Source organism: Crotalus tigris, unplaced genomic scaffold (genome assembly GCF_016545835.1).
Source record: "Crotalus tigris isolate CLP2741 ecotype Arizona unplaced genomic scaffold, ASM1654583v1 scf7180000017550.10884619, whole genome shotgun sequence".
Taxonomy (NCBI): Eukaryota; Metazoa; Chordata; class Lepidosauria; order Squamata; family Viperidae; genus Crotalus; species Crotalus tigris.
In genome coordinates, this window is record NW_024096468.1 from 1,608,553 (window position 1) to 1,896,910 (window position 288,358).

The 288,358-nt window shown below is 38.3% G+C and overlaps 7 protein-coding genes and 2 long non-coding RNA genes across 34 annotated transcripts; 5 read left to right on the forward strand and 4 right to left on the reverse strand.

The window, feature by feature from the left end:
- Positions 1–5,471: 5,471 nt before the first annotated feature.
- Positions 5,472–12,337, reverse strand: LOC120306371. Its single transcript, XR_005556258.1, has 3 exons — positions 11,421–12,337; positions 5,966–6,179; positions 5,472–5,605 (listed from the first exon to the last, which is right to left on the reverse strand). It is a non-coding gene; the product is annotated as an uncharacterized LOC120306371 (long non-coding RNA).
- On the forward strand, positions 5,985–23,466 carry ZNF76 (zinc finger protein 76). 4 transcript variants are annotated; one of them, XM_039339521.1, is made up of 11 exons: positions 5,985–6,120; positions 7,717–7,797; positions 8,625–8,702; positions 9,836–10,035; positions 12,344–12,463; positions 13,637–13,712; positions 14,324–14,449; positions 15,929–16,108; positions 17,192–17,422; positions 17,672–17,802; positions 21,872–23,466. In XM_039339521.1, exons 1-11 carry the CDS (start codon positions 6,048–6,050, stop codon positions 21,881–21,883), a joined length of 1,308 nt encoding a protein of 435 aa, XP_039195455.1. In that variant the 5' UTR covers positions 5,985–6,047; the 3' UTR covers positions 21,884–23,466. The 4 variants fall into 4 exon arrangements, with proteins under 4 accessions (XP_039195455.1, XP_039195427.1, XP_039195436.1 ...); XM_039339493.1 differs by lacking the exon at positions 21,872–23,466 and adding an exon at positions 18,229–21,863; XM_039339502.1 differs by lacking the exon at positions 21,872–23,466 and adding an exon at positions 18,229–21,863 and having other exon boundaries at positions 12,347–12,463.
- Positions 23,467–26,404: 2,938 nt separating this feature from the next.
- On the forward strand, positions 26,405–76,132 carry DEF6 (DEF6 guanine nucleotide exchange factor). Its single transcript, XM_039339541.1, has 11 exons — positions 26,405–26,579; positions 48,760–48,900; positions 50,870–51,055; positions 62,294–62,521; positions 64,566–64,712; positions 65,887–65,995; positions 66,696–66,994; positions 68,984–69,150; positions 69,892–70,090; positions 74,399–74,489; positions 74,942–76,132. The coding sequence occupies exons 1-11, from the start codon at positions 26,484–26,486 to the stop codon at positions 75,166–75,168; spliced, it is 1,890 nt and encodes a 629-aa protein (XP_039195475.1). The 5' UTR covers positions 26,405–26,483; the 3' UTR covers positions 75,169–76,132.
- Positions 76,133–79,710: 3,578 nt separating this feature from the next.
- Positions 79,711–132,885, forward strand: PPARD (peroxisome proliferator activated receptor delta). Of its 12 annotated transcripts, XM_039339619.1 has the most exons (11): positions 79,720–79,865; positions 99,212–99,285; positions 100,167–100,239; positions 114,477–114,604; positions 117,640–117,879; positions 120,199–120,350; positions 123,452–123,590; positions 124,538–124,666; positions 125,115–125,317; positions 126,092–126,542; positions 128,059–132,885. In XM_039339619.1, exons 5-11 carry the CDS (start codon positions 117,744–117,746, stop codon positions 128,304–128,306), a joined length of 1,458 nt encoding a protein of 485 aa, XP_039195553.1. In that variant the 5' UTR covers positions 79,720–79,865; positions 99,212–99,285; positions 100,167–100,239; positions 114,477–114,604; positions 117,640–117,743; the 3' UTR covers positions 128,307–132,885. The 12 variants fall into 12 exon arrangements, with proteins under 12 accessions (XP_039195540.1, XP_039195524.1, XP_039195516.1 ...); XM_039339646.1 differs by lacking the exon at positions 114,477–114,604 and having other exon boundaries at positions 79,719–79,865; positions 126,092–126,404; XM_039339612.1 differs by lacking the exon at positions 114,477–114,604.
- On the reverse strand, positions 80,251–120,306 carry LOC120306430. Its single transcript, XR_005556282.1, has 3 exons — positions 120,175–120,306; positions 118,781–118,838; positions 80,251–82,984 (listed from the first exon to the last, which is right to left on the reverse strand). It is a non-coding gene; the product is annotated as an uncharacterized LOC120306430 (long non-coding RNA).
- A 7,013-nt stretch (positions 132,886–139,898) lies between the features above and the next one.
- On the forward strand, positions 139,899–155,364 carry LOC120306433 (E3 ubiquitin-protein ligase makorin-1-like). The gene is made up of 8 exons (XM_039339668.1): positions 139,899–140,050; positions 143,786–143,905; positions 146,356–146,678; positions 147,425–147,528; positions 148,578–148,783; positions 149,596–149,706; positions 153,853–153,997; positions 154,429–155,364. Exons 1-8 carry the CDS (start codon positions 139,974–139,976, stop codon positions 154,582–154,584), a joined length of 1,242 nt encoding a protein of 413 aa, XP_039195602.1. The 5' UTR covers positions 139,899–139,973; the 3' UTR covers positions 154,585–155,364.
- Positions 155,365–158,499: 3,135 nt separating this feature from the next.
- On the forward strand, positions 158,500–175,797 carry FANCE (FA complementation group E). 3 transcript variants are annotated; one of them, XM_039339679.1, is made up of 12 exons: positions 158,500–158,581; positions 159,195–159,428; positions 160,548–161,208; positions 161,605–161,649; positions 161,727–161,786; positions 161,975–162,118; positions 163,963–164,086; positions 165,765–165,840; positions 167,280–167,346; positions 168,115–168,240; positions 168,598–168,707; positions 175,563–175,797. In XM_039339679.1, the coding sequence occupies exons 2-11, from the start codon at positions 159,205–159,207 to the stop codon at positions 168,700–168,702; spliced, it is 1,632 nt and encodes a 543-aa protein (XP_039195613.1). In that variant the 5' UTR covers positions 158,500–158,581; positions 159,195–159,204; the 3' UTR covers positions 168,703–168,707; positions 175,563–175,797. The 3 variants fall into 3 exon arrangements, with proteins under 3 accessions (XP_039195613.1, XP_039195624.1, XP_039195635.1); XM_039339690.1 differs by lacking the exon at positions 175,563–175,797 and adding an exon at positions 173,527–173,662; XM_039339701.1 differs by lacking the exons at positions 158,500–158,581; positions 175,563–175,797 and having other exon boundaries at positions 159,326–159,457; positions 168,598–169,284.
- Positions 172,834–180,676, reverse strand: LOC120306448. Of its 8 annotated transcripts, none has more exons than XM_039339740.1 (8): positions 180,615–180,676; positions 178,937–179,338; positions 177,589–177,993; positions 177,255–177,303; positions 176,729–176,832; positions 175,406–175,451; positions 175,071–175,126; positions 173,660–173,740 (listed from the first exon to the last, which is right to left on the reverse strand). In XM_039339740.1, exons 1-7 carry the CDS (start codon positions 180,655–180,657, stop codon positions 175,117–175,119), a joined length of 1,059 nt encoding a protein of 352 aa, XP_039195674.1. In that variant the 5' UTR covers positions 180,658–180,676; the 3' UTR covers positions 173,660–173,740; positions 175,071–175,116. The 8 variants fall into 8 exon arrangements, 7 of the variants coding, with proteins under 7 accessions (XP_039195657.1, XP_039195647.1, XP_039195703.1 ...); XR_005556299.1 differs by lacking the exon at positions 175,406–175,451 and adding an exon at positions 176,083–176,132 and having other exon boundaries at positions 173,670–173,740; XM_039339723.1 differs by lacking the exon at positions 175,406–175,451 and having other exon boundaries at positions 172,834–173,740; positions 178,985–179,338.
- A 5,652-nt stretch (positions 180,677–186,328) lies between these two features.
- LOC120306111 (triggering receptor expressed on myeloid cells 2-like) lies at positions 186,329–191,969 on the reverse strand. 3 transcript variants are annotated; one of them, XM_039338801.1, is made up of 5 exons: positions 191,569–191,969; positions 190,604–190,948; positions 190,088–190,133; positions 187,970–188,136; positions 186,329–186,617 (listed from the first exon to the last, which is right to left on the reverse strand). In XM_039338801.1, the coding sequence occupies exons 1-5, from the start codon at positions 191,609–191,611 to the stop codon at positions 186,598–186,600; spliced, it is 621 nt and encodes a 206-aa protein (XP_039194735.1). In that variant the 5' UTR covers positions 191,612–191,969; the 3' UTR covers positions 186,329–186,597. The 3 variants fall into 3 exon arrangements, with proteins under 3 accessions (XP_039194735.1, XP_039194726.1, XP_039194718.1); XM_039338792.1 differs by having other exon boundaries at positions 186,329–187,074; positions 190,604–190,945; positions 191,569–191,967; XM_039338784.1 differs by having other exon boundaries at positions 186,329–187,074; positions 191,569–191,963.
- Between the last annotated feature and the right edge of the window lie 96,389 nt (positions 191,970–288,358).

The window sequence follows — 288,358 nt, forward strand, 5'->3', positions numbered from 1 at the left end:
AAATTTGCAGACTATTAGAATCGTGTGGCAAAAGTACAGCAAAACCTGCTCTTGTTTACTAAGAAATAAAGTTTATCTAAAATGAACTGTTTGATTTCTGAAATCTTGGCTTTTGGATATGGTTTGGAAGAGAGAAATTTCCTCCCATATTGTTATTTTTCAGATATTTGTGATTACTGATAAGTAGGGGTGCTTCTAATGTGGATAGCTTCTAATAAAAAATGGCATGAGTGTTTCCCATTTCTTTCTGCTGGGGTTGTTGTTAGGGTTACGTATTTTGGTTAAAATTTGGATGAACACTAAATAGAATAAATACTGTATGGTACAGAAAGAATCAACTCTACTGCCCCTCTTATTTGCATAGATTTTTGCTGCCAAGTTTTGGTTGACACCTAATTGTGATAACAAGTTGGCAGAAGCAGGGGGTTAAAACTTAAGGAGTTTAATAAGCTGAAAATCTCTTAACAAGTTTTGCATTAAGCCACAATAAATGGCTTAAAAGTTGAAAAAGGATAATAGCTTTGATGTCACTACCTCCACTAAATACACAATGATTTAAAAATAAAATAATCCCATAGTTCATTTGAAGCACTTATATGAATAACAATTAGTATAGCAGGTTGCAAACTTGTTTGTATGGGAGGGGGCTGATCGTAGAACAGATGTTACAGCTTTAGCTCCTTTCTTCAAATATTCAAATCTTTCATCACAACATCCCTCCTTCCTCTTTTAGAATCAAGCTTTTAAAAAGTTTTTCATTGATAAATGTCTATGGAGATTGTCATTCATCCAGGTCATCGTTGTCCCAAAGATGCTTTTTCACGAGGCAATTGGACTATTTTCTTTGAAGACATTTCACTTCTCATCCAAGAAGCTTCTGGATGGTAGGGAATGAAAGGATTTATACTCCTTCCAGATAGCTAGTCGTTGAGGCTACCTGGAGGTTTATCTGTGTCATCAGGGTCACCTCAGTAGTGCAAATGGGTGTGAAGCCTTAGAACTGTTAAAAGGACTGTGTTGTAGACTGGACATAGATGATGTTGTATACCTCTCTTGAGAGAGGGCTGTTCAGTTTTGACATAGATGGGCTCTTTGACCCCTCTTTCAAACCAGTGGCCCTGTCCAAAATGTGGACTTTGTTGCCTTCAAAAGAGTGCCCTTTGTCATTTAAATGCAGATGGCCTGCTGAATCTTGTCCGGATGGGTTTGCTCTATGTTATGCCATGCGTTTATGAATTGGTTGTTTTGTTTCCCCAATGTACAGATCTGTGCATGGCTCACTGCATTGTATGGCATATTTTCTGCGTCGCATGAGAAAAGCACATCTTCCTTCTCCTGTCCTTATCATTATCTGGGACACTACACATCCTCTTCACGACCTGTTTTCCTTGTTACCTTCTGGGAGGAGGCTTCGTGGTATCCTAAGCAGAACATCCAGATTCAGCCATAGTTTCATTCCATACAGCATTAAACTTGTGAATTCTCAAGCTTCCTCCTTCTGTTATATATTCAAGATGGACAGTGTTTAATATTTATTTGTTATGTATATGTAGGGGTGTGAGTCCACACGTTGTATATAGTATGTTTAGGTGTGTGTCATGTACGTGTTCACTTTGAGAGCGAGCAACTAAATTTCATTTTTGATGTGTGCTGCCCATAGTAAAAAGTGACAATAAAGGTTATCTTATCTTATATATACCACGTGTTTGATAAGACCCAGCAGATGGCAGCACGTAGCTGTCTGAGAGCGATGGGCGGTTCAAAAATGTGAAAAATAATACTTGAATGAGGTTGAGTTCAAAGTTTAGAGTTGTAGGTGAGACTAGAATTCCAAAAACTTCTGAGGAAGTTCCTGGAAAATCACTTCCATATGTTGCTAAGAAAATTGCACACAGACCATGCAGTCTATGTCAGTAAATCAGCAGGCGTTAGGCTCCAGTCGAAGACTTTATTGGTATTCTTAATGGGCATGTAGTTACTTCAAGGAGGCAACACAGTCGCTGGCAAGGAGAAAACCTCTTTTAACCCCCGAAGCTTTCATAAAAATTAGCCTGGTTCTGAATGAAAACTATTTTCATTTTGTTTGAAAAGCATGACTCAATTTCAAACCGTGTGCAAGGAGATAAATTGCCACATCTCCCAACCTTCTATTTTTCCACTACGGTTGTGTACCCCACTCATCTCAACATAAAGTTTCTGAAACTCGGGAGGAATAGCGAGAAGCCAATTAACAAATAAGCAGGCAGAACTTTTAATTGCAAAGGAAACAAGCTGATCCGGATTGCCCACGCCTGCGAGTTGAGCTGCTGCATTGCTTTCCACCCGAGAATACTCAGGTTTTTAGGCATTCGAGTCCCATGCAGGAATTACACCAATGACAGCAAATTATCCGTTTTTACTACAATACTCAAAAGAAAAAAAAAATACCAGCAAGTCAACGATTAAAAATTGCAACACAGTAAATCTCTCTGTATTTAAACTGATTAAAGTAAAGGCGCCCAAGAAAACCATGCGGTTTACGAATTTTAGCGATGTGATAAAGAGGTGGAAATCAAGAAGTGGAAGCCAGATCTAATCTGACTTGCATTTGGTTGGAAGGCAGGCTATAGTTCCGCCAAAAGCCGAAGGTGCAAATGAAAGGGCAGACGCTTCACCGCGGTTTGTGCGCATAACAGGAAATGTTCCTGCCAAGAACAGCGGATTCTGCTTTCCTTTTCCGGAAACTTTCCGAAACCCCGGAACCTGGTTAGAAGGCAGTGAAAAGTAGAAGAAGCCGGGCTTAGACGGTTGCATACAGGCTGCGGGGCTAACAGCTGTAGTGAGGGCCGGTGCATGGCGGTCAGGCGGAGGACTCGGCCCTCCACAGGTCGGTGCCGATAGGGAGGCGGGGATGAGGAAAGATGCTCAGCCCTAGCCGTTAGGGGGGTGGATTCTTTTCCCCTTCTCCCTCGCCGATGCCTTTTGAATTTGTTCTTTTTGAATTTTGGAAGAGAAAGAGGAGAGACCCTCCAGGTCCCTCTTTAGGAGCGGGTGCTTTCCGCTGCGCGACCCGTCACTTTGCGATCCTATCTTGGGTTCCCCCCCCACCCTTGCATTTCAGAGCCCTGCCGAGTCCAGCTTCCATAGCTTACAATCGGCGTGCACAAATCAGAGTGGAATTCTCTTGAGAGGGAGGGGAAGCTGCGTCGTTTGTGTTTTTTTGGATGTGGGAATAGTGCCTGAGGTTGCCAGAATTGCCAGCTTTTGTCTGTTCGGTCAATACCTCCTTAACCCATCACCTCGAGCAGAAATGCAGTGGCCTAATCCTTCGACATCAGTGGCCGGTTCTCTTGAGAAAAGATTTTGCTGGTTGTATCCGTTCAGTCAGTCAGAAGAAAAAAGTTTTTCATGGAATCTTCTTAAAACTTGTTCAAGACAGGAAGGAAACTTTTGGTAGAAACTGTCCGGTCTGATAGCATCACTTAAAGAAAGCACCTTATATGTATGCGTCTCTGTTCAAATATTAAATCTGTGTTCAGAGAACATGCAAGAGAAAATTTGGCTGACTTGTTCATTGTGTGAACAAGATGTTGCTAATAGTGTAGTGTGATTTGCAATTTAATGTGTGAATTCAATCAGTCGTGGTTAAGTAATTTCCTCCCTTACTCAAAATCACTTATCAGAAAGCTAATGTTGATAAAATAAGTCAGTTTAAATGTTTCTGTTGTACTTGGGTAGCGATAGATGAACTTATTGACCAAAGAAAAAACACTTTTACTCAATTTCAGATAACTTACACAGATTTGGGAAGCACTGGTTTAGATTGTGTGAACATCACCAAACTCTTCAACCTTAGTTCAGGTTTTTTGGACTATTTTTGGCACAGGTTATTGTACCCTATTGGCCACAGGATGGGTAGCTATCACCTCACAGGGTGCTAGTTGGGAAAATAAGAGGAAGTAGTATTAGGTATGTTCATCATCTTGAGTCATTAATAAAGTAATAAAAATGGAATAAGAATCTAATAAACTTCTGTTTCAGAAGTTGAAATAGAAAAGTTGGGTCCAAATTTTCTGACTTCTAAAACTTCCCATCTCCACCTCATCCCATTCTAGAATCTTTTACATAAAAGATGCATTTATATGTTTGAAGAAGATAATACCATGCCATTTCTATTTTGGAATCCTGGAGCTGGCAATAATTCTCTACCATTTTTGTTACTATGTATACCTGCCATTGTGTAATTAAATGTAATGAAAAGCAGCCAGAAACTTGATTTTAAAACTTGAGTTTATTAATATAGTTCCTGTTGGTGTCTCAAATAACAAATGATTTGGTACCAGATAAAAGCTTATTTGTAGTCTTTGTTGTATTCTCTGCAAAAAAAAATCCTATATATTTCTGTTAAGATAGTTTCTGTCTTATTGGGCTTCAAATCAATCACCATTGCATCTCATGGATTGCACAAGGATGTGCTTCATTTTAACAAAAGTAAATGAATAATATTTAGCCAGTTCTCATAACAAGTTATATTGCTGTAGAGTAAATAGATTTCTAAAATCTATTTTATCTTTATTAGAATTTGAGATCTACCAACACTCACCAGCAGCAAAAGCTTACATTTAGAATTAAGTAAATAGGGAAAGAGTTTATTTTATTATGATTTATTAATCAATTTTCTAGAGTAAATTCTACCGTAGTATCAATCTGTTTTCATAGTGACACAAATGAAATATATGTTTTGTTTTAGATAATTTTTTCATTCATCTATGTTATTTCTAAAAACAAACAGGCAATAAAAATATAAGTTATGCCATCTTTTCCATTAATTTTAAATAGCGAAGATTGGGTTTGCAATATAGTAAAAATAAAGATGCCCCAGCTTCTTTAGCACCCATATACCAATCTATTTCAGCTGGAGCCAATTATGGTTGGCTAATCTACAGCTCTGAACATGTGAATTTCTAACTAAATTTTGGACCTCTGCCTAGCTTATATTGCAGAAAAAAATCTCTGTTTACATCACCGGAATAGATTGTGAAGAGGGATGTCTGAAGAACTTGATATATCATTTAGGTTGGAGAAAACAAGGGAAATAAATATGAAATAAAGTGAAATAAATATGAAACCACTTCACATCACACATACCAAAAAGGCCTGTCTATCCCAGAAAACAAAGTAGAAGTATTAAGTCACAGGAAAAATGTTTCCAGATAAATTCTCAGTGTAGTTTGACAGTAGAACCAACTATCAATGGAAATTGTAAAATTTTTTGCTAGATGTGTTTAATAGAGGCCAGATAGCCATTACTTAAGGATGTTTCGATTTAGATATGTTGGTCTAATTGGCTTTTTCCAATTTTACTTTTCCATGCCAAAGACACTTTCTATAAAAAACCATTCATACCATGAATTTTTTTCTCTGCAGGTGTAAAAAGAAATAAAGGATAGGCTTAGGACAAGCTACCTTTATGCTTGGGTTGCTTAATATTCAGCTTGTTGATCTGTGAAAATTCTTCACTTGGTATAAAGCATGAAACCACTGATTAGCCATGTGAGGTAAGGTATCTTTACTTTTCTCATCTTGGTTTTGTCCAAATATCAAGTTGTACCTCAGAGGAATATGCCTAACAGAAAAAAGATTCTGGTTCCAGTTATGTATATATTTATTTTAACTTACTTTTTAAATCACTGCTTACCACCACCAAAAGCTATATACATTATTCTATAATAGTAAGAATAGCTCTGTAGAACAAAAGAATGCTCATCTTCTCCAGTATCTTAACATTGGCTGCCAGTGCCTCTGAGGAATACAGCAGTGGGGCAAAAAGACAGCTATTCTTTTTGTGTTGTTTGTTGCATAGTCAAGGTGCATTGCTGTTTCCATTTGGTTGGTCTTGTTAATACTTTCTAATGACTTTTGCCCATGTTTATATTTATGCTTAGTAGTAAGTGGGGACAAGAAATGTGCACACAAATATACATACCTTTTCATTTTCATTATAGCTGTGTCCATGGGAACAACTTTCAGTGTTGAATACATGACTAAGGAGGTTCTTCCAGAACAAAATGGAGAGCTTGAGTCTACAGGCAATGACCCTTTCTGATGGGACAACAGCCTATGTTCAGCAGGATGCAGGTGGTGAGTCAGTTGAAGGCTGTGGCAGCTGTGGTCAGTGAGACTGGGGCAAAGCAGAAATCCTATGATCAAAGCATTACACACAAGGGAGAGTGAAAGGCAGTGTAAATATTTGATAAATAAATATTGGATAAATATTTCATTAAATAAAATTATGCTTTAAATGTATTAAATTTTAATAGTACAGGTAGTCTGCAACCTTCAAACATTAGGGAGCCTACCTATTATAGTCCTAAGTGGTGACAGCCGTTAAACAAGACAGCCTCTCTTAATAACCCCCAATCCTGCTCTCCATGATGCACTAGCCAAGTAAGTACACAGGCCATTAAGTGGATCACAGGGTGCCCCAGGGCTGGGGGAGGCCATGGGAGGACTAACACAATCCCAGGACAATCTGGCCCAGGCCTCCCCTACCCCCTGTGCTCCAGTTCCTACCTCCAGTCCCTACGACCCTTGGGACTGCTACCTCTCCCTGGGTCCCTGCAAGGCTTGGGCTTGCTCCCCCCCCCATCACTCACTTACCTTTTGAACAACCCTGGAGCTTTTTTCAGCATTGTGCAGACCACATTAGGGAAATAGAATGAGGTGGTTTGCCCCTGGGCCATGGGGCGGCCTCCTCAAAGAGGCTGCAATTTTGGTGTAACTTCAAGGGATTGTGGGAGCATTGAAAATGGTAGCTGCTTCCTAGAGGAAGTCACGTAGCCCAGGGACAAGTGGCCTGCCCTTTTTCCCCAACACGAGGTCCTGAGATCTTCAAAGATAAGTATGAAGAAATGTATACTCTGGTATTTCTATTATATAAAATATCTGCTGCTGTGTAAGTGTCAGGATGATGCACCATAGGTATTGTTCCATTCAATAATTGTGCTAAAAGAACACTCTATAGAATAGTTCTTTTCAGTAATTTTCACAAGAAACCAATTTTGTAGGATAGACTTAACAGGCTGTATTTTGCTTCACATTACTTAACACTTTGATAATTGTGTTATTGATAAAAGATGGATAAGAATGATGAGAAGAAAAAGCTATACACATGTTTTAATAAATTAGATTCCTTAAATCATCAGTATGGTACTGTTGCAATAAGCAAAGTACTTGGCTTTGGCATTGGCAATTTAGTTAGAAATTTGCTGTAGAAGTGAAAGAAAGAACAGTATTTTGACTTTTGACTTTAAGCTGGAAAGTATTTTCTGTGTCGGCTATCGTAAGAAATTTTCTAACATGTTTTTCAGTTTACTGAGGAAAAAAATAATTTCATTTCTGTGTTTAAACTATGATTTTAACAATTGATTGCAAATGTACTTGGCATAAGAGTACATTTTTTATATATTTTAAGTGGTATTAGGGTCTTCTTTATATGAAAGAAATGTATTTATTAATAAAGATAATTGCAGAAAACAAGAATTCTACTAATGCTACCTTTGGATTTAGTATTCTGGATCCCATATATAAAGTTGATAATATGTTTCAGAAGAAATAAATAATTATAATGTATAAGATTATGTTCATGTTCCTTAATAAGAAGTTTAATGATATGTGGCTACAAATTTTAATCTTGCTTCCTAGAAAATTGACAGTGTTTCAAAATTCATGTTTCAGAAGAGAAATTAATTGAAGGACAAATGATTGAACTTGAAGATGGATCTACAGCTTTTTTCCAACAAGTAACTCTGCAGAAAGGTGAAGTAAAATTGCTGATATACCTCTTGTGGTTTCTTTAAAGCAAAATGAGGAACTTGTGGTCTTCCTAAAGTTGTTAAACTAGTATTGCTGGAAATTGTAATTCAGCATCATCAGGAGTTCCATAAGTGCCTCGTCCCTGCTTTAATGTCCAAGCTGGCAGGGAAGGTTGCAAATAGCAGTTATGTGACAATGGGATGCTGCAACTGTTATAAAGGTGAGCCAGTTGACAAGTGCCAAGATTGCCCTCACAAGATTGTGGGAATATTGGGAGAGGCAGAACTTTGGGGACCAGCACTGTTGTTCAGTGCTATTGTAACTTTGAACAATCACTGAATGAGTGGTTGTTAAATAATCTATATAGTATAAGCATTAAAAAGTAATGTACTTGCAATTGCCAGGTTGGTGATAGGGTATTCTCGAGTGTAAAATTCACCTGAAAAAGTGATTTCTGATTACAAACTGATGTATTTTTTGAGTGCCATCTTTGCACTAAAAAGAACAAACAGTGCCTTGCACTTGCTGGTGCTTTTGTTTCTACATCTAAACAAATTTAGAGTCAAAGAAATGTTGAATAATTTTCACTTAATTCATTTAATTCATAGAATGACTCTATGTTGCACTTTTGCATGCATATTATTATTAAAATATTTTTAATATACCTAGGGCTGAATTGACTAACAGGCTATTCTTCAAAAGAAGTGAACAATGATGGGGATTCTTACTCTTGCTAAGCTTTGCTTGTGTTCTGTTGCATGAAAAAGCTGGGCAAGTTGATTTATTTGAGATCATGTGTGTGCTTATGTATATTCTGATTCATTCTACAGAATCGATTACATTTGAAGATGGTCAACCTGTTGCGCTGGAAGATGGCACCATGGCTTTTATACATCATACTCCTAAAGGTAGCTCTCAGTCTTTGACTCCTGTTTTTAATAAATAATCCATAAAAAGCCTCTAAGCAGTAGGATTATATGTGTCATTGTGTGACCCCCTGATAAAACATTTATTTGTGTTGATTACTTTTACTGTAGATCTTCCGGGTAGCCTGCATCAATAGTAAGATGTTTTATTGCGCTCTCTCTCCAAGAATTTCTTGATCATTGAAAACCACAGTTTGGTGGGTAAACCACGGTTTGAATTAACCAGGAAGTTCAGAGATGGAAGGGAGAGTGCTTGACCTCTTTATTTGTTTCTGTTCTGTGCTTTGGAAGATTGGGAATATGGCTGTGTCATTTTTTTCCCTAATCCATTCTTTAGAGCCATAAATGATAAACTACTCATCTATTGAAAAAACAAATCCACCTTTGATTGTGAATTGCAAGATTTTTGATATGTAATGTTTTCTAAAGTGTAGTTAGACTTTACTATTGATGGTCTTAACCCTTAGAGCAGTGGTTCTCAACCTTCCTAATGCCGTGACCCTTTAATACAGTTTCTCATGTTGTGGTGACCCCCAACTCTAAGGGCTCTCCAAGCGTGCACCGACGCCGCCTGCTCACCTGCTGTGCCCGGGGCTCAGCGTGCCTTGCCTGTCCTCGCCTCACTTCCAAAGGTCGCTGGCCTGCCCAGCTCCAGCTGGGTGGGGAGGGGGGGCAGGAAGGCCGCTCCGCCGGCTCCGCCCAGCCTGGTTGGAGAAGCGCCCAGGTGGGGAGAGGGAGAGAGCAAGAGAACCAAGAGGGCGACAGCGCCGGCAGAGCTTAGTTCAGCCTCCTCCGCGGAAAGGGCCGTGAAGCAGCTCAGTGTCCCTTAGAAGATGCTCAACAGAAACGAATCCGGCGCTGCAACAGCCCCCAGATCAAAGGTGTGCGGAGATGGATAGAGGAGCAGTGTCTCAGTTCCTAAGACCATCGGAAATATATGTTTTTCGATGGTCTTAGGTGACCCCTGTGAAAGGGTCGTTTGACCCCCAAAGGGGTCGCGACCCACAGGTTGAGAACCACTGCCTTAGAGTTTTATTAGCTCTAAATGATTAAAGGATAGATACATAGTGATTAGAGCTGACATGTGGTGCTATAGTGTTTGTGGTCCACTTCAGAGGGTTTTGACCCCAGCACCCTGGAGGCCATCCAGCTGGAAGATGGATCCACAGCTTTCATACACCGTTCTGTTCCTACGACCATGGGTGGCAGCATCCTGGCAGTGCAAGCAGATGAGGGGCTGGAGGAATTGGCAGGGAAGAAAAATGATGCTTTTGATTTAGATACTGATACCACTCTGGAGGATTACACCAGCAAGGTGAGAATATTCTGCTTTTCTATGAAGATCTAAACCATAACATGATTCGGAGAGTTACATTTCTTAGGTGTATATAAGAGTGACCCATTTATTTATAAACTTTTGACTCAACATCACTGATAATATCTAAGTTAGTTTCTCTCCCCCAAATCTTTACATTTGTAAGTGGCATCTTTTAGAGCCATGTTGCCTATTATTATTTTGCTTTTATGCTCTTTAAAAAATTATCTTTATTTTAATTTTTCTATTCACTGTTTTTAAATATTGTTGGCTTTATTGTGATGATTTCATTTAATTCTTCAGATCTCCTTTTGAAATCATACTGGACTTATGTGGGAGGAAAATGGAATAAAAATCTAATAAAATTAAAGGAAATCTTCATTGTGAAAATGGAAATCCATTTATTTCCTGATGTTGGAACAAGTTCAAAGCAATATCAGCAAAATATTATGACATACAGTTGTGGGTTAACATTACAAAATATGTAGTGTATATATTGTTATTCTAACACATGGTTTCTCATCCAGAGCAGTTGTATGGAATTCAATTCCAGTGTTCCTTAGCCAGAACAACTCCATAAGACAGCCTAATAAATTGTTGAGAGTGGCAAACTATGAGCCACAGACTTTGCAATAGGTAGTTTAGTTCTTTAATCATTGCATGACACTTCTCAGGCTCTCTGGCTCAACCTCAGCAAAAGCTCCCTAACCTGCCTAGATAAGAATCATTATCTTATAGAAGACATACATTTTATCTGTACATGTTATTGCTTTATTTAAACTTACACTTTTTATTTTAATCTACACCCTCACTTCCCTGTATTGTATTATATTGTATTGTATTGTATTTATTCAATTTCCAAAGCTGCCCAACTCGACCAAATGACTTTACCAACTCCATTCCAGAAGATCAGAAGACAACTTTCATTCAGAACTGTTATGTCCTTCCCCCTTTTCTTATTTTTACAGAAATGTAACAGAACTCTTTTTCTTCTTGTTGTATTCGTGAGTTTATGTTCTATACCATATGTTCCTCTTACATTTTAAGTTATAGTCTTTCATCTCCTCTGGTCATCACAGATTGGTCCGTAGATATTGATTAGGGATGTGCAGTTATTCAGATCTAAAGCAGTAAAGGTACTTTGGAGAGAACATGGGCATGATAGCTATACCCATTAATATCTCCTTACAAAAGGATCTATGGCAATCACGTAGTCCCAGGAAATCACAAATTTGAGTTAAAGAGCTGTAGTACCCGAACACATCCAGCTTAATGTCTACTTATTAACAGTAACTACTTACTCATATTAGCATGCCTTTGGAACAGTTTAAGTCTTCTTGCAACCTTTTTAGCAAAATAGAGAAGATGTGCATTAGCTTACTAACCTTGGTCATACTATACCCGTGCCACATGCAATTCCCTGCTAATGGAAAGAATATTTCAATTTTTAGTATCTTTATGCAGTATGCCAGCAACCCAAAGCTCAATTTGACCAAAAACATTTTCATAGTATATTATATATTTCATTCTATATAATTCACCCCTACTATTCTAATCAGAATGGCAAACACAACACAATCTATTGTGTTTGAAAAAAATCACAACATAAATAAGAGTCTTCATCAAGACTGAGTTGAAGAACATCCCAACTTTATATTCTACCCTTCAGAAAATATATGATTTCATCAAAAATCAGACAACCAACAACATTTGGGTCAGCCTTATGCATTACTTACAACATGTTTTTTTTATCTTAATTTTGATTATCAGCCTGCTAAAGAAAATTATGTACAGTACACTGAGTAGCTGATAGTTGAGCAAGAATTCTGGGAGCTATATTCCCAAAAGATTCAAAGAGTATTAATGAATATTGTAGTGAATATTATTGAATATTGTACATATTGAATATTGTACATATTGTACTAAACTATAAATGCAGTTTGTTTTTAGGGATTCTACAAAATTACTCATTATGACTTGACATGATATGCAGATCAAGCCACTACACTTTGTACAACAAACTATAATTTAAAATCTTTAACAATTTACAATTGTTTACAATTTTGTGTGAATGCAGCTTCCCACTTATAAAATAACATATAGAAAGACCTCAAGGCAAAGATGGAAGATAACTTCGTACACACATATATTCTAATAAGAATAAAAAAATAAGTATGAAATGCATTTATTGAACATGTTTCTGTCTTGCCTTTCTAGAAAAATGGCTTGAAATAAAAAATTAAAAACCAGGCCTACCTACTTTAGACATTGCAAGCATCATTCAGGTTTTGACTTTTTTCTTTCCCAGCAGGATTTCCAGAAGGAAGAAGTGCAGAGCACTGGAAATGGATCAAGAACTCCTGACAAAGCTTATTGTTGTAGAGTCAGTGGATGTAGCCGCCTCTTTACCTCATCCCACCATTTGAAGGTGATCTTTCTTGTCTCCCCACAATTCACCCTAAATACATTATGGCACTACTAGAGAAACTTATCTAACAGGAAATCATGGGCGTCACCAAACTGTAAGCCTGCAGTTTATCTGATAATGCTGAGGGGAGAGACAGGAAACAAGTGGTTGAAGACAGCTATAATCTTTTGCTGAAAGCTTGCTCTTAGTTTACTTAGTAGAATACACTTGCAATAAAGCATTAGTAGGATTACAAGTTATTCATCCACTTTCAACATTAGTTTTACATGAAAATACTTAGCCTTTTGATGTATTTATTAAATTTATTGTGTACAATCCAAGGTGGTGCACTGTATGCCCTCTCCTGCTATTTTTCTCACAGTAACCTTGTGAGATGGGTTGGGTTGAAAAAGAATGACTAGCCCAAAGTCACCTAGCCAGTTTCAGTATCCAAAGGAGGACTGAAATTCATGGTCTCCTAGTTCTTATCCACTATAACCACTACATCAGATGGTCTCAAACTGTTTTTTTATGTATTTCAAGATTTCTAATTTTAAAAATAAATGTAAACCTCACTAATTGAGTTGTCTCTCCTTGGATGTAGTGGTTAAGCCATTAGGCTAGAAACCAGGAGATCTTGAGTTCTAGTCCCACCTTAAGTTAGACACAAAGCCAACTGGGTGACTTGAGCCAGTCACTTTCTGTCAGCCCTGGGAAGGAGGCAATGCCAAAACACTTCTGAAAAACCTTGCCAAGAAAACTGCAGGGACTTCAATCAGAGATGATTGAAAGGAAGACAAAAAAAAATACAACTTTTGAATTGGGAGTAAATAAAATTGATACTATGTGCAAGTGCTCTTTGGCTTTTGAAAAAGTTACATTATATGTAATACTGTATTCTACTCTCTGTCTGAAATATAGCTTAGCAGGCATGGGTATGAATTGATTTAGACTAGCAAATATTAAAATACACATATCTATGAATTTGTTTATAGTATGGACTCCTTAAATTCCCATCCATATTGAAACTTTAAAAGTAAGTATTCATTGATACAAGGAAAACAAAAAAGTAAAACACCATAAGAGCATAGAACTGAAGAACTACTTCTGATAGTGCTGCAAAAAAAATATGAGTGCCAGCCTCTTCTGTTCTCAGTGGCCTAAACCTAGTCATTTTCCTCTATTTTGCTGAAGGTGCACGAGCGTGTCCATTCAGGCGATCGTCCATACCAGTGTGATTTTACAAACTGTGGGAAAACTTTTGCTACAGGTAAGGTATTTGCTGTGAAACGTTCAGAAAAGCAACAGTGAAAACTATGTTCTTCCGATGGAATTACTCATGACTTGAGAATGAAGATGTAGCTTTAGAAATCCACAGACTGTTGAGCTATAAATAGTGATGAAAAAAAATATAAATTCAAGCTAAAACTGCAGCTCTGATTATCTTTATCTTCAGAGCTACATAGTTACAGTTTTTATGTTTAATGAAGAGAAAGACTAGGGGTGACATGATAGCAGTGTTCCAATATCTCAGGAGTTGCCACTAAGAAGAGGGAGTCAGGCTATTCTCCAAAGCACCTGAAGGCAGGAGAAGAAGCAACAGATGGAAACTAATCAAGGAGAGAAGAAACCTAGAACTAAGGACAAACTTCCTGACAGTTAGAACAATTAACCAGTGGAATAACCTGCCTCCAGAAGTTTTTAAGAAGAGACCAGCAGCCATTTGTCTGAAATGGTATAGGCATTCCTGCCTGAGCAGGCGGTTGGACTAGATGACCTCCAAGGTCCCTTCCAACTCTGTTGTTCTTTTATTATTCTATGTTGCTATGCTTTGCTCACTGCTTTGTGATTGTGCTTAGAACACAAGTTTAACCCTGACAGGATATAGTCTAAAGAGTCATATGAGAACGCATACTGGTGAGAAGCCATACAAGTGCCAAGAAGATTTATGCACCAAAGCCTTCAAGACTTCTGGAGATCTCCAGAAACATACCCGAACACATACTGGTATGTGGGGGCTATTGTTTTAATTTAGGGCTAGCAGAACCTGAAGTTTTGGAAGAATAGAAGAAATGAGGCTAGAGAAAATGTGCAAATAAAGTAACTGTGTTATTATGATGTTATTTACATTGATAACTTTAATTCTTTAATTCTTATATATTTTTCAAAGCATACACTTAGAATGTTCTCTGCCCTCTTGCATCTCAGTTGATTTCCAGATTTAAAGTAAATGTGTAAGGAAAAAATAATACTTAACAGAACTCAGGAACAGGCAGATAGACAGATGGTAGTGGCATTGCGGCTTGTCTTTAATAAGTAATTGAAGAGGGAGGATATGGGGGCAAATCTTCTGGCTACAGGCTGCATATTGATGTTCTACATCAGGCATGTCAAACTTCCGGCCTGCGGGCCGGATGCATCATACTGAAACTGCGCCCACCCCATTGCCGGCAATGGGGAAAAAGTCACGAGTTTGACATGCCTGTTCTACATCATTCATTCATTCATTTATTACAGCTTTTATGCAGTTTCACTTCCAGAGATTCTGAGTGAGTGGCTGATCCCAAACAAGGTGGTACTGAGAGTAGAGAATATAAAAAATCTGTGTGCCCACTAATCACAGTCAGTCTGTAAAATTAGGCACTGGTGGGCAAATGTTCTTCAACTCTACTTTCAGTCTAGGTCAGACATGTCAAACTCGCGACGTCACGTGACATTGCACAACGTATCGGGAGAGTTTTGCCATTGCTGGCAGTGGGGTGGGCGCAGCTTCCATATGACGCATCTGGCACACAGGCCAGCAGTTTGACACCCCTGGTCTAGGTGGTTAGAGTAACTAGTGAGGCACTGTTTGAATTATAGTTTTCTAAGAATACTTTGACAGTCTAAGTTGTTCAGCTAATCTATGTTTATGTGCATTTTAATATTTGGCTGTGCAAAATTAAACTAAAAATACAATGAGATCAAAGATACTTGCCAAACAAAAAGGTATTCATACCACTTATAGGTTAGTCCTTAACTTATAAGCATTAGTTTATCAATCAAACAAAGTTACAGAGGCACTGAAAAAGGTAAATTATCACCAGTCTTCACACTTATGAATGTCATAGCATTCCCACAGAAGTCAAAATTTGGGTGCTTGGCAACTGCATGCATTTACAATGGTTACAGCGTCCTGGATGATGTGGTTGCCATTTGTGAGGATTACATCACCTAGCCATTTGTGACCTCAGCTGGATTCTGACAAGGAAAGTCAATGGGGGCAGCTGGATTCACTTAACAGCCATAGCAAAAAAGGTTCATAAAATTGAATGTGACTCACTTGTTTAGGAGCAGAAATTCTGTTCCCAATTGTAGTTTTAAGCCAAGGAATATCTATAGTATGATATGCTGGAAAGGAAAAATGAAATAATCTACCGGTATCTTGAATTTTCTATGGCTTTTAATGGTTAACTAAGGATTCTTCTATCTGGTCTCACGATCAAGGTGAGCGGCCCTTCCGATGCCCTTTCGAAGGCTGTGGCCGCTCTTTCACCACCTCCAATATACGCAAGGTCCATATACGAACACACACAGGAGAGCGACCGTATATGTGCCCAGAACCCAACTGTGGAAGGGGTTTCACCAGTGCCACCAACTATAAAAATCACATGAGAATCCATACAGGTAAACTTATAGACAAAGTCTTTAACTGTCTTACAGTTAACAGATTTTTGTCTGCCTACTTTAAAGTGTATTACATATTGTTTTGTTATATTACGAGCCACTCAGTTATTTGCAGATGGGTAGGGCCAGCATAAATTGCTCCAAGGTCTCATTTATAGATTCAGCACATAAAGAATGATGCTGATCTTGTTCATCTTGTAAGATGGCCCCCCAAAACAATAGATTTTTAAGTTAATAAGGTAAGGCTATTAGAGATGGGTCTGACTCTTTTTTCCTGTTGAAAGTAACTATAACTATGTTGAAGTTCACAGGGTGAAAGGCTGGAAATCCAAACTTTCTCTCCTAAAGGGCTGCTGGCCCTGATTCTTACTTTGAAATAACAACTTGATAATTTCTACTGCCAGTACCTTTCTTATTGAACACTTTACTCTAACCTCGGGGTGCAAGATGAGGCTCTTTCACTTTTCTACCAATTAAAAGGTCAAAATGCAAAAGTTTAAATAATTTCAAGAGTGCCATAAGAAGATCTCAGGGAAATTCAAAGGGAAAAAGATCCTGGACAAAGCCTGAAGCATCAATAAAGGTTGAAAGCAAACCCCCAATTCTATACGTATATAGTATAGAAAATAAAGAAAATAAGACTTAGCACAGCACTGAAAAGATAAGTCTGAAAGTGAGCTTAAATTCTTAGTTATGTGCTACATATTTCAGCAGGATTCCTGAAGCAAAGGTCCTTTGGTTCCTTTCCAGGAGTTTTCTAGCTTTTTGGTGATTTCAGATATTTTTCAGAGGCTGCAAGGAATTATGGCTAGCCCCATCCTTTTCCCATTAATTTTTTCTTTTGTTTTCTATATCTAGCCGAAAAAGGGGCTAGATTAATCTGACTTGTAGAGTTTGAATTATAAATCTGCAGTCTGGCATGTAGATTACATTCACAATAATCCTAAAATGCAATCTTGTGCAAGTTTACTTGGAAAATCCCATTATGTAAAATTGGTATTATTCCAGCAGTAACTTCAACCTTTAGGCCATGAATCCATGAATAAAAAGTTGATTTTGCTGTGAATCCTAATTCTGTTCCAGGGGAGAAGCCATATGCATGCATGGTACCAGGCTGTGGAAAATGCTTCACAGAATATTCTAGTCTCTACAAACACCACGTAGTTCACACACATTGCAAACCATACACTTGCAACACCTGTGGCAAAACCTATCGGCAAACTTCTACTTTGGCAATGCATAAACGTACTGTGCATGGGGAGCTGGAGGCCATGGATGACAGTGAGCAAGGTCTCTATGAACAACAGATGGAAGGTGAGTAAACATACAAGGTAACCTTGTAATTCTTTTTTTTAACAATATTTTATTAGGTTTTATCAAAGTAGGGGAGGGATAGGGTCAGTATGGATATTGGGGTTCAGGGTAAGGTTCAGGTAGCCTTGTAATTCTTGTCACTCTCCAGTTTGCTGGTATACAGCTTTGTTTTCACTTTGTGTTCAATTTTCTCTGCCTACAAAGCCATTTGAATGCTGTCTGCCAATTCTTCTTTCTTTGTTCTCTCAGATACCACAGTGAATAACAGCCTGCCTCCATTGAAAGGTCAATGTATTGTTTCTATGAAGATGGAAGATGAAGTGCAGGAAGATTCCATGCCATCAGCAGCAGCTCTAGTTTCTCAGGATGGTGTAGAACAAGTATGAAGGACAATGGGAGGATGTTCTTGGGCTAGGGGTATTCAAGGCAGATCAGTGGAAACAATTGCAACAGGGGATTATTCTCCCAGAATTTTCTAATTCTAAGTATTTTACCACCTTATCTGCCTACAACTCTCGCATAGTTTTTTCTTAATCATAGCTTTACTAGCAAGGATTTTGTGGTATATTAAAGGAAAACTGAGAGGAAATGATTGGATTGCAATTTTACTATGGATTAGAGGCTTGTTAAAATATTTGACTTACCATGAACTAAAGCTATAGTCTGGTACAAATGCTATGACTGTGGTTATCGCTGTTGGAACTGTGATACATCTTATATAGAGATCTTGAAAATATTTCGCTTGGACATAGTATCAGAAAGTAATCTTTTAAATGTAGCTGTTATACCCATGTGATATTTTTCAGGTCAGAATAGTAACTTCTGGGACACCAGTATCTGAAGATTCATTCAAAGCCTATCTATGATCACCACTTGACAGTGCTAGCAATAACTAATAGTATTCATGATGCTGTTCAGGTAGACACATGCTATTTGGAGTTCCTATCACAATCATGGATAGTATATAAAAAAAACTAAATGTAAAATACTTAAGCATTAAGCAATATAACCATAAATTGTTTTAACACCTATACCTTTTTAATAATGTATTGAAAATAATATAATACCTTCATAATTAAGCCACAAGTTGACTTAGTATTAGCTGCCATCTAAAATATGGATATAGCATGAAGTATTCTAGAACAGTGGTGGTGTTGGTTTCCACTGGCAGGGGGGGCTGCTAGGAAAAAAATTCTCGGGAACAAAGTTTTTTTTATTATGATTTTGAACTAAGCCGTAATAAGAGAGGTTTTAGTTCTCACTGACCATCCCCACCAGTGTAAGGATGGTCGGCACAGCTTCACTTCCAGATCTGCCGCTGCTGCCTCCTGCTTCCCTGTGTGGTTGGCCAGTCAAGGAGCTCAGAGGACAGCCACCGCCCCTGTTAGAACCACTGTGTAGACAGGGCCTGCACAGGTGAGGGCTCCTTTCCTGCAGTCCCGGGTCCATCTCTGCTCACACCGATGGGGCTGCACTGCGGAAGGGAGATGGTGGTTCTGATTCCCCCCTGCTAGCTGCCCCCCCCCAAGCCAGACCTCACCTTCCCCTAGCCGGGATCTGATGACCTCCACCCTCCTTCCCCCACCCCAGCTGACCCCTCCAAGTAGCCCAGCCTGACAAAGATGGAGGGAAGGCGAGGCAGAGAACCAATTGTTAAAATAATTTTAAACCCACCACTGGTCGCTTCTAAAGGCCGCTCACTAACTCTCCTGCCAAAACTGCTTCTTTTATAGGTTCCCTCACCCCGCCCAGCTCTCGCAGCTCTTCCCGAACTGCGCATGCGTGGAGGGGGAGGGGAGAAGCCCAGCAACCGCGTGCGTGCCCATAGGGACGGCTCTGCGTGCCGCCTGTGGCACGCGTGCCATAGGTTCACTACCACGGTCCTAGAAATTTCTAATAATTCACATTTTTACATTTCCAAGCTCAATTACAGTAATAAGTTGAGGACTATCTGTATATAAACTATATTTGATATTGCTCTTAATATGAGGCAGATCAAGTCCTGACAAATGTAAAAAATAACCAAGCAGGAGGACACATTCCGTCAGCTCCCTATATTTCAAGGATAAAATCTTTGTGCACGAGGGTTCCCCTCAGATCTTCCTTTCAGCACACATAAGGATTAAATGTATAATTTGGCTTGATAAAAGCAAACAGATAGTTCATTTAACTTAAACTATTTGAATAGAAGGCATAATTATAATTAATTTTTTGATCATTAGTACAATGATTTTGCTTCAGCTATTAATTCCTACAGAGAAATATTCTGTTATCCTTCACTTGATGAGAAGTGAATCAATTTGATAACCTCTTTGAAGCAAACAATATAGCAACAGATCTAGGTGGCAAATTTTGGGGGCTAGCAGCATACTCCAAAAGCTGTTAAAACTATTGCTTGAGAGTTCAAATATTTACAGTTTTTAGTTGCAGTTCTAAAAACATAATATTTAAGCCATAATATTATTGCAAATGAGGGTTTAGTTTTAAGGAGGCATTATCTAGTTTCAAAAAGGACTGCAGCTTGGGATATTTAGAGGGTGTCTCAGGAATTTCATCTGTAAATTGGTTAGATTGTTGGAGTTTACCTGAATTCAGATTTTTAGTGAAACACAAGTGGAATATGAGCTAATGTGCAAAGCATCTGCTGAAAAGACAAATGGCATTTTTGAGGATGGATTATCAGGAGCACAGATTTCAAATCCTAGGAAATTATTATATCCCCCTGCTCTACATTTGGAATTAGACATCTAATTCTGGGCACAAGACAAGGCAATTGGAATCCAAGTTCAGTGAGGAAAGTTTAAAGCACGGGTGTCAAACTTGTCACGTCATGTGACGTGTCGCCACGTATCACGACTTTTTTTTCATTGCTGGAGTTGGGGTGGGCGCAGCCTCCTTATGATGCAACCAGCCTACAGGCTGGCAGTTTGACACCCCTGGTTTAAAGAAATTGAGAATCTTTAACATGCAGAAGACAAGACTTATGGGACAAGTGATAGCAGTCTCCAGATATTTATACTTTGTGGCATAGGATGTCAGGACAACTACCAATAGATTAAAGCTTCAAAGAAGTAGATTCAGGTTAAGATTATTAAGAATTTCCTGAAGATAAGACAGTAAACCATAAAGTAAGTTGCTAAAGGCATAAACTTGGGCTGTAAGACCTTGGAGATTCCTACAAAATCAGGATTCTATAAAATCTCCATATAGTAAAGTTCACTGGATTTACCCATATTCTAAACATGTTTGCCAACTGGGTCCGCACATAATGTTAAGCCATGATATATTCAATAAATTACAGTTGGCTAGGTTTACATTACACATAGCCATCCTGATTGAGAATGATGAAATTGAGTTTCAATACACTGCAAGACATTAGAATGGGAAATGATTTGCATGTAGGCATGCAAAATATTATTAAAACTGAATGATATACATCTTGTGTTCCTCAAATATATCTTTTTATAGTATTTTCCCACTCTCCTTTTTTATATTTCCACATAATTCAGTATGTTCTTTTCTTTGCTTCCTCCTTGCCTTACTTCTACTTCTGCATGTGTTCCAATAATAACCACTAATAAATAGCAGCTCTTGTGAGTTTAAACAGTTTATATAAAGCAAAGCCAGAAACTGTTAATTTGGCATTCAATGGTTTTGCTTTAAAATAAATTTAGCACATTTGTTCTTTTTCATCATATTCCTTTCTACCAAAACCAAGTTGCTTTCTTTCACATCCCTACTTTATCTTAGAGCCAGTTCACGCCACAGACTAACACTAGGTCAGAGTGGAAGCCTACAGCTAAATTTATCTTTTTGAAGAAAATGCCAGCTCATTTGGAAAAGGCAAATGGTTCTTACTGCATTGCAGGACTGATGAAAAAAGGAGTCAATCTCCACTTTCATCCTTCATTTAAAAAAGTTATTCTTTTAAAACAAAATAAACTGCAGCTACTATATTAGGTAATCATGGCTATGTGAAGGGGTTATTTGCTTCTGGTGTGTTTGCCTCTTATGCATTATATACATTCTTTGAGCAGATATATTTTATGAGAAGCCATTTGAGCAATACTTTGTATTTATCTCCTTACCACATACAATTCTATTAAATGAAATATGTTTGAATATATGGATCATTTTTGCTTCACCTATGCATCATCTGGTCTCTTCCACCTAGCAACTCCCAAATGTAGTTTTGACTACTAAAGAATGCAAAGAGATTGTTGAAAGCATTATTGGCCCATCTTTCACACTTTCCTGAGAGTAGTACAAGAGTGTTGTACAAATTACTTTGAAAATTGTGAGAGTGTTCAAAGAAAAAGTTACGGAATCAATCAGAAATCATTTTTCTTCCTTAACTCATTCCTACTTGTATTTTTTATCACTCCTCCAATTGCAGGTTCAAACCAATTTGAATGTTTGAAAATCATGTCTTATCATTTTCTTTTCTAGCTGGAAATGTAACAGAGTCTGGAAAGTACAGTCAGCCTGACAACTACAGCAGTTCGCCAAGAAGCTGCAACTCTGAAAACTGCTACATTGAAAAATGGATGTTGAGACTTTATCTTGAATACTTGACAGGAGTGAAGAGCTATGTAGAAATAAAAGTAATTGGATAGGCAACAGATTCTACAGGAGCCTGCAGTTCGGGAGTCAGATGACTGGTAACTAAGTCCCCATTGGACCTGAAGAGAGTTTTTAAGGATTGTTAATTGCTAATCAGTAGATGTTGATAACTGACAAAAAGAGATGATGAAGCAACATTTTTGCCTGACACTTTTTAAACAAATGGATCCTTGATAAGCTTTAAGAAATCAACTTGTCTGAGATACCGTTTGTCTTATCATTTGGATCTTTTTCATTTCTGGTACATATTAATGGAATGACCATTTCTGGATTAGAAAACATTTAAAGTTGGACTTTTATTGGATTTCAGCAACAAGAACTTTTATCATGTCAGAATTTTATAATTTAAAAATGTTTTTAGCAGAGAATGTCCAGAAAGGGATCACAGCTACTCCATATCCTAGAGCAGTGTTTCTCAACTCTGCAACTTTAAGATGTGTGAACTTCAGCTCAGAATTCTAGGAGTTGAAGTCTACACATTTTAAAGTTGCCAAGGCTGAGAAACACTGTCCTAGAGCAGTATCAGTATGAAAGCAATGAAGTGCCCTCTAGATAGGATTACCAGTGGAAGTTCCAAGATGTATAGCAATGGGAAAAGGCAACAGCATTATGGAAGCTTCCCCCCCCCCCAATCTACCAGGGTTACCTTTAAATCTTAGCAAGAGTCTAAACAGACAGATAAAAATCTACATTGAACTTGGGGGTATATTAAATTGGTTCTGTGTAATGTTTTATTTTCTTTCATTCTGAAGAGATAATAGATGGTTTTGATATATATTTCATAAAAAACAACTTGTTTTCTACTTTCAATAATAGTTTCAGCTTTACCATTCTATTCCTCTTTTAGTCCCATATATTTAGTTCATTTGGTAAATTAAGTATAGATTCTCCTACCCCCAAGAATCCTAACAAGATCAAGAGGGAATTAATATAAAAACATGTTTCCTTGTTGTTAATTAATAGCCAAGAAGCAGTAATTTTTATCAAGAATTGTGGTAGAGAAAGAGACTTTTCAATATACATCCAATCCTAATGAAAATGGTCATTTCCCAATGGTAATAAGTGTTGCTTGATTATCCATAAAAAGTAGTGAGCTTTTATGGGCCATGCAGTATCAGACTACAAATTGCCCCATACGATGGTATTCTGCCATCAAAATGCATGTTATATAATCAGAAAGAAGAAAACAGTTGCATCCAGTAAGCTTGATGGACACAGAAGATTGTTTTAAAAGTATCATCTACATTTGCAACTGATGATTTTTTGCATTATTGTCTGCTGTAACTCATGAAATAATATTGTACTCCTGTTGTTCAGTTACAAGCTTTGACATGTACAATGCTATTTGACTTTTCGATAGGACCTCATTTACTTAGGCTTGTAACCTTGAAAATATTCCATTACACAATTGTGAAATTTTACTCAGCTGTTGCTCCTTTCTTTTGTGATTATACTTGATCCCAGCACTTAATTCCAAAACAATAATGTTACAGTATGTGATTAAGCTGCAACACTGAAATAGAAATTGGCTTAAGAAAAATAAGTGTTCCTCTTTGTGCTCCAATTCTGACAAATCAGAACTTTAATTCCCTTTGAGAATGAGGTCAAAGAATAAAGAAAATCAATGAAGCTGCTGCCAATCTCAAATGTTACTTTTCTCTTTTTCATTCTTTACTTATCTTTGGCAGTAGTCATAACTATCTTCACAATTTCAGAGAAAAAAATGATAGATCCAAAATGCACACATTTTTCATCATCTCCTGTACTTCTCACAATACCTTTCTTCTTTTCCTTTAAAGGAAGAAAAGTGAATAGGTACTGCAGCTAGGATTTTCAACACCAATCTGACTTCCCAGATAAGCATCCTGTAAATCTGGAAACTGGCACTTGGCTGCTGCAGGGTTAAGAATGGGAACCTATCCTAGATGAAAGCAGAGATAAATTTGCCAGCAGCGGGCAGTTGATAAATGCTCAGCAACAGACAAATCAGCTGTTGTCTTTTTCTAATGTGAAAATACAGGACAGTAGATTAAAAACAAAGGCAGGGAACTGATTAAAATGGTTAGAACACTCAGTTGTGGATTATTTGATAGATGAAGACCTTGTAGACAAAATAATAATTCTCAAAGAGAATTAACTTTTCTGCACATATTTCTAGACCTGAAAATGCGGAGTACAGTGCTAACCGATCTTGTCTGAACAGAAAGTGTTAAGGAAATCAATGGAGCTTACATATCTTTCCAAAAGTCATGGATCACACTATACCTTGAGCTGAATTTTTGAGAAAAGAAAATTTACCCTATTCAATTGAAGTCAATGATTTTATGTATTTACAAAATCTAATTCTGATGTGATTAGAACAGACTGGACTTGTTTTTCTTGCTATTCTGATTGCAGTGTGATTAAAATATTAGAAGTGTTATTCTATAATTAATAACACTATTAAATATGAAAATATCTTTACAAACATAAGTGATATGTTTAGCAAAATGCGACTTAAGGAAAAAAATGGCCAATGTTAAACATTCAGAAGATATTTGCCATTTTTTGGAAAAATGGATTTACTTTAATAATGTAACTGAGACATTATCCAGAGGTTTTCTCCCAGCTTGACAAATTGTGTTTTGCTACAGTTACTGATTTAAATAAAAAATATTGTATGGGGGAACCCTTTTAAAAGGATTTGTAAGCTCTGCTATTTAAATAGTTGAGCATACTAAGAGCATCTTGATTTTTAATCTAAATAAATCCTAGCAGTGTGTTTAATAGGATTTATTCCCAGTTATTAAGTAGGTAATGCAAAATTTTACAGCAAGATCAATAATGTTGTTCGTCCATCGACTTCGATGAAGACCTTGACATCTTGTGGGATATGGGCCATCAACGATGTGTCCATAGATGGCTAATAAGACCGATGTTAGCACGGAATGTTCTGCCACATACTGAACAAAGAAATGTAGACTCTGTTACTTCAGCATTTGCAGCTCTGGCTTTGCGGAGTGCTCGCTTTTCTTGTGCCAAGATTGTCCTTCTGTGTTCATATGTCTGGCAACCCTGGTACACCAAGGTGCGCCATGTCGGTCGCACAATAATAAGCTTTTAGAGTAATCATACAGGTAGTCCTCAACTTATGACCACAACTGAACCCAAAAATTATGTTGCTAAGCAAGACAGGTAAGTGAATTTTGCCTTCGTTTTATGACCTCTCTTATCACAATTAAATGAATCACTGCAGTTAAGTTGGCAACATGGTTGTTAAATGAATCTGGCTACTCCATTAACTTTGCTTGTCAGAAGATCACAAAAGGTGACAACATGACCCTGGGACAGTGCAGCCATCATAAATATATACCAGTTGCCAAATGTCTAAATTTTAATCATATGACCATGCAATGTTGAAAGTCTGAAAAATGGTCATAAATCACAGTCTCCATTACTGTTGTAACTGAAGGGTCATTAAACAAATGATTGTAAGACCAGGAGTACCTGTATAGGATTGTATTTGCCATTTCCAAACAAGCTGGTACCATAGACCAATGAAAAGCAGCATCTTAGTGTGATCTTAATGATAATACTTTTAGCAAACAAGATTAAAATATTGTTTTTAAATTGTATTTTCATTGCCTACATAGTTAGGACTATATGCATTTTTCACAGAAAGACAACTGCAATCTACTGCTAAACTTCTAACATAACACTACTGAATAACAGGAAACAGATTTCTCCCCAAAGTGTTGACTACAGCTACTTCAGTCCTGTCTCCAAAAACTTATTTCTGCCCTCTTCTATCCTCCCCTCCCCTGCTGTTACTCAAACACTGACCCGGAGCATGTTTAGTCCTTCTAGAGCTGCCCCCCCCACCCCTCCCACTTTTTTCTTCTAGTTTTTTTTTACTGTCCCTCGTCCCGTTTTCAGTACCTTTTTGGGACTGCCTGTTTCTCGGTTTTATTTGGATGGTGCCGTTTTGATTATATGAGCAATGACGGGCAAAAAAGACTTCTTCGGATGCGCGTTAAATTCTGCCCAATTTAGTTCCAAGCTTCGATTAACTGAACAGGTTATATTAAAATTAGCTTAAATCCGGAGTTAGCACTCCCGCAACTCTGACATAGAAGACTGAGGGATGCTAGAATCTTGCCCGCTTGACCCATATCAGATACTTCCTTGGGATTTAGCGAGATGAGAAGGTGTTTTTTTCCCCCCCTTCCTCTTTGTATTTATTACCTCTCCAAACGACTGAAAAACAAAACGTACCCCGAGAAGGAGACCAGCGAGGTGGCCTGAACGACCAAGGGGAGGCGCTACAGCTCCAGAGCTCGCCCCGTTGGCGGCCGTGAGCTGTTTGAACGGCGCGCCGAGAGTTTCGCGACCGCTGGAGGGAGGTTCCTCCCCGCTGAGCGAGCAGATTCTGTGCCTGGTGCCCTGCCCTGGAGGCATCATGGAGCTGCGGACGGAGCTCTTAAAATCTATTTGGTACGCCTTCACGGCCTTGGACACCGAGAAAAGCGGCAAAGTCTCCAAATCTCAGCTGAAAGTGAGTAAAGAAACAAAAAAGTCAGCAACTCAAAAGAGCCTCTGAGGCGCGGGCGGGAAGGGCGGGAGTCTTGCCAAGGCGAGGAAGGCGGCGTGCTTGTCAGAAGAACTCGCGGCCAGCTTTGGTTCTACTAGCTTTGCTCCGGAAAGCGCAATTTGTGGGGTTAGAGGCAGTCGGAGGGCAAAATCAGATTTATATATATATATAAACCTGTTCAGGAAAAGAAAGGGAAATTAAGAGTTTTATTTATTTATTTGGCTTTCCTTGAAACACCGCGGAATCCTGTCGTCTTGTAACGATCCATTGTTTTTCTTCAGTCGGGGCGAGAGATGTCAGTTGAAGATCTTCCATCCTGTTTTGCGTACTTTGCTCCCCTAAAGCCTCGGTCAGTTCTTGTTGAAAAAAAAAATCTGGTTCTAAAGCGCAAACGTTGTTATGGTTTTGTGGAAACGGGCTTTGATCAATCCCAGAGGTTCTTCCTATGCAGAGCAATCACTCTGCAAAAATTGGCAGTTCTTTTTTTCTTTTACAGGAAAGAAAGTTTCTTCCTCCAGCGGTGAGCGTGAAAAATGTTACATAGAAGTAATAACACTCTATTTTGTTTAGAGGGGAGGGGGGAAGAATTTTTCCCTCCCATATTATAACTTTTCAATAGTAGAAAAAGTGATGCTTCCATGTAAAATTGGGGGGAGGGGTGGCAAATGTCTTGTCAGGTGTGGGAGAAGAAGATGAGATGTAAATACATGCAGGAAAAGTAGGGCAAATAGAGCTCTACTTTGATGCAAATAGGGTGACACCTTGTGAAACCAGCGCTAAGGAGATGCATCTAAATGATATAAATTGGCTGTCTTTCATTATTCTCTTACATAATGCAGCAGCTGAACCAATGGAACATTGTTTGGTCATTCTGGACCATTTTCCACAGTGCCAAAAGAATGCAAGCAGTGTGCAGCTGCCCCAGTGCTTAGCACTCCAGCAAACTCCCACACTGCTGATCTTCAGAGTTCTTGCAAGCTTTTGCACCCAAGGGACATGACATGTCAAATGTGGTTTTTCACATGCAAATAAGCTGTTTTAAAATGTCTACAGAAATTTTGTCTTGCATTAGAGTTTGAGATTGGGTTGTGCTTCTCCCCAAAGATTTTTATTGCATCTTTCTCTACTTCTTGGGCAGATCCAAGAGCAGAATCTTGAATGTGTTTTTAATATAAGTTTGTGTGTGTTGATATTGGGTTTTCAAATAGCTGTTAAGAAAAAAAAATCCCTATTCAGGGCCAGCTTCAGTTTGTGTTTATTAGTCTTGCAGAGTTAAAGCAAGGCATGAAAGGGGTGAGGCAAAACCACCAATTCTGAGCCATGGTTCCCATTACGTCATTGTTACTTCATGGAATAGTGCTGACAGGAATGATTTTATATGCTTGTGTTAGCTTGTGTTAAGAAGCTAGCAATTCATTAATCTGAATGCTGTAAATTAGCTATAACCGTTTCAGATATTGTAGTTGGAAGACTTACTTGATATTTTTGAGTCTGAAGTACAAACATACTTTTTGTTCCCCTCACTACATTATGTGACCTGATTTATTTTAGATTACATCTGTCTTTCTTACATTGTGGATCTCCTAATAGCATGCTTTCCCAAATTATCTGTCCTCCATATGCTGAGGCCTAAATCATCAGTTGAAAAAGTGACCTGGGTCCTATGTCTTCAGAAATATGGCTCAAACATTTTCATTGTGGTTTATTTTATATCAAATGTAATAACATTGCTAGAGTTATTAACAACATATCAAACAATCTTTATTTTATTTATAGGCAATGGGATTTCTTCTTTCAGGAAGTGTGTAATTTATAGACCTATTTAAATTTTTATAACAGTCAATGAGATGAGCAGGAATATTTTTAATCTACTGCTGTTTTTTTATTCACTATTGTAAATATATTTTTTAAAAAATATTGTTTCATAGAATTAGAAACCAGGAGACTGTGTGTTCTAGTGCTGCCTTAAGCATGAAAGTGAGATGGATGACTTTGGGCCTGTCACTCTCTTTCTGAGCTCACAATGTCAGGCTCAGACAACAAGCTGTTTGGTCAACTATTCCTGTCACAGCAAAAGGATCAACACTTGTTTGATCTGGAAAATAAAAGCGTACTTGTAGGAAAACGCTAGGAATAAAAAAAAATAGGTTAAATGCAAAATCCAAGTTTTAATTAACTTTTTCAGGTGATTATCTGTAGGAAGTATGCATTTAAGAATAGAGCTCTGTAGACAAGTTGCAGTTAATATCGTCTCAGTCCTCAATGCTTCTCTTTTTAAAATCAAAAGAATATAAACAGATGCTCAGTTCTGCCATCAAAAAATATTTCTTTAAAAAACAAGAAATCACAGTATGCAATGCACGTTACATACCTCAGGGCATCTTTCTGTTTCTTGTTTAGTGCTACTTTTACTGTTACTCAGAAGGTGCTAAAATGGGATTATTAACTATGGATAAGGTGATCAATGGCTACTAGTCATGATGTGTGCCCTTCCTGAATTTGGGGACAGTTTGCTTTTGAATACCAGCTGTTGAGGAACACAAATGGAGGTGGTGTTGCACCTGTGTTTTATTGCTAAATAAAAAACTAATCCTAACTGCATGAGATTATGTATCTAGGATCTTTGTGGTATGTTCCTTCTCAACATTTTTAAAAATTATAGTGTCTCTGAGATGCTTCCTGTGGGGATACACGTGGTATTTTTAATGTCATCAGTAAGATTTTTCTTCCTTTTAGTTATAGAGGGCTCTTACTTTTCTAGTACCCAGTGCTTGCTTTTAGATTTGCATATCTGCAGAAGTTCGGGTTTTGAAGCCCATCCCCATAGACTGCTAATGAGTTTGGGAAACCAGGGATGAAAATGATCAAGGAATAAATATGGAGTTTTGTGATAGTCATAATGGAATCACTTCTGCCCCATCTCTATCTGACTGTTTTTTGCAATATTGAAAAAAATGGTTTGTATTTTTGCAGGATTCTTTTAATAATTAGAAATGGAGATAGTATTCCACAGGTGGGCATACCACAGAGTTGTACGTAATATTGCCAGGTTTATTTTTTATTTCTTTCCTCAACATAACTGAACATGGAATTTTCAGTAGTAGTAGTAGGTAGCATATTGGACTAAGTAGCAGCAATTAACTTCATCAGGTTGTCTGTTGATAAAAAGACATTTTGTGACTGATCATGCCCACAGTAAAAAACTTATTGTGACCTGGCAAGCAGTCTGTTTGACAACTGTTTTGTGGCAGCATCCAGATATACTATCATAGTTTCAAATGTGTCCACTATCACCAGAAATTTATCTGTTTATGATACAGTAAATATGAAATTAATTATATATTCTGCCAGTATGTCATCTGCTTGCAATGACATCCTCCCTGATTTGTGGAGATTTTTTGCTATTGCTGTAACCTTCCAGAATTATTACCTGTTCCCACAATTTATGTAACTTGAGAACATTATCTCTTGATTTGTTAGCACGTCTACTATAATGTCAGATATTTGCCCACTCAGGATGGAAGAATGAGAGCTTTTCTTTGTGTGGAATTAGTGAATGTGGCTTGAAACATTTTCATGCAGACTCCAACTCAACATTCATTATTTTTTACAGACGTTAGACTTGTATCTCTCCTACACTGCATATTTCCAGAACCTTATTTTTCGTAATAGTTTGACCAAGAGATTAAAAGCTTTTAAGGCTGAAGTTATAGGAAAATATTTAACATAAAAAGTACAACTACATTCACAACTATAAATTTCAATAGAAAGATGGGATTTGTAAGTGCAGAATTATTTTGTTGTTTGTATGTTTTGCATGTTGTAACAAGACAGGATGTACTCGATCTTCTCTTTCTCTCTTTTCTAAATCATTTTACAGTCTGTATGTCTGAAGTTTCTAATTTAATCTATTAATGCCAGGTAAAATATTTTACCTTGTAGCAAAATTATGATGGGAAAACGAAATATATCTCTAAATTAATTTGTGCTCTTTTCACATGCTTTAACTGACTAAATTAGAGTTAACACTTAATCTAAAAGTAGTGTCTGCTGTAATTATGCTAATCTTAAAAAAGCATTTAAAGAGAGTACAGGGTCCAGTGTGCATGAAATGATAACTCAGCTCTTTAGAATTGTAGCTTAATTTGAATAAGTCAGCTGATACATGTTGCCTAATTGTTTCCTGCTGCAAATAGGCCTAGCTAAGTAAAACATACATCCATCTAAACCTTGGCTTAAGATTTTCACATGCTGGGAAAGTAATGCACTGAGAACTCTTGTTTGGATTCTCCAGTTTTAATGAACAGAGGCTTGTTTTCTTCACTAATTTGTGTGCCCATTTTCTGTAGAGGTATCATTTTAGATTTAGAAGAAGCAATCTCTTTTCTTCGCTATCTCAGAAGGGTGGAATAAGATGCTCCTGTTACCTGTTGTTTTAATTACAAGAATTAAGTGCCTACTTGGTTCAAATTATTATTAAACAAAACATTCCTGCTATTAATAGATAGCTAACTTCTTAATTTTATATATTCATTTTGAATTATTATTTCAGAATAATAATTATTGTATTATTTAATTAATCATATTCTGAGTGCAAAGAATATTAGAATTGAGTAGTCTTGGAGCTACAGGTAGTCCTCGACTTACAACAGTTCATTTAGTGACTGTTCAAAGTTACAACGGCATTGAAAAAAGTGGCTTATGACTATTTTTCACAGTTACAACCTTTGCAGTATCCCCATGATCATGTGATCAGAATCCAGATGCTTGGAAACTAGTTCATACTTATGATGGTTGCCATGTCCCAGGATTATGTGATCACGTTTTGCAAACTTCTGACAAGCAAAGCCAATGGAGAAGCCCGATTCACTTAACAACCAAATTACTAACTTATCAACTGCAGTGATTCGCTCAACAACTGTGGCAAGAAACATGGTAAAAATGGGCAGAACTCATTTAACAACAGAAATTTTGGGCTCAATTGTGCTCATAAGTCGAGGACTACCTGTATTTGTAAAGTGCTGCAGCACAGTGGTGACTACAATAATGTCTCCATATTTCACAACCGTAAAGCACTAAAAATACACTCCAATTCTGTCAGCCTTACAAGGAAACACAACTCAATGAGATGATCCTATTTTATTATAACCTTACATTTACAGAAATCTGAAAGTATTTCCCTCCCCCTGCCCTCAAGAAACTAGAAAGGATCTCTTCTGAGCTTCTTATCCCATCCATATTCCTGTTGCGGTCTATCTGACTGTTCCCTTGACTGCATCTCTGTCCTGTCTCTCGAGGTTATTTTTACATGCCGTTAATTAGTCTCACTTTTTTAAAGAAATCATGGACGAATCTGTTTTTCATTGCTTGGATTATTACAGAAGTGTGTTGCAAAAATAAGCATGCCTGAGGGGTAAAATGCAAGAGGAAAACCATATATGTCCAGAACCATAATGGAGGAACTGTGAGACAAAAATAATACATTATACATACATACATACATAACATACATACATGTTGGTCTTTCTGAGCCATGGCCATATAGCACTGAGCCACATATATATATATATATATATATATATATGATTATAATTTCAGGACTGTGCAGAAGGTAGACATCTTATTGTGCAGAAAGTATAAATCTACTAAGTTGATTTAAGTCTACCAATTAAAAATAAAAGTATTGGATAATTTTAAACTTGTGCTATTAACTCCACACATTAAATGTTGGCTTGACTTAATCAATCAATACAGTTTCTGAGCAGAAGTTGAAGTAAACTGAGATTACAGAATTGCTGATAACAAAAGAAAATCTGTTTTGCCTGAACATTTCAGCTTTACTATCTAATCTCAGCCTATGCTTCCACTTGTCCATCATATCTTTTGTTTTCTTCACTCCCCCTACTCTCCAGTTTTGTGCAATAAGCAATCACAAACTAGGGAGGACAATATGAAGATAAAAGCAGCATTGTTCTGGATGAACCATCCTTTGAGAATCTCATTAACAGTATTCTTTGTTAGGTGAATGTCCACAGATGTTAGCTTGGGTCAGTAGCTGATCATTGTTTATGACTGCCACTGCTTGTAGCTCCCTCTCCCCCCCATATCTTTTTTGCTTCACTGAGAATTTAGAAGATAGGATGGTTTTTCTAAGTGTTGTGGTTCTGGTGCATTGCCTATTGTATGGTTTAGCATTCAGGAAGAGCTACCCATAACTCTCCAGATTAGGCTTCATTACATGCTGAGCTTCTCTCAAGCTCAGGAGCTTCTGCAGTTTTGCAGAGAACATGGGGGGAAGGTGTGTATGGATTGAAAATGGCCTCCTAGATCAAAGGGTCAAGGAGATTTGATCCGTCAAGTTTGCCAGCAGATTTTAGTACCCAGATCAGAAAAAGCTTTAGCTTCCTGTTTAATTTTATGCGGAAACAGACAGAAGCAGCAAGATAAAAGTTTAATTCTAAAAACCTAATCTGTCTTCAGTCTAACAACACCTATGTATCAGTAGTCCTTCACAAAAAAAAAAAAGAGATCCCCCCTCCCCCAATGTAACACCTGCAGGTTCAACTGTGGCTCAATATTGAAAGTGCTCTTCGCTATGTTGTGGGATCATAAATACAAGACACATAAATATTTCCGAAGGCACTATATCAGGCAAGCTTTAATTGATGTATGGGTTAAAATCTGGCAACCAAATTATACCCAAGTTCCCAGTTGGATCTCATCGTTAGAAATGCATGTACACTCAAAGTTTATCCAACTGGGAAAGATTATAACATATAAAAATATCCTAGACGAGAGAGGGGAATTGAAACCCAGGAAAATCCTTCAAGATGAAGGGATAGAATTAGAATGGTGAGCATACCTTCAATTACAGGCGAGATATTGGAAAGATAAAAAAGAGTTAGGTATAAAATTAGAACCGATTGGGCTGGACAAAATATTATTAGGCACGGAGGATAAAATGATTAAAAAAACTATATCATTATTTGTTAGATCAGGCAATGTATGAGGAACAGGTAAAAGAGACCATGTTAACATGGAGCAGGGATTTTGATCTCAATTTTGATCTGCACATCTGGCAGGAATTATGGGTAAGAAACAGGAAGCTTACTCTGGCCACCTCTTACAAAGAAAATCTCTACAAAATGTTCTACAGGTGGCATCTCCCACCCGTAAGTTTAGCTAAAATGGGTCCAAATGTTTCCTCCAAATGTTGGAAATGTAAATTGGCAAAAAGGACATACTATCATATGTGGTAGGAGTGCCCATGAGCCCATGACTTTTGGAATAAGATTAAACAATGGCTGGAAGAAATATTAAAGTTAGTGGTAGAGTTAAAACCAGAACTCTTTTTACTAGGCATAACCATACAGAAATAAAACAAAGGAGTGTTCTATTTGATGTTACACGGCTGCTAGATTGGTGTATGCTCAAAACTGGAGGAATAAAGGAATTCCAACAGAAGAAGAGATTATATATAAAATTTTATCATGTGCTGAAATGGATAGGCTCACAATGGAAATGAAGGATAAGACAGAATCAGACTATTTCGAGATCTGGGACAAATTTTATCACTGGTGTGAATCAAGGAGAACTGCTTGGGTTTTAAATTAGCATTAAGATAGAATTATGTATAACTGTATATATAACTGTATTGTATAGAAGAATATGTTTATATAGAGACCAAGAATTATGTATTAATTATATGTATCAAGAGGAACAAACTGTTAGGAATATTTATTTTGGAATGTCACGTTACGTCCATCCTTGTTTTTAACTGTATTATAAATAAAAAACTTTTTAAAAAATATATTGAAAGTGCTCTTCTGCCACACAAATAGGTGGTGTTATATTATTCCTTCATTTAAAATAACAATAGCAAATGACTGAAAAAGGTTTAATTTGTAGAGCTAGTTGTAGTCTGGAAAAACTTTAGTTTTTATAAAATTATTAATGTGCTGACCTACTTTTCATTGCAAACATAACCCCAAAATATGAACTTGAAGCATTCCTACATTCTACAGGTAGTCCAATAATTTACAATATTTTTATGGTTATTAAGTCATTTCATTATTAAGCAAATCACATAGCTATAAGTTCTAATCCAGATTATCTGATTTGCTGGAAAATGGCAAAAGAGTCACAAAACACAACCATATGACCGTGGGATGCTGCAACTAATCATAAAAGAGAACCGGCTGCCAAGTGCCTGAAATGCAGTCATGTGATCACAGAGATGATATGGCTATCATAACTTTGAGTATGGGTTGTAAATAACTTTTTCTGAGTTCATTGTGTTAAGCAACCAGGTATAAATCAAGGACTATCTGTACTAATGTGTGGTAGGTACTCTACAGCAGATCCTAAAGTAGAAGATAGACTAACTCTAGGATTTCCCATGGAATGGAGATAAAATTAGATGGCTTGCAAAATATCTTTCAGGTGTGTAATTTATTTATTTATATCCCACCTATGAAGAGGTGTGCTATACCTCTTAAGAATGTGCTAGGGAAATCACCCAGTAGGTAGACAATTGTCAGCTTCTGCCGAGATCCTATTTATCTAGCCCATAGTTGTTTACTTCTCAATCTTGAGGGAGCCACCTGTAGTCCATGAAGTGATCCATTGTCAGTCAATTTTATATTATTTATTTATTTAAAAGCCCATGATCTCTGAGGATTACTAAAACTTTCAAGATTTCAGGCAGCACTAACATCCTGTGAGGCTTGGTGATCATGCCAAATGTCAGCCATTTTAATCTTTTTAAATTATTAGATGTGGTATTGGGGTTTCATGATTGCTATCTGGGGCAGTTATATATCTCATGAGTGCATATGTATCTCATGGCATATGTACCTGGGTCATTAGTACAAGTTAATGTAATAGCTTTCCCAAATTTTTGATAATGACTTAGTGCTTTGCAAAAAGAAAAATAGGGAAACATCTGATTTATTCAGAGTAAAAGTGGCTATTCAGGTCCTCATGTAAAACTCTTTTCCATTCCCTGTTACTAATTGTTCCCATTGAATGGAAATGCTATGGCATGAATTCTGCATGTTGTTATCCCTCAACAATTATTCTCCTTTCAAGCATATTTATATCCTAATCTTCCTTCAAGGAGTTCTTTGTTCTGCTAGCGGTATGATCCGTTTTTTCCTTATACCAACCACATGAGTTAAAATTCTTCTCATAATTTCCTTCTTTTCAACTTTATGATAAATCTATAATGCTGGTTATTGTTGATTCTGTTTCACAGATATAGAACTTTGTTTGGGAAAGAATAGATGGCTAAACTGTGCAATGTCCCTGTGGTAGTAATGGCACATACCCAGGGGTTTATGATGTTTTTATTACAATATGAATTCCTCATTTCCTACTTAGAATCCAAGCAGGAGTATCTTAGTGGCAGAGGATCAAAAAAGTCAAGGTGGGGACCATGACCATGTGATTGAAGTCTAGTCCTTTTTATATCCATTGAACATGCAACACACGTAAAATGGCAGGACTTGGTTGCACCATTGCAGAGGTGGTCTTGACTATTTTTAATCCTGTGGACAATCCTACATTCAGGGCTTTAAAATCCTTATCAAAATGGCACTGAAACATTTGCAAAGAGGCAGTATCACTTTAAATGGACTAAAACCATTGAAGATTTCTGAAGAGTGTCTTTTATCCTGGCAATAAAGTGGTACTTCTTCCCTTTGACTTACAGAATACCCTTTATTCTTTCAAAAAAAAAAAAAAAACCCAGCAACTTGTCACATTTTAGCATTTCAGGCAAATTTCTGGGTTAACGCCAGAAGGATTGTTTCAGACTCAGCAGTGTCTCAAAGCATTCCTGGTCATTGGGAAGAAAAATTGCTGGCATTCTCTTCTTGCATTAAATATTCCTCCCCAATTCATGCTGGTGCCAGTTTTAGAGTCTGGTTCTGTGCCACACAAAAGCCAAATATAATTCTTCATTCAGCCTAGAGAACAAGTCCAGTATGCTAAAGATCAGGAAAGTAGCCAGAATGTTATCTACCACCTGCCTGAAGCAATAGAAGTAGATTCTTCTATCCTGCCCGTAGCACAGTCAAATATGTGGAGGGATTTTCTCTGAGATTCAGAATTAGCATTTTTGTTTTCAACACTCCTCATTCACAATGGACATTGGGTACAAGTCACAGTTGATGATGATCCTGTCTATTCAGTCATGTCCAATTCTCAATGATTCTATGAACCAGCTCTCTCTACATTTTCCAATCTTGTGTGACTTCTTTCAGCTGTTTTATGCTCTGGCTGGTATCGGTTTTGATGCTGTCTAGCCACCATGCTTTTTGCAGCCTTATTTCCTTTTATCACTGATCATTCCAAACACAATTGCCTTTCCAGTGGTTTCATGACATGGCTGAAATAAGTAAAGGCGAATGTTGTGATTTTGCCTTCCAACAATATGTCTGGTTTTAAAATTCATTTTAGAACAAGTAGTCTTTTCACCAGGACTTCCCTTTCACCTTTCAGCTACATCCAAATATGGATTATCTCCTTCTCTCTTCTCTTGTCATTGATTTGTGAAAAAGAACTTCTGCAGTGAAAGGCAAATCTCTTGATTAATGCAGTTTGTCACTGATGTAAAGTAGATGCTATGGTCTTAATTTGTCTCTGATAAGTTGTGGAAAAACAGGATAAACTGAGTGAGAAGCTGTGCACTAGGTCTGTCTCAAATGCCTGGAGATCCACAACCTGTATTTCAAAGATTCACACAATGCTAAAGGAAACCTGTAAAAGTTTTGTCTGATTGTTTAATATGGTTAGAACTTTTTGTCTGATTTGGGAATTTGAAAAAATAGAATTTCTGGCCGCTTGGGTTTTGTTAAATGTGTGTGAATAGATACTTGCTGTAGACCAATATTGAATTCACCTAAATAAGGGTCTTCTTGTCTGCTTTTCTCTGCTTTCTTTTCTTTCAACTATATTTGCCCAAATCATCGGGTTTCCTTTTGCATCTTTTTTCTATTTCCTTCCACCTTTTCCAACTTTATAGATTTCTCTAGAAAGTTATATCTTCACATAATGTGTCCGAAATACAATAATTTGAACTGGTTAATTGAGTGAAGACTCTGGATTGATTTCTTCAGTGATCCATTTTGCTTTCCTAGCTATCCATGGTATTCCCAGGAGTTTACATACCAAAGTTCAAAAGCATCAGTACACTTCTTCAGTATCCCAACTTTTGGTTCCACAGAATGACACAGGAAAAACCATTGCCTGCAGAGTTCTGGCTTTCAAGGCACATCTTGGCACGTGGATGTGTTTTCTTTTTTTCCCTTTTTTATTAATTTTCTATTATTATATTTGATTAGTGCTTAATAAACATCGTGTTGTCTGAGTTAATTTGTTTGCTTAGTACCGGTAATACAAGTTACATTCTTAGTCTCTACCCCTTTTTTCTAACCATTGATAAAATAAATTCCATGTTTGAAAATATCCTGTATCTTCTTTCCCTTTGATCCTCAATGTAAGTCTGTCCATTTCAGCACAGTCCAACATCTTCTTGATTATCTCTTCATCTAGTGGTGTTTCTTCATTTTTCCAGTGCTGAGCAAATACAATCCTTGCTGCTGTTAGTACGTGCAATGTTAAATATACACTTTGCTTATCAAATTTTTCTGGTATTATACCTAGTAAGAAAAGTTCAGGTTTAAAATCTACATATTTTCCTAACATCTTTTCTAACCAAGTGTGTATTTTTGTCCATAGTTGGATGTGTTTTCCAAGACCTTCATGGAAAACACATCAACACATTTATCAATGGTTAGAAAAAAGGGGTAGAGACTAAGAATGTAACTTGTATTACCGGTACTAGTCTGAAGTATATTTGACTGCTTATTCCTTTATAGTTGACTGTTGATCCTAAAAGGCAGAAGCTGCCTGTCTCTTCAGTATCTTTCTCTTCAATTCTAAGGCTGATTTCTCTACCTGTGGTTATTTCTGGCTTTCTCAGTTATCTGGCATGCATCAGGAATAGCATCTCTTAATCTTTACAGTTTGACACCTGGGGTCTCCTTTTCCATGTAGGATTCTAACTTGCATTAAATTGTTTTATTAGCATGTGAAATTAAGAATATTGTACAATAGTTTTCACACTCTGTTAAGTGTGCCTTCTTTGTATTGGTATATTGACTGGCCTCTTCTGATCTATTAGTTACTGTCATCCTCTAGGTTTGTTGTCATTTGTACCTGAGGGGTCATCCAAGGCAACCCCACAAAGAGTACATTTTAATAGTCCAGTCATGCAGTGATGAAGGCAGACTTGATTGTCGTAAGAGTCTCCTGCTTCAAAAAGGGTTGCAGCTGGTAGAAGTAGAAGTTGAAATTGGGCAAAGGACATTCTGGTCCTGATCTTCACCTACTTATCAGAGTCTCAGATCTGCTCTCTCAGGAAGCATGCTTCTGCTCCGAAAGACAACACTGGAACTGATAAAGAACAACAATGAACAAACCAGCAACTCCTTTTGCTAGACTTAAATGTCGGTATTACAGGTAGCTCTTGACTTGTGACCACAAATTAGGATTGGAATTTCAGATGTAAGTCATTGTGGTCATTAGTCGAGTTGGACCTGATTTTATGACAATTTTTACAGAGGTTAGTTAGTGAATCACGTAGTCGTTAATCAAATCCAGCTTCCCCAATGGGTGTTTTTTTTGTTGGAAATTGGCAAAAAGGGCCACAAATTGCGATCATTTGACCGCAAGATGCTGCAAACAGTTGTAAATGTAATCTGGTTATCAAGCATCCAAATTGCAATCATGTGACCAGGAGGGGTCATACAAATATCATAAGTGTGAGTACAGGTTGTAAATCACTTTTTCCAAGGCTATCCTAACTTTGAACCATCATTAAATGAACAACTGTAAAATGAGGACTATCTATAAATCAGCAAATGTCTCAAGCTTTAAGCTTGCTTGCTGTCCACCCTAGGATGAATATTACTGTATGGAGTTCAGCCATAATCTGCAGAAGACATGAAACATGATGGGATTGTATGCCATTGAGCTGAATTTTCTGTCCACCTGTTCTGTGCAGAAACCCTAGCAAACTAGTGAAAACATTGAAGCAATGTGTTTTTGGAAAAACCAGACGCATCACTAGAAAAAAAAGGGAGAAAGAGAAATGAATATTTGAAAGTAACTAATTATTAAGCAGGACCCATAATCAACAAGTTTTCTACCCAGGAGGCACTGGGAGTACCACAGCTGCAATTATGAATTAGAGTAAAGAACGCTACTCATTACAGTCCTTCCAGTGATTTCATATATGTTTGTTTATTTATTTGTCAGATTTATATAACCATTGATGTCCCCTCTTTTATAAAAAAAGGAGGTGTTGTTATAATTCAGATTACAAAACCCTGTCTGGGACTGAGGATTAAACCAGTCGTTTAGCTAAAAGCTCAGCTTAGTTTTGGAATCAGCCCATATTTGATGATACATGTTTTAGCCAAATAAGTTTGGACATTCATTGAACATTGATTTGCCTTGAACAGAATTATTAGTATAGGAGGGGCATGCAATAGAAAGGAATGTATTGGTAGATGTATAACCTTTTAATATTGAATTTTAAATATCTTTGTCCCTTTTTAAATTTTATGTATTCAGTTTTTATGTTTTAATGTTTTATTTGTGCACTGCCCAGAGTTTCTATGTGAGGGAAATGGGTGGTTTCAAAATGTTATAAATAAATAAACAAATAACACATAAATCTTATGTTGTTGAGTTTCTCTGCTCATATATTGCAAAATCTCAACATAATAAATGAAAACAACTGATATTATTCAAAAGCACAATGGAAAGGCAATGTTGCTAAAACCTTTTTGATAAATCTACATCTATGCTGATGTGCATGGAATATTCTCAAGGATATTCTAAATCTCTGGTCTAAATTCTTAATATTTGTTTTAAGAAAACCAACCCCTAGTTTGTTTTTTTTAATATTAAACAGAGTGAAAAATGTGCATGGATACAACCTGATTTGTAATTACTGCTTGAAATCTTAGTTACTGGACTGTACTTTATTGGATATGTTCTTGATTTAGGTTCTACTGGATATGAAGAATGAATGAATGAATGATTTTTAACAAGAAGTAACATGCTGCTCTGGTCCTCTTTTCTTAAATGCCTAGATAAAGCTTATTTTAATCAGGAATCTCAGGATGATTGCACAGAGGAATTTATTCCACAGGAAGTCCAATATAATATCCGGGGCCCTAATGTGATCATATATTTTCCTATAGATTTTCCTATTGGCCCAGCCTGATCTCTCTCTCTCTCTCTCTCTCTCTCTCTCTCTCCCCCTCCCTCCCTCCCCTTCTCCCCCTCCCTCTCTCCTTCTCTCCCTCTCCCTCTCTCTCCCTCTCCCCCTCTCCCTCCCCCCCTCTCTCTCTCACACACACACCACACGTGAAATCGGAAGCTGGTATGTTACAGACCATAATGCCATCATCCAACATCACCTTTTTTTCCAATAATTCCTTTTGGTCCCAAATGTCCCCTAAGTTTTCTCAGAAAATAAAAACAACAGAGGGCAGTAGCTTTATTTAGTAGTATACTCACTAATTCAGAAAACAAAACAAAATAAAGCAAACAAGATAGTATGAAGATCCCATGAAATGAGATGGTGATAGATAAGATGATATGTAGTATTTTGACCAATGGTTTATAACTGATCATGTCCTCTCTTTCCCCTTTAGTCCATTTTGAAAAAGCACATTGTTTCAACATTCCAGATATGTCTATTAGCTCAAAATAGCTTGGGGAAATTGTAAGGTTGTACACATTTTAGAACAGTTTGAATGTTTGAGCTCAAGGGCAGTTTGGCCATGAAAGTGGAATGAAGGGTCATTGTAAAATTGCAGGACCTTGGATAGCTCCATGCACACAATTTGTTCAATAAAAATTGGAATGCAGTTTGGCCTTTTATCCATCTTGACCACATTGGCTTTTGCTGCTTTCGTGAAAAATTGAGAGCTTTTAAAGGGACAGTTCCCTGACCCAGAACCTACCATGTCACTGCCTTTCAGTTGATTCCCAATCTGACCTTGCCTGTGATTTTTTTTTTAGGTAATTTGACACATGGAATACTATATTAGGGATTTCTGGATGCAGAGCCCTCCTGTCTGATAGACTTCAGCTCAAAATTATTGACAGATTCTTTATCTGTGGTTATTTTGTCACTAAAGATCTATAATGTCTTCAAGCATCATCTGCCTGCTGTCTGTCATTATACCAGTGTAGCAGTACTGAGAACAAGCTTTATATCACATCACTGATGACTAGAAGATACTGCAAAATGCTATAAATACCACTGAAAAAAATGTCCTGCAATGACTCTTTAGCAGCCCTTTCCTCTCTTTCTCTGAGTCTTTCTTGTTGCTCAAGGTTGGTGGGGTCATGACATACTGCATGAAAGTTAAATCTTTTGCACATTCATGCCAAAGGCTAGGTCTCTCCATCTAGTGTGTAAGACCTCAAGAGCCCCTCCTTTTAGGTCTTATTATTCCTCATTGCTTTAAGGTTTAGGAAAATTTCCTATATCTTTTCTCTTTCCTACCTTGACGAATAGGAATGGCAAGTGAAGAGAAGGATTGGCTTTCTTCAAGCATTTGCCTGAAAAAGCCCTAGTGGAACAGTAGGCAGCCTCTAACTTCCCACTCCTTCCAGCTGTCATCTGATTCATAGGATAGCTGTACTCACTTGAAAATGAATAAAGCTCTCTATGGAATTCAGGATCCTGCTTTATGATCCCAGGTCATTGTAGAGATGTGCTTACATTTCAGTGAACACAGGTACAATTCCTCTTATGATCTCTCAGCTGGATGTATAGTATTTAGCTTTTGTTTGAATGCTGCCCATTCCCAGAAATTCTAGGACGTTAAACCAATGAAAAATACCATAGAAAGCCCCTAATACATAAAAATTTAGAAACAAACACCATGAATCTAGAAGCCTAACCTCCTCCTGTGCAAGGCATAGAGCAGTCAGAGAGATGGGGAGGTGCTGCTGCTGAGTATATAACCCTATATTGTACCCATTTTCAAATCTTTGCCTCTTCAGATGAACTTTGGAAGAGGGCTTTGCTCCTTTGGATAATTCCTTGAACACAACTAAGGCATATCGTGTATTTAAATGGACTACTCAGATTGAAAAACATGGTGGGTTGCTCTGACTATTAAATATTTTTCTTGATCCTTTGGGGATGAGACTCATAGTTGCAATTGTTTTGCACCTCCTTCACATATTCCCTCAATGCTTCTTTCATCTGTAAGAAAAAAAACCTTTGCGCTTCTCTCATTTGGCTGCTATCTTACATAGCACATAATGTAAGTGGGTATAAATACCTCTAGAAGCAAATAGCTCTGTCATCAAATCCTGGCAAAACTGTTTGTGTGAGTTTAAAGGCCCCTTGGCTCTAGGGGTTTTCCATCTTTAACTCTCCAGGGGGTGCACTTCCCCAATCAGTTGGTACACAGTTTGGGGGTTCTTTTGGATTCCTGGCTCTTGTCAGAAGCAGACAGGAGCCATAGCTGATGTGTTTGTGTTTTGTCCAGATTCATCTTCTGCACCACTCCCAGACTGATAGATCCTGCTTATGATGACTTCTGCCTTAGTAACTTCCTGCCTGGATTACTGTATCTTGGTCTACATGGGTCTGCCCTTGAAGAGTATTTGGGAGCTGCAGCTGGTGTAGAATGTAGTGGCATAGGCAGATTTTGGCATTTTTCATAGTACCCATATAACACAGTTGCTCTATGAACTATCTTGGCTCCAGTAGGCTTTTGAATAAAGTTGGTTATCATCTATAAAGCCCTATCAGGTTAATACCACACTTTTTCTGCTTACCCCACTAAATTAGCAGAGAGGCCCTGCTTCAGGTACCTTCTATCAAACAGTGCCATCTTGTTCGACCTTGGGACCATATCTTCTCAATAACAATGAGAATCTTGAGGAACAACATCTCCCTTGGATGGTCCCATTCTTGTTAGTTTTTGCAAGGTATCCCCAGGCATTTGGGCCTTATGGTAGAAGTGTTTTGCTATTGTTGGTGTGCTTTTTTCATGGAGGGAGTGTTATTGTTTAATCTGGAATGTTAGGGATTATCAGGTTGTGGGGTTTTCTATGATACAATCCTTGTAAGCCATCCAGATCATTTCAGTGAGATGGGCAGCTATCTACATTATAAAAATAAATAAAATAAATTATAATTAATGTTAACATTGCACTTTACCTTTTATTTTTTGAAGAAAGTAGATTGGTAAATATCATTGTCTTTTTTCACGCGGTTATGGCAAAATAAGAATTTAGTGGCATATTAACCCATTTTGACAACCACTTGAGTATCCACTATGTAAATTGTTTGATCTAATACGTGTTATCAAGTAAAACTTGCTCACAAAAGCTTACTATTTTTCAATGTGCCAAGACTCCTTTATGTTTAATGTTTTAAAAAAATGTTTTATTGAATCTGTCAGTATTCTTATGTAATAGAGGTCATAAAATTTAATTAAATAAATTCATCATAAAAAAAACATTTATCCAACAGCTATAAAATAGATCAGCTTTATAAAAAATGTTTATAGCCATAAGGCAATAAACAGACCTACAATAAAAAGGAATGGTTTGGTGGAACAAAGAAAAATTGTGAAAATTCAGCTAGTGCCAATATTTTGAAAAGAACATTCCTCTTCACTGCTTTATATCTAGAGCAAATTATGTTTGTTGATGGCTAAACAAGCATTTGTATTAATAAAAACTACCAGTATAAAGTTGGATGGAAGGAAGGTACAAAAATATTTTAGATCTTATTTCTTTATTTAAAAATTGGTCTAAACTTTAAACATAAATTTTAAATATAAGTTACATTTTTAATAATGTTATTTTTCCTACATATTTTACATATTTGTTAGGAGGAAAGTTACATGAACCATGGAGGAAAGTATCCAGCCATCAAAAATGTTTTTTCTGGAGTTTTGATCCTGAGTGATTATTTTTTTAAATTCCATTAACTGATGCAAATGTTGACCAGATATATGGCTGTAATTAAGAACATTAGACCCCTGCTGTTGATTCTTAGGAAAGGCAAAACATAACAGAATGGCCAGCGTTATCACTGATTTATATTAAGTATGTGATCATGTTGAATACTGAACACTATTATTTTTGAGGTGAAAAAAAATGCAGAAAAAAGCAATCCAAAGATCAGACAGTGATAACTTACATATGAAGGTGAGTTTAAATGTTTAGTGGGATTTTTAGCATAGAAAAAAAGAGGGAAATGGGTATATCACAGCAGATTTATCAAATTTTATTTATTATGGCTTTTGATGTTCCCTCTTCCATGAATCTAGAGGAGTAGGCATCTACTTAAGGATATGGCATTTGCCATCCCAAGTTGTAGTGAAAGCCAGTAATTTGAGGGATTCAATACAAAAATATTGAAAAAGAAGCTATTCACTGGGAAGCAGGAGGATCATGACTATTGTCATTCGTGTAACTTTTGATTGTGAGTTTCCAAGAGCCAGACAAGTGTAGTGGCTAAGGTATTAGCTATGTGAGCTCCAATCCTGCCTTGGGCTCAAAGCCAGCTGGATGACTTTGATCCAGTCATTCTTTCTCACCCCTAGGAAGCAGGCAAGGGCAACCATTTCTGATAGCTTGCCAAAAATCTATAGGAACTGTCCAGGCACTCGCCAGGAGTCAACACTTGTACACTAAGAATTTTGTTTTTGCTTGAAACAGGGTGGGCTCCACAGAGAACAAAGTGTCTGTGAAAGCTTCCATTTATTTTTACTGTGTTTTACAAATGTATACATTTGTAACGTCCTTTTAAATTTATTTCCCATAATATCCAGTAGTTCTCCCAAAGCCAGATAATTATCTGAAATGTGTTTTGGGAATTTTTGCAGTGCTTAACATATCCAGTAGCATGAAGGAGAACAATGAAAATGTGTACGGACAAGGTGAAGGAAGCCTGAAAAGTTGGGGAAGATTTTTGACAATTGTGACAAGAACAATATAACTAGCTTGACTGATAACTCTAGGTAAAAGTCTGTATAAAAGGGACTATATCACTTGGCCTTACTTGAATCCAGTTACCTGAGTTGTTTTCAGCTCTTATTATCTAAAGGTTAAGATAAGATGCTTGCAGTACAATCCTACCTATGTTGACTCAGGAGTAGGTTCCACTGTATCAGGAAAATGTACCTAAAATTGTAGTTTTTATTTCATCCTGCTATATTTTAACTAATTAAAATCTTATTACATAATTCTTTTTCTTAGCTGAGAAGATTCTTTTCTTTAATCCAGAATTTAATCCAGCTTTTTAAGGTATCAAATATAACTACATTCTGTTAGGGCAGTGGTTCTCAACCTGTTGCTCGGGACCCCATTTGGGGTCGAACGACCATTTCACGGGGGTCACCAAACAAGGCTGTCCGCCATTTTTACCCCTTTTCTTTGGCCACGCCCCTGGCACCCGGTGATGTATAAGTGGTTCGGGGTCACCACAACATGGGGAACTGTATTATGGGGTCGCGGCATTAGAAAGGTTGAGAACCACTGTGTTAGGGGGTGGATGAAAGGGCATAATGGCTACAGTTTTGCAAGTTTTTGATTATTGTAGTTTGTGTTCAGTCTCTCACAAGAACACCAAAGCCACTTAGGATTGCCTCAAATCTTAAGAAGCTTCAGTCTTGCCTGAAATCCTGCATGCTCTTGTGCAAGATTTAGCCATTTCAGAGATTTTTTTTAAAATCTTATTTTATTATTGTTTCTGTAAAACACTTTCATATTGTTGCATTTGCTGGTAAAATGAGTATATTAGTGTTTTCAGACCCTATTTTGGCAATCCTTTTTAATGAAGAAGCCCCTTATATGCATTCTGTGCAAAACACAAATACTTTCTTTGATAAGTTAACATAAGCATAGGCTCTACAAATCCCAGATGAACCTGAATTGAACCTCTCTAAAGGAGTGTGTTTATCCACGTGAATTATTCCATTGTTTGGGTGCGGAGAAACCATCTGATTTCCCTCCCCCCCACACATCTAATTATACATTTATACTAGTTGAAATTTGGAATAGGCCTGTCATCATAGAGAATGTTTAATGTCAACACTTCTGCCTGAGAGACCTTTAAGTCTGTCAGATTGCAGTCACTTTCTTAGAGAATTAGTCCAACTGAACTCTATTAATTTCTGAATGGGTATAAAGGAGATTTCACTGTGAGCATGTCCTATGGTAAATCAAAAAATAAATCAAAGGATACTTGATAGAGGAAATGTTAATGAAATAATATTTATTGGGTGGGAAATTTTAAAAGTTTTTTTTAATAATTTTTTATTTTTCCAAACTCTCCCCCATACATATACCGTGATATTTATCAGATGTTAACATACGTTCTTTTTATATTCATGTATAAGATACTTTTGATAAAATGAAATAAATACATACACATGACTTTTGGTGTTGCTCGCCCATTTCCCCTTTCACTGTATCCACATTCCTTCTTCTCTACTTTCTTTCTCCCTTTCTTCTCTTCCCTACTTCCCTCTTCTTCCTCTCCTCTTTCCTTCACCACTTCTCCCCACTTCTCTTCTCCTCCAACCTTCCTATTTCCTTCTCCCCTCCTTTACTCTTTTCTCTCTCCTCTCCTTTCTTCCCTCTCATCCCTCTTCAGATACAATTCAGGGGTAATGTCTGAGCAACTCCTCTCTCCAGATTTCCCTATCTGTATTATATACAATAAGATTAATTTTCTCTTACATTAATACTTCTATTTATCTAAACTTCTCGGTATATACTTCTATAAATATTTATACAACCTCCAGTTATTCAATACTGTGTCACCTGGGTCTCCCTCCTTATCTGGTCCTTCTTCCATCTAAATTGATGTTAACTATCTTTTAAACATATTCTCTTTAAAAGTCGAACTCCACTTTGGAAGAGTTTATACTGTATCTTTATATTAAATGAATAATTCAATGGATTCACAGATAATATGTCTTGTAGACTTGTGTATAAAAGTGTTCCTTTTACTTCGCAGTGCTCCAAATAGTCAATTGAATAAGTATACAGTACAGCTTGCTTACCTTAAGCACAGAAATGGGTTAGATCCTTGAACTCTGAAAGTCTTCTGCGTGTTGAATTGTAAATTCAAACTATTACTTTGTCCATATCAGTGTAGGATTTTGCAGAAGGAAACTTCCATTTGATTAGTCCTGGTGAAGTTTGATCCTGACATATTCCTTCTGGCAAAATAAAATAGAAAACTATCAGAACCAAGATGCTTTTCCTCTTCTCCTCCTCCTCCCTCCTCTTACTCCCTCCTCAGCTGGTGTTTTGGTCACTTCCCTGCTTGCATGAGCCTGCACAATTCCTGTTTCCACCCAAGGTCTGCATGCTTGGGCATCCAACCCAGTGTTGAAGTTGAAGGGTTTTTGTTCGGTGTCTGCTTTTCCAAAATCATGATCTTCCGGAGAATCCCTAGTGACCTCTCGTGGAATCCTAGGATTCCACAGAACCCTGGTTAAGAAAACCTGCATGAGGAGGCTAAAATAGGATTGGCTAGTTTGTGGGTTCATTGCATTTTATGAGCAGAGCCAGAAGAGAGTTTTCACACAGGCATTATAAATGTCTTCTGTATGTAAAGATACAAACCCGTTTTAGTTGAGAGAAGGAAGTAGTATAGAGGGAAAGGGTTAAAGTACATTGTGTACATTATTTTGCATTCAAGGCTGTATATTCTGTTGCCGTAAGATGCTAGTTAATGTTCTGAGAGGTTCTAAAAGTCTTGAATACTTTATCTTTGCTCAGATAAATAATTTTTAAGGGAGAAGGGACTGCAATAATTTGTTATCTGATATGGCCTTTTCCTAGTCAATAGTATTGGGGGATGGACACATTAGCAAATATGCTAGTTGTTCATATGTCTGTTCAGAAATAGGGCCAATTATAGTTTCCGTAAAGATGTGAGAATGACAGCCACTAAGTTCATCCTGTTTAGCATGTGAATGAGACAATAATGTAAAAAACAAACAAACAAACAAGCATGCATCCCATATTGTATCTAATTCATTACTGAATACTTGTTCCCTTAGTGTCCCAGGTGCTTTCTCACAACCTCTACACTGTGCTTTGTATTCCCCATGATCCTGTAGCTTTGGAGGAGCATTTCAAAGATGATGATGATGGTCCAGTATCGAGTCAGGGATATATGCCATATCTCAACAAATATATCCTGGACAAGGTAAGCCTTTTTTTCTTTCATTCACTTAGATAGCCTGAAGTTCAGCCTCTCTGATATTTTGGATTAGCTGGTAGTTCCAGTTTTTGCTGGGAGGTTAATGTTTTCAGGAAGACTTTTTGACCAGTTAGTTCTTTGTTTTTACAATTACTTTGCATATGCAAGAAGGAAAATGGTTTCTATTCCATAAAAAGAGAAGCCTTTAGATCTCTATTCCCAAAGGATAACATGGATACATGTTTATGTGGCTTACATAGAAAAAAAATGTTATTAATTGAATGCGCTGTTGTCTAATGTCAAGACAGATGGTTATTCTGTATCACAGGAATTTTGCTGGGATCAACAATTAATTAGCACATTGTTGGAAAGCCCTCTATTCAGGAATGTGCTAAAAAAAAGGTGTGAAACAGGACCTATAATAGTATGCCCAACCTTGATGTGCTCACGATGTGTTGGTATATGAAATATAATGGCTTAAAGTTATGCTTACTGGGAACTATGGGGGGTATACTGTAATATAATATATTTGAGTGCAAGCAATTGGAGAAAATTAATTTACAACAATAACAGAGAAAACTGGAAAATTCTGAATACAATTTGCTTAAGAATTAGTATGTTGTCTTTATAATGTATTAAGAATATCATGTTCCTGAAACTTCTGAAAATTGATCTGGAATTACTTTGACCACAGTTCCATGACCATGATGGTGGAGTTGAAGCTGTTCAGACTTGCATCTATACATGTTTCATATCTCCTTCCTTTTTTACAGCAGAAGAACAGTCAGAATTATAATTCCAAACCTTTACAATAACACTTTTTTAAACGTCAGAAAAATCCCATGATAATCAAATCTTTATCTTTTGATAATGGCAGCCATGTTAACTGCATGCTACAGGTATATATAATTATAGCAGTGTTTACAGAACTCCATGTATTCTGTTATGGTCTAAAGTTCAAAGTTATTTATAGTATGAAACTCAGAAAAAATCAGTTTGGCTAGTTTATAAGCAGGTTAGCGATAGAATGTTTCCAGTATTTCTTGCTCCATCTCCAGAACTGTTTATACATTTTAAAAAAAAAAATATCAGTTTATGACTTTTAAAGTAAGGAAGGCACCAAACAAACATTTAAATGGACAAACAGGGAGGAGGAAGAGGAAGAATAAAGCCTGCTTGGTGCATAGGGAGGAAGATAGAGAGAAAGGGGGATTAGCTGCATTGTTGTGGAGTCAAAGGTCAAAGGTTGTGATCTTTACAACTCTCACTTTGATGATGTTCTCACATATTTTGAAAACTTGACTTTGCTCCTAGACCTAGGGGTAGAGTTTATTTATTAACCTAGCACTAATCTATTTATATTCAGCACTACTGAAGAAGAAATTTATATTTCTTCTTTTTCTTCACTGGAAAGGAAAAGTGCTTTACTTGAAGGCAAATATTTTTGCATAGAGGAAATGAACAAAGCATACAAAGCAGAAAGCTGGTATAGCATTGTGATAAAGAGATTAAGTTGTGCATCAAGAAGGCTCAAGTCTGCATCTTACCTCTATCAAGCAACCATCAGTTATAATATACAGTCACCTCCCCCATCACCATGATATGAGAGATAATACACTGATGGCAAAAAAAAAAAAAAATACAGCACTGATTTATGTCCTTATTTATTTATTTGTCAGATTTAGGTACTTCCCATCTCTCTCTCTCTCAGAGATGAAATATTACTATATTTATAACTCATAACTCAGCCTTCATGCCCTTTGGTGAGCCAGTGGAAGAGATATTTTTTCTGGCTTTGGAGTTGTACTAAGGAATTGGCACACATTTGACAAGCAAATGTGGCTGATTTTGCTGCCAAATTTTGGTAACAATTAGGGGCTTGGAACTATCTGTTGGCTGGGGTTTCTCAGCCCATTTTGGAGAACAATTATTTGTCTCTCAGTAAAAATGAATAACTTCTGATTTGCTTTTGCAGGTAGCAGAAGGAACTTTTGTCAAGGAGAGTTTTGATGAACTTTGTTGGACATTGACAGCAAAGAAGAATTATAATCCAGATAAGAACGGGAACAGTGTTGTATCCCATGAAGATGCTTTCAAACTATGGTGCCTCTTTAACTTTCTCTCTGAAGACAGATACCCTCTTGTTATGGTCCCAGATGAGGTATGATTGCATTAAAGTTTTTTTTTATAAAAATTGTTCTTGCTTTAATTATATTATTATGGTGATTATTTGAAACTCAGTGTTGTGGCATGGCAAGTATCTGCAGCTAACTTATCCAGATATTTATATATAGATTTGCAGATCTTTACTATGCAATATCTTGTGATCTGATAAATTACTCTAATTTGCATTTTGTGTTTCCAGATGATAATTCTTTTGAAAAAGCCTTCCATAACTTGACATTAGATTAAAAAAAAAACCTCTCCTTAATTTTGTTATGGTCTCCCTCTGAAGGGGTTGCCCTCACATTTGTCTCTGTGGGCCTATATTTTTAGCTTTTTGTTTATACATTTTGCAAAAATATCACTGTACATTTGGATGCAGCTGATTTATTTTATAAATCAAAAACAGCAGTTTGGAATACAGATGGATGAGTTAGTGTATTTCTAATAACTGTAGTTTTCATTTGTAAGACTATTATATTGCATTTTAAGAATAAGTTATACATTGAAAGGAAATCCCCCAATAGAAAACATTATTTAAAGATATATATTTAGATTCACTTTTATTTTTATCAATGGGTACATGAGTAGAGAATACATGAATATCCTAAACCATCAAACAAACTACTCAAATTGAAGAACAATTGCCAGGAAATGTGTAGTTTGAGGCTTCTGTTAAGGTTAGTCATGCATGCAGATGTCCTCACCATGTGTGTGTATTTGGGGACAGAGATAGAAAATCACCTAGTACGCACAATGACAGGATGTGGGATGTGTTTTAAATCTTTTTCTTTTACGCACAGAATAGCTGATATGGGTTGCAGCAACCATTCTAGGCTCACTGATATATCTTTCCAAAAAGAAAGTATTATTGCATGCATGATTTCCCTTTTCTCTGGAGATTGAAACAGAGTATATGTGGAGATCAAATGAAAGATTACTTCCAGTTACCTTGTAAGGTAGATTTGCCTGAGAGAAAGAAACTGGTCCAAAATCATCTAGTGCCTTCTGTGGCTTGATAGCAGCCTGACTTTGGGATTTCCCAGCTTCAGTTCAACCTCTCAACCACCATGCTAATTTGATTCTATAATCAATTAATGACTCCGTATAATTAACTCTTTAAAATGATTAATTGTAGTCAGGAAACGCTGCCCAGTGAAGTAGAACTACTAATAATAACTCTAAATTCCACAGGGCTTGCTGATAAAAAGAAAGTTTTTTTTAACATTTTTTTAACATTTTTAACCTCACTTGTTTTGGCCTGAAATCCAGACTAGCCAGAAATGAACATATCATCTTCCTGGCTCTTGTACTTTCCCTCATCATCTGCAGGTGGATGTAGTCAACTTTCTTTTCCTTCACACTCTGCTGTCTTCTAGATTGCCTCATCCCACTCCCCCCTGACTATTCTTCAGCAGAAAAAAAGCATTGCGTGAATATGAAGTCACCAACTAGGCTTCCTGTTTACACCAAAGTATTTCCTATTTCTTTAAATTTAAAAAAAAAATCTCAGAAAACTACAGTTGTTTGAAGTCGAGTTTCAGTTAATATTTTGTTCTGAAGAGAAAAATCAACATCTTGGAGCAGTACTTTTATTGATACTGCAGTTCTGAGCCCAAAGAATTTAAATGCTCTTTCATCCGCATTCTGGGTTCAACTGGGTAGTGGTAGGCTTTCAAACTTGGGCTAGTTGGGTGTGAGATGCATAGGAGATCCAGGCCTGAGGCACTGAAAGATGCACCAAGATAGTGCTCTCCATGTGAAGAGTTGTTTGAATCTTCCCGCAATGTGGCTTCAACATAGCGTTGCTCAAAAACAATGCTATCTTAGGGCAAGCTTAAGAGATATGATGGGAGAATACAAATAACAACTTCCTGTAAGCCAGCGGTTCTCAACCTTTGGGTCGCAACTCTATTTGGGGTCGAACGATCATTTCACGGGGGTCGCCAAACAAGGCTGTCCGCTATTTCCCCCCCATTTTTCCCCCCTTTTCTTTAGCTGTGCTACTCCCTCTTATTCTATTGGCTTTTGAAAGCCAATAGAATAGACTCTATTCACGAGAGTCTATTCTACTGGCTTTCGAAAGCCAATAGAATAGACTCTCTTGAATAGAGTCTAATTCTATTGGCTTTCAAAAGCCAATAGGAATTGTCCAGGTTGTCTCTGTCCTGCTGAGACCGCCAAAAGCCCCAGTCTGCAAACGGTGCTGCAAGGAAAGCTTCCCTCCCTGCAGAGCAACTACTAAAAGTAAGTAAAAGAGGGTCAGGGGTGGGAGGTGGCATGCCAGTGAGTGCAGGGAGGGTTTCTGGCACGCGTGGGGCCCGGCGGGTGCCTTACCTGCCTGGGCTGGGCCCGCTGGTAGCCCAGCCGGTGGTCGCCCTGCGTCATCGCTGCCGTTTGCCATGGCCGCCCAGGAGCACCTGGGCCTGCCTGCCGCCGCCCCGAACGGGCGGCGGCCAAGGTAAGGCTAGCAGGGCAGCAGCGGGCACAGGGAGGGTTTCTGGCATGCGTGGGGCCCGGCGGGTGCCTTACCTGCCTGGGCTGGGCCCGCTGGTAGCCCAGCCGATGGTCGCCCTGCGCCGTCGCTGCTCCTTGCCATCTAGGCTCGGATGGCTCAGGGGGCGGCACCATGCATGCACGGCGCTCCCAGGCAGGGAAAGTCCTGGACTTACGACCGGTTGGGTAGTCCTGGACTTACGACCGGTTGAGGGTCGTGGCATTAAAAAGGTTGAGAACCACTGCTGTAAGCAATAGTAGCAGCCACACTTTCAGTATCAGGAAAAAAAAATCTGTGAGCCCTTTCATTCAGAATAGAGTTGGAAAGGGACCTTGGAAGTCTTCTAATGCAACCTCCTGTTCAAACAGGAGACCCTATAACATCTCAGACAAGTGGCTGTCCAGTCTTGTCTTAAAAACCTCCAATGATGAAGCACCCACAACTTCTGAAGGCAACTCGTTCCACTGGTTAATTGTTCTCACTATTAAGAAGCTTCTCCTTAATTCCAGATTGCTTCTTTCTTTGATTAGTTTCCATCCATTGTTTCTTGTCCTCTGGAGGCTGCCCTTGCAAAGATGGCAAAAGGCTTTGCAAACAGAGGAAGGCTTCGATGTTTCAAGCCTCCCCTCCATTTGCAAAGCCTTTTGCCGCAGATCTCATCCTGGCCTTCGTTTGCAGAGAACATAGGCCTAAAGTACCCTGAGATCACCTGAGATCAATAGCATGAGATCTTGCACTACTGATCTTGCCTGATCTTGCAGTACTTTAGGCCTCCATTCTCTGTGAACATACTGAAAGCCTAAAGCACCAAAGCAGGGTTCAGTCATTCGTAAGGGTGAACGACTGCCGTGGTGCTGCAACATTCATAACCTTGGGACTGTGTCATAAGTATATGACACAGTATAAGTATATGTATGTTATATTGCAACTTTGAACATTCGCTAAGGGAACTCGCGTAACTTGGGGATTACCTGTATTAGCTTTTTTTGTTGCTGCCGTACACTGCTGGCTCATATTTAAGTGATCTTCCACTAGGATTCCAAGGTCCCTCTTACAGTTACTCTTTTTGAGCCAGGTTTCGCCTAATCCATAGGTCAGCAACCCACGGCTCCGGAGCCGCATGTGGCTCTTTGAGCCTTCTCCTGCGGCTCCCAGCCTCCTCCGCCATTTGCAGAGAGAGACAGAGATAGAGAGAGAGAGAGGCACTTGCGCTTCCCTTCTCTCTCTCTCTCTCTCTCTCTCTCTCTCTCTCTCTCTCTGTGTGTGTGTGTGTGTGTGTGTAAAAGAGAGTGGTCTCACGCTGTTTTCAGACAAGCTGACAAGCTTATTGAGCAGAGCTCCTGCCTTTGCTGCATCGAACCAGGAACCAGGAAGCAGCAGCCCCCCCCCTCTCTCTCACACACATACACACAAACTGAGTGGGGGAAGAGGACTGGCACACCAAGGGCAGGAGAGAGCCAGCCCTATAAGAATGTTTGTCAGCTTATCCAAGAACAACGTGAAACCATCTTGCCAGGTGAGCAGAAGATCGGAGAGAGGGAGGGGGGGGGAGACAGAGAGGGAGAGAGACAAAGAGAGGGAGAGAGAGAGAGAGCTCATGCATAGCAGCCTCTATTTCTTTTTAATTAAATTCTTCAATCAAGATCCCCCCCTTGTGTGTGCATGCGCATGCGCAAGTTTTGCGGCTCCCAGTGTTTTCTTTTCTCTGGGAAATGGGTCCAAGTGGCTCTTTGAGTGTTTAAGGTTACCAACCTCTGGCCTAATCTGTATTTGCACCTTTGGTTTTTCCTGCCTAAGGGTAAAATCTTTCTTTTCTCACATTAAATTTCATTTTGTTGAATATGGCCCATTGTCAGCCACCTATAAATCCATCTGGTGGTGATGCTGCCTATCCCACATTTTTCTAGCTTACCATGAAGTACTTTGTAGTCTACTTTGTCAAATGCCTTGCTGAAATCTACGTATGCTATGTCCACAGCATTTTACTTCACTTTGTTAAAGAATGAAATAAGATTGGTTTGGCATGATCTGTTTTTAACAAACCTGTGCTGGATTCTAGTTATAACTTTATTATTTCTAGATGTTTGCAGTTCTGTTTTTTGATTATCTTTTCCAGTATCTTTTGAGGTATTGATGTTAGGCTGATTGGTCTGTAGTTTCCTGGGTTTGTTTGTTTTTTCCTTTTTTGAAGGTGGGAACCACATTGGCTCTTTTTCAATCCTCAGGCAATTCCCCAATAGTCCAGGATTTTTGAAAGATATGATACAATAATTCTGAGATAATATCTGCCAGTTCCTTTGGAATTCTGGGATGTAATCTGTCAGGTCCCAGTGATTTATGTTCGTCAAGATCAGACAGGTGTTCTCTTACCATTTTCTTTTTTATTTTAATTTTTATTTCTAGTCTGTCTTTTACAGTTATGTTTTTAGTAGTTTCTTTTTGTGTGAAGACTGATGCAAATAATGAGTTAAGCAGCTCTGCTTTCTCTCTAATACCTGCTACTTCCTTGCCATCTTCTTTCTTTAGTGGACCGACTGTGTCTTTGACTTTTTTTTGTTATTATTTATATGTTGTTAGAATTTTTTTTGTTATTTTTGACTTTTGTTACAAGCCTTAGTTCATTTTGAGCCTTATCTTTCCTGATTTCATCTTTGCAATTGTGAGCTATCTGCTGATATTTTGCCTTAGTTATGTGTCCCTCTTTCCATTTTTTGTATTTGTCCTTTTTGTCTTCAGTTTATCAGAGAGATCTTTGGGCAACCATGCTGGTTTCTTCTTTGATTCTAAGAACCCAATAGGATAAATCCTGTTGGGTTGTTAGAATTTGCTCAACCATTTGATTTGCTAACACAAAGCCTGTTTGGCAGAATGGGTTGATGATGACATGTAATGGAGACTTTTTGAGTTTATAAGTTTATATTGAAAGTAATCTTTTGGATATATATTACTAAAAGACAGGGTATGACTATTTGAAATAAATATGAAATATAACTCCTGATAAATTTAGAAGAGCTAATTAAACCATCTTAGTTGATATAGGACAGGTCTTCATATTATAGTTTAGCAGTTTTTCAGGGAGCAGTAGGCTTTGCACTCACACACCTCAGATGTGTTAGTGCTCACTGTGTGAGACACGTGATTAGAATTATCAAGTGTGCAGTTACCATAATTGTGGGGAAGGTATGTTGAACTGAATATGATATCCATGGCAAAGACCCAAGGAACTGGTGAGTAGATCAGGTCCTTGCAACTTCTCTGGGTAAGGAGAGGACAGGAGATTACCCACATGTGTTCCAGATAGCTGATGCTTACAAAGAAACAGGATAGTTTTCAGTGGGTTTGAAAGCTGGCAGATGACAGGATTAGCCATCTGCTTGCAAGTACTGTGGCAGAATCTTTTAAAGGATACTAATAGTAGTTTGCAAAACTCACTTTCTAATCATTTTCAGAAATTGTTCATAAACTACTTCTAAGCTATTAGAGACTTTTAGAATGACAAGTTTAAATTCTGGGTGAGTCTATCTTTAATCCTAAATAAAAGAAAAAAATAATTTTAAGAAGTTTAAAGAATCTGAAAATTTAGCAAAAAGTTAAATAGGTTTTTGATCTGAGAAAGTTTTAAATAGAGTCTGGATAAAATGGAAGTGGAAATATTGAAACTTTTACAATATGATTTTGGAATTAATTATAAACTTCTTGTGGGGTATAGATCCTGTTTTGTTTTTTATAAGATACAGTATAGATAATTTCATTATTTCAAAAATTGGGTATAAGTGGGGACTAAAGATTTTAGACAGAGGAAATATATATAGGCCTGCAAGATGCTTCTGACAATAAAAAAACTGAAGCAGAATTTTGAAGGATGGAATCAGAAAATATCAACAATTTTAGTATTTCTCTTTCTATGGATAGACTATGTCCTATGTCCTTTTTTTTACTTTCCTTTTTCTGTGCACTTTTTACTCCTCTCTATTTTCTATTTCTATTTCCTGTTCTTTCATTAAATTTAGTTTTGTATTTTACTATTATAATAAAAAAACTAACAAAAAATGATCTACAAAAAAGTGTGCAGAAATGAGCTTAGCATGTCAAGATTGGAGAGGCCAAAGTCTTTCTTTAAGAGAAGGGGAGGGGAAGAAACTGCCCATTGTGTTCAATTGTAGGTACATAGTCCAGAAAGGACAGTGACATACTTAAAGGAAGTCCATCATGATGATAAAGAGTCTGGAAAGCAAACACTATGAAGAATAGTTAAAGCAGTGGTTCTCAACCTGTGGGTCGGGACCCCATTTGGGGTCGAACGACCATTTCACGGGGGTCGCCAAACAACGCAGTCCGCCATTTCCCCCCCCCCTTTTCCTTAGCTGTGCTACTCCCTTTTATTCTATTGGCTTTTGACAGCCAATAGAATAGACTCTCTTGAATAGAGTCTAATTCTATTGGCTTTCAAAAGCCAATAGGAATTGTCCAGGCTGTCTCTGCCCTGCTGAGCCCGCCAAAAGTCCCATTCTGCAAACGGTGCTGCACCAGTTAAGTAGTCCTCGACTTACGACCGGTTGAGTAGTCCTCGACTTACGACAGGTTGGGGGTCGCGGCATTAAAAAGGTTGAGAACCACTGAGTTAAAGGGACTAGGAATAAGTAACCTACAAAAAGGAAAGGTAAAACTGTGGCATTCTTCGAATATCTTAAATATTATCACACTAAAGAGGAATTGGATTTATATTGTGTTGCCTGGAAGTTGGATCCAGAACCAGTGCTTTAAATTACAAGTTATTAGACATTAGAAAGAATTTCTAATTTCCTGTCTGTATGAATTGTTAGCCAGTGGAACAGACTGCCTCATGAAGTGGTGAATTGTGCTTCACTAGAGACCTTTAAACATAGCCTGGTCATCTGTCAGAGATGCTGTGATGGGTCTTGCACTGAGCAAAGAGTCTCTATGGTTTCTTTCAGTGCTGTGATTCAGTTTTTATACTGTATATATTTGTAAAATGGTTCTATCAGTGTTTCTCAACCTCTGCAACTTAAGATGTATGGATTCAACTCCCAGAATTCTCCAGCCAGCATGCTAGCTAGGCAGTTCTGGGAGTTGAAGTCCATACATCTTAAAGTTGTTGAAATTGACAATACTGATCTACTGGATAAGGCAAGACGTTAAAGTCCAAGCAGTACAGTACTATTTGGAAAGGGAGAAAATTGTAAAGAATGTAGCTCTGTGGTGCCTTTGTATGCTGTTTCCTTTGTATCACTGTCTCCCAATGATAGGCTGGCCTGGAAAAGAAGCCCAGGCAAAAGTAAAGGGAGCTTTGTGCAATCTGTGTAGTCTGCTGTTGTAGGCTGCACCTGCCACTTCAAAGAAGGAAAAGAGAAGTAATCACATGACTTCCTTAGTGCTTGAGTAAACTCTTAAGGCCACAAGAGCAGGATTTGGATTTTTATAGCTTTTTAGCTGTTAGCACTGGCTTCCAGTGTGCATGTGACATTTCTAAATCAGTGGGTAGGATTAATAACAGGTGGCAAAAAAGCCAGAACTTTAAGGCACTTTCGCATATTACTGCTTCCATTTCTCATTCCCTGAAGACTATTCTGAAGTTGACCAAGCCTATCAGGGCTCTCCTTTCAGCAACCAAAATATGTCATTCAGTCTGTGCCTTCTCCAAGATATATACTCCAAGATACCTGAAGCAACAGCATCTATTTTAGATTGGTAGCTTCCCCTCCCCACCCCACCCACATATTTCTACAACATGTCTACGTTTTTTGTCCATTTCTAAAAGTCAAACCAAATGTGAGCAGTTGCAGAATAGATACTTGTGGTGGGTTGTGGGGGGAGAAGGGGAGATACCAAACACACACAATTCACAGTTACTAAGAGTGGGATTTGTGAAACTTCAAGCCACCTTCCCCTTTAATAAGGAGTTCACTGGAGATTGGAAACACAGTATAAAAAACACAGCTAACCGAATAGCAAGTATCCAAAAGCTCTGCCAAATTTTGTTTTTCCAAATGGAAAGATGACAATGGACAGCTGCAGAACTGTTTGAAAAGTGAGCATTGCAAATTTAGTGTGTTTTAAAAGGCTCTGCTGCTGTTGTAAACAAGATGGCTAATCCTATTGTCTCTCATTGCTCAAATCCATGGAAGATTGCTGCCCTGCAGTGTCTTTACAAGCAGTAACAGCCCAGACCACATGTGGGTAATCTCCTATCTTCTCCTTACCTGGGGAAGTTCCAAAGAACTGGTCTACTCACCAGTTCTCTCATCTTTGCCATTAGCTTAGTTTTGCGGAGCATCTTTAGCTCACCAGTGACAGCAAGACTCCACTGGAGAACTGTTTGAGAGCATTTAAAGTGCCCAAAGTTTGAATAATAGTGTACAGATAGGCACTTCTTAAAGGTGAGCTACACAAAAGCATCATATATACACATTATTTGTATGTTATGTAGTTATCGTTATAGTTCCTTCAAAACATGTATCATGATATGATCACACTCATTGACTTCTGCACCCAGTATCCTAGAAAAAAATGTTTCATGAATTGGGGGCAGCCACTGAAAAGACTAGGGTTTCTTTTCTTCATTCAAACAATGGCTTATTTATAAGATACCCAGCATGTCTGAATGCATGGATAGAAACACAGACATGCACTTTGGCTAACTTGGATCTACGATGTGAAAAGCTTTAAAGTAATAACCAGCATTTGATGTTCAGACCAGAAATGGATCCATTGTTGATGGCATAGTATACTTGTGACACGATCATAGCTCCCAGTCTCAGTTGTCTAGGAAGTACATTCTGAAGAACTAGTTTTGGAATAAGCTTTCTTCCACTGTATATAGAAAATTCTGGTAGTCTAACTAGGAGATGAAAGCAAAGATAGCTAGATGTTGAATAGGAGGCTTACAGTGGAAAATAAATATAGGTCCATTGGAAAATAATATGGGTAAGGAAATAGGTTGTTTTTCTGAAGTAATATAGTGTGTTAGAAATAAGCTTAAGCAGAGAAGAAACTCTGTTTCTGTATACCTAGTACTCCTCCCATTCTTCCATACAACAAGAACTTTGTGAGGTAAATTGGCTATGGCAGAATTTTTGAGGTCTATGAGAGAAAAAGTTGATTTTCAAAGCAAGGCTAAGGTCAGATGGACATTTTTAGCCATATCTTTTAGCTGAAGCTCTTGTCCATCTATTATTAGTGGATCTATGAGAAAGAGGATTGGATAGCTTACCCTGCCTTAATGTACAAGAAGTCTTCACTTATCCTCCCTAAATGGGACTGAAATTTCTATCACTAAGCAATGTAGTGATTAGGTGAAATATTGTGCTGCTTAGCAACCGCAGTTTCTGTAGTTGCTGTAGTCCCAGTTGCAGTTGTTAGGTCAGGACCTCACAGTTTTCCTGCCCTGCCATGCTCACCTCCTCTTCAGTTCCCACCATTCACCTATCTCCCCCCCATCTCTGTCCTTTTGGCCACCCTACACTCCATTTCCTCTGCTGTCCACCAGCTCTGCCACTCATAGCTGATCTTCATCGTTTTCTTCCTCCCCCTGCTGGTGAAGTGCACCCAGCCTGGCCCTTCATGAGGCAGCTGCTGACCATGCAAAGGCTACTTGAAGCCATGTGTAGAGTGGTGGGGAAGCAGGGTGGGAGAGGTGGTGGAGCACAAGGCAACATGGTTGGCAAAGTGCAGGGCAGCCAAAGAGGCAGAGATGGAGTGGGGGAGGGGAAATAGACAGGTGAGAAGAGTTGAAATGCACCTATGGTTGTAAATGCAAGCATGCTGCCATTTACCAAAATTTTGATCATGTTATATATAACAGGACTGCTGTAACAGTTGTAACTTCCAGGACCAGGTGTAAGTGCCATTTGTTCAGCCCTTGTTGAATGTTCAGTCATATATTTGAATAGTTGCTGAATGAATGTTAAGTGAGGGCTATCTATTAAGTGAGGCAAGTTCCTTGTATGTCCAATCACACTTGGCCAATAAAGAATATTCCAATTACAATCTCTAATCCCCCATGCCATCACTCTGCTAAACAACTAATTCCCACAACACTGTCAAACTACCTGGTAGGGCTATATTACTATTATCCTTCTCATCTTTCCTATTACCTATTTCTTTTGACTATAACTTTGTTGCTTGTATCTTACAATTTATATTAATTGTTTTATTTAGTATTGTAGTATGATTTATGTTGATTGTTTATTTAGTATCCTATAATTATCACTGAGTGTTGTATCTTATGATTTATGATGTATGTATTTTGTGATGATTATGATCATGATTTATCACTTGTTGCTCGTATATACAATGAGAGTTTATGCTTTGGAGACAAATTCCTTGTGTGTGAATTTGTCTCCAATCACATAGCCAATAAAGAATTCTAATTCAAATTCTAAATGTAGGCTGGTATACATATCTAATTTTCAACCCTCTGTAACTTAACCCATTTTCTTGATTTTATGCCACTAAAAAGATTCTTTGTATATCCTCCTTTCTTGGTTACCATATGTGCTGATAATACTGTTACTTTGGGCTTGACACCCGGTGAAGTATCTGAGAGTGGTTTTGAACCTAATTTCCCTCTTGCCAGTTCAACACCTTAATCGCTATACCATTTTAGCCTGCCCATGTCCCATGTTATTTTAGAAAGAGAAAGTCTACATGAATGTAGAGGTGTTCCAAAGGTAGGATGTTTGGCTGTTGGTTTACCCTGATGTTGCTCATTTTTTTCAGGTGGAATACCTCTTGAAGAAGATATGTACAGCTATGAGCATTGAGCTTAATAGTGGGGAATTAGATGACTATCTTTCCCAAGAGACCCAGCAACAGAATGGTTTAACAGTCTGGCAATTTCTTGATTTGGTGAACTCTGGCCGATTACTACGTGGACTTGAGCGTGAGGCCATTAGCATGGCCATTGAAGAGGTTTACCAAGAGATCATTGGAGATGTGCTCAAACAGGTAAAGAATTATCTCTCAATTAGAAAAACTGAACAAATGGCTTTTACAAAAATAGATTAAAAAAACAGGTAAAAATTTAAGAGTAAGGCCACTGAAGGCACTGAATCAATTATGGCTACTTTATTTCCTATGTTATGAGATTTAAAATGAGACACCAAACTATCTCATGTCCATGTGCTTCTGTTAAGTGTCTGGCTGGGATTATGAAAACTTATGATCTGTGGCAGATCTTTTCTCTTTAGGAAAATCCTTACTGTCTTGTCAAGGAGAACATTTGCTGGGCATTCTGGTTATCCATCGAATAACAATATCAATTGGATTAATTAGATGGAAAATATTATCTAATTTATGACAGTAATGAGAGGAGAAAAATATTGGCAAGTGCAGATAGTCCTTGACTTACAACAGTTCGTTTAATGCACAAGTTACAACGGCACTGAAAAAAGTGATTTATGACTGTTTTTCACATTTATGACTGTTGCAGCATCCTCATGATCACATGATCAACATTAAGACACTGGGCAGTTGACTCAGATTTATGATGTTTGCTGTGTCCCGGGTTCATGTGATCCCCTTTTGTGACCTTCTGAAAAGCAAAATCAGTGAGGAATCCAGATTCACTTAACAACTGTGTAACTAACTTAAAAATCACAGGGATTCATTGAACAACTGTGGCAAGGAAGGACGTAAAATGGGGGCAAAACTCACTTAACAAAGGTGTCCCTTAGCAACAGAAATCTGGGGGCTCAGTTGTGGTTGTAAGTTGAGAATTACCTGTAAAAAAAAAAGTGAAAATTCCTACTTGGTTAGAGACCAGTGAATCTGCCTTGATTATGTGCAGTCTCCTACATCTTATCAGCAGGGAAAAAAAATCACAAGAGAAGGGCAGAGCTGGCTTGCAAGCTCACACTCTTCCTTTGTGACTGTTATTGCATCACTCTGACTGTTCAATTAGCCATATATACACTTCCCCCATTGTGCCTGTAGCTAAATGGCATGATACACCACTGTTATCTGTTCCTGTTTGGCTCACAATCAGGAAATAAAGTTTGTTCATAGCTGGGTTCTGCTTTGCATTTGTTCCTGCTCGTGTTCTCAAAAATGCTTATCTGGTGCATGTAACTGAACCCTAAGACCATCCCCAATGGTTTAAGACATCTTGAAATGAAAGGGTGTGGATTTTGAGTTTTGATTTGAGGATTTTAATTTGGGGATGATTGAGATCACCAACCCTCTACCTTGCTGCCAGCATCTCTGCACAAAGAGGAAGGAAAGCGAGTCAGCATTCCTGACAGCCACAAATCATATGAGTAGGAGCAAACCAGGGTGCAGGAGAATCAGTCTATGGCACATACAGAAGCAACAAAGACTGCAGCACAAAATCTCATGCAAGGTGGTGATAGTTTCTTTTTCTCCACTTTAATTTATCACTTCAGAACTATTATAAGGTATTGATTGCCTAGATGGTTTGTTGTTCTATTCCATCATACAGTATGCTGAAATATCTGAAATATAGTTAAATAGGCTGTTCTTACTTGTACAGAAAAATAAAATGGTGGAACAGACTGTAACAATTTGGGCTACAAGTGGTGGATCTCTGTTCTGGATAGCCCTCTATATAAAAAGTTAGAACATAAGGAAATTAATCTAGGTGAGTAGGTGGGGGTTGGTTTTACCTTTCAGCCAACTGTGTTGATTTTCTATTCATGTAGAATGGTTAACAAAGAGGAACATTCAAATGTGGTACCAGCTCAATTCTTTGCAATCCAATTTGCCACTAAAGGATTTTGCTTCTCAGTGGAATAGGACAAGCACTACTTAAGAAGCCCTGCATTGACATGTGATGCATAGTATCCACATAGTTGCTTGGTAATGGGTCAAATTGCATAGTTCGCAGCCAGCCCATACTGTAGATGTGGCCTGAATGTGATTTGGCCTCTTTTTGTAACATATTTTTTCGGGGGTTAAATGGTCTTTTGTAAAGAGCTTTTGTATAAATCTTTCATTATGATGTGTCTGCTTTTCCTCTTCATTCCCACTATAGGGCTATCTGTGGAAGAAAGGCCACCTAAGAAGGAACTGGTGTGAGCGATGGTTTACTCTGAAGCCCAGTGATCTCTCATATTATGTGAGTGAAGAACGTAAAGAAAAGAAAGGGAGCATTTGTTTGGACAGAAATTCATGTGTGGAGGTAATTGGATATTTTTTGTTGCAAAAAGAGCATGTTGGCCTTTTATGAAATGGTGACTAGTATGTTGTTTTATTAAGAGATTAGTAATGTATGTTAGCCTGATGCCAGTAAATAATTGGTTCCTGAGGAGTGGTGCTTTTTCTTCCAGCTTTAAGCCAGGTTTAAAAATGTGATGCTCTCCAGGTATTCTCAGATCTTGAAGACAATACAATATGTAAAAGCCAAAATGTAAATTTCCACTAGTTTTACATTTCTAACAAGTACAAGATTTATCTTTTCAAGAGTTTAAAAAATAGAAAACATGTTGTTCCCTAAACAGCACAAACTTTCTTCCACTCTACTCCAAATAGAAATTGCTTTTACTGAAAGGAAAAAATAAGTAGTGACTCCCTTTTCCGATCAGCAGAGGTACTAGTAATGACTCAAGCCCAAATTCTCATGCAGCTTGGTGGTATTTTTTTTTCCTTCAGTTTGGTTTAGCTCTTCAGAACCTTTAAGGTGATCTAGATTATCAATTACATCAAAATTTACAGAGTATGTAAATGTATTCCAATTGGCCATGGGTTTGTCCAATGCTGGGTTTGTCCAATGTATCCAACCAATTTGGCTATCCCCCGTGCCCCAAATTCTTAAAACTATTTGCATTTCTGCATAACTCTCAGTTCTGAAGAAATTATTTGCTTATCAGCATTATTATTGTCTTTGTCATGTCTTTCGCATATTCTGGCTAGAATTAAGAGATTGAAAAGAATTAGGATTTGAATATGGATTTGGGTCTATTTATATAAAGATGGAGAAGTGAGGGGCAAATTTTCCATTAGAAAAAAAAAGAGGATTCAAAAAGGAATTTGACTTGTAAGGTTTTGTAAGGTTTTCCCAATTATTCTACTCCTGTGATAGGTAAGAATATCACTTCAATCATTGGGAAATTAATATAGTTATATTAATATGCTTAAAGTTGTCTCAATGAGCTAAAAAAAGCTATTTATGTAGCCTGTCTATAAAATTGTAATAGGAATGTGGTGGTTCCTAACTTGGGAGATGACATAGGAAAGGGGGCCATCTTCAACTAGGTTGGAAGCAACAGATTTTGTGCTTATTAATAATGAAGTCTCCACTGTTTCACCTGAGATTATAGCTAAGTTTTAAATTTCTCTTCTTTTCTGATTCAAAGATTTTGCCTGATAAAGACGGGAAACGTTGCATGTTCTGTGTGAAAACATCTTCACGAACCTATGAAATGAGTGCCTCAGATACCAAGCAAAGGCAGGAGTGGACACTGGGTGAGTATTCTCATAGTGCTTTGCATTGCTGCATTACGGTTTTCTCTTGAGAGGATCTGAGAGGAAGAAGTTGGACTGCTTAATAGCAAGTTTGTCATTTTTTAGGCAAATTTCTTTATGGACTGGCCATCTTCTTGTAGAGCATTACTGAACTAAATCAGATTGCTAGTATTCTTACCAAAGGTTAAAAGCATCTGCGCTTTAGAGTTAATGTCAGTGTTGGAACTAGTTTTGGATTTGAATGCAGGTTCTTTTAACCATGTTCTTTTGGTGATCTTTATAGAGATCCCTGTGGAGACCCCAAATTAAACAAGTATGAAGTAGGGTTGGTTTTTTTTTTTTTTTTTTTTTTGCCTCAATTTGCAATAAAGTTTCCTTGGGAAGACTGTTCCACAGTAGAATGGCAAAATCATTTAAACAAAATTACAGCAATTCTATTGAAAACAGTTACAACAATAAAAAATTAATGCAAACTAAAAGAAAAGAAATGTTTCCCAAACTACACTGAGTTGTGTAAGCTTGTCTATTCACAGCTGCCACTTTTGCTGCTCTGGAATCTGTTTTGGCAAATTGCAGCATATTGATCTAACACTTGTGGTTGACTGATTTTATATCCTGAGGCAAAAGGTGCTCCTTGAGTTCTCTGACTAAGAGAGCAAAGGGTTGGGGCCCTACTGGACGCTTCTGGTTCCTTCGGCAGCCATCCAGATGGCCATCCGTCTCCAAGCAGAAGGTAAGAAGTCTCTGCACAAGGACTTAAAGCAGAAGAGGAGGGAGCAGCGGGAGCAGCGAGAGCGAAAGAAGGCTGCCAAGGAAGAGGAGATGCAACGCCTGAAGCAGTTGCAGGAAGAAAAGGAGCGCAAGCTGCAGGAACTGGAGCTGCTCAAAGAGGCTCAGAAGCAAGCAGAACTTTTACTCCACGAAGAAGAGCAACGGCGTCAGCAGCAACACGAGGAGATGCAGAAGATGTTGGAAATTCAGCTTCAGGAAGCAGAACAGGTATGCACGCTCAAAGCAGGCCCTGGGAGAGCCAGAGCCTGTTAAAGATATTATATCAATCAATGCAATAGAAATGATTCAAATATGATGGCATTTTTGAATGGTTTGCTCAGTTCCTTGGCTTCTTTTCATGTAAAACAAGTTTTTGGGGCATTTAGAGTAAACTTTCTGGTTCAGGTAGAATCCATCTATTTGAAATGCAGAAAGTAATGCAAGTTTGCCTCACTTAACTAAAGTTGAGCATCATCATTTCATTGCCTAATAACTCTAAGCGTGGTTTTCTTATGATATCCCTAAATAGCTAAGGGCAGGCTAACAGATCAAGAGTAAACGGGGGGGGAAGTAATGGGCAAATATGTTGTATGACCATACAGAATGTGGTGAAGGAGGATGTACAACCTCAGTCAGTTTCTTATATAGGCCTAAGGAAGCAGACTAAATATTTATGGGTTATACTGTACAGGTTGTAACAAGTTTCTTAATAACAAGATAAACTGCTTTCCGTCATGAATAAGTTCACTATAAATATGGACCTGCCGTGAGATTTCTACTCCCTGTTATTTGTGGCATACTCTTGACATTTTTAATGCAGACAAAGCTCTAATTTTTAGTACATCAGGTAGTACTCTGCCTGTGTATGAGATGAACAGTAGCAGAAAAGAATGTTGCATTTGGAGAAGACTCATGCCATCCAATTTAGGATAACAGTGACCTCTGTCTGCCAAAAAAGGTAATGCAAAAATCTTAAATGCCAGCATAGTCTAGTGGTCTAAATGTGGGACTAAGAAGTCACTTGCTCTCATTCAACCTACCACACAGGATTTCTGGTTTTGGGAAACAAAAAAACGGAGGAAATAATGCAATATAAGCTCTGTTGATCTTCCAGAGGAAAAGCGTGTTATAAATCTAACAATTAATTAAGGTTCTTTGTTCTAGGATTGAGTGATTTACCTGTTTTGCACAACTAGACATATAGATTCAGCTTTAACACTGGAGGTTCCAGGAACCTCAGTGAATAAGAGCATCCTCCATCAGCTTTGATTGGTCTTACTATTACAGATTCTCTTGGACAAAGATAACTCTGCCACAAGAAATTCAGTTCCAAATTCAGTTACTGCAAAGGGCAATATATGTGGGTTTGCCTTGTGGCTTTAAAGAGGTTGCAGCTATAATAGAAATCTGTGACTCAGCAGAGTCTCTTACTGGGCGCCAAAAACTGAAGATTGTGCGCTAGTAGCTGATTTGCTGCTCAATCATTTTCAAGGATGTATTGCTGTTTGTTAGGCCTAAATAGATCATGAAAATATTATATTAAGGAATCCCTAATTTCCATGTAGGTTTCTTAGGCCTTTTCACTGTAAGAAGAAATCCTGCTAATTGTTCTGCTGAATGCTAATATTGAATCAGTTGTCGAGTATAGGTGGCCATTCTCTTGTAGAATAAACTTCCAATAGATTTTAAGTTGTGCCCCACTGTGGGCTGTTTACATTCAGCTTTAGAAACCTACTTACTCACCTAAGCGTTCTTATGATCTTATCAATTGCTGTTTTTAATGGTTTTTTTGATTTCAATAAGTTGTCGTATAACTGTTCTAAAACAATTCCTGCAGAAGATGTAACTAACATAATCTTTAACACGGACTTGATAGCACAATTTGATAAGTCATAACATTTTAATAAGTTTTGCACCAAATGATATATTTGGAACCATGACTTGTTTATATTTTTTTATATACATATCATCATTAGTGACTTATATCTGCCTTCTCATCATCTCCACCCATCGTTATAATCTAATGTGGAAGTTTAATGGGGGGGCTACATATGGAAAATAATAAAATTGTTGGTGTCCAGATAACACCAGAGACTTTACCAGTGACCAACTTTACCAGCTATTGCTGAGGACAAGGTTGCATTTAAGTAACTGCCTCCTGCTATTAGCAGGGATATAGTCTGGTTCCTCACTGCATTTACTTTACCCACCTGCAAGGCTCGGGCTTCCATGCAAGCAGAGATGGTTCTGAAGGAGGCAGAGGCGGAACGTCAGCGCAAGCGCATCGCAGAACTGGAAGACATGCAGCAACGACTCCAAGATGCCCTGCAGCAGGAGATTAAAGCTCGTCAAGACGAAGAGGCTGTGAGATATGAACAGGCCAGGTAGCATTGCTGAATGCCTAGATTTGCTTTCCTGAATAGTTCTAAAAGCACTGATATATTTGACTTCTGGGAGGAACTGGGTTAATAAGAAAGGCGAATAAGAAAAGACAAATGATTTTAATGACATAATTCTGAATATTTATGTATTGAATCTATTTCTACAACATTCCTACTTTGAAATATCTCAAAGGCAGCATATAATTATATATAGTTATATACATAATTAAAGTGAAGGAAAAGCATTGAAATATTAGCAAATGAAATGGTAATGAATAAAAAACATTAAATGTAAAAGATATGTAAGAAAAACATAAGATGAGAATAAGCTACTTTTCACAGGAAAAGCCTGAATGAAAAGGTGGGTCCTCAGGAGTGCTAAAACATGGGCATCTCTCAAATGCTAGGGTGTAAACATGGGTATCTACCACCACAGAGAAACTGCTCATTTGAAATAAGCAGAATAGAAATGGTGCAAGATGATACAGAGAAAGACCAGAGAAGAGAAGAAGCAGATGTGAATTCCTTATAATGAGAATTCTCAGCAAATTCCTTCTCCCTCACTTTATGATGCCATAAGTGACAGTTCCCAGAGAGGAGGCAATCTGTTCCTTTTGCAGAGCAGAATTACTAATTTCTTTCATAGTGTTATGGGCTGGTTATGAATCATAGGACTAATTCAAACTTTTGATGCTAAATCACTCACAGAATGAGAAGGAATTAAATCCTGTGTAATTTTGTTAGATTGCTGGCAGAGGAGGAGGAAAAACTGAAGCAGTTGATGAAACTGAAGGAAGAACAGGAAGAATATATTATCAAGGCTCAACATGAAAAACTGGCTCTCAGGCAAGAGATGGAAAACAAGAGCAAGTTTCTGGAAGAAACTAAACTTCAGCTAGAAGAAGTCAGATTTAACAGGGAAAGGATGGACCAAGATGTTATGGTAAGCACTGGAGCTGTGCCTGTTTTTTCTTCTTTTGAAGAGTTTTTATTAATGCCAAGGGTTTTTATCCTTATTTCATACCCTATGGCAGCAATTCCCAACCTTTTTGACACCAGGGACCACTTTCATTGAAGACAATTTTTCCACAGACTGCGGGGGGGGGGGGCGGTTAGGAGCATGCAACCTAGATCCCGTGCACACAGTTTTGCTTGCCCATAGCTCATCTCCAGCTGTGTGGCCTGGTTCCTAACAGGACACAACCCATACTGATCCATGAGCCAGGGGATGGGGAGCCCTGCCCTGTGAAACATGTTATTCCCAGCGGTGAGGCAAGCCTCAACTCTTCTGATTTTCCAGAAGAGTGTTAAGATGTAAGCATGGGGGTCTAAAAGTATGATGCAGCTTTAAGGGTGGCTGGTGGCCTAAGGACACTCCCATTCCCTTGTTAACCTCCTAGACTTTTGAATTTTGTAAATTGATCTTTATCTCTATTTGGAAGTTTAATTCTGTTTTTAATTTGTGTTTTTATTCGTGTATTTATGTGATTTTATTACAAGCTGTAAGCTGTCCAGAGTCATTTAGATGAGATGGGACGTGTAGAAAACAAACAAACAAATAAAGGCAGACTTTCCATGTCATTTTATATTACTGTAACTAACATTTCCATTAAAAAAACTTTGCTCAAATTGAAAAAAATGAGATTACCACTGATATCAAAATACTCTTAGATTTTACACTTGTGATCTTACAAATGCTGTTGCTGGTTTTATTATGCTATTAAAAGGACCAAAAGGCCAACTTAAAGCAGGATTAATTCCTCTTCTATATAATAAATAATATTTATTTTTTAAAATATTTAAATATTTTATTTTATTTTAAAATATGTTGTTTTATTATTATTTTTATTTTTAAGCATTAATTTACTGTCAATTAATTTATGGAATCTAAGCTAAAGAGTCCCCAGGCAGAGAGCAAATACACTATAGAAAAGACGATCTCAGATGCATACCTCCACTGTAATTGAATGAACAGACAGGAATTTCAAAACCAAACTTTGTAAATAGTTGTCACATTGATTCAGTTGTCAGTCAGAATGATGCATGTTGATTTATATATTTAAAAATGTGCAATTTAAAAGTATTGTTGTAGAAGTTTTAATTGATTCAGTAAGATTGATATCATTCATTGAATTGATTTAGTGAAACTATTGGAATCAATGCTTACAAATCTACTAAATTCTGCTATTTTTCTAGCCACATCATGGAACCCACTACTTCCTTGGTACTTTCAAGCACCATTGCTACAAATATTTTTTATTTATTTGCATAACTAAATACTTAAAGTACAGGGGTTTTTTGAGAGGGGCAAGGGATAAACTGAGAAGTCAGAAACAAATGTTCCAGAAAAAGATTACAGTCAAACTGCCTCCTATTATGTCAAGAAATATGCATGGATGCGTTCATGTTAATCATTAGGAGTTGAGCTCTAATCATGGAAGGTGATTTTACTTTAATTTCACTATGAATTGACAGTATTATACCACTAGATGGCATGCACTAACCTGTTATTCTGCTTTTAAAAAAATAAAAATAATAATATGCCAAGATCTCAGGAAATCAGAAATCTTAAAAAAAAAAAATCATCCTCTTAAACAGATTTGGCCATTTAGTCTTTAAAATTTAAAATAATTATTTAAAAGTCATTTTAATTTTAATGTTTGTGTTTTAGGGCTTACAGAGCATGAAACTGGGAAATTGTGCCCTTCACTTGAAAAGGTTGCATTATTCCATTCAAGAACAGTTTCAGATTTCTTTGCATAGTGTCTGCTGCATAGAATTAAAGAACTGTAGCAAAGCATACTTACAGATACTGTAAATGTGGCTGCAAATTGAGGCAGAAGATCAGATTTTTCTTAATGCTGATCCAAAATAGGTAACCTGATCTAGTGTCAGCCCTTCAAGGGAGACCCAGATGAGACCCACACTCCACAGGATGATTAGAACTATACTTTATTGAAACAGAGCTATACTAATAGAATCTTGCAAGTCTGTTGTACTTCTGCATCCCTCCATCTTCAGTGAATCAGGAAGGAGTCTTAGAGTCTCTTCTTAATACTACCAGCTTTCCCAGAATTTAAAGAATGCTTCATTCCTGTTTATTTACATAATGATTTCTGATTATTTGCTTCAAGGCTGTCTCCCTGGCTATCTACAGCTGGTTACTTATATCATCTGATCTCACCATCTTGGCTTCACTGTGTGAATAAAAAAAAACTCATCAGAGCTCAACACAACCCTACTTTTAATTTTCCTGATTTTGATTTTATTACACATTGAGGGGCTGGTGATCAGCTTTAAAGTTTCAGTTTCGAAATTGCTTGCTTTAAATAGAATTTGCCTGCCCAAATTATGTTGGTAGAGTAGTATTTCTCAACCGTGGCAGCTTGAAAAGGTACGGACTTCAACTGCCAGAATTTCCCAGCCATAGAGGGTGCTTGATCAGAATTCCATTCCTCATGAGATTTGACCAAAGGAGACAAAGGTGAACCCTCTCTGCAGATACTCCTAACCCAGTGATGGCAAACCTTTTAGAGTGCCCAAACTGCAGCCCCAAACCCACTTATTTATCACCAGGTGCCAGGTGGGCGTGGCTGTGGGGGTCATGGCAGACTGGGTGGGTGTGGCCAAGGTGGGCGTCGATGTTGCTCATGAGGAGGGATGCCTGTGGGGGCCGGGCAGGGTTCGGGGAGATACAGGGGGTCTCTGGCAGGTGGAGCAGTGGGCAGGAGGCTCGTCCTGTGTGGTGAGGTGAGGCAGGGGCCGGGGCAGCTACTGCCTGACACCATTGACCCCGCACACAGAGGCAGCGAGCGCATGGGGGCCAACAGTGTCCATCAGCAGCCACAGCCTGCCAGCCCATTGACTGGCACACTCTGGGGCTCCGCAGCCCACCACCAGAAGTTCAAAGAAGCCACCTCTGAGCTGGACAGATGGCCGACAGCTGAGGAGGCAATGCAGTGGGTTGTGCCCGGGAAAAGGAGAGCATGCAAGGACAGGAGGGATGGGACAGGGGGGAGGGAAACCAGCCATGCTGAGATGCATTTGGCCACGTGGGACCTCGGCGAGTTAGCGGGCGGCTGGTTGAAGAGGGACGGTTGCCATCTCTGGGGCATGGCGCGCATGCCCACAGAGAGGGCTCTGAGTGCCGCCATAGGTTCACCACCACTTTTTTATTTCATCCTAGCAACCAGTGTCCTTGGATTTTTCCCACTTTCCCCCTCCCTCTGAAATGCTTCTCCCAAAGTATGCATGTTTCAGAGTTGTGCCTGGATTAAACATGTCTATTCATGGACCATTCAAAGCTAGCTGTTCTCTGCATGGACTGTTTTGTACATATCTACTTAAATATCTTTGTTAAGAAAATATTTCAAGGTTAAAAAAAATGTGAGAAAGAAACAGAGCGCTTTGCTCTTTGCCATGACCACTTCCCTCAGGACAATTCTCCTTGTGCCTTAATGGGGCATTTTCTATCTACAAATTGCAAAACAGGGAGTCCTGCTCTTTCTCTGTTTCCCTTCTTAATAGATATTCTATATATTTTTTAAAAAAAACCTAGAGAAGAAATAATAAAATAACAAGATATTACAATTAGCTGTTAACTATTTGTCTCCTGTGAAATTCTGTAATACAATTTTTTATAAAATCTCGTCTGAAAAAACCTGAGAATTGTATCCCAGAGTTTGTGATGATCTTTCAAGGAGGCAGCCTTTTTTGATATAATGCTGGCACTTATAACATGTTGCCTCAAGAAATTCCTACAATTTCAGCTTTTTCAGTCCTTTTCCTGTTAGCCAGAAGTGATTACAGAAAATGCTCTTAATTGATTAATTATTTCTTCATGTAACATTCTAGGCCACTTTCATTTTTCAGTAGAAGAAAATATATATAGTTCAGGGTTTTACTGTGGAATCCTTGTTGCTTTTGTTTACTTGCAGACATTTCATTACCCAACTAGGTAACATCATCAGTGTGAGTGAGTGTGGGGTTTACTCCCTGTTTATATATAGCAGCTTGCCCTTATGATAGGGGTGTAGTTTTCTCCTTAGTAAATTCCTTGATAACAGTATTGTTTTCTGCTTAATTGTATTTTTGCTGCTCGATATAATAACATTTTTTTTCAGTAGGTGTGATGACTGCATTCAGTTGATTTATAATTCATTAGGTGTTTACCACTTTGATTACCTAGAAATTACACAGATTTTAAACAGAGATAGCACCCAAGTCTCTTTTTTTTCCTCTTCCATTGCAGATAGCCCAGCAGAAGCTCCAGCAAGCCAGTACCAATGTAAAGCACTGGAATGTTCAGATGAACCGACTGATGCATCCCATTGCTCCAGGAGGTATGAGGGCAGAAGTATTCAGCTATGAAGCAAATTATACAACTGTAGCCAGATGCCTTGTTTCAGGCTTGCAAGTTAAGCACACACAAATTTATAATTATCTGGCTGCCAAGGAATAATCTTGCACTTTTTGAATAGACATTGTGTTTGTGTTTGATCTTCCTTCAGAATTTATGACCACAATTGTTTTAAAGATTATTTATTCTTCTACAAGAGAACAGATATCCAGGTTGGCGTCCAGCAATCTGGAATATTCCATTTGTTTGTATATTCTTTGCTATTATTTCCTACCATCGCTAAATTCTGCTTCAAGAGAGGCAGTTTATAATTTCTAAAACACATGCATTCTGTATACCTATGGTAATAATGATGGGCATATGCCTAGTAATTTGTCCCTTAACTTATGAAAATAAAAATTAATTTGCCATGTGTTTTTCTTTTCTGGTTTATAGAAAAGCGTACTATGGCTAGTGGAGGATTCCCTGGCTTTAATCCTGCAATCCTGTCCAAAAGAGAGTCATCTTTCAAATTGAAACAAAATCTGGAAAAAAAGAAATCTGATGTTGTGAAGAATGGGAGCAAAGAAAACATAAATGGAGAGACAGAGAAGCAGATGCAGATGTCAGAAAAAGATAATCCTGGTTCAGAAGTCCCTTGTTTAACTTCAGAAGAAAAATAATTCCACTGAATTGAAATTTAGGGACCAGAAAATAAGTGTCATGGCAGCTTAATGATTATTATAGTTTATAAATACTGAACATATGTAAAGATTGTATAGAGAAGACTTGTGATGTTCTCTGCAGCTAAGCCACACAGTATCCTGGCAGTTCGATTTGTATGCTAGTGTTGACCCTGAAATTCTGCACATACATATTGAAAAAGTATGATTTAAATATGGGATTACGGTTTCCCCAAAGCATACTCTGTTTGGTCTCAGCAGATGAAGAAGAGTTCTGGTAATGCTGTATCATATTATGGTATTAAAAGTTCTATCAGTTGGTGGCCACAAAGACTACTGCTGTAATATGCCAAGAATTGTAAAATATATTGTCTGAACAATTGAAATGTGTTATAACAATTGAGTCTTTTCTTTTTGGCAGTGTCATTAGTTAACCATGTCATTTAACTAACCTTGTATTAGTAACTTGAAAGGAAATAACCAGAGTTTATGCAGTGATTGTTGAAAATGTTATGTTCCTAATGTTAATGAGACAAATCAGCATTTAATAGAAAAGGTGACAAAGAAAGAAATTTGATGTTTGGTTTCATTACGCTGCTGATGTATTGCACTATATAATATAAACTTTTAAGCTGAATATTTCAGCTGCAGTTCCAAATTAAAATATCCTAACAAGTGACTTTCCAGCCTGAAGAGGAGAGGCCACTGTTTTCCTTGATAAGTGGCTCCCCCTTGTTTAAGTTTCCATAGCTAATATTGAGAAAAATGAATCTTAAGTGCCAGCTAAGAATTATTTTGAAAGACAGCAGGCAATGCAAAGCCAGATCTTATAACATTGTTACTATGTGTAAAGATAAAATTCTATTCCCATTTTAAAATTTCAGATTCTTCCTATTTAACTAAATCACAACAATCTGGAAAGTAAAATACAAAATAAACACAATTTTATTCCATTGTCATGTGATGGAGAAAGTTTCAGAGAGTATCTTTAAAAAAGTGGTGAGGCCACTGTTGCTTATAGCAAGGTATCCTTCTTTACATTGTTCCTTTATTGCTCTTATCCAGCAAGGTTTTGAAGCATGATGAAAATATTATAAAATGTTTTGAATCAGGACAGATACCATGTATATCCTATGAGTAATGATGACTTGATATACATCTATCAACTCTGAAATTGTTTCAGAGAAGTAGAAGTAATTATACTCTGAAATGGTCACATTAGGTGGCAGCAGCTAGCTGTTTTGGGCTGATTTTACAAAGACGAGAGTCTGATCTGGTTAGGATTTTGATAGGAGTTCATCACCCATATAAGAAGAAAATGAAGAAAAGGGAAGTATTGTACCTCATAAATGTAGACTTAGTATCTACTACAGGTGAAATGGTAAATACTTTCCATTTTTAGGGAGAAAAACTTTGACACGGTAAATTATAGGAAAGACAATTTCTGATCTAATGTTCCCCTCAGCATATTAACTTTATAAGTGCAAGGATAACCCTACTTTAACTTGGTATAAAATAGATTGAGAAATGAGTCTGCTCATTACAGGTAATTGTGATGATGATGATGAAATGGTTGCTAGTATATCATACAACAGTGAATCGAATTTTGCAGCATTTTAGGTCTCTTTCTTTTGTGTTTGTCCCTCTCAAATAATTCAAAATGTGTGGTAATTGCTATGTAGTCTCTTCTGCTTAATTTTCCTTTCTATATAATATCTCCATGTTACAAATATGTGGAATTTGGCAGAAGCCTGTCCTTTTTCCTATAGCATCTTTCAATTGCAAGGTTTCTGATATTGCTTTGGTGGCTGAAATTTTGCTCGCTCGTTAAGCTTCTCAATGGCTAGGCTAAAATATTGGCTAATTCATGCTTAATGTGTTTTGTGAATCCAGAGAATATTTACCTAAACAGTTGGATTAATTCAGTAAATCATGTTTCGGTTAGTATGTTATGTGAATGTAGCTAGTGTTAGTCAAAATTTCAATAGATAAATTAAGTCAAATGTAGTGGAGAAAAAAATTATTGGAATAGAAGCTTAATTACAGATTACCATATCAAATTCTATAAACCAGGAGTGATTAACTTTTTGATGAGACAAAATGTGTTTTGGGGGAACAAGGACTGTAGTGGGTAGAATAATGATGTACAATGGGAGAGATGATGATACAAAGTGGGAGATAGTGCTTCATTTGACAGGAATTTTCTTTGGTTTGGGAAGGTAAGTATTTGGAAGGTTATTTTACTATGTAATCTATTTCAGGAATTAGAAAACACAAATATATGTTTTATATTTAAAAACAGGAAATTGTGAAATATATTTGTTACTGTCTGGATAATTTTGGTTTAGTCATATAGCAACTACTACATCATGCTGTAAAAGAGTCTGGGGTCCACAAAAGAGTTTGGTGTGATATTGTGAAGTATTAGTACCACTTTATAAAGCCTTAGTAAGGCCACATATGGAATATTGCATCTAGTTTTGGTCACCACATTACAAAAAAGATGTTGAGACTTTGGAAAAAGTGCAAAGAGCAACTAAGATGAATAAAGGCCTGGAGATTAAAACATATGAAGAACAGTTGCAGAATTTGGGTATGGCCAGTCTAGAGAAAAGAAGATTAGGGGGGACATGATAGCAGTATTCCAGTATTTGAGGGGCTGCCACAAAGAAGAGGGGGTCAATTTATTTTCTAAAGCACCAGAAGGCAAGACAAGAAACAATGGATAGAAACTAATCAAGGAGGGAAGCAACCTGGAATTAAGGAGAAACTTCCTAACATTGAGGACAATTAACCAGTGGAATAGCTTGCTTTCAGATGTTGTGGGTGCTTCATCACTGGATGTTTTTAAGAAGAAACTGGACAGCCACTTGTCTGAAATGGTATAGGATATCCTGCTTGATCAGGGGGCTGGACTAGAACACCAAGGTCCTTTCCAGCTCTATTCTGATTCTGATATGCAGTCACATTACTGCAGGCTGCTCATGTGTGCTATGGTCAATATAACCTGAGTAGTAGCCAAGTGTACCTCCTATACCTACTGGTATGCAGTATTTTCTTTCAAATCCCAGTTTGTGATTAGTTATTTAAGAAAAAATACTGCATTCTTGCATATTAGTATAGTTTTCAAAGTGGCCAGTCAAACAACATGCAACAAAGAGCAAAAATATTCCCATAAAGTAAAACTCAACTCATTTTTTAAGAAACTTGTGCCTGTAACCAGAAAAGAAAAGAAAACTGAGGACCAGGTGAATTTTCCGAAGAACTAATGTTCCATAAAGAAACTTTCTCACTAGCTACTGGTACTTCAGAATTTCAGCAGATGGGTGTGTGAAAAATATGACAAGCTAATTTGTGAAGGCTAATTACAGGATTTTAGTTGCTTATGTATGTGGTTAAATTGGTTTAAGTCATTTTATTTCCAAGGTTTTTAAAGGAATAATTCAGAATTTTTTTTTCTATTTGACTGGGCAGAATCTGAGAGACATAAACTGGTTTTGTAGTAGAGCACAATTGCTAATTCTATTTCACATAATTGAAGTACAGTAAAACTGCATCCCAAGGAAGCTTTATTAAATCCAATTTAGGCTAACAATTCTTTTTTAAATTCAGGACTGTAAACTATTATTAATCACTACCCCAGTTACCAAGCTACATTCTGGAGTCTAGAATAATTTAAGAATATCCAGACCTTTTATTAAGCTGCGAGACCCTGGGCCATTCACTCTCTCTCAGCTATAGGAAGGAGACAATGGCAACCCACTTCTGAAAATCTTGTCAAGAAAACTGCAGGGACTTGCAGCTAATGCATGGGAAATGTCAAGTAAAACATCTACAGAGGACCCGGATGGTGGAGGCTAAATTTAAAAAATCACGTTTTCAAAATAACTAAAAATCCGTATTTACACAGCACAAGAGGAAAAAATCAATAACAGTTGAAAATGTCACTGCAACAAACTGCTATTAGGTGTGATTTTTTTTTCTCCGAAATTTTAAATCTCTTTGGCTTTATCTTCCCAAATTCCTGGTGATGGGAATTGTGTAGACAACTGTATCTAGGGAACTCTATTTCGGGGTGCTTGTTATAAATTACTGCAATAAAAATGAAAAGCCGACTTGAAAAATTACTCTCTCTGCCCCGTAAATAGCTGCAGGTCCCGAAGTGCCAACTTGAATTCCGAGACTCCTTTTGCACTACTTTTAACACAGCTGGCTCGTTGGGGACTGCCTGCTTCATTTGTCAGCGACAATTGTGCGGAACCGATTATGCTTAGGAAAGAGCCGAGCGCGTCTCTTAACCCTGGTTGAGCAATCTCTCCTCCCTCAGAGAGTCCTGTGACACGCGCACGCACAGGCTCAAGAACGGCGCTCTGGTGAAAGAAGAAGCCCCGGTCCCGGAGGAACAGCGGGGGAGCAGGAGGGGGGGCAGAGCTGACTTGATTGCGAGAAGCAACCCTTCCTCGTAGAAGGCGGGAACAGGCTTGGGCTGTCGTCGTGGCGATATGCTAATGTCGCCCTCGGCCCGCTAGTGAGCCAATGGGACCGAAGTGCGCGGTAGCGTCAGGCTCAGCCTGCGTGACGTCGGGAGGAGTGAGTCTGCTGCTGCTGTTGTCGGCCCGTGGGACGGGGGAGGGCGTGAATGACAAAAGTTCTGCGGAGCGTGTGACCCGGGAGTGTGGGCGCCTCGCTGCCGGCAGGTGAGGTACGGGTTTACCCAGGCAAACTTGGCGTGAAGAGAGCCGCAAAGAAGGCGGTGCTCGCTCGGTATTTCGGATTCGGCGTGGTGGGCGGCTGAGGTATCGTCGAGTGGCGTTTGCGGGCGCTTAGAAGGCCCCAGAACCTCGCACAAGACTGTGGGCGCCGACCGCGTCCAGCCCCTGCTGAGCGGAACAGTCTCAGGTTTCGGTCCGGTCACTTGGCTTTGCGTCCACATTGTGGCGTCGGCCGCCTCCCTCCAGCCTTGAGAGGTCGCTGGCCTGATGCTCGCTGGCCGGTGAAATCGGGTACATGAGCGGCCGCGATTTCCAGTCGCCTGCCCTCTAGCTCCGGAGGGGGACCGCGGTAAGCGCAGGATCCGGGACGAGCGCTGAAGGGATCGAGCAAAGGCAGAGCCTGTTTCTTCTTCTCAAAGCGGTGCGGTAAATGGAAGTGCCGGCAAGGATGCCCTGAGCGTGGGGACCGGAGAAGACAGGCGATCCTTTTTTTTTTTTTGGAGGGTCGCCGTCTCTTGGCCTGGTGGTAAAGCGGACGGGACTCGGGCCTACAGTGTTGCCTAAAAAGAGCACAGGTTGACCCAGCCTTGCTGCCCCTTCAAAGGGTTCTGCCATCTAGGCATGGCAGGCATAAAGGCGGGAATGTAAGCAACCACCTGAGTCCTCTAGGTTTCTCTGCATGCCCCTTCAGGGGAAGACAAGAACAAGGTATTTTGCTGCCTCAGGTAGAAAGGTGGATGGTTGCAAGGTCAGGCAGTTATTTAGGTATTGGAGGTGGAAACTACCATAAATATCTTCTCTCCCATTGATAATACAAAGTACAGTGCTCATAATAAATAACATACTGTTATCTTTTCGAAGCAACCATAATTGACTCTGAGACAGCTGATGATCCCAGCCTGCCCTACTGAAATTCCCAGAGAAGAGGACAAGCAAACAGAAATAAGCATCACTCTTCTCCGTTGTTACTGAGCTCAGTCTTTCCCATTATGTTGTCCAGAGCAAAGAGTGTGATGCCACCTCTGCTCATATGGTTTTATACTTCATTGAGATAGGGCATGTTTTTGACAATCTACTCTCAAATTTTGAAATGATTGGGATTGGAGGAAGAATAGGAAATGAGAAGATAAAACATAGGTTTTCCCTTTCTGCTTTTCCTCTTTGACCCCATAAGAGAGAACACATGTTCAGTTTAAAATGGATGCCTTAACCTTCATATGTATAATTGTATATATAATTATAACTAAAGTGAATAGTATTTATTTTTTTAAAAGGTTGTCCTACATCAAATTGGAAGAAACTATCTGGTGACATTCAGATAGCAGCTATAAACCCAAAGCATAGCAGCTTTCACAATATGAAAATACACAGTTGTAGATAACTGAAATGTTTTATTTTGTTTTAAGCCTGATACAGTATTTTTTGTTTAATTAATGCCACATATCTCAATGATGCTACAGAATTGACTTTGAAAAACCTTTGTTATTTCTTCTCCTTGCCCAACTTTGAAGATAAATGCACAGTGTACAGTAAAGTCTAATAAATACAGTGCATCTCTATTCATATTAGTTCTAAAGAATCATTTTTGATTTTATTAAAAATATATTTTAATCCAATATTATTATGCTTTGCAGTTTTTAAGTTAAGAATTATGATAAAGTTATCTCTATGAATTTTTTAATGTCAAGAACATACAATTATAAAAAAAAAGTGATTAAGCTTGCTAATAGCTGTTTTGTGAAGTTCTTTGGTTGTGCAAGTGGATCACTTTGGCCATGTCTTGACATCATGTGTTTCTAAATGTTGATGAACTTCTAGGATTGTATGAATTATCTGGGTACGTATAAAGGTAATCAATATATCAGCTCTAGTGATGGACATGAAACGCATCTTGTTATTTTCAACAATCTCAGCACTTTTAATTAATATTTTAAAGATGTATTATGATTTTTTTTTCTCAACATAAGCTTGTGCTTTGTATATAAAGAATAGCAACTATAGGCTTTTAGAGAAGACAAAGCAGGTATGATTGTTACTGAAGACTTTTTCATTTGTTGCTGATTTCCATATGTTAATTTGTGGCCCACTCATAATTAATTGTTCGATAGATTTTTCATCAAATGTTCCACTTCGTAGACAAGTGAGTGCATTTATAGCTGTTGTTTTTCTTGTGTATATCTGTTCTAATTTGTTTGTGGTTAAAGTAGGTAAAACTGAAATTGCATATAAACATTTATATGAGAGCAAGTCCCAATGAATAGAGCAGGCTAACTTCTGTGAAGATAAGCACATAAAGCCATTATCTCAAGCATGTTTCCAGATGCATTGCTGCATAGCACTGCAATACAGTAATGACTTGGGAAATATTTGAAAGTTAGATCTGAAAAATGGTTTCCCCTGATTAAAAGTTGCTAACATAAAAATAATGAGATACCTCTGGAAGAGATGTATATGGGGGAGGTCTGGAAACACAGAGATTCCAAATATGGTTGCTGGTTTACTGAAACTTTAAATGCTAATATTTACACATCAGGACGTCTGAAGGGCATTATTACATTGAAGAAAACTGGTACTGGAACAAAAATTGCACAGGAAGGAATATGCTAAGCAAACATTTAGCTAGACATTGTAGTATTTCCTATTTCTTTTTTTGGTTTAAGGAAATATTTTGTTTCCTTTGCATTGTAGTAAAGAAAAGAGAGAGAACAAAAAATCAAGTGCCAACCTAAAGAGTAATGGAGTTCTAATAGTGCATGGTGTGTGTAGGTGTGTGTGTTTGTGGTCTTAGTAGGAATCTGGACTCAAAACTAAACAGAGTTGGGCTGGTTAGTATGTGAATGAAAGATTACCAAGGAATATCAGGGCTTTAAACCAGGTTGGAAAAAACAAACAAAATGAAATAAAACAATGACACAGAGCTGTTAAGAAAATTATATTTTTTTGCCCAACTGGTCACCAGAATTGGAGCTTAATTTGAGGACATCTTTATCTTCTGCCTTCTCAGAGTGCATTCCAGTGCTTGAAGTAACACTCTAGTCATCAAAGGTTATTAAACTATTCTCTCAAAATTATGCAGAATCTCCAAATATCCAAAAGTAGGTCACCTATTTTCATAATAGAAAAGATGCAGGAATCAGTTGAGCAAAAGTAAGTTAATGAACAGAACTAAAGGGTTCTATTTTCTTTCCCAGTAATAGTTGCAACAGATAATTTCAAGAACTCTCCTCTGACTAAAAACCCTATGCTTCATTTTATTTATGTATTCATATAATGATTAACAGGAATAAATATGTAGTAGGTTTGCAAAGATGAATGTCTCATCTTGTGCTTGATAACATGCAAAATAAAGTATTGGGACTATGATGAAGTTGAGATTCCTATTTAAAATGTAGTTCATCTTAATGAAGGAGATGCTGATATAAAAATATAAATAGGTTTTGAGTGAGATTGGAAATATTTGTCCTGTCAATTGCCCAAAATAAAATATTCTAATAATACAGGTAAAACTCGTTTGTCATGGGTTCCAAGGCTGAAGTTTAACCCACATTATTTTTTCTAGTCTAGTAAATGACTAGTATCTGAAAATAAAGGTTTTTTTCCTCTCTTGAATTTTGTCAGCATCTTAAGAGGAGCATTGTCTACTAATTTCTAGATTACATAGTTCAAAGGAAAGCAGTTGCACAATAAAGAGGTTCATGCAATTATAGAATGTGGATTGCAACCATGCAAGCTCATTGAGTGACTCTGAGTCAGTACTTCTGTTTCAGCCCAATGTACCTCACAAGACCATTGTTGTAGAATAAAATAGGTTTTATACTGCATTTAGATGTACATGCATATCAAATTTTTTAAAAAGTAAATATAACATTTTACCCCCCCCCAAAGCAACCTTCAGTTTAAAGCGTACATTTAAAATATTTTCCTCTTCCCATACGTGCAATGTGTCTGTTCTCTTTGCAGTTACAACCTCCAAATATTAAAGATACCCATCCTTGCTTTGATAAACTGTTGACAAAATTTAATTAAGAATGTTTAGAAATCACTGAAGTACTCCCAATAATGTCTCCAGAGCTTGTCATCAGGGAGATTTTACTCTCCTTTGAAAGAATTGTATAGATCTCAAGCTTTAGGAGATTAGATCAAATGTTGATGTAGATTTTTTTTGCCCCAATTTGTTTCTGTTATATTTGAAAAAGCTGTAATAGTTTGATCTGAAAAACTATAACTTGGGGCTAGAACAGCTTAGGGGGTATTGGATACTTTTGTTTATTTATTTAACATATAGCAAACATACGATATTAAACAAAAATAGTTTTGTTTAATATCAGTGTTTGTGAACAAAAGGTATTTAAATCTATACATAATTTCAGCGCTTAGTAGTAAAGGATGTAGTCTTGTTGGAGTGTGGAGAGGTTTATTTAATAAAAAATAAGTAATGAAGAATGGCTATTTTAAAATTTCCCCTTGTATATCTTAGTGCAGTTTAATAATTGTTTTCAACTAGTGAACTTTATTTAATCGCTGTCATATATTCCGTCTTAATAATGTTACCAACTACTGACCTATGGAACCTTTTACTTTTTCTCTTTTATAGTTTCTTTGTCTTAGTCCCCATCAGAACCTTCATTTTGCTTAACTTATAAGACTGAAAAAATGTCTAGAAAAACACTTAATTAAATTTTCTGACATTTTTCTTGATGCTAATATATTTTTGTATTGTACCTTTTAGTTTAAGACCATTTTCCTCCCTGATGAATAGGAATCCTCTTATCTGGACAGTTGTCTTACATCTATTTAAAAAGTAGCAATACAACACGCCCCCCCCCCCCAAATTGCTAATTGGTATTTTTTGGAATTTTTTTCTGTTACACATACACATACAGTATTGTGCAAAAGTCTCAATCTTTTTGAGCTTTAGCATATCTTAGCCTTTTCACCCTGTTTCCCTTGCACAAACGTGGTTTCTTGATTGCTGCCTTTCTGCAGAGACCATTCCTGATGAACTTTTTCAGACAGTAGAAGGGTCAACTTGGCATCCCAATAAAGCTGTCAGATTCTGACCTAGGTCTTTGCTGGACTCTCAAGGAAGAAACTGAGGAACTTCTCATCAGAATTTGAAAGTTTCCTTAATCTTCCAGTCCTATTTTTTTTTTGTCCTTGACCTCTCCTGATTCTCCAGATTTCTTTATAACAGCATGAATACCACATCCTGATTTCCCTTTGAGAGTAGCCTTGCTGAGGCAAAAGTATGGTTTTATCTCTGTCAAATTCTGTGATCTTTGGCATTTTGATTGGAGTGATGTGATTGAAAGTTGGTTTTATTAGCAAAGTGCCAATGAATTACTCTCATACAACATGTGACTATACTGTATGTAATGCTCAAGAATGTCTTGCACAAACTGGTCTAATAGACCTTTTTGCACAGCAGTCATTTTGCCCTGAAATAATAGGGTACATACAGGTGTTAGTAATAATAGTACTTAGGGTTCCATTGCATTTAGATTTATGGGAGCTAGTTATCTGCTGTTGCTCTAGCATAAGGGAAGGTCACACTACATATTTGCCACTTTAGCCTATAGACGCTGTTTTTTCTGTTTTTTTTCTGTTTTTGAATACTGCATACAAATTTCCTATATTTTCTGGTTGTATTCTAATAAGGAAGCTGAGACATAATTATATATGTTCATTATATCATTACTACAATAGCAAATCTAATGTTAACCTAAGACTTTTGCACAGTACTCTCTCTCTCTCTCTCTCTCTCTCTCTCTCTCTCTCTCTGTGTGTGTGTGTGTGTGTGTAAGATCATCATCATCATCATTTTAGCCATTGTCTATCCACTGCAGGATGAAGGCCTCTTCCACATCTTTCCAACCAATACAGTCCTGAGCTTTCTTTTGCCAATTGGGCCTGCAATATTTGCTGATGTTGTCAATCCGCCTTGTTTTAGGTCTCTTTCATGGATGCTTTTTATCAAGTGGGATCAATTCTATGACTGCCCTGGTCTACCTGCTATCAGTTCTTGCTGTGTGACCAGCCCATTTCCATTTCAATTCTTTTAGTTTCTTGATGGTATCGTATACTTTTGTTTGTTCTCTAATCCCTGTGAAGGTCTTTCTATTTTGTCTTATAATGCCGAGCATGCATCTTTCCATGGCTCTTTTGCGCCACTCATAGCTTTTGTATTGATTGTGAGGTTAGTATCCATGTTTCACCAACATATGTTAGAGCGGGTAGCACACACTGATCGAAAACTTTTCTCTTCAGGCATGGGGAGAGGTTGTTCTTGAAAATTATGCTTGGTTTGCCGAATGCCTGCCAACCACATTTAGCACGCAATTCAATTTCCTTTATTGTATCAACTTCCACTGAGATCCATTGGCCAAGATATATGTAGTGGTCTATTGGGTCTAGTTCTTCCCCATATATATATTTTTTTCTTTCTTTGGTGACTTTATTAAACATAACCTGTTTTTTTTTCAGATTTATTTGTAAGCCAAATGGGTGTCCTGCTTTGTGCAGCTCTTGTATGTGTTTTTGTAGCTCCTCTGGGTCTTGTGAGAAGAGAACAACACACACACATAAACATACACACATATCTCCTGTTATAGATGCCAGTGATTTACAGTATCACCATTTTTAACTTCTATTATATCATGATTTTTCAGGTTTCAAGTTATACTAGAAGTTCAGATTATGTGCCACTCTAAACTTTTATCCCAAACCTCATTCTAAAGTGCAAATCTGGACTGATATTTGTAAAGATGATTAATGTATTATACTGTAGTCCATTTATTGGCTAGTACAGGGGTAGGCATCCTTGGTTCTTTTATGACTCTTTTATGCTATGCTGACCCAGGAATTCTGGGAGTTGAAGTCCATGAGTCATAAAAGAGCTAAGGATGCCTACCCCTGGGCTAATAGCTAGTATGTTGTTGTTTTTAAGTAAGATTAACTTGAAAGATCCATATGACAAAGTGCTGAATATTAAGTTCTATAGAGATGTGCAGTGATCTTCATTCAGAACACAAAATGTGATTTGCAATATGTATGGCCCTGATATATCATCTCTAGCGTGAACACCTTACAGAAGCTGTATTTTTTTCTGAGCTTGGCTGGCTGCCCTCCACTGCTAATGCACATTTGGTTTCAAAATGTTCTGATAATATTACATAGTACTACATACTATTCTGGCATGATCTGTAAATCCAGATCTTTGTGTAACCCTAATGTTCAGCACAATGGAAACCCCTGGCTATTGCACATCTGTAGTTCTAGGATTTAGTCATACTTTTTCAGAATAGATTAGTAGCTAATTTTCTCTCTGATAAGCAAGGAATTAACAGATTTGCTTGATTTTTATTTAGTCAATGTGTAATTTACCTTAATTTAAAACTTGTTATATATATTTGTAACTGAAGGTGCTTTATTTAAAGGTGGGGTAAATATGGGACGTTGAAACTATGGTATGTAATCTTGAGAGAAGCTGAAAGCTTCACTGTAATATGTTGCTTCTGTGTTTTAACCCTAGTTTTTGGGGAGGGTGTTGGGTAGAATAAAAAAAACCCATTTACTTCCTATAAATAATTATTTAATTGTTCTACTACTGTTACAGTATGATATAAAATATTCAAACTATTCCATTTTCTTGTAGGAAATATTTTTATCAATTTGTTATAAAATTAGTAACTAATAATGTGCCACAAGTAAGTTACACGGGGTTCCATATTGAGGTAATTTTTGTAAGGTAATTTGTTTTTCTTATAAAATAGGAACTCAGTTAATGTTCATTAATCATGGTTATAATTATTGACTTATGACTTAAAATGTGTTAAACCATTAGGGCTTATTTAAAAATGTAGTTAATGAAATGTTACTATAGTAGTGGCTACAGTATTGATATGCAAAGAGAAGATACTGTGGATTGGGGTAGAGATCAATCAGGCTGTATTTACCTGAGAGAAAGCCCATTTAAATACAAAATCATTTTTAATAAATATATACAGTATAGGCTATCACAATTGGAGCCTTGGGGAGCATTTTTTTCAGTGCCATTGTAACTTCGAACAGTCACTAAATGAACTGTTGTAAGTCGAGGACTACCTGTATTTTATCACTTTTTTCCTTTTTTTTTGTCATCAAGCTTTTGACACCTTGCTAGGCAACTGGTGGTACTCGGATATTGCCATATCCTAAAAGTGGTACAATGGGTGAAAAGGTTAAGAAGCCCTGTCTTAAGAGCATAGTTTCTTTTAAATAAGTTACATCTGCAATAATACAAAGCTGACATTTACACATAGAAGGAAAGCAAATATAGCTTGATTTAATAGAATAACAAAGTTGGAAGAGACCTTGGAAGACTTCTAGTCCAACCCTCCCCCTCCGCCTCTGCTCAAGCAGAAAACCCTATACCATTTCAGATAAATGGTTGTTCAGTCTCTTCTTAAAAACCTCCAGGGTTGGAGCACCCACAAATTCTGGAGGCAAACTGTTCTGCTGATTAACTGTTCTAGCTGTCAAGAAATTTCTCCTTAGATCTAGGTTGGTTCTCTCCTTGGTTAGTTTCCATCCATTGCTTCTTGTTCTGCCTTTGGGTGCTTTGGAGAATAGGTTAACTCCTTCTTCTCTGTGGCAGCTTTTTAGATATTGGAAGACTTCTATCTTGTCACCCCTAATTTTCTTTTTATTAAACTAGACATATCCAATTTCCGAAACCGTTCTTCATATGCTTTAGCCTCCAGTCCCTTAATCATTTTGTTCCTTTTCTCTGCACTCCTTCTAGAGTTTCAGCATCCTTTTAAAATTATGGTGACCAAACTGAATGCAGTGTTCCAAGTATAGCCTTACCCAGGCTTTATAAAGTGGTATTTAACACTTCACATAATCTTGATTCTGTCCTTAATGCAGCCTAGGACTGGGTTGGCTTTTTTGGCAGCTGCAGCACACTGCTTGTCCACTAGGACTCCAAGATTCTTCTTAGAGTTATTAGTATTGAGCCAGGTACCATCTACCCCAGGGGCCTGTTTGTATGTCCATGTGTACACATAAAATGCTTCCCTCTCCCTTTCCCTCCGGTCCGCCAACCGAAAAAGATTGGAGACCTCTGATCTACCCTATACCTGTGCATTTGGTGCTTCTTCTTTTTTTTGCCTAACTCTGGAACCTTTTTTCACCATTGAATTTTGTTTTGTTAGTGTTATGACCTAGTATTCAAGTTTGTTGAGATCTTGCGCCTATCATCTAGAATTTTGGCTATTCCTGCCAGCTTGGTATCATCTGCAAATTTGATGAATTCCCCTTCTATCCCCTTGTCTAAATCATTTTTAAAGATATTGAAGAGTACTGGGCCTAAGACAGAGCCCCACTGCATGCTTCCATTCCTGTAGATTAAGAACTACACATTGTGTACAATTAGTCAACCAGATACGAATCTATTTGATGGTGAAGCTGTCCAACCGACATTTTCATATCTTATCAAGGAGTAGGCTGTGATCTACTTTATCAAATGCCTTGCTGAAGTTCAAGTAAATTATATCTACCGCATTTTTCTGGTCCACTAATTTTATAATATTGTCAAAGATGCAATAAGATTTATCTGGCATGATCTGTTTTTGATAAATCCATGTTGAATTCTGATTACTACTTTGCTTGCCTCTAGGTATTTGCAAATTTGTTGCTTGATTTTTCCAGAATCTTCTCTGGTATTGATGCCAAGTTAATAGTTTCCTGAATCCAGCTTTTTTTTTTTCTTTTTTGAACATGGGAACCACATCAGTCCTTTTCCAGTCATTTGGTAATTCCCCGCTGCTCCAGGATCTTTGAAAGATACGATTCAATGGTTCTGAGATCTCATCTGCCAGTTCCTTCAGAAACTTGGAGTGTAATCCATCTGGTCCTGGTGATTTGAAGTCCTCTAGTGTGGATAGGTGTTCTCTTACCATTTTCTTGCTTATTTTGATTTGCATTCCTAATATACATTTTACAGTATTTATTTTGGTACATTGACCTGTTGTTTCCTTTAGTGTAAAGACAGATGCAAAATACGACTTAAACAGTTCTGCTTTCTCCCTGCTGTTTATCACCTTCTTGCCATTTTCTCCATTAATGAACCAATTGTTTTTTTCACTTTTTCTTGTTTTTACAGGTTGAAAGAAGGTTTCTTTTTGGTTATTTTGGACGTTTGTTGCAAGCCTTAGTTCATTTTGAGCAGTAGTTTTCCATTTTTGCAAATTCAAGCTGTTTGCTGATATTTTATCTTAGTTATGTGCCCCTCTCTCCATTTTTTATACTTGTCCTTTTTGTCTTTCAGTTTTTCAGAGAGTTCTTTATGTAGCCATGCTGCTTTCTTTTCAGATCTCTTATTTTACTTCTTCATTAGTATGTACTAGACTGGGATTTTATAATCTCACTTTTCAAAGTTTCCCAAACTTATTGGGTTGTTTTTCCCTTGTGGATTTTCATCCATGGAATTCTTCCCAAGCGCCCTCTAAGTTTATTGAAATCAGCTCTCTTTTCAAGCTTAAAAAGTCAATAACTAATGGACAGAACTAAAGTTCCCAGCCTAATGTAAACATTAGAATCCATTTAAATTTATAGCAAATATTTCATTTGTCAACCTAATAAACCAATTTTTGACAGGAATACACAAATATGCTTTACTGCTCTTCTGCATGATTGCAAGAAAAAGGTCTACAGTATTATGTTGCCCAAAGTGGCATATTCCGCAGACATGTATTTGGAGCTGGCCGAGCAATCCCTTTTTTGTATTGTGATTCTAAAATATAGGCAGGCTGATGTGAATAAAAATGTTTTTTCAGCCATTATATTTCAGACTATTTGAAGCTTTAAGCCTAAAACCAGCACATCCTCCCTGTCCTGTTCATGTAAGTGGCACCGTTTAGGGTGCTTCCAGGTTGAAAGAATTAGTTGCTGACATTACCATTGCTGAGGGATGCCCATGTCCCCATCAAGGAGCTGGAACAAATGATGGGAGCTCACTCTGCTGGACAATAGCACTCGTTGCTCAAACGTGGGCTTGGTAATCTCTAACCCAGCATCCTAACCACATGAGCCAACGTGTTCCTTAACCAGCACATGAAATACAGAAACAGGTTTGAAACCAAATACAGCTGGTGTAATATAGTATAATGATATAACTACTATGCTCTCAGCAGTATAAGAACAACATATTCTCCACCAGCTGTAACTTCCAAATCATTTTCTAGAATAACTTCAAATATAGTGCATCATTATAATAATTCATTTCAGCATTGTTGGTGCATAGATAGCTAAAACAAAATCTTCCTTTGGATAGGATTACAACTGGTATACTAGTCTAATTTAGTAAGCAGTATTGCTGACTGCTACCCGAGCTTCCCATTAATGCAGAATCCGGGACAACTGCCAAGCTGCATATTTGGTCCTTCAGGGAAACTCTTAAGATTAGTTGTGAGCCTTCATATACAATAACTGATTTCTTTACTCACAGTACCTCTGTTTTGTGTAATTAAATCTGAATAACTTAATTCTTCCTCCTCCTTTTGAAAATTACTATTGCGGTATAGGTGTTTCACAGTTGGAGAAGAATGTTTTCCTGTTAGAGCATGATTTAGAAATTTTAATCTCTCTGGAACTATTTTTATTTTATTTCATCGTCATCAGCCATTCAGTCGTGTCTGACCCTTGGCCACTCTGCATCAGCACTCTCTATGCCTCTTTGTCTTGTACCACCTCTTCAGATCTGCCATGGTCATGGTGTCACCATTTATGATGTCCATCCAATGGGTACTAGTATGGCCCCTTCTCCTTTTTCCACTGATCACTCCCAGCATGATTGACTTTTTGCGGGAGTCAGCTTTCATGACATAACCGAAGTATGATAGCCTCTGTTTGGCAGTCTTGGCTTCAAGTGATATTTTTGGGAGGTTTGGTCTAGGACTTCTTCGTTTGTTATTTTTGCAGCCTTTGCGATGCATAATAGTCACCACCAGCACCACAGTTCAAAGGCGTCCACCCTTCTCCTATCTGCCTTTTTCAGAATCCAAATTTCACAGCCATAAGTAGCAATTGGAAAAATTATTGTGTTAAGTAATCTGTGTTTGGTTATGAGACTGATGTATTTATTTTTCCAGATGTTATTCATGCCAGACATCACAGTTCTTCCAAGGGCTATACACCTTCTGTTCTCCAGTACAGGAGATGGATAATCCACGGATGGTTTTCTCTGTCTGCCTGCTCTTGAGACCAAGTAGCCAAAGCTTGACACCCCCCCACTTCCTGTGGAGTCCATTCTTAACTTGGTCCCTGCTCGGAGAAGACTCGTTTTGGCGTGGCTCTCAGCTTATCAGGTTAGACAAGAAATCCATTGATTGATTATCCCTTGATAATTGGCTTCCCCTTCCAAAAAAAAAAAAAAAAATTGCCACCTATAGGAATTTAACCACAAAATTTTCTGGGGATCAGTCCTGATCTCAAACCTAAAATTAAAAAGGGGATTGGTGGGGAGGGAAATTTCCCCACAGATATCAGCCAGCCCCAGGGCTCTGGGGGGTGAAAAGGGGGGGAAGAAGGCATCAGCAGAGACTACTTGCTGAACCTTTTCCCCAACCACTAAGTTTTCCTTGGGATCATCCCTGATCCTATATTAGGGGGGTGTGGGGGGGGGAAACTCCCCACGGATCCCAGCAGAGACCACTTGCTGAGCTTTTCTCCCCAACCTTCCAAGGGATTTTTTCCTCAAATTGGGGGAAAAAATAACAATCTCCAGGTCCGGATTCAAACTTGAATTCAGATCATCGGAGATTCCCTAGCAGCCCAGGGCAACCGCGGGCGCCATTTTAGTTGCCGTTTTCAGACAACAAAGGCAATCCCTGACTGGGATTCCCTTAAAACGTCACCAGCGCGCCAAATTTAAATCCCCGGGCACAAGCAGCTTCTGGGAGGCTGCGGAGCTTATTTCAGAGGGAAACGAAGCACAGGAAGGGAGTAAGCCCCAACCAAGAAACGGAGGCTAGAGAACCCTCCTGGGATCCGCAAAGCCCTTTTTCAGGGAGAAACGAGCTGTGGCTGCCATCTCTTGCAGAGAAAGGCAAACCGAGCTTAAGGAAGCTCTACATCATATCTGGAATCACTGATAGAGGCGGAATAGGAGCACACAACCAGCGCTCCACCCCCGATACACACATATAATAATAGGACAAAATATAATAATAATAAAAATAGATACATAAATTTTAAAAATAATAATAATAATAATAAAAAAAAAAATTTTTTTTAAAGCTAAAAATTAAGCGACTGCAGGGCCAACAGGCCTAAAGACAGAACACACAATATTATCATCATCACCATTATTGTTGTTGTTATTATTATTATTATTATTATTGTTGTTCCTATTATTAGTATAATAGTAATAGTATTAATAAGAATAAATTCCGCTCTAGGTGACCGCCATTTGATACCTGCTGTGTATTAAGTCAGGCCTACAGACCCTTTTGAGGTCGCCACTGATATTTTTTGCCTCCCTTTTCCTTTTTCTACTGGTGCACGTTGCCTGGTCACCTAAGGCCTCCGGGCGGAACCCAAAGAGTGGTTCCAAACGTGCCTTCGGTACCTCCCTCAGCTACCGTGACCTTAGCCCAGAGAGAATATTTTTGTTGTGGTCGGGTGATCAGGGGAACAGTCCTGGTACTTGTTCCAATTTCGCTCCCGCCAATACTTGCCTGCCTGAGCGTCTTCTCAGTTTTTCTGGGACTGCTCAAGCGGAATGGAGGGACCCTCGTTGCCTCAATCCATGAGCACGACCCCTCCACCTCCCAATTACGGCTGCAACACACCTTCTGACCAGAAGGCGGCAGGCAAGTGCAAAGCGAAGACAAAACACTCGCTCAAGAGGCCCTCCAAGTTGGCGGAAAAGCAAGCCAGCCGTAGGCACCAGGCCCTGGAGAAGGAGTTCTCCAGAGCGCAGAGGCAGGCCCAATTGGAATTGGTTCAAATAGCGGCCACCGAGATGGAATTACCATTGGGTCCATCCACATCAACCCAGAGCGCGTGGTCCATTCCAGGAACACCGCAACCACTGGATCCGCCATCTACATCAGCCCAACAAACAACCACGGCGGCAGGCACAACCACTGAGTCCAACTCTCCACCTGCGGTCACCACACCCAAAGGTAATGACATAGGGGACATCTGGGCAGATGGACGGCTAGAGGCCCTATTAACCAAAGTGGTGGACCGAGCCCTAGCACAGCGCTCCGCCCACCACGACCAGGGGCCCTCCATCTCAGCCATGCCACACTCGGAACTCCCCTCAGAGTCCTCAGGCATTCAGGAACCCGTCTCCCCGGCCCAGTCCTCCATGAGTGGTTATTCTTCACCACAAGAGGAGGATCAACCTGGGATCTCTATGTCAGAGGATGAGGAACTTCCCCCTGAGCCTCCCTCAGGGGGATTATTTAATCCCAACCGCTTCCTCACGATACTACGCAAGGCCACAGCCATTGCGGACATGGGGACGGATCAGTTTTCTCAGCCGCAAGCGACACCGGCCACCACATCCAGACCCGTATTCGTAGAAAAGGTGACAACGCAACACCATATACCTTGCCCCGCCATTTTCCTGAAAGGGATCAAGAAGCCATGGGACTCTCCCGCTTCCTTCCCATCAGTGAGTGGTACGGACAAAAAATTATACAGCACTGCCACAGACCTCAATGAGGCCTTAGAAATTCCTAAAGTAGATGAAGCCTGGACCCCCTTGGTCTCCCAGACAGCCATGGCTGGGGACCTAGTGGAGGCCCTTAAGGCAGATGACAAAAAGTGGGAACAAGCCTTTCGCAAAACCCACCAGACAGCGGCATGGGCCATCAAAGCAGCCACCTCGGCCTCCTTTTTTGTCCGGGCCACCCTCATCTGGTTGCAACAACTACAAACCATAGTTCCTATGGAGGACATACGAACACACCAGGACCTGGCTAAGATGGTAGCAGCCACGGAATACGCTGCAGACGCAACGTTCCAATCGGCCATTTTTTCATCCAGATCCATAGCATCCAACATAATTGCCAGGAGAATGCTATGGCTAAAACACTGGCAAGCTGACACCAAGGCTAAGTGGCGGCTAGCGACCGCCCCTTACTCAAGCAACGGTCTGTTTGGGGAGGCCTTGGACCCCTATCTTGTAGAGAACAAAGACAAGCGGAAGGTCATGGCACACTTGAACAAAAGGTCAGACAAACGTACCACACCTTACTTTCGTAGGCAGTCCTTTCGCCAACCGACAACCACGCCTATCAGTCAGGCACCCAAGCCATTCACTCCCAGGCAGAACAAACCGTACGGCCGCCCCTACGACAGACCGGGGTTCCAGCCCAGACAACAAAACCAGTCGAGACGACCCTTTCGTGGAACGGGTCGTCCGTACCGGAAGACAAAATGACTCCTACATAGACCTACCCATTGGAGGAAGACTAGCTCACTTCTTCCACCAGTGGGAGCAGACCTCCACGGACAACTGGGTACTACAAACCATCCAGTCCGGGCTGTCCCTGGAGTTCCTGGTCACACCCCCAGACCGACTCATCAACTGCTCGGTCTCCAGGAACCCCACCAAACGCAAACTCATGCAGGAGGCCATCCAACACCTGTTGGACATTCAAGCAATAGAACCGGTCCCAGCGGAATACAGAGGCAGAGGATTTTACTCCATCCTCTTCGTGGTTCCAAAGACTTCAGGAGGATGGAGGGCAATCCTGGACCTAAAAAATCTCAACCGCTACATCACATACAAAAAATTCAAGATGCAATCCCTTCAGTCCATCCTGGGAAGCATCAGAGAAGGAGACTTCCTGGCATCGATAGACCTCACGGAAGCCTACCTTCACATCCCCATCCACCCAAACCACCGCCGGTTCCTACGTTTCTGTTACGGGGGAAAACACTTCCAATACAGAGCTCTCCCCTTCGGTCTATCTTCGGCACCCAGGGTATTTACCAAGATACTAGCAGCGGTAGCCGCCAAACTGAGAAAAATCCCAATACGCGTCCAATGTTACCTAGACGACATACTAATCCAAGCAACATCCCTACAGACAGCTCAGGCGGACGTAAGGACCGTCATTCGCGTCCTCCAATTACACGGATTCTCAGTAAACTTTCAGAAGAGCCAGACAGTTCCCTCGTCCAGGCTGCTGCATCTGGGGGCCATGATAGACACAACCAACTGTATGGTCTATCTCTCCCAAGACCGGGTGGCCGGCATCAGGGAACTGGCTCGCTGGGTTCACAGGCAACGTTCAGTTCCGATACTAACACTTTCCCAATTATTGGGCAAGATGGTATCGGCCATAGCCATTGTACCCTGGGCCAGGCTCCACCTACGGGAAATACAGTGGTTTCTGCTCCCGTACCAACGGCAGAACACCAGCGCATCCAACCACCTAGTCAGGGTCACGGCACAAATCCGCAGGGCGCTACGTTGGTGGTGCTCTCGGGCCGTGACCAAGGGGTCACCTTTCAAGGAACCAGTCAGAGTTACCATCACTACAGACGCCAGTCTGTATGGTTGGGGAGCCCATCTGGACTCCCAGTTTGTACAGGGACGTTGGTCCGCCACGGATCTGAGAAACAACATCAACTGGCTAGAACTCAGGGCTATCCACCTAGCCTTGCAACAATTCAAAGACAGAATCAGAGGCCACCACGTTCTAGTCCTAACAGACAACGTAGCAGCCAAGGCGCACATCAATCGGCAGGGGGGGACCAGATCAAAAACCCTGATGACAGAGTCACGACTCCTATTCAGCTGGGTAGAGCCCAATCTGAAGTCACTAAAAGCGGAACACATATCGGGGGTCAACAACCAGCAAGCGGACTTCCTAAGCCGCACCACAGTGGACCCTTCGGAGTGGGGGCTACACCCGAACTTGTTCCTAGACATCTCCCGCAAGTTCGGGTACCCGATCCTCGATCTGTTCGCATCATCAGACAATGCCCAGCTCCCCAGATTTTACTCTCGTTACTTCAACCCGCGAGCAGAGGGGACGGACGCTCTGAGAACTCAGTGGCCTCAGGGTCTGCTTTATGCCTTTCCCCCACTACCACTCATACCGGCGGTCATCCGAAAGCTGATTCAGGAGCGGGCAGAAGTGATCCTAGTAGCACCATATTGGCCACAGAGACCGTGGTTCGCCGACCTGATGAACCTGTCTCAGTCGCCCCCATGGAACATTCCCCCTCATCAAGTGTCCCTACACCAGGGAACCATCAGTCACCCGGAACCCCAATGGTTACAACTGACCGCCTGGCACTTGAGCGCCAGATAATGGCACAGGAACTATTCTCTCCCGGGGCCATTACCATAATTCAAGCTTCACGCCGTCCGGCAACAAACCGCATTTATGACTCCACTTGGAAAAATTTTTGCCTTTGGTGCAGGGAACGGCAGTTTGACTTACACAAACTCTACATCCCTCAGATAGTAGATTACCTCTTGGAGGGACTAGACAGAGGCCTCGCCCCCGCGACCATCCGCAGGCAAGTGGCGGCCTTGTCCACCCTCCTCACCTGCACGGATTCGGTTCCCTTAGCTCACCACCCCAGGATCCGCGCCTTTATCAAGGGCGCCTATAACACCAGACCTCCAGTAATTCACAGGTACCCGTCCTGGGAACTACCGCGAGTCCTTCACGCACTCACTCGGTCACCATTTGAACCATTGGTGACCGTTTCCTTGCGACACCTGTCGCTAAAGGTGGCGTTCCTGATTGCCATCACATCGGCCAGACGAATTTCGGAACTGGCCGCACTGTCAGTCAGAAATGACCTATGCATTTTCCACAAGGACAGGGTGGTCCTTAGGTTAGATCCTGCCTTCATACCGAAGGTGAATTCACTCTTTCACAGGACACAGGAAGTAATTCTCCCAAACTTCTGTCCAAATCCAACACATGACCGGGAGCGGCAGTGGCATACATTGGACGTCTGCAGAGCCTTGTGGCGTTATATAAAGCGTACAGAACCCTTCCGCAAATCGGAGGCCCTATTTGTATCCTTCCAAGCGGGCACCTTGGGGCGGAAAGTTTCCACGGGCACCATTGGAAGGTGGATCCGAAGCTGTATCGCAGAAGCTTACAATGTATCATCCCTGCCGCTCCCAAGTCATATCACAGCCCATTCCACCCGAAGCGCTGCAACTTCGGCGGCATGGGCTACCCAGGCGTCAATCGAGGAAGTTTGCAGGGCCGCGACATGGTCCTCGCCTTCCCCGTTTATACGACACTACAAGATAGACCGCTTTGCATCGGCGGACGCCTCCTTTGGTAGGAGGGTCCTCCAGCAAGTTGTCTCAGAGATCAATCTACCGGCCTTATCTGTTTCCCACCCCTTGGGACAGTGAGGCTTTGGTACCCATCCGTGGATTATCCATCTCCTGTACTGGAGAAGGGGCGTTGGTCTTACCTGAACGCCTTTTCTCAGTACGGAGATGGATAATCCACACCCACCCCAAGGCCAGCAGGCCGCTAGTAGGGAGCTGAGAGCCAATACCTCGTCAATCATCAGCCAATTCGCCCTCGTTAAGAATGGACTCCACAGGAAGTGGGGGCGTGTCAAGCTTTGGCTACTTGGTCTCAAGAGCAGGCAGACAGAGAAAACCATCCGTGGATTATCCATCTCCGTACTGAGAAAAGGCGTTCAGGTAAGACCAACGCCCCATCTCAGGGCTGCAGTCACCACTTTGGCCAGTTTTAGAACCTAGGAAGATGAATTCCTTTACTGTTTTGATTGTTTCATTGTCGATCTGCACTTTGACCTGTGTATTCTCTAGAGTTGTCATTATCTTTGTTTTCTTGATGTTAACGTGCAGTCTAAATTTTTCACTTTCATCTTTGACTCTCAGGATTAGCCACTCCAGATCTCCTTGCTTTCCGCGAACAATGTTGTATCATCTGCATATTGGAGGTTGTGATATTCCTACCACCTATTTTAACTTGAATGGTATATTTTATTTAATTTTTATTTATTGGATTTATATTCTACTCATCCTTCAGGAGCTTAGGGCAGTGTACAAAGCATTTCCTCCTTCTTTCGGTGGCTGAAAGCGGACTAGAACCTGGATATCCCTATTGCCAGTCCAGCACTGTGTTCACTGCATTATATTGCCCTTGAATTTTTGTAATTGTTTTTAATGTAGTGCTTTTAATTTTTAAATTTGTTTTCATTTTGTATTTTTTTGTTAGAAAATTGGATAATTTTTCCAAATAGGCAGGAGGGAAAGGTAAAATAAATGTGTACATATCTGTTATTTTGCCTATTAACAATATACTTCTTTGCAGAATTCTAATGTGTGGAGACAACATTTCTTTGAAACCAAAAAAAAGAGGGTTCAGCAAAATTTATGAGGTGTCAGGTATGAAAGATATATTCAGTGCTATCATATTTAATTTTATATCATTAACAGGAAAGGCTTAATTAATAGATAAGTAGCTGTTAATTTTTAGTATAGTAAGAAAAGAAAAAAAATAAGTTTCCTGTCTCTCAGGGCTGAACATATAAACCTAGGCACTGCTGTAACTTTGTGTATTACACAGATATTGAATTTGCCAAAATAGAATAGCCCCAGGCTTCTTGTACATGTTAAGGACTTGTTTGGTGCCATTTATGAATTATTCTGCATAAAACTAAGTATTTTAAAAGCTGATTTTAAAAAGTACAGATTTTATTGCATAAATTGAAACTGTAATTTCATGAATAAATTAGAGTGAACCAATTAATATGAACAGGATTGATGACTGCAAGGCTAAGAAATCCTCATATGGTCTTAGTTATAGACTTTTTACTCATTCATTACTCAAAATAGAGATCTATACTTTTCTGGATTTGTTGCAGCATTTGTGGCACTTTAAAAATTGGCATAAGGTCTGGCTGATTATATCTAATTCATCAAATTAAACTGATACATAAAATTCCTTTTAACATTGTTTCAGCTAAAAATCTGAGTCCTGTACGGAAAATCTTTAAGAGAGCTTCAAGCACTGCACTTAGGATTCATAAAGTATCCCAGTATTCTTTCCCATAATAAATATGCCATTGTGCAATATGCATATGATTGCATTTGCTATAGTGGAATATGCTGCAATGCCATGTAATAAAAATCCTTACCATACACATATATTCTAGGAAGTACGCTCTACTGAATACAGTCATATTTATGTCCTAATATATAAACTTGTTCTAGTTTTCCTGATTATTGTTATGCATAGATTAGAAATCTGTTTTGCTCTTTTACAGCTTCCCTCCACTTGGGATATTCCTTATGCTGATATGGTAATTTCAGAGTGGCTGTCATCATAGGTGAACAAAGGTAATAATTCCTTATTAAAGAATATAATTTACAGTTTTTAAATGTCAGTTTTGAGCTTAAGTGTATTTGCATACTGCAGACCAGATTTTGAGTAGTCAAAGCAATACATGCAGAGATTTACCTTGTAAAAGCCTTAAATACTGGATATATATTTAAAGTTTAATTGTGAAATACATTATAGTCAGTGGATGTGTATTTTTTTTTCCGTCTCAAAGCAGTGAATATCTGGAATACAAGTTTAACTCTGAGTTTTTGCTAATATATTAAAATCACTACTGACTTTTGGTGCTTCATCTCTATTCTTGTACTTATTTCTATAGCAGAGGTCACCAACTGTTTCATGCTGGTGGCCTGGAGGGAAAGGGAGCGGCTGGGAAATTTGCACGTGTGCACAGGGCCGCATACACCAGCACAGTGCTAGTGGTCCTGTTTGTGCATGCAGGCCGCCGCTGCTAGCCCCGCGCGCATGCACAAACTAGCCATGCAATCTGCACAGTGCTAACGACCCCTTTTGTGCATGCATGCAGGTGCTAGCCACCTCCTCTGCAAACGGGTCACATAACCCACCCATGCTAACAGCCCCATTTGCACATGTGCACAGGTGCTAGCCACCGCCGCTGCTACCTCCGCACTTGCACAAATGGGCTGTGCAACCCACATGTGCTAGCGGCCCTGTTTGCGCATGCACTAGCCACTGCCGCTGCTAGCCCTGCACGCATGTGCAAACTGGCCATGCAACCTTACGTGCTAGCAGTACTGTTTGTGCAGGCCCTAGCCATTGCCGCGGCTAGCCCCACATGCAGGCACAGACAGGTCCGCAGATGCGAGCATGAGTGGGGGTGAGTGTGTGCACACATGTTTGCGCATTGGTCAGCCTGGCCCAGTGGCCAGTAGGCCATGGCCCAGTAGTGGGCCGTGGACCATAGGTTGGGGACCCCTGCTATAGGACTTCATGTTTAAAAATATGAATAATTAAAGAGTCAGATGAGGTTTGTTAAGGGTCCTGAGCTTAATAATATTTTGTACAAGACTAAATCAGTCTATAAATTATTCTAGACTATAATTTCATAAATATTGTATGATAAATACTATGCTGCAAGAAAACATTAAAATTACATTTCAAGGATTGTTATAGGTTGTCCAGGGCTTTTTTTCTCATAGAACGCCCAGAACGGAGTTCCGACACCTTTTTGGATGGATCCTTGTAGGGTAGGCAAGGCGGGTTGTATGACGTGTGTGAGTTCCGGCACCTTTTTTTTTTTTTTTTTTTAGAAAAAAAGCACTGGGTTGTTCTTGGAAGACCTAAGTGACTGGTACACAAAATCTGCACCATTAGGTTGGCTGAGGTTATAATTTCTTCACAGAAAAATAAATATATATACTTTCTTGTCTTTATGAAATGAGTTATGGTATATTATTTTACTCCTGTTGTGTTTTTTTAAAAAGAACAGCATAGAATGTTGTAATGGTTTACCTATAATGTTAGATGAATTGATCAGTTAATAAAATATGGCTAGTAGCACATGCCTACATGGCTCAACTTAAAAATAAAAATATTAAAATCTGGGTAAAAGAAGACGGTAAGGTGTCTCCTAGAACTTTGTGTAGTCTTGTCTTAGTTATGCTGACCTGCTAAGAGCATTAAGTGCCAGTCAGTATAATTCTGTGGCATATGAAAGTTTGTTAGCTTGAAGCAGTATATGCAAAAAATAAATAGGTATAAAAAATTAATATATGTTTTTATATATGAATTTCTGCTGAACAGTTACATGATATGTAGCTTGTTGACAGAGATTAAGTTATACTATCTATATCTTTTTGTTATTATTTGAATTATTACTTTTATATAAGAAATCTCATTTAAGTTAGAATTTTGAAAAGCAAGTTATCTGGGCATCTATTTTTTTCTTTGCTAATTATAAAGGAAATCTATGATTGTTTGCAACTAAATCACCATTTAATTGGAACTATCAATGGATTTGGCTACGTATTTGAATAGATCACATAAATATATTACTTTTGATTGAACATTGTCAGGATTGGATCAGATAATCTTCCAATATTATATGTTTGCATGTATGTGTTCTGAATAATTATATATAAAAAGCTTTAATAATTATATTGTGAAATTTGAGAGACTGCTAAAATCTTCTCTCTCCTTGCATAAAGAAACAGGTTACCTTTAAAAAAATACAAAATATTTGAAATCAATTTCTGCAGTTTTAGAATTAAAATATGCTTTTTATAGAGCTAGAGTGTGCGAAACAAGTAATATAATTGTCCTGTTGCACAATTAATATTTGTAGTGTTTTAAAGGATTGGTTCCATTAAGCTTTTGTTTTTATATTTGTAGAAAAATAAATCAGTCTTCTCTATGTATTAATGAGAAGAAATCAAACACTAGTGTCCTAGTCCTATTAATAACTTCAGAAATTAGGAAGCATCCAAATTTCTATAATACTTTTTTGGTATATTATATTTAATTTAAACTTATAATGTTTTGCTTCTAAAATAATTTTCTGGCGTTCTATTAATGTCAGTGTAATATTAGCAGTAGTGACATATAATATGGTAAGAAACATGAAAGACGATGCAAGGAATGTTGTTCCTCTAATAGACTTCAGATTTATGGAATACTGAAAACCAATACAACATTCTATACTTTGCAAGAACATTTTTCCTACTGTGTAAAGGCAAAACATGCTTGAACTACTTGAAATTACCTCTGCAATTTTATTTTAAAACAATTATTGCCAATATCTATTTCTCTAAGCTATTTGAGGAAAGTCATTGGATAAACAAATTTATAGGGGAATGTATCATATCTTGCAACAATTGTCTGAATGGCCACTATGAGGGTAGAAGTTAATACTGTCCTTTCAACATTTTATTTTACTATTAATCTCACTATTGTCCTGCCCATAAAAAATAAAAAACAAAAACAAATTGGATGTGTATTTAAACTCCTATATCAGGGTTAATGGACCACATATCTATACAGCATATTCCCCAAATAGTATGTTAATTTTAAGACTACAAGATTATTTTTTCTTCTTCTGATGCAACGGATTAACGTTGTAATTTTTCCTGGTATTTACAAGTATTTTCTAAAGGAGCCTTTATGTAGGATGTGTGTATGTTGAGAGCAACATTTTTCAGAGTTTAAGAAACGGGAAACTTCTTCCCCACTGTTTTAATGTCAGTTGTTATATTCAGAAAACAGGAAAGAACACATCACTCAGTTCTTTTGTTGCTATCCTAATTCTAACCCTGATTTTTACTTTTATCTTTAAAATATTTTTCAAACTCTTACTTAAAAAATTCTGCATGCTTTTTTTCTTGTAAGAAAAATTCTCAGTCATAGACTAATAGAGCTGGAAAGTATCATTTAGACATTGAATCCAACCCTCTGTTCAGTGCAGGAATCTAGATCAAAGCAGTTGTGACAGATGATTGCGCACCCTTTGTCATAATGCATCCAGTGATGAGAAACCCACTTCCTTTCTGCTCATTTGGTGCCGCTATCAAACGGCTCTTACTTAAAAGGCATTTTTCTTCAATGGTTAACAAGAATATACTATCCTGTAATATAAAGCTAATATTTTATATCTGTACACTGGATCCTTAAACAACAAATCTTGGTCTTCTTCTAGGTGAGATCTTTTCTTGAAATTTGTTTTCAAATTCAGTATTCTCTTTTCTTCCTATAATACATGTATTAGTCATTATAATCTTACAATTTGTTTTCTTTGAAACTCTGTATGTATTCCATGGAAATTTGCAAGTTGCATTTAGGAGCAGTTGCAAAATATTACCAAAACATCCAATATACTGATTTGCATTTTTGGCAGAAAAGACAGGATAAAAATATTACAAATGTCATGCTTTATTTACTCTTAATATGATACACCAGTATAACTATGCATAATAAACTACAACTTTAATTACAATTTTATATTTAGCATACAACCATCATTTTATTTGTACTTACTGAAATATTAATTTCAGTAAACAGAGTCCTTTGTACTGGCAAGAGAATGTAATGTGATAAATGAGTAAGCAATGATCATTTTAGTTTTCAGACGGACAAATAATATTACATGTCTATAGAAACATTGTATTGCAATCCTTTTTTAGTTGGTTGGAAAATGGAATAAAGTATTCATTTAGTAAACAAATCTATTTTAACATTATATAGAGACAATTCCTTAGCAAAGGACTAAAGCACACATCTTTTGATTACCATTTCTCCCTAGTTTAGACATTATTTTTCAATTCAATAGTATTAAATGCTTGGTGTGTGTCTATCTGTCTGTCCCTCCCTCCCTCCCTCCCTCCCTCCCTCCCTCCCTCGTTATGCTTCTGGTAATTTCATGGACATGCCATTCAGTTTTCTTTGCCTATAATTATGGAATTCCCAAGCAATCCTCAATCCAGGTAGTAACCAGGACTTTGTGGTGCTTAGCTTCTGAAATTGGTATGTGCTACTATCTGCTGATTATATATATTTTAAACTATGTCTGGGAAAGAACCTATTACACACTCCCTTTTATTTGTAGTTTTCCTTTGAGAACTTTAATGATGCATGTTGAAGAAAGGATGATGGATGGATTTGTGTTTTTGGTTTTTGTGTACAAATAAGTAATGTGATAGATTAAAATGTCTTTATTTAAATTCATAGTATATTTATGTATCATTAGATACTTGTATTTGACAGATTTAGATTTTATTTTTCATTCAGAAGTTCAAGGCAAGATACATTGCATTCTCTCTCTCAATTGTCCCTAAGCAAAAAAGGTAGGTTGCATTAAGAGATAGTGGCTAGCTAAAAGTCATAAAGGGAATTTCTGTCAGAGTTGGACTTAAACCTGGGTCTTCCCAATCTAAGTTCAGTATCCTTTCTAGTACACTATATTGTTTTTCTCATGGAACTCTAAGCATAGTTTTTCTTGGTTGCAGTATTATCAGGGTATGTAAATTGTTCATGCGTTTATTCACTCATCTTGGCTTTATACACTGAAAATGCTATTTTGATTGAGAGACATGATGGTGCTGATATGGTTGGTGAAGGAAGTACGAAATAATTGCTTTGATAATTCAGCAAGTCTTAATAATTTGTAGAAGGGCAAAAAGCTTGGTAAAGATTTACTGGTGGAAGAGATGTGCTTTTAAAAAAGAAGATGGAATAAAGCAAGGAATAGCTACTACTGGTACAATGCTGTAAGGCAGACAGAGATACAGTAGATAAAGGTAGTTAGATTAATATAGGGATGGACAAAACTGTGTTGGTTTAGCGTAAGGGTGTCAAACAACATCATGTGATGTATCGTGATGTATCACAACTTTTTCTCCATTGCCAGCAATGGGATGGGCGCGGTTTTGGCATGACGCATCCAGCCTGTGGGCAAGTAATAAAAAACAGAAATGAAGGCAAACCATGGACTGAAACTGTTTGAACATAGACTAGATCAGTGATTGCAATCCATTTAGAGACGGAGTGCCCAAACTGCAACCCAAAACCCACTTATGTATTGTCAGGTGCTGGGTGGGCGTGGTGCATTGGGTGGGTGTGACCCATTAGGTGAGCGTGGCAGCGTGGTAATGGCAGACTGGGTGGGACTAAAAAGTTCAATCAATCAATTCCAACTTGCAAGATTTTTTCCCCCCCGCGAGAAGTTGAAATTGATTGATTGATTGAACCTTTTTTTTTTTTGCGCACGGTGGCGGAGGCCTAAAGCAAAAAGATTTTATAAAACCCAGCTGAAGGCCTAGGACTGGGGCAACGGCGCATGTGCTCACAGAGAGGGCTCTGCGTGCTACAGGTTTGCCACCACAGGACTAGATCCTGATTAAAGACTTACAATTTGTTTCAGCAGATGGTAGGATCTGACTGGTTGTGGGCTCATTCCTACAATTTCCTTATCCTGGTTTGGCGATGATTCACATATTGGTTGTTCAGGACTATTCCTCACAATGGAATCTCATCTCTTCAGCCTACCACAGCTTTCTTCTGTGGTAGGCTGAAGCCAAATCAGGAAGATAATATTTTCCACTTGTGTGTCACATAGAGAAAACCTCACAAATATCAACAATCTGCAGGGTGCCCTCTACACATTCTCATTCCACATTTTCCATTGTGGGAATTGTGAAGAATGTGTACTACTCATATGCCTTCCAAATCCCTTTGGTGCTCTGCTTTCTCTCAGAAGCTGGTCCCAGGTTGGCTCTGGCCTTTCTCACTAGGGGGAAGGTAGAGAATACACGCAAGTGAAATTAATGACAAGATAGCAATGGCAGCAGGCTTTGGGGCAGACAGAGAAAAGGATGGATAACCACAACTTTGGTGAACAGAAGTTGCAGTAGCATGGCATGGCATCAGCTGATGTGTCCAGTACTGACTCTTGTACAGTAGCATTAGGCTCTCATGCTTTACTTTTCTTGGGAGTCATCAGGTGTTTCAGTGAAAGTATAGTATGCTGCTAAGAGAGTAACTGCTAGCTGCAAGAAGGGAGAAGGATGCCTAGGAGCATATCACTTTAGGAATAGAAAGGTGTTGGAAGCAAGATTTCTCACTCCCAGTGGATCCCATTCTATATCCTAAAGATGTAGAGATAAGAAAGCAAAGCTCAAGATTAGTTCTTTGTGCTGGAAAAAAGCAATATGCAACATTATCTCTTGCTGCAAAAACTGTTTCTTCCTAGTCCAGATGAAACAGTTACCAAATAGGAAATGTATGCAGGGAGCAGTTTTATTAATTTTGCTGCATAATTGTGGCAATAGTATCAATGTTGGGGCAAAGATATGGGAAATGATATACAGTATTTTTTGCCTTAGGGGTAGGAGGAAAGCAAATCCATAAGGATGTGTGCATAAGCACCTTATCTAGAAGCTAAAGAAGGTCAAGGTTGGTTAGGATATGGATGGGTTAATAAAGCAACTTGAAAGAAAACAATAAAAAATCACTTGTATATTGTTACATGTATGTATGCAACTTATATGAAATAAAACTTTATTAACCTACATGATAATGAAGGGAAACATCTAATGGAATTTTGGAGCTGTTAAAAAGTTTTGCATATTTGGTTCTATAAGAAGAAAGTGTAGATTGAGAGCCCATTGGTTAATTTGCACAGCCCTTTACAAGGTATCACTCATATGTCTGGTGATTTAAGTGTTGTGGTTCAGATTTAATAGATGTAAAGTTGGCCTCCGATTGTCCAATTATAATAATTATAATTTTTGAGTAATGTAGCCTGAATAGAGATAAGATCTTAACAAATGTAATTAGATGGGCTTCTTCTCCTTAAGGCAGATAGAACTTTTTTTAAAAAATGCAGGTAGTCCTCGAGTTACCAGAATTTCTGTCACTAATTGATGCAGTTGTAAAGAAGAAATTAATACTCTGGCTTAAAGGCAGCAAGAACATATAAAATACTTTCTCAAGTAAGTACTGCACATCCAGACAAAGGGGCTTTGGAGATTCTTTTTGTGTTTTTTCCTCTCAGATGCTTTCGAAGATGTTCTCTTTGCTGCTATGCCTGTGGAATGGATGGATGCTTATTTCTGCAACCCAGAATGTGTCTACCATCCCTGTGAAACTGTGGGCTTGTTTTCCAAAAGGAGGAGTATCTGAAATAAAGTTGATATGTCGCATGCATGGATTATATGCCAACAGTTCCAATCCCGGAGTGTTCCAGAGCTTGTACATATTCCATGCTGCTTCAGACTCAGTCAACTGCCATTGGAGAGATTTGGCTAATTGTACTGTCAAGGCCAGTGAAGAAATTGGACATTTTTGTTATGACATGCAAATGGACAGTTCAAGTTTTCATATTCCTGTTTCATGCCGACCTTTGCCAACACATTTGGACTCTCACAGAACTGGAAATAGCGTAACCCAGGACAATTCATGTGACGTTGCCCTAATTTCTGCTGCTTTATGGAAATATGGTGCACCATTGCATCTGAGAATTATTGTTGGATCCCAACATGATAAATTTCTTAAAAATCATTTGCAGCTATCCTTAATTTCACCTTCTGGGAAAAAAATCACCCAAATGATTGTTAATTGGGAATCACATGACTGGGAATTAAAGGGAACAGACTTAATTAGACAGGGACCACCAGATTGGGTAGTTCCAATTAAAGGAACACATTGTGATCAAAGAGCATCCTTTGTTAAGTTTAAATTCTATGGTCATATTTCCATAACAGAAAAAAATAGTGAACAAGGATTGTATCAGCTAGAACTAGGCTTTCAAAACAAAACAGTTCTTCAATTTAAGCCACTGATTAAAGACCTTCTTTCACTGCGTCACATGAAAAATCCAATTATTGGATCTCATGTATTAAAATTAGATCAGCCTGAGCAAATTGTTAGGAGCCCACAGACCTCTCTGAAGGAGGTACAGATTAATTTTGAAGGTTTAAATGTATCACAGAAAGTGCCCCAGTGTTCTCCCTTTCTTGATATTAGCCACCGAGGTTGGATAGAATGGGTTAAAATGTGGGAAGGAGTATACCATAGAGAAAGAATAAAAAGGGGATTGTTGGATTGGATTGGCCCCCTGGGGGCAGGAGTTTCTTTTATAGATGCAGCCAACATAGAAGTATTAGCTAATAAACTTTCATATTCCACAAAACAAATAGGAAAACTTACTGCCCCCTTAACCAAATCTTTCTCACAACTCACAAAACAACCACAAGCGATCAGTAAAGTGCTTCCAGTCTGGGAAACAATTTTAGAAAATGATAACATACTGATAGTCTCTGGGATTCAGTCTCTCCAAAATAATGTTTCATTGGCTTTAGCATGTGAACAGGCCCAGGTAATCACCCAAAATGTAATCATGGATATGATTCGAGAAGCTAGGGCAGGAAAAATTCCCATGGAGGTAAGCAATTTAATTCGACCAGAACTCACACCAGGTGAAATTGCTTTAGAAGCTTGGTGGAGACTGCTAAATGCATCTTATGACTCTACTCAAAATATACTGCGATTATTCTTAATAACTGTGGAGGCCACTCAGATTATTCCTATCTATCCAATAGTGCCCCTGGGATTCCAGATTGACAGAGACTTGGTCATGTATTCCAGAGACTCTAATAAATGGGCACACTTGAAGGATGGTGAGTGGCAAAGTGTTAACGTGCAAGGTTGCGTTAAAAAGGAGAATTTAGGTTTTGTATGTGATGATAATAGCTTAGAAGAGCACCATGAATGCTTTTCTCCTCAGCTTATAAATAACTCTCATTGTTCTTTTGATGTAGTCCAAGAAGAAATGTCTACTGTTGTATATACTGGCAAGGGCTGCATTTGTGTTAGAACTCCATGTGAATTTATAATCATTAATAGTGTCATCATCCAGCCTATGCTGCCATATATCAATCGTTGCTTTTGCAATATTAGCATGATTGTAGGATGTGATTTCCAATTTCGTGTACCTGTTTGGACTGTGCAACATATGAAAGCCTATCCCTCTTTATATAAAGAAATATTTCCTATTTCACTTGGACTTGGCCTTTCTACTCTTAAAAATCTGCTTTCTCACCCCTCTCTCAAGCAAGAATTATTGAAACTCAGAGATATGGGTGAAAATGCTGCTCTTGAGATTCACCATAACAATCAGGAAATTGCGCAGATTGTAGCAAAGGTTACATCAGCTGGAGACCATGCCTGGTGGGAGGTGCTCCTGGGATGGTCACCAAGTTCAAATGGAGTACTAAATATTGCTCTACACCCTATTGTGATGATTTTAATCTTTCAAATAATACTGGTGATTTGCTTATTGGCATTGGTTGGGTGGATGAAATGGCAAGCAAGTAGATTGCATTATCTACAGAAGCAGATAGTTTCTACCAAAACAAAAGTGTGATGGAAATACTTGCCAGGCCACCTCCCATGAACAAGGAGACATTGCTGTGTCATGTCCTTTTGAAGACTTTACTTATGTTCTTAGTTTTTGTTTCTACTTACTAAATGTTCAATTGCTAAATGTCCACCACTTATGGAAAAGAATATTTGTCTGCAAGGGTTGTGTGCTAGCTTTTGTTGTTCTGTTGTTAAGGAAAAGTGAGTATCTTAGTGACTAAATCTTTGGGTGCACAAAACCAAAAATTCCTTGTATCCCAATGCAGACAGGATTGCTATTTACAACTTTATAATTGATAACATTATATATGTTTCGGTCACTGTTCTATTGGTAAATACCCCAATTAAATATTTAGTGTTCTTCTTTTCTGGAAATAGCTTGGGCATTTCTACTTTTCTATTTGTCGTAGAAAACCTTGATATCCTTCTTGGTAGACAGATGGTTCTGCTGCTTAAAAGCACCAAAATCCAGTATTCCATTTCTTTTTACTTCAGATGATGCCTTAACACAGTCTGAAAAAAACTGACTTAATCCTACCATTGAAGATCCTTCTTATGCATATGTTAACTCTCAATGGACACTGCCTGACAGCTTTAGCTCACTGCAGCTCATTCTCTTTTAATATCTTCCTTACTTCAGAGATACTTTGGTTGTGATTTTATCTATTACTGTTTTTAATAAAAATGTTGTATTGTTCCAGTGTCTACTTTGTTTTAATTTATAAGAATGCAAGGATACCCTATTGAATACACACAAGTGATCAATATTTAGATTCTGATTATTAAAATTGATCAGCATCTTGCTTTTGATTCATGAGCAGGCACAGTAAGAAATTAACTTCTCAGCTTTCTTAGAGGTTCACAAATGTTTTGAGGGTGATAAGCAAGGGAAATCTCAGCAATTTTTATTGATTTTATGCTCACATAAAGACGATTGAGTGACTTGGGCAGTTATTTGGTTGCTTTGGCTAATTATTCTTGATGCTGTGATGAAGTTTGGTTCTAGTGATTTTTTTAATAAATGCATTGAAACTTGGTCCTTTTAAAATATTAGATATCTGAGAAACCTAAGGTGAAAAACAGGTTTACATGTTTTTGATTAAAATAAAAACACTCTGGGTATATATCTCAAGTTGTGATGGAGTGGCTAGTGAAAGTACAACTGAACTTTTGAGATAATAGTGACAAAATTATAACCATACACTTTAATATATCTTTAATATCTAAAATCATAAGAGTATGTCTAATTTATTTTGCTTATGTCATGCGTGCAAATTTATTGAAGAAGGCAATGATGCTAGGAATGGTTTGTAGAACAAGAAGAAGAGGAAGCAAAGAACATGCTGGCTTGATAATATCAAATCTGATACAAAGTTGAACATGCAACAATTGAAAGAAGCTGTGCTTGATAGAGTAGAATGGAGAGAACTTGCCTATAAAGTCACCAAGAATCAGACACGATCAAATGGTTAAAACAGCAACAACTTTATCTCACTGTTGAAACAGTAATCTGGTGATTATGTTGGCTGGTCATATTATTTTAATAATATAAATCCAGATTATATCATTATATGTAGAAGTCCTAATAAAAGCAATAGTGACCAGTTTTCTCTTAAAAAAAACATTGTCAGATAAATAGCTTCTGTGTTATCTTACTTTATTGCACATATTTGCTAGGAGTAATTTATCCAATAAATAACTATTCATCCAGGGTCTTTAATTCTTTCACATAGTGCAGAATTGCATGTGATAAAAAAGTTTTATTCTTAGAATGTATGTTGTAATTCCATAACAGTGGCCAGTGTTTTGTGAATGTAATTGGTACCATTTATCAGTAACATGCTTCTGCCATTAAGATGTTTTTTTGTGACCTGATGTCCTTGGGAAGTTTTCCAGAGGTTCTGGCTATCTCTAGCAATAATACTGGTACATAGCAGCATTTCCTGTTTTGCAAGTCTGTTCAGCCAATGTATGGGTTGTCTGTCAATTAGATGCAGTCTGTTATTGGATATGATCTAGGATAGCAGTAAGACCATGGTGGCAACTACTATCATTTATAAATAGGAAAATAATGTACTTTGTGGAAAAAATGTTTTTCTTTTTAGAGATTTAAGTACACAAAGCAGATACCTATTGATAACTTCTTTTAAAATGAGTTCTAGGAATAGGTTGCTGATTGATGCTTATGTAAACAAAATAGGTACAATGTACTACTTTATTTCCACTGGTGTGCGTGAAAATAGGAGTACATGTCCTAGAATTGTGTTTGTTCTCTGGACGTTCAGAAACGTGACTGAGGTCACTACATATGAGGATTCTGCCCTAGTTTGAAAGCAGCCTCAGATCCCTGTGATCTTATAACACTGATATTGTTAAGAGCAAGACCTATTTATTTCTGGTTCAGAGACAAACATATGAAACTGCACTAAAATAAATTATTTTTTTATTTTGAGTACTTCATGCACGCTTTATATACTAATATCCTATTTTGAACATCTTTGAAATATGAATATCTCAATCACTCCATTTCCTGCAGTCAAAACAATTATTATTACTTTTTTCAAATTCTGCAGAGGTTTAGTTGCATTTACGAGAAAGTTAAGAAATTTGTGGATGGTTTGCAGCCCCAGAGACTTGATTCTGGGTTGCAGATAGTATTCTTGCCAAGTGCTCATTTCACTTTTTCAAGGCTGTTCTATGCTCAGGAGGAGTTATAAGGATCTGTAAAGAATTTACAAAATATGAATCAATCCTGGCTGCATTTTCCTATTCCTGCCATTGCAGCAACACTATTGGAGCTGCTGCAAAATAGCTGATATCTGCATTTTTGTTTCCCAATTCATAGTAACATTTCCATAGAAATGGAAGGATTAATACTTTTGCAGGTGGGTAGGTTCCCTTGTATCCAGATTTTTTTTTCCCATGATAAAATGAGAGCCAGGCAAACACATGCCACATGTATTAAAATGTATATGTGGATAGAATTTATAATAATTCATTTTTAATGTATGTGGTGAGGATGAAGGTTTCTGTTACTTCAGAAGCAGGGCACTGAGTGAATCTCTTTTTCCCTCTCCCCCCTCCCCCCCTTTGTGTCTTTCTCTTTCTGAATTCTTAAGTCACTGGGAAAGAGCACAAATTAGTTCATGATTCACTCCAGCTCTTGTTCTCTGTGGTGAATTTAAATTATTCAATATACTGTTTTGTTTTGTTTTTTAAAAAATATTTCTTGCTAAAGCAAGAAAAATGCACAATACCTTTCCCTCGACATGTGCTTTTTAAACAAAGTTTAACATTTATTGTACATACTTGGATGTTTTTTTAAAAAAAACATATATAGTTTATTGTTTTTTTAATAGCTGAATTTGAAAAATCAGAGTGAGCATCTTCAAAAATATTTTCATTTTTTATTTTCTCTGTTTATCATATATAAAGTTATATATTTTCTAAAATAAAAATAAATATATCAGGATAGAGGGACGGAGACCATGAATTCTAGTTCTGCCTTGGTAAGTCACTTCTGAAAATCTTGCCAAGAAAACTACAGGGACTAGTCCAGGAAGTTACTAGAAGTCAACACTGATTCAAAGGCACAAAAACAAATCCTATTCCAATTATTTTTGTGATGTGTTCACTGTTGCTTCATCTGTTTGTTTTAGTTATTAAAGAAAATATATTATGAACTATAGGTAGGCCAGCTGCATATGTACAATACTGTTAGAAATCAAGAAATTCTTAAAAATTCAGCACTTCAGCACAGTATTCAGAAGTTGCTTATCTGGCTAGTACAGCTATTGGAGATAGACCAAACATGTGGCAATCATTTAGAATAAGAACACCTGCAATTTATTTTTTGCTATTGGCACATGAGATAATTATCCTGTTTAATATTATGTGTTCCTTTCTGCTTTAGATTTTATATTTGTCAGAAACATTTAATGGGGGAGAGGTGGGAAACTAAAGATCCAGGTAGCTGAAACGGAACATTCTCAGCTTTATTGCTCTTAAATTACATCTTGTTCACTAATCATAATGTTGCTGCTATAGATAAAAAATTCAAAAGCTTGAATGAATCTCCCTTGAGCATTTTAACTATTATTATCCCAGGATTGTTAGCTGACAGTAGCAGAAACCTTTCCTAGCCTACTGACTTTTTAAAGTCATTTTTTTTATTTCATGTTGTAAACCACCAAAATGCCTTGCAGCACAATATTCATTTGTGTCTGCTTTATTTTCTGCTTCAGTTGCTCTTTTTAATTACTTATAATTGTTAACAGCTGCTTTCTTATATGTTGAGTTAGCTAGATGTCTGGTCTTGTATTTATCTGAAATAGATAAAGTTTTTAAATGAGTATTAATTTCACAGGAACAAACCCCTCTGCCATCTTGGGAAGTGAGAAGTGTTAACCCCACTCATGACTGTAGAATTCTGTGTTCCTTTGTGACAATAGCTATATGGGTGCTGTATCCTGTCCCCAAACATCCTGATTAGAGGTAATTCTTTTAGAAAAAATGTGAAATAGATCTTGTTGATTTGGTCTGATAATTTCAGTAGAGAGCTGTCTTCAATTTGAACATAAGTCTGGAATATTTTACAACTTTACCTTTACAATGGATCAGATTTTAGGTACTGTGTCATACATGTAGCTGCATCTAAATTTTTGACCATGAGAGATGTAATATACAGTTCAGTCATGTGTATGTAGACTTTTAGCCACTCTATTAGAATAGAATGTTGACCAGGGTATACCATTATGGAGATAATCTGCACTTCATACCCAGTCATAATTATAACATCTATCTTATTGCGATTTTGTGGCACCATATTATGGTGATTTTATCATGGTTTTATCTTACTATTTTATCTTGTATATTGTATATATATATATATACATATTTGTGCGCGTGCACGCACACACACACTGAGTTTTCCCAAAAATAAGACCAGTCTTCTTCTTCTTCTTCTTCTTCTTCTTCTTCTTCTTCTTCTTCTTCTTCTTCTTCTTCTTCTTCTTCTTCTTCTTCTTCTTCTTCTTCTTCTTCTTCTTCTTCTTCTTCTTCTTCTTCTTCTTCTTCTTCTTCTTCTTCTTCTTCTTCTTCTTCTTCTTCTTCTTCTTCTTCTTCTTCGTATTCTTCTTCTTCTTCTTCTTCTTCTTCTTCTTCTTCTTCTTCTTCTTCTTCTTCTTCTTCTTCTTCTTCTTCTTCTTCTTCTTCTTCTTCTTCTTGCCTTCAAAAGAGGCACCAGGTCTTATTTTCAGGGGATGTCTTTTATACTCACCTCCAGCACTGACAACCTTGCCCAGCTGATCCACTTCTTCTGTGACTGAAGGAACAGCTTCATTCTGCAGCTGCATTCCGGCCTGCATTTTGCACTCAGGCCTTTCCGGAAGGCCACTGCAGCCAAGTACCGAGCTATGGATTCAATCCATAGCTCGGTTCTCGGCTGCAGTGGCCTTCCGGAAAGGACTGTGACTGAGAAGTACAGGCCTGGCTGCAGAAGACGCCACAAAAGAAGTGGGCCCGGCGAGGAGAGGTCTGGCTGTGAGGTAAGCACGTGTGGGGTGTGTGGGGCAGCTCCACCCCCCCACTCCTGCCCTAGCTTGATTTTAGATGTGTGCCTTGCCCCAAAACTAGGGCTTATTTTTGGGGTAGGGCTTATATTAGGCCTACCCCCCAAAGTCAAGCTAGGACTTATTTTGGGGGTAGGTCTTCCTTTCAGGGAAACACGGTATATATGCTGATGTTTTATTAAAACTTACATTTGTGTTTCCATGTATAATGTGTTTTATTATTATTGGATATCAGTGACTGCATGACTTCTGTAGATGCCATGTACTAAATAAAAAATACATGTAGCATTATGCTGATTAGATGAATACATTCTCCAAGTTTAATGTGGCCCTGTTGAGTTGAATTAAAGTGCTTACAACCTATAATCAGTCCTATATAGTAGCATTAATATCACATTTCTTAGTAACCAGTTGTCATTTGAAGACTTATCAGATTTTATACAGTTATGATGAGTATTCTGAAGAAGTTAATTAGTTTGTTATACACATTGTGTTAGAATTTCAGATTGTGTGCTACTAGAATAATTTGCAGTGCTAGCAATCTTTAATTTTATTTTCTGTTTGCTCAAAGGAATAGATTACTCATTATAGAAACATTTTAAGGAATGTCCTGGAATCATATTAAGCTGGGAACATATAGTATGTAAATTCTTTCCAAAATACAAGTTTTATTGCTTTGATGGAATTTAAAAATGAAAATAGTCTAATATGAGATTAAGTAGTTCTTATATAATATTGATATTTTAATATGTATTTTTTCTGTGTTTAGTTTCATTTCAATCCACCTTAATATGTATTAAATGCTCATCCTGAAGATTTTGCATTCACTTTATATAGCCTTTTTTAATCAAGCAATTGTTTCTAAATCATGATGAATAGTTTCTCTTTTATATGTGATATTTCCTGCAGTGCAAGTGTACAAGGTGAAGCCAAAAATAACACTGTATGTGAATGGAGCCTTACTATCCATTACGAGGCTCTGAATTTTTCTCTCTTTTTCCATAATAAAAGGAAATTAAAATAATTGTCTGAGGCAAAGATTGCAGCAGTACCATTTTTGATCTCTAAAGTAAAAATTTACAAAGCTGCAATAAGAGAAATAGTAAATTTGTATCAGTTGTTCAGATAAACTGTATAGGTGTATCATTTGTCAAAAGAAATTGATAGAATACAAGAATAAAAAGAATCAGAATTTAAAAGAGGAAATTTAAAAAAAAACACTGAAGAAGTAAACAAATAAAAAAGTAAGATTATAAACACCAGAAAACAATGATCAAAAAAACTACCAAGGAAAAAACAATTTCCACCAACACTGGCAAGGCAATTTACTAAACATAAACAGGGAGCAAACACCACACTCATTTTCACTGATGATATCATCTAGTTGGGTAATTAAACATTTCAAGCAAACAGCCAAGCTCAGAGAGCACCAAGAATTTCACAATAGCAAGAATATGTAATTGTGGTTGGAAATAGCATTGTTTTAGCAATTAGAATATTTGCTAGCCATATGTTTAATTATCTCTTTTATATATTACTTGTAGTCTGTTTTCAAGAAGATCTACACACATGTGCTCCCCACCATCTGTAGAAAGTTAGGAATAGTGGCAGGTGATAGCCTCCCACCTCTAAAGTCTTAGTTTCTATTTAGGGGGCATGTTTTTGTGAATGAGTGCAGTGCTACACAGACAGAGTTTAAAAGTATCTTCCATAGATTTCTGTTTTTCTTTTTCAGTATCAGATCATTATGGTCCACAGGTCTTTCTCTTCTTTGTATTTGAAATACTAAGACAATTTGCATTGGGGATAGAATTTATATATTTTTCACGTATAAGTTATATAGATTCTTATAGATCTGGGGTAATTGGCCATGAAATGCTAAGAAAGCATCATAGCAGCATTATTTTTGTTTTTTAAACTTCTAATGCCTTCTGTGTGTTTTTCTTCTTTTTCATGAAGGTTAGCCGGAACAGCCTGGTAGGGGCCCATTTCCAGAGAGACGTGGATGATGCCAGAACTATGACAGGGACTGCAGTCTTGGCATTGAAGGGAGGTGATCAGTTATGGAACAGTCAAAGGAGGAAGTACCTGAAGTCAGGAAAGAAGAGGAGGAAAAGGAAGAGACAGTGATGGCAATAAGTGGAACCTCAGAGCCAAATGAAGGTCTAGATAATTCGGCACCATCTGCCAGGTATACAGGTAGGTTGGAAAAAGATACTAATGCCTTAGAGACACTTAAAGGAGCAATGGACATATTTGAATACTTTTTTCCAGTAATTTGTTCTCAGTGGGATGACGTTTTCCTTATGATTATAACAAATTTATTACAGACTTTATATATTAATTCCTAGCTTTCAAATGTATTAAGAAACTTTCCTTTATTTTTGGTTTGCACACTTAGTGTGCTTTGGGTCCCTTAGGTTTAGGACCTTGGAACCATGCCTTGTCTTTAGCCACACCTGCCCTCCACACTGAGGTTGCCCCTGAGATTTGGATGCTCCCCACCCTGTTGTTATTCAGAAGGGCCTTGAAGACCTGGCTCTTTGCTCAGGACCTTTGTGAGGGAGAGTTAGGACCTTCATCCTTCTCCTATCTGTCATAATTGAGAATGCTAATGGCACTACTCTGACAACTGAAAATGTAAATGATCTGCAAGCTCTAGTAATAAAAATCAAGGACGATAGTGAAAAGAAGCAGGGTTAAAATATAAAGAAGATTAAAATAATGACAACAGGTATAATAACCTGCCTTGGAATTGATAATGAATTTACTGAAGTGATAAATCATTTCTTTTTTTAGGATTGACTATCAATAGTAAAGGGACCATCAATAAAGAAATAGATTATAGACTAGCATTTAATAGAGTAGTAATGAAGGTCTTGGAAAAGATATTGTATGCTGAGAAGTGTGTATAACTAGAAATATCAGAATTGTGAAGGTGATGATCTTCTCCTTAACACGCTGTGGAAGGGAAAGTTGGACTTTAAAGAAGCAGGATAGAAAGCATGTTGATGCTTTTGAAATTTGTTATTGGAGAATAGCATGGATAGCCAAGAAAGCAAATAAATAAATAAATACTACGAATAATGAAGAAAAATACCTTAATTATCCTCTTGCAACACTGATTGAAATCCTTGCAGTTTGATCACATAAACCATCTTAAAGGATAGATAGATAGATAGATAGAGAGAGAGAGAGAGAGAGAGAGAGAGAGAGAGAGAGAGATAGTTACTAACTGAATTAGTACAGATTGTTAGCATATAAACATTGTCTTTTTCCTTTTTAGTCAAAATTGAAAAAAAATACTGGATGAAGTTCATATTATAAAATTATTTGCTTATACTTAAAAACAATCTGAATTTATTATGCTACATTAACATTAGGATTTGAACATATATGGGTCAAAACATACATAACAGCAAGCTTTCAACAAAAGTTGAAAAGAATATGATAGAGCAGCAGTTCTCAACCTATGGGTCGCGACCCCATTTGGGGTCGATCGACCACTTTTCGGGGGTCGCCAAAGGCGTCGATCTGCCATTTTGTCCCCTCCGGGGGCGGCGTCGCGCATGTGCACCGCGCATGGGGGGGCGCCACGCCCCGGGGGTGGCATCGCGCATGCACGCCACGCATGGGGGCGGTGGCGCGCCTCCGGGGGTGGCGCCGCGCATGCGTGTTGTGCATGGCCCTGCGCATGCACGCCGCACGCGGGGGGGGCGCCCCCATGCGCACCGCGCATGCGCATAACGTTTGTGTGACGGGGGTCGCCGTCACACAAACGTTGAGAACCGCTGTGATAGAGTAAATATGATTCTGAAAAAAATAAATATTTTAGGCTAATGTCTGCCAAGCTTTGTTGCAAACCCATGTTCAAATTGCTGGACATAAAGATTGGAATTTTTCCCTATGAGATAGTTGCTTCCAGATTTTGCATTGTAGTGTTTGCCATATAATACCGGTAGTCATCAACTTGCAACCACAGTTAAGCTTGGAATTTCAGTTATAAGTTGAGTCATCATGGGCATTAAGTGAACATAATTGTTAAGCAAATTGCATAGTCATACATCTAAATACAGCTTATCCAATGGGGCAGTTTTTACTGGAAAACAACAAAACATGATCATGTAATTGTGGGAAAAAGCAGTGGGAGTGACTTGTGACCTGCCAGCTTCCCATTGATTTTGCTTGTGGAAAGCTGGCAGGAAAGGTTTCAAATGATGATCAAGTATTGCAGGATGCTGCAACTTTTATAAATGTGAGCCAGTTGCTAAGTACCCAAATTGCAATCATGAGACCACAGGGATGCTGCAGTGGTTGCAACTTAGAGGGCTGGTCATAAATCCCCTTGTTCAGCACTATTGTTAGTTTGAATGATCATTGAAGGAATGAACATAATCAGATTTAGTAATTACAAATGTAAAGTAAATAAGCAAAGCAAAAGGACCAGAGATTTGTACCAGGTCGTACTTTATTGCAAAATTACAATGTTAATACCTTCCTCATTCTGTTTCCGGATAGATCTTTCTCAGAGTTCGTCTCCTTCTCTGTTGGACCAACTCCAGATGGGCTGTGATGAAGCAAATTCAGGAAGTCTAAACATGGAATGTAGAGTCTGTGGTGACAAGGCATCAGGGTTTCATTATGGGGTACATGCATGTGAAGGCTGTAAGGTAAGGATAACACAAATATTAGATATAACCTTATGAGAGGTAGACTGTGGGGTCCTTGATGCTCTCTAAGTTTGGAAGTCTTCTTGCAGATGTTTCATTACCAAATTAGGCAACATCATCAGTGCTAAAAGGAAGTGAGGTTTACTCTTATTTTTATATACTAGTGGTTGCCCTGCCAGTGTTGGTGAGAGTGTGGTGGGGTTCCTTGATCAAGGTGTTGTCTACTGTTAGCTTGTTTGTGTTGGTCATTCTTTGATTGGGATATTGTTTATTTCTAGTGTTAATCTTGGTATTAATCTCTGTTCATATGGGTGTTGATTGTTGGGGAGGAGGTGTTTTGGGCTTTTTGATTGTCTCTTTTGAGTGGTATGTAGATGTTGTTTAACTCTATCTGCCCGTTGATGGCCAATTTATCTGAGTACCAAGCCTCCAGGAATTCTGGGCATTTTTGATCTAGGATTGCTCACAATTTTCCAGTTGAAACTATGGTTGACTCTGTTCATGTATTATGAAATAAAGGAGTTTTCATCATATCTTCTGTCTGCTAGTTGGTGTTCACAGATATGCTGTGCTGATCTTCTAGCTGTTTGTCCTACATAGTGGCTGTTACAGTCCTTACACTGTAGGTTGTAGATGACTCCTGTTTTTTTCTCCTGGGTGTGCTGGGTCTTTTGATTTACTTAGGCTGTTTTGGAGGGTTTGGTTGGTTTATGTGGTACGATGATGCCATATGGTCATAATAGTCTGTTGTGATTTCTGATATGTTTTTGCTGCATGGCAACGTTGTGCTTTATGCTTTTTATAGCTTGTGTTGGTTGAGTTATGGTGCCTTGAATGGTCGGACACTTTTTGATAAAGTACATGGATATCCATTTTGTTGGAAGTCATTGTATAGTTTCCTTTTTTCCAATGTTCAAGGTTGCTGCAGTGTGTTTGTGCTCATCTAAATAGACAAGCTTTTCTTGTGGGAGATTGAATTGTTACTTTGAAAGTGGAGCACCTGGGTTGTGTGGGAAGTTTTTCAATAGACATGTGTTTCTATTTTATCATCACTGCCTCTGCTTATGAGGATATCTAAAAAAGGGAGTGTGTTGTTGTTTTCTTCTTGTTAATTTTATTCCTTTGAAGATGTTGTTGATAGTTTTGTGTGTTTTCTCTAGTTGGGTCTTTTTTATTATTAGCATTGATGATGTTCTCTAATTCAGTAATGAAACATCTGCAAGAAAACAACCAAGATAAGAGAGCACCAAGGAGGCCACAGTTCAACTCTAAGCAAGAAATATTCTCTAGGGAGAGAAAGATGGAACTAGAAAATGTAGAAGTCCTTTTTTTGTTGCTGCTGTCACTTTTCATTGAATCTCTCCTCTCCCAGAATATAGAGATCTCTTTTAGAAATTAGATTGGCTGTATGTGATAACTGAAAAAAGACCTTTGTGTGCACAGAGATGGGAAGACTCACAGATTCGCACAATGGAAGAATGGGTGGTGCAGTTAATGGAAGTAGCTGAGATGGCAAAATTAACTACCTTGATTAAAGAAAAGATTTTGTCTAGCTTTGTTTCTACATGGAAACCACTTTTGGACTTTTTCATAGAAACCAAACAAATGCTATACTAAGTTTGGGATTTGACAACTAGAGTTTATGAGTATAGAAATATAATATTGAATTTTACATCAAACAGTTAATGTATTGTATATTTGTAACTAAATCAAAGAAAGTTGGAGTTCCCTTTTTTCTGTTTTCTTTCTCCTTATTCCTTTGCACCTTCCTCTTCCATATTTGTTTTTCCTTCTTAATTTTTTTTCTTGTTTATTTTAATGATTTAAAGGATGTAGAGGATTTATATGGCTGCTTACTCTGGGCAGCTTACAAGCAATAAAAACCCAATATAAAAAGAATAAAAAACAGTAACCTCCCACCTACCCCCACCCCAGGAATAACAAGCAATCAAACGAGCCATTTGATGGGTTCCAACGCACTCTGGGCTCCCTAGGATCACTGGCAGAACCAGATCTTCAGAGCCTTGTGAAAGAGTGTCAAAGTGGGAAACAGGCTAATCTCTGCAGGGATGATGTTCCAAAGAGAGGGAGCCACCATGGAGAAGGCCATTATTCTGGGTCCCACTAGACGTACCTCCTTAGGAGACTGAATCCGCAACATGCCTCTCTTTCTAGTGGTTGGGTGGATGTAATCGGGAAGAGCAGTCCTTCAGATAACCTGGTTCCAAGCCATAAAGGGCTTTAAAGGTGACAGTCAGCAGCTTGAATTGTACTCGGAAACAAATCTGCAGCCAATGCAACTCCCGCAGGAGAGGTAATAGTAATAGTAATAGTAGTAAAGTTGGAAGGGACCTTGGAGGTCATCTAGTCCAACCCCCTGCTCAGGCAGGAAACCCTACACCATTTCGGACAAATGGCTGTCCAGTCTCTTCTTAAAAACTTCCAGTGTTGGAGCATTCACTGCTTCTGGAGGCAGGCTGTTCCACTGATTGCACACCTGGGTCTGAAACTTGCACACCTGGGTCTGCACAAAACCATACAGGCCGCTGCATTCTGAACCGAATTGGAGCTTCTAGAAGCTTTCCAAGGGCAGCCCATGTAGAACATGTTGCAATAGTCAAGATGGGCGGTGAGATGGGCATGAGTTTATATTTTATTTTTTGTAGAAATTTAATGAAGTATTTTTCTTCAAAGAAGAAGGCTGCAAGGCACCTAGTAACAGATTTTGTTCTTCATGGTGCCCAGGGTAAATGCTAATAGTATCTACTGGTAAGTAATAACAAAAAAGGTGAGACAACAAGGATGTTGAGAAGTTGGCTTTGTTGATTACAAGTAAAGTCCATCTGGTGGTCACTTGTGAAACTGCATGCCTGCTTCTTTATGTTATATATTAAATATATTTATTTAGGCTCCCCCCCCCCCATTATTTTCTTCATGCAGAAGAAAGGCTTTTTTATAATATGTTTAAGATATCTACTTATTGCTGAAAATATTGTCCTAAGATCTAAGGTGATAGTAAATCTCGCACTTCTGAAAGGGCTATTAATATCAGAATGAAACATCTTTTTGTTTCCAACATCTGTCTTATCACATACCAACAGGGATTCTTTCGTCGAACGATCCGCATGAAGCTAGAGTATGAGAAATGTGAGCGGAACTGTAAAATTAAGAAGAAGAACCGAAACAAGTGCCAGTACTGCCGCTTTCAGAAATGCCTTTCACTAGGCATGTCACACAATGGTGAGATCTCCCTCCTCTTCCTCTGGGTAGGGGTGAAGCATAGAGTTATAGTGAGATCGGTGGAATTATACATTTACTATAAGATAAAATTTAGTAAAAGGAATAAATTTGAGGAATACATCTAAATACAGCTTATCCAATGGGGCAGTTTTTGCTGGAAAACAGCAAAAAACACTGGATAGACTTCTGCTTTGAAAAAAGATATATTTAAGGCATGTGTACCCTGCATACTATTTTGAAATATGTTTTAAAATATTACAGTAGCTAATAAATCAATATCAAACAAAATGGGTGGTAAAAAATATCATTTGAGCCTAAAATAAAAATACGGTTTATGCATCCCAAAATATAAGCCCCTGAATTAGTACATTTGCATTTCCAGAACAAAAATAAAATTGGTTTCCCTATGGAATCTATATAAAAGTATTCTAAATAATTTAATTGTATTGTATGTCTTTGTTTCTTTTCTTAAAACATTTTGAAAGCGTTCAGTATGTTTCTATGTGTTGATGCCTTTGTTGCATTAAAAAAAAACTAAATAAAAAATCCTAGGGTATTTATATGAAGGCACACAGTGATTTTAATGCAGGCTCATTGCACCAAGCAAAGTTTGTATAGTCAGTGTCCGATTGGACAACTGTATGGGAATTCGGTGAATGCTGACCCTTGTTCAAGGTTAGATGGCACTGCAGTAAAAGCTTGGCTTTTGAGTATGAAATGGTTAATCCTACAATAATCTACAATATGTCCAAATTGTTGATACTGAATTGAAGACACATGAACTAACATTTGATCACCTGATCCCAACTGGTATATGGGCTGACCAGAGGCAGAATGATTGCATTTGCTTTAGAGTAGTAGGTAGTAGTTTTCCTCCCAAACTTGCCTGTGTGTAGCACTATGTTTGTACTGCTGTGCCATAAATTTGAAAATGCCTACTAACTCAGCCTTTCAGTTAGCACAAAAGCACCCATCCAGAAGAATGGAAAGTTTCTTTCCACCAAAAAGACATGCCTTTACTTGCCTGGAGAAGGATATGCTACCTTGCACTCCTCATCAGCATTGTACTTGGGGAGGTAATTATCATTAACTGTGTCACCCTGCATGCGTTTACTTTTTTGTAGAATGTCCTTAGAAAGATATTGCTATTTTTTGGATTAAAATGAATTCATTTAAAATGAAGCTTTGTCTGGGAGCAGGTGTGGGCATAGTAACTTGAACAGTAGATTAGAACCAGATGACCTCAGTTTAAATCCCATTCAACCTATAATGTTCATTTATGACCTTGAGCTAAAGTCTGTCTCTCACAGCTGTTATGGTGATAAAATGAGGAACATTGTATATATTTTTTTCTGAACTCTTTGAAGAAAAGGTGGAATATAAACTGAACAAAAACAGATTTATATTTTTCTATAAGAAAAACAAAAAGTTTTAAAAGATATGGTGGCAAGTTAATAAAAATAACTGTCCTTATCCTTTTTAGCTCAAGGTTTTTAAGTCTCCTGCTTCGTTTTGTTTCTTTAGCCATTCGTTTTGGCCGCATGCCAGAAGCTGAAAAAAGGAAGTTAGTGGCAGGACTGACAGCTACTGAAATCAGCTGCCAGAACCAGCAGGTGGCTGATCTGAAAGTCTTTTCCAAGCACATCTACAATGCCTACCTGAAAAATTTCAACATGACCAAAAAGAAAGCACGAGGCATCTTAACTGGAAAAGCCAGTAGCACCCCTGTGAGTACCTCAATTCCAGAAGTTTACATAGTGTATTAAGCAAGAAAGATATTCTTCCCAAAAAAATAGTATATATCCATATTTTTTAAAAAATGATATTTTTAAACTATGAGTATTATTTAAAAAAAAATAGGTGAGATTGATGTGCTGTATTTATAGATAATTAAATGAACTGCCAGCAATTTACATTCCAGTAAAACCTATATATTAAACCTGCAATTAAAACTTTATCAATAGAAATGGCCAACAACTATAACCCAACTTAATAGAAATCATATTTAGGTTTCAAAAGCTCCACAAAAAAACTTCAGAGTCCTATGAAAAATCCCAAGATACATGCTGATCAGACCTCTCATGGGAGGTTTTTCCACAGGGCAGAACATCCCATAAAGGCACTTCTGGGGCCCCACTCTTCTTACCTCCTGCTTATGGAAAATCCTAAGTATTCCCACCTGGAATGACTGCACAGGATAGACTGATTTTACTGTTGTCTTTTTTGAGCTTTTATAAAGACATAAATTGAATTTTAGTATTATTATATTTATATAATTCCATATTTTCATATACAATAAAAATAATGATGTATTTTAACCTGGTTTGACTAAGCTACACTTAACTGAAGAATCTGGTTCTCTGTACATTATATTCTGTTGATTAACACAAAAAGGGGAGGCTTTAGTGATCAGTAGTGTAAATAATAAGCATTGTCACACTCTGCCTCTATGGCAAGGTTTCTCATTACCAAATCCTAATTTTATATGTTGTTCTTCATAGCCTTTTGTGATTCATGACATGGATACCCTGTGGCAAGCTGAAAAGGGTCTGGTGTGGAAACAACTGATAAATGGGATGCCGCCATACAAGGAGATTGGTGTTCATGTTTTTTACCGCTGCCAGTGTACATCAGTCGAGACCGTGCGGGAGCTCACTGAATTTGCCAAGAGCATTCCTAGCTTCATCAGCCTTTACCTTAATGATCAAGTAACTCTCTTGAAATATGGGGTGCATGAGGCCATCTTTGCTATGCTTGCCTCTATCATGAATAAGGATGGACTCCTGGTGGCCAATGGCAATGCTTTTGTGACACGTGAGTTCTTGCGCAGCTTGCGCAAGCCTTTCAATGAAATCATGGAGCCCAAATTTGAATTTGCTGTGAAGTTCAATGCCCTGGAGCTAGATGACAGTGACTTGTCCCTGTTTGTAGCTGCCATCATCTTGTGTGGAGGTGAGAGATTAGAAAAACATTGAGCAAGGGGGAGAAGTAATTCATTTTTAGCAAGAGATCAGATTCAGAGCACTTGATAAATCATTCCCCTGTCAGTTTATGTCACAATATTGGGTAACAGTTTCACAGTGCATAATTTTAATTAATGTCAAAAATCTATTAGATACTTTTCAAAACTTTCCTGCTATTAATAATGAGAGTAAAATATGTGTGGATATAAAATCAATTTAATATCAGTGATATTAAAATTAACTGTATAATAAGATGAGTAAAAATATTATCAAACAATTTCATTCAATACTAATCAAACCTTTATTACAGTCATAGACCAGCATATATTTACTACTACATTTATTTGTTAGATCCTGTGCTTCCTCCAGAGTTTCAAAGCATCATATATAGCATTTTCTCCATAAGTTTTTCCATAAAATAACATCCTAGCAAAATTGGCTGAGATGGCCCAAATAGCCAACTGAATTTTTATCACTGAGGATGAATCTAGGACTTCCTACTCCTAATAAGTACTTTAATCACCACACATTTTGACAGTATGTTAATGTTATATTTTAAAAGTTAAGGCTCAGTTAAAAAGCGAGAAGGCATACATTGCTACTGAGTGAAATTAATATAGTGTAGTCCAGTCATATAATTCTTGTAAATTTTGGCTGTTATTCTGTTGCAGAATCTTAGTTGTGCTATAACCAGACTGCAATAACTAAACTAAGACTCCTTAAGCTTCTCTGTCACTATTTTGTGAATTAATAAAATTAGAAAAAAAGCCCATAATTTCACTGGTGTTCTTATACATAATGAATTGGTATAATTTGGAAAAGTTTGTTACTTGTAAGAATGAGTATAGCTATAACTATAGAGGAAAATTATCTTTTAGAGGGGGGAAAACTCTGTTCCCATCATCTTCAATCAGCTAAGCCAGTAGTAAGAAATAATGAGAACTGAAGTCTAAAAATTTGAAAGGTGTCAGATTGCTGATCTTTAAAGGAAATTGTAGTCTTGGGTGCTCTTGTTTATAGAAAAAGAATTTTTACTGTCAAGCAACTTGTTTGTAATATTGATAGAAATAATCTTAAAAGAGAAACTTCCATACAAGAAGGCAAGCTTAAGATGGTTTTTTTAAAAAATTCAAAATATTTATTCCTCCCTGAAGAAATAAAGGGTGGAGTACAAAGTCATGCTTTTGTGTTTTGTTACTTTGCTTGAAATTGGTTTTGTTCTCAAATCTTGCTGGCTTTCCTAATTTTTCTGCCATCTTTTATATTCAGCAGCATTATGATTTGGCCCTGAGGTTATAGATATGTTAAAGTTTAGGAGAGGAAGTTTAATATCAGTTAATGTTCCTCTATTTAAAAAAAACCCTCCCTAAGCATGATACTGTGGAACAAGCTAGCCTAACATTTATTTTGTAAATATTCCTGAGATAAAAATGTAGAAATTTTGAAAAAACTAAATTACAAAGTCAAATTTTTATAAATAACTTGGTGTATTTCTTTTCTTGTAGACCGCCCTGGCCTAATGAATGTTAAACAAGTGGAGGCGATACAAGACAATATTCTCCAAGCTCTTGAGTTCCATTTACAAGCTAATCACCCAGACATTCAATACCTCTTTCCTAAGTTGCTGCAAAAAATGGCTGACTTGAGACAGTTAGTGACTGAGAATGCACAGTTGGTGCAGAAGATCAAAAAGACAGAGACAGAGACTTCTCTGCATCCTCTCTTACAGGAAATCTACAAGGACATGTACTGAGGAACTTATATTTATCAAATAGGTGAAAGCCATGGAATCCAGCAAATGCTTGTATATTAGCAAAGAAATCTCTGCGTCTTCCATTTCTTTACTAGAATTACTTTACTAGATGATTGGTCTATGCTGTATATGGTGGCTTACAGTAAAAAATTTACCACTTGGTATAGACCAGAGGGCTTCCATTAACATACACTAAATGAAACTTAATTTGTTGCTACAGTTCAGCTCTTAGCCCTATTCCAGAGCTGCTGAGGTATTTACACACACCCTATAAATGTACTTGAATTGTTATATTAGATAACATTAATTGTGCCCAAATTATTATAGCAAGTAGTACCTTTAATTGACAGGTACAAAAATAGCACTTCATCACAATCTTTACATATTATTTTTATATTTCAACAATTTTGGCTGGCCCTAAGTGTAAATTATAAGATATTATAAGGAAATTATATGAATACAGGTAGTCCTCAACTTACAATAGTTCATTTAGTGAACGTTCAAAGTTACAATGGAACTGAAAAAAGTGACTTATGGCCCTTTTTCACAGTTACAACCTATCCAGCATCCCCGTGATCATGTGATCAAAATTTGGGTGCTTTTGGTTCATACTGATGAGCACTGCTGTGTCCCAGGGTCATGTGATCACCTTTTATGACCACCTGACAAGCAAAGTCAATCAGGAAGCCCAATTCACTTAACAACCGGGTTACTAACTTATCAACTGCAGTGATTCACTTAACGACTGTGGCAAGGTCATAAAATGGGATAAAACTCATTTAACAGATGTCTCACTTAACAACAGAAATTGTGGGCTCAATTGTGTTATAGGTTGAGGACTAACTATATAAATTTCCCAAAGAAATATCCAAGGGTAGCATGAAGAACATGAACACTCCTTGCAGCAATTCTTTTAACTGGAAAGGCCTTTGGTTTTCAGCCTCAGTGCACAAAAACAGACATGGCTGAAAGGCTTGTCCCTCCACATGGGTTTTTACATGCCTCTGCTCATTCTATACTTCAGGTTGTTGAAGCTCTTCATGAATTAGTATAGTGCTTGCTTATTTACGTAGAAAAGTGAGCTTCCCTCTCCCTCTCTGTTCAGATACTCGACCAGTAATGAGCTGGATGATAGCGGCCAAAACACATTTGCATCCTTCATTTCAGCTAAAGTAGCTTTAATGTTATCTAAAGTTTGAGAAAAAAAGAATCATCCTGATCACCTGAATATTTTACTTTTGGGGAGGGGAGAATACAATGTAAGAAAGATTTTAAAAGGCAGCAGACAGATTCCTGTGAAATCAGGGTGATTTACGGATGGTAAATAGAGTCAATAGTATTTTATTTTGTGATCTGTGATGCAGTTTCTTATCATGTCCTTTCCAGGAGGAGGATTCTTAATAATTGCACTTTTGTCTTTCCCACAAGCACAAACACCATCCTACCTTTCAGGCCTGGTCATAAGTTATTTCTTCAGTGCCATTTTAATTTAAATTGGTCACTAAAGGAATGATTGTAAGTCAGGGACAACTTAATTGTTTTATGGTAAGTTGTACATGTTCAGAAAACATTTAACAATTCAATGGTCTTATCAAAAATTCACAATTTAATATTTCCCAAGCATTTGAATTGGGTTACAATTTTGGCTCCTTTTTCTTTCATGATTGTTCCTGCTTTATTCCATAGGTGTGTCAGACAATTTTTGTTAATATAAATTTTCAGCATAGGTCTTCTTTACTACAGAAGATTCCCGAGTGTAAGGACTTTATTGTCATATTGATGTGCCAGTAACATGGAATAATTATGCCTCTACCATGTTGATGTAATGTGGAGTTTGTTAGACTTCTTCCTGTGGTAACTTCCAATGTGTCCTGAGTGCAAAATAGATCAACATGGTGGTTGAATGTGGCATTAAGAGCATTGTCATGTAATTGTGGTAATGTTTTTCTTGCTACATTGTTAAGTAGATTCTTAATTTTCAGAGAAGAAAAATTACTAAAAAAAGAACCGGGAATACCAAAAGTAGTATATCTACACATGTATACAGCAACAGAATTTTAGATGATGCAAAAATTACTTAAATTGGCTGGTTGTCCTGACATTTCAGCTCAAATCATGTAGATTTTCTGCTTGTTCTACATAATATTTCAGTTTTTCATTTCTAGATTTAGGTATAGAAATTGACAAAGAACTTTAAGTCTTAATTCATGACACTAATAACTAACAATATTTTCAAACTGACTTTTTAAAAAGTACCACCATTTTGGTGGGGGAGGGGAAATAAAGCAGTGTTTAGCAAGAGCTTTACATGGAGGAAGCCTCCAATTCACAGAACCAGTTAAAAGAATGAGGCGAGTGATAAGAAAGTTTCCTCCTATGCCACTGCCACTGGGTGTGTGTGTGTGTGTGTGTATACATTAGTCAAAAAACAGTTCGACCTTGTACAAATTAGCTTTCTATGCTTTCTTTTATGTTCTTAGTTATCCAAGAAGGAAAATACTAAACAATTGTTCTATCTTTCTGAGACATAAATAGCAGAAAGAAAAGATACACCTTAGGCCACCTGTATTCTTGCTTTAGCAAAATACCATTTTTAGGCTAGAACAACGTAAGGTTACCATTTAAAGATGAGGACTAATTTGCAAATAAGCATGTACTTTAAGTGAAGGAATCCCAGATTCTGTTTACAGGTAGGACTTGGAGAGACATCTGAAATCCTGGAATACTATCAGTAATCACTGTAAACAGTACTGAGATAGGGTAACTTTATATTTTGCTTCATTAGTTTTATATTTTGCAGTCTTAGCCATTCCATTGTGACTCATATAATTTGCTAGACCGAAAGCTTGGTTATCTTTTTTTAAGAAATAAATGCTTATTTTTTTTAAAAAAGTGATCTGCAAACAGAAATAACTGAATGGAAATTTGAACTGGGCAGCCAAGTTGCTTAAATTTTATTATAATCTAGGTAATTTACTACCAACCTTTAAACAAAATCCAGAATGAATTTTGCAAGCTGTAGATACTCTTGCAGCCAAAGCATATTTTTTGGCATTAGGCTTATGTTTAACAACTTGCCTAATAGATGCATCCAGTTAGGATTTATGAGTAGGTTGATGAAGCCATTGAAAAATGGATCAATAATTTTCTCTGCTTCTTTATGTCTGTGATTGCAGAAAGTATTCTCCTTCATTGGTAGTATCTTCCTTGCTAGAAATCAATTTTTTAAAAAAATATTGATCCTTTCTTTGCCAGCCACCTTAAAAATCCAGACAACTAGACTTGTAGGAGACAGGTAAAACATCTTTTACTGGTGATAATGCTTTAAAATACTTAAGGGACCGTATACACATCTATGCAGAAATAAATTATTTGAAGATTGTTTTGCAGCCATAATATTCCTCAGTTACCTTTTCTGCTCCAAACATTTTTTCCATGTGTTCCAATTTCAGACTGCCAATACTATTAATTGCAAATCCTGTGCTGTTTTTCTATGGTAGTTGAACCCATAATAGTTCAATAATCTTTTGTGATCGTCATGCATAGGCTAGTTCCATTAATCACTTTGACATGATAGCTACCATGTATAACTAGTCAGAATGTTGTTTTTCTTGCTAACTTAGAGGAAGCAAGGTGTTTGTCCCTTCTTCCAAATCAGCACAGATGTACAGCATGTGCTTTTGCTGTATCTCTATTTCCAGAATGAAATAAGTGGGAAGTTCTACCTCTACCTTGCAGGAATGATATGAAATGTGTTTTGTTATGAGAATTCGTGCTTTAGGAGCCACCAGTGAGGAAATCACTTAAAAAAATGGCTTGTGAGTTTTATATTTCAGTATCTGCCTTAGACCTTCATTTTAGCCACTATTACTGAAGGCCGGTTTGCCCACATCTTGCTGTTCCTCAGATGTTGGAAAAATATTTGCAGCACTAGAAGAGCCTGCACTTTCTTTTTTTGCTGAGAGTGTAATGTCAGAACAATGTAGCAATTCTCAAACTGAAATGTATATTTTTGCTAGAAGTTCAGATTTCAGATGTTTAAAAACAAATAGGGACTGACAACATTAAAGATAGAAATAAATATTTAAGAAATAATTACAATGTAGCTCTTCTTTTACCTATTCTATCCTTAGCTTCCCTGAGGATCTAGATTTAATTTTTCTGTTAACAAATTTCACAAAAATACTGAACAATATCTCTTAGTCACAATGTATTATGCACTTTTTTTGAGTAATGGTAAAATCTTTTTCGGGCAAAATTGATTTCTGGTCCTTGGGTTCTTCAGTTTGTTTTACTCTGAATATGAATCTTTTTTAAAAAGAAAAATAATGTATTTAAACTGAAATAGAAGCATACTGAAACACAAAAGCCAATTTAAGATATACTTTTGGAAGTACAAATATAAAAATGATTAATTTTGTCTTTAGCATTAATTTAGACTTTCAGGTATAAACATGTTTTCCTATATGCAAATACTATGAAATGCCATAAGTTTCAGAGTTTTACATAGATCTGTTTGCATATATAAATCCACAAGAGACTGTCAATGTGACATGCTGTTAAACAACATTTTCTCTTGTTTGTGTGGACTTTGTTCATATCAGTATATATAGCCTTAGGCCAAACTGACTACAATTTGAGCTTAGACATAAGAGCTGATAGGTAGGATGCTGACACAAAATTCCAAAAAAGTATTTGTACAAATGATATCTCATTGAGCATAGTAGGTTATACTTCTGAGAAAAGATATATGGGATTTCAGTACATACTTCTACATAGTTGTGCAGGTTATTTCATGTTGAAACCTTTAAAAATAGTGCTTCATACATGTAAAATACTTAAGTTTTCATTTTAGTAAGACTAACTTGGCAGTGGATCTTTATCTAACTGGATAAATGGCCTTATGGTAATTATTCAATCCCCTTCTAGCTTAAGCAGTCGTTAGAGATTGCTTTATGAAATCCATTGCTCCCAATGCATGAAAATGCTTGTAACATAAGTTAAATTAACTGCTAAGAATGTCCAGGACTCCTGTGTTGTTTAACTATGCTCCTTTTTAAATTTTGAATTTGGATTCAAGCTTACAGTGCTTGTAGCTGTTTCACATAATATCAAAAAGACATACATAATATTGCTACCTCATTTTCCCACATTGTATAATCTGATGTTGAAACATACAGTGATCTATTTGTACATACTATGAACTGGAAATATGGCTTGGCTCTATGGGAGCTGTTTGCAGGTTCTGAAACATGAGGAAAATATTTAAAGAAGCATGAGGAGAAAAAAAACTCAACAAATGAAGAAGGTAATATTTTAGCTTATTGTTGAGTAAGGAAAGGAAGAGTCTGCAGATTTTACTCCACTAGGCATTGCCAATAATAGGGGGCCGTGCTTATCTCCATTTTAAGGCCATGCTGTCAAAAGACATGTCTATCGTCATACGGCCAGCATGATATCAGGGAAAGCTGTTTCCTCCCTACCAAAGCAATACTTCTCTATCAACTTGAATTTGCATGCTTTCAAACTGGACAGGAGTCAGGGGAAGACGGGTGCTCACACCTGTCATGCAACTCAAGTTCTGAACCCAGGCTGTCAGCCTGCCAGGCAAAAAGCCTAGCGTCTCAACCACCAAGCCATTGCGCTGCTTTTTGGGTGAACAGAGTAACCCGTATCCACTTAAAATAGACTTTTATGCAAAGAACCCAAGCACATTCTGATTTAATAGGGGATATAATTAATGTATTAAGATATATATTAATAAGACACTGCATGGTTACTTTCCTACATTCCCACTCTCATCTCATAATGAATTATTCAAAACAGTGCCTATAAAGTCTGTGAAAAGTAATGATAGCAAGAGAAAAAAATGATACGATCAAATGTTTCCATTAAGTTCACGTGTATCCACCTATCGGTATGAATGCCTTTCATTATTTTTCATTAGGCTGGGGAAGAATGAATAGTGTGTGTAGTCTACTACTTTTTGCGCAGTCTAAGCAATAAGCTGACTGATTTTCAGTGGAACAACTCAATCTGATGAGCAATTTTTGCATTCTTCTATTGATTGGCTAGAGAAGGAACTGACTGGTTGATGCTGTTTCTTGTTTTCATCAGAGTTGTCAGAAGTGAAGGGCATCTGTATGACTAGTTTGCAAATGCTTTGAAATAATTTGGGAAGGGAAACAGTACCATATAGAAGTGTGCTAGTTATTCAGGATGTGTTCTCCTCTTAAAGATGATTCTTTTAATTATGAACCATTGAAGATATAAATAGTAATTACAGAAATGGGTAAACACTACTGACTAGTTGCTAAAAATGGCATTTCTATAAGTTCTTACCTAGACAGTGTCCTTATATTTTTAAAGATATTGAAAGCATTTCATAGATTTGCTTCAGCAACTTTAACAACAACAGCTGAATAAGATCAGTATTATTCCCATAGCAGAAAGAAGTTGGAAGGATGCAGTTAGTGACTAGTTAATTTGAATCTGACAAATATGCTATGAATTAACCACAATCTCCCAGTTATGTATGCATGCTTCTATACCCCAAAATTTACATGCTTCTATACCCCAAAATTAACATGCTTACCTTCCAGACATGTTTGTAGCAAGAGAATGTATGAAGCATTTGGAATACAAAAAAGTGCCTTAAGAATGCTAAATGTTATGATATGAAATTTTGAACTGGAGATTTCTAATTCATGTTCTTGGCTTTACCATATGTGTGCCGATAAATTTACATCCCACAGCTAAGATCTCATATATTTTGAATTTGACTATTTAAAATATATGATTGCTGTGCTTTCCCCTGCCATATATTTAGCAGTTTAACATCCTAAGTTCATTTGTTTCTGGCAAGAGAGCACTGAATCCATGTAATGTTTGATTACTTATAAATGTTCAAGCAGATGCATAATAGAAAGATATTCCTAAAAAGCATCATTGCAGGATATACCTACAGGGAATGATCTAATCTAGTTTCAAGTATTCATTCAAACTGCCTCTCTCAAAAACATTTACTTTTTGCCAATCAAATCAGAGAAAACCAGAGAAACAGTCACAGTCTTATTTATACTAATCAAGATAACGTGAAACATTGAAAGATTTGGAAACATTGAAAGTACAAAATGCCGTTACTGCAGAACTATATAAATGGGAATAAAAGTTCACATCTATAATAAGTCAATCTCTTATTTGGAATCAACTTAAAATACATGAAAAACGTGTCCAACCTTTCAAGGTCCATCCTCTTATAAGAAGGTCTGGGAGGTGGTGTCACCTTTACTTCAAAAGACTCAGCAATTATACTAGCATCTAGAGATGGATTGAAATGATGTCAGAAAAATAGCATTTCTATCAGCACTGGAATTTAGGTAGAATCTAAGTAGTTTGTGGTTCATTTGGAAGCTTTGCAAAGGACTTCTAGTGTCTTTAAAAAGTAATTTTAAAACAAAAGCTACGAGGGGGGGGGGAATAAAGTTTTTAAGATCTTTAAACAGATATGGTATTTGTGTTGCATCCACCCTATAGAAATCTACTGGAAGTACAAACTGGATTATTTTAACTTAGAATCTTCTTGTGTTTCCACATTTTGTTCTTCATTTTCCTCTTTCTCATCCCCGCCCCAGAATTGTGGAGGAAAAGGTGGCAGTGTAGCATATCTCTTGACTTATAGGGCTAAGAGTCATTACCTAAAAGCTCTTATATATTTTAATAAAACAAAAGAGATATTTTGGAACATTTTAAAGACTCATTTATTCTAGCCTTATACTTATGTTCATTTCTATTCAGTTTTATTATCCACTGCAACCATTGTGAATCAACATTAAAGATCATAATTTGTACTTTTTTCGAAGATGCATTTCAGATATAAAAATACAAGTTTCATGGTTGATTAAAATAGGTATATTAAGGTTTATGCCATAATTCAGGGGTGTCAAACTCTCAATGTTATGTGACATGTCGTGACGTATCGCGACTTTTTTTCCATTGCTGGCAATAGGGTGGGTGTGGTTTCGGCAGGGCGTAACTGGCCTGTGGGCCGGCAGCTTGACACCCCTGTCATAATTCTTTTTGAGTATCAATGGAAACATTTCAGATACTGAATACTTATATTCTGTCTTATTTTTACATACGTAAAACAGTCTACTGGGTTTTCTTGGTTCTTCATTTATCTTCCTTTGCCAACCTTCCTGCTTTGCCAACCTTCATAGACTTGCTCAGCCCTGTTTTTCTTTCCACCAATCTCATGTTTTCAAAATTGAAGATTAGCTATATTTTCTTTGTGATAAATTTAATCTAATACTTAAAACTTGTACTTACTTAGAGTCCTTCAAACTGGGTTGACTCCTAGTGATTACATAGACCAGTGGTTCTCAACCTGTGGGTCGGGACCCCATATGGGGTCGAAAGACCATTTCACGGAGGTCGCCAAACAACGCAGTCCGCCATTTTTTTTCTCCTTTTCCTTAGCTGTGCTATTCCCTTTTATTCTATTGGCTTTTGAAAGCCAATAGAATAGACTCTCTTGAATAGAGTCTAATTCTATTGGCTTTCAAAAGCCAATAGGAAGTGTCCAGGCTGTCTCTGCCCTGCTGAGCCCGCCAAAAGTCCCATTCTGCAAACAGTGCTGCACCAGTTGAGTAGTCCTCGACTTACGACCAGTTGAGTAGTCCTCGACTTATGACCGGTTGGGGGTCGCGGCATTAAAAAGATTGAGAACCACTGACATAGACAAATTGCTCCATTCAACTTATATGCTGTTTCCATCTAGTTTGCACAAGATTAAAGGGGCTTTTTCATTGTCTCCCTATAATTGATACATGCCAACAATGTGCCTCTATATTTTAGGTAAAACAAACGGTGCAAACTTTGTGCAAAAGATTAATACCAATTTGCCAAAAGGTCTCAAAACAAAGACAGAGTAATATAGCATTTCTCCCAGGATACTGTTTCAGACCTTAAAGTAATCATTTTGGAAAAAATGAGACTTTAATACCATCACTGATTGGGAGGTTGCTGAACTAAAATACTTCAAAATGTTTCATTCGATCTCAAAGGTCTCAACAAGCACAATGATGCTTTAACACATTACATTTTTTTATTGAGAAGGTACTTGTAATCCATCTTACTTGTAACCCCTACCTACTAACCTACTTGTCTTCCCCTCCCCCCCTCCCTTTACACTTCACTCCAGTTTAAATCCTCCATCAGTCTAGGCATTCCATGAAACCAGTGAATTGCAGTTCACAAAAGCTTATGACTTCTAATAAAATTGGGAAAGATGCTACCAAAACCTTAATGGGTTTTTGCCACCACAAACTAATACAACTGTCCTACGGTGTGTATTATTATCACCATACTCATTCATTCATTTTGAATGGCTGCCCATCTCAAATTCATGATTCTGGGCAACTAACATTTAAAATACTTAAAAAACAAAAATACATAAAAAAACCCAAAACTATAACACTATAATAATAGAAAATATTTGTAGCTCAGGTTTTAGATTTTGGCTGTGGTTTGTTCTCAAAGCTTATTTCAATATAATTTCTGAATGTCTCATTACCAAACTAGGTAACAATCAGCAGGATTTTCTTGTCCTATTCTCCTTAGCTTATAAATGCTTATAAATGCATCCAGAGCCCTTTCAAAAGAGCCAAAACACACTGCAAGACCAAATTATTAAGAAAAGCAGAAGAGAAACACCTTTTTGATGTTTTCCTCCTCAATGGCTATCCCAAAAATGTCATTAATATGATGCTTATCGTCCAAACCCTGACAAAATACATAGCCAAGTACAACACAAAAACAAGTCCTGCCATACATTAAAGGAACAATCAAAATGGTAGCCAGAATACTGCAATCCCTAGGAATAAGGATAGCTCACAAACCCACATTTACACACAGAAAAGAGCTATCTAAAGTCAAAGACAAAATACAGAAAGAAGACAACAGCAACAAAGTATACAAAATCAATTGTAACAATTGTAACCAGTTCTATGTGGGACAAACAGGAAGGCAATTGAAAACAAGGTTCATGAACATCAACTAGCAATTAAACGGCAAGACCAAAAATCCCTGATCTCAAACCACATTGATGATAAACAACATCAATTTGATTGGGAAGGAACAAAAATACACGTATGATTTTACTGAGGTCTGGTATTCCACCAAAGGAGCAATGAACAAGCATATTGATCTAGATCCAACATATGAATATGTAAGAACCAGACCATTCAACGTGCCAATCAACAAGAGAACCAATCAACTGCTCAAAATTCAAATATAGCTCCAAACAAACAACCAATCGCACAACCAACTGTCCACACTGGCACACAAGACATTTATAAGCTAAGGAGAATAACAAGAAAATCTTGCTGATGATGTTACCTAGTTTGGTAACAAAGTGTTCAGAAATTATATTGAAACAAGCTTGGAGAACAAACCATAGCCAAAAACTATAGCATATATAGCACTTCAGAAAAACCAAATACAACCACGATATGGGCTTAGTCACACATCTGGGGGATTGGTGACAAATACCAGATTTTCAAGGCCTTCAAAAAAGCCAACAGTATTGTGGTAAGTCTGATCGCCAGAGAGCAGATTACACAACCAAAAAGTCTCTTGGATTCTGCCACATGACACTCCCTGATGGACAGGATTTGGAGCAAGCTGGACCTATTGAATCTAACATAACAGGTAAATACTGTACAATCATAGGCAGATAGTCCCACAAATAACTTGATTATGTAGGGCTTTAAAGGCAACAACTAGTACCTTGATTGAATTTGGAAGTATACTGGTGATCAATGCAGTTCACCAAATGTACTGGGATTAGGAAGATGCTCTAAAGTTTTTGAAGTGGTAGATAACTGCAAAATATTTGGCAGATTCAACTTTTACAGAGATTCACATTTGTATTTTTCTTCCATTCTCTGCCATCTCACTGATGAGACTGATCAAGCAGCTCGATTAACTATTATGAAATCCTATATGTACTGGGGGATTTCACAGTTATATTTCATGGATAAACAACTATGCCTTGATTTTCTTGCTTGGCTAGAGACTGTCTTGTCTATATGATCTTCTATTTCTTCTCACTGATCCCTTTTAGAATCCTGGTTATACTATACTAGTATTGCCTTAAAAGTAACTATTTTTGAACGAAATCCATTACTACTGTATTTTGTTTTACCTAATCCTACATAAAAGTGACACAATATTTTTGTTAGAAAACAAACCTGTTTGCGACCTGTTTTATTGTAATTTGGATTTTGCTTGGTAAAGCAAACTTCTACTCTACTAAACTTTATTTAAGTAAGTAGGACTTAAGAACAACAGAAGTTCAGGATGAATAAGCCCCACCCGTAAATACAATGCACCCCCATATGCCCCCTATGCAAAAACACGTCTGGAGTACCTACTGAAGGATTTATCACCCCGTTCGAGTATCTATTGCTCACTGAGATGCCGCGAAAATAACCTTTTCAAAAAAGAAACGAGCCACCATTCGACCGTTTAAAATAAGCGGGGTGTGTCCACCCTCCCTTCTCCAATGGGCTCTTCTTGCTAAACCCCTCCTCTGTCATAAAGTGCCTCTGGGAAGAGGGAAAGGCCAAGTAGATTTGGGAGTTTCTGAGTGTGGCTGGAAACGCGATGGAGTCTTGGCGGGCTGTAGGTGGAGGCGCTCGCCAGGCCAGCAAGAGGCCTGGATCCAGTAGGATCCCATGCAGGTAGGGCGCTTTTGGAGAGAGATCTTGAGCGCAGTCGTTTTTACTCTCGACTAGATCGCCTGGAAAGCGGGGAGTGTCTCGTGCAATGCGCTTTCTGAGAGTATTGCTTTGCAGTTTTCTAGTTGTTGTAGTCTGGCTTGGTGAGCAACCTTGCAGGCGCCAGAGCAATTGAGGCTTGGGCGCTACTGAGTAAGTGGCTGTATTGAAAATGACTCCGCAACAGTCTTACTGTATTGTATCGGGCCCCGCAGTTGAAAGCAAACTTTCTGGCTTTTGTTTCTGCTTGCATCATTTCCCGCCGAGCATCGCTCTGGGGTATGCGCGCGCAGTCCGCAGTTCGAACGAGTTGCTTCCACGGCCTCCCGATTCTGTTTGCATAGACGGGATGAGAAAGGGAAATTCTTGCTACTTTCTTAGGATCTCTGACTTGATGTCATTTTCAGGGCGCGGCCTTGTTTTTAAAAACAAGGTCCCGAGCAGTAAGGACACGCGTTTGATTCTAGGAAGCGCCCACACAAAAATGGAGGGCCTCTTCCTGTATTTCTTGTACTTGAAATGGAAAGCGTATAGCTAAAGCCACACTTGAGTTTAACTAAAGTTGGGCGGGAATCGTCCATTTTTATGGATGCGTATGTTGGTGGCTGCTGTGTTAGTAACTTGTTAGTGATAGTGGCCTCTTAACTTTGAGAGTTTGGGAAATACCAACTAGGCTTGCCAGTATTTACTCACCCTACCCGCACGGAACAGCAGAAACAAAGAACTGGAATTTCACTCAACTGCCAAGCAACGTCCATTGCTCCTCCTTACTTTACCTCGGATCAACATTCCTACCGATTGGTAGATTTAGTTTCTAGGGTTAAGCAGGTTCTTAAAAGGGGAAACTTTGCTAGATTATGAAAGTTCCTACAAAACCACCATTATCCTTAAGTGCTGATTTCAGTTACAACCACCTATCTTCAATACATATCAACATTAACTACAAACAAAAAAGTAATTCCTAGCCTAGAGCAGTGGTTTTCAACCTGTGGGTCGGGACCCCATTTGGGGTCGAATGACCATTTCACGGGGGTCGCCAAGCAAGGCTGTCCGCCATTTCTTCCCCCTTTTCTTTGGCCACGCCCGGCACCCGGTGATGTATAAGTGGTTGGGAGTCACCACAACATGGGGAACTGTATTATGGGGTCGTGGCATTAGAAAGGTTGAGAACCACTGGCCTAGAGGAAAAAGGGGGGAACCACTATTGTTATTCATATTAGGCATAGTTAACACTATTGATTAATTTACACATGTAATGCCTGCAATTATGTGTTGGTATCTTTGTGTAAAGTTCATGTCCATTGTGCTTTTGGTAGTTTTGTGTTAGTGATAAGATTTTGTCTTCCAACTGTTTTTTTTTTTTAATTTCTTGCTAATTCACTGTCTTTCATTGCTCTCCTCCTGCTCTTTTTTGTCTTATGACAATATAGTAGCCAGGTTTGGGAGAGCCTTTTCAGCTTCACAAATCAAGTGGGAACAGTTTCCCCTTTGTTTTTGCTAATTTCCTTAGAAATAGAGAAGAGATGAGAGTAAATAAGATGATGGCCGTGTAATAAATTAAAGAGCAGGAATAGTTTGGTCCACTTACTGCAAACCATTGGAGCCAAATCTGTACCCTGAACCCAAAAGAACTCAGCTGTCATTATTCAGCCAATAAAAAGCCATGGAAAAAGAATTTTAAGTCCCATATGAACAAACGTGGAATATAAATTTAATAACTAGGGTTCAGCTAAAGCAATTAGGGAGATTTTTGTCTAGCAAGGATAAACACATTTCAGACGTGACCAAATGACTGGTGGAATGAGAATTTGAAATTAAGTTTGTATTTGCTTAACTGCATGGCCACCACCTCTAGATTAAAATATTGACAATTGATTATTAGAGCCCCAAACTCTGCAGATGGAGGTTTCTCTTCCTAGGCCTCTGCTTTAGGCATACATTTTTCCAAGCCTTTTGCTCATTCAAACAATGACAAGAATTTTTTTCCTTTCTTTGATCCTCTACCAGAATGTCATTGCTTGGAATCATAGGAATGGAAGAAACCTGAATTCTGTCATTTTCAGTGCAGGAAACAAAAAGATTCTGTGGCAAATATATACCCACACTTTGAAGAAATGCCAGTCGAGTGAATGCCACATCTTACTGTAATCAGCTTTACTGTGGAACTGTTCCTATCATTAGGAAGCTTTTCAAAGCATTCTGTCTGCCCCTCCAGATAAACTAGACAGAACACAACCATATGATCTAATTCTATTTCACTGTAAAGCTAAATTAACAGAATCTTGCAAGTCTGAAAGTAGAAATCTCCCACCATTTTTTAAAATAGCCTGATTAATTTAGGCAGATACTTACTAAATTCTTTTTCTGACTGATAAGCAGCTGTGGGTGGGCATTTCTCCCCCTTTTTATTTTCTAAGCAATATACCTTCACTTTTCCCTTCAAGGTCATTCCACATAGTAGTAAATGTTCAAACAGAATCTAGCTGTAATGTGTAATACCTTTCAGATGACAGAAAATAACTTAGGGATTTTTGTGTGTGTGACGCCCTTTTGGTACTTAAAGTGTGTTGCTCTTTATTTATAATGAAGCTTCTGGATGGGATATCACAAAACCCTCAAATGCATTCAAGCATATATACATAATTAAATTACCAATAAAAACTTAGATTATGCAGTTGGCACTTTTGTTATACAAAGGCCAAATACTTGTTGGAACATTGTTGATTTAGCCTGTCATTTCATTGTTTGTGATAAGCTCTTAGTTAACAGCTGAGTGTTAAAATGTATTTTTGGTGCAATAATTTTGATTCTGAACCAGCAAATCCATATACCGGTATGTTAAAATATTACCTCTCTTTCATCGCAGATAACTAATTTTCTTTCAACACACTCTTAAGAATTAGAGTGAGCTGCTTTGCTGTGTTTGTCAAATCTATCAAGTATAAATAGAGCAATAAATATCCTTTGAATGGAGCTTTTGTGAAATCATCTCTTCGCAATCAAAAGATGGGAACAGATCTTCCTGTAAAAGTTTGATCTTTCTGGCTATTCCTATTACAATATATATCCTTTTAAGCTCATGTTGAGCTTAAAAATGGCATGTTCCCATATCCTTTTTAAAATTCCAAGTGTAACATTGAAAGATCCTTCAATCTGGTTTAATCAGGAATTTTATTTATTCTCCATTTATCTGAGAATATTCTTCATTTATTGTTTATCACTCCATTTTTTCTGTTTTCATTTTAACAAACTATTAGAGAAATGGTGTTTGTAGTAAGGATTACACATAACCCAAAATGGAATAAAGAGCTTCTCTCCTTCCTCTGCCCTTCCTAGACCTTTAGTTAATGGAAAGTAGAGGGGAAACAAGGTGTGTGATCTGAAGAAAATTGGAAACTTTTTGCCTTCTCCACTTCTTACTGAATAGGCCATATGTTAATGATGCACATTCCTTCCTGACTTAGATATCTGAGGTCTGATCTAAATGGGTAGCAATGGGATAAGCGTAATTTTCCATATTGATATTATTGTTATATATCCATGTGGGACCTGATAAATTCAAAGTTAAACAAGGATAGAAATGCATGTAAATTTAACACTGGTTGTAATATTTTTTACTAAGATACTGGCATCCAGATGGCCCTCTTAAGAATAGAATTCTGATTCCTTCTACACATTTTCTTATTATTCTGCTTCTAGGAACTTCGCCCGTGGAACATGTAGATGGGGCCAGAATTGCCGATTTTCCCATGATAGGAAATCTACCCAGATCTGCAGGTATTTCCAGAATGGATTCTGTGGCTATGGAGACTGTTGCAGGTAAACATTTTTGAAAATACATAATGTGCCTCATATCAATTAGATATGGAGTATTAGTGGTACAGAAGATGGAAAAAAGAGGAAGAAATTTGCTTTAAATATAGAACAAACCACCAGGTTCTGGAAATTCTGCCAAATCCTCTTAGGTCAGTCCTAGTTCACCAGGACTGAAATTTGATTCTTTTGGTTTTCCTTGTTTTCATCAAAACAAACCCAGGAAGACAAGTAGAGCAAGGCTGATATATGTTACTGCCTTCTCTTTTCCTCATAGTAGCTCTCTGCAATTCATATCCTTAGCTTCCCTCCCCTCAGCAACTGTAGGTACCATATCTTTCTACCTCTCGCCTTTTCTCCTTGTATTTCCCTGCATCTTACTTTCATACATGTTTCAGAATACTTTCTCCATTTCTTTTAAGCAAGAAGAAAACTCAAAAAGACTTAGCCCAGCGGTTCTCAACCTATGGGTTGCGATCCCATTTGGGGTTGAACGACCATTTTACGGGGGTCGCCAAACAACGCGATCCGCCATTTTTCCTCCTCGGGCCGGCGCCGCGCATGCGCGGCGCGTCCGTGTGACAGGAATCACCGTCACACAAAGGTTGAGAACCGCTGACTTAGCCTATATTCCACCTCAGCTACAAACTTCTGAAACAGCCTTCTAACACCTGGTGCCTTCTAGGTGCTTAGATTACTGCTCCCACCTGACAGTGAAGTATAGAAATATCCCCCAATTTAGCCATCAGTAAATCTCCAGATCTAGATAGGAAATAAAAGAGTTGCAAAGCCTTAGTGCTAAATGCTTAATACCTGATACATGAAAGACAGAAAAAGTAGTAAGTCTCCATGAAAATATTGGAAATACGTCCAATATTTGTTAGATCAGTGACACAAGTTCTGATGTAGCATTCCTTTTTTTGGCTTTGCTTTTAGTGAACTATTTCAATTTAGGTTGACTTTCCAGGATTTTACAATATGTTACTGGCTTGCATTTTTCTCTGTTGGTTAATGCTTGACATATTGAGCATTTTTGCATGTTGCATAGCAGCAGGAAAGTGCTGTTTAAGAAAATTTTTAATATACTTTACTTTAGAAAATTTGAGGGTGGGGATGGGGTAGAGAAAGGTTTCACATTATTCCATATTGCAGATAGCCAGTTAAGATTATAATGGCTTGAAGGTCAAAATAAAAACTTCAACTTTCCCACTTAGTCAACATATTATGGGTTAGCAATCAGATTTTCTTCTGGCTACTTGTATTAGGAAATAAGGATTCATATATGCTAAGCCTCAGTTTATTGAGCAAGCTAGAACGACCTACTTTGCAGATAATACTAAGCCATAAGCCATGGCTGGGTGACACATCTTGTTAAGCACAAATCATACCAAGCTTATTTTAAAGTACGAATGTGGCTTTTGTAGTCCTTTTTCAAAATGCATGTTAAAGGCATATGCTAAAATATTAAAATGAAGTGGTACTCAGAATTCCTATTCTGATTTACTTTGTGAATTAGGCAAACAAACAGCCTTTTTAAAGGGAGTTGTAGTCTTACACATAGGTTTAGCATATCATTTATCTCTTGTGCTGATTTTTGTTATTATCAGAAGGCACCGGATTAGATCCCAATTGTCCAATCCATTCATGGAAACAGCATGAATTCATAGAAAGCACTAGGATCCAAATGGGGGTAGAAAGAGTCAAGAAGCCCCTTTCAAATTTGTGTTTCTTCCCCTTTCTTGCTGCTTTAGCTCTCCTAGTTCTCGGAGCAACTTTGAAAAAGCACTGAAGTTGTTTGGGAAAGGGGAAATAGGAAGGCATGTTTTCTGACCCCTTCTCTAGCAGGAGTATTCGAAGTACAATTTGGCAATCATTTTGTAGAGCTATAATAATGAGAGTATGATAATTTAGAAACTTTATTTAGCGTATGATGAGACCATGGCAGAGGAGAAGTAAACATATACACACAATTCACGTAATTATATACAAAACCTATATGGGGACATGGCAATAGCCTCATAACTGGATGTTCAATTCAACTATCCAGGTGATTGTCTCTGGCATTGCTTTGTGCAGATCTTCTAGGGCAGAGGTCCACAACCTTTTGGGCACCAGAGAAAGTTTCTGTGGAGAGAGGTTTTTCCACGGACTGGAGGGTGCGTGGTTTTGTGTGCTGCCTGCATCCCATGGATGGGACTTTGTTTATGCAGACTGGTTGCTAGCATGCCATGGCCCAATACTGGTTCACGAACTGGGGGTGGGGATCCCTGTTCTAGGGAATCAGAGAATGCACATCATGGGCAATCTTGCACACTGTGTTTAATAGTTTGCGTATCAGCACCATAATTGCAGCAAGGAGAATTTGAAAACTAAAGTGCAAGGAGAGATATGTTTCATATGCTGTCAGTGAAATACCACTATCGCTCCACCTCACTTGCTATTCAATATTTCATTAGCTACCAGCATATCTCAGAAGCCCCAGCCTTCAGCAGGTGTGGTACAGAGTCTGCCTACCATGGACTGGAAGGAACTGGATTGTCAGGGAACCGCCGAGGGTCAGAGCCAGCCATCTTGCCAGAGGCTTCAGTTAGGAGCCGGGGAAGATCCCGACGTGAGTCTGAGCCAGCAGTCTTGGGCACGGGGCAGCTGCAAAGAAACTTTGAAAGCATGAGCATGTTGTTTGATGAGGAGGATGAAGACAAGGAAAAAGCCTTTATCCGTAAGCGTCCATCAAACTGGGCTCTCAGCAAAGAATTTGTCCCTAGGGAGACCAATGCAGGTAGGCTTCCAACAGAACTAATGGAATAAAGTTGTGTGTATTATATATTTCTTTGGAGTATTCACAGAACGCATCAAATTCCAATACCATTTGCAGCTTAGCATGTGTAGAAGCATAGTACTCAAATGAAATGTTGCATATTTTGAGCACATCATTTCAGGTCTTCTTGTAATTCTCTCTGCATTTTCCAGAACTTTATTATTTGACTGCTAATATACACTTTTCTCTGTCAAAGTATCTTCTCAATATCATCATCATCTCTAACTCAAGATTCCATTGTTTATGTTCCATTTGAACCACGAAAGCCCTTCATAGCCATCTTTTGTTTGAAGATCTTCCAAGAAAACCAAATTATATTGAAACTACTTTTCTGAGTGGCTCTTGTGTTGTAAGAGTCCATTTAAAAGTGAGCACGTAATTGAGTAACTTTAATAAAGATTTATTTAATATGCATATCTTGCTTAATATGCATAGCTTGCTCTGTATTTTGCATTAAAATAAAAGAGGCAGAGGCTAAGATCCTATCTAAACCACCCATATGAATGGCCATTTAGTCTTTCCACCACCATCATTGTGGCAACTGAAAAAAGTTCTGCTCTTCTTTCTGGTTTGTCCTTCCAGAGATACATCCTGCTAGTGCTTCTTCTTGAAGTTAAGACTTCCGGGGGTGTGCTATATGTGATTTAGACTCATTTATAATGTTACATAGAATGGATTAATGGGCTCGCTGTATTCTTTCTGCTTAGTTTCTAGCTCCCAGGAACTGAAAAATGGTACCGCATCCCTGAAGTCAGAAAGTGAATCCACCAAGGAGACTGCTTCTGCTTCTCTCCCCTCAGCAGAATCAAAGGTAGGTGGGAGAGCTGAAGATCAGAGAGAACAATAGATACTACCATCTAAAAGCATGCTGTGTTGTTTGAGTATCTTAGGACAACAATTTCATTATATATCAGTTGCATATGGAATATACAGACTATTATGTTGGGGGGGCTAAATGAAGAGCTATTGCTCCCATGTATTGAGACCTTAAAACATATTTCTTTGAAAATTCATTCGAGAGTGCACTCTGTTGATGGAAATAATGTTTCTAGAAACCACTAAACTGAACTCCTTAGCCAGCATGGTGGCTGATGGTTGGAATTACTAGAACAACATTTGCAGGAACCAGCCTTGCCTTATATACATCCTGTTTCTCTCCTTCCTTCTGCATATGCCTTAAAATCAGGTTCTACAGGCTATGAACAAGTTGGATTAGGCAACCTTAAGAAAGGGAGAAAAATGGAATGGGTAAGGAATAGATCAAAGTGAGGGAAAGAAAAAGGACAAAGGAGTGATTAAATAGGAAACAGAGGAAATAAGTGAATGAAAAATTCCCGAGAGGCAAATGATGGTGATAATGCAGTACAAAAATATCTTGGTTTTGGTTTGTTTTTTTTTAAATTACTCCACATTTCTTTGTGTCAAAATACATTTACCAAAACAAAGCCTAATTATTGTGGAACTTCCCTTCCTTTATAACTTTTGGTTGAAATTTATGAAAATTGCAACTGAATACAATGAGGGGTAACAGTTTGCAGAAATGAATTCATCCTATTGAAGGGTACTGTTCTCTTGTGGCTACTAAATTCTGCCTAATGTTTTTGAAGTAGCAGGCTTTCTTTTTTTCAGGAAGAGCTGCCAGTTAAGACAAAGATGGGTATGACAGCATGAGTCTTGCCCCAATCATCCTACCACTCATAACTTTCCTTTTATCTAAAGCTCTAATAGATTATATAGGAAAAATGTTCCAAATTTAAACTTGTGAAAAAAGCAATACAAAAAAAAAAAGGATCTATAGAGTAACAGCCAAGATCTGTTTTGTCTGATTTTACTCTTAAACATTCTGATGATCTTTTTTAGGCAGCTGGTAGTTCAGCAGCAGCAATAGAAGCTGCAGTGGAAAGGAGCAAGGATGTGGTATGTGGTATCTGCATGGACAAAATCTCTCAGAAAATCTTGCCCGAGGAACGTCTGTTTGGCATTCTTCCCAACTGTACCCATGCTTATTGTGTGAGCTGTATCCGGAAGTGGCGGAAAAGCAGAGACTTTCACAGTACAGTGATAAAGTAAGTTTTGCATAGTAATTGCAGGCCTCCTGCTTATATAAATGGAATCTTTATGGAGGTTAATATTTATTCTTGTTCCTGGCTAGTACTGAGTACCCTTTAAGCTTGCATTTTCACTGTCTGTCATGCTTGGATGAGAAGCTTTTAAATCACCATACTGTACATTCCTTTTCCTATTGCACTCGAGTGACTCGCGGACATTTTGAAAAGCCTTTGTCCTGTACACTGGCAAAATAAAACGTGCTAGAAGGAAAAGGACAGGCTTGCAGTAGTCCAAACTTGAGACTACCAGAAAACGAGTAATTGAGCAGACAGCCTCCCTGTCCAGGAAAAGGCATAACTGATGCACAACCTGAAGCTGAGCAAAGGCCCTCCTAGCCACTGCTGCACCTGCTCTTCAGAAGCAGGAGGCATGAGTCCAGGAGGAGCCCCAGGTTATGTATTGGATCTGTCTCAGGAAGGGCAAGCTCATCAAAGATGATAAACTCCTGGATAGAGAGGGCCCACCCACAGCCATTCCATCTGTTCAGCCCAAGTCTGTTACTCCTCTTCCAGGCTCCCACAGCCTGCTGGCCCAGTGAAAGAACATCCGTTGCGTCACTCACTTTACCAGGGATTGGGATATATTGTATAACTCGGTATCATCAGTGCACTGGTGATACCTATCCTATGATAAATAAATTTGCTTCTGCTTCACTGTCGATGATATTAATACAAATTGAAATTCTGAAGACACCTGGTCTTGTTTAAATCTCCAAGGCTTTTAATACTTATATTGATAGATGAATTGTATCATTGTATTCAACTTCCAGAGGTTGCCCAGAGTGCAGAGTCACATCAACTTACTTTATTCCCAATAAATATTGGGTTTCTGATGCACAAGAGAAAGAAAAACTGATTGAGAAATTCAAGGCTCGGACTAGGTAAGTAGCTACCTCTCTGATGAGTTACATAATGTTGATGCTTGAGGTTCATATAGTTAAATTGGAGGACTTGTGATTTTGAATTATTGTTTGGCTTTTTATTTCAGCTCTCCTTTCAATCTTTTATGCTGTTTTGATAGTCACATTAATTTTGTTGTTAGCTGTCTAGAGCAGTGATGGCAAACCTATGACTGGCCATTTAAAAGCCCAAGGAATTGTGGCTTACTTTAGATAAGTGAAAGGGGATGGAGTTCCTTCCGAATTTCCCTAAAATGGTTACTATAGAGGAAATTTTATGTACTATATATGCGTGCATGTAATGTTCCTGTCACTGTTAAAAGGATGCCCTATGGCAGTGACCCCAATTCTGCCTGTTTTCTTTCCTGACAACCAGTTTGGTCTGTTGCCGTGATTAAGATGCTGGATTAGAAGCAGGGAAACCTGAGTTTTATTCTTGCCCTAGGCACAAAAGCCAGTTGCATAACCTTGAGCCAATGACTTCAGCCCTAGGAAGAAAATAATGGCTAAATGCTTAGAAAATTGCAGAGACTTGTCAGTGTATTTTCCAGGAATTGGGTCTGGCTCAAAGGCGAAAATGAACAACTTTTCTTACACAAAAATTATTTGATTTATTTAAAACCCTAGGACAGTGGTGGCGAACCTTTTAGAGACCGAGTGCCCAAACTGCAACCCGAAACCCACTTATGCATCACCGGGTGCCATGTGGGCATGGCCATGGTAGTCATGGCAGCATGGGTGGGCATGGCCAGGGTAGGTGTGGCCACATCAATGTTGCTCCTGAGGAGGGATGCCTTTGGGGGCCGGGCAGGGTTGGGGGAGATCCAGGGGGTCTCTGGCGGGTGGGGCAGTTGGCAGGAGGCTCATCATCTTGTTTTGGCAATGAGCCAATTAGATCACAATAGGAGTCAGTTATTGATGTTATATACTGAAGCTGAGAGGAGGTTGGGTTTTTTGGTGTTCTTTCATTTAGTGAGCTTGTAAAACGTAATAAAATTAAAATCATGGTGCAAAGAGTTGACTGGTTGCCCAGAAAGCGATGTAAAATAGTATTATTAAGTGAAGAAGCCTATAGTTATAAAGAAATTAGAAGAAAAATTGGTGGAAACTTAACCAAAGGTGGCATTTCTACTGTACACTTTTCCCCAAAGGTTTCCACAATTTTGGCCACTACTGTATGAGGGGGGAATTAAACAATGAAAGCAAGGTGTCTTGGATTTTACAGGTTGTTAGAAAAGTACTCATTCATTTTGCCAGATGCTGAAAATAACAGAAATCTGAAGCAGAATGTTTGTACTAGCACAGTGGTTCTCAACCTGTGGGTCGGGACCCCATTTGGGGTCGAAAGACCATTTCACGGGGGTCGCCAAACAACGCAGTCCGCCATTTTTTCCCCTTTTCCTTAGCTGTGCTACTCCCTTTTATTCTATTGGCTTTTGAAAGCCAATAGAATAGACTCTCTTGAATAGAGTCTAATTCTATTGGCTTTCAAAAGCCAATAGGAATTGTCCAGGCTGTCTCTGCCCTGCTGAGCCCGCCAAAAGTCCCATTCTGCAAACGGTGCTGCACCAGTTGAGTAGTCCTCGACTTACGACCGGTTGAGTAGTCCTCGACTTACAACCAGTTGGGGGTTGCGGCATTAAAAAGGTTGAGAACCACTGTACTAGCAGATGTAACTGATATAAAATCTGGACGAAGAATGGTCAATAAAGCATTCTTGGTTGTCTATTTTATCTTTCCTAATAAGCTGTAACCAACTTCTTCACTTAACTTTGCAAAACCTGTGGGTTCCACGCCATTCCACATACCTGCTAGAAAGCAGCTGCAGTCTGAGTACTCTAACTCAGGGCTTTTCCAGTCACCTAGCAAGGTGTCAAAAACTTGATGACCCCACCCTCCCAAAAAAGGAAAAAAGTGATAAAGTACAGTAGTCCTCGACTTACAACAGCTAACTTAGTAACTATTCGAAGTTACAAAGGCACTGAATAAAGTGGCTTATGACCATTTTTCACACCTGACCTTTGTAGTATCCCCAGAGTCAGGTGCCTTCCTCCTTCTCGTTCCCATCTCCTTCCTCCCTCCCTCCCTCCCTCCCTCCCTCCCACCTCCTTCCTTCTCCCTCCTTCCCTTCTTTCCTTCCTCTCTTTCCCTTTCTCCAAAATGCAAACATGTGCGCCTCCTCCTCCCCCTGCCTACAGTGAATGTCTGCAAAGCGCAAATGAACAATGCATTCTCCCTGCGTCCTCCAAAGTGCAAGTGCAAACACCGCCCTCCTTTCCCTGCCTCTTCCAAAGTGCAAAGCCACGCATCCCCCTCCTCCTGCCTACAGCGCAAATGGGCACTACATTCCCCCTGCCTCCTCCAAAGTGCAAACACACACACATCCTCCCCCACCCCCACGAGCTTCTGCATAGCGCAAATGGACTCCATTCTGCAAGCCAAGTTAGGACAAGAAAGGGGACGGGCACAAACTTATGTTTTTGAATGGCAAATTCGCGTGAAGGCACCTCCCGGCTAAGTTTGATCCATAAGGCTCAAAGAAGTTTTAAAGCGCAGGAAAACTCATTCCAGAGAGCAAAACCTTCTCAGCTCCCCCCATCCTTTGCTCTCTAGCTGTCATCTGATCTTTCCTGGAAGGAAAGACAGCCCAACTCCTTGCCTTCCCAACACAAACATTCAAAGGGGTGTCTGCTTACACTGCGCACCTCTGCCCTGCAACTAGTTAACTCTGGAAAGTTTTTCCGAAGAGCAAATCTCAAAGAGTCTTCTTCGGTAGAAGCGGCTGAACTGGTTTTGCAAATTTGAGCTACAACTTTTCCATCACAGCCCGAGAGAGGGTCACTTCGGAGGGGGGGTGGAAAAAAACCCCAAAAGGAGTATCTGCCTTTTTGTTTGCTGTGGCACATTCCTTTCTCCTTCCTGCCTTCAGCCAAGTTGGAGCTTTTTCTTTCTTTTTTTTCCCCTTTGGAGGCGCAGATTTCCCCCTCCCAGTAAGGTACACATGTAGCAGATAAGTCCAACCACTTCCTCAACTCTAACCTTCTTTTCACCACATGGTCCTTGGCCCTCAGCCTCGCTCTGCGTGGAGAATGGAGCCCCATCGGAGGCTTCCTGGCTAAGGACGGTGCCCAGCAGCTGCACTGGAGAGGTGGAGGGGAAGAGCCTGGCCCCACCTCCTTCTGGGGCGATGGCGCGCATGCCCACAGGGACGGCTCTGCGTGCCACCTGTGGCACGCATGCCATACGTTCGCCACCCCTGCCCTAGGACAATAATCAGCTTCAAAAATCTGTGATTCAGTTGTTGCTGGACTAGAATTATAAAGACTCAGGGCCAAATTCATAGTCAGCTCTGGAATCTTATTAGATAATTTTGGGTCAATCAATATCATTTAACTCCACCCCCCACCCCATAGGATTGGCATTTGTATAAAATTGTGAGAGGAAGTACTATGTAGAGCATTCTTGGTTTCTGAAGGAGAAGCAAGATATGAATAGTTAGATAGTACAGGTAGTCCTCGACTTACGTCCACAATTGAGCCCAGAATTTATGTTGATAGAGTGAGAAATTTGTTAAGTGAGTTTTGCCCTATTTTACAACTTTTTGGGGCCACATTTGTTAAGTGAATCACTGCAGTTGCTAAATTAATAACATGCTTGTTAAGTGAATCTGGCTTCTCCATTGACTTTGCTTGTCAAAAGGTTGCAACATGACACTGGGACACTGCAACTGTCATGAAGCAGTTGCAAGCAACTGAATTCAGTCTGATCACGTGACCATGGGGATAAGTCTGAAAAATGGTCACGTCCCTTTTTTCAATGCCGTATCTTTGAATGGTCACTAAATGCACTGTTATAAGTTGAGGACTACCTGTATTCCCAGCTATCACATGTTGGTAGGCTACAGGTTGAGAGAAGTTCAATTACAAATTTAAATCAATTTGTGATCTCTTTGGCTATGACCTTTAATAATTGGGAAAAAATGGTTAATAGCATTATTTTGTAATTAAGAGTTTAACTCGGTGATTTAGCTGATAATGCGTTGTGATATATCATTTTTGTACGTTATCTACAAATTAAAAATATATATACCTGCTGCTATTGTTCTAATAATTACTTTGTTTCTCTTAGCAAAATACGATGCAAATTCTTTGTCCGAAGCAATGGTCACTGTCCCTTTAAATCAGAATGCATCTATCTGCATGAACTTCCTAGTGGCCAGCTTCCTGCTGCAAGGTTGCGACAGAGACCTCATCGGCGGAATCGGTCACCCTTTGTAAGTGAAACTACTTTCATATCGTTGAGATAAGGTGAAGCACTTCAGCTATTTGCTAAGCAATAACATCAATTTCAGAGCTGACTCCAGGCAGTTCTATTATGTAGCCTAGCTCAGTTTGGCATTTTCATAATTCTCAATCTCATTCCAGGCTGGGAATTCTGGAAATTTCAAAGACATCAAGTTGGACAAGGATGCATCATGTAAATACATTATTTTGAGTTCCATAATGTTGCAATCAGCCTTGAGCCAATCTTTGGTTATTCCACATATATTTTGTTTCCCTAAAAGTTGCAGATGAAGTTCGTACTACTTACTTGAAAAACATCATTGCCTTAATTTGTATTTTCAATCCTAAACCATTTTTTGACAGACTGGTGGAGAGATTTTATGTCAGTGTGTTATTTATTTGTTTTTCTGTCGTATCGCAGGCCTACAATCCATCTCCATCTGACAGCTCTGAAGAGGAGGATGAGGATGTGGATGTGTGCCTTATTCAGTGGGCTCTTACCTTTGCGCTGTTGCACAAAGATACAAACTTCGACTTTTCAGACTTTCTCTGGGATTCAAGTGATTCTTCTGATTAGATGATGGTGTCCTCTTCAGAGGCAATGTGTAACAGGCTCCAGGAACAATGTTGATGAAATGTAAAGTGGTGCCTTGGAGGATGGGTGCGGGATGAAAGATGTCTTTATTAGTAATAAGCTTAATGGCTTTTAGTTTTCTGTCGGATGTATTTTGACTGGAACCCATAAGTTGGAAGAGAACACAATGCAAGGATTCCTTCTATATTGGGAAAGGCCTTCTAATCCACCAGGCAAGATAATTGCTATCACCACTGTCAGCACATGATGTACATTTCACCAATTGCACTGCTGTGGCCCTAACCTTTCCTTGCCTTAATTGTTGCATTTTCTGCATTCCCTCCCACCCTTATAGCTGATCATGTATTGAATTTCCCAATATGTCATGTATTACAGCCTTACAAGTGTCCTATGGAAGGATGCTTGGATCTTCTGATTTTGCATGTATTCTGGAGAAGTGATCACCTGTGGTCACGCTGCTGCTTATTTGTTTCCTCAGGAAAACTGGTTTGCTGAGCAATGCTATTTACAGTAGGCAGTATCTGCAACTCACTATTATATAGCAGTGCTGCTAGGTATCTATATAGTAGGCCTAATTTTGGGGGGTGGGTGGGCATGGGAGAAAGTATAAATCTTGAATTTTTAGTATTGGTGCAGTGATCAATTAGCAGTGGAGGCTTAGAATTGTAGTTTAAACCCTTATGATAAGGGATTAGTAAGCCCCTACGTATTTTTTAATTCCAGAAATATCTGGAGATCATGAAATAAAAAGAAATATGCAAACATTTGTTATAGTGTTTTTTTTTCTATCACATCAAATGATATCACATCAAACTTCTGTTTTCAAGAAATACAAACAAAACATTCTGTCTTTTAATGTCTCCCCCCAATGTTTACTGTATTTTGTCTTTTTTCTATTTTAATACTGAAATACATTGTTGAAGAGATGACAAAAAGTAACATTTCATAGTTCTAAAGAGTAGAGCTTAGGCAAGCTCTGAAAATTATTTGGAGGAAATACACTTGGTTTATTAAAGTAGCCTAATTTTTGGTCTGGCTTCCATAAGAACCTGAAAAATGTAGTTGCTTTAGGGAGATGATTTACTAAAGATAAGTAAAACGACTCTTAAAGCAGCAGCATTTTTTTTCAGATTTGTAATGAAAAGCAGAGAGGTTCCTGTGCTTCTTTAGGTCTGAAATAGTTCTTCCAAATCATTTTGAAGCAAAGAAAGCTAGCACAATTGGATATGCCTGCAAAAACAAACAGTTGAATATATAAAGATATATTATTCAAGTAATATTCCTAAGTATGAAGTCTTCTGATTAAGGAGTCATTCTTAGGGTCATTCTTAGAAGCTATATAGAAAAATGCTCACTAATGAAATAATTGTTATAACTCATCTTTCCCCTTAGATTTTTGGATAGCTTCAAAGAATGTTCTGTAATTTAATTTCTTAAATTGGGTTTAGTTTGTTTCTTCCATTACATAGATACTGCTGTTCATTATCTTTCCTTGAACCAATGGTTTTAAATTCTAAAATTTCCAGTCTTCAGTCTAGATCACGGGTGTCAAACTCACCGTGTCATGTGACGTGTCGCGATGTATTGTGACTTTTTGCATTGCCGGAGCTGGGGTGGGCGCAGCCTCCGCATGATGCAACCGGCCGACAGGCCAGCAGTTTGACACCCCTGGTCTAGATTTTCAGTATCCACAGTTCCCATTAGTGTTTAAATTTGATCACGATTGACCTATAGTGCTTGATAGATTGCCATCAGGGGATGTTGATGGAACAATACTTTCATTGCTGTAAACAAGGGCACGAATAGTGATCATATACAAACAAGGGACTGGAGTGCAAAATAATTCCAGTGGAACTAGTGTAATTTTTTAATAACCTACTTGAGAAATCCTTTACAATAAAATCTGCATTATAATTTAATTTCTAGCCAAAAGCTATTACAAATACAAAATACTAAAGAATTACAAATGTGCTTATATTTTTTTAATACAGGTTGTGCTCCCAGAATTCCCTAGTCAGCAAATCCACGTATGTTAAAGTTGCCACATTTGAAAAAACTCTTTTATAAGAACAAATTTGGGGGATTGTTGTGTGTGTGTGCAGATATTTGTCCATGATTGGTTTTCCACTTGAATACAAAGAATTTTATGTCACTTTATTCAATTTCCGTTTTAAAGATTTCTTCTCAACGTTAAAAGGTGGTGTTTCTCCATTTACCCCAAAGCAGTGTTTCTCATCTTGGTAACTTGACTTCAGCGTCCAGAATTCCTTTTTAAAAATCTGATCTCCTAATTTCCAATAATTTTCTCTCCAGGAACAAATAGAAGAGTGCATTCCTATGGTGGGACCTGGAAGTCGCTTGCCCCTAAAGCAGAGGTGGGGAACCATGGCCACTTTATGACTTGTGGACTTCAAAAAATTTTGGTCACCATATCACAAAAAAGATGTTGAGAGTTTGGAAAAAATTCAGAGAAAAGCAACTAAGATGATTAGTTGGAGACTAAAACAAACGAAGAACAGTTGCAGGATTTGGGTTTCGTTAGTCTAAAGAAAAGAAATAGGGGTGACATGACAGTAGTATTCCAGTATTTGAGGGGCTGCCACCAAGAAGGGGGTCAACGTTATTCACCAAACGTTGGCAGGACAAGAAACAATAGTTGGAAACTAATCAAAGAGAAGCAACCTGGAATTAAGGAGAAACTTCCTGACAGTGAGGACAATTAACCAGTGGAACAGCTTGCCTCCAGTGTTCCACTGGTTAATTGGGGCTAGACCCGGGGTAGGCAACCTTGGGTCTTTTATGACTCGTGGACTTCAATTCCCAGAATTCCTGAGCCAGTCATGCTGAGGGAAAGGGAGAGGTTTCCAAGCTGAGCCATGCTAGCTTGGGAATTCTGAGAGTTGAAGTCCACGAGTCATAAAAGAGCCAAGGTTGCCTAGCCCTGGGCTAGACAGTCACTTGTCTCAGATGGTATAGTCCTGCTTGAGCAGGGGCCTGGACTAGAAGACCTCCAAAGTTCCTTCCAGCTCTATTCTCAGAATTCCTGAGTCAGCTATACTGGCTCAGGAATTCTGGGAGTTGAAATCCACAAGTCGTAAAAGGGCCATAGTTTCCCATGTCTGTCCTAAAGGAGGTCGACCTCCTACTTCAGGGCTTAGTTTCACACCAAAGGTTGGTGTGTCCCTGACTCTGCCTCTTAAGAGACCTTTCGGGTGCTTATTAGAGAGCAAGCTCGGATATCTTTCCTGGTCGATAACCACGCCGTGCTTTTAAATGTAATATTCAAACACGAGTTGCAAAACGTAAGCGATCGCTTTTGTATTTTTTCTCTGAAAAGTCGATTTCTATCACTGAGGGACGTCAGCAACTTTTCACTTCCATGTCGAAGAAAACTGACTGGAATCGGAACCAAGCACATCTAGAGCTAAAAGCAATAGTATCATGGATCCTCTTGACTACATAACATAGCGCAGCTCACAGAATATTAATATATAGCTTATTAGCATGTATCATATAGCGTAGACTATGCAGTATACATTTGGCAAATAAATTATGAACATAAAAACTACACGCCTGCACTACGTGCCTTCGGAACAGTTCCCTTCCTCACATATTGACCGATCTGATGTGTATGCTAGGAGAAACTGAATTTCACCTCAACTCTTCAAAAAAAGAAATGAAATAAACTATGTTAACGAGATATAATTCCATGGAAGAAAGCGTCCCTTTCTGCAACGGTAATAAAATGAGGAAGGGATCCGTATTTATTTGGTTTTCTCTCCGAGGAGCAATAAATGTGGATCTATTCTAGGAAGTCTCATCTCTGTTTGGGTGGAGATGGTGTACTCTTAACTTTTTATATCTCTGAGGACATCGCTGCCCCGCCTTCCGCCAATCGCATTGGAGCGTCTCCCTTGCGGAACTGGAGCGCGGGAAGGAAAAAAGACCAGGGCTGAAGAGGTTGTGGGGCTAGGAGCAGGTAACGGTGGGGCTGGGAGCAAGGTAACGGTGGGGCTCAGGGTGTGGATCGCCAAATAAACGCTGCTGCTGCTGCTAATTATTATGGATCGTCGGCCAGATGTTTAGACTGGATTTGGCATTTTTATTTACCTACTGAGTCCTTCCCAAGGACCTGGGTTAGGCAGATGTTTAAAAAATACTAAAGGTACCAGTGCAATATGTAAGCAGCTGTAAGTTAAAAACTGCCATTTGCAATTGGCTGAGGGTGATTTTGTCCGTGACGATGGTGTTCAAGTGTAAAGCACTGTAGGGTGGTATATAAATCTAAATGCTATTGCTGTATACGCATAAGAAGTCCTCATATATACAGTTTATAGTTATTGTATTTTCCTCTTCTTGCATTTTTTCATATCTATTTTTTCTTTTTTCTTTAATAAATAAAAAGGTGGTCCTGCAGATATCCAAGTTCTGAGCCATATATTTTAAAACAGATCTGTAAAATCATATTGCTTGACTAGCACTGTTGTCAAAAGAGTTTTTCCCCCAAAGTTTATATGTGTGTCTATTTGTGTGTATTTTTATAATTATATATACTTATATGCTATGTATATGTATTTGAATTTGATCAACAGGTCTATCAGTATGGCTATCCCTATGGCTTCTTTGCTGCAGCGATTTGATAATTTTTCTCGACTTCTTCTCTGCACACTGATGTCTGGACAATGGGGAACCATGGCTGCCTTTCGAACTCTTCAACAGTCACTCCCTGTAGAAAAAGGAAGACAACATTTCAATTGGCAGATCTTCACTGAGAAACTGTGCTCTCAAGAACCAGTGCTTGAAGAGCCCAACAAGGCTCTTACCACGTGAGTTGGGCTTGTTTCTCATTAGAAAGGTGAGGGGCCTATTTAGGGATTCTGAAAATGTAATTTTCCTCCCAAGAACCAGTGAAGATGAAGATTAATATGGCAGTTCTATACCCCTTCTCTTTCTTGTCCTCCTTGCTTTCTAAGGAAAGAAGTTTTTTTATATAATGTGGATGCCTAGAAAAATCAGGATCCTACTTTACAGATCCTAGATGCATTTCAGTTATGGGTCTATGCTATGTTAAAATCACTTGTGGGCTTGGTTTGTAAGATTCTCAGTTCTTTATGCATCTGCAAGACATTTAACTAGTTCAGCAATAGATAACTTGTGGCACTCCAAATACTGTTGAATTATAATTTCCAGCAGCTCCAGACAATGCAGCCAGTGATGAAGGATGTAGTTCAGGGGTAGGCAACCTTGGCTCTTTTATGACTTGTGGACTTCAACTCCCAAAATTTCTGAGCCAGCATAGCTGGCAATAGCATAAGCTGGTAGAAAATGGCTGTTCAACATATGGTAATAATCCACTGTTTGGAAGGTTGATGACAAACCCAAACAGTTCCCTGAAGCCAGGATTCTCAACAGAGCCTCATTAGACAGATATATTGAAAGGAAAAGGAGTCAAATCCTGGGGACTGGATATATATACTTTAGCACCTTATTCATCAATTATGTTAAGATAGAGCCTCTTTGATTCTTTTTTCTAACTGGGTAGATGTTATTCCATGTTTGCCTGGTGATAAAGAAGGTGAACACTAATATTTATGACCTGCAATTTTTTGCAAGTCTCCATTACCATTCCTAGATTCAGAGAGAATTCCATTATAGCTGGTGTGGTTAAATCTTGGATAGAATCTGGTACACCCAGATTCAAATCTTCCCTCCATCTTGAAACTTATGCATCTTACTAACTCAATCATCTGTGATCCTCAATCTGCACCTCACATAATAGATGTTATAAGAATGAAATGAGAGGATACCTTGATGTGCATTGCCTTGCGCTTCTAAAGGAAATAAGGGCTGTTGGGGTAATAATAAAATTAAAATATTTTTAATATTTTGTAGTGTGCTGTACAATGAATTGTTTTTGCTTTCTATCTTCTACATAATTATTTCAGGAAACCAGTATTGATGCTGCTTCCAGTGTTGTGCCAAAGAAATCTCTTTTCCTTGTTGCTTATAGTACAATCTACAGTGCCAAAGGACTGCCTCAGCTGTCTGCTTCAGGCCTCTAGAAAAGATCCCAATCCAGATTTATGGGTACAGAGATTAAGGGATTTACTACTGGCGGGGATGGAAGAGAGGAGCTTTTTGACTCCTATCTTGCTGTCCAGTACATGCCAACAACAACTGAAATGTTTATGCCAGAAAATTATGACCCATAGTAGCAGCAATGCTAATTTAGAAAGAAAATTAAACTGGTTTGTTAAACTGGAAAGGTCTTGCTTGGTGCCAGCTGGAAATAATTTTCAGTCTGGATCGCAGATTAGGAAAAAAAGAAAAGCATCTGAAGAATCTCTGAATCTTGAAGAGGAGAATCAGAGGAAGAGGTCCCAACTGGAAATTAAGTTGGATACAGAAATTTCTCAACCACAGTCTGAACTGCAGGATGTTGGAACAGAAGGCACAGAAAAAGAACTGGACACTTTTGGAAATGAAGATGTTCACTGCCTAAGTAGCGTCAATCAGGTTTTTTTCAAAGAAGATGAAGTAGAAAAGAGAATTGTCAGCCAGAGTTCTGAGCATGACACTGTAACAGAGGTTCCTGATCATATGAAAGTATGTAAACTCTTCTAAATTCTTATACTCTTTTGCCTTGTTGATGAATTAAGGATACAAACATATTTCCAGTGAGGCTTTGCATCCATCTTTTCTGTCAATGACAACTAGAACAAGCCATATATTTTTAAGGAAGTGAAAGAAAGTAAAAATAACCTTTTTGTTTTAGTTTATGAAAATAGACATCAGGATTGACACATATTTTTATGCAGATGTACAGTCTGAACCAGGAGCTTCTGTTTCTTTTTCAACTGCTGTTTCTTATCCTAGAACTTCAGTAGTATGTATTTTTAAAACTTTTAAACTTGCATTAATAAATAGCTTAAGTTAGAATACTCTGAGACTTTAACCCTGGTATCAAGAGTGATTCATCTGACATTTTTCTTCTATTTTTAGAACCATATATCAAAACTTAAAGAATTGCTAGAAATGCAGTTTGATGTAAGTATTTGAATTTGCTATTGGGCTAGATAGCCTGTATTCTTCGCAATCTCTATAGTTTTTTTTTTTCCTTTCAGTGTTCTAATGGAACTGCCCCTCCCGAGCTACAGATTCTGAATGAGTGTACTCCAGGTCAGGTTAGTTGGGTGAAAAATTATACTTTATTTGAAGATTCATAAATGGGCTTCCAAATAAGAGTATTTGGTTAGACTTCAGGTCTTTCTTGAAACCAAACACCTGACCTTGAATCCCATTTGTAACTGATCCAAATACAAGTGATTTGGGCCAATGAATTACTTGAACAATATTGTCTCCTTTCCTTTAGCTAGAAGATTTATGTTCACTGCTCAAACTTTCAGAATGCCCAGAGAATGAGCTTCTGCAGTTCTGCTGCTGGATAGTAGCACTTTCACCTGAACTTGGCTACAAGAAGGCAGCAATACTTACTGAAAAGCTTTTCTTATCTCGGGTATGTATTGAGAATCTGAAACAGTTAAAGAAGAAAAGCCTTTGGTTAAAAAAACAGTCATTTATGGATTTTACATTTATCTCTGGCATTTTCATGGTTAAAATATCCAGAACTCCTATATTGAGAAAGCTTTAAGAAAAGTAACTCCTTGAATGCTCACTTATTTTGACTTTTTGCATAAACAGTGATTATATATTGTGTTATGTTATGTATTCATATATTTGGATCTCATCCTAAATGATACTGATAAAATTATTTTTAAAAAGTTTGAATAAAAGCGAAAACAAATAGTTTGGATCATGGTCTGTCTGAAAACAACCAAGCTCAGAGAGCACGGAGGGACCCTTACTTCAATCCTGAGCTACAAATAGAGTCCTTTATTGATACAAAAACCTGTTGGTGGAAGAATAGGGAGAGTATAGAGTGAAGGAGAAGCAAAGATACGGTATTTTTAATCCAAATAGTTTCTGTCTTATCTCCATCTGCTTCTTTGTATACATGGGAAAAGATTCCAATTTGACACGGGAGAAAACCCGAATAACCAAAGACCTACATACAAACACCCGCGCAAACCTCAGAAAACATATATATATACCGTAAATGCCGGCGTACAAGGCGAGCCGGCGTATAAGACGACCCCCGTCTTTATAGCCGGGCCGCATTCCTAGAACGTCGTCTTATACGCCGGAAACTACCAGTATTTCCGGCGTATAAGACGACTCGGCGTATAAGACGACCCCCGTCTTTGGCGCCGATTTCAGCGCTCGCGGAAGTTGCCTTATACGCCGGCATTTACGGTATATATATCTTGGTAGCTTCTCAAGCTGAATAAAGAAAGAAATATTAATTAGGAGTGGAGGAATTTTTCAGAAATAAAATATGGAACACTCCTTCCAGTATTTCCTCCCTTTTCAGCTGACTCCATCTGTTTAGCTGTTTCTCAATTAAGAAACAAAGCAAAAATATCAGGCAAGTATTATGTCCATCTGCTGATATTGTCTAGCCTAGTAATACATCCCTTAGAAGTCACATGTTCTCTGCACACCTAGGTCTTGTATACATTTAAATTTTAAATATTCTTGGTTTGGAGACATAAATTAACATATCCTTGGATAGATTAGCAAGTAGGAAAGGGGAAAAAGTGAGAGATATAACAGAAAAATACTGGAACATGCACAGAATTTAGACCAAACTACAGAAACTTGTGGAAAACAGTTGGGATAACAGAATTCAGCAAAAAGAGAAATTAAACAAAGACAGTCTGGTAGATGAAGTTATTCTCCCTGTATGTTGTTGTAGGGTGCTTTCCCTCCCCTCTGCGTATTATATGTTGGAGGACTATTGCTTAATAAGTTTGTCCATAAGTGACAAACACTACACTATAATTTGAAAAACATATACATCAATTAATTACTTCAGTTCTAAAAACATTTACAAAATGCCTTCATTGTCCTGAACAAGCAACAATCTAACTGGCATGTGTATGGCAACATTCATGTGCATGCCAATATCCCCTTCTCATTTTCCTAATTCAGGGGAATGCCTCTTTATGTCTAGTAAGTTACTACCATATTGACTTCTGCCACCAAGCAAAACAATCTGAAGGAGTTTTTCTTCCTTTCAGCATCTCTTATTTCTTGGTTGATACTTTGTGCTAAGGCATGGTTTATGAATAAGCCATGGTGGCTTAGTTAGCATAATCATAAGCATATAGCACTAAACCAGAAACAAAATAGGTAGATTCATCAACACTAACTAAATAGTAGCTTAATGCAGTATGTAAACCTAGCCAGTGTTTATTATCTAGGCAGTATTTATTTTCTTTCTGTCTTCTTGATCTGTAGATTCTTTCGCTGACTGAGACAGCTTCCTGGCCTCTCACAACTGCCCTAATGATGTTCTGCTCCAAATATCCTCGTCCAGTCTGTTGCGCCTTACTTTCTTCTATTGTGCAAGTTCCAGGGCAAGGTGAACTTACAACTCTACTTTAAATAAGGTCTACTCGGTTTTCTCTAAGGCTTAATTTATTCTGAGAAGTGAAGTATTGTTTCCAATAATAAAGTCAGTGTTTGCATGCTGAAGGATTGGAATCAGAATAAAGTTTCACTTGGATGAGTTTTGCAACATTCAGAAATATAAAATGTGAGATTATAAAGAGGGGGATACTGGCCCAGTGCGGATGGATCTTGGCCTCCTGTACTGCACTGAGTATAAGCCAGGGGTATCCAGTGTCGGCAAGTTTAAGATTTGTGGACTTCAACTTCCAGAATTCCCCAACCAGCATGGCTGGCTGGAGTATTCTGGAATTTGAAGTCCAGAAGTCTTAAAATTGTCAACATTGGACACTCCTCATATAAACTGTAAAAAAAACCAATGGGAGCAAGTATGTAGTAAGCAGGGAAATAGAAATGTTTTTCTTGAGACTATCTAAATTGAAATTTTCCTGAAGGTCTTGAGGCTGCCAACATGCCCAAGTCAGGTACATCTCTGATAGGATATTTTTCAAATCTGTAGTCTGATTTTACACTTTTGCTACAGCATGTGCAGGAAAGAGAAAAAAATTAAAACCACAGAAATGCCTCTTATAGAAACTTCATAAGAAAGCTAATAGGATAAATAGAAACAAAGGTAAATTCATAACGAGCAATATTGTGTGAAAAATAAAAAAAATCAAGAGTGCAAACTTCAAAACAGGAATGATGAAATACAAACAAATAAAATGGGCTAATTGACAAATGAAATTATTACAAAGCAATTTAAATGTTTTAGGTTCTTACTATTCCTATTTTTACATCTAGTTCCAAAACTTGTAATAGATTAACTGTATCAGTACCTTTCTGAAAACAAAATTATTATGAATTCTTCACCTACAGTTCTTATTTTGTCTGTTCCAAGGACTAGGTTTTCTCACTGATAATACCGTAGCAGCAAAAATAAATACTATTTATTTGCACAGAACTTATGCTTTTGTCTTCTGTTGTGGCTTCTCCATTGTGACTCCTTGATTGTGTGCTTAATGTGGGGCTTTTCGAGCACAAACAGACCAGCTGGGATAGAGATGCACTGCAATTTATTTTTGAATAAATTAAGTCTTTTTTAAAAATCCTTTGTCCATAAGTTTTTAACTAAACCAGTTTTCAGCGTTAGGAACTTCTGCAATTGTTTAAAGCACTGGGCAAATTAAAATGGCAAAATATTTATTGTACTGTACTCCCTGTCATATCTTTTAGAATACTTTTAGGCAATTTCCAAACCAGATACTTATACAGTATCACCTTGTAAAGTCATCCACCCATTATTGTGCCAATAAAGAGTGTTGTTACATCAATAATAGCTGGATTAATAATTGGCAAATGCAAATGGCAACTAGTAGGTCCTAGCCAGACTTCCCTGATCTTGGAAACTAAGTAAGATTGATCCTGGCTAGTTCTTAAATGGGAAGTCAACTCGGGATTTGGGGGTTATTGGTAAATCTGGGAAGCTGAAATAAATCCCAGATGAATGCAGTTGGCAATCCATTTCCTGATTGTTAGCCAAAAAACCGTAGCTGCAGTCTTTAGAATCAAGCTTGACTCAGAATGCATCTTTGCATTTTTATAATTCTTGAATGATATAAAGTGGATTTCTGAAATCTTGGTTTTTGCAGGACTTGAGCAATTGAGATTGGTATGCAAGCTAATTGAGGAGTGTTTGGAACCAGAATGTATGAGGCTGGTGTTCAGGTAAGTAGAAACACAAATGTAGTACAGATAGTCCTTAGCCTACGACTAGAATTGGGACTAGAATTGCAGTTGTGACCAGACCTGATTTTGTGATTTTTTTTTATGGCAATTATTAAGTAAATCATGCAATGGTAGTCTGAATCTGTCAGTTGTAATTAGGAACCCGTTATCCTGAATGTGCAGGTTTTGCCAGAAATCAAAAAGGACATAAGTTATGTCATGTGACCATGGAGTGCCGCAGCCAGTCGAAAATGTGAGCCAGTTGCCAAGGCAACATTTTCCGATGGCTGGAAGTGTTCTGAGGCAGTCATAACTCTGAATAGTCATTAAATAGTCATTGAGGACTACCTGTATTGAGACTAATCAAAGACACTCTGGCTATTGTCTGATGTTTCGGAATATTCAGTTGCTACTATATAACATATGCAATTGCATTGAAAAGTTTGTTACATTTTTATATGAATACAAACTGCAGACGTATCTATAAACCATCCTCACTCTTCTTGACCTCTTGTCAGCTTTTGGTACCATTAACCTTCCTCTCTTTTTGGATTGGCTCCAGGAGTTGCAGGTTGGAAACACGGTTTTGTGCTGGTTGTCCTCCTTTCTCAGAGGCCAGTCCCAATTAGTGTTGATAAGGAATGAGAGGTCCTGCCTGCCACCCCTGTTCTGCGGAGTGCCGCAGGACTTGGTGATCTCATTCCTTTTAACATTTACATGAAGCCCCTGGGTGAGATCATCCTTCACCATGGGGTGAGATATCATCAGCATACATCTCCCTCCTGGGCGAACTAAATGATGCTGTGGATGTTCTTTCCTGATGCCTGGAGGCTGTAGGGGTCTGGATGGGGAACAACAAGCTTCAACTGAACCCTGATAAGACAGAGTGGTTGTGGGGAGGAGCTTCTCTGTGTCTGGTGATTCACCATCTTTGGTCTTAGATGGGGTTGAACTATGGAATCGATGTATAATCTGTGGGTCCTCCTGGACATCTGCTCCATGGCAGTTGTGCTTGGGGAGCCTTTGTTCAACTTGGTATAATGTGCCAGTTACACCCCTTCCTGAGCAAATATCCCACGGATGAAACTTCCATTTTGTAGTTAAAGCAAAATTTGTATTTTGAATTGATTTAAAAGTTTTTAATAGTATAAAACGTATAATTCTAGTGCATCTTCTGTAGCCAATTTCATATGTGAAGTTGTATCGCTGTGGGTTAACAAGAAACCATGGTTAAATGTGACTTCCAAATTAGTTTCCTGATTTGTGTAAATTGAGGAGCACCTACATAATACTGAAAGGTATTGTACCATTTTCTACCAAGTTAGCTAATATTGTTAATAACCATTTTTTAATAATTAACATAGTCATAAATCTTGGTGACTGGCACATCCATCTTTAATTATGTCTTTCATTGTTTTGATTCCCACATCTCTTTGCAGTCATATTATAAAAGTGCCATGGACAGAAGACCTTCTCACAGTTGTGCATTCTTTGCTGGAAAAACAGGTGATTGTATGCATTTAAATCTTCTTAAATTTAAGTAATTGAATAAATTGTATCCATGGAGTAGCTAAAGATTATCCTCTCAAATCTAGTCTGCTGTAGTTCTCTAACAAACACCGAATACAACAAGTCCAATATGTAAATATATATAGTAATGCAAAAAGTCACTTGATAGTGAGATGGACAGCATATAGCATTTAGTAATAGCATTTAGGCTTATGTACTACCCTGTAGGGCTTTATAGAACTCTCTGGACAATTTACGGTGTAGAAGCATTATATGCACATTTTCCCCAACAATCTGGGTCCTCATTTTACTGTCCTTGGAAGGATGGAACGCTGAGTTAACCTTGAGGCCCATAAGGATCAAACTCCAAGCTGTGGCAGAGTTTGCCTGCAATATTAACACTTTAACCCAGTGTTTCTCAACCTTGACAATTTTAAGGCATGTGGACTTCAACTCCCAGAATTCCACAGCCAGCATTGCTGGCTGTGGAATTCTGGGAGTTGAAGTCCACATGCCTTAAAATTGTCAAGGTTGAGAAACACTGCTTTAACCACTGAGCCACCAGGGGTCTGATATAAATTTAATAAATAAATTTAACCAAGGTCTGGATTAGTTTAACATGCAAGGAACCTTCCCTGGATCAAACATGTACAGGCTTGGTAAGAATTCAACCATATATTCTGATATTCCCCAAGCAATTGAAACTTACGTTAGGGTACTTAATATTTGTTTTACCCCTCAATTTCTATCATCTTCTTTTTTCAGGTAGAATTGTCTAGTGAGCTCTTCAATGTGTTGGTCCTTAATCTTTGTCAGATGGCTCAAACATTTGAAAGTTCAGTACATTACGCAAAGCTGATCCTGACTCTGTTGACCAAATATCAAAATGATGTGAGTAATTACCCCAAAACATGGATCACTCCAACTGTTGCATATCCTGGTATAATTGGTGTAATGGATTTCTTTTAGTAACTTATATATAAGCATATAGAGTAGTGCATTTGTTTCATTTACTATTTAACATTAGTTTTCATCTCTCTTGAAAAAGAGGCCCTAGTTATCATCAGCAGTGCAAAATTGCAATTCCTCATGGAATGTGATTTTCAGCAGAAAAAAAATCTCCTGGCTACTCCTACTGTTCAGGAACTGGAATGAAGGAAAATGGCAGAGTTAATCTCAACAAAGGTAATGAAGGATTTATGATCTACACTGTTATGAATTAGCTTGTATTTTGTTTCCCCTCTCTAGATCGCATTGGGCCACCAGCGCTATTTATCAGGTGCACTGGACTTTAACAAAACCATCTTGAAGAAATCTCTTCAGGCTGCATTAAAGAGAGTGACTTCCAAGTGAAAAATGTAAGAAGGCTTTCTTTCTCCTGGAGTGGCTATGAAATCAAATATGCCTTAAGACTTTGGGACAATTCTGCTTCTTTCTTTTGATCAATTTGCTCAATGCAACTCACTAACTTCAAATTTAAGTATGTACAAGATTCAAAATAGATATGTGCATTGCCTTGGATTGGTATAAGTTAGATATAAGGTAAGATATGCAGCCTATACATTTTGTAAATAAATAAGTAAAATTTGCTATGCACATTTTTTCATTTTTAATCAACATATACACAGTGAATACCTCAGGTTGTCATTCCACTGCTGGGGCTAGTGATCTGTCTGCCTCATGGGTGACTCTAAGGAAACACCTTGATTTCCCTTAAGGAGAAGCTAATAGTGTTGAAAGAGTAAGAAAGGGGTAGATATTGTATGGTGCATAAAAGAAAAAGCTAAGGAACACAAGAGTTTCAAACTGTCTGCAACTGAGTTCTTTTTGTTCACTCAACATTCCCTTTATTCCCACAAATGTTTAAGTTTCATTATATATCACTCTTATACTTAACAGTCAATCTTAAATTCCATATTCACATAAAACCTCTATTACTCAGGCATATTAATATGCTTTCTCTAACTCAATAGACGTACAATAAACTTATTTTCTCATATTCAGCTTTTGTCACAAGTTTGAATATGGCAATGGGCTAGGATTAAAACAGAAGCAACTGGTCTGAAAATTCAAATGAAATATATTTTGGAAAAGTGTGATAACTACACATAGTGACCCTTATGGTATTTAAAATGTGGCTTGTGATGTTTATCAAACCATATTCATTTTACTTGTTAACAATCCAAAAACCATGACAGTGTTATACCACACCAAATTCTCATTTAGTTTCTTCCCCAGCTTTTCCTCTCCTGGTCCAGCATCCAATCGGCTCTAGTCTATTCCTCTCGCGAGATTAGGTGCCTCATTTCTTGTGAGAATTGAATTCCTCTTCCCTTTCCTAGTGCCTAAAAAAAGCTAAGATGAAGTAAAATTTCCCCCTTCCCCTTGCCACCTCCCCAGCAATGTGGCAGCATTTGTGTTTCATGCTCAGCTAGGCTTCTTTTCTGAGCTACAGCAGAGGAACAGGGCAGGTTTTATAGGAAGTAGGTCGGCATGGAATCCTTCTGTAAAGTGACTGGAGAATTGAGCCATTGTTGGCTCAATAAAAAAGATAGGAAGCAAGTCTTATTTTTTTTCCCACTCATATCAGCTCTTGAAGTTTATTGTATTTTTTCTTAACCTGCTCCTCTAGCTATATGATACTACAACTGGGGATACAGTGGCGCAGAGGCTTAATGATGCTGGTTGCGCCAAGCAATTGCCAGTGCGCCGATAGCTTTACAGGATGGAGTGTCCTCTTGTCTCTAGCTCCTGCCCACCTAGCAGTTTGAAAGCATTGTTTGCAAGTGGACAGATAGATAGGTACTACCATTTTGGTGGTGGGAAAATGCTGTACTTTCTCATCTCCTGTTTCACATCTATAGGAAGATGCTGTGTGGCTGTTTCTGACAGTTTGGGGTAATCTATTATCAGTATGCAGATGCATAGCTTTGTATCTCCATCCTGGGTGATCCTGTCTGAGTGTCTGGAGACTGTGGAAGTCTATGGTAGCTAGGAAAAAAGGGGTTCGACTCTTGCCTAGTAGGATTGAGTGCCTCTGGGTTTTAGTGCTCCCAGAGGTTCTGATGACTTTCCATTGCTAGCGCTGGGTGGGGTCTACTCGAGAGTCCTCCTGATCTTGGGGCTCCTACTTGAAGAGCAGGTGGGAGCCATAACCAGAAGGGCCTTTGCACAGATAGGGTTTGTGCGCCAATTGTGCCTGTTCCTGGAAAGGAGAGGGGGGGTCTGGTCGCCTCCCAGTTTTATAACAGCAGTGTGCTCTATATGGGGATACACTTGAAGAGTATTTGGAGCTTCAACTGGTGTAGAATGCAGGGCACGAGTAATTAGAGGTACCTGTCTGTACATATAACAATTCTACTCCGCCAGCTGCACGAGTTGTCAGTATGCTCCAGGATTCACTTTAAGGTACTACAGACTGGAATTACAAATCAATTTGAAAAATTACAACCACAAAAAGACACCTTTTTGACCCAGTCAGGTTTGCCATCATTCTGATAAAACTCTATCCAATTCATTTGTTAATACCTAAACTGTCATCAGATTCTCAGTATTCTAAATTGTTTGTTCAGATGTTCCCATTAAAAATGAATGTAGTGAATCATTTCCTTACCCAGGATTATGAAACACGTGAGAAGTGCAATGCAGATTTCAGTGAATATTTTAAGAAGCCAGATTAGACATGGTTATTAAATGCGCTGTATAATAAATATATTTGTATTGCTGTAGCTGCTTAATAGATGTATTCTGTTCTCTTGTTCTCTATCTCTGATCCAAATCAGCTCTACAATTTAAATCCTCAAATTTCTGTATTAGTGGATCAACAGCACTGTGATGAGAACAGAACACTTGATATATAGGCTTTGGAGACACTTAGGAAGAAAAAAAATAAGGCAACAGGCTAGAAACCAGGAGTCTGTGAGTTCTAGTCCCACCTTCGGCACAAAACTAACAATGGTAAACCACTTCTGAAAACATTGCTAACAAAACTGCAGGAAGTTGCCCAGGAAGTCACTGGGAGATACACTGACTCAAAAGCACCCCCCCAAAAAAGTGGGAGAATCCTAGGTGAAAACATTTGGATTTGTGTACATTGCTTGAAAAGGATGAAGATGTTTAGAGAATATTTGAATATGTTAGTAATTATTGCAGTAAAATAACCTTGCTAAAAGCAAATCCTATTGAATAGAATAAGACTTAATTTGAAGAAAACATGCCCTGTAACAAATTAATTCTTTACATGTGTACTCAGATGTATTACTAGTTCAGACTATATCTACAATTGATAACATCTGTTTCATAACGAATATATACATAAGTGTGTGCCTTTCCATCTGTTACTTAAGAACAAAGCTTTCTATGAACATCAGTAAGTATGAAAACCTGCGCTGCCAGAATTGACAGAATAACAGACTTGGAAGGGATCTTGGAGGTCTTCTAGTCCAACCCTGTGCTCAAGCAGGAAGCCCTATAGCATTTCAGACAAATGGTTGTCTAACCTCTTCTTAAAAACCTCCAGTGTTGGAGCACTCACAGCTTTTGGAGGCAACAAAGCTGGGAATTGTCTTTCATGATTAGAGAAGGGTGGCCAAAGTTAACAAAGTTAACTTTATATCATTTTTGAAATGAATAAAATAAAATAAAAACATTCACATCTATCAAGATTCTTTTGCTGATATGTATTCTGAGAAGTCTTATAATCTTCCCTCTTTGTTGAGGTGAGTATGTACTTAGACAAGTACAGGTAGTGCTTGGGTTACAACCACTCGCTCAGCAACCATTAAAATTTACAACGGTGCTGAATGAAGGGTACTTAGAACTAGACCTCAGAGTTTTGGGTGTTGCTTGGTATCTGGCTTGCAATTCTGATGTTGCAGTGAACCATGGTCATGTGATTATTATTTCCCACATTCTGTATTGGCTTCCAACAAGGAAAGTCAATAGGAAATTCAGCAGGAAGTCAGAAGTTGCTTGTGCTCCTGCTACTTTTTCACCTGTCCATGCTCTGTTGTGCCTGCCTATACCTTCTACCTGTGCTCTGTAGTGTCTACGATAATCCCTTGCAGTACCCACTACTTGCCTGTACCTTTTTTAGTGCCTGCCTATGGTAGCTTTGCCCATTTGCCCATGCTCTGTAGTACTTGGCAACACCTGCCCACCTGTCTGCCTAGTGTTGCATCAGTCTGTGCACCCCACCACAGTACCCATGCTGGCTTGCCTGGGTTGAAGGATAAAGCGCTTTCCCTTTCTCTGCCAACTGCTTTATCCCTGTTTCCTTGTTCAAATAGTTTTTGCATACCCAAATACGTTTCTTGTATTAGAACTCAGCTGAGGAGACTACTACATAAGTAAAAAAAAGATGTTCACTTCTTATTTATACCCCTCATTTGATCCCTCCTATTTGGCCCTAGCTCACATTCTATCTCAATAGATGCCGTAATTAAAGAGACACTATTTCAGCAAAAATACTTTTCTTGAAACATATACAGGTTTAATTATGCTGTCAAGTGTTACATAAAATAGCCCATGTTCCTTCCCAAGCATAAATTTTGCTCACACAAGGAAGAGCACTTGCATAAATATGAATAATTTTAACAGCAATTTAAATATATATTGTGTGTGTGTTAAAATTTATATTTATGAAGATACTAAAACATCCATAGAATGGATGAAATTTGAAGCTTTAAAAAAAGGACCAAAAGAACCTCAGCCTATGTGATTTATTCATAATGTAGTTTATCTGTATGCACTCTAGTTCATTCCAAATATCTATTTTTGGTTGGTTGGTGTTTCTTTTGATTTTTATACTATTTTAAGACCTAGGATAGGTTTTGTCTCTCTTACCTCAAAATATCGATAAAACAAACCATTAATTCTGTTCAAATGGTATAAGCACACACACAAAAAAGACTCATATGAAGAACTGGGACTCAGTTGTCCACATCTAAGTGGTGGCAAGGTTGTGTATCTTCACAGAGCAGTACCTGATTGTGAACTGATGCAGATATTTCAGATAATGGCACTACAGGACTTAGACTAATTATAATTTTAAGAGCTGATATTCTAATATGAGAAAGAAGTATCTAGAAGAGATCCTAATTCTAAAATAAATGATATTCTCACTATTGGAATCCAGGTGTGCAGAATGAGAACCAACAAAGTTTATTTTATTTTTAGACCCCAAAGTGAAATGTGATTAAAAGAAGATGCTTGCATATTCTACAGATCCTGAAGGAGAAAGTGCACCAATTGACTCACTGGAATGTTTGCAGATATTTGATCTTAATGGAAATGTTCTGTTAACATCTATGCTTGATCTGGGCATCTTCACTATGGAATATATTGTATTCATTTCTTCGGGCAAACTGTTGGCAGTGTTGTTTTCATGAATCTGAACAGTCACAAGAAAAGAAAAACACCCTTTTAAAATTAATCTCGTAATTGACCACATTCTATTTTAAACACTGAATAAGGAAATATGCATATGCATTTTTATCTGTTATGGACTTGTAATTTAATGTGTGCCTATGTTTTGTAGCCAAACTAACATGTTTTTAAAAATAAGTTACTTGAAATGCTGTCAAGTACTGAGTCTTGCTGGGCCAGGACAGAAATCAAAGTGGGAGCAACTTTTTGCCTTCCTCTTCCCATTATTCTATAAAATTACATTTCTTAATTAAGAATGAGAGCAATTGTTTTTTCTCACAATGAAGGCAAATATACATGTCTCAAGATAATGTTGCAGGATCCAATCTAGGTTTTGTCTTCCAAGCTTTTGGACTCATGCTGGAGCTCATCTTCAGGGAACTTCTCTCCAGCAGAGTGTGAGCTGTTCTGTGTGTGGTATTTATAGTGCCTGTTGTATATGGCTTTTTAGATGCTGATTGGAGTGTGTTGATGGCTGGCTTTTAAGTCCTTAGCTGTCTTTTGCTTGTGCTGCCCAACCCTTGTCTTCTAAGTACTTGATAGGCTGGTGTTAAATCAGCACTCCTGGTGACTGACAAGAGGCCTGTTTTCCAGGCTTCAATCACTTTCCTGACTGTTTTTGTACCCCCCATGTCCAACAATCTTAGTAGTTGCAAAGCTATTGCAGCTACTAAGATAGTTGCATGAACAGGCACAAAACCAGTCAGGGAAGTGCCAGTGACTGACCAGCTTGGATCCTGCATTATTTTTTCTGTTCTAAACCTGAGGAACTTCATTGTGCTGCTGTAAACTTAAGTAAACAAAAACGATGCTATTTTCATTGCTCTTTGTGAAAACAGGTTGAGTGAGAATGTGTCTGTTATTAAGGAATTCACATAAAGACAATTTACCAGCATTCCAAGAGCAATGAGTTAACTAGTAGTTTACATTAAATGCTGAGTAATGAGACATCGGACTGTCTGATATTATTTTTCAGGAATTTTGAACACAACAGTTAGTAAAGTTTAGTATCTATTTGAAGCTTAATTCTACACAATGAAAATTGTTCAGGTTTCAGTAATTATGACACAGACATAATTAATGGATTTGTTTTTGTTTTCTTGAAAGAATTATTGCTTCAATCCAAATCCAAGCCCCAGAATCTTTGTACAATCAATTACAAAAATATGAGTTGAGTAGGATGGTAGCAAAGGAAATAATTATAAAAACTGTAGTATTTGAACAATGAATTTTCTGCAAGGAAGAAACTGTTCATGATCAAAATTTCTCCTAACTTGTTGAAGGGGATATCTTACCTGTAAGGTTATTACTCTACAGTTTGGGTTATCACCAAAATTCAGGTCATCTGCCACTATTAAGAAGAGAGTCTCATTTTAGTATATATCCTATAAGTGTTCCTGCCTTTGGGTCAATTTACATGCTAATGTTTTAGCTGAGCTTCTAAATACCCTGTATACAACTAAAATTAAAATGGGAAACATATCTATTTTATGGATACATTGGTCAGATATCCATGATGATATGTAACTCTTCACTGAATATACATTTATTAGTAAACTTGATCCTGCTTGTGTTTGCAGATTGCTGAAGGTGACACACTCAAATGTTTGATTCAAACTCGGCATTTCACCTTTTTTCTGCATTGTGGATTTCAAGTTTGAAAGTCATCTCGGGAACTGTGAAGAATAAAAAAAAATGCTAACCTCCTAATCTTGCAGTAGATGCTTGCAGTAGATTGATATTCAGCATTAATAAAGATGTTAATAGACCATATTTATGTTTTGCAGGATAACTGAAAATTAGCATCCACTTCTTTATCAAGTCGTACTGATGGTGATGGTGCCATATGTTTTACGTCCATATGAATTTCTGGATGCATATCTATATGCAATCTATACATGGAGATCCTAATCTAGCCTATGGAAGAAGTATGGGGCTTTTCCTAGATCTGTATTGTAGTATGTTCTATGGTATTGTTGCATATTTCAGAAACTGGATTAAAGATGGGTATTGGTTCATAGATACATCGCTAAGTGTAGTTTGCGTGAAAAAGTTAATGAAGAAGGACAAGGAAAACATGTTTTCTCTTTCTCTTTCCATTAGAGATGTGAAACTTGTAGCCTCTTTCAAATGTTGCTGACCTACAATACTCAGCAGATCAATTTCTAGCCTAGTTAATGATGTGGGATGTGGATGTTGTAGTTCAGCAACATCTGGAAGAGGCTACAATTTCATCTTCTTTGTTGACAAATATGTATCTGGCCCAAGCTGAAGAGCTGTTAACAGTTTTCCTGTACTCCATCTCACCTGAAGCCAGGAAGCATCCAGCACAAAAGCAACATGCTATGGCAAGATTCCTGCTGGAAAAATTCATATAGGATGTGCTCAGAGATACATAGCATTTTTCCAAGGTCAAATCCTTTCCATGTTTTCATTGTTGGAGCAATTCATATTTATATTAAGTGATTTATTTATGTGAAAGTCTTCTAGAAGGTCTATTCTTCCATGTCTATAAAATAGAATAATTGTAACTGATAGATAGATCAGCAGGATATAGAGAGGTTTTGGCAAGAGACAGAAGGCCTTGATTTCTACCTGCCAAGCTAGACTGCATGCTTCCTTTTTTTAAATAGATGGAATAATGTAGAACTCAGTTGATACACAACAGCATCTCTTGGACAAAAAGCCCCAGTTCTTGCAATTTCAGCCTCACAAAGGCTTTTTCTATATTCACAAGTGACAATACAGTTTAAACAATATGAAATGAATATGAAACCTCAAAGTCCGTCCAGATAATTTCATGTTGGAATGCAGTTCTCATACTTTCCTAATATCATACACTGTATTTGCATATGCATAAGCTACATTCATATTCATTAGTAGTCTGATGATCTGCTATAAAACATGCATGAGAATCTGAGCTGTAGGAAGACAAAAGAAGCTCGAAACATACCTCTCCTCTTTCTCCTGATGAGCACCACGACAACTAATGAGAAGGCAGCAAAAATTGTTACACCAACAGCAATGGAAACCAGAACCCAGACAACTTGGTAAATTCTGCAATAATCAGAGTTGCATCAATTAAAACAAGTTAACGGTCAATTTGGCAGATTACCTTTGTACCTGAAGTACAAAGTTACATTTTATGAGGCTTTCGGAGGGAAACAGAAAAACGAAAACGGCTTAAACTTGGTAGCACACTACTAGAGTGAAAGAAAGACAAAGATCCCCTACCGACAACTATGCTAAATACTCTACCATGAATCAGAACTCTTCCAAGCCCTAAAAAAAGAAGCCTGGGAATGATCTAAAATATAATAATCTCTCAGTGGAAGAGGCAAGATCTACAAATGTATCTTTGCTTTGATGATTGATTGAAACTAACTGCAGTGTCTCAAAGAGTGAATAAGTAAATAGATTCCACAGCAAGCACAGTTTCTTGATTAATCTTTTCAAATAGCAATTTAAATGGTCGACACCTTTGTTCATCTTCACTGGTTGCAGTCACAATATCTTTCTTTTGCTGTTCTGGAAATAAAATTATAACAAAAAAAAAAGAAACTGAGATATTTGGCATTATTATTGCTGCTCTTCATAGATAAATTTTAGGTTTTCCTTAAAAACTTTTTTTTACACCGCACAATATCTATTTCTTTTTCTAAAACTCCTCCTTTTTTGCCCAGCAAGGTCTTAACATGAACACATCTATTCATAATTTAAAGTACACGATGCGCAAGTTGCTGTATCTTGATCTCAGAAGTTTCCTGGTATGTGAAGGCACTGCCCCCCCCCCAATTTTCTGTTAGTGCTCACCTTTTTGAACAATCACCCTGATGTTTCTTAAAGGGATTACATTGGGGCCATCAAGAACCCCAAACCAATATATCCCTGTATCTTCTGACTGAAGAGCTGACATGAAGACATAAATACATCCATTTCCCAAATCATTTAGAATGACGCGTTGATTTGGTTGTGTAGTGAGACCTTTCCACCCTGATCTGGAAAAGCTTATGGGCTGTTCAAGATTGCATTCTTTCGGCAGCTTCTCTTTGCACCAGACTTTCTCTGCTTGCGCATGTTGCTGGGAACAAAAAGCCTTGACACTGAGAGATTCTCCTTGTATCTTGATCACCTCTTGTGTCTTCATTCCTGATATGGTAGAAGTTAATAGCATCCTAGATGTTGGAAGTGAGGAAGTTTTACTAGGCAAGAAATGACCTAGGAAAAGAACAGTTTAAGAAAGGGATAAGTTTGGTCTTTCAAATGTAGGAGTCTTATGTTTTACTTCTTACAGCAATACATGTGCAAAGCATTCAAAATAGGGCTTTGCAATAAAGTAAGGAGAATGAAGCCTCTGAATCATTAAAGAAATTGTGACTTTTGTGAGGTTCACACGGCTCTTTAGACACTGTTTCCACATGTATGTGCAGGTATAGCTGTTTTGAACAAAACAAGATTACTTAGGATACTCCATTCAACAGCATCTCATTAATTGATGTTAGTAAGTCATTTAGGGTCTTCAGAAAAATACTATGATAAAGGGCATTTGGCTAGGTTTGACATCAGAGGCATTCAACTGGTAAAATAGATCAAAATAATGACCATGCAATAAATTGGTCAAGTAGTAAAATAGGTCAAGATGATGACCATGCAATAAACTCTGCCCCTTTTTAAATGTGTGTCGCACATATAGCATATCTGTAAAAAGGATGGGGCTTCAATAGTACAGTCATGACCATCATCCTGATTTTTTTCCCAATCCCCTTTCTCTTATAGATGAAAATGATAAGGGATAATGCAGGTTCTGTTTGTGTATTGTAACAAAAAATAGCATTCTGATTCAAACAAAAATAAAAAAATAGGATATAACAACACAGCTAAAACCACACATGTGCCCTCTGGAGCAAAACAAACGTGGTGGGGGGGGAGGGGGAGGGACAGAGACGATCTTCCTGAACTATGAAAATGTTTTAAAATATGCCAATTTAACTGAGGCTCAGGGTGAACCAAGGTAATACATGACAAATTCCACTCATATGGCTTCTCAGTCTCCACAACATTAGAGAAAATATGGTACCAGCATCAGTGTCAGATCCCTATATTCTGAAAGCCCTTTTATCTGAGAAATGGTTACCCCCCCCACTTATCCACCAATGCTCACCATGATGAACTACCACTTTGATTGAGTTTACAGAAACCATCTTCATACCAGTTAGAAGTCCAAACCAATATCTCCCTGAATCTTCAACTTGGAGATTCTTCATGAGTAAAGAAATGCAACCATTTATTACACCTTCAAGCATGACCTTTTGGTTTGCTTCAGTAGTCAGATATCGCCATCCTAGTTCTGTGAAGTTTCTTGAATTTTTGAATTGGCATTCTTTGTGTTGTTTTTCTTTGCACCAAATGGTGTTCCCTTGAAAATATTGATAGGCACAGAAAACTCTTATTCTGAGGGAAGTTCCTTGAGTTAGTACCAGCTCTTTTGGACTCTTTCCTGTGTTTTGTAAACTTGCAGTAGAAGGACTTGGTAATAAGTAAGATGTACAGGATGCAAAAAGACCTGGAACAAAAATCATATTGATAAAGTTGACAGATTAAGTCATCTAATTCAACCCTTGGCAACACAAGTTCTTGGGAGGCACAAAACTTTCCCAGCCTCAACAGGATTGAACAAATGTATATTTGGAATTCTCTGGGGCAGGCTGGTCTCGCAGAATGATGGCCTAAAGGAGGAAGAATATATATCCAATCTATATATGTTCTGTATATGCTTTGCAGGTGATGGAACTTGCTTGCCACAGGCAAGTTCAGATGGCCTGAAATTTTTTGCTATATGTGAGTTCAGCAGTGGCTTGCTTAATTGTGGTGTTAAAGTAAGCAACTGAGTGTCAGATTGCTGAATACCAAAAGGTGTTCTCAAAAGGCTACTTCAAAAAGCCTTAACAACCCCAATGGGTTTTTAAATGCATTACAAATCTTAATTCAGAATTTATTTGTAATCTATCTCACATGTAACCTACATGTACGCAAAACCAACCTGTCTTTCCCTCCCTGCATTTCATCCCAATTTAAACTCCACATCAGTGTAGTTACTAAACTTTGGCCTTTTAATAAAATGTGTCAGTTTGGAAAGATCTACCAGACTTTGACTACCTGTTTCTGACTATTGCCTAGGTCATTGTTGGCTATCTATTAATAGCACTGTGGTGACCTTTTTGACAAAGGAATCTCTATCTTTAAGAAAAGAGTATTTATTGATAGCACTAAATCTTTTATCTGGTCTGAAAGTACATTTAGCTAAATAGATTTTGACTTCTTAGAAAAATGGCACAAAGTATGATAACCTTTTTGTTACCTCAAGATCCTTGGATATGATGGGGCAAAAAAAAAAAAATGCCCCTGCTTTGTATTTTTGACTGAGTTTAAAAGGAGAAGTTGGTATCTTAAGCCTATAGATGCCAACTATAAGGCAACAATTTGTCACTTAAAACTTCTGAAATCCTCTCGCAAATCATTCCTGGCTCTTCATATGCTGTATGGATTCAGGAGTAGCTCCCTAAAGCCAAAAGAAGTTGATCACCTATTTTATCTCAGTAAAAATCCCTAATCTGATTAGTGAAGTGTAAGAGGAAAATCATACACCACACCCATATTAAATATTAATGAAGCCTGAGTACAAATATGTAGAATTGTGTATTTTTCCATTCTTTCTGAAACAACATAGGTACAAAACTTAATACTCATTTGCATAAATTAAGAGAAAATGGATAAGCAGAGCCTCACAATATCATTGAACCTTTATATTGACTAAGAAAAGGCAGCATTCAGTATCATACCTGTGAGCATTAACAGTAACTGGAGGCCTGGGAAACCTTCCATCTTGTAGATGAATAGAGCAGAGACAGCTTTGAGTAAATGTGCCCTTGCAGGAAGGAAACAAATTCTCTTTGTCATTGTTTGTCACTGTTAGTCTGGAGCTGTGTGCAGATGCTCTAAAACAGTGGTTCTCAACCTTTTTAATGCCGCGACCCCCAACTGGTCGTAAGTCAAGGACTACTCAACCGGTCGTAAGTCGAGGACTACTCAACTGGTGCAGCACCGTTTGCAGAATGGGACTTTTGGCAGGCTCAGCAGGGCAGAGACAGCCTGGACAATTCCTATTGGCTTTTGAAAGCCAATAGAATTAGACTCTATTCTATTCTATTGGCTTTCAAAAGCCAATAGAATAAAAGGGAGTAGCACAGCTAAGGAAAAGGGGGAAAAAAATGGCGGACTGTGTTGTTTGGCGACCCCTGTGAAATGGTCGTTCAACCCATATGGGGTCCCGACCCACAGGTTGAGAACCACTGCTCTAAAATGTCAATAATTTTAATGTTGGTAAGTCGTCTGACTTGGATTGCACCCAGATACATCTTAACAGAGCAGACACCAACATGAATAATTACTGATCACATGAGTTCTGCTAGAAGCAAAGCCTGTTTTGGCATGTTCTATGCAGGGTTGTGTATGTGTGCATACATATGTATGTATGTGTGATTTTTGAACAGTGGAGTAGTGATGGAAGTATTCATCATTTTGAGATACTTTTTTAACAAATGAAGCTGTATGCAAATAATGGTGACTGCCTATACTCTTAGAGTAGATCATTCATTCATTCATTCATTCATTCATCTCATTCAGTATATGTCTTTAAGCTGCTAAAAGAATAAAAATATCATAAAAATAGAGGAGCCAAGATGAAACCAACTAACATGGTTGACATAACCAAGATAGATGTTCAGTTATACAACCTGGGCCCCAGGCTGGGCAACAAAGCCAAATTTTTAAGGTCTCACAGAAAGCCAGTAAGATCAGAGCAAGTCTAATCTCTGGTGAAATTAAGTCCCAGAGGGCAGATGCCACAACAGAAAAAACTTGCAAGTAACCCAGCCCCAACTCATGTTGGTGGCTGTGCTCCAGAAAATATTGCAGTTAGAGTTCATTTGTTATATTTAATTAAATATAAAGGTAATATAATTCTTCTACAGTTGTGTATTAAATAATTTCCTGCCTCTTTCATACTCAAAATTACAGGTTGGTGGCTAGTTTCAGATGTCACTGGGTGTGCATCCAGGGGCTTTAGAGGCTACTGAATGGGACTTCTGGGACTTCCAATTCTACATCTCTATATTAGAAAAAGATGCTTTTGCTATTTGCCTTCTTAGGCATAAGATTAATGATGTAATTTGTCCCATTAACCGTTCAATGTTACCCTTACTGGTGCACTCAAAAATATTACAGGGAGGGCACCATAGGGGTCTGTGATATTTGAGTGTGTGTTTTTTTGTAGGATTTGCTTAGACAGGCAACAAAAATACATTTTTGGCTATTATAAGGCCAGATCAGAATCCAGCCTTAGCATTCATAACAGTCTGTAACACACATCATCCAGATGGTTTTTCCTTCTGTTATTTTGCTGTATCAGGAGAAAAGGTACACAGCACTCGACTCTTAACCTTATCAGAGAAAATGAAGTTTGGTTTGTCCCTGTGCTACCAATGAATAAACAAAATGATACTTCAGACAGCAGGGGAAGCATAAACCACAACCACAAAAGAGAAGAAAGGGGGTTGTCCTATTTTTATAACAAGTCTATTGTGCAACTAGGAAACAGGCCTAGGACACTGGAAATGAGATTGGACTTCCATGTGCTCTGGCAGAAATTTCAGTTAATTATATTCCCTGCCACCCTGCAGCAATTTCTTAGCAGCCAGTTCAGTGGAAGGGGTTCATGCCACACAGTCACAAAAACCTTTCCTAGCTACTAGGGACATTTTGTTCTAGGATGAGTTATTGAGCCATGGTGGTGCAGTGGTTAGAATGCAGTATTGCAGGCTAATTCTGCCGAATGCCAGCAGCCCAATCCTGACTGGCTCAAGGCTGATTCAGTCTGCCATCCTTTCAAGGTTTGGTAAAATGGGAACCCAGATTGTTGGGGGCAATATGCCGACTCTGTAAACAGTTTAGAGAAGGCTGTAAAGCACTATGAATCGGTATATAAGTCTAAGTGTTATTGCTGTTGCTATTGACTCCTAACAAATCGCCACCCAGAATTGGCATTTGGAGGACTTATTATTAAGATATGGACTGATAGAATGAGTCTTCTCCATAGATCATTACCCTTCACAGGTTTTCTGGCAGAGCCATTGCTGGTTGCTGATTATTGGGGGTCAGCATAATGGAAGCTGCAGTCCAATAATTTAGCTTTAGGATGTAAACTTTTAAAGATAACAGTGAATGTAACCCATATTTTCCTAGGAATAAGCATCATTGAACATAATAGCACCTATGTTGAATAAGAATTAGGACTGCAAGGTAAATGGGGATGAAGATACAATGTGTCAGAAGAATAATTTAGGATTCCAAATCAAGCTGGGATTGCACAAGAATAAATAAAAATGAGATCCAGACAGCTATGAGGAAAGAAGAATTATTTATTTTTAAAAGCAAATAGTTTGCTTTTAGGGGCAACTGCAGAGAATTGGGGTACAACAGCAGATGTTTATAGAGGCAGCTTGTCCAGGGTGTGGAAGTGGTTATGTGCTGATTCTACAGTGAGGTGTGTGTCTGTGTCTGTGTCTGTGTGTCAGTGTCTGTGTCTCTGTGTGCATGTATTCTTGTGAACATGCCAGAAGACTTAATTTAATTAACTCTATTTGTTTTTGCAGACTTTATTCTTTGATATATGAATTAGGTCTGGATAACTTATTTGGGAGTTTGAGGAAGTTTGGGTAAAAGATTTTCCCCCATTTGCTTTCTTTACTTGATTAATTTAGTTTCAGCTTGACCGTCAATTAACTAGTGGAGACACTGTTTCTCAAATCATTGTGGATTCTGTTAATGTTTTAAGGGAAGATGGAAACAATATAAAGAATAAAATATATTGGGATATAAAACTTCTGAAGAACTAATACATGAAGCTGTCATGGAATCATCTTTCAAACTACAGTTACTGAGATTTGAGATGCATAATCCTTTAGTGAGATCTCAGAATTTCTGCCCTATGCTAGACTGGTTGGAATAAAAGGAAGATGTGTCTCTTCTTCCTTTGTGTACCTGCTGTCCAGCTGAGTGGCACACCTGGAGCCTTGCTTCAGAACAAAGAAGGAAGGTAGGTGGCAGACAGCATGAGCAAGAAGACAGAGGGGAATCCAGACTACCTGTTCTGCCCACTTAAATTGCAAACATCCCGACACAAGGTGTGAATTAAAAGCATTTGTATGAGATAAATGAGATGAGATAAAATGATGAGATATAGATATTTTCTAATGGTTGCTTGCTGCTCTTTTCTAGGACAATCGCCTCTATTTGTGTTAAAATTCCTAAGATTTTAATAGCTCCAATTACAGGAGCTAATAATTAAAGGTGTGGGAGTAATATATTAGGAAGAAAAAGACAACTCAGTGCTTGTCCTCATGACTTGCTAATTGCCAAACAAGTTCAGATACAATGTGTAAATGTTGTTGCCTTTGTTTCATTCCTAATCCATTGTGAAAGCTGCTCCGATTTTACAATAATGTTTTCCCCCTTCCTCCAACACAAATCTTGCCATACATTCTATGAAATTTAATTGATCGTGGTGATGACTCAGGGGATCATTTTGGCTTCTCCAGGCTGTTGAAGACATGAAGACATGTCTGTTCCTCTCCAGTAGGTGGACATTTTCTACCCTGGCTGTTGTGTACTTCGTTCGCGTGCGAATGATGTAGACAGATGGCGATGTTAAACAAACGCTTTATTCTCGTACTACAACAACCAAGGAAAAACAAAAGGCACGCAGGCCTTTTTATATGGCCAGAAACCCGGACAATGTCAACCAATAGGAACAGAGCGTTTTTGTGCCTTGCGCATGCACACAAGGCTGGCGCCGCTCTGTCTGGTCCCGTGCAGCTTTTGGAATGCCCGGGACCAATGCAACATCCTGGGCCTGCTTTTGCAGGCTCAGGACACAACAATGGCCATTTTAGCTTGTGCTCTAACAAGACAATTAGATATCTGACTTCTGCTAAATGGCTCCTTGCGTAATGCCTGACTGGTGTTTTGGAAAGCACTGATGGGCTCTCTATATGCATAGATTCCTGCTTTTTTTTTTTTTAAAGGACACTAGATCTGTGTTTAAAAATCAGAGATGGTGAGTGCAAATCCAAGTAAGAGAGCCTGATTCTATCTTTTCTGTGTTGCTCTTCCTGTCATAAATGAACACATTATAGCAGGGGTCTTCAAACTTGGCCTTTTTATGACTTGTGGACTTCAACTCCCAGAATTCCTCAGCCAGCGTGCTTGATTTTTTTAAACCAAGAAATTGTTGTGCTTGCCTTCTCAGTTCACAGGTTAGCCTATGTGCTCTATTTGATTTTTTTTTTTGAATCCAGCTATTATAATTTGCAACCAAGTCTTAATGTGTAAACCTAGTTTCAAACAAAACATTGTCTGCATTACAACCTGAGAACACAAAGCCCTGCCATGTCGCAATCTGTAAACCTCCTCTGTCAGGAAATTGACATTGTAGTATGATCACAAAAAGAGTGCTATGACAAGGATGGAATAATATCATACTGTCGAATTTACATTTGTCCGAAGACTTTTTTCTACATTTAAACAATCATCTTGGCAGGAAATCCTTTAGACCTTTTTTTATTGATGATGTGCCATGAAGTCATAGATAGGTCTTCTCTATGACAATCTCTCCTTAACCTGATCTTTCAACAATGTATCCATCACCACTGTTACTGAGTTCATCCACCTTCCTGCTGGTCGTTCTTTTCTTCTCCTTCCACCTTTCTTAGTATTAGAGCCTTCTCCAGAACGCTGGGTCTTTGCCCAATGGTCCATTGGACATTAGATCTGCTTATATTACCTTATATATTTAATCTTCCCTTTGAATGTCTCCATCTGTTTTACATTAGTTCACCTGAATTTATATTAAATAATTATATAGCATGGGGTATGTGATTAATTGCATTGTCTGTGAGTGATAAAGACTTTATAAATATTTTCTTTTTATCTTTTTTTTTTGGTAAGCTATAAAAACAACTAGACACTTTCTCCATATTGATGTTGTCAAGTGTAATTTTCAGCCTGCATTCTGAAGCTCACAGAAGCACAGGAGGTGTGTTAGGAAGACAGACCAGTGTATCTCAAAGAAATAGGGGCTTGACAGGCAATGGACATCTATGACAACAAAATAATTTGGTGTCCTCTTCCAAATTCTCCCTCTCTCTCTCTCTCTCTCTCTCTCTCTCCCCCCCCCTCTCTCTCTCCCTCCCTCCCTCCCTCCCTCTGATAAAAAAAGAATTTGCTTTGGGGGACCATTTTTTTAAAAAACAGAAGAGTAGTGCTATTTAGGTTCTTTGTCTGCCCAAGCGATGACTTTTTGTTACTGAAGCAATTATTATTCTTGTGACACCCTGTAAGAAACATATTCTTAATTTAATTATTACTGCTTCTGGCTTGGAGACAGTTTGCTCTATATACCCAGAAAAAGAACGATTCAGAGACCAGAATTGGAAATTCCATTTTTATTTTTTTGTGCTGAATTCTTGGTGATATGTACGTTCTGTTGCAACCTCTTATTTTTCTATGCCATCCTTTGTTATGAGAGTAAGAGTGGAGAGAAAGAGAAAGGCTATATTTATTCTTACATGTGCAGTTTGCTCATCAGAATATGGTGTGATTAAGGGGGACTCCAAGCACCTGATTTGGACTCTTTCTCATCCTGCCTTTGGACTTCACCCTTGGGGACGGATCTATGAATTTTTACTTCTTCTCCTTCTATCAAATTCACTCATGCTGGTTCTTTCCTGTTACATTGGAAACAGGAACAGGCAGGAGAGTAATAAAATGAAATGAGCAGAGGGACACATAAAAGCAATGGCTTATAGGAGTTATTTTTTAAAAAAACAACAGCAAAAATATGTTAGTATACTGAAACTGCTTTTAAAACAATAGTTTTAATTTTACCACAGAGATTTAGAAAAAAGATTGAAAAAAGAAATATTGTAAAAATTCAGAATCCAAAAGCAACACCGGCCAATGAGTCATTTGAAGAACTTGTGACCTGCAGTTGGATGCATGATTTTAAAGTCCTGACTCATTGCTTCAGTGTCTGCATTAAAAATGGCACAGAAATTTCATCTAGAATGGCAAGAGCTTCTGAAACAAGTTCTCAAGATCTGTTCAGTTCTTCTTGCTTCTGGTAATAATTAAGATGACAATAGGAGCCAGTAAGTTCTCTATTTCTAAGAACTTCTGAGGTACCTAGAAGAAACAGTAAATTTGAGTTGGATCTGGCTTCAAAACACAAGCAAAGTAAGTGCTCGGTCAAGGAGTCACATTAGAGGCAGTCCTTTGCAAAACTGTGAGATCTTTTATTCTTTCCAGGGTGATCACTTTTCTAGAGTAACTGAAAATGGGTTTTAGAATTCTAGGATGTTACTGGAAATATGAAAATTCATATTTCATCAACTCTACAGCAGGGGTCCCCAACCCCCTGGTCCGTAGACCAGTACTGAGCCATGGCATGCCAGCAACTGGTCTGCACAAACAAGCAAAGCCCCATCCGTGGGATGTAGGCAGCACACAAAACTACACACTCTCTGGTCCGTGGAAAAACCTTTCTCCATGGAACCGGTCCCTGGTGCTCAAAAGGTTGTGGACCTCTGCTCTATAGGATCACTAGGTAGCACTTCTTGGCAGTGGAACTCAAGAAACCTCTGTTTTGCAAGCATCAAAGGCCTATTTGGGCATTTCTTCTCTCATAATTTTCACCTTGCATATAAAATGAATATATTGCGATGTGGAAGCATATACAGCTATCCATACTCATTTATTTTTCTACATAAGGTATCTTGTTTGCTATAACCGGCTTTCAATTTCTCCTATTCAGAAGTACTACTTCACATTGCATAGATGTAGATGATGGAACTCATACCACAAGATGGCTTTAATGGTTATTAGGCAAATTTAGAAGAAATTAAGGGAATCAGTGAGTGATGAGTGCCATGCATTGCCTAAATCAGAGAGATGACAGTAGGAGAATGTTATTGGTTTCCTGTATTGCCTGTGGGATTTCTAAAAGCCTATGGTTTCCTGTTAGGCTAGATAAGATTTGGTTTAATCCCATAGGACACTTTTTATGTCCTTATGCTATCACCTGTGATGATTGGGAGATGAAAATGCTGGTTTTCTCCTCTGCTCTCATTCCCAGTAGTCCTCTTCTTGCTTCTGGCAACAATTAGGATAATTATAGCAACCAGTAGTTTGAAACCAAGAAAGCCAGCTGCCAGGGAAGTGAGATTAATTCCAGCATTTGAAGAAGAGCTTTGAGAAAACACAAATAAAATATATATGAATTAGGTAATGTAGAATGAAAATGTTTATTTTAAAAAGAGGACTTTGCGTATTGTTTGATGAAGGCCATAGCTCAGTCACAGAGCACTTGCTATCCAAGAAGAAATCCTAGGTTCAATTTCTAAGTTATCCAGATAAAAGTCAGAAATGAAAGTCCCAGCAAATCCTTGCTGATCAAAAAAGACAACATCAGATATTACTGAATTCAGAACATTTTCCACTAACTTTAAGCAGTGCTTTCTAGGAAATCTGGTAGTAACAATTATTGACATGAGGGAGTGGACTATGTGGGCTTGTTATTTTGCATTCCCAACTGTTTTTTGCCACCTTTGCCATCTTCACTCCTCATTTTTGTCTACATTGCATCTTTTTCTTGTTTTTAACATTTTTATTTCTAATTGCCCGGAGTATTTTAAAATTGGGCTGTTTATATATTTAAAATATTAATATGAGTAATAATAGTTCTCCAACATTTTCTTTTCTTTCTCTGAAATTTCTGGTTCCACATTAATCAGACATGCAGAACTTGGCAATAGGGGTTGGGATGGGTTGTGAATTTGCAGGAGAATCTGGTTTTCAATTTAGCCTTTACACTCCCCACACAGTAAGATAACTCCACAAATCTAAACTGTACAGTATAATGTTTGTCCCATTTGACCAAACATTTCTGGCTTATATTCAGAATTATGAAGCTCGGTTGAATGGGGATTGCTGCTCTATCAAAGGTGCGATTGCTTATAAATTCCCTCAATGATAACTTCTCATTCTCTGCAGGGCACCTCTAGGGTTGAGTGTCAACAAAATTAAAAGGGCAGCTGTGACCATATAATTGAAGCCTCCTCCTCCCTTATTGCATGTAAAATTGGAGCAACTCTCTGATCATGTAATCTGAACTACTTTACTGCTTACCCTTTTTTTGATCCTTCTGCAGATGTTCCTGCCCTGTCCTATATATTTCAGAATATGCATGCAGTTAATACTCAAAGCTAGAGAATGCGCTATCATTTGTACTTTGGAGGTGTGCACCTCTATTTTTTTTAGATTTATCCTCAATCTGGCTGGGGAATTCTGGGAGTTGAAGTCCACACATCTTAAAGTTGCCAACGCTGAGAAACACAGGTTTAGAGTTATGAGGCACTTTCTTCTTCCTTGATTGTGATGTGTACCAAAGTCTGCCCTATCAATTTTTCTTTGTTTAATGTTCTTTCTGGCTGAAATTAAAATTAAAAAAATCCTTCCTTGTCCAGAATTTGGATTTTCAAATGGTTGAAAATCTCCCTATATGGGTTGGAAACATACAGCCTGAGGACCAGATAAGACAGGATGTCATCAGACCAGAAAGTTATGATTGGATTCCTCCCAGTCAGGTTTGGTCTCAGAGAGAGTAAAAAAATATGATAGCAGTCTCTGTGCAATCAAAGCCACATTCCTTTTAACGTGGGTGGGTGTGGTATGCACAACTTAAATAAAAAGGGGCTTTGACTGAATGGTCATGACTGCTACCTGCCATTTCTTTCTTTCTTTCTTGCCGAAATTCCTGTGACAATTTCCAGCAATGTGGAGCAGTGGAGGCAAAAACCCAAATTGTCCCATGCTCGCTGCATATATATTACAATATTTTTTAAAAGCTCTCTTTCTTGCAGATAGGGCTTCACAGCAGGAATTAATTCCCACCGGGGGGAAAAAGTAGCTTCAAAAAAGAGACTGAAGCAAAAGGCACCATCCAGCCTCTGCTTCAAAACCTATAACAAAGCAAGAGCCTCACTTTCTGTGTCACTCTGATCTACTGTAATGCAAATCAGACCACTGTGAAATTCTTTCTAATATTTAGTTAAATCCCTCCTTTCTCTAATCCAAGCCTATTAATGTTGAATTGCACACTCTAGTGCAGAATGAAAAAAAAATGAACATATAGTCTTACCCGGAGATGCTGTGAAGGATTCTGAGTGTCTCTTGTACATCTATATCTGGTGGCAAAAATGCAGCAATGCATATTTAAGTCAGTAAGAATAAATATAATAAACAGATCATCAAACAAGATTAATTGTTCTAAATAGTGGGTACAGTTCAACTGAAAGGGAAGATGTGCTAAAGAAGAAATTCCCCATGCTTCCCATCTCCATTTTCTTGGGCACAGGGCTTCCCCTTTGACTCTACTTCTCCATCCTGAAATATACACAAAGACTCACAAAATTCCCACTCCATTCTTCTACTAGACACTCTAGTTTTTTCTTTCTCTTTTCTTTCCTATCTTTGCATAACACAGGGGTGGGGAACTATGGCCCTTTTATAACTTGTGGACTTCAACTCCCAGAATTCCTGAGCCAGCCATGCAACCTCTGGCATAACAGTTCAAATCTTAACTGAAATCAGAATTTTATAACCACAAATAATTATTTGATGATGGGACAGAACAGGTTTAGGACTAAAGACTTACCTGTCAGAACATTCACCTTGACCTTCTGCAAGGTTGTCACAGTCCCCAAGAAGTGTGTCATACATTGATACCAACCAGCATCCTGTTTCTGGAGTGGGTTGATGGTTACCATGAGCAATCCTTCCTGGATATTGTCAGCAATGGCAGTGGTGCCATTTCTTCTCTTGAGGAAGGGCAGCCAAAAACGTCGGGCACTGACAATATGCTGGCACGTTGCCTCACTGATGTGCTTACACCAACTTTTCTCTCTCCACTGGTTCTTCTGAGGACTATAGGAGCAATTGATGGAAATGGGTTCCCCTTCAACACCAAAAACCTCTGTAATTTTCTCAGCTGTATACACTTCTTGAAAAAGAAAGATAGCATAGTTTGGTTCCAATCTTCTATTTTTGTCCAGAGGGGCAATTAGCCTGCAATTCTTGAATCACATCATTCACAGTCTCATATAGATCCATACATCTAGAACAGTAATGTGTTCAAGCTTTTTACACAGTCAACAATCACTACCCTGAATTTCTTTCTGATCTCCCCTTTTACTAATCCCTCCTTTTTGCCCTCCTTTTGAATATTCTTCTTTCTCCTAACAATATTCTATGCATCTGACAAGTCTTCTATGGTCCATGAAATCTGATGGCAAAAAATATGTAGAGAAAAAGCATTGAAAGTGATTCCTTCTATTCTGCCTTTACATGATTCACATCTAAATCATCTTTCCATAACTTCATCACTTATATTCAAAATTATAAAAATATTAAGTCTGCCCAGCTGGAGGAACTTGTTAATCACTTAGTATAATGCTTACTGAGTTGAGACATAATATAATAATTTAAAAAAAAACTGTTTAAAAAGTATCATGAGCAGAAAGCCCTTCCAGTATTTACTGGACTCATTCATACAATGCATTGAACAATAATGTATAGCCAGCTAACCACATTTCCAACCAATAGTGAAAGGCAATTTCCTACCTGACAAGAAGACCAGGAAGATGAGATACAAAAGCTTGTTCATGTTTCCCTGGAAAATCAAGAGGTGCTAATTAAAACAGAAAAGAGAGATTTGTACCAGACAAATAGTTTGCTTTACTAGACACAAGGGTTGAAGAAGAGGAACTTATGTTGCTCCCTATTGTGGATTAAGCAATGCACCACCCAAAAAAAAAAAAAAAAAAAAGTCTGGCATTTGCTAAAAATGTGAACATCAGCAATGATGAGGGACTGCTATATCAGGGAAAGAAATCATGATGATCATCAAGGGTGACGGTCAACTACAAATCATTCATGGCCAAATCTGGATTCTCCCTGATTAATCTGTAATTACTAATAAGTATATAGCTTGCCACTAGGAATATTAATGGGCAGTCAAATGTGACACAGACGAGCACTAAAATCCAGAGATTTACAACATAATTCTACATTTGAAACATAATTTTTGTGATATCAAGTCACTAAGAAGTCTCCAGTGTCTTGCTGGCTACTGACTGGCACAGTCTATATCAGGGGTATCAATTTTATTGAAGGCCGCATCAGTATTGTGGTTGCCCTCAGGGGGCTGGGTGGGTGTGGCCAGGGTGGGTGTGGATGGAATGGGTGTGGCCTACTGGGTGGGTGTGGTCAGCCGTACATCGTTTGCATCAAGGCTGCCTGTGGGGGCCTGGGCAGAAGTGGGACAAATCTGAGGGTCTCTGGAAGAAGGGGGTGGGACCAGGGCAAGTGCCAAGGCATGATCCACTGGAGGAGCTTCACTGTTCCTCTCAGGCCATGCCGGGGGGGGGGGGCTTATGGAGCTAAGACTGAATGCATTTCAGCATACATTGCCACCACAAAATTGTACATTAGCTCCTGGCTGGCTTGGGCCAGGGCCAAGGCAGAGGGGGCCGTTCCCTCACTGTTTCCAGGATGGCTTTGTGGCCCACATGAAACCACTTTGCGGGCCGCATCCGGCCCCTGGGCCTTGTGTTTGATATGTCTGGTCTATATGAAGCCAAAAGAGATATTTGCATTTCCTTGTCATTTTTCTTAAAAACAAACAAACAATAAATTTTTCCTACTATGTCCAATGAGTGGGAACTCCTTTGGATCAGCTCTGGAATTGGTTTAACTGTATTTTGGATTTAGGATCTAGTGAAGGGCTAGAAGTATTGAGGAACAGAAAGATCCCCAGTGCCTACTCAATCTTGACCTAATGCCAGCCCTGGATAAAATGTTAGCAATTCTAGGTATTATGCTGAATTCTCATGTAAAATCAGTGTTTTGTACATTTTGATTGGAAATAAGCAAAATTAAAAGAGATCACATATTTTACATAACATTTTACTAAACAAATGTACTCAAATAAATTCACTGCCAGGAGCTTGATTCTCACCAGTTCAAGGTTGACTCAACCTTCCATCCTTCCGAGGTCAATAAAATAAGGAGACAGACTGTTGGGGGCAACAAGCCCTTAGAAAGGGCTGTAAAGTACTATGAAGCTGTATACAGTATAAGTATTATTGCTATTTGTTTACATAGTTTCAAATAAGTGATCCTGTAGTATGGACTGTATAATCTAATGGTATTGTATAAGGCTACCTCTGTTGCAACCAAAATCTTAAAAATAATCTGATCTGCATATTTTTAGATATTTTAAATAGGAATGGTCATTGTCTGTTCTTTTTATACTGCATTTTCTTCTGACTTTATGCTTGTAATTCCTCTTCCATGTGTGTATGTATATGACAGCTGGATAGACCTTCATTCCTCTGATGAAATGGACATCTGTTCACAAAACCTATGCTATAAATTTATGCCACAAACTACACCACAGCTACTGTTTTGCAAATTAATAAGTTAAATAGATATTTGAGTGCTTTCTTTAATTTTGCTATGGTGGCTAAGCCTGGGAATTGGGTTATTGAAAATGAACCCAATTACTTCAGAACTTTGACAGAACTTCAGATTCAGGCTAGATTCATTTCATTGCTTGGCTTCTTTAAGGCAAAACAAATCTCATTATAGGAAATATCCCAAATCATCCATAATACCTGTGACCTTAGCAACAGTCAGTTCCTATGTATATTTTGGTCTGTTTCCTTGATGAGTAGGCTGTAGTCTTAGTTCCTCTTTTTTTATTCTCAAATCCTTATCATCTATTTGCATGTTTAGTAGCTCCTCCTGTCTGCTTCTAGTTGCAAGTTATTTTTATTCCTATACTCCTTATATTTTTTTTCTTATTTTCCACTTGCCATATCTTATACCTAGTTCAGATATGTTTCAGGAGAAAGTCCTATATTCGCCAGTTCTTCAAAGAACATAAACTGAGAACATGCTTTATTATGGAAAGTTACCATGTACAACTTCCATTTAAAGAAAAAAAAGCAAAGCAGAATCATGTCTGAAACTTGGCATCCACAGCTTGGATGCAAATTCAGCAGGCACAGATTCTAGGGCACAATCTTCCTGATACCCTGTAATGTCTGTATTTCAGCTTGAACTGCAAGGATACTTTCTATCTCTGTATAAATTAATATGTCACAATAGTATAAAAGTCTATATTTTCTTTTGTCTTCTTTTTTATTACCCGTTTTCTCTTGGGGAGGATAATGCTTATATGATTATCATTAACAGTGTCTATCATCCAGGATTTAGGGCATCAGTATTGGAGGAACCATTAAGATCCCCATATAGCCAGTATAGTGCCAGTACTTGACTTAGACAGATCTTCAGTTCTAGCTGTACATCTTTTACTCTCTGCGAGGAGAAGATTTCATTTTATAACTTCTGATGGTGAAGAGTCTTCCCATTCTGCCTCTTTATATCCTTTTAAAGATATTCAGTGATCACAAGTTTTTATCTTTTTACGTCAGAGAAAAAGATCCCATTACACGTGGAAACTGATTATCATGTAAATTGTTCATTGCTTTCCCTTATTTTTTTTTTCTTTCAATTTTGCAATATTATTTTAGGATTGTTGTCCTCGGTGTATTTTCAGTGAATAAACTGCCCCATAAATGAAAAGATGCCTTTGATTTGGATGTATTGAGTTTGAGCTAGAAAAGTTTATTTCTGACCTGTTAACTGGAGAGTCCCTCAGGTGGCATGGCTGGGCACAGTGATTTTTCCTGATTCCATTTCCCTCCTTGCAGCCTCCAGTATCCCCTTCCAGGCTGTTCTGAAGAATTCTTCAACCTTGCTGTGTAAATTGCCAAGGGCAAAGAAGCTGCTTGGGAACTGGACATTGATAGATTGTCTTCTTCCCTTGTATCCCAAGAGGGACCCTGGTTTGCATAATTCTGGAAACAGCCCTTTTTCTCATTTGGGTAATTTCCTATCCCTTTTCAAATAATTTATATCAATACAGCTGTCTTTTTTCACGGCAACAGCACTGTGAGAGGATTGGGTGGAAAATCACTCCAAGAGAGCAATCAAACCAACCGTAGAGGCACAAAATATTGAACTGAAATTTAACCAGCTCTGAAATATAAGGCAGCCTTATTAATATTAGCAGATCAGAAAATAATTCTCACAAAATTAAGACTAACAATGGAACAAAGAATAGTGTTATATCTATCATTTCTGTCAGTGTTAAAAGAAGCAATTTTGGAGCCTAAGGTTTGAGCCTAAAATTTAAAAAGTCTCATCAAGTTAAGCTGAAGTTCTGCTGACCTTTTATTTTATTACCATTTGTCACATGGTCAGCCAGTTATTTAGACTGGATTTGGCATTTTTATCCATCTATTAAGTCTTTCCCAAGGACCTGGGATAGACAGACAGACGTTGTTTGATGCTGTTAAAAGTATTGTGAGCTTAAATGGATTCCAGAAGATGGCAGAGGACAGGAAGGCCTGGAGGAACTTTGTCCATGGGGTCGTGATGGGTCGGACCCGACTTCACAACTAACAACAACAACAACAAAAGTATTGTTGCAGGATATAAGCTGTTCCAAATAAAGCTGCCTTTTGCAACTGATTGGTGATTTTATCATTACCAATGGTGTTCAAGTGGTGCTCCGGATGTTTTGGGATTGTACCCAAGGTACCTATTAATGTTGATTCTATCTTTGCTTTCTTTTGTCACAATCATTCCACTTCTATCTGCAGGTCTTTGTACTTTGTGATTTTCTCCAGTTCTTTTTCTTCTATTCTGCTGTCTCCAATATCCACTATTTAGACTTTTTGCCTTTCTGGGGTGTTATGTGGCAAATCTTTGTTTGAATTATAAAATCCCAGTGCATGTTAACTTTTTAATTTTCTATTACTTTGTCTATATTGTGAATCCACCTGTTCTTGCTTGCAGGCAAATGGTATTTCTTTAAAATTTTCAAATTCCCCATTGTTGCTACTTTTTCATGTCATTGTTTGTAGTTAGTCTGTTTGATTGTTTTGCAGCAGCTAACTAGGTGGTCCCCTGTTTGTTTAACTTCTTTGCAGATTCTGCCTCTGCAAAGAAGCTGAAGAAATAGAGGAGTATTTAGTTGGGTGCTACAAGATGATTGTGCAAACTGAGCACAACGGCACAAAAGGTAGCAACAGTGGTACATTGGAAGATTTGCAAGGAATACTGTGAGCAAGAACTGATAGGATATTATTATTATTATTACAATATTTTATTTATTTATCATATTTATATAGTTACCCATTTCACAAAAAAGCAATTCTAGGTGGTACACAATAAAAACAACTGCAAAATCAAAAAATTAAAAAAAACAATTACAAATAAGATAGTAGAGAAAAATTGATACTAAAGCAGTGCAACCATCTTAATTAGATCACCATTTCCTTGAGCCTGCTGACATAGCCATGTTTTGAGGAACTTTCAGAAAATTTGGTTTTCTGTTTGAAAATTGGTGGGTGAGAAGATTTCTTTCATAATATGCATTTTGGAGGCTTCTTGTATGACTTTTGGAGGCAATAGGATCATTGTGTGCTTCCAGATATTGTATATTGTTCTGTAGCAGTATTACAACTGACTGATAAGAGCTTATTTGAAGTTTTGCAACATTTTCCTTTTAACTTTCTGTCTGACCAGGGCCAGGAGGAAAGTACTTCCAGATAGAACATTTTGTAGTCACCGCCATCTTTTTCTGTTTTGAAATTTCTGGTCAGCAATTACCCCTTCACAGGTTAATCTTCAATAATCTTCAGTGCCCATTTACACTTATTTTAAAAAGTTGCACAGTTGTGCAGCTGCATATCCATTCATTAGATATATTTAAAGGAACATGAAACATGATGTTCCAGTTGAAACATACAAATGAACAAACACTGGTTATAAATGAGTAAGTGAAAAGTAAGCAGATTTCTCCTTCTGCTGCAGCAATACATTTGTACCTTATGAAATGTGTTTTGATGATTCAGAGGTGATAAGCCATTTTCCAAACACTGCCTGATTTACCTGAAATTATAACAAATGTGGGGTGGTGGTGATAGAGAAGAGTGGTTGCACAGAACTGTATTATAAATACAATGATCACTGGCATTGTGTTGATTATGACCACAAAGCAACAATTAAGGGTGGAAATAGTAGTATAACAGTGATGTTTATTTAGTTTACCTTTGAAAATTAAAAAGCCTTTGCAAAACTTACAATTGTCAGATGAAAAAGTAGGCAAAGTTTGCGTGGTCAATTTAAGAACAGAGGCACAGACTCTAGAGGGCAGACAAAGATTGGAAATCAGTAAACAGCTGGCAGAGATCAAGGATTGAGTTAAGGTTACAAATGGTGGCAGAAGATATGAAGACAGATAGAAGATAAGTTTTCCTGCTGTTTTTAAGCAAGTTCCTTCATGTCCATTAGCGATATTTATTTAGTGCCACAGGTTAGATTAAAAAGATAAATTTTCAGAACTGTACCACGCAGTTGAGAGATACGACTGTTATGGAGTTCTATTCATTCTGAGAGGCCTACAATCCCACTAATAACCGCTAGATGGCAGTATGTGACCATAGTATTAGCAAGCTCTAGCACTTAAAAAAACTGAAAACTAAAAAAAATTGCATGTCTTATCGCTTTGCTCCTAATCACCTCTTATTCCACCTCCTTGACTTATAGTTGTTGTGTGATTGAATGGGCTTTAAACACAGATAGTTTTACAGTGTTTCTCTAGGGATGGCTTCCACTTCAGGACAAAAACAGCTGGGTAAGAAAATATTGATACCTTTACACAGAAACTTTCCAAATAAGAGGCATGGAAGGAAGAATATTCTTTAGATGCATTACTAAAGGAACAAAATAAAACATGTTTAATTAAGCTACATAAGGATAGTGAGCAAATGACAGAGTTTGTGCAATTTCCATGAGTTATCAGAATTCACATTAAGAGAGAACAAGCTAAATAAAATTTCCTGGAAGCATAAGAGGGCATTCACCTAATTGGGTGGGTAACAGGAAGTGTCCCAGGTTCAGTGGGAAATTCCTCATTTGTGCATGGAAGTTGCACTTTAGGTAGGCTGGCTTGAAAGAAATCCCCCCTGGATTTCTATAGGAGAGGATTTGTGAGCTCTGCTAAAATGGTCTCTGCTTTTCTCCAGTAAAGCTCTGTGTAAAATTCCTCATTTATTTTTGAAAGATACATTGAAAGAAGAATATGCTAGTCTGAAGTTTGCTTACAAAAAAGGGCTATTTGATTTTATTCTATTCTTCAATTTATACGGTCTCCCAATGCAAAATAACCCTGGGTAGCATACAACATCCTTAAAATAAAAACAAAAAGATCAGGCCTCAGAAACAAACAACTAGTAGCTGGGGACCATCATCCAATCTAGAAAACATCTCTTAAAAACATACCTCACAGTCGGATTCAACAACTAGGCTCAGTGCCTGTGGGAACAGCCAGAGGTTCAGTGGTTTTGAAAAGGCCAATCAGGTTGGGGCAATCTGAATTCAACAGGTCAGTCATCGTGACTGAAAAGGCAGGTAAGTTCCTAGAACCCCCAGCTTTGGTGCAGTGGTTAAGGCAGGGGTTCTCAACCTTGGCAACACAAGTCTTAAAAGTTGCCAAGGTTGAGAACCCCTGGGTTAAGGTATCATCTGCTTATGACATCATTGGGCCTTCCTGCTGTAAAGGACGATCAAAGAATAAGGTGAGTTCCTTTGCACCTGACACCATACCCGGGAATTTGATCTTGATGAAGCTCTTACAGGAAGCCCGCAAAAATTTAAAATAGAAACCCTTTTGAAAAGTTCATCTTAGCTTAGTCAAAACTGAAGGTGGGGCTGAGATGAATGACCATCACACCTTGCAGGCCATTTTTAAATTTTAGATCAAGTACCTTGAAGTTGTCCTTGTGTGTCCAGAAAGAAAAAGTACAAATGTTGAGCACACAGCTATATCAAGAGGATCAAAGAATTTGGGTGGGAAATTGGTAGCCATCTTTACTTGGTTCAAGCATTATACATAATTCTAACAAATATGCTTGTGTGTACATTAGCCTAGCATAGGGTGGGATACTATCTGTAGAATTTCTAAGCCATGTTTCTTTCTCAGGCTGGCTTCATACATCACCATGAACCGAAACCAACTTGTCTTTGTGTAGAAAAATTCTGTATTTTTTTCTGTAAATTCTCTTTCAGTATGATGAAAGAAAGGTTGCTTGTGTGTTAAAAGAGAAACAAATGTTGGTGAAATGTCACTGTGTAAAGTGTGCTATTCTTGGTCTTACTGAATTATAAAGCTGGCCAAAAATATATGTGTCTTTCATAGTATGCTCCTCTCTCCAGCAGGGCGGAACCATCAGAAAATTTATCTGCCCCCTCTTGACTATTTTTTGTTGGGAAAGTGGGGGGGGGGCAGCCATGTGGTCTTCAGGACTGTAGGAAAAAAAGCAGAACCAAGGATAGCACTTTCTATCCTCTCTAACAGTGAAAATCACCACCATGAGAAAGTCAAAATATCTGAGTCCCCCTGTGAAGAAGGCAGAAAAACAGAAGCCTCTTTCACAGGGGAATAAAACTTTTTGGAGGAACTGCAAGACGGCTGAAGGAAACGGTTGAGATGGCATGCTGGGGGGGGGGGAAGAAGCGGGTGGACGCTCCTAGGATGGCTGTGAATCAAGGATGAAATCATTTAGTAATAGTAATAGTAATAGTAGTAAAGTTGGAAGGGACCTTGGAGGTCATCTAGTCCAACTCCCTGCTCGGGCAGGAAACCCTACACCATTTCGGACAAATGGCTGTCCAGTCTCTTCTTAAAAACTTCCAGTGTTGGAGCATTTACTGCTTCTGGAGGCAAGCTGTTCCACTGATTAATTGTTCTCACTGTCAGGAAGTTTCTCCTTAGTTCTAGGTTGCTTCTCTCCTTGATTAGTTTCCACCCGTTGCTTCTTGTCCTGCCTTCAGGTGCTTTGGAAAATAGCTTAATTCCCTCTTCTTTATGGCAGCCCCTGAGATATTGGAATACTGCTATCATGTCCCCCCTTGTCCTTCTCTTCGTTAAACTAGACATACCCAATTAGCAAGGATCCTTCAGGACGGAGGGGTTAAAAGTACCTGGGGAGGGGGGGGAATGGTGGTAGATTGAAGATGCGGCATTCCAGGCCAAGCAAACGGTGGAGTTCTGGGTCCACCATGAAGTGTCAGCCTGCAGAGATATGAGCACAGTGGGCCTGGCTGTATTGTAAAGCCAGAGAGGCCCCTGAGCAGCCGGCAGCAGCTTAGTAAGAGGCCTGGTGTTTGGTCTGTTCCACATCAATGGGGCGTCCAGCTGTGGCTGAGGATGAAAGAGAAAGAGAGGATTAAAGGCTCCCAGGGCCGTTTCTAACCCGCCTAAGACTTACTGACGGGGCAGTGTGTAGCTTCAAGAAGCCTTCTTCATATGGAAAATATTAGGAAGCAGGCGAAAAAGTGTTTCTATCCAAACAGGGGAGATGTTTGTTCTGAAGAGCCCTAGAAACTCAGTATCAGCTGGATCCAAATCAAAAAGGCAGATGCAGAGACCAATTCCCACTGCAGCCCAAGAGAAGGATTACATATTCAGTGAATTTATGTTCACATTTATTAGGGAGTAAAGGTGGATTTGCAGCCTGAGGCTTAAATCAGCATTTCCTTCAGAATGATCTGTAGCGTGAATTATAACATCAAGATGGAATCAAGATTCATTATTTATTTTTCAAGATCCTCGCCCACATGAACAACATCACCCGTGTCATGGAAATCCCTCGAGAGACACCGAAAGTCATCTTTTATATCTTATGTGGAAAAGATCTGTGTCTCAATGCTTTCTCCGTGCCTTGTTTCCAAAGATGCGTGCCTTTGAAATGTCACAGGAATAGCATGATTTGTGTGAAAATATGACCAGGAAACTTGATGTGGAGGTAGAGGGGAGCAGAAAGACAAAAAGCCTGTCTGATAAGGAATGGCAGAGAAGGACTATAGCGAGGCAGGATGAGCGGCTGGGTGGGAAACAAATATAAATAGGGAACCAGTGAAAGGATCAGGGAATGAGGGAAAGAGAGGTGGAAGGTAAGGGCTGGAGTAGCAAGGGAAGAGCTGCCTGCTTCGCAGTTGTGTTATTAAGGAGGTCACTAGGTGAGAGGGTCAGGCCTGTAGGAATTGAGGCCCATGCTGCTGCAGGATGTTTGTTATTGGCAACAAATTGCTAACAGAAGTGAGAATCATTGTGCTCCGGGGAAGGGGAGGAGGAGGCTGTCTCTTGCAAAGCAAGTTTGAAGGGCACAGAGCAGGTCCACCCCCCTCCCACTTAGGAACCAGTATGTAGCCCATAGGTTAAAGTTGAGGATAAATAATCTACAAAGCTAGGATTTCCTATCTCCTGTTTTGGCTGCAGCAGTGTGGTTCCTCCTTCCTCCTCCCTCTCCTCTCCTCTCTCCAGAAGTTGTGGATGCTCCAACACTTGAGGTTTTAAAGAAAAATTTGGACAGCCATTTATCTGAAATGGTTTAGTAGGGTTTCGTCCAATTCTGTTATTCCCCTTTCCCCTCTCCCCTCACCACTCATTTTGTTCCAGGCCCTCTTTTATTTTTTCCTCTCCCTCTCCCTTAATTTTATTTTGCCATCATAGTATTCTCTCCGTCTTATAAAAAAGCTTCCCTTTTCCCAAATATCTAGCTCTTAGCTTATCCACAAAGGACTGGGTGAATTTTCTCACATCCATGTTTATGAACTGATACAGAAGTCTTCACATATTTGTTGCCTGATTCCACAACTGTGGACTCTCTGGCTGCCTCTACAAAATAAGCCCAAACAACCAAAACACACTCGAGCATTATGGTTTATCTTTTTCTTATACTGGAGAGATCTCTGTACCACAGCATTTGGCACCTGGAAGGCACATCAGGAGATTTATTAGTACACCTATTCTATTTGACCTGCTACATAGCAGTATCTAAGTATCCTTGGCTGATCAAACAAACAAACAAGGAAATTCAGATCTAGTTAGTACTTGGAAGAAAGATGGCCCAAACATTCCATGGTTGTCAATTAAACTTGAAAGTTTAATAAACATCCCTGAAAGCTGTGACAAATTGCTGTACCTTTACTTTTAGATCCTGCTTGTGGATAAAATAAAAGAATCGATATTCAAACAAATATACGAAAGTAGTCTGAAATGGTGCCTGCTTTGGGAAATTTTAAATAAAGTCAAGAACAACTAAAGCACAACATTTTGTGACAGTAAGAATACAAGCATTTCAGTTGTGATACAATATTTGTTGCCAATAAACTAGAGATTGAACTTTAATTTAACAATCCCTCAATTAGATCTGACCTTGCTGGGAGGCAATAGGCTGTTCTAATTTCAATCTCAGCCTTCCAACTGGGGAAAAATACTGCAGAAAATTATTGCAAAGTTCGCTGAGATAATGTGCAATCTTAGAGAAGTTTATTCAGGAATAAATCCCATGGATTTTAATGTAATGTAATAATCCAAAGTCTATGTACTTCTGGATAGACATATAACTTGTTTGTGAAATGTGCATAGGGTGAATGTTCAAGGTGACTAAATATTAAGTATTTAGTGAGATAAGTAAACTGGGTATATTCATCTGGATACTCATACAAGAACAAGCAATACAATTGGAAGAGGATATATTGAGACACATATGATTTATGAAATAGTCTCACAATTTCTCTTTTCTCCTAATTTTACAAACAGCAATTTAAAAATAAAATAAGGAAGCAAACTAAAAGTCATAGGCTCTACACAAGCAGTAGGGGAACACTGCAGTTCTCTTAAATTAACCGGTGGAACTCCTTGCCATCACTTGTTAAGAAAGTTCTTAGCAATGATTACGCTTCCCAATAACACTCTCACATTAGGTCTGCTGTTACACTACAGAGGTGCAGGGTGTTCTTGCATCTACCTCTTCTGAAAGTTTCTTAATCAAGGTTTTGCCCCTATCCCTGAGACAGCTGTATAGACATCTCTTTGTGACCCCCATCTTGGAAATCTGCCTCTCTTCTAATCCACTCGCTGGGTAGTCGATGTGGATGAAGGTCTGCTGAGCTGCTGTCTGAGTTGCTTAGTTAAGAACAATAAACAAATGCCTAAATGGAAGATTATTCTTTTAAACCTGACTTCTGCTGCCTGCTAGGGAAATGCAAACAGTCCTGAAGCGCTCACCTCCTGTCCCGCTGCAGTCTCTGGCTTCATGCCTCGCTTGAAATCTGATCTCCTTTGCTTTGGAACAGCCAAGTTGCTTGGCCTCTGCGTGCACCTTAGCCCCTGACCCTGTCTAGGCCCTCCTGTCCTTTTTCTGACACATGCCAGGGCAAATATTCACCCAAATGCACTTACTACTTGCACATTCTCCAGTAAACTTGCTTAGTCACATTACTACATTCACCCACACTTAGCGGAGTTTGGATTTTGCTTCTTGGACCTGAATCCCTAAGAAAGGCAAGTCTGTCTGCCGTTAGTAGTTGACTGGTTAGGAAGATGCAAATGTACTTCCTAATGTGCATCTCTGTTCAGTCTCTGTTTTAATCCTGCCTTGAAGACCGTAGTTCTTTCCCAAGTGACTAGGGTCAATTAAAAAAAGACAAACAAGTAAAACTTGGAAGAGATAAGAGACCAGTCCTTTAATGCCAGAAGGATGCTGTAAAGAATGAGCCTGACATTTACTCTGCTTCTGGCTGGGTTGATCTCTTGCTGAAATTGGGAGCTCTGATCTTTTGGCCAAAGGGTGAATTGACAGTGTGCTCAACTCTTGGCAGGGTATGTTTGTTTTTCAGGAAGGACGCAACTATTAGCTTCTGGTCAGCATAAGGAACAAAAATGATCACCTCTTTCTTTTAATGTTCCTCCTAAGAGGATGGAGATCCTGTTTCTCAGTGTTCTTTGGTTGCTGGCTGATGGATGAGGCCAGAATGTGCTTCCCTTCAGCACTCTTGTGTCATATATCAAATCCTTGAATTCCCTGCAAATTATCACATCCAGAGTCTATTTGCATCATTTGTTGTGCCATCCAGCAGCATCCATTGGAAAGAATGAGTCCCAGGAACAGCTTAAGTGAGCATAGTGCAATATTGTCCCTTTGTAAATAGGAAACTGAAATAATCTTTCCCAGGTGCTTGTCTGGCTCTTGTATTCTGATATCCCAACAGGCCATAAAGAACCAAAACATAAAATAATGAGCCAGGTGGTATATGATGTTATGCATATATAGGCATCATGACTACACTTGGCCAGTGATTCCATGTGTCGAAAATGATGGTCAGATGCAGTGCACATGTGGCCATAGCAATCTTTTTAATCCCCAAGGGCGAGCAACAAATGAGACAGGATGGCTTTCTTTTAGGACGTGAATAAAAGAGATAAACGCTTACTCCCAAAATCTGATTTCTTCCACTAATCAATGAAAATCCTATTCATGTTTTCATTCATATTTTTATCCTTTGGGCTGCTATGCCAGAAGACAAGTGCTTGAAAATGGCTACAAGTAGCCGGCTGTGCTGTGGGTCTCAAATTTGAAGCTATTCATTTATTTTCAAGATGGATCCTAATGTTTCTACCATATGCTGACTTCATTTACTTTGAAGACAATTGTGTGCTTCACAGCTGACTTTTGGATGCTCCTAGGAATTTTTTCACTGTGCCTTTTTAAAGATGTAAAATACTAAAAATGGCTGGGTGGTAAAACAAAAGGACCACTCAGTCTTTCCCCTTCACTTCTGCAGTAACACAGATAGTTCTGATTCTTATAATGATTCCAGCAAAAGGCATTTGCACATCTGAAAACACTTGATGAGTCTGAGTTAAAAATGCTATCCATCAGTCCTTGATCCAGCAGGAAACTGTACCTGCATAGCATTTGTTGTCCCCACTGCTGATCACTCTCCTGGCGTGTTGCCACTGCTTTTATTTATACTTCACGTATGTTAAGGAGAGTGACTGATGGATTTTTTTTTCTTCACTTTCACCAGTGTCTCCTACTGGTGGAAAAGGACCCACTAATCACCTGTTTTTACTTGGTAACATATCCTACATGAGACGTGGCACTCAAGACTTTTTCTGTCTCACACTAAAAGCAGCATTAATTGAAGTGCAGCAAAGAACTGAAGGTGAGGGTATCACAGCACACACCTTTTTTTGTACTACATGCTCAGAAAGGCATAGAAAGGGAAATCACACATTTGTTGCTCCACGCATTCAAGCAACTGAATCACTTAAGTGCCTAAAGACGTAGGAAAGAACCTGAGAAACTGCCTCCTACTGTTAAAATACTTTCTGATAAAGAGTCAGTTCTACTTCCAATGTTATTGGGAGAGAGGGCGTGAGACTAGAAGTCATCTTCCATTTCAACACTCACACGGATTTCCATCAATGCTTTCAGTTTTGTTCTAAGGAAAGTTTCAGAAACATTCTAAGAAAAAAGTGTCTGAATAATGTCCAATAAATAGCAATAATTTCAGCAGCAGAGGTAGCAGCTCTCTGGAATTTTGCACATTTAATTTTTAAAAAATTTACTGGCCAAGCCGGCTGACAACTCTGGGAATTAAACTTTTAGAATATGGAGTGCACCAGGTCTGGTCTATGTATTAACACAGGAATTGGCCATACTAATTCTTTGAGTGGATGCTTCCCTCAAAATCCTCAGGACCATGATACAGAAAGAGGATGGTGGGGATTCACACCAAAGATTCTGAGGGCCTGCATGTGGCCATGGATCCTCCAGATACGTAGTCCTCCATGTCATAACAAGAGAGGCTACTTGTTGAACCCTCCACTGCTATTCTCCTTGCTCTTCTTCCCTGCTTGCTGTTGGGCACAATCCAATTCTGCAGCAGGAGTTGGGGAAGAGAGTGGATTAAAGGATTGACGGAGGAATGTCAATGATTCAGCATCTCTCTGGCAAGCAGACTTTGGGGAAAGCCATAACATCATGTTTAACAATTAGCATGCTACTGAGCAGAGAGGATGGCAGATTTTACAACTGGTTGCATGAAGCCCAGACCAATCCAATTTTGCGCATCCTAATCAGTACTTTTCATGCACTGCATAAAGATTTCTTAAAGTTTATCTGCAGATTTGCGCAGAAGGATCAGAGAAGCAACTTTTGCATTAAATACGCACAAAAGTAATGTCTAATGTAGTTATATGTTGCAGAGGCGCACAGCAGAGTAGAGAAACATGCAGAAATGGGTTTAAGTTAATGAAGATGCCAAATTTTAAGGGAAAAAAAATTCAGCATCAATTGTGAACTTCTATCTTGAAATACAATCAAAATCAGCATTACTAGGCAAGGGAAAGCATGCAAATCAATCCAGTCTGCACTCAACAGACATTGTGTTTTCACTTGGTGTGGTTTTGGTTTTTACATCCTGATTCACACCGGCAATAAAATGGGGCTAACTGGATAAACTGCCACAGAATGCCCTAGTACCCCAAAGGTGTATGATGAGCTGGCCACAACAATCTGAAATGCCGCTGTACATGCCCTGAAGTGACATAGAAAAAAAAAAAAATCAAATCAGGCTGTTAGAAGTTTTGCTCCTGCCGGCCGTTTAGCGGGAGCCGTATTATTGGAAGGTGGAAGAAGAAAAGCTTGTGTCAGCTGGAAAAAAAAAAAAAGAAGAAGCCCAACTTACTCCTCAGGAACGCCCTGCCTGATTATTTCACTCTTTATTTTGTGTTTCCGGGATTTTCTGTCCCCCCCCCTTCCTCCTCCCGCCCCAAATCCCGGCGCAAAACTGTTCAAGGAGTCAGTCATCTAATCAAACTAAAACAAAATCAGATCATTCTCGTCCCGGTCCTGACTCAGCTGTAGAAAAACGCCAAGGCCTCCAAAGTCCCAGAAGGGCTGCGTGCTAAAGAGGACTTTTCCACCCGATCGGGGACGCAGACAATAGCTGCGCCTTCCGCACTTTAGCGCTTGGATTCCCACCGATCCGCTTTCTCTCTCTCTCTCTCTCTCTCTCTCTCTCTCTCTCTCTCTCTCTCTCTCTCTCTCTCTCTTCTAGTCCTTCGGGCTCAGTGCAAGGAATGTGCCCTTTCGCTGGCTCTCAGACTGAAGGGAGAGGGTTTATTTTTCTTCTTTGGCTGAAAGAAAGGAAGGAAAGAGAAAACGAGAAGGAAAGAGTATTTGGAAAGCGCCCGTCCTCTTTCTACACCGTTTTAGCAGATCGTCCCCGTTTCCCCTTTTGCCATTTGAAATGTTTTCCACAAAAAAAAAAAAAAAAAAAGACACAGACCCACAGGGATCATGTGTGTGTGTGTGTGTGTGTGTGTGTGTGTGTGTGTGTGTGTGTGCGCGCGCGCGTGGTGTAGTGGTCCGGGAAATATTGGAGGGATGGAGGGGGTGGTGGTGGTGGTGGGAGAAAAACCATTTCGGGACGACCCCACCTGCCGGAGCTGGCAGCTGACAAGGGCTCTCGCTTCCAGCTCTTCGGTCCGTACGGCGTTTGGCCGGAGCGTCTCTCCCGGTTCCCTGTTCGCCCTTATTGCATATGCTGACAATGAAAAGATTATTCCCGTGTCTTTAAGAGTCTTCTTCCCCTGAAAAGTCTTCCCCCCTCTCACTATTTAGAAAAGCGGAATTAATGCGATTCTACTTTCTTTCTTTCTTTCTTTCTTTCTTTCTTTCTTTCTTTCTTTCTTTCTTTCTTTCTTTCTTTCTTTCTTTCTCTCTCTCTCTCTCTCTCTTTCTTTCTTTCTTTCTCGTTCTCTCTCTTTCTCTCTTTCTTTTTCTTTCTTTCTTTCTTTCTTTCTCTCTCTCTCTCTCTTTCGTTCTTTCTTTCTCTCTCGTTCTCTCTCTCTCTCTCTTTCTTTCTCTTTCTTTCTTTCTCGTTCTCTCTCTCTCTCTTTCTCTTTCTTTCTTTCTTTCTTTCTTTCTTTCTTTCTTTCTTTCTTTCTTTCTTTCTTTCTATATTATCTTTAGGGGGGAAATTGTACATGTGTGATCCTTAATTCCAAACCCGTTCTCTCTCTCTCTTTTTAATTGTTTTGAAACGCTTCCGCGAGAGGGAAAGAAATTGTCCTACTTCTTTTGGCACATCTTTAACCTTTCAGTATCTCCTTAAAAAAAAATTAAAATATATTATACATTTTTAAACAGGGAGGTTTTGACAGGTCAGTTGCAAACCCTCCAACCCTCTCCTCCTCCCCCAATCATTTTCTTATGCGGTATTGGAATAAGACAATTTTGCCGCTTGGATTTTTTTGACAGTTAAATTGCAATGTAGGCAGAGAACGGAATAGGGATCCTGTCTCTTTAACTCCGTAACTAGACAAAGACTTTTTCCCCTTTGAGAGCTGAGCCCGGGATCAGAACTGTCAGATGATCTTCCAGCACTTGGGAGAGTTTGCAGAGTCATAATTATATCTTTTAACCTGTCTTGCTCTTTGCAAAAGAAAGGTCCTATTATATTGAAATGAGATTATTAGCCATCAAATACTTTCTTTCTTGGGATTCTTCTCTATTTTTTTTAAAAAAGTCAAATACCTTAACTACTTTGCAATTGAATTTTTATAAGATTTACTTTATACTAAATAAATGTTCTATTGTGGTGATTTAAAAATGTTTTAAATGGGTATTTTCAATATGCTAAAAAAACCAGGAATGCTTGAAATGCTATCCATATAATTAAAGAAAAGGTAAGTTTTCAGAGCACAAGTTATGTGGGGTTTTTTTCTTTTCTTGCAATAAAACTATGGCAAAATGTTTTGTTTCCTGGGATCTCCTAAAAATCTGCTTTGCCATATAGTGTTCATATTCCCTCCTCCTTTTCTGTTTTAGTTTCAGCCAAAATACAACATTATTAAAAGATAACCAAATTAACTTAGGTGATAGAAAAAAAGGAAAATACACAAAATTAAAATAAATACAAATTACAAATTTAAATGCGGATCTTATGAGGATGACACATGGAAGACATCCTACAAAAAGGAATATATATTCATATTACTGAAAATAATGGCTGACTTAGGTCAATGAATCTGGGACTAGAACACTGAATATTTTTTTTCCCTGAACAGGATTGGTTTTGTTACTTTGATGAACATCTTGTCTATAGTCCCTGTTGTTTTAAGCGCTGGGCCTCCTCAAGAAGCAACCTAAAGAGCCTTATAGTTGTCCAGTTGAATCCAGTTGATCCTATTGTTAAAAAGCACAGTGTGCCTGGTTTTGTGAAGAAGGGGAAGATTTCCAACTGTTCCGACTGATTTCCAATTTATTCCAAGAGTAAACTGTCAGTTTTCATTACATTGTGGCTAAATCATATCCCTGCCCAGTCTCTGTAATATCTATTCTAGAGTCCCAAGGATCTATCTGCTCTGTTATCTTGGGGGTGAGAGGAAGTATAGGACCCATGTCCCTTCCCTCCTATTTCCCTTCCCCACGGCTCATAAACATGCATGTTGCCAACGACAGACATTCTATCAGTCATACATAACATCTCATGATCTCCACTGTATGTCAGAATTCAGAGCAGCACAAGAGCCAGAGAGCTGAGAAGGGAGCAATTTGCTGATCTATATTCTGGCAGAAGTTGCATGACGGAAAGATTGGTTAGCAGATGTTTTTAATTATTAGCTGCTCTGATGGAAATCCTTTCAAGCTTGAACAGAGGGTTATAAGTAAGTATGCAAAGAAGGAATTATTCTAGATTTAGTCTGAGGATCATAGACATAAAATCTTGCTTAAAGTCAATTAAAATGATTTCATCCTTTCGTCTTCAGCTCAGAGACAGGACTTGGGTTGAAGGGGCCCAGTGTAAAATACGCTGCTGGGTAAAAACTTCAGGGTGCTCCAATTTCTACTCCCATCCACCAATTTGTCCCTCCCTTCTGGTACTTTCCCTCACTTACCAGCAGTATCACTGGTACTTCTGTCGCTTTCATTAGCCTTCAAGAAAGTTTGGTTGGAGGGAAAATGAGCAGTCATCCCTAACATCTTCATTTTGTCCCATGGCCACTGTAGAAAAGAGCAAGGGGTTGCAGATGAGCAGAAATCTTTTAGTTCTTTTTTTAAAAACATATATATGATGCTTAACTTGGGGGTGCTTTGGGCTAAAGGGCCTTGGTCTCATGCTTGTCAATCAAACCCAATCTCGTTATTGTTTTAACTGATGGATTAGATTTTACAATGATTTCAAATGGCCCCTATAAAGATTTTCGTTACCTATGTTTGTTTAGATTATTTAAGGGAAAGGAAAAGAAATGGAATGAGGAGAGAAACTGAGAGTACTCAGATGGAAAAGAGGGCATTCTTTATTTTCAGAAAATAAAGTTGCATATGGATTTTTGTTTCCTTATCTGAGCAATCAAATCAGCTTTGCTATGCAGCTATTAACATTCAGAAGAATCTCCTCCTTTGCATTAGGCTACTCTGATAAAAATGGTTCCTATGTTACAGGTTGGAGCTGAAGTTAGATCCCACATAATCCACTAAACATTCCTTTCTTCCTTCTTTTTTCATATGACATAGTTGATTATCTTAATGAAATGATTTTCTGGTTTTATATGTTGTACCTGTTAAATATTTATTCAATAGGGCATCCAGAAATCCTATTTGACTTGTGAAAAAGGTCAGATGGTTAGCACTCTTCACCATGGGTTGTCTTAGGGCCAAAATACCTATAATTACATAGTGTTTATTTGGTGAAAGTTTGTGTGTCTGCCCCTAAGATACATAAATATGGATCCTTAGCAGGCTCAAATATAGGCTCTGTATGTCTTTATGTTCATTATTCCTTACGTTCCATTGAAATCCTCCATGCATTTTTAAGCAATGATGAATGGAAATTACTTAATTTGCCATTAAACATTTTGTAGAAGTTGTATCTATGAAATGTACAGTGTTTGCCTTCCATTCCATATTGACATGGAGCTGCAGAATATTGACTTTTATCAATGAAATGCCTGAGGTGTTAAACATGATGTAAAATAAATTTGACTTTTTATTGTCTTGGAAGAATTCTATTGTCATAATTGGGCTGATATGAATGTCTGGGAAATATTTATAATAAAGCTTGTGAACTAATATTTTGGCCAAGTAACTGAGGTTCAGACCACAACTATTTTGATTATACTGAAATCATTAGTCTAAAAACCAGCATTGATGCATATGTGCATAATTTTGTAGTTGAAATGAATAAGATAATTCTTGGGTGTATACATTAATATAAATGACATCATAAGTTGAGATATCAAATGATTTCCCTTTAAATATATCCATGTTTAATTGTACCATAATTTAGTTAGTCTTTGTGTAATATAGATATAATCCACTCCTTCCCAGAGCCGTGCACAAACATTTTACACTTGCCACAATCTTCATGAAATGGATTATGAAAGATTTTTTTTGCTGAAATGGGTTCTGAAATTCGATCCAATCCTGGGGTGCAATGGGTAATAAAGAACAAGGGGAGGAATATACTTATTTTCTTCATGCTTTCTCTTAGCACATATCCTCATGATTCCAATTTTGTAGCAGTTATCATAACACAACCTTAAGATTTCTTAGATTTTTAAAAAGAGAGCTATACTAAAGATTACTGTACATCCGGGGCAGAGGGGGGGGGGAGAGAATAGACTCAGATTTGCTTCTTATCCAATTAGCATTTGGCATCCTTAGACAACCTGTAGGACAGAAGACAACCCCCATTGGCACCATTTGGCTACCTGACTTACCTAATTCTAATGTTTATTTTAGATTACAGTATTTGAATTAAAAATAAATGAATTGAAAGCTATCATCATACTTCAAAACAAAGTGCCAGCCTTCACAATCATATTTATTTGCAGGAATGTCTCTGATGCCCAGATAGATCGTGTAGGCATTCTCGGTGGGTGGTCTTGTGCTTTGCTGAGGAGTTAACTCACCTTCCCAGAAGAAGAGAAAAAATTGCGGTGAAGTAGCAACTATCCCAGGGAGGCAGAGGCAGTAACATTGAAGAACCTTAACATTTTGCCTTTTGACAGAGCATGTCCACAATGGTAGCCATCTTAGGAGATCAACTGTGACATGTTCTAAACCATTCAATCAGACCACATAGGTGGCATACTTTTATTACAGGACTTATTTGCCCCAGCTGAACCCACATATGTTTTGATGCCTGTCCAATCTCTTCAAGGCTTTGTGAGAAATGAAAATGATGCAGCCAATTCACCCAGTTGATAACAACTTTGAAACCTATCGCTATCAGGACCTGTTAACTACTGGAGCTCATACTAAGTTTTTTCCCCCTTCTACCATATATCTATACCGCTACATTGTCTTATTTCAGAGAAAGACACATAGATCTGGTATATATGTTTTTCTTATGGATAGAACAGCAGTTAAAGAAGTGCAGTTGAGTGGAGAAATTATGAGAAGAAAGGGCTAAACAGACATGCTGCTTATTTTAAAAAATTATCATCAAAGAAAAAAGTGAAAAATATAAAAAAATGTAGAATATATATATCTATTATATCAAAATGACTGGAAAGATGGATTCTGCATTTTAGGCATTTTCAGGTTCATAGAAGATCCATTTGAAGTCTTCAGATTTCAAAAAAAATATTTGCAACGCAATTAAAAGATAATCTAAACAATTTCTCTTCAAAAATCAATGTTACAGGTATGGTAGTGCTGTTCATTTTTAGCAGTGGAATAGGAATATTTCTGTTAAGAAGTAGTATCTTAATCCTTCCTTGACCTAAAATCTAAATCTTCTTCCTATCCCTTTTTATTTCCCAGGTTTGACTCATATTCTTCATTCTCATTTCCTGGTTTAATAACTTTTTCATAGTAGTGCTATTTTATTTAAGTAAACTCTAATTATTCCTCATATACACCAATATTATTGCAATGATAATTTGGACCCAAATCTTGCATTTCTAGTTTTATTATTTTGTCTGCTTCCAAAGCAGGGCTTTTATCAGGTTATTGCCTTGTCTCAGTTGTAGATTTTCATAAACAGTCTATCGTCTTTGGTCAAAAAATCAAAATGGCCTCAAATGCATAAGGAAAACTACACCACCCACCAATTTGTCCCATGATGTACTGAGAAAAGAGGTGGAGCTTCAATCATGCACTTGACTTTTTTGCCGTCTTGACTTTTTTGCCCCCACCAATACTTCTATTCTACTTCATTTATTTTCCTAGCACTTCTACATTTTTCCTTCCCATGTAGCACCCATTCAGCAGAAGGCTGAACAACAGAACAATGTTCTTTGATAAATAACATAGGGAACCATTTGTCACCATCCATATTATTAGCAGTACAGTGGCGCCATCAAGACAGGGCTCTGGAACAAAATTTCAGACCCGAATGCAAAATTAATTGGGGGAAGGGGATTGCCAAACTTAGTGAGTTATCCTTCCGAAAAGTACTTAAAGCTAGCAAAATGAATTATTTCTATTTCTACTACTACCAATGCTCCTCCCCATTCCCCATTACTATTATTAAATCTAGAGTCTAAAATTACCTAACTGCAGCATTTGTGCCAGGATTTGTTCTTACTTTTTCTGGAATGAATCTGAATTACTGTTCCTAGGTCAAATACAAAGCAGGATTTGATCCATAGAGTCAAATCTCATGATTTATTGACACGTTTGCAGCACTGACTGTTAGCTATCCAAGTGATTCCACTTCATTTCAGATTAGGCAATTTTACTTCTATTCCAGCCTCACCATGAAATTTCAATTCTGCACAGTAAACTTCACTTCTATTTATGTATAATGAATACTGCTGAACAACTGCCAGAGTTGGCTATATTCCAGACATGGGTGAAATGATTCAGTACATGATTTGAAAAGTCCTTACCTTACATGGCTCATGGAAGTGTAACTAAGCTACTTGATGTAATTACTATTTTGCCTGAGCAAGATTTGTAAAGATGAAGTGAAATTTTGCAGAAAACCAAGCTCAGAGAGTTGAGGTATGACTTAAACCATTTTTTTATATCTCATTTTTTAATGTTTGTTTCAGAGACATCCTTATCTTTTACTGATAAATGTTAACATTATAAATAATTAATTTACTACTCGCTCCCTGATCCTCCAACATTCATAACTGACAAGATTGAAAATCAAAACAGAATATGTTTCAAGGAATTTCTTTTCTGAACTAAGGAATTGAGGCTCTAATGAATAACAGGAGATCAAACCTGATTTCATTCCACTTATGATCCTGAAAGAAATCTCTAGTCTATCTTGCCAATTTCTGAATCAGTCCTATATCTATGTTTTTAACACTAGCATGATCTGCAGACATCAATAAGTGAATGTTTATTTTCATGCTGCAACATTTTTCACCTCCCAATCTTTGCATATTAAAAATTGTTTTTAAGGCAGTTGGCTGCTTTTGGGGGGGGAGGAGATCAGTTGCTAAACCTATAAATGTGGACTGTTTTTGTTTAAAAAATATTTGATCTGTGTCAATTGTAATTGTGACCCAAGATGGTTTTCAACAAGTTAAGAATTAATTTTGACTTTCTTTTGGATGGTTACTCTGATGACAGTTAAGAGATGCATTGATGCTGACAGCTTACTTGGTTACTCTGGCAGCAGCATAGAGCTGAGGGACACCTGCAGCTACTCCTTGAAGTCAGAGACATTTGCAGGTGTTTACACATTCTATTGAAGAAAGGAGAGAGAGGGGGGGAGAGAGAGAGAGAGAGAGAGAGAGAGAGAGAGAGAGAGAGAGAGAGAGAGAGAGAGAGAGAGAGAGAGAGAGAGAGAGAGAGAACGTGTGCTGAGGAAACAGTCTCTCCATGATTAAAAGGAGCAAACTTAGTTTTGACAGATTCCAGCTATAACCTTGGATGGCTGTAGCCAATCTGAGTCTTTTATAGCTGTAGCCAACTTGAGTCAGATCCTTTGAATATTAAACATGAAAAAGTTTACTTCAGCTCTAACTTTCACATTGCACATGACTTGACATTTGAATACAAAGATGGGGGAAACTCAGAATCTTTCTGCTTTGGCTAAAAATAACATCTGGACCCCCACCTATTTTGAAAGTATGTTTTCACACCCCTAGTCAGATCTGCGGTCAAACCTACTGCTGAATGAAAAATCTTCATCAGGGTCCAGTCCAAGCCGGGAGTAAACAAAATGGAGACTGCTTTAGAAAGAAAGTTGTAATTTATTGAAGAGCAGAATCACAAGACATGAGGCTCTGGAGCAGCTGACCACATGTTGCTGGAAGTGGTGGGTTTTTATACCTTCTTGGGCTTTTTTGTTTGGAATTGTTCTTCATGTTTCTGTGGCATGAACTTTGACCTGAGATTTTGAGCATGTCCTTTTTGGTATTGGTGGGTTAATCCTATTATGTCCTAAAGGTCATGTCTTTAGAGTTTCTGTGGGGTATGTAGATTTTAGGGGTCTTTGTCTTCCTAATCTCATCAGTTCCAAGCTTCCTGGCTCTAGTCTTCCTGAACAAATCACCAAATCTGCATTTTTAAAAGCTGGCCTGTTTGGTCTGCTTGGGGGAGGGAGACTTGGGGCTGTCTTTGCCTAAGATTTTTCATTATTCCTTTGGGGAAATATAATAGTCTGCTTTTTAATATTCCTCAAAATATTTCTTTCTCTCTCTGTGTGTGTGCTATCCTCCTACACTGCCCTGTGCTAAAGTACTGACTTTAGGAACCCACTTTAGAGGCACTTTAGTCTGGTTTGGAAGCATCACTGCTTCAAACAGGAAGGCGGTGCAGAGAGTGGTGAGGATGGCCAAAAAGATCATTGGCAGTTCCCTCCCTCCCATCCAGGACATAGCACAGAAGCGTTGCTTGAGCAGGGTCCGTAAGATTATCTGGGACACTACATATCCTCTTCATGACCTGTTTTCCTTGTTACCTTCTGGGAGGAAGCTTCGTGGTATCCAAAGCAGAACATCCAGATTCAGCCATAGTTTCATTCCATACAGCATTAACCTTGTGAACTCTCAAGCTTCCTCCTTCCATTATATATTCAAAATGGACAGTATTTAATATTTATTTGTTATGTATATGTAGGGGTGTGGGCCTATACATATGTTGTATATAGTATGTTTAGGTGTGGGTCATGTATGTGTTTCACTTTGAGAGCGGGCAACTAAATTTCATTTTTAATGTGTGCTGTTGTGCCCACGGTAAAAAAATGACAATAAAGGTTATCTTATATCTTATCTTATCTTATCTTATCTTATCTTATCTTATCTTATCTTATCTTATCTTATCTTATCTTATCTTATCATCTTAGATCAGGCATCCTCCTTCTTATGTGACATTCACTGATTTTAACCGGCTAAGTCTCCCTACATAAGAGAGATCTTCAGTCTTGTCACTTTTTCTGTCTTAAAATTAAATTCTTACATCTAAGATTTTTTTAAGATTGGTGAAGATGCAGCCAAAAAGAGAAACTAATGTCATTACAATCAACAGGAAAGATGAGAGTGAAAAAGTCCAGAAGGAAAGTTGTCATGACTACCGTCCTTCGAAGTGAAATTGTAGTTCAAACTTCTGTCATGAAAGATTTTTATTCTTTTTTAGGCTCCAGTTTACCTTTTAATACAACTATCCTGTACCTCTCCAAATGCTCACTCTTTCTCTCCCCCTCAACCCTGGTCCCCATTTCTTGTAATAGCAGATGGGATATTTCCTGTGGAATAAATGTTTGGAATGTGCCTGGGTGTTTACAGTATTGGCTGACAGTGAAAGGTGAGAGCGTGGCCAGCCTCAGCAGCAGCAGCAGCAGCAGCAGCAGCAGCAGCAGCAGCACCTGATACTGAAAATGAAAATGTTTTCCATCACCTCACATGGGCCTAGCACAGACAGCACAACAGTGAGGTCAGGCATGAGGGATAAGTAGCAAAGTCTGCCTTGAGTCAGCTTGGAAAAAGTCACACTAACAATGGGGGAAAAAAAGCAAATAACATTTTTGTTTCACTCTCCCCAGGAACTTGTTATTGTAGCAGAAATTGGAAAACAATGACGACATTAGCAGCATTAAAAGCAAGCGAAGTGTAGAAGTCTTCAGTTTTCAAGTTGGAGGTGTGTGTGTGTGTCTGTCTGATTACAACAGGGAGGGCGAAAAGGATCTTTCTGGCCTTTCTTGTCTGAAGTGGTCATCTGTGGAAACTCGGTTTATATGGGGATTTGTGTGTTGTTATGCCACAGAAGAGCAGCTTAGAATGCACAAAACCCTTAAAAGGCTGATGTTGTTACAATAATGTGTACTTTTAAGAGAAAATATTTAGCCTCATTAATTACAGTTATCTATGAAAAGTATTTCATATTAAGTAAGAGGGTTTTTACAGCATTATTTCTTTTCTTTTTTGTAAGATCCCGTTTAAGTATTTTAGTTGAGTAATAGCATTGGAAAATAGGATATTATGAGATAAATTCTAGCTCAGAGGAATTGATATCAGTACATTTGTGTTCACATTCACAATTATTTCTGTTTTATAACAAGAGCTAGTTCAAACATATAAGTACATATAAGAAATATTTTCTGAAACAACAAGAATGACTAAATGGCCTAACATGCATGTTCATGTAAAATATAGGGATGATCAAAAACCTCCTCTTATATCCCAGACACTAAGGTATCCTTTGTACATAACCTAAGCGTTAAATGTCTTTATATTCACAATTCCTGCTTGTATGGAGGAATTATTATAGTTATATTACATATGTATATACTTTATATACACACATGCATATATACATGCATGCATGCTTGCATGGCATTCAGACTAGTACCAGATGAAAAAATGTCCAGGGACATGTGGAAGCTATCATGCACTGAATATAGTGAGTAAGATTTAGGGGATATGGAATGGATTGTGTAAACCCTGCTCATGTGATTGTTCACTATCTGAGCTATTTCCAAGTTTTATATGTATATGAATTCTGTTAGGTTTGAAATTATTAAATACAGGTTAAAAAGGGGTCTGGCTAGACTACATGTAAACATGTAAAAAAATTGCAATGTTAGAGTGTCTAATAAAATTTCACCAGAAATCATTGTTTTTAAATGAAAAATGCATTGCAGTGATTTCCAGTAATGTATTTTTTTCTATATATTTTTATATTGATGCTCTGTACTCTGACTCATCAGGCAATACATGCGAAAATGAACAATCTTGTTTGCATCTACTGAGTCTGATACTTTACGTCTTGTTATTTCTGGGCCGTGTGTCAGTTTCTGTTAAGATTTTGCTCAAGATAAATAAAAATGGCAGACTTATATGGCTCCACCTGTTGGTTAAACATGTTTTATTCCAGTCAAAATGACAAGTTAGTAAAATCAGATTCTTAATGACTTCAGGGTGTTTAAATTAAAATCATATTATGGACATCATTATATCCATATTGTTATTACTACATCCATATTATTATGGACAAAGGAACAGAGCCCTCTCAATCATTTTACCAGTATAAAATCAGGACTCTTGGTAGAGCAAGCATAGAAGTTGTGTATTAATTGGAGGTTGGATCGCCAGCTTTCTGGCCACAAGACTAGTTGCTGTGGATGTCAGAGGTAACTGGCATCGGTTTTAGCACTGGCAATGTGTAGAGCTAGTATTCCATTGTCTAACTTTTTGATTGACAGGACTAATAGGAACATGGTTAGGATAGGAAGGAATGGGCAGGGAGAGAATCATTTAAACCATGCCTTAATTAGTTTTTCAAACCATTGTTTGATGGAGTAGCAGAAGCACATTGTATTGAGGAAGGCAACTGGATGAGTAAACAATATGGGAAGAGCTTCTTGGAACTCACAGATTCTACATTAACATTTTCCAAAGGTTCCACACAGTCAATGGGTTTCCCATATGTCATATGATATACAACAGCGTGTTAGAAAAAGCATTGTGTGTGTAAGTGTGCATGAGAGAGAGAGAGAGAGAGAGAAATAGCCCTACTCTTGCTTTTGTAACAACTATTCCAAAAACTTCCACAAGTAAATAAATAATTGTTTTTTTATTGCAGTTTCCTTGTTTATTCAAGCTATATGCTGAACATATATTGAGGAAGGTTATATTGGAAGAAAATGAGCAAGTTTTTAAAACTGAAGGAAGAAACATCAATACGTCCTTATTTAGCAATCACAATTGGGGCTGGCAACTCTTGAAGTTCAGCAGACCCCCACCCTTTTATCCTTCCAAAAAGCACTTACAACCTGGCTTTCCCCTCAAGGCTGGGATAGTGGGAGGTTGATCAGACAAACTAGTTGTAGGCTGCATGTGAAAATTTAGCTATGGAACTTGGTTGTGTTCAGTTTTGGTTTTGGTTTTAATACTTGTGATTTTAATATTGTACATAGATGTCATTTTATCTTTTGGTTGTGACATGCTCAGAGTTTGGTGCAAGATGGGCAGCTATCTCAATGTTTTAAATAAAATAATAAAAAAATAAGCTCATTTGTTAAGCAAAGCAGATGCTAACTGTGACTGTTCTAGTGATCTTAACTTCAGATTTTCTTTGCTTTACAGACCTGTGAAGGTTATAAATGCGAAGATTGGTTTTAAAGTTACTTTTTTATCACATTGTAATTGCAAACAGTTGCTAAACAAGGACTATGTGCATGTACTACTGTATTATTGTTATATCTGCAAATGCAAATGACCTGCAGGCTCTAGTCATGAAAGTCATGAAGCACAATGGAAAATCGAATTAAGATTAAATATAAAGAAGATTAAACTAATAACAATAGTACAGCAACCAACTATAGAATTAACAATAAAGACACTGAAGTGGTGATAGTTTCTCCTTCTAAAGTCTGACCATCAGCAGTAAAGGATTCACTAGTCAATAAATAATCTGCGTACGGAAAGGCAGCAATAAAGTCCCTGAAAAAGATATTCAGATGTTGTGAGATGTCTTCAGTTGCAAAGTTCTATCAGAACTTTGATGGAAATGGTTTTCCCCGTGACTCCTGTAGAAACAAAAAGTTCGCCTTTGAGGAAGCAGGGTATAATATTTACTGTTAATGAAGACTCATGAGAATACAATAGATACAAGCAAAACCAAACAATCATAGAACAAATGAATTGAGAGTTCTATTCTCTTTTGGGCACATTAGCTCTCTTGAAAAATCTCTGATGCTTGGAAAGGTGGAAGAAAAGAGAGGAAGAGGATGACCGCAGCAACCCTAAATCAAACTCATTTACAGTGCTGGTGAGTGTGCTGTTGGAAGATCTGAAGAACCAGACTGAGGACAGATCATCCTGGAGAATCTATGTGGTCAGTGCTGATTTGGTGGCATGTAATCAATAATCAATTATTGCAGTTGGCAATAATACTGTATAAAGAGTTTTGAAGATTTGGAATAGGGACAAGCCTGTGTCATTTCATTTAAAATCAGATGGTGGAGAAGAAACACATGCTCATCTGAATATGGATTATAACTTGACTCTAGGGAGAAATCTGTATGGAGACAGGCAGTTGACCATTACTTTAAAATGATTCCTAAAATGCAATGTATAAATATATTTTGGATAAAGGCATGCAATCTTTCTCTCTTTCCTTACATACAAAAATGTTTGTCTTTTTGGCTCCTGAAAAGGTTGACATTGGTTAGGGTTGGGAAGGAAATATGTCATTTAATTATAAACAAATGCCAAATGAATTAATATGTTGCACTGTTGGTTATTATAGGCTGCACACCCAGCATATTTCCTGCCTTTTAGTTGGTAAGGCCTTTGGGCAAACATCAAAATGAGTTAAAAGGTGGAGTTTAATTCCAAAATTGCACAGAGCTTTTTCTTTCAGATGTCAAGCAAATGCCAGAGAAATAGGCAATGTCAGAAAAACAGAAAGCAGAGAATCCAACTATCCAACTATCCAATCCAATTTAATTGCTCTATTAAAAAACAAAATAAAACTCTCGTCATTGTAAAATCTTATGCTTTTACTGAGTTAAAGCAGCCTTTGTCCAACTGGTGCCTTCCAGCTCTATTGGACAACTCTGATCATTTCAGCCAATTGGGAATGATGGGAGTTGGAAACATTACTTTTTCAGCAAATATTCTGGCTGAGAATTATGGGAGGGAGCTGCTGTCAAACATATTCATCCCAGATGACATGGAGGGAACTGATGTCAAATGAATTTATTTTCAGCTAACTTGTTGGCTGGGTATTTATAAGCATTGTAATCCCTCACTTCTGGAAGATGCCCCATTGAGGAAAGCTGTCTTAATAGCTTATCCTTTCTTCTGGATAGAAGTGTAATACAGGTAATCCTCAACATACAACAGTTCATTTAGTGACCATTCAAAGTTACAATGGCACTGAAAAAAGTGGCTTATGAACATTTTTCACGCTTACGACCTTTGTGGCATTCCCATGATCATGTGATCAAAATTCAGATCCTTGGCAACTGGTTCATATTACTGACTGTTGCTGTGTCACAAGGTCCATGTAATCACCTTCTGCAACCTTCCTCCAAGCAAAGTCAATGGGGAAACCAGGTTCACTTAACAACTGGTTACTAACGTATCAACTCCAATGATTCACTTAACAGCTGTGGCAAAAAAGGTCGTAAAATGGGGCAAAACGTACTTAACAAATGTCTCACTTAACAACAGAGATTTGGGGCTCAATTGTGATCATAAGTCAAGGACTACCTGTACAGATTTAGATCAACAGACCTTTCTTTTTAAATTATCTTTCCACTACAATGCTTTGATAGCATTCCCGTTTGTATAAACTTTCATAGAACCACAGTGTTCTAGAGGTAGAGTTTGCGGGGGGGGGGGCATTTTGGATCTCTGCTCAGTGCAGAGCTCCAAATGAAATCATCCCTGAAAGGCAGCAGTCCTCTCTCTGTTTGAATAGATTCCCTGAACAATAATTCAACCCTTTTAGCACTCTTGGGTTTTGCTGGCCATTCTTTGCCTTAGGAACAACTCAGTCTAAAGACCCAGAATTTGCAATTGGCAATGCTTGCAGCCACATATTGCTTTGCTTTATACCGCATTGTTTTAATGCATTGATTATATTTTAGCTACATACAATTAATCATTAACTATCACAGTGCTAGAAATACTGAAGGTTTAGACAATTTTTTTAACAAACAAGGAGACAGATGAAATTATTTGTTAATTGTTTGTTAATTATTTTTGATACACATATAATCTTTCTATCACAGAGACTGATATAATATTGCATTGTTGGAATTATCTGAGCTTGGTTTTTGAGTTGCAAACCTGTCATTATTGTGCTAGTTAACAGTGAAGTGGTTTTGGAAAAATGAGGTTCATTGACAGGAGTTAGATATACTATAATATTCTACAATATATAATAAATGAAATAGACACTGTTATCAAACATCATGTAGCAAATCTCTCCTGCTACCAGTTTCCAAATACACCCAGTTCTAAAGCCACAGTTCAGAAATCTGCTAATAAAATCTGGTCTTAATTTGTAACAGAGCTTATTATATTGAATCTGCTCTCTTGTTATATCATACAATCAAAGAAAGCCTAACTGCAAGAAGGTACAAAACCCAGCAATCTCCAGATTCTTCAATTTCATTTTAAAATGAGAAGTCTGCATGAACAAAAAGTTCTTCCTTCATGCCAAAGTTCACAAAGTTGGTACTAAGCAAACTTCCCAAAGAAGATCAATGTGCCATTGTTGAAAAATCTCCATCCTTACTTGAGGAAATCCTTCAGAACACTCCCTGATTGTACAGTATGCACAAGCAGATATGAAAGAAGGCAACCTTTCAGATCAACTGGATCTAACAATGTCCTGGGAATTGTCACAGCTGACAAAGCATAGCAGTACATAATCAATCCCAAATGCAATTATGCCAGTTATTTATTTTACAGTTTCTGAACCATTTTAAAGAGCAACCATTGCAGTGGTCTAATGATTGGCCCTCAGAATGGAATGCAAGTCATGTCGCTTTTGTTCATGTATTATGACATCATATGCTCATCTACAGGTAGTCTTTGTTTAGCAACTTAATCATCATTTGCAGTTACAGCAGTGAAAAAAAGTAACTTTGAGACCAATCCTTAGTTTATAATTTTTGCAATTGCTCTGCTTAATAATCAGGTTGTTGGTCCCAACTGTGATTGCTGAGCAAGGATTACCTGTATCTCAGAACTTAAAAAAAGGGCAAAGTTTCAGCAAAAATGATCTCAAGAATTACAAAATTTTTCCAACATTTACAAATTAAAAATATTGTTTGATCTGTACAATTGTGAAAGGCCTTCCAGACCCAAACTTTCAATCTGCTGATTCATTTTGGTACAGGAAAGCTGACTTGTAATGGTCATGTTTTGGGTAGTTACATTTGAGAGCTGGTTTAATTTGTGGTCATGCATGGGAAAAATATGTTGGGTTGTGGATATGCACACATATATGAAGGTGACTGTTTTATAAGGACTGATTATAGTATGTGCACAAAATAAAATGATGGAGCTGGTGCCATGCATATAAATATTAGTGGGAGTTTGGTTTAACAATGGAAATAAAGCAAAACCAATATAATATAGGAAAAACGGTGTCTGTTTTTAAAGCAGCTCTAAAGTGGGATACTCCTCTGAGTTTGATTGGAAAAATGCAGCTGGTGAGGTAGGTATTTAATGTAAGGAAATAAAAAGAGTCCTACTAGTTATGATTGCAGATTGATCGAATTCATGGATGTCAAACTTGATCATGTCATGTTATGTATTGTGATGTATTATGATGTTTTTTGCCTTAGGGGAGCCAGGGTGGGTGTGGCCTGTGTGTGACGCATCTGACCCGCGGGCTGCCAGTTTGATGTCCCTGATCTAGTTGATCCAATCAGCATTCTGCTTCCTTATCTGGCAAACCAGATGTCCATGAAAAAACAATGCAGTGAGACACCAGCACTCTTCCTGGTTATTCCTCACTAAATGGTATCGAAAATCATATTGCTTCTTATATTAGCAATAATATATAACTCTTGCAACTAATAGCCACCAATCTCTTTTGATATTAGCGATAATATATAACTCTTGTAACTAATGGCCACTGATATTTTCCATATATCTGTATATTGGTTGGATACTCTCTTAATATAGTCTACATTGGAAGTCATCACTACCACTTGTGGAAACAAATGACGTAATTTTTTATGTACTGTGGGAAGAAGTACTTTTTAAAAATCTGTCTCAAAATTTCTGCCATTCTGTTTCACTGGAGAGCTATAGGTTCTAATATTAAGAGGAAGGAAAAGAATTCTATTCTGTTTTCTGTATACCGGGTAAATTTTATTCATTTTTCCTGTAAGCTAAAAGTCTGTAAAATACTGTCCCTAGATCATTTAGTTTGATCTTTCTTGCTTATCCCATTGTATTAATAATTGTAATTTCCACTTGAAAACCTATCTGAGGAAAAAAAGGAGCAAACCTATATTGTGTCTTTTAAAAAAATTAACAAACTAACTAAAATGTTAAACTGGGTGAGAATGATGCAATTCTTAATAATATTACTATTACTATATTATATTATTAAAGCAAATCAGACTCTCTGATTTTTAAACCGCTTCTTTTTATTAAAAAAGGAAGTAATTTTCATCAACCTATCTATTTTGGTTCTTAAAATATTTGTAGATTGTGACTTTTCCATGTCAGATATGAAGGATACATGTTTGGCCACGACATGCACTTGTATATGTAAATGATTCTTGTGTGGGAAATTAAATCTGGCGATGTCATGTGTTGGCTGTGGTGGTGCAAAGACTGTGTAAAAAAGCTGTGATGAAGATATTTTTCTTTAGTTATAGGCAAAGAAAGACGTGTGTGTGTGTATGTGTGTGCGTGCATGCATGCTTTAATTTGCACGGTGGTCTTGGAAGGTGCTGCTGGCATATGTGATTCTGTATCAACTTTTCTTCTCAGCTCTCTGAAGGAATGAAAATCTGGGGAGATGGTGCTGAAGTAGCAGCCAAAGGCTGTAAAATCTGAGGTCAAAATGCAAAGGAAAAAATGACAAGGGAAAAGTGAGGTCTACTCCATCTTGTAGGGACTCTTCTGGAATGTGTTTGCCTGCCAGGATATGCAATGCTGAAGAGTGTGCCTTAGCAGCAGTGTTGAGTTAGTAATATGAACCCTATACAAATACCTTCGGGGCAGACAGGTCCATTTCAGGCTGTGTTTATTTAATAAAGAGCCAGTGAAGTAACTGCAATTTCATTGTCAATTTACTAATGCGTTACAGTTATGTTTCTTAACCTCATTGTTTGGGCTCAGAAGCCAGTGATACCCAGCCAGTTGCCCCCTCCACCCTCCTCCTTGAAGCGTAAAACACATTTTATTATGACTAGAGAGCCTTTTGTTTATTAAAAGCTGGAATTAAAGACCCTCACCAACTTTCCTCTGTGCACATATCCAGTTAGGCAATTGATTGGCTTATTAACTTATGCAAACCTCTTGCTTCCATTTTTTATCTGCGAGTGTGTGCATGCATGTCTGTATATGTATATGTATACATGGAGGGTGTATTTATGTGTGTTTATATGCACACACAAAAAAGACACATTTACACACACATCCATGGTACATTTGTTGAACTACCTCCTTGACTTCATCACAGAATCACATTTCAAAATTTAATCTGAGGAGAATGGAAATGAAACATCACCCCAATGACCAGAGAACAACTATATTGATGTTTGAACAAGTTAGTTACATCTTTTGAACAAAAATCCAGGAAATTGAAACAGTATCCAGAAACTGCAGTGCATTCATATATATAAATCCATCTATTTTACACACAATTTTGCACATAGCTATTTTTCTATGGATCTTGTAACATTTGTATACTGTAATGTCAGCAAACCCTACACACTCCAAGGAAAGAAAACAATACAACTTCAGACAGGAAATAAAAGAAAGGACTAGACACACCTCTAGTTTCTCTAGGAATGTCAGTGGCATTTGTCAGTCACAATGAAGCATGTGGATGAGGGCATTCTGTCTATTCAAGAATCTCCTGCTTTTATTTTCTTTTTAATATTTTAATTTGTTCTATGAAAGTTGTTTATCATTGCTTCCAATTGATGGAATACATTAACTACTTTTTATACCTGTTCCACTGGCAGGAAAACTATTGGAAAAACCCTGGTAATCTGAATTGTCTTCTACATAGATGGAGGCAGAAGCTCCAAGGTTCAGTGACAGGCCTTGCTATCTTTTCAGAAGCAGATTTAATATATCATTTACTGTTTTATTGCTTTAAAATATTTTTAGTGGCTTAATTGTACACTGTATACTGTAATATACTGACTGTATATTGTAATATACAGTATACTGTAAAATACTGATTGAGATGGAAGGCTATAGAAATTGAATGAAAGAATGAATGAATGAATGATTGGTCTGATTTTATATTTTATATTTTTCAGTTTTGTATAGGAATCCTTGTACCATAGTAAAGTTTGCCAATATTCCATAAATCTAAATTGGGCTTCTTCCTGCTACTAATAGAAGCAATGCTAATTTTGCTTTCTAAAACTGGGATGAAAAGTTTAAGTACTCTTTAATTTGAGTAAAGAATTGGAATATACTTTTAAAAAAACCCTGATTTAAGTTCATAGAAGCAGTACATAAAAGCTCAACATGACTAGCAAAATATTTTCTCCATTTCACTTCCTATTAGCTCTTTAGCAGAATTTATAAAATAAAATTTTCAACATTCAATATATGAATCATCCCTGATTATGACATTTTGTTTCATGTCACTTCTTCATCCACATTTCACGATAAACATTATCTGAATACAGATAACTGAATCTGTGCACAAAATCTTAAAATACAATTTTGCTCTAGGAAACACTTATTAAGAGGAGCTAAGCCATTGATATAAGGATGAAATGATGAATAAGGAGGAATGAACAGGTAGTATTCTTTGATAATACATGCCTATTCAGAAATACTGAATTTAGTGGGGCTACTCAAAAGTAAGAGGGGAAAAAAAGGCTTACAGCGTCAGAGAAATTTATGAGGATGGGAAAAACTTCATTTTTTCGAACAATTATTTCATTTCAGGTAAAGGAGACTAAGAGAACAAAGGCAATAAGGCTGGTCTTTGGAAAAATGATGTTTTTCTCTCCATCAGAAAAAGCAGGTAAAAGTAAAGATAATTATGGTTTTGCAGTCCTTGTGGCATTTATATTGTTAAACTGACCTTAGGCTCATTGATAAAACTAAGCCCAAGAAAACAAAGAGATTCCTCCTGTAGAGAAGTAGGATCAACACCTTCACACTTTTAGCATTTTTTACTGGAAAAATGAAGAAAACTATATTCCAAGTTTGAAACTTTTTTTTAATCAATCCCATTGCAAATGTTATGTGTTCTGTTACTTCTACATAGAGGAACATTCCTTAAATAATCCCAAAGCTGCTATTTCACGAGGCAACTGGACTTTCTTGTTTTTTCTTTGAAGATGTTTTGCTTCTCTTGCAAGAAGCTTCTTCAACTCTTCTTCAGCTTCTTGGGTGAGAAACGAAACGTCTTCAAAGAAAAACAAGAAAGTCCATGAAAAAGCATCTTTGGATAACTATTACCTGGATGACTGATAATCTCTATAGAGTAGACATTCCTTAAATAAGCATTGTTACATTTTTTTTTCAAATGTGTATTTGTATTCCTTGAAGTGCTAATTCAGTTTTCTAGAAAATTATCTATTGTTGCTAGATATGAGTAAATCATGATATTTGAAAGACAATCACCAGATGATATCTTTTTGCTGATATTCATTTGGCTTTCTCCTTTTATTTAGGAGTTACCTAGCTGGAAGCTGTTCCTGAATTGTTTTTTATTAGACAGTATTATCTTCATGTCATAAATTTTAGTGCTACTCCAAAGTAAAGTTGTATGAGAGGGAGATACAATTTCCCCCCCAAAATGAGGTCTACTTGGCCAGAGAAGCATAAGGGGGCTGTATTGTAAAAAGCAATGGGAAGAGCCAAGACAAAAATCTAAATTTGATTTAATTTCATTCAGAATTGAATTAAGTACAATTAATATGACTCTCTTCTCCAGTCATGGAATAATTTTCCCTATCGATCAGATTAAATTTTCCACATCTGTCAGATTAAAAAAAAATGCTCTCTTTGGCAAGTCTTTGGGAAACATACCCAAGAGGCTCTGTTTTTGTTCTAGGGCCTCATCCTATGGCCCTTTGAGGTAGAGGATTGCCATATGGGATTAATTAGGGTGGGAAAGAGGAGGGCAGATGAAATCAGACTCTGATTTGTTTTTTGATCTAGTATTTGTTCAAAATAATGGGGAGGGGTTTTTGAGGTCAGTCTTATACACTGTAGATTTAACTATACAGGCCTTTTTAATTTTTTTTCCTGTCATACATGTTTGCATGTAAACTTTCTGGATCTGAAGTAGTAATCTTTCAGGCATGGAACAAAACTGTTTTACTAAAACAACTCTCCCCTCTGGGAATGCACAGAAGGCAGCATCTAGTGCAGACAGTTATCAACCCTTTTCTTACTCCGTTCTTTCATTAACCCATATTCTCTTCCATGAAAAGATAGAATTTGGGCTTAATAACAGAATACTTCTGCAGCACAAGGTGGAATAAACATATTTCATTGGATAGCTGGAGATCTGAGGACTGATGCAGTTTAACTCACCCAAAGATGTAAAAGCCGGACAAGAACCAGACTCCTTCAACATGACAGTGATGGTTGTCTCTCTGTGGAATAATCTAAAGGAAGCAAACCTGGTTGTGTGAGTCAGTTAGGAAGGAGATTCCATTAATCTCTTTCTAAATGAGGACTAATTGTGAGTGTAAAAACCTATTAGCATCTTGTTAACAATTCTTTGGACCCTTTGGTCAGTGGCAGAAAGATCTGCAGCTGAATATCTTTTTAGGATGGGAATATACAGGTAAATGTCAAATGTTACTAAGACCATGTATGTTCATAATACACAGCTTAAATAAGGCGCAAAATGCAGCAGTAATACTGGTGGCAAGGGGATATTTAATATAGAGTTTGCTTCCCTCGCCCCCCCTCCCAAATGTGGAAACTTTTAGATACAATCCTGGCTCTGTGTTTAAGTCATTAAAACATCTTTAAACATTTTCTGGTTTTAGTTTTCTTAGCAGCAGTCCTTTTCCTGGAACGTATTTTATTTTTCTTTTAAGTCTGTGATTTTTTTTCTTTTTTCTTTGTAAGGCTCTTTGCATTTCCAAGTTGTTTTTTTTTAAGTAGAGGGAAGCAATAGGGTGGGGAAAGCGAGAGAACAGGACCCTTTTTGTGTTTTATTTCTAATCCACAGGAATCCATTTTAGCCTTTTATGGCTGCTGCACTTGCTGAGAGGAATTACATCCTCCGTATGTTTTCTGTAACATCGCAAGCCGTGGTTTCCTACCTGGGCTCGGAAATACATCAGTGCTTCTGAGACAATTTTTTTTGGGAAGGAGGTGGATGGTTAGTGTGAGGAACTCCAGGCAGTGACAGAGGAAGAAAAAAAACACATAAGGAAAAGTAAGGAGAAAAGGTAAAGAAAGCATGGCGTATTTTAGAGAAGCTCAAGTGTGCAAAATTCATCGTCCAGACAATCTTCAAATGAACCAAAGAGAGAATTACAAATATTTTTGATTCTAGCAGTGTAATACACACCTACAATGGAGATCAGTTTGTGTAAAGAAAAATAAGATTGTCCTGTTCTGAATCTTAGCTTTGAACTGCATTTTGGGGTGCTTTATTTCTGCACCAGTGAAGCTTCAGTTACAGAAAGGATGATCAGATAATACATATTTCAACAAGCAATGTGTCATATCTAAAACATCATAACCTGATTAGATGTGAGCACATATTCCTTCCCTAGAATATAGGTGTTGCTTGTTTTAGGTAAAAGAATTTAGTCTTTGGTTTTGGATACCATTAATAATTCAGCAGTTAGATCTTGGACTTAGTCTAGGATAAGTTTCACTACTCTTTACAATACTGTAAATAAAAGCAGATTGTCATTGCTTGGGAGATTTGTTTGCTGTCACATTTGGATTGATGAAAGGTGATAATTTGGGAGGCAACACTAATTTTGATTTATCTGAAACATTTATACTTTGCATAAGCACAAATATTGGTCTTTTAAGGTGGATTATAATAAAACTTGTCTGTTCAAATAAAAGCACCTCAAAATAAATAGTCATTCATGAGGTGAAATGTTGCACTAATTTACAACCAACGGTTGTTTTTTTTTAAAGGAAAGTTGTGGAGAGGAGATTGAAATGTACATACTTCAGCATCCCTTACTTTTTCAACCTTTCTATGTGTTCATCTGAATGTACACAAAGATTGGCAACACAGGTCATCCACAGATGAATGATTTGTGAAAACGCTAGCTGGCATCATAGATTTTTAATTTACTTTGTATTTATGAATTGAGATATGTCTGTGTGCTAATCAACCAGATTATGCATTTCAAATGGGCTAATATTTTCTTTACATTAAGAAAATAAATTCAGAACTTAAATAATGATGACTTTAAAAACATAAACGGACAAAATCAGATTTAAAACTTTTTTTTAAAAAAATGGCAAATTTTCAGTATTCTTGCATGAGAACTTGCAGGAATGCTGAAATCTATGAAATTTCAGCTTATTTTTGATGTTTATCAAGTTGACAACAGCAATGTTATGGCATTAGGAACCTCACTGAACAAAATTCATAGTCTTGACTATTTCCTAGACTATTTTCATTTCCCCATTGGCCACTAACGGGGTCTTTTAGTGTCACCCAAACATTATTGAAGTGATATAAATCCTGTGCTCATTGTTGTAGAAGATATTATAATCGTCTAGAGCAGACATGTCAAACTCGTAACATCACATGACATCACATGACATATTGGGACTGTTTTTCCATTGCCGGCAATGGGATGGGCATGGCTTCCGTGTGACATGTCCGGCAGTTTGACACCTCTGCTCTAGAGCAGGGGTGTCAAACTCGCAATGTCATGTGATGTGTCGTGATGAATTACAATTTTTTCCCATTGCTGGCAATGGGGTGGGCGCAGTTTTGCCATGACTCATCTGGTCCGTGGGCCGGCAGTTTGACATCCCTGCTCTAGATGGAAAGTGCCCAAAGTGATCCAGTCAAACCTGGCTACAGCAATACAGCAATAATCTCCTACACAAGGAAGTTGGAAATCTATGGAGGTCACAGCATCTGTTCTTATCTGCTCTCCATGTATTATTTCTGGAAATATCTAAAGAAATCTTAGAATTACTTAAAATACAATATAGATAGTCTAATGAATATTTCTGGGAATAGATATCAAAAGGCCATCTCGTCAAATACTGGGTTTTTTGTAACCAGTCAGAATGTGGTTACGTACACTGGTTATAAAGGAGACTCTTGAAGGTGGGATTCAACAACACAAGTAACATATAGGTAGTCCTCACTTACCAACTGCAATAGGAGACAGCAGTGAAGTTTGCAAATGGCAATCATGTGACCATGGAATGCTGCAACTGTTGTAAATGCACACTAGCTGCAAAGTGCCTGAATTGCGATCACACAATTGTAGGGACATGCAATGGCTGCAACTTGGAGGATTGGTTGTAAGTTTCCTTTTTAGCACTGTTGTAACTTCAAACGGTCACTGTATAAATGGTCAATAAACAAGAACTATCTGTACTGGCATGCTTGTATAAATAGGATCCTAATTGCTTGAAGGTAGGATCATAGTATAGTCAACTTAAAAGTTGCAAAAGTCTCAGATCAATCCCTGAGGCAAATTATTCTAATCTGAAATCTAGAGATTGATTGAAAGTCAGTATGAACTGGGAGATGGTTTATATTATGGGCCTATTTAATGAATCAGACTTTGAATTGAAGGAACAGGCCTGGACAGGTTTGTCCAACTCAGGAGCTACTGGGTGCTCAGATATCTCTAGAAGAGGCTCACAAAGAGCAAGGTCTGTTCAAAGAAGACCCTGAAGATATGGAATAGTCAGGTAAACAGTTACCTACTGCAGAAGCACAACAGGCCATGTCACCTGACCTGGAAAAGATCCTCACCCTCCACACAAAGAATAAGTGAGGAGAACAAAGAGGTCCAATGAAGCTCTTCAAAAGAAAGAGACACAGTTCAGAAAATATAGGCTTGTCAGATTTCTGTTGGCAAATAATTCCAGCCACCCACCTGACTTCCTGAACATGTGCTGCTTCTGATTTTCTGCCTGAACTTTCAATCAGGCCTAACTCCTGATACTAGATTTGTCTGCACAGAACTTTGGCTTCTGAAGTTAGCTTTATTTTTCCTATGCCGTTGCATTCCTGCTTTGTGAGATTTATAGCTGCTATGAAGAACTCTGATCTTTCTGACCTCTTGCACATGTAACTGCTGGCATAGAACAGATCATCTGTCTGACCCAATAATGTAACTTGCTGAGGGACAGTTACTAAAAGAATTGTATTCAACCATTCTAATAAAGCTGAAGTTTATCAGAAGCCCACCTCAGTTTCCATCCTTTGAGGTGAAGTGAGTAGTGGTAATAGAAACATCATTTCTTGCCTGGGGTTCTCTGGATATTGAAACTGCAACTCTCAGAACTCCAGTCCAGTTTTATTTGCAAATACTAAAATTTTCCTGTTTTATTCTCAACATTAATAAAGGCATTGCTTCAGTATTATTTGGCACTGCCTTAGTATCAATAATCTATTAAACACTTTATGTACTGCCTTGATATTAGGCTGTTGGACCAATGGAGGTCTTATAGGACAGGGGTCCCAACCTTTTTGCTTCTGCGGACTGACAGTGGCAGCTTTGGCAATTTCTGCAGGAGGGGGAATGGTTTTGTGCGCACAACCTAAATCCTGCACATGCGCAAATGAAGCTTCATGCACTCACCTGCTGTTTTGGTGGCCCGATTCCCAATGGTCCACAGATTGGTAGAGAACATCTACTTGGCAACAATTGGCATATTCCACATGTGATTCTGGAACTGTCATGTTTTATCTATTTTCATGGGGCATCCCCATGATGTGGTCATTTCAGTGTTGTGAGATATTTTCCCTGAACTTCTAAAGCAGTGGTTTCAACCTTTTTAATGCCGCAACCCCTCAACCGGTCGTAAGCTGAGGACTACCCAACCGGTCGTAAGTCGAGGACTACCCAACCGGTCATAAATTGAGGACTTTCCCTGCCTGGAAGCGCTGCGCATGTGTGGTGCCCCCCCCGTGCCGGCCGAGGCGTACCTGGCAAGTGGCAGAGACAGCGCAGGCCGACCACTGGCTGGGCCACCAGCTGGCCCAGCCCAAGGGAGGTAAGGCACCCGCCGGGCCCCACGCGCGCCAGCAACCCTCCCTGTGCCCGCCGGCCTCCCACCTCCCACCCCTGGCCCTCTTTTACATACATTTTTAGTAGTTGCTCAGCAGGGAGGGGTGGAAACTTCCAGACAGCTCGCCTTCGCTGCAGACAAGTTGCAACTCCGTTTGCAGAATGGGACTTTTGGCGGGCTCAGCAGGGCAGAGACAGCCTGAACAATTCCTATTGGCTTTTGAAAGCCAATAGAATTAGACTCTATTCAAGAGAGTCTATTCTATTGGCTTTCAAAAGCCAATAGAATAAAAGGGAGTAGCACAGCTAAGGAAAAGGGGGAAAAAATGGCGGACTGCATTGTTTGGCGACCCCCCTGAAATGGTCATTCGACCCCAAATAGGGTCCTGACCCACAGGTTGAGAACCACTGTTCTAAAGGGAACGCAATCTTAACAAATGTTGAAGACCCCTGTTCTAGGAGGCCTTGTATTTGCAATTAAAATAAACAATTTTAATTGCAGTTAAGCCATTTTAGGAAGTGCCTATATAATACAGGTAGTCCTCTACATATGACCATGATTGAGCCCAAAATTTCTGTTGCTAAGCAAGATGGTTGTTAAGTGAGTTTTACCCCATTTTATGACCTTCCTTGCCAGAATTGTTAAGTGAATCATTGCAGTTGTTAAGTTAGCAACACAGCTGAAGTAAATCTGGCTTCCCCATTGACTTTGCTTGTCAGAAGGTCACAAAAGGTGATCACATGACCCTGTGATGCTGCAACCATCATAAATATGAGAGTTGCCCAGATTCCAAATTTTGATCATGTGACCATGGAGATGCTGACAACGGTTGTAAGTGTGAAAGTGTGAAAATGGTCATAAGTCAGTTTTTTCAGTGCCATTGTAACTTCAAATGATCATTAAATGAATGTTAAAAGTGGTAAATATAAATACTTATATCAAGATGCTATTATTCTTTTTTTTTAAAAAAAGCCTGGTAAGATAATGCTAAATCATTTACACTTGTTGAGATTGCTGTCCCTTTAGAATTTCAGGGAAAATATCTCATAACACTGAAATGATCACATCATGGGGATGCCCCATGAAAATAGATAAAACATGACAGTTCCAGAACCACATGTGTAATATGCCAATTGTTGCTAAGTAGATGTTTAGAGTGGCAATAATTCAGTGGGAAGAGATTTGAATATGAGTGCACACAGTCTTACTATATCTTATATGTCATATTTTCTATTTATTAGTATGGTCTAACATATTTTACTGTTAGGGGAACAGCAAGTTGTTTTGGCATCTAAAGCAGAATATTTTATAAGCTCTCCTCTGTAAAAATATAATGGATAGGATCAAGCAGGACTTAAGCTAGTCACCTATGCTTAGAGCAGATCCACTGTAATCAAGAGTCTGTTCAAAAATGACTACATCTGGTTCCAATCAAATAATATAAGCTCCATTCTTTGAAAACAAGGTGGGTAAGAATCCAACAAAGAAACAATAAATAAGCTAACAATTTATTGCCTTTTCATTATACCAAAAATATGCTAAGTGGCTGTCTCACTCTGTTTAATGGTAGGTCCAACCCTGATTTTAAATATATGATATAGTATTTTCCTACATACTGTATTTTCTCTCTTCAAGCTTATTTAAAGTACACAACTACAATTGTCATGGTCTATTTATAAGATTTTAGGCACACTTTATGGGCTGGTGGCCAACTGGATTTTGGGGAAAAATGTGAGGAATGCTTTCACAAAAGATTCTAAAGTCAGTAAACTGAAAGTAAGCTGCACAGGTGGGTATATTCCTGAGAAAGTAATTAGACATAATTTGCGTTTCCTAAAAGGAGGAAATAATCAGACCTTGTAAATTCTTGCAGATTTTTTTTTAAAAAAACAAAAAGAAACCAAGGTGCTAAACGCGCATCAAGGCCATTGATGCTCAGAGGCACCAGCTGGCTTTGCTGACATATTCTGTGGCTAGGTTTTGCAACATGTTTAACCAGGTCAGCGAAAGGCTAACATTTGCATAGCATACAATACTTGACTAGGATTTTTTTTTTTTTTTTTTTTTTGCTATGCCTAAGAATGTACATTTCCCCGAATTAAGAGACCATGTTAAGGATACTGAGTGGAGTGAACCAAATCATTATGTATTAGTTTGCATAAACTAGCATGCCATGTAGCTAACTTTTGGAGGCATATTTTAAATGTGAAACTCTGCCCAGCGAATGTAAAACACATAAGCATATGTTATGTATTACAAACATTGGCCTCACTCTTTAAACTAACTTTTTGTTCCTTTCTGATTACACCCTGTTTTCTCAAAACCCAACTGGAATTTTGTCTCCACAGCCACACTGTGTCTCTTATTCAACTGATGATGGAAGCAGGGGAGAAAGCACATTGGATAGACATTCCCTACTAAAGCCTTTGTTTGAAGGCCTCCTAATAAATCAGCTGGGATGCAAGCAGACCTACCACACCCTCTTTGCATAGTGTAAATTCTGGCTGGGTTTCTGCCTCCTGTCATCTTTCGCTGGTGTCAGATTACTCTCTCCCTCTCTGTGAGTGAAGAAACCCACCTGTGACTGAGGGGCCTGCTTTGGATTCCTGGGAAACTTTAACCTCTATTAATACCTCTAAATTATTTGTTCATATGGTAAAGCACTTATGTAAACTGATCCTTCATGCCCTTCCCCCCTCTCTCTACTGCTCAGAGAGGTAGAGCCTTTGTACAGATGACTCTACCTGCACTCAACTCCTCCAAATTCTTCAGTACTGTTCTGTGATTGTTGTTTTGTTTTGAGCAAAACCAGGTCTCTGCGACTGGAGGGAATAAAGCAGAACACTAATACATTTTCTAAGGACAATACACTGCTTATCTTCAGATTCCCTGAATTACCTGGACAGTTATCAATGTTAACTAGTGAACCCAGTTTCATTACTACCCAGAAAAAATATTTTTAAAAATCTCCCATTAATTCCTGCCTCTAGAGCAGAGTTTAGTGGTAGCTCCCCTTTATATATGTATATTTTTAAACAAGACATCTACGTACAATTCAATCTCAGCACCTATAGTACCTTTACCATGAACTGAGACAAATGGGCCATTGATGATATGGCAAAAATCTGTTCTGAATTATAGCTGAAGAAAGTAGGGGGCTTGGTTTGCCCTGTAGCTTTCTCCAGATTTTTTTTTAAAAAAGCTGCTCTTCTTTGGGGATCCTGAAGAAAAAGATGTGGCTAATTGGTCAGCCTCTCTCCCAATAGTTCCATGTGTCTCCTGCTTTCCCCAGACCAGTTCTTTATAAAGAATATAATTTTTTAAAAAAGGAGAGGCATTTCCATCTGCTACAATAAACTCTAGCATTCTTCCCTGTTACTGAAGAACAGAAAATACTTCACCACCTATTCAGAATGATGATTACTAATCAGTCAAACAAATAGAGTGCACACACCATCTTTGCCTCTCAAGATGGCCCATAGTTAAAATAATCAAACATTTCAAATCAACCGCTAAATGTTAAAACCAAGTAGCTGCTCAAACAATTTAAATTAGTTCCATAGAAACCATAAACAGAAAAAAGACATTAATTTTTAATTCATTATCATTTCAATAAAAAGTGAACTGAAATTAAGTGCTCTTTAAAACTTATTTAAAAAGCGGGCTGGGTGAGAATGAGCAAAGAATTCCATAAATTCTTGAAAGACTTGAAATGGCAGAGAGAGGAGCCAAGCTTAGCAATTATAGGATAAATCCTCAACCTCACACTCATTGACCTATTTTCAGAAAATGAATGCTTAATGTTTATCGTACAAAAAATATTGAGAAACTTCTCTGGATAGACCTATCACAATTTTCATCCACTCCATTGTGGTTCTGACTGATAATTCTGCAAGATGAGAATCCAACATATCCAGGGGTTAAGATTGGCTTGTATAAATTGTCAGATTCTTTGTAATAGAAGGGAGAAATTATTTTTCCAGTTAATTTGGATTTGAGATTTTGAAGTTTTCTGCAATCTTGTATTGAATTCTGGATAATTCAGAAAAGGCAAAGGAGTGGCTGTGTGTGCGATACAAATGATATATGATATCAATATACAGGTGACAGAAGTTATAATTTCATGTTACAGTGCATGTCACTTCAATGTGGCTTCCACCATTAAGGTCTTGGATAGGCAGGACAAGGTTTAGTTTTAAATCTGAATTTGGAAAGGGGCAGAACCCACTAAATACCCAGTATCGTGGTAGCACAGTGGTTAGAATGCAGTATTGTAGGCTAACTCTGCTGGCTGACAGCAGTTTGATTCTCACCGACCTCCTTCTGAGGTCGGTAAAATGAGGACCCAGATTGTTGGGGGCAATATGCTGACTTTCTAAACTGCTTAGAGAGGGCTATAAAGCACTATGAAGCAGTATATAAATCTAAGTGCTATTGCCATTGCTATAAAGAAGTTATCCAGGATGGTGAATACAAATATATTTCTGTAAACATTAAATTCAATATCTTACTCTGTTATTTTTACTTTGCTAGAAAAAATATACATACATCTCTTCCCAAAAGAAATGTCAGTCATGGAAAATACACTAAGGTACAAGATGCATCAAGAGGTATAAGGAATTGGGGTCTCTAATGCAAATTTACTATATATGAATAAGATTGTGACAAATGCTTGAGTCCTAAATAGCCTCTTTTCTCCCCACCTTTCCTCTAGCTGCCTTGAACCTCCAATCAAGGGCTGCCTGGGAGCAATTTAGTATTTGAAATTGTTGCCACACGAACAGCTGAAGGCTGGCAGGGTCACCTGCCCCTTGTGTCACACTCTGTCATTTTAGATTAAGATATGCAAAGGCGACATGGCTGCGAACTTTTGCTTTGCTGCTGTGGCAATGGCCATCTCCTCGGCTTTAATGAGAGGAAGGCATAATTGGAGTCAACTGCTTGATTATGATAATTGCTACTGTCTGGGGAAAACACATTCAAAGCCTGTAGCTTGATCAATAGTGCATTTTTAGGGTGACTGTGTCTTGCACAAGCAGATGGGTCTGGAGGGAAGTGGTACTCCCTGGCCCCATATTGGCCTTTGACCTTAGACTGACCACTTGTTCACTACAGAATTTCAGTGGGCTGGAGAAGGGGTCAATAGGTTTGTGGTTGTTCCCTGGTGTTCTTGGCAATTTGTCCTGAAGGATTTATCTCCTTAGAGGGAAAGGGTCTTAGAATTTATCCCTTTGCTACAAGCACAGAGCAAGATGTCATATATTTCCCTTTGGGAAACCAACTTTTTAATTGTATTTTTTAGTAAAGCACTGACAAGACTTGGTGGGAAAAATATCTTCACTTTTATGAGTCCAGCTGAGTGAAGAATTTCTGGGTAACATCAAGACAGAAGAAATAGAGGGTTGAAATCCAAATGTTGTCAATGATCTTCAGTATTTCTTTGTGCTGTGCATTTAGTCTTTCTTGGCTATAACCATTTCTAAAATCTTGCCAAGAAAACGGCAGGGACTGGTCTAGGCAGGCAGTCACCAGGAGACTTGAAGGCACACACACACAAAAAGGTTAAACTAAAGGTCTGTTTTCAGTATGATACAGATTAAATTTTTGTGATGGGTTATAGTGTACTAAGGTCTACTTTCAAAGACTTCTTGCGAAGAATCTGATCAACTAAATTTACAGAACAAGTCTTCAAACATCTTCAGCAGTTGCGAGAGTTGAGCAGTTTGGATACTCTTCACTATTTAGGTCCTGCAAGCTTCAAGTCTACCTTTTCTTGTATGTAACTGTTCTGTGCTTTGATTCTCATGATGCTTTTTGGGGTGGTGTTGCTGCCATTCATTTTTAGCTGTATGGCAACCTGGAAAGCAGCCTTTCATGTGCACAACACTTGCTGGGTACCCAATAAAAAAAAATACGATGTAGATCAGACATGTCAAACACAAGGCCCAGGGACCAGATGCGGTCTGCGAAGTGGTTTCATGTGGCCCGCGAAGCCATCCTGGAAACAATTAGGGAACGGCCCTCTCTGCCTTGGCCCTGGCCCAGACCAGCCAGGAGCCAATGTACAATTTTGTGGTGGCCATTTATGCTGAAACGCATTCAATCTTAGCTCCAATAGCCCCTCTCCCGCATGGCCTGAGAGGAACAGTGAGGCTCCTCCAGTGGACCATGCCTTGGCACTTGCCCTGGTCCCATCCCCTTCTGCCAGAGACCCTCAGATCTGTCCCACTCCTGCCCAGGCCCCCAAAGGCACCCTTGACGATGTAGAGTTGGCCACACCCACCCAGTGGGCCACACCCATTCCATCCACACCCACCCAGTAGGCTGTACCCACCCTGGCCACACCCACCCGGCCCCCTGAGGGCAACCACAATGCTGATGTGGCCCTCAATGAAATTGAGTTTGACACCCCTGATGTAGATGCTTCCCCTCTCCTTAATAAAAGGAACGACAAAACATAAAGTTACAAGTAAAAGGTAAGGTTGTCAGCACCCTCTCCCCCCCCCCCGTAAGATTTATGTGAATAAAGACAAGGTGATTGCACTAGAGTGGAAATACCTTGTCTTTTCAACACCAAGCTATTTGCTCAGGGTTTTTTTTTCTTTCTGAAATTGCTTATAGTTGCACTTCATTTAGATCTTCAGTATTTAATAAATTTTCTTTCTGTGGACTTCTAAAATTTACTAGGTCCCCTTATGATTTTTATGCTTATAGAGCATAAATCTTTCTGTAAATAAATTAGTAACATGTTCATCTGAAAGATCATACCAGTTTATCTTGTCTGAAGATATTTTCCACAGTGTTTTGTTGCGGCATAGAAGACAATCGCCCCTCTTTCTAAGTGGACCAGGTTATTTCGTAACAGTTGTGTGAAGCAGCATGTTATCCATTCATTACAAATGTTTTGTTCTGATTATAAATCCTTCCAATTGTGATTTAAAACACTTTTTAAAATGTATGCTTAGATTCCCTTGGAATGTTGTCACATGATAAGCATATTGGTTATTTAATAAGAACATCTTAAATGAATAGAATAACATAGTCTTTATGGTAGCACTTATTTCTAGGAGGTTAGTAGATTTTGGAATTTATACTCATAAATGGTTCTAATCCTAGGATATAAAAATTATACATTGCATGCTAATATCTGTAATGATATAGGAATAATGCATTTGTGAATGCAACTTTGTAAAAAGTACATTTTTAATAAAAGACAGAATAAGGTGATCAGTTTGTTGCTTTCCTTGCTAATATTCATCTTCCTCTTCTTTCTTCAGATAGTCTGCCTCAAGCACTTTGTCAAGTAGGGGATATTTGACTTTTTGGACCATGGGCATATGTGGAATTTGAGAGATATTAAATATATTTTCATCAAATGTTTGCCATATAATAGAAAACAGTGTATTCCTGCCTCCTGCAATCCTACTACAGTGCATCCAAGTTGTCCTCACAAAATTATCCAGAAGTTCTGCATTATGCAACAAATGGCATCTAGATTACTAACTAGTATAAGAGAATTTATGATAATTATACTGAAAGAACATCTGATTGCTTATTTGGCACTATTTAAGGTTTTGTTATTGACCTGTAAAGCCTTCTATGGCTTTTCCCCTAGTATCTAATGGATTGCCTTTCATATGGAGTAATGAATCTGTCGAGCTGTTAAGATCTGCAGGTGGAATTCTTGAACACACACCCCTGTCTGGGGCACATGGGAAAGGACCTCTTGCTTCTCAGAATATAAAATATATTTCCTTTGGAGTTGCATTAGGTCCCCATTTTCGTGGTGTCAGTTCCATCAGGTTTTTAATTGTTATTTAGCATCCACTATAATTTTAGTCTCTCTCTCTCTTTCTGTATGTATGTGTATATAGCTTTTAAATTTGATTAGGCACCTGGACTACTTGCCAGAGCAGAATAAGTACTCTGCTGGGTATATATCAAATAACTAAATAGGTTTTCTAAGAATGCCTTTGGGATCTATGTGTACTCAGATACCATTTTGGAAATATGGGTTATCTTCAGGCTAGGCATTTGTTCTCCAGCAAACTGCTTTCCAATTATTTAATTAGAAGACACTAAAAAATAGCATTAGATAGGTCAGGGAGTTTGGAGGGCATCAAGGAACATGCTGTCAGGCCCACTGTCAGTCCTCAGTACTGAATTGAAGACACAGACCATAGAGATATAATGCGAGCAAAATAACATCTTGACCTGTATTGGAAAATGGTATTTCATTAATAGGGTCTTTTATTTGTTAAACCTATGTACGATAATACTAAGGCAGCATCAAGTAGCAAACAAAATCAATGTCCTCCCCCCACAAACCTTTCAAGAAGAGAACAGAAAGATGTCTTCCTTTTATTTTCCACCTCAACAACCCCCACCCCCTTGTAGGTTAGCTTTAGCCAGGATGTGTTCCACTTGCAGTCTCAAAGCAGTTTTCCTAGCCATGGACATTTGGAGAGAGAGTTGGCACTACGTTGTATTGGATAATACAATGACATTGTTTGTATCTGATATTGGCACAAAGGGCTCTAGGTCAGCCTGTCCAGCCCCTGGAACAATTTTGGAAACCAAATGATTTCTCTTTCTTTTGTCTCTTGGTGCTCAAATTTGTCAAAGGTATGTGAGAATACACAGCCATCTTAGAAAGCAACTGAGTCCAGCAAGAGCTGATTCATTAGGCAAGAGGGGAATTGCCCCATCAAATATATCTGCCCAGCCAATCTACCCTCCCTCCCTCCTTATTTATAATTAATCCATGTCAAGGTATTAGCTGCCAGACTCTCCCTTAGTCTCTCTGGCTTGTATAACATTTGTAGCACTCCGGAAAGACTGAAAAAGGGTATGGAAGCAACAGCAATTACTTTCATGCTGTTCCCATTATAGCTCATAAGAGAGTTTAGTATCTTCTGCTGTAGCTGAGAACTTTGCTTTCTCTGTTGCCAACAATGAAATTATTGTTCGCTACTGGCACATGTTTATATATAGGCTGTAGTAATCTGGTCTCAATTCTCTAGTTTGTGAAATGAGGGGAACTCTTTCCTTCACTTCAGTTAGTGAAATGTCTTGGGCCTACTTTAAACATATCCCAACCATCCCTTAATCTTAATATTTCTTCTTGGCGACAGTGGTACTCTCAGAGTTCCTGAAAGCCTTCCACACAAATACTAACCAGGTCTATGACAGCAAATGATAGCAAAAAGTCAGAAAAGTAGGGGAGAACATTCTTGTGAATATTGTAGAACTTGTGTGACTGAGTGGAATAACTATAAAATGGGAATGAAACTCATCTTGACACCATAAAACCTTTAAAAATAATGCTGAGGTCTTCCTGTATGAGATTTGAACAAAAAAAAAAATCTTACAGGATCATTGAAGAGAAACAAAAGAGAAGGTTATGTATTGCCAACTGGGGAAAACTGGTGGAACCAGCTTAAGAAGAAAACTTCCACCATATTTTGATGGTTTTTGGTCCAATTATCCTCAAAACCTTCTGACTAGCTTCTCTATACAGAATATATAAACTGACTATTCTTTTCAGATGCCTATGGAATGGTGGCTCTCCTTAACCATTCCAATATTTAAGAAGGGTTACAAAATCAATCTATTCAATTTTGGGCCTTTTGTGTATTATCTACTACTATATGCCAATAATCTACTTGCATCATTAGAGGGAAATATTCTAGCTATCCAAGCATTGTTCTTTCTTACTTCTTCATAAGTTTGCAGTTGGCTTTTGATTCAGAGAAAGATTATGGGGTATATAGACATTACAACTATACTTTGGCATTCATTTTCACTTATTGAAATATTGAATAAAAGCAACCATATCCAGGTCAGAGGGATTATCTTTAGAAGTGTTTTTGCTTCTATTCCCATGTCAAAAGGATTAAATAAGAGTACATAACTGCTCCCTTTCTTTTTATTTTTTAAAATTTCAACTAGATTATTTATATAAAACCGAGTTTCACTATTAATTTTTTTCTCCTTTGTACTGATCATGTAATCATTCAATCCATGACATAACTCACCTTTCAACACCTAGTATCATTTGCTGGTGTAGGCAGTCGTCAACTTACAACCACAATGGAGCCCAACATTTCTGCTATTAAGTGAGACATTTGTTAATTGAGTTTTGCCCCATTTTACGACCTTTTTTGCCACAGTTGTTAAGTGAATCATTGGAGTTGATACGTTAGTAACCCAGTTGTTAAGTGAATCTGGTTTCCCCATTGACTTTGCTTGTCAGAAGGTGACAAAAGGGGATCACATGGACCTTGGACCCAGCAGCGGTCATAAATATGAACCAGTTGCCAAGCATCTGCATTTTGATCCCATCATTATAGGGATGCTGCACAGGTTTTAACTGTGTGAAACGGTCATTAGTCACTTTTTTCAGACTGTTTGGTAAAACAAAAATAGTCTTATTTACTAACAACATTCTCATTATCTTCGCAACTGGAAAATGCATAGTGTCCAAGGACTTCAAATATCTCGGAGGTTTATTCAAGCATTCACTTTTAGGGAGAAATACTCAAAAGAAACAGCCCTCAGAGGGCCTCCAGTAAATTGATTTCTTTTAGTCACAATGGCATCAACTATGGCTATATAATCTTAGTTCTTATGCTACATGCTGTGGGTTCCTCAGTGTGTATGTGTAATGCTCTTCTTCAATTGGAACTAGGTTTGGTCTCCACAGAGGTTTATATGTGATTCTGCTGATTAAAGTATTGGCTAAAATTAGCTTCTTTGGATGGTTCTTTAGCCCAGATAATACTAGCTGTACGTTTATTTCCTTTTGAAAGAAAAGCATAGGTTGGACTTGAATTATTTTGGCCTTTTGTCTCATTTTTTAATTAAATCAAGGCTCATGAGGGCTTTCCTATAAGTCATAAAAGTGAATTCTGGATCTGGACCTGCAGAGATAGGAGCAAAGCCCCTGACTGCCTCAGTAATTAGCCTCTGTGGTAGAACTTTTCTCTTTCCTTAATTATTTTTATAATATCCTATCTGCCCAAAGCTCCACACAGAAGAGGGTTTTTATTATCCAGACTCAACGTGTTGCCATGGTCTTAATAATGCACTCTGAACAGATGGGATGATCAAGACAGGTTTGCATGTACTTTTTCACTGTCCTTTTTATCAACCGTGGAACACTGAATTATTTATGTTCCTATTAACCTCTCACTTGGGCTGGTGATTTTGTTAACAGTCAAATCTATAGAAACACCAGTAAGGGTCACCACTTTTTTCTGTGACAATTGCTGTGAGAAAGTTCTGGATTCAACATTGGAAATGACTCTGATTTTTATTTTTGCTGTCATGGATTCTAATTTCTAACTTCTCATACACAGTTGTTGTTTTTATCAGACTGTTTTGTGATATGTTTGATCACTTCACCGTTGACTTTCCTGCTGCAGCATCTCCTGAGAATTCCATACTGCTGATGATATTCAAAAATCATTGAAAAATTGGCTTTCCTCCCAGGTCTGGGGGTAGGGTAGTTGTTGAGCTCCTGTTGGTTTGCCCTTGAGAATGTTTTTCATGGTGTTTTGTGTAGTCCTTTAGGGTATTTGAGAATTTTCATGATTTTCAAGTGTTATTTTTTTATCATATAAGTCACTCAACAGTCACCAAACAACTAACAAACTTTAACTGAAAGGAACATATTTGCTCAAACAAGTGTCAACTTTGAAAATGAGCATGGCTCATTTTCAAAATGAGCGGCCCTCTTCCCTATTCATTTTTGGTTGACACACTGAAGGAGGGAGGGGAGATTGCCAGGTGTTTCACTAGTCTAAATTAACCTTTGTCCCGTGGGAGCCAAGGTCATCGGTTGCTCCCGAGACTGCAGGCTGGGCATTTCATGAAAAGCCCGCCAAGCAGATGTATTGGGGAATGTAGTTCCTTGCATAGCTTTAGGGGTGGGATTTCTTAACTCTGTATTGGGGAATTGTTATATGTGTCTTCAGACTTGGTTTCATTTTTGATGTGCTGATACTTTGTAACTAATAAACATGTTCATTGAGGAATTTCCACGCCTCAGAGTTCTGCTTTGTCTCTGTCTGTCGGAACCATGAAATTAAATGAAGTCCGATTAAAACTTTGTTTTTTCGACTGCCTACCCACTCACTTTTGGGAGAGCGGTAAAGACTTGGCAAAGATTTGAGATGGACGAGACAATTGAAGCTGCTGCTAGCCACAATGAGACTCAGGCTGTCGGAGCACAGGCGGCACTCCAGCCATTGAGGAGGTGTCAGTAGCAGAGGCTCAGATGAAAACCAGGCTGATCCAACCTGGGAAATTGGTACCACAGGAAGGAACTACAGCCTTAGTGGACCTCTTCCAAGCTGAGGCTGCCTGTAACCGCTGGAGAGGAGCTCTTATTGCTGCCGTCCCAGGGTTCTTCATCTGCGGATGGCAAGAAAGGAAAGGAGTCGATGGAATGGGATGACTCTGGCGAGTGGAGATTTCAATCCACAGTCCCCCTCACTCAAACAACTGAAGGAGAAGTTTGGCCAACTGGAGATGAGGGATACGATCCCTTTGCCCAGGAGGTGGGTGCCATGGAGAGAAATGCCAAGAACTATCCATTTCTTCCCTCCCTCGCTGGAGCTCCAGCCCAACTGCCAGAGTCCATGCTGCTTCGCTCATCCCCCAACCAGCTGTGATACCAAGCTCTGTGTCCAGCCAAGTTTGTTGCCATGACCTTGAAATGCCAGTCCCGGAGTCCAGCCAAGAGAAATCCGGAGAGGTGCAGGTGGCTCTACTGAGTTTCATTACTCACCTGTGTCATGTGAACAGGGCCATTGGAGAGAATAGCAAACTTTACATGACCAACATTTGTACTGTAACTACCAGAATTTCAACTGCTTTTTAAAAAAAGAAATGCAGTGATGCAGACATTTCCTAATTGAAAAGAGGACCAATGGAGAGGGGAAGAATCGTTAGCATTTTCTCTTCGTATAGTATCTCTCTTCAAAATTCCCTCATCCCAACAGCCTCCCTCTAAAAACAGCATTTCCATCTGTGGGAGTAAAGATTTGATTTTGAGAGGGAAAACTGCCAAGAGAGAAGCAGGCCATCCCCTCACCATTTCTCTGCCCAGACTGACAGCCTCCTACAGATCTTTTTGCACTGGTAAAACAGTTGAAAGAGGTTATGCCTATGTTAGAAAATGTGCAATTTAGCCTTGAAATCCTTAAACCTCTCATGGAGCCATCCTCCTGGGTAGCCGTTTAGATCTCAAAGTCAGCTAAGAGTTCCATAGTTGAGAGATGGCAATAGCAGATGAGGGGAAAACAGGCTTGATAGATGATAAGACCATGAGGAAAAAGCCATCGTAATATTCTTCAACTCCTCTTTTAAAATCTCTTTCACTGGTATTTTCCAGTAGCAGCCAGTTACAAGCGAGCCACTGGGTATCTCTTTCCTTCCTTTCATTTTCTACACGGACTCTTCTATCATATGGAAGAGATGTTCTAAGGTGGAAAGGTCAAATGCCTTTCAACAACTAGATTAAAAAGAAAAGAATTTTAAAAGAGAGAGACAAAGAATCGTTTAAAAATATGAAAGAAAAGAGGGAAAGAAACAAACATCAAATAATGATATAAAACTTAGCCTTTTTCTTCTCTATCCTGAATGTATGCTGGTGTGGTGCTTAGGGGATTAATCTCTTAAAAAATAAGTGCCATGTGAGTAGACAGGCAGTGATTAAGGTTTTAACTGATCAGTCTGCATCTGACAGTGAACCAGCTATTATCTTAACGGAATCAAACGAACATTCAGAGCCTCTCCTCAGCCCCAAACATGAAAGGAGATGTCATCCGCTGGCAGTTGGCAAGCCGCAAAGGGAGAGGAAAAGGGAGAGAGAAAGGAAGAGAGGAAAGGTAAAACTGGGATGAGGAAAAAAAATGAATGAGTGGGAAAGGTAATTGGTCAGAGATAGATCAGATCTGGAGGACCAAAAAGAACAGGTAGAATTTTGGGGTTGGAATGAGGGGGTCAAAACAGCATGCAGATCCCCCTTCTGCTCATTGCTGCCATTGGCTAATTTTAGACTCTTGATAAAATGAGTCTTAAGGCAGAGGATGGCTTACAATGTTATTGAGAGGTGAATTAGAGGAATTCCAAATGCTGAACCAAATCAGACTATTTCACAGTGACCTTAGTTCTCCAAGGCAGGCTGGGTTATAATTTTTATTTCATTTCCATATATGTATGCATATATGTATACATACATACATACATACATACATACATACATACATGCTTTACTCTGAAGACGCTGGAAGTGGATCAGCAAAAGCTAAGTTTGTTTTAACATTGTAAATAGTTGCTTTTATTGTTTTAATTTTTTTAAACAATAAACAGCTGATTTATATTTATCCCGCAGTTTAAAGATTGTGTAGTATTGAATAGATATGCCCAGGATTTGGATTTTTACAGTTATTAAGGACACATACATACATACATACATACATACATACATACATACATACACACACACACCTGCTTGTTTTTATGCAACCAGTCTGGGGATTATGAATGACATATTTTTCTATGTTTCAAAATAGTTACCTGTATTTCAGTGTTAAAAAGCAAATTCCTCAGTGGGAAACACTTCTTTTGAAGCAATCAGTACCAAACCTGGATTCAGTACATCCACAGAATTCCATTCCTTTCTAGTTCACCTACTTAGTTGCTAAATAAATTCAGTTTTAAACAGTACTTCACCTTTCTATTCCCATATAAAGACAATGCCAAGGTAAAAAAGAGAGAAAAGATCAGAATGATGACTTTCCATACAGTCCTCTTTGTTATATACTTCTTGGTGTTCAGTTATTATTACCATTCAAAAGGCACTTAAGAGCACCCAGAGAGCACTCTTTTTATTTGAGCAGCAATGTTTAAAAAGTCTTGAGAGAATAAGCATGAAATAAATTATTTGTAGATTGTGCATCTTCCTGATCTTGGAGATTCCCAGTTTGTTTCTTAATGTTATCTTTAATCCATGCTCTGTTCTTTCCTTCATATGTAGTTTTATTTATTTGTATTGTTCATTAGTTTGTCCTATGTCTTATTAGACTTCAGTTGCATTTGCATTGTCTCCTCCCTTCAACATTATCGTTATTATATTTTTGTCTTAATTAAAAAAATAGCTCACATTTCTAATTGGATTTTGTGTTCATTCATTGGTACCTTTGTGCATGTATTGTTTTAATGTTAATATTCTTACTGCTCTATCTCACTGTATTTTGCTCATAATTTGTAGATCACTTATTTTGTTACATGAGTTGTGCTTTAATTTTATTTTACATGTAAATTTCCATGAGATGCCAGATTAGGCTAGTGGAGACTAACCTGGGGACTAGTAATCACATCCACATCATATGCATGCAATTGTTCCCAATACTGAGTGAAACTACTTAGAAACAATATTTGTTTATAGCTTACTATATCATACAAATGTAGTGTGATAGGGAGGTCCAGACCTATCTTTTAATTTGTAAGGCTTCATACCTAAGGACAGCTCTAAATTTTCTATAGTATATAGATACAGTTGAACAATAACATTTCAACTATTCTAAAATTTTAAAACATTTTGTTGCATAACATTCCATACATTTATCTATCTGTCTCTTAGCAGGTTTTTATGCCATTGAAAGGGCAAATTTGCCTATGTTATTATCATTTTTTTTTAAAAAAAGTATAGGTACTTTCCTTTTAAGTGGCATCACCATTTAAAGGTGTACTAAAATCTCTACAATTATTTATTTGAAATTTGGTTGGCTTTATAACATCACCATTCTCTGGAAAAGTAAAAAAATACTGTAACAGCTATTCATGAAATTACACTGATAATCACATTTCTCTTTGCTTTTGAATGTGATTAAGTACTGTGGTTCTCAAATCAACTTGAATCTGCAGTATTTGTTCTGTTTTCCATATTGCCAAATCAGAGTTTGAACATTTTGTGGTTGATACTTGCCTGTAGTATTACTTACAAAGTGCTAGAGTTCTGTGAATTGAGGATCTTCTTATTGCCCAGCCAATATTATCCAAATGAAAAATTTCAATTTTTTTCATTAAAATGAAAATAATTTGTGGTTTAGCACCAGTTTATCATTTTTGCTTTCATCACTTATATATTTCCCAAATTAATTATATCTGGAAGGAGAACACAATCTTTCTTCCTTCCTTCCTTCCTTCCTTCCTTCCTTCCTTCCTTCCTTCCTTCCTTCCTTCCTTCCTTCCTTCCTTCCTTCCTTCCTTCTTTTCTTTATTCTTTTAAAATTGGAGCACTGAATACTATGTAAAATGAACATCTGTATTTTGATAGTCTTGATTTATTGGAATAACATCTGTCTGTCTTTCCAATCAATACTCACACATATAGTATCATAGATCATCAAATGGTTATAAGATTAAAAGAAGAACAATATATTTCTGTTGAATTATTCTGTTTACTTTTTTTTTTTTTTGCTTTTTCTACTCCTTATGATTTATTATTTGCTTCTGAAAAGCTGTGGACATCTCTGCCTCCTTGGCCTTTCCCACACTCACAGGACCTCCTGCTGCCAGAGTCTCCTTTAAACCAGGGAGGTCTGGCACTCTTGAACCTGAGGTCGAAGATGAGAAAGAAGGAAAGAATGGCCTTCAGGCCAGGATAAGAAACCAGGGCAACAGACTCTTAAAAGTGATAAAGGGGCTTTATCTAGAAGCACTTAAACAAAACCCACAAGAGCCAAGAGAGGAGTCTCTGTCAAGTACCAGCCATGGCCATAGGGGAAACCACAAATGCTTGACACAATAAAAGATACTTCCTTTATATTGAGCAGTTGGTGGAAACAGAATAGTCCACTGTAGGTCAGGCAGGCCCTGGCAAGCTATCCCTGGCTTTCTTACCTTGGCTGTGAGCTTCTAATTCAATGAGCCACTTAGCAAGAGCACAGTCTGGAGGGCAAGAGTCAATGGGCATTGTTAGTAAGCTGCAGATGTGCAGCAGAATAGTAAGGGATGATTCAAGATGGTTATTACTTTTTTGTTTCCTTAGCTCCTTGTTCACTGTCTGTACCCACTTGTGGTCATATCTTGCCTTTTATCATAACAGCAAGCTCTTCTGTGCAACAACTATTTTTCTTCTGTGCCTGGGGCCAATAAAGAGATAATCTCCTGGTACAGAATGCTGAAAAGTACAAGGGAATTGGTTAGGAGTACCTGGCTTGTTAGAAATGAAGAAAGTAAAATCCTGTGTCTAGGAATGATCTTTTACCTCTATCACTTGTAAATGATGTTCAATAGGATTTTATATGGTAATCATCCCTCCAATCCAGGATCTACATTAATTTATAGCCTCTGCTTTTGAAAAAGTAAATACTGTATATAGAAGTTTATATTTATATTTATTAAAATTTATAGACCGCCCCACTCCCGCAGGACTCTGGGTGGCTAACAATAAAAACACAACATAACTTAACAAAACAAACAATACAATAACATTCATCCAGGGGTCAGATTTTATAAACCCCAGGCCTGCCAGAAAAGCCAGGTCTTAAGCAGCTTGTGGAAAACCAACAGGGTGGGAGTGGTCCTAATCTCCGGGGGGGGGGGGAGCTGGAGTTCTTAATGTATTATTTTTGGAGGGCAATTGTGCGCTTTGGTCCATATGAAATTCAATGCACTTTTGAACATTTGAAATGCCTATTTACTAACTCTTATGTGAAGGCAATATTGCAAGCCTTTACTTAAAAGTCACTGCCCCTTATCTAGGGGAATTTCTGGATTGATTCTGATGTAATGCCTGATACAATGCCTGGTATGTTCTATATACCAACCACTGTGATTTTGGAAGAGGATTTTGATTTCTCCCGATGCATTTTTTTAAAATTAAATTTTCCCCCAAGTTGTTATTTATTACAGGTTGTTCGCCTCCCCTTAAAATGCATTGTGAATTAAACTATTTGCCGTAAACAAATAATACCATTATGGGTAAGAAGAGTAATTTCTGCCTGGGAAATGAGTGCATAGGAAAAGGATTACATATCATCTATATCAGTGGTTCTCAACCTTTTTAATGCCGTGACCCCCAACCGGTTGTAAGTCGAGGACTACCCAACGGGTCTTAAGTCGAGGACTACCCAACCGGTCGTAAGTTGAGGACTTTCCCTGCCCGGGAGCGCCGCACATGCGTGGTGCCGCCCCCTGCACTGGCTAAGGTAGCTGGCAAGCGGCAGAGACGGAGCAGGCCAACCACTGGCTGGGCCACCAGCTGGCCCAGCCCAAGGGAGGCAAGGCACTCGCCGGGCCCCACGCACACCAGCAACCCTCCCTGTGCCCGCCGGCCTCCCACCCCTGGCCCTCTTTTACTTACATTTTTAATAGTTGCTCAGCAGGGAGGGGTGGAAACTTCCAGACAGCTCTCCTTTGCTGCAGACAACTTGCAGCACCATTTGAGAATGGGACTTTTGGCAGGCTCAGCAGGGCAGAGACAGCCTGGACAATTCCTATTGGCTTTTGAAAGCCAATAGAATTAGACTCTATTCAAGAGAGTCTATTTATTGGCTTTCAAAAGCCAATAGAATAAAAGGGAGTAGCACAGCTAAGGAAAAGGGGAAAAAAATGGCAGACTGCATTGTTTGGCGACCCCCGTGAAATGGTCGTTCGACCCCAAAAGGGGTCGCGACCCACAGGTTGAGAACCGCTGGTTTATATAATATAATATAATAATCCTAATGTGGTTGCGAATAGGATATTGAGTTTTCTTAACAAAGAAGAATGACAGATTAGTAGCTGGTGAATACCTAGTAGTCTACATCATTCAATCTAAATCTCCTCCGTTCCAAAAATGTGGCTGCAATTTGTCAAAAATCTCACGTATTTTAGAAATCAATAATTCAAATATGCAGTAATTATATATTTAAATTTGGGTCTAACCTAACATGTAGTTTGGGACACACACTCTTTCAAACTATGATTTCTGTGGTTGAGTAATGTGTAAACCTCCAAAGATAGAGTAATATTCAAAGTATTGGTACCAAATCACAGTTTGCCCATTCTGTATTTTGCAGACCAGTCTCAAATTGGCTTCAGCTTCCAGTTTCGTAGCTTGTCATCATTTAGCATGGTAAGCTTATTTGTTGTTGTTGTTAATTGCGAAGTCGTGTCCGACCCATCGCGACCCCATGGACAACATTCCTCCAGGTCTTCCTGTCCTCTACCATCTTCTGGAGTCCATTTAAATTCACACCTACTGCTTCAGTGACTCCATCCAGCCATCTCATTCTCTGTCGTCCCCTTCTTCTATTGCCCTCAATCTTTCCCAGCATTAGGCTCTTCTCCAGTGAATCCTTCCTTCTCATTAGGTGGCCACAGTACTTGAGTTTCAACTTCAGGATCTGGCCTTCTAAAGAGCAGTCGGGGTTGATCTCTTCTAGGACTGACCGGTTTGAACGCCTTGCAGTCCAAGGGACTCGCAGGAGTCTTCTCCAGCACCATAGTTCAAAGGCCTCAATTCTTTTGCGCTCAGCCTTTCTTATGGTCCAACTTTCACAGCCATACATTGCAACTGGGAAAACCATGGCCTGGACTATACGCACTTTTGTTGGCAGGGTGATGTCTCTGCTTTTTAGTATGCTGTCTAGATTTGCCATAGCTTTCCTCCCCAGGAGCAAGCGTCTTTTAATTTCTTGGCTGCAGTCCCCATCTGAGGTGATCTTGGAGCCCAGAAAAATAAAATCTGTCACTACCTCCATTTCTTCCCCATCTATTTGCCAGGAATTGAGAGGGCCGGATGCCATGATTTTGGTTTTCTTAATGTTGAGTTTCAAGCCAACTTTTGCACTCTCCTTCTTCACCCGCATCAAGAGGCTCTTTAGTTCCTCTTCACTTTCTGCCATTAGAGTGGTATCATCTGCATATCTTAGGTTGTTGATATTTCTCCCGGCAATCTTAATTCCAACTTTTGATTCATCTAGCCCTGCCTTTCTCATGATGTGCTCTGCATATAAGTTAAATAGGCAGGGCGACAGTATACAGCCTTGCCGGACTCCTTTTCCAATTTTGAACCAATCAGTGGTTCCGTGTTCGGTTCTCACTGTTGCTTCTTGACCCGCATATAGGTTTCTCAAGAGACAAATGAGATGTCTGGTACTCCCATCTCTTTAAGAACTTGCCACAATTTGTTGTGATCCACACAATCAAAGGCTTTTGCATAGTCAATGAAGCAGAAGTAGATGTTTTTCTGGAACTCCCTAGCTTTCTCCATGATCCAGCGTATGTTGGCAATTTGATCTCTAGTTCCTCTGCCTCTTCGAAATCCTGCCTGTACTTCTGGTAGTTCTCGATCCACATACTGCTGGAGTCTAGCTTGTAGGATTTTAAGCATAACTTTACTAGCATGTGAAATGAGTGCAATGGTGCGATAGTTTGAACATTCTTTGGCATTGCCTTTCTTTGGAATTGGAATGTAAACTGACCTTTTCCAATCCTGTGGCCACTGTTGAGTTTTCCAAATTTGCTGGCAAATTGAGTGTAGCACTTTTACTGCATCGTCTTTTAAGATTTTGAACAGCTCAGCTGGAATACTGTCACCTCCACTAGCTTTGTTGTTGCTCAGATTTTCTAAGGCCCATTTCACTTCACATTCTAGGATGTCTGGTTCGAGGTCAATGACCATCTCATTGTGGTTATCTGGGATGTTAAGCTCATTCTTGTATAGTTCTTCTGTGTAGTTTTGCCATCTCTTCTTAATCTCTTCTGCCTCTGTTAGGTCTCTGCCATTTTGGTCCTTTATCATGCCCATCTTTGCATGAAACGTTCCCTTCATATCTCCAATTTTCTTGAAGAGATCTCTGGTCCTCCCTATTCTGTTCTTCTATTTCTTTGCACTGTTCATTTAAGAAGGCATTCTTATCTCTTCTAGCTACTCTCTGGAATTCTGCATTCAATTGGGTGTATCTTTCTCTTTCTCCTTTGCCTTTCGCTTCCCTTCTTTCCTCAGCTATTTGCAAAGCTTCCTCAGACAGCCATTTTGCTTTCTTGCATTTCTTTTTCTTTGGAATGGTTTTAGTTGCTACCTCTTGTACAATGTTGCGAACCTTCCGTCCATAGTTCTTCAGGCACTCTGTCTATCAGATCTAATTTCTTAAATCTATTTGTCACCTCTACTGTATATTCATCAGGAATATGATTTAGTTCATACCTGAGTGGCCTAGTTCTTTTCCCTACTTTTTTCAATTTAAGCCTAAATTTTGCAACGAGAAGCTCATGATCTGAGCCACAGTCAGCTCCTGCTCTTGTTTTTACTGACTGTATACAGCTTCTCCATCTTTGGCTGCAGAGCACATAGTCAATCTGATTTCTATGTTGACCGTCTGGTGATGTCCATGTGTAGAGCTGTCTCTTGGGTTGTTGGAAAAGAGTGTTTGTTATGACCATCGTATTCTCTTGACAAAATTCTATTAGCCTGTGCCCTGCTTCATTTTGTTCTCCAAGGCCAAACTTGCCTGTTATTCCGGTTATCTTTTGGCTTCCTACCTTAGCATTCCAGTCCCCCATGATGATAAGGACATCACTTTTTTGGTGTTAATTCTATAAGGTGCTGTAGGGCTTCATAGAACCGGTCAATTTCATCCTCTTCAGCACCAGTGGTTGGGGCATAGATTTGAACTACTGTGATATTGAATGGTTTGCCTTGGATTCGAATTGAGATCATTCTGTCATTTTGGGGATTGTATCCCAGTATTGCTTTTCCTATTCTTTTATTGACTATGAAGGTTACTCAATTTCTTATGAGGGATTCTTGCCCACAGTAGTATACCTGATGGTCATCTGAGTTAAATTCACCCATTCCTGTCCATTTTAGTTCGCTGATTCCTAAGATGTCGATGTTCATTCTTGTCATCTCTTTTTTGACTACGTCTAGCTTGCCTTGATTCATGGATCTTACATTCCAGGGTCCTATGGAGAAAAAATCTTTACAGCATCGGACTTTCCTTTCACCACCAGATATATCCACAGCTGAGCGTCCTTTCGGCTTTGGCCCAGTCGCTTCATTCTTTCTGGCGCTACTAGTACTAGCCCTCTGCTCTTCCCCAGTAGCATATTGGACACCTTCCGACCTGAGGGGCTCATCTTCCAGCGTCATATCTTTTTTCCTTTTAGTACTGTCCATGGGGTTTTCATGGCAAAGATACTGGAGTGGTTTGCCATTTCCTTCTCCAGTGGATCACATTTTGTCAGAACTCTCTGCTATAACCTGTCCGTCTTGGGTGGCCCTGCATGGCATAGCTTATAGCTTCATTGAGTTACGCAAGCCCCTTCGCCATGACAAGGCAGTAATCCATAAAGGGGGTAAGCTTATATTGTGCTTCAAATATTATGTGTGCCTCATAGCATTCCTTGACATATGTTCATCAATCAGCAGAGGTATCTACAGAATCCATGAGCTTCACCAGAAAGACAAAATCAGTACTGAAGCACTGTGATGAAAGCTCCACCTTTATATACATACTATAATATTGTGACACATATATAAATTTGGCACAGCTCGTATAGGTAGCACTTATTTAGTGACCACAATTGAGACCGGCAATTTGTTAGTAAGTGAAGTGGTCACTAAATGAAACTATGATTGTGCTTATGAGCTCATTTCAGCTTTCCTTTGCTTCACTGACCTGCTCAGGTTATAAATGTGAGGATGGATGCAAGGTTACTTTTTTATTATCATTGCAACTGTTAGCAGTCACTACATGAATCAGTTACTTAATGAGGACTACCTGCATTGTGATCCTCATTCATTAATTGCTCCCCTTGTCCTTCTCAAACATTTACTTCTCAAAAGAGGTAATTTTTGCATTTGCAAATTATGTTTATAATACCTTACTTTTTTGGGTTTTCAATTGCATGCAGATGGGAGTAGACAAATAAGTGAAAGGACAACACAGGCATATAAAACTGAATCAGCTTACTGACCAATTGTAGGATTGTTAACCTTATTATAAAGGGTATTCTTTGAATCTTTCTGTTAAAAGCAGTAGGTGATCATGTGCAAGAACACTGAGGATGGTACAATTGAGCTTTAATTCCACCACTGTATCTGATTAAATGTGTTTTGCAGGTTTCCTAAATAGTACAGAATGTGCAAAACTGGGAATAGTTGTGAGACTTACAGGCATACATTCAAACATAGCTTATCATGGCATTTTGATTTCCAACCGCAATTCCCTTCTGCAGTCCCTGAAAATCATATCCTAGACATTTCCCTAGCCTTGGGTTGATTACATTTGTCATCCTAATTGGATGGACAACAAAACTTTCATTGCAACTACCTTGAATTAAACATGTTCCCAAGAGCAAGGATTAATACACAGGTTGAAGATATTTAATAGATGTATAGATATAAATTTTGATTCTGTATAGAGAGGAGTTTCTGAGTTGTTATTCCTACTCACTCTACTTCTTGACTCTCTTGGCCAATGCTACTGTGCCAGGAGGATCCTCGGGACTGCCAGGGTCATGACTGCCCATTATGGGGCAAGATTTATCATTGGCAGGTGTGCTGGAGGATGGTATATTATCCAGGATTATGAACTGTAACAGGATAATCTCTCTAATGTAATTCAAGCTCTTGACATGGCTTATGGCTCCTTAATGTACCTCAGACTGAAGAATTGCAAGAACATTCTTCCCCCTCCCTATCTTGTCAGCTCTTAAATGATTTAGACAATTGCCTGAAGCCAGATCTTGGCCTCCAGTCATAACTCAGCACCATTCAGTAAATATGATGGCGAAAGAGTTTTCTCTGCCTCATTCTTTCCCCACTGCATTTGCACCTTATCTACCTTAAGGGGGAGACAGCATCTTGATTAACCTGTTTTGCTGTAGGTTTTGGTCTACTTTTATATGTCCTTGACTTTTCAGAATTCACAGGGGTGTCACTCAAGATTTTTATATGAATGTCAAATTATGCTTAGAGATCTTGGCATGTATGCATCATCATCAAGCAGGAGCAGCATGCAAAAGTAAGTTGGGGACTAGGTGTTTGTCCCATAGGCCTTGTGCCAATTAGCTGCTGGATATTTTAGGTGCCCTGCCATTTCATCTAATGGAACAAATTAAAGAGGTCTATGTCATAAATTTAGAGAGCTATACAAAACAGAAGAATTAACATTTTAGACAATGTCTGGGGACTCCGCAGCTAGTCTAGCTTTCCCCAATTTTGCTTATATTCCCCATTCCTCAAATTATGTGTCATTGGTTGAGGGTAATAAAAGTTGTAGGTCAACATATCAGGAAAGCAAGTGGTTGGAGAAAGTTGGCTTTCTTGGCATTTAAAATCAACTCCTCGTTCTCTTTATTGATAAGGTTTTTTTAAAAAAAATATTATTTTGTTATGTGCTTAATGGTACAATTTTATGTTTAATAGATATTACTGGCAATATTGTGCGTTGTTATTGGTCCACTCTTATTCCATATAGTTTTTCTATAATTCTATAAAATGGTTTATTTTTTAAAAAAATTCAATGAATGTATTTGGTCTTGCAAGCTTACATATCCCAGTTCTGTCTGTCTGCCTATAGTCTGATAATAAATATGAATCTTAGGACCAGTCTACCTGTTAGATCATTCTAATTGTTTGTTATTTTGTACAGGTACAATGACAATTGTGCAACTATGCAATTATAGGGTAACCAGGATTATTTCATAATTGCTGCAGAAGTCTCCAGATATTTTGGACTGATGGAAACATTTGAAATGTTGAAAAAGGGCCATGAAAAAAGGCCATCATTACATAGAAAAGCAAATAGATTGATAGCTGCATGATTATCATTATATCTGAGTCTAGTCATAATGAATAACCTGTTGATTACAGAATTTCATGACTTTTGAAATTCACTACCCCACTGTTCACGCAGGGTATCCTCACTGGATGGATGTTACTGTGAGAATTCATAATGACTTTAGTCATCTACTTGACATGCTGGTTCCCTTTTCCTATATTTTAGTGAAGAGATAATTGAGGTGGATGAGTGCATTAAATTTGTCTTCCTGAATGAAAAAAAAAACCCTCTCTTTAGCATAATTTTCTTTTAAATCCACTCTTGCTCCGCACCAAAATAAAGGAGAAGGAAAGGCAGTTGAATCTAAAGTTTCTTCTCTTAACTTTTACTACAATTTTTAACAAGTTGGTTAGGGCCAGTCTAGTTTATGATGGGTTATACTTATCTGTACTACTGTACTATAGCGCATTAATATGTTAAGAAATGTGTTCCTGGTTGCATGTTTGAGCTCTCAATATGAAAAATTGGGAAATGTTGTAAATATATGCTGTAGGTTGTGGTGAACATAATTGTATAATTTTCAGTATTAATTCTTGGCTCTACAGGAATTCAGTTCCAGTCTTTTTCCTATACAAGTTGGGAATAAGACAAAAGTTCTGCACATATAAAAGCGGTAACTTTATACAGTAGCTATATACTACCACCTCCCTGCCTTCTCTAAAATATAAGCTCCTTTAATTTGAGAGTGAATGGTAGGTAGTTGAGCAGACATTTTAGACATGAGTCAGTATTATCATAAGTCAAAATACAAAATCAAGTAGAAAAAGGAGATGGATTTGTTTATGAATAACAGGATAGGATAGGATAAAAACGGATAAGATTTGCTATTACACTGGTTTAAGTAACAATTAAATTGTTCCAGTGGATAACAGACAATCATCTGGTAGACTGATATTATTTGAATGATTCTTGGTTAAAGAGTAGAAAGTTGTTTTTTGAAGTTTTGCTTTGCAAATGATTGATTGTTAGAAAAGTTTATAATTTTCATGGTACTTTATGTTGAGCCATAAACTAATTGAACTGGTTTTTAGGATATAAGCTTAACCAACATTAACACAAACTGAACTTAGCATTGATATGGATCTATTTCTGAGTTCCTTACTGAAGCTGGTTAAGAATTTTAAAAAATATAGCCATGAATAACTGAGTTGAGAGAGGGCTGAGGGTTTCTGGATCTGAATTCTTAGGCAAGAGAGTTTATATGTTATTGATCTTTGAAAGAAAAATGAAAGAAAAGAGGGGAGCAGGTAGGTAGGTATGTTGAAGAGCAGTGACAGAGATGTGGATCTTATCATGAAAACTAGTTCAAACAGATTCAAAACAGAAAAGGGAAGGGAAAAAATTGCCATGCCTTAACCATTGCTTAAAAGAGAAAGCAGACTCAGGGACATAAGGCATGTGTGAATGTCTGCAGAAGAAGGAGGGTCCTCTAGGTGATTTGCAAGTCTGGTTGAAGCATGACGCCCTCTCTGATCCTTGGACTGCAGGCCAGCATACCATCCAGTGAAATTTAGGCAGCTGTATTTACTGTTGCTATTTGTTGTTGCCCTGGCAGCTCCCTCCAGTATGAATTTTCTGTGTCACTGGCTGAGAGGATTCTGAGCAGGTTTTCTGATTATGTGTGTTTTTGTAAAACAAAGAGTGTGTCTGTTGGGGAAGGGTGTGGAAGAGAGCTTCTTGCTGGTGCCCTTAACTCCTTAGCTGCTGGACTGCTGAGGATGGAATTATAATGCAAGTAAAATGGACTAATCATTCCTTTATTCCTGATTCAGTAATCTTATAATGTTATAATAAAGACAAAGGTTTATAGACTTTGGAGCCTTGGATATTTGATTAAAAAAAATAACCTGCCATCTTAGTAGTTCTGTAAAACTGTGCTTAAGATTCTTAGTGTCGATGTTATATTGACTCGCATATATATGTATGTGTATGTACGTATAATGTGTATGTATATGTATATGTATATGTATATGTACATATACATATGTATATGTTCTGAATCTCATAACTTATGTATATGTATGTATATGTTCTGAATCTCATAACTTAAAGCGGATCACTTTACCTCTGAATAGTCATAAGGGGAATAGGATAGTACTAAAAAGGCAGGTATCACTAGTAATAAAAATAATGGATTCAGTATTAAAGATACAGAATTCACTAGGAACACAAGCCACTCTATTATTAAACTGGATGAAATGACTTCTCTCTTGATATGAATTTATGTTAAATAGACTAGAAAAGTAAAGAAAGCAGGTGGCAAGAGCACACTGCTTCAAGGAGCGTTGCTAGAAAAACTACATGGTTATAGTTACAGCTGAGTTTGACTGAAGGCTACTTTGATGTTTTAAAAGATAACAAGTTCCCTAATATTGTGGTAATGCTAGCAGCCTTAATACTAATTATCTATATTTCTGTCATAAGCATTAGAAGGTCTTGGGCCATATAAAAAAATACAGCATGGAATAACTGAGAATAGCCAACTATCTGGATTGTCTTGTACCAGGCAGATGTCCAATAGGCTTCCAGGAACTCCCATTGGCTTTTCTCTTTCTTTCAAATAAGCTGTATTTCTCCACAAAAATCCATTATTAGAAGACACAATCCAAACTACCATTCTTATTATGGTTCAGCTAAAATGTATCCTGTCATTGTAAATTGCATGCATGTTGTGGGCAATTTCAGAAATAGTTACCAGGGAGATGGGTGATTAAGAAATATGAAGTATAAACAAACAAACAAACAATGTTAAGAATTACTACAGCTATTGCTTTTACTATTAAAATCTGATGTTCTAGGATTGAAAGAATATGACCAATCCAACATTATCTAATGAGTTCTGTAGCAAGTCAAGGCTTAAATTTGGATCTTCCTAATCCAACTGTGTAATACTACAGCATGCTGTTTTTCAACAGATTTTGAACAGTACAGATATATAAAATAAAAGAGAATTTCCCTCAATATCTTCAGCCAAGGGAAATGTACCACTTTAAAATCCCTGGAGTATTAAATTACAAGCCTCTAGTAGTTTTCTCCACATTACGATTATAACAATTTCAAAAGGAGATTGCTAATTAGTTTTACGGTATTGGTTATTGGTTAATTTTGATGATAATCCTCCCCAAAAGTTGCAGTATTGCTGCTTAACAGATCTTAATTCCTTCCTTCGCATTCTTGTTAAAGAAGCTGGTTTAGAAAACCCAGACACCTCCATGTCTAGGGCAATACTGCTAAACTTTTGTGGTGGTGCTACAATGTCTCTTCTCAATGAAATAGAGACTGCCCATCGATATAACTATATGAACCTTCCCTGACAGGTAATAATAACCCTATTACTTGTCTTTAACTATGAGTTCACTCCATTAACTTCTCATAGCTCATCACTACCCCAGCAATTCCCCTTCATGCACTCATTCCACCTTTTTCAAGAGGATAGCTCTTTTAAAGCTCAATGCATCACATGATATAATTGCCATTCAGGCTTTTTAAAATCATTGCATGGGACGCCACAAGTAGCCCACTATTCACAAATTATTTGCTGAAGAGCATAATTTGAATTGAATGCCTACATTTGTATTACTCTCTCACACCTTGATATATAACCGAAGTGTAATTTATTGGGGATGACACCAAGATTATAGTATTGTATTTCAAAGCACTAAAATTGAACAGTGTACAGAAAGATGAGCTATCAATCAACAGATAATACGAATAGTCACAAATAAGCAGCATACAGATTACATGTGGTGTCAATAGCCAAAGGGGCATTGCCAGAAATTGCCATCATAGAAACATTTTTCCAGCCAAGCAGAATATGTTAAAAGGAAGATGAAAATTACATCTGGAAAAATTAAATTAAAGAAAAACCCTGTCTCAGGTTATTTAACTAAAATAACAACTCAGATAAAATGCCTACCACATGTTAGAAATGGCACAGGAAAATTTAGAAGGTCTACATAAATAGTAGGAAAGGAGGCTATGGAAATCAAGAAAATGTTGAGAAGAAAATAAGGAAGAGAATCCAAAGTCTGGAATATCTAAATTGACAATAGGACATGTTAAGAAATAAGCTGAAGGACAAAGTGTCCAAGTGACAAAATGTCAAAGTCTCTAATCTCTTTGTAACCATGCCAGAAGATATTTAAAATGCAAAAATTCAAATCTTGCTCATAGAGAACTAAAGGATACTTTGGTATCTGATATAGCCAATAGTTTTATCAAGTCACATCTGAAAACTTTCTAATACTTCAAGTAATGTAACTAAAACAATAACAGTCAAATAACAATACTGATTTTGAGGATCATTCAACAGGGAAGTATCCATAAGGTTTTTCCTAATTTGCCTCTACTCATGGAATAAATATGAACTGATAAATATTTTTTCCACCATGTCCTCAGGATATTCCATCCTGATGTTGTCTAATTCATAGCTGAGGCAGATTAAAGTCATTGTAAGCTGTTTTACTTTGAAAGTAGTGGTTTTGCTTTTCTCCTGACCTAACACAATTTTTTTGCCATGGATACAATCTGGCATTAGCAAATCATTTATTTTTTAAATAATGTATATTCTGTCTTTCTTTTGATTGCTGATAAGCCCAGGGATCTCCCTGTTATCTATTGGCTACTGTACTCCCTGCCCAACCTCAGTATATGTTCTGTAATGTGTACACATAGACAGGTATGGGAATATAGAAACACTTGGCACTCCATATGTAGCCCTAAAATATACTGGCAAACATATAATAATATGGCAAAAGGAAATGCACACAGCCATCAAAAAGAATGCTTCTGACTTGCATAGTAGAAGGGCAGTCCTACATACAACAAGTGCATCAGATAATATAGAATGGATAAACTCACTAGTCTAGCTCCATTTTAACATTGTGGAGAGGGATGCAGTATTTCACCCTGACCTCTCTTTTATGACAACTTCAATTCAGAATACATCAATACTTGCATTTTTTACTGTTTCTCTGCAAGTGCACCTAGTATTCCAGAATGGGTGTCATTGCTATGTCCTCCAGAATGGGTGGCATTGCTGTATATGAGAAAAAGAAACATATTCCTCCTAGACTATACAGTTAAGAATATTGCAAGACATTCAGGTTTTTACATGAATTTGAAAGATGATTTATGAGACCACCTATAATTCTGCTGGTAGATCTCCAAGATTGCCAAGAACTGAATGCATGTTCTTGATCAAATGCTGAAGGACTTGGCACAGTTGTGTGCTATGCCTTCCCTGCTTGTGGAATGACAACCCAAGTGGTAATTATCACCTGCCAATAGTTTGGGTTGTGTGGGACAATCATTCTTATGTTTGGAGAGCAGACTCACGAGCAATACCCAGAATAAGCATTTCATTCATGAGTTTAATCATGTCAGGCACAGAACCTCACTCACAACATAGGCAGAATCACAAAGAGAGACAGAATGTTGCTTAAGTACAGCATGCCTTAGCAATGACAATCTCCTACAGCCATGTGTGCTGGCAAAGTCCAAGGATTGCATTCATACCTAGGAGATTCCTCGGGATCAGGACTAGGCCAGGAGAAAGAACATGCACATTTTTTGGAACAAGTGTGACATGAATCAGTTTTTGGGGCGGCCAACTGCCACTAAAAAGGGCTTGGACTATTCTATAGGCAAGACTCAAAGCAGACCCAAGGTAACTTACTTAGGAATAAGGCATCCATGGAGATGGCATGGATATATTCTCTGAAATTGGTTCTGATCACACAGCAGCTTGGCTGATAGGTCACAGCTAAGGAGGATTGTTTACAAGAAATATTGGGGAGCTCCCTTTTGCTTTATCCCCCACATTCCTTGTTCATCTTGACAAGTTAGTAAACTGACATTCTAAGGATCCAACTACAGTGATTCCATCCCACTTTACCCTGCCTCATACTAGGGCAGTGGTTCTCAACCTTTTTAATGCCATGACCCCCAACCGGTTGTAAGTCGAGGACTAAACCAGTCATAAGTCGAGGACTAAACCGGTTGTAAGTTGAGGACTACCCAACCAGTCGTAAGTCGAGGACTTTCCCTGCCCGGGAGCGCCACGCATGCGTGGTGCCGCCCCCTGCACCCGCCAAGGCGTAGCTGGCAAGCGACAGAGACGGAGCAGGCTGACCACCGGCTGGGCCACCAGCTGGCCCAGCCCAAGGGAGGTAAGGCACCTGCCAGAAAAGGGGAAAAAGATGGCGGACATTCTTGCTTGGCGACCCCGTGAAATGGTCGATCGACCCCAAATGAGGTCGCGACCCATAGGTTGAGAACCGCTGTACTAGGGGGAGTGAATTGCAGTTGTTGTTGTTTTTTCACTGACTAGTAATGCCTGGTGGGAGGAGGTATGAAGACAAATCCCTTTCCTTAACATGGCCTGAAATTTCATATGTAACAAGGCTGTTTGCCAGAACAGAGAGTGGCAACGGGGGTGGCACAATTTATATCAACATATTCTTCTGAAGATTGATGGATTACACTTTCATGTGGCCATAAGTCTCCTTAGCTTCATACCTTTCAGTGAATAGGACTGCAGCTCTCATCATTTGGACAGTGTGAGCTTCAGTCCAATACTTCTTTGTACCTCCAGGAAGTACTCCAAGATTGTTACTTCTGGTGGTGGATTAGGCATGGCTAATCTAAAATAAAGTTTTATTTTCACATAAATAAGTTTACAGTCAGAACAAATGTCCTTTGCTTTTAAGAAAAGAAGATATTTGCCAGCTCAGAGGAAACACTTTCTCCTTCCCTCCCTCCCTGTTTGAAAAGTTAGGAATCTGGAAGGAACTTTTTACTAAGTGAGTTCACAGGTAAAGTCTCTTCCTAGAAAGTTAATTCTTTTGAATTATTGACTTTTGAACTGTTCAACTTTGTTGTACACCATCCAGAGTCACTTGTTTGATGAGATGGGCAGCTATATAAATTAGACAAATAAATAAAGAAAGAATTATTTAGCTAGCAATAACAAACAAAAAATAAACTGAGAAAAGCTAACTTAATAGATTAATTTTTTACTAATAAAACTATGTCAAAAATCTTCCTTCCCTTTTTTCACTTGCATGAAATTAAGAGGTTTCCTGCTATATAGAAAAATGTGACAGATACATTGCGGTTGTGAATCTTCATCCTAAGTTTTGAATACATATATTCAAATATTAGAAGATACAAAGGATAAAAAATGGATCTGTGTAGAAGTCAATTTCAAATCAAAAGGGAACAAAAAAAACTGGAGGAGACTTATTTTCTTTTAATAGGCATTCTGTGGGTATTATGTAATTTGTATTGGAAAAACCTGACTTCATAACTTCATGCATAACTTTTGCTCAGCTTAAGGTCTATAGTTGAACAGAGTACAAGAGGGTGGGCTCCAAAACATAGGGAAGATCATAAAAAAGTTAATAAGGACAAGAATGAAATTAATGTTGTAAGCTCAGGGTAATTTGCACAAATGTATTTATGATTAAATTAAAAGCAACTTTTATGAACATCCCCTATTTGTTTGTTTTTCTTTTATCACATTACAATTTTTGTAGGATTCTGAGATAGGACCTGGACTGCAAAAATATGGATGACCACTAGAGGTCAACAAAAAAATTAGAATTTCCTTTATCTCTTTGATGCCTTCCAGATCGTTTGTCCCTCAGATCTGAGTGCTAACCCAAAGTTCTTCGCTCTGGGTCCTCAGGTGATGTACCTAAGGAAATACCTCAGGTTGTGTACTAAGGAAATAGCACACCCATTTGTTTTCTAAATAACAAATAACAAATGCTAAACTACTGCTTATAGTATTACAATATTGTGTGCAAAAGCTGAACATATTCTGCTAAGCATGCTGTATTAAATTGTGGTTTGTATAATCAGTGTTTATTATGTAAGCCATAACTGATATGATTTTCTTACAAATACTGTAGTGCTGATCCACAAACTATGGTTTATAAAGCACAGTAGCTGGATTAACACAGCATGCCAAGATGAACCAAGCAAATCACATTATGGCATGAAGGAGGCTAAAGATTTCACAAGTACCAAGCCTGCTTAACAGTTTAGTCACCTCATTTTTCAAATGCTTTTCAAGGGAAGCCACACACACAGTGCATTAAAGGACCAGTGTAAGGTTACAGGTATGATAGAGTTATCTCAAAATGTTCCAGATAGGATTGATTTATCCTACTATATCCCAACTCTTTCCCCTGCAATTTAGTGGCAATGTTTTCAGTTTGGCTGGTTGGACAAAAAGCTTTACATAGGAAAAAGACTAGGAATGGGAACAATTATGCTATTCTTGGCCGGAGAAGAAGACTGGAGAAAGGAAAGCAGGGATGAACAGTTTGGGAAACCGAATGAAAAGTAGGCTCAAATGGTGTTTGAATCATAAGAACTCCCTCTTCCTCAAAAGCAGGAAAAAGCCTGAGAAATGGGAAGCAAAAAGATGGAGCAGAGGAATCCGAGTCTTATGGCAAATTAAAACCAGGAACAGAAGTCAATGAAAAAGAAAGCAGTGGAAAAAAACTGCTCTTCACAAAGAGTTTGGGTGTGTGCATATGTTGTTTCATGCAAATGGCATGAAAAAAAATTGATGAGAAAAATTGCTCTGGAGCGGTTGGCAAACTCTGGGCCAGAAAATCAATTGAGCACAGAGGCCAGTTTGAGAGTCGCTAGATTTCAAATGAAGCAGCCAGATCCTTGGCTGTGGGCATCTCCAGTAAAGCTTCAGATTAACTCCACATTGCAAAGCTGCACATTTAAAGGTGATGGGATCTCCCACTAATTCTTCTTTCAAACAGGACATGGCAGCTTTGGTGTACAGGTCCAGGTTGTAAGTCCTCGAATTACAACCACAACTGAGCTCAAAATTTCTATTGTTAAGTGAACCATTTGATAAGTGAGCTTTGTCCCATTTTACGAACTTTCTTGCCACAGTTGTTAAGTGAATCATTACAGTTGTCAAGTTAGTAACACGGTTGTTAAGTGAATCTGGTTTCCCTATTGACTTTGCTAGTCAGAAAGTCGCAAAAGGGGATCACATGACCCCGCACCATCATAAATATGAGTCAGTTGCCAAGCATCTGAATTTTGATCACATGACCATGGGGATGTTGTAACGATTGTAAGTGTGAAGAACGATCATAAGTCACTTTTTTAATATTGCTGTAACTTTGAATGGTCATTAAGTTGAGTACTACTCATATTACCAACCTGTGAATCTCCTCTGCTCACTTTGTGGTAGTATTTGCCAGGGTTTGATTCTGCTTGTCTCTCTTGAGCAACAAGATGGATACTCTGCCTCATTCTCGGGATGCCATTCAGCACCACATTTTATTAGAAGGTTAGAAAATGTGAGAAATTCTTCTCTGTTTCCTTTCCGCTAACACTAACATTTCTTAGGTAAGAAGTTCCCTCTGCTCCAATGAATTCTAATGGAAGGGGCTGAAAGACATGGTTTAAGATGGACCATGAAGCTGCCAATAAGCTGGAGGGAGTGCACGAAATCTGAGGGAGGCATGAGACGAATTATTAACTTGGCCATAAAGAAATCAAGAGCAGCCTAAAAAGCAGCAGGTTGAAGAGGATGGGCAGTAGGGCCTGTGAGAGAGACTGCAGTCCCCAAAGAGGCTGCGCATGGAGTTCATCTCTCCGGAGATCTGGGTTTTTTCTTTCTCAACACTTCCACTCATTTCCTTGAGCTTCAGTCAGCTATTTATTTAACCTTGCAAGTGAACTGCACTGAGAATGCCAAGTACTGGAACTGCAAGTGCTCTTGCTGGTGCTGTGTTTACATACGCAGGCCTACATTTGTAACTGTCTTTCATATGTGTTCTGATATACACACATGGAGATATTCCATTCACAGATACTTGCAGACTAACTGTGTGGGCCCTAAGACATTGCACGAGGATAGATTCTGGATCCTGTCAAGGGTCATGAGAAACTGATCATGCCCATGACATACAGGTACATATATGCAATAATCACAGCACTTATGCCAATACATTTAATATTTGTAAGCAAGTAATGACTTTAGAATGAAAAGTATTTATATACTGCTATTCTTCCATGTTCTTCTTATTCAACTCTAAACGAAAAGCCTTAATATAAAAAATACAGTCCTCTGAAAGCTTTATGAAAGTTCTTTGGCTTAGTTTTTCTTCTAGGTAAGAAGACACCAAAGGAAAAATGTGCTTTTTACATATTTTGAAATTTTACTTAAATATACAGTTTTGCAGATCATTCAAAGCAAAAACAGGGCTTCTTTTGTTTGTTATTTATTGTTAATATTTATTGATTGCCTTTTGATGGAAGGGAAAAATGCACACATAGACACAGAGAGTATTTAACATGTCTGTGCCCATCACAGCAAAAAATTCAACAGAGCTGGGAAATTTATGTAGGAGTGGACTTTCACAGCTATAAAGTGCTATCACATGGAGGGAAAACCATGAGGTGCCCCAAAAGATCCTGGGCTCCTGCAGGGAATCAAGTGACAACTCACTGAAGGGAGCTTAACAGTCTAGAGCAGGGGTGTCAAACTGCCGGCCCATGGGCTGGCTGCATCACAGCGAAACCGTGCTCACCCCAGTGCCGGCAATGGCAAAAAAGCCGTGATATGTCACGAAACGTCACGTGACGTTGCGAGTTTGACACCCCTGGTCTAGAGTATACTACAACTGCAAGAATGTTTTTCTTCCTCGATGTGGAAGGATTCACACTGTACTTGTCTCCCCCTCTTCATATTTGACTGGAAAGAAAGCCTCATGGGAAGACTGGTTACACCCCTGCACCCTAGCTTCCAAATTCCTGGCAAACACACAGCAAGAGGTGAACATCCCATTTTGGATCAGCAGCCTGATTTACCCTCCATTGAGGACAGCTGGCATCCCCATTATTGTGCGGGTCAGGACTCAACTATTTGTGTGCCCCCCCATTTGAAATTAAGCAATAGGTAATCTGTGTGGGCTATTAGCTATTCTGGGTGATAATTCTGGCATTTGGAATTCCTTCATTCTTAGAGCAGAAATCTTGGGTAGCACACCAACTTTGGAAAGCCTCCTTTATGGGATTGAATCAGCACAACATCACATCAGAAGGTACTTCCCCCCCACCCTCTACAAAATCACAGCAATAGCAAGCTGTTCTTGACACCAAATAGTTTTTACCTGCAAAAGCCAAAAACAAATAATTGAGACTTACCAGACAGAAGCTATCAGAACATACTCCACCCTGTCTGTTGGACTTAAAAAAAACAACAACAACCTCAAGAGCGAGAAACAAACAGCCAGCTGTAAACAGAGACTACTAACAATTAAAGAGCACAGTTAGCTTGACAGAAGCTGGTCAAAACATTTTCAACAGCTGGACAAGGATAGTACTTGCAATAGTGGCGAATATCTGTAGCTCAGGCATAAGATGAAGGTGAAGGTTCGTTCTCCGAGCTTGTGGGTCGATTTCTGAACGTTTCATTACCAGGTTGGGTAACATCTTTAGCAGAGTTCAGGGGATGTCAGCATCAACGTTCTTCTGTGGGTAGTGTTGCCTGATGGCTTCTAATTCAGTTTCAGTACATATTTCACTATTCTAGATATACAGTGATATATAAATACAATGAAATGTGAGCCATCATGCCATTGTGGATATTTTGGACTTGGTCAGGGGAGACTTGCTTTCAAATGACTTTGCAACATAGAAGCTCACTATCAGAGTCATGCTTTGTTCTAAGCTATACTGTATATTTTATTGTAATACAGTATATAAAATTCAACTATTGAGATTTTATGACGTAGGAAATTGTATGAACCTTGCCAATTGTAGCTTATTCAGCAAAGTAGGGCTAAAACTAATATGTAATCTCAGTTTGAGTAGTCTTGGACCAGTCATTAAACATGTTAATGCAGCATATTAATGTAAGTCTTTCACTAACATGAGTAAACACAAAGGATGCTACACAAAATGACAGACTAATAACAGCCATGGTTCACCCAGTTGTCCTCCAATTTGGTTCTGTCTGCAGTAGTGGGACATCTAACACATTGTTTTTACATTTTTATCTAGAAAAGTTAAATCTGTAGTGGCCCAATCCTTCATAAGCTTCCCTTATTGCAATTTGCACCAGCCTGCAAGTAATGAAAAAAAGAAACATGAAGCCTCTGCAGACAGAATGGCCTTTTTTCAAAGCCCCTCTAGCTTCCTCTTGGGTAACTGAGGCATGGTTCAGGCAGGTTACTCTAGCACAGACCCTGGGTACAAATGATAATTCAGAGATTCTGCCTTAGTTGCAATTTAACCCACAGTATGAGTTCAGACATTATACTGTATATTGCCTTAGTATAGTGATGGCGAACCTTTTAGAGACTGAGTGCCCAAACTGCAACCCAAAACCCACTATTGTCTGGTGCCGGGTGGGCATGGCCCATTGTGTGGGCATGGCTGCGGTGGTAACGGCAGACTGGGTGGGACTAAAAAGTTCAATCAATCAATTCCAACTTTGCGAGATCTTTTTTTTTCCGCGAGAAGTTGAAATTGATTGATTGAAGCTTTTTTTTTTTTTTTTTGCACACGGCGGCGGAGACCTAAAGTGAAAAGGTTTTATAAAATGCAGCTGAAGGTCTAGGATTGGGGCGATGGCATGCATGCCCACAGGGAGGGCTCTGCGTGCCACCTGTGGCACACGTGCCATAGGTTCGCCATCATGGCCTTAGTATATAGTGAGAATTAGGTCACTGTTACTCTCAGTCTAAGCAATTGCAAACATATTTTTTTCAAAGAGAGATAAAGGTGGGGAAATCATGAGTGCCACATTAAGCCCTTTAGAAATATATGAATTAAACAGAATGATATAATGGGACCTTCTGCAAAGATTATAACGGAAAAGACATCATTTTTATTAAAAAAATGAAAGTAATGCTAAACAGATTTGTATGCCTTTCATTCTTATGAAAAAAACTCAAGATGTTTTAGGGGTCTGAAAAATGGAATGCATGAGAAATATAGGATGAGAGTGATTAGCTAATCTCTCTCATGTGCAACATGGCAACTCCATTCTAAGCATTGTGTAACAATTGCTCATGGTGAAGTTGCTGCTCAGCAATTGCCAACAACTTTCATACTACAAGCAAAGAGAAGGAGTCAGATTTTTTTACTAGCAAATATTATAACAGTGTTTCTAAAGTAAATGAAACTTTAGATCAGACACCATTTTTTAAAAAATTGAGTGAAATAACATTAATATATGTAATTGAAATAAACAAAATGCTATCCAGATGTTACATGTTTATTTAATAGGGAAAGATTGTTTTGCTTTGGTCATAGAAAAACAATAGTGCTTTTATTTTAACCTTTTTGGTACCAAACTGTGGATTTTTGTTTTTTTCTTTTAAAAATTCAGTGAGACTGTAACAGTTTTTTCCTTCTGCTTTTGAATCAGTTTTTGATTCCTGATGACCACCTGGACTAGTTTCTGTAGTTTTTTTGGCAAGGTTTTTGGGAAGTGGTTTGCCACTGCTTGCTTTCTAGGGCTGGAAGAGAGGAACTGACCCAAGGTCATCCAGTCAGCTTCATGCCTAGGCAGGACTACTGTAGATAAAATACAAGCATCCACATGTAAAGATTGCCAGACTAGAAATGGACATTTCTTCAGAATGCAGAGTTATTTCACCTTTGAACTCAACTATTCTGGGCTTACCCAGAGATACCCAATTCTATCACTTCCTGACACTGGAATAACAATTAACAATAATGAATATATTTATTATTTTGTATTTTTTTGCCAGCTGGAACCTGTTTGATCACATAGCAGAATAATAAAGAACAAAGAGTAGCATTTTTCTGCTTGTTTACCTGTGGCCCCTCACTAAGATTCATGGCCATCCGTAATCCTAAATGTAGCCAGAGCTGCAGGTCTTCCCAAGGGTACACTGCAGCCTCCACTCTCCCCAGTTGGTGATGTTTTCACTAGTGTGATTCTTTAGAGAAAAGACTGACATCAGTAGACTGCTTTCTTGAATTCTATAACATACCCATCCCTGAGGGACTCTTTGCAGGATGTAATAAATATACGCTTCTATCTAATAATACACTAGACCAGTGTTTCTCAACCTTGACAATTTTAAGGCATGTGGACTTCAACTCCCAGAATTCCACAGCCAGCATTGCTGGCTGTGGAATTCTGGGAGTTGAAGTTCACATGCCTTAAAATTGTCAAGGTTGAGAAACACTGCACTAGACTGTCTTTAAAAAAAAACTGCTTTCCAGATTCAGTATTTTTGGGAATGTGGTGCCCATAACAGCAGACAGTAGAGACTTGTTCATCAGTCATTGCTCCAGGATGCTAATCCTTTCATTGCCAATGCTGCTGTTTTTTAAGCAACCTATGAACATCTCTCAGTAGCTCACAAAAGGAAAATGTAGTGTTCCCCAGGAAGGCATTATGCTACGGAGGGAAGGAGGGACCCAACCATCAGAGGGCACAGAAAACCAGTTCTGCTTTCTCTATACACAGACCTTGTGGATTAAGCTATCAGTCAAAGGAACTGCACTCTAAGGTCAACAAAAGCAGCACCTGCCCACAGACTTACTGGTGCAGCAGCACAATAAAAGTCTTGTTTCTTTCATAAGTGCTGTTGGAGCAGGATGCCCAGGCCCTGAGCCAACTTGCTGATCGCATAAAATATTATTTGTGTTTAAGAATCCCAGTAATTGACTATGCACAGATTTTTTCCAAACCTTCTGCCAACAGCAGTAAAATCAAAATCCATCCCAGATTACTTTCATCATGCAAATTCTCATTTTTGTAAACAGGAGTGAAAGGCAGACCCACTGTTTTTCACAGCCAGAACATCCACTGCCAAGCCCACACCCAATGCACAGCAAAGAATTCACCAGATCATTTATAAGAGTGGTGCAAATGGGCATAATAGAGAATGATGATCCTGGAGTGGGAAGGAGAATTAGAAGAGTGGGGATCTGTGTCTCGAGTTTCTCTATAACATCTAAAACATCACACTGTTTTATTGTACATGACATGGCTAGAAAGAATGGCTTTTATTTGATTTCTACATTTATGTTCTGATTTTTTAAAAGAAATACTCAAGATGAAATTTAATAATTCAGTAAAGGTAAATGTAAACGTTTCCCCTGTCCAGTCATGTCTGACTCTGGGGGCCAGTGCTCATCTCTGTTTCTTAGCCAAGGGAGCCAGGAGGGAGCCAGCATTGTCCAAAGACTTCTGTGGTCATGTGGTCAGCATGACCATATGTCGAGGTGCACAGAATACTGTTATCTTATCACCAAAATGGTAGCTATTTACTTGCATTTGCATGCTTTTGAACTTCCTGGTGGGCAGGACCTGGGGGAAGTAATAGGAGCTCACTCCATTGCAGAGTACGTGGGTCTTTAACCCAGGCTGTCCAGTTGACAAACTCAGCATCTTTAACTGCTGAGCCACCACATCTTCTAATGATGCAATATAAAATATTAAAAGATCAATCTTGTCAACAAAAACTCACCTGAAGGTCCTTTGCCACGTATAGTAGTGATTTTTTTTTTTTTTTTACATATAATAGTAATTAGCTGAAAGTTTGTTCTGAATTGCTACAGATTTGGATCTTACATCTACAAATGGATTTACACATCTTGCTAAGTCTTGGTTAAAACACATCACAAGAAGCTATACAGTCTGGATTTTCACATCGCAGTAAGGCAAACCCATGCAAGCCACAATGTGTCTCATGGACTCAGCCTGTTTCCATAATAATAATAATAGTAAAGTTGGAAGGGAATTTGGAGGTCATCTAGTCCAACCCCCTGCTCAGGCAGGAAACCCTATACCAGTGGTTCTCAACCTTTTTAATGCCGCGATCCCCAACCGGTCGTAAGTCGAGGACTACTCAACTGGTGCAGCACCGTTTGCAGAATTTGGCGGGCTCAGCAGGGCAGAAACAGCCTGGACAATTCCTATTGGCTTTTGAAAGCCAATAGAATTAGACTCTATTCAAGAGAGTCTATTCTATTGGCTTTCAAAAGCCAATAGAATAAAAGGGAGTAGCACAGCTAAGGAAAAGGGGAAAAAATGGCGGACTGCGTTGTTTGGCGACCCCTGTGAAATGGTCATTCGACCCCAAATGGGGTCCCGACCCACAGGTTGAGAACCACTGCCCTATACCATTTCGGACAAATGGCTGTCCAGTCTCTTCTTAAAAACCTCCAGTGTTGGAGCATTCACTGCTTCTGGAGGCAGGTTGTTCCACTGGTTAATTATTCTAACTGTCAGGAAGTTTCTCCTTAGTTCTAGGTTGCTTCTCTCCTTGCTTAGTTTTCACCCGTTGCTTCTTGTCCTGCCTTCCTTGGAAAATAGCTTGACACCCTCTTCTTTGTGGCAGCCCCTGAGATATTGGAACACTGCTATCATGTCCCCCCTCGTCCTTCTCTTCATTAAAGTAGACATACCCAATTCCAGCAACCGTTCCTTATATGCTTTAGCCTCCAGTCCCCTAATCATCTTTGTTGCTCTTCTCTCTACTCTTTCTAGAGTCTCAACATCTTTTTTACATCGCGGTGACCAAAACTGGGTGCAGTATTCCAAGTGTGGCCTTACCAAGGCATTGTAAAGTGGTATTAACACTTCACGTGATTTTGATTCTATCCCTCGGTTAATGCAGCCTAGCACTGCGTTGGCCTTTTTGGCAGCTGCAGCACACTGCTGGCTCATATTTAGGTGATTGTCCACTAGGACTTCATAGAATTGGTACTGTTAGTTCAGTATAAAGAGTGAGGAATACATAGAATCAAAAGGTTTTACGCCAGCTCCTTCCTCAGTGCAAATTCTGTTAACACATTTCAGACAGATGGATATCCAATCTCCGTTTAACAATCTCCATTTGATAATCTCAGGTGAAGGGGAACATATTACTTCATGAGGTGAACAATTCCATAAGCTGAAAACTTCATCAGGAAATTCCACCTAATATCTCACATTTTCAGTACATTGTTTCTAGTTCTGTCATCTGGGACAATGAGAATATCCTCTTTCTCCTCTATTTTACAACCCTTTAGATAACTGAAATGGAGGAGCAATATAGAAGAATCAGAACAATGGATTTCAAAAGGCAGATTTTAATGAACTCAGGCAGAAGTTGATCCAATGGCTTGAAATCTCAAAGAAGGAAACTGGAAAGAATGGAAAATCCTGAAATTTCTCCCAAGTTTCCTATCATTTTTGTTTGTCCATCCAGTTCCTTGGGGTTGGTATAGATTAGGTGCAGGATTACAGACCGCTTGTTCCTTCTTCCATTTTTTGACAAATGAAACTGTCAGTAAGAGAGGACAGGAATTGGTTGCAACACTGACTCTTGGTGGAGTTAGATTTCCAGTCAATGTCAGAGTAATGGAAATCTCCTATTGTAGCTCACCTGTGGTTTTTTTTGAAAGTTTAGCCATTTGACATAGAAAGGCCTTATCCATATCTTCTGCTGTTCTGGATGCCTACAATACACTCCCGCAATGAAATCACTTGTGTTTTTTCTCTCCTTTTATCCATACTCAAATGTTTCTGGCAGAATTTCCATACTGATTTATGAATTTCTATAGAGTCATATGTTTTCTTTCTGTACAGTGCAAAACCCCTACCCCTTTCTGTTGACTCTGTTTTGTTTTTTTTTTGAAAAAAATGTTGCCATTTTTTAGACTACGTTCTAATCATCTGGGTTATCCCACCACATTTTAGTTATTTAGTTAGTTATTATTTATTTGTTTGTTTATTAAACTTATATGCTACCCATCTCATTAAGGCGGCTCTAGGTGCTTACAATCATTCAATAAAAATGCTTTGTAAAACATTAAAACAATAAATAGAGATCTTAAATTTACAATTCAATTAAAATTAAATTGATAAAGATGGAGAGGAAGGGAGGAAAGTACGCATGGGGAGGAGGTGGGGTGTTTGTTAAGGTTCCAACTGATGAACCCCACCAAGCAAATACCCTTGAGACATTCCAATCTCTTAATGTAAAACTTTATTGAGTACATCATTTGGCACATATGAGAGCAAAACCAGCTCTAACAAATCCCAACCCAAAACCTGATAGTAAAAGAATAGCATTTCCCCTCCCATCCCTGAACAGGTCACATTGCCCAATTAGGTGTGATTATATTGTTTTGAGAAAATGTCTCTGAGTCGGGTCAGGCACTTAGTGATTCGTCCTTGATTCTCATGGTCTGCATTCGTTATCTTTGTAGCCTACATTCCAATTCCCCATCCTTCCCCCAAGTTTGTTGGCAAGCTAAGAAGCAATAATTGTTGCACCAGCAAAGCAAGCTTCAAGCTTGACAGTGTTATCTAATCCATTAGCCACCTCCAGAGGGCCATACACCCAGAGGGCCCCAGGCTAGTTTCTATGTTCAATTTCTGTGACATCATACTTGTTCTTCTATGAAGGATTTAAAAACCTTTCTCTTGTTTTCAGCTCTCTACGGATTCATGTAAAAATATCTGAGATTGTGAGTGTAACTCCCTATTGGTTTTACTGTTCTACTTTTCTGCCAATCTTTAAGTTGTCCCATCACATTATTTGTATTTCTTTCCAGTCTTTGGCAGTAAATTCTGTTCTGGATTTTTGCCTCTCTTCACTTTTGCTTTGGATTTCTTGATGAGATTGACAAGATGCCTACTGAGCACATCCTTCCCAGTCTTTAGCAGATGTAGCCCATCTGTTTCCAGGAATTCCTCCTGGTAGATCATACAGCCCATGATTAAGGACCATCTTAGGGGTGTGGAGGGACTCATCATGTTTTGTTGATTTATTTGTTTAGTTCTCTAAATGTTTTTGTAATCTTTTATCTGGTTCAGTTCAGTTTTATTTCTCATGTATGGGTCCATGTCTTGGTATGTTGGTGGATTGGCAGCCCTTACCTGTAACTCTACTGTGCCAGGGAGTTCTATGTAGCTATGTGGTGCTGCAAAAACACTCCTGTGTTCCCACTGGTGAATATGTGTTTGCAGAACAGAATCTGCCTCCTCCGGTTCTTTTATTTTCTTCTTCAATAACAATATTAGCTTCTACTTCCAAAAGATGCAATTTGGGTTTCCTTCAGGAAAAGGACAGATATTGGACATATTTTGCAGATCAGGAGAAAGCTACCCATGTTGCTTGCTCTGTACACTCCCTTTGCCAAATTGACATATCAAAATCCCATTTGACTCCCTATTTATGAGCTCTGGTCAGAGTTCCTAAAAGCCTAGAAAGTCTCCTGGAAGAGTTTAGTATTTGATATTAACATATCTATTTATATATGTTGGCATATGTATTAATATACACATCACTCTTTCTTCCATGAGATCAGGGTAATGAATAGTCTATAATGAATAGTCTACCTTTCCCTTAATTTATCATAAAAGCGAACTTATTTAGTAGACTAAGCTGAAAGACTGAGATTTCATGTCATACAAAGCTGAGTTTTGATGATGCTTTGTTAGATAAAACATAATGGCTAGGTTTACACATAGTGCTAAGTGTATCACAATGGTCAATTCCATATAGCATGGTATGAATCTAGTCAGAAAAGATTACCCAGTGAAAAAATCATGGCTGGATTTTAACATGGGTTTCTCCAGTCCAAGACTAACATTCTAATCATGATTTTACTATACTAATAAAAGATTTCTGTAAATCTAATTATTGCATAGAAGAGAGAATTTGAAAAGGTGTAATTGTGTTAGAAAAACTCATCCACTGAAATTCCACCTTGTCTAAATTTCTTGTACATAAAGGTATAACTATTAAAGTTAAGGATCCAGTGTTGTGTTAAGTATGATAAGCCTACATAAAATATTTGCAAGAAATCCAGATGAATCAGCATTAAAACAGAAGAACAAGGAAGGCTTGTGGTCTCAGCTTTGGCAGATATACTTAGGTGGAATTGCTCTTTCAATTCATATTTCCAGTGGTGTGTAATGTGGGACAGCAAATGAAGGTGTAATTAAGGACAAAAGATAGTAGAACAGCAATACTTTGATCCCCATTTAAGATGAAGTATAAAAGAGAATTCATATGAAAATAGATCTCCACAGCTTTGGAAGGACAGAACACATACATACATTGACATCTTATGGTTTTAAATTAGCCCTTTCAAATGTATTTGCTCACAATTTATGGCATGCTAGCTGGGAATTATGACAATTATAGCTTGGCCATCTGAAGGAGAAAAGATAGAGGAGGGCAGATATCTTTCTGATCTTGGGTTATGAATTGATTTGGAGGCACAGAGCTGGTTCCAAGTTTTAGTGGCCTATGGAAAAATGTGACCTATGGGGAAATGTTTTGTGGTTGGCTTTCCCTCTATATTTCTGAACCTCCTCTGTGCTTCATGACAGTAACACTGAAAATTGGGTTACCGTAGTTAGGACAATCTATTTGAACTTCTTATTATATCTCTTTGCCACCATCTAGTGGTAAACTGGGCTTTTACAATTCAGAGATGAGATAGCCCTGTATTAGATTTCTTCAAGGGGAAAACAAAGAATTATAGTGATGTGGTCTCAGATAATAGCAATAGGATGCTATGTGTGGTGCTGGGTTCAGGCTTAGGCTTACTTAAAAGCAGCAAGTGGCATCCCAGATTTTCTACTATCGGTCATTTATAGGAACACTTGGACCTTCCTCTGATAGTTTCTGCTACTGGTGTGACAAATCCTACATGATGTGTGGTTTTCACACAGGTAGCAATCTTATCTTCTTAACTGGAAGGAGCAATCTGTATCAGAAGGATCCATCTGTATCAGAAACAAGTCAAGAGAAAGCTCCAATCCCTTTGTCTCTTCTTCAACCTTCTGGAAAATGAAATAATTAGTAAGTTCCCTGAATGATTTTAGGGGGAGGGGCAGTTTTATTTATTTATGAGACTTATTTATTTATGAGACTTATATACCGCTTTAAGTGCAAGCACTCTCTAAGCGGTGTACACCAGTAAGCAATGTATATATATATTTACATTGCCCCCAACAATCTGGGTCCTCATTTTACCTACCCCGGAAGGATGGAAGGCTGAGTCAACCTTGAGCCGGTGAGATTTGAACCGCTGACCTGCTGAACACAGTCAGCTAAAGTGGCCTGCAGTACTGCACTCTAACTGCTGCGCCGCCTCGGCTCTTTAAGTTTTGGTTCTTGCCTTCCATTCTGTAACACAGTTTGACACAAAAGTATGGTTGTTGCTTTCTTTCCTTGTAATTTTACCCAAATACTTTTGGACTGAACCCTCATCTGCAGATTTATGGAACTCTACACTAATGTGGACTTCCTTCATGTACAATGCCATTTCTCTTGTCTGGTCTACTCCTTTTGCGTACGTTATGCCCTCTAATACTTTTATTCCCCTTATGAGTTTTTTCCCCCCACTAGGTTTCAGTAATGCTTACTTAATCATATTCACCTTTCTTCATTAAGATTCCAAGTTCTTCCTGTTCATTCCCAATACTCTGAGCACTTTTACAGAGACACTGGAATCTTTGGGTCATGTAATTTAACTTATTCCATTCTGTATTTACATGCTCATTTTTATATACCGTTACATCCTGTGTACCCATTCCATACTATTTTCAGTTTTGGCATTGCACTGTTTTCCAGGTTCACTCTCACACCAAATTAGTTTAAAACTGTCCTGATCAGGTTTTAAGGTTTCTTCCTGGCTTTTTGTCTCTAAGTTATGACATGAAGGGTTGAAAGGAAAATTTCCCAAATAAGGTACAGGGAAATGAAATGGCATTAAAATAGAGTAGAAAAGTGATGAACACTGGAAAACAAAAGTTAACCTCCAAAGATATGATGTAACTATGGCTTCCTCGTGGAAAAGCTAGACTGGTGTTCTGCCATTCAAAAGCAAATCTATGTTTAACCCTAAACTTAGGAGTCTTGGGTAGATGCTACATTTAGAGTCTTATGATATTTTACAAATGATTCAAACTAAATGTTCCAGGTAATTTTGACAAAAAAAAAAAGATTTTCAAATTTTATTCTGCCAACATCTGGAAGATAGCACTCTATTTGTGGAAGATGACTAGTGTTTCTATATGCAAGAGAGATGATTTGGTAGGGTCTGTTGAATAAGTTGTATATCAAAGGAAGATTATAGGTTTTATAAAAGTGTAATTGTCATCTGTGAATGATGTTTTCTGGGGAGGTCATAGCAAGCAAGAATCATTAGCCCTTTCCAATATCAACAACTCATAAAAATGCTTCTCTACATAATTAATGGGTTTTAAAAAATCCTTAGAAGATGCAAATTGAGGCCTTTAAATTGCTAAATTGTGATATGGGGGGAGAAATGAAATGCAAAGAAGAGGCTGTGGGCCAGAGGGGAAGGTGCTACAGACCACATTCAGCTTGTATGTTCAGCTTATCAACCCAGGATTCCCACTTCTGCTACAGCATTTTCCATACAAGGAAAAGATATGAGAGACAAAAGAAATTGCCAAAAATGGAAATTATAAAATGTTTAGAAACATGAATCATATCATAAAAATGATGACCACTGTTTGTCTTGTCAAACAAGAGTATATATTTGTTTGTGGAATCTTGCTCTGAATTTCTTTATGATTGCCATATTGCAGCCTGGAGAATTTGATCCTATCTTTAAATCTCTATGTATACCACAAGATGAAATGACAGTAGTATTTCTCACCTAGACATTCCTTGCTATACCCTTGCTAGAAGGGTATACTTGTTATGTTGATCACTATATTATAGGAGCAAAGAGAAAGAATCTTTGCAGTTAATTTCAAACTGCAGTGCAATTTTTCAGAACTTACTTGAGCAAAATGAAAGAGTTTTAATTTCTGTAGGTAGGTCTTGCTATAGTTAACTTCTTTTTCACAGAATGAAATGTTGAGCTATCAGGACTTGTTATTCAGTCTGAATTATAGTGCCAGAACAATAGATAAAACCCCTAAGACAGTTGCCTCACACTCTGTTTTGTATAGTTTTAGGTTTCAGTAGAACAGATTTTTGTTTACAGAAGCTTTCAAAAGTTTTATTTGCATTCTGTTTATTTTAACTAGTCAGTTCAATGTCTCTCTGTTGTATATTATTAAAGTGTAAAATGTACTGCATAATCCATGGGGTACAAGATAGTAGAAATCCACTTTATAAATGTTAAAATAAATTATGTTGTATATAATGTGATGAATTTAGAGAACTAACAAAAAACCATGTGTTCTCTTAGGAGGTAAGAGTCCCAGAAGCTCTGGAAAGGACTTTACTTGAATCATCACTATTTCAGAGGAGTTCCAGAAGACAGAGGTTTGATGCTTACATTTCATTAGAATGTAAGAATAGTTTTGTTGGATCAGGACAGACTAGTCCAACCTCTAGTTCCTACAATGATCAATCAGATATTGGAGAGAAGCTCCTATATAAGTCTCCTTCATTCCCCTGTGGAACTTGTCTGATTCAGCCTTGAACTTTCAGACAAAGAACTTCCAAAGCTATCAATAAGAGATGCATTGTAGAGCTTTCTTTCTTTCTTTCTTTCTTTCTTTCTTTCTTTCTTTCTTTCTTTCTTTCTTTCTTTCTTTCTTTCTTTCTTTCTCCTTCCTTCCTTCCTTCCTTTCTAATATGGTTTTGGTAAAAATGGTATGAGTTTTTGCTAAAAATCAAAGATTTTGACATCTGGATGCCCCATAATAAATGCAGAATAAAAAAGTGCCTGAAAATAGACTAAAAAAGCCTCCATATATGGTGTTTGTGCTGCTTCACGGTCAGCTTTGTATTGATCTCTCAGTTTTATCCCTGCTCAGCACCTGAACCAATTTAAACCACCCAGAAACTAGTTTGTTTTGATATCCTGCAATTCTGTGAAGCTTGTGAGTGAAACATTTTTTTTGTTTGTGAAAACTCTTGCTTTCAATGATTCTTAAATTGTATCTGTATCAAAAGGAGTTCCAAGAAGAAAGATGGCTTGATAGCTTGAGTCAAGTAGCATGAGCCTAGGAATTGTTTAGATGGCCCTCAGAAAGCTGAAACAACACATTTCACTTTGCATATTGATCCCAGACTGTTATTAAGAGGTGATTCTTATCAATACTAGCAGTCCTCTATGACTGTTTGGAAGTGTGCTCTGGCAGATTTGGTTCATCTTCATGAATGAGCATAAAACAGATGGGTATGAATCAGACACTGTAAAGCAGGGGTGTCAAACTCAATTTCATTGAGGGACACATCAGGGTTATGGTTGACCTTTGGGGGCCGTGTGGGCATGGCTGGGGTGGGCATAGTTGGGGTGGGTGTGGCCACCTCAATGTTTCTCATGTCGGGGAGGCACCTGTGATAGCCCGGGAGGGGCTGGGGAAATCCATTGTTTCCAGCTGAGGAAGGCAAGACTAAGGCGAGCACTATACCGTTGTCCACCAGAGAAGCCTTGCTGTCCCACTAAGACAATGCAGAGGACCCCCAATGATGGAGGCTGCCTGGAGCCCTGGGCAGTGGAGGGCAAGCACCCAGTCCAGCCATTCCCAAGGGGGTGCCTGGCTGCACTTACCTCCTCCTCAAGGCTGCTGCTGATTGGCTTGCTCTCCTTGGCCAAGTTGCTCATGGTGTGTGTGGGAGGGCAAAATGTGTGGATCAGAGGGAGGCCCACTCCCTCTCCCTGCAAGGAGACCTGGCTTTGTAACCAAAGCATCCTCAGTGATAGAATGGGAGACCACCAGGAGAGGTCAGGAGGAGGGGATCAAGGGGATGGCGAAAGGGCAGCAGGGCTGGTTGTGGCCAAGTGCTAAGGCAGGACTTCCCTCAGGCCCTTCCTCCCTCTCATTATAATCTATCTTCCTTCCTTCCTTCCTTCCTTCCTTCCTTCCTTCCTTCCTTCCTTCCTTCCTTCCTTCCTTCCTTCCTCCCTTTTCTTTTTTTCCCTTCCCTCTTCATTCTCCTTTCCTCCTTCTTTCTTCTCCTCGTTCCTTCTTTTTGTTTGTCTTTCCTCTTTCCCTTTCTCCTTTTCTGTCCCATCTTCAATGCTCAAATGCAAAAGGGGAAACATTCTCGATGTCTCCTTACCTTGTGATCAAATGGCACTTTTGCTAGTAGTCTGTGGCCACTTAAAAGACTGAGAACAAACCAGGCTCAGTTTACCCCATGCTTGCATTTGGTGGGGACGTCCACAGACAACAGTACAGCAACACTGTCAAAACGGTGGCTGTGATAGTTGATCAGAGCTCCTCTGTTTTTTATGCACAACAGCTTTAGCATTTAGGAACAGAGGTAAGTTAGTTGCTTTTCTATTAATACACAATCCTTAAATGAGCTCTCCTGTAGGGACCCTGCCATGGTCTAATTCATACTGGAAATATAGCAAAGGAAAATATTTTCCCCCACTCTGCTTTGTCCTGTTTTCCGCACTAGAAATGGCTGTTTGCAACACACAAGGAGGGGATACTTTCCTAAGAGTTCACAATTCAAGAATACCAGTGCTAACTTAGATTGCCATTAAAGTCCTGTCTGTGACAAAAGAGAACACAAAATTGCTTTCTCCTTTGAGCCGAAGTCTCAATGGATTCAGGATTGAAGCAGAATTGTGTGAACTGGGGCATCTTCAACCAAGGTGTTCTTCCTTCCTTCCTTCCTTCCTTCCTTCCTTCCTTCCTTCCTTCCTTCCTTCCTTCCTTCCTTCCTTCCTTCCTTCCTCCCTCCCTCCCTTTTTCCCTCCCTCCCTCCTACCCTCCCTTCCTCCCTCCCTTAATTCCTTCCTCCCTCCCTTTTCCCCCTCCCTCCCTCCCACCCTCCATTCCTTCTTTGTTCCTTCCTTCCTTCCTTCCTTCCTTCCTTCCTTCCTTCCTTCCTTCCTTCCTCCCTCCCTCCCTCCCTCCCTCCCTTCCTTCCTTCCTTCCTTCTTCTCCTTCTCCTTCTCCTTCTCCTTCTCCTTCTCCTTCTCCTTCTCATCTCTTTCCTTCCTCTGCGCTCAGGAAGAGGTGATGGGAGGGGGAGAGATTGTCAGTGCTGCCGGTGTCCATGCTGTTATCGGCCATTACTATCCCACATAGGCGGGCCGATCCTGATGAAAGGGAAGCCTCATGGCTGCAAGGCTAGGTCAGCAAGTGGTCCAGGGAGCTGCTGGTGGGAGGGGCGTGGCGCTGATCAATAACCTGGTTGCGTCCATCAAAGCCAGAATGTGCTTAGCCTTAAATCCATGGGGCAGTCCTGGAATCAGCGAGGAGCTGCTCTGCCCCACCCTCTAGGTGTTCGCACAGGAGATGGCCAGCGCTGGTGTCCTAGTGAAGTCAGCCTGCAGGGCAAGACTGCTAGCAAGGATGCCGGATTCTGCTTGTGCAGGACAGGGGTGCCTGTCACTGGTTCCTGGGCTGCTCCGTGGATCTAAGGCTGAGCATGTTCCGGCTTTGATGGCTAGTACCAGGTTGTAGATCAGTGCCCGGTCAGCCTCGGCTGGGCTGAGGTGCCATGGGCCGGTCCTTCACTGTTTCTAGAGCAGGTCCCCAGGCTAGAAGGAACCACATGGAGGACTGAATCCAGCCTGTGGGCCTTGTGTTTGACATGTCTGCTGCAAAGTATACAATCAATGAATGGATGGACAATGTGATATACAGTACATTACATACAACTCCTTTTTATTTAAGACATGAAGGTCATGAAAGTGAAAATCTGTACTTTTGCTCAGGGATGAACTGGCAACTTGTAACTGTGAGCAGTCCACACTTGTAAAAAGGGAATTGGGCTTTTTCAATGAATGATTAAAGTGCTACTCGCATATTGTCAAAGTGAACTGTGCTAATCTAATCACAATCTATCTAGTAGTGCCACATCTGTCCAACACCTCCACCTCTTCATTTCCAATCATCCTTAAATAGTATGTAATTATTAATATCTACTAGCCTGTCAGCTAGAGCAGCAGATTTTACTGTCTTTTTATATTAAAGATATAGTGCACATCTGATTTTGTAGACCGTATTGGAATATGTAACAGCATCAACCAGATTTCATTGCTACTGGCCATAGAGAATGTCTGGCCAGTACTAAATATAAACAGTTATAGCCAGTCATGGAAACAGGTAAGCAAAATCAAGAGGAAGGAATAAACACAGAGCATGCATTTTGGTAATGACAATCAGACAGATTCTTAGGGTAGCTTGAAAATAGTATGAAACTATCCTACCTCATTTCATGAATTTTATAAAATTTTAACCGTCAACCATCTCTTTCATCTGTGACTTTCTAGAATTTTCTGACATTCTTTTTCTTATCAAAAGAACTTTGTTATGGAGACAAAAAGAGAAAAATTGCATAATATCATTTGATTGCTATTGTTATTTATATAGAATCACTCATTAACTGACCACTGTTGCATTATTATAATATTATTTGGTTTAGTGCTAGAGCAGGCATTAAATACAATTATTTTTTATCTTGAGAAATTCCAGATAAGGAAAGGCCATCTGAGTCCCAGAGATGTGCTGTTAATAAATGGAAACAGTGTTGAACTAGACTGAGAAGGTATAAAATACTGTAATTTCTTATACCTAGAGTAAGTTTGTAGGTATTTTCTTTGCTTTTTAGACATGTTACACACAAAGGCAATAACTTGTATATGTAGTATCTTCCTTCAGATATATATATTATTCTGTATATAAATTGCAATAAGAAAAAGAGAAATAATACTATTTTTATTATTTCTGGCCACTCTGAAGTACATAGGAGTTTCCTATAAAGATGGTAACAATGCTAAATGAGTCTCATTGCTTGCGTTGGTGTAATTGTATGCAACACCTATCATACTTAAAACATAATCGGGTGGCCTAGATATTGATATGTGTTCAAATATGACTTTAACAGAGTTAATCACATTTCAATAGCTCTCATAGAGTTATTGTGGTTTTTAAATCAGACTTGGGAATACTGTTTCAGATGTTAGTCAAAAAGTAGGCACTGGAACTAAACCTTCCATCCAATTCAAGGAATTGAGGGATCATGGGAACCTTTCAAACTTAATCCTGAAGGAAGGAAGGAAGGAAGGAAGAAGGAAGGAAGGAAGAAGGAAGGGAGGGAGGGAGGGAGGGGAGCCATACTGATCAGATAGGAAATACCTCATGAAAGTTGAATGGACTGCCTCTGGATGTTTAAATAATAGCATCTTGGGGATAGCTTGTGAACTCTTGAAACAAATATTCAGTATGGATGTATGTGTATATACGTGTGTGTGTGTGTGTGTGTGTGTGTGTGTATGCATATATATACACAAAGCCCATCTATGCTTTGCAGGTGACCAGGATTTAGATGGATTTGGGGTTGAAAGATGGCTTGTTGCATTCACAGTTCATTTGCAAATAAATCCTGCTGCTTTTTCATTTTTTTCTGGCAGCCTTTCTTCTTATAGAAATATGCTCAGCACGCCCAGGAAGAGAGAAATTCACACCATCCTAGGGATTTAAAACAGGGAAACTGAAAGAAAGTGTGCTAGAAGGGAGTGAAACAACAAAACCTGACCCTTTATATTGTTTTCCCATAACTCCTGCCTTGTATTATAAATTAAATGTACCAAAGATACCCATAAGGTAAAGTGAGCTATAAGTTAAGGAGAGGTAAGAATTTGGCATGAGATTATCTTCATATTCTTATATTGTATGTATATGTGCCTGTTCTCAGAAGAAAAAAATGCTTCTATCACATATGGTCTCATTTTGGGGGCATTCTGAAATATTTCTGTTGCTTCAGTTTATAATATGAGCTTGAATAATTCAAGGCCTTGAAAAGAAGCTTCTTCTCTTTTTCCTCAAAAAACAAAATATGGAGCATAATGCAGAGATAATACACCTTTCTTTTTGGTCTCTCTTCAGATATATTACAAGCTTAATGAATGGCCCTGAGGGCTTTGTGAATTCTCCCTTAGCACAAAGAGGCTTTAGTTTGTTAAGGAGAAGATAGTTTTCTCCTCAAGTCTGTCAGGAAACCATACTGGGGTGGAAGACCTGTGCAATTTCTTTTTGTGTGTGTGTGTGTGAAATGGAACAAATACTTGATGGAATGAAAAATTTTAGGAGACCTATAACCTCCTGAGCCAAAGAATATTGTGGGCTCTTCCCTTCAAGTGTTCTTGATGGACAGTGGAAAGCTACTGCTATTTGCCCTTCATCATCAGGGCTCCAATAAATGTAAGGACACTGGAGTTTATGAGCTTATATTTTCTGGATTCAAAGCCCACACACTATCCTAACATAGCTGGGGTAGAACTATATACCAGCAGCTCTGGAACTTGTACAATCATTTCCTTTCTTTCTAAGGAACAAGGGAAAAGAAAGATCATCCAGAGATGACAACAAGATAAATGGAAGTGCTAAAGCACTGAAAAACCTAGGATTTCTCTCTGTGTCTAGCTATCATTTCAGCACTTTAACAAGACAAGGCTAAGTCTTCAAAGACAGCCAGAAAATTGTTCTGCAAACAAAAGGTTTGCCTGCTTCCTCTGATTTAAGCCTGCGGTTATACCCATAGAGATGGAGCTTGGGGACTTGAAAATGGCATCCCTTCTTACTATTTCAGAATAAGGCTGGATTTGGGCTGGTTGTTGTAGCTGGTTTTATTATCAATTGGGTATCCACATGCTTTCTAGAGAGTCTTAGCACATTTTAAACTTGTATGTGAAGACTACGAAGCAAAGTGTTTGCTGGCTTTTTGATTACTAATCAAGCAAAGTTAGAAAGCCCCCCTGCTGCAACTGAAGTTTTGATTGGGAGGGGAAAAAAGAAACCATAATTGATGAAATCCAGAAGTGGATTTTCAACTCTGGGCAAGATCTGAAAAAATAAACATGGTATTTGATAAGGTGACCAACTTTTTTACAACAAAAAGGAGGACATGAATAAATTTAAGAAAAAAATATCGTAAATAAAAGAAACATTGTATTTATTGCAACAACAATACAGAATACACTATAATATGATAAATGCATAATAAAAAACATTTGTAACAATAACATTTTATATTGTAATTATGCTTACATGCCTATTAATTATTTAAATGAGTACTTTTCCATTGAATATTTTTTGTCAATGTATCATCTTCTAACAATATATTGGAAATATCTGAACAAGAAATATCCTTCATATTGAATTTTACGGCAAGTGCTGCAGCTAGAGTATCAATATTCAATCTCGATTTCTCACTTGTCCAAAAATCTACACGGCTGGACTGCGTGGGGGTGGGCGGCGGAGGCAGGTGTTGTGAGCCAGGCGCTCCAGGATGGCCATGTAGATGCGCAGGGTGAGATGGTGGCAGTGCAGGTCAGCACTGCG

What these genes read in the sequence shown, in the direction of transcription:
- ZNF76 (XM_039339493.1), top strand. Translation starts at nt 6,048, where the DNA reads ATGGAGAGCTTGAGTCTACAGGCAATGACCCTTTCTGATGGGACAACA. An exon ending in TGTTCAGCAGGATGCAGGTG is followed by an intron (nt 6,121 to 7,716) that starts GTGAGTCAGTTG and finishes TTCATGTTTCAG; the next exon opens with AAGAGAAATTAATTGAAGGA. An exon ending in CCTCATCCCACCATTTGAAG is followed by an intron (nt 12,464 to 13,636) that starts GTGATCTTTCTT and finishes ATTTTGCTGAAG; the next exon opens with GTGCACGAGCGTGTCCATTC.
- DEF6 (XM_039339541.1), top strand. Translation starts at nt 26,484, where the DNA reads ATGGAGCTGCGGACGGAGCTCTTAAAATCTATTTGGTACGCCTTCACG. An exon ending in ACAAATATATCCTGGACAAG is followed by an intron (nt 48,901 to 50,869) that starts GTAAGCCTTTTT and finishes TTGCTTTTGCAG; the next exon opens with GTAGCAGAAGGAACTTTTGT. An exon ending in GGATGGACCAAGATGTTATG is followed by an intron (nt 70,091 to 74,398) that starts GTAAGCACTGGA and finishes CTTCCATTGCAG; the next exon opens with ATAGCCCAGCAGAAGCTCCA.
- PPARD (XM_039339590.1), top strand. Translation starts at nt 107,745, where the DNA reads ATGCTTTCGAAGATGTTCTCTTTGCTGCTATGCCTGTGGAATGGATGG.
- LOC120306433 (XM_039339668.1), top strand. Translation starts at nt 139,974, where the DNA reads ATGGAGTCTTGGCGGGCTGTAGGTGGAGGCGCTCGCCAGGCCAGCAAG. An exon ending in TCCAGTAGGATCCCATGCAG is followed by an intron (nt 140,051 to 143,785) that starts GTAGGGCGCTTT and finishes TTCTGCTTCTAG; the next exon opens with GAACTTCGCCCGTGGAACAT. An exon ending in GGCGGAATCGGTCACCCTTT is followed by an intron (nt 153,998 to 154,428) that starts GTAAGTGAAACT and finishes GTCGTATCGCAG; the next exon opens with GCCTACAATCCATCTCCATC.
- FANCE (XM_039339679.1), top strand. Translation starts at nt 159,205, where the DNA reads ATGGCTATCCCTATGGCTTCTTTGCTGCAGCGATTTGATAATTTTTCT. An exon ending in TGCTAGAAATGCAGTTTGAT is followed by an intron (nt 161,650 to 161,726) that starts GTAAGTATTTGA and finishes TTTTCCTTTCAG; the next exon opens with TGTTCTAATGGAACTGCCCC. An exon ending in TGTATGAGGCTGGTGTTCAG is followed by an intron (nt 165,841 to 167,279) that starts GTAAGTAGAAAC and finishes ATCTCTTTGCAG; the next exon opens with TCATATTATAAAAGTGCCAT.
- LOC120306448 (XM_039339713.1), bottom strand. Translation starts at nt 180,657, where the DNA reads ATGGAAGGTTTCCCAGGCCTCCAGTTACTGTTAATGCTCACAG. An exon ending in CAAAGTGGTAGTTCATCATG is followed by an intron (nt 177,994 to 178,936) that starts GTGAGCATTGGT and finishes TTCTTTTCCTAG; the next exon opens with GTCATTTCTTGCCTAGTAAA. An exon ending in GTAGAGTAATAACCTTACAG is followed by an intron (nt 173,741 to 175,070) that starts GTAAGATATCCC and finishes GTGACTGTTCAG; the next exon opens with ATTCATGAAAACAACACTGC.
- LOC120306111 (XM_039338784.1), bottom strand. Translation starts at nt 191,611, where the DNA reads ATGAACAAGCTTTTGTATCTCATCTTCCTGGTCTTCTTGTCAG. An exon ending in CTTCCTGGTCTTCTTGTCAG is followed by an intron (nt 190,949 to 191,568) that starts GTAGGAAATTGC and finishes TTCTTTTTCAAG; the next exon opens with AAGTGTATACAGCTGAGAAA. An exon ending in ATCCTTCACAGCATCTCCGG is followed by an intron (nt 188,137 to 190,087) that starts GTAAGACTATAT and finishes GTTTTCTCAAAG; the next exon opens with CTCTTCTTCAAATGCTGGAA.